General features: G+C 44.8%; 3 protein-coding genes across 14 annotated transcripts; 2 read left to right on the forward strand and 1 right to left on the reverse strand.

Moving 5' to 3' along the window:
• Positions 1-86314: 86314 nt before the first annotated feature.
• Positions 86315-192999, reverse strand: LOC141144997 (glyoxylate/hydroxypyruvate reductase B-like). 10 transcript variants are annotated; one of them, XM_073631194.1, is made up of 7 exons: positions 192983-192999; positions 163754-163810; positions 118347-118738; positions 117328-117502; positions 114460-114635; positions 111730-111826; positions 94937-95658 (listed from the first exon to the last, which is right to left on the reverse strand). In XM_073631194.1, the coding sequence occupies exons 3-7, from the start codon at positions 118729-118731 to the stop codon at positions 95502-95504; spliced, it is 990 nt and encodes a 329-aa protein (XP_073487295.1). In that variant the 5' UTR covers positions 118732-118738; positions 163754-163810; positions 192983-192999; the 3' UTR covers positions 94937-95501. The 10 variants fall into 10 exon arrangements, with proteins under 10 accessions (XP_073487288.1, XP_073487295.1, XP_073487297.1 ...); XM_073631196.1 differs by lacking the exons at positions 163754-163810; positions 192983-192999 and adding exons at positions 157830-157960; positions 163235-163634; XM_073631197.1 differs by lacking the exons at positions 163754-163810; positions 192983-192999 and adding exons at positions 157830-157960; positions 162640-162931.
• On the forward strand, positions 164405-221062 carry LOC141144998 (thioredoxin-like protein 4A). 2 transcript variants are annotated; one of them, XR_012244498.1, is made up of 5 exons: positions 164405-164556; positions 172923-173096; positions 177036-177139; positions 179371-179653; positions 220892-221062. XR_012244498.1 is itself a non-coding variant. In XM_073631198.1 (4 exons), the coding sequence occupies exons 2-4, from the start codon at positions 172944-172946 to the stop codon at positions 179540-179542; spliced, it is 429 nt and encodes a 142-aa protein (XP_073487299.1). In that variant the 5' UTR covers positions 164405-164556; positions 172923-172943; the 3' UTR covers positions 179543-179801. The 2 variants fall into 2 exon arrangements, 1 of the variants encoding a protein (XP_073487299.1); XM_073631198.1 differs by lacking the exon at positions 220892-221062 and having other exon boundaries at positions 179371-179801.
• Positions 193224-221062, forward strand: TXNL4A (thioredoxin like 4A). Of its 2 annotated transcripts, none has more exons than XM_073631199.1 (4): positions 193224-193377; positions 205866-206039; positions 212153-212256; positions 220642-221062. In XM_073631199.1, the coding sequence occupies exons 2-4, from the start codon at positions 205887-205889 to the stop codon at positions 220811-220813; spliced, it is 429 nt and encodes a 142-aa protein (XP_073487300.1). In that variant the 5' UTR covers positions 193224-193377; positions 205866-205886; the 3' UTR covers positions 220814-221062. The 2 variants fall into 2 exon arrangements, with proteins under 2 accessions (XP_073487300.1, XP_073487301.1); XM_073631200.1 differs by lacking the exon at positions 193224-193377 and adding an exon at positions 209888-209975 and having other exon boundaries at positions 205904-206039.
• Positions 221063-243793: the final 22731 nt, after the last annotated feature.

Here is a 243793-nt window from a genome sequence, read left to right on the forward strand (position 1 = left end):
GAGGGGGGGACAGAGGGGTGGACAGGGGGACAGAGGGGTGGACAGAGGGGGGGACAGGGGGACAGGGGGACAGAGGGGTGGACAGAGGGGGGACAGAGGGGGGACAGAGGGGGGACAGGGGGACAGTGGGGTGGACAGGGGGACAAAGGGGTGGACAGGGGGGACAGTGGGGTGGACAGGGGGACAGAGGGGTGGACAGGGGGACAGTGGGGTGGACAGGGGGACAGAGGGGGGATAGGGGGACAGAGGGGAGACAGGGGGACAGAGGGGTGGACAGTGGGGTGGACAGGGGGACAGTGGAGTGGACAGGGGGACAGTGGGGTGGACAGGGGGACAGAGGGGTGGACAGGGGGACAGAGGGGTGGACAGAGGGGGGACAGGGGGACAGAGGGGTGGACAGGGGGACAGAGGGGGGACAGGGGGACAGAGGGGTGGACAGGGGGACAGAGGGGGGACAGAGGGGGGACAGGGGGACAGTGGGGTGGACAGGGGGACAGTGGGGTGGACAGGGGGACAGAGGGGTGGACAGGGGGACAGTGGGGTGGACAGGGGGACAGAGGGGTGGACAGAGGGGGGGACAGGGGGACAGAGGGGTGGACAGGGGGACAGTGGGGTGGACAGGGGGACAGTGGGGTGGACGGGGGACAGGGGGACAGAGGGGTGGACAGGGGGACAGTGGGGTGGACAGGGGGACAGTGGGGTGGACAGAGGGGTGGACAGAGGGGGGACAGAGGGGTGGACAGGGAGACAGAGGGGGGACAGGGGGACAGAGGGGTGGACAGGGGGACAGAGGGGGGACAGGGGGACAGTGGGGTGGACAGGGGGACAGTGGGGTGGACAGGGGGACAGAGGGGGGACAGGGGGACAGTGGGGTGGACAGGGGGACAGTGGGGTGGACAGGGGGACAGAGGGGTGGACAGGGGGACAGTGGGGTGGACAGGGGGACAGAGGGGGGGACAGGGGGACAGAGGGGTGGACAGGGGGACAGAGGGGTGGACAGGGGGACAGTGGGGTGGACGGGGGACAGGGGGACTGAGGGGTGGACAGGGGGACAGTGGGGTGGACAGGGGGACAGTGGGGTGGACAGGGGGACAGTGGGGTGGACAGAGGGGGGGACAGAGGGGTGGACAGGGGGACAGAGGGGTGGACAGGGGGACAGAGGGGTGGACAGAGGGGGGACAGAGGGGGGACAGGGGGACAGTGGGGTGGACAGGGGGACAGAGGGGGTGGACAGGGGGACAGAGGGAGTGGACAGGGGGACAGTGGGGTGGACGGGGGACAGGGGGACAGAGGGGTGGACAGGGGGACTGAGGGGTGGACAGGGGGACAGTGGGGTGGACAGGGGGACAGTGGGGTGGACAGAGGGGGGGACAGAGGGGTGGACAGGGGGACAGAGGGGTGGACAGAGGGGGGACAGAGGGGTGGACAGGGGGACAGAGGGGTGGACAGAGGGGGGAACAGAGGGGGGACAGGGGGACAGTGGGGTGGACAGGGGGACAGAGGGGTGGACAGGGGGACAGAGGGGTGGACAGGGGGACAGAGGGGTGGACAGGGGGACAGTGGGGTCCTCACTTGTTCGTAGGCTGTTGCTTGAAGCCTCCGCTCTCTCTGTCAATCTTCGCGCCTCCTGTCTCCGTGCGGGACTGTGCTGGGAACTACACTTCCCAGCATGCAGCGCGGCACACGGAGCCCTCCATTACTGGTGTGGGGGAGGCGGCTTGAGCGGAGCGGAGCGGATATGCTCCCTGCCGAAGCCGAGCCGACCTGGCCCCGGCCCAAGCCTGGATTGTCGGGAATCCGGCCCTGGGTGGATTTGGCCGGATAAATGTCCTCGGCGGGCCGCATGTGGCCCGCGGGCCGTAGTTTGAGGACCCCTGACCTAGACTAAGCTCAAGTGACAGGTAAGTGATATTAACAAAAAGTAAATGTAAAAGAAAAATACCATGCTAAAGAGCAATTATATTGGTCTTGTGGGCTAGATATATAGACGACGTCCTCCTCCTTTGGAATGGTACCCATGAATCCCTATGCTTATTTATTGAGGGCCTTAAAAATAATGACAGGGGAATTATACTGAAGTATGAGGCAAGTCAACAAACGGTCAATTTTTTGGACCTTAAGTTTTGGAGTGAAGGGGATGTTTTGCTCACCTCCACCCATTTTAAGGCCACAGACCACAATTCATTTATTCCTCGTGATAGCTGCCATCATAAAGCATGGCTCGACTCAGTCCCCAAGAGTCAGTATATAAGAATGAAGCGGAATTGCTCTACAACCGCTGACTTTAAGGCCCAATCCAAGGTACTCACTGATAGATTTCTGAAGAAAGGGTATGAGGCCCACTTCCTCAAAGAGAAACTGGACCAAGTAGACCAGCTTGATCGTGATCTTTTGCTTATGGATGGCACCAGGAGAGGTGGAGACACTGATAATAATTTCGCATGTCCTTTCATAACAGGATACTCCCACCAACACTTCTTAATTAAGAAATTGCTATATAAACATTGGCATATTGTCAAAAATGAACACGTATTGGGATCTGTACTTCCTGGTAGACCTCAGATCGTCTTTAGAAGGGTCCCCTCAATAAAATCATGTGTGGCCCCTAGTGTTTGTGACCCTCCTACCAAAAACCCATGTTTTTTCAAAATCTGGCGGGGTATTATAGATGTAGGAATTGTGCGGTCTGTTCTATCAATGCCATCACAGATAGGAAGGTCAGTCAGTTCCATTCTAACAGTACTTCCCGAGATTTTTCCATCAAATCTTTCATTAACTGTTCTACAGCTAATGTGTATCTTCTCACCTGCCCTTGCGGGCTTCAATATGTGGGACGCACTGTGCGACCCTTACAAGTTAGACTCAATGAGCACATTGGGAACATTAGGAGGGGCTTTAAAGGCCATCCTGTTTCCAAACACTATTTAGAAATACATAAGCAGGACCCTAGGGGAACTTCGTTTGTCGGTATAGATAGACTTAAATTAAGATGGAGAGGGGGACCTAAACGGTGTGCTATCTCCAAATTAGAAATGGAATGGATTTATAAAATTAGCTGTCTTAGACCCCTGGGACTAATGTAGATATTGAAATAAATGCGTTCATTGACAACTCTTGAGACAGGATTGTTGCAGTTTTCTAAATCTGTATCCTTGTTAGACTGTTTATATTGTTATGAGGAGAACACTTTGGCGATCTGGTGTCCCCCACTCAGATAGAGGTTCCATCCCTTATCACGATTAGTGGATTGGTAGAATAATAAGATACGAATACATGTATATTTACATACATTGTTTATATACATTGTTTATATATTTTTAATATTTTTAATAATTTTGATTATTTTTTAAAAATTGGAGTTACCCCTCCAGAGGTATACTTATTCTTAAGAGTTTTTTTTTTCTGATATCCTATAGGTGATGTGATTTCTACTTACAATAGGGGCAATATGCCGTTCATGACACTCAGAGTATATTTTTATCTGCAATCTGCTGGTTGCGGTATTATTATTCCAATTTAGTTCTTCTAAAAATAACTCTTTTTCCCTTTGTCATTTGTTTTGGATTCATATACATTGGGTCTAATTTTGGATTAATTTATATATACCCTTTATTTTTTAATTCAGTTTTTTCCCTTCCCGGGATCCCTGTGTGAAGCTTTTGCTGCGTGGTATGCACCAGATCGAGGCTTGGTGTTTTCCTGCGCTTCCTCATTATTGTTGAGTGCTGAGCGGTACCCAGACAAAAATGAGGCCTGGTTACCGTTCAGTGCTATATAGGTGATGGTTCAGTGCGTCGCCCGTGCCCCTTTGAAGACGTCATTTATGATGAAACATGTAGGGCGTGGCTATGCACTGTACGCCATCACGTCGTTCGCCCCATGTTTACACAGGTGTTCGCTTTTTTTTCTGTATGCCGGCTTTTTAACCTATTTTAAATATTGTATGGCGGAGATGCTTTCTGCCTCCATTAAGCAATAAAATATTTCTTAATTTTACTACACCATCGGAGCCCTTTTTGCCTTTTTTGTACTCACGGCCCCCTGGACCAGTGGGTGCCTTTCTTTAGGTTGAAGCTCTGGAATCGCCTCCTGTTGGAATGCTGCATCCTTCTGCCGATCCGGACTCCGCCATCCAGCTGTCCCTGCAGAGGGCTGTATCTGCACGCACACAAGACCTTGCTATTAAGGAGGTCCACCGCTTCTGGTAAGGGTCCATCTTTATTGTCGCCCGGATTCACCGTTTGCCTGGATATCCCTTCACACTCCTTCCTTCCTTTCTTCACTCACACGGGCTGTGTTCAATCAACTGTGGATATGTGACTCTCTTTCATGGGACTGGTGCGCCTTCATTGAGCTTCTTATGAATGGACTGTACTCAACTTTACCATCATTATTTTTTATTTTTACTTTTATGTTTATTTTTAGTTTCATTAGCAATTTATGAAATTTGATTAATTCATATTTATTTATATGTTAGGTCACTCGGTGTGGAGTTTATTACTTACTCATAAGCACTTTTTGAATTTGGTGTTCGATTTAATCAATGATTTACAGCTTATATATTTAATTATTTTTTTATAGGTATTACATTCATTTATATTTTTGACCATCTGATTTTGAAATATTTTGACAGGGGCGCAATTTCAGTGCTTGCCATAGGCGCCATTTTCACTAGATACGCCTCTGATCCCCTCACATGCATTGTTAGAACTTTCAAAATATCACTGAAACAATTCACAGAACACAAACAAAGTGAAAATCAAGGAAATAATAAAAAACATTGTGAAAATACCAAACAATACATTATAGAACTAAAAACACAAAAAGGCATAGCAACACCTCATTGTGGAAATGTATATCATCCAGACACCATATACAGTATCTCACAAAAGTGAGTACACCCCTCACATTTTTGTAAATATTTTATTATATCTTTTCATGTGACAACACTGAAGAAATTACACTTTGCTACAATGTAAAGTAGTGAGTGTACAGCTTGTATAACAGTGTAAATTTGCTGTCCCCTCAAAATAACTCAACACACAGCCATTTATGTCTAAACTGCTGGCAACAAAAGTGAGTACACCCCTAAGCGAAAATGTCTTGTCATATTGGAGTTGGTTGTATTATATTACTCACTTTCTTTAATCTTTTCACTTATATACGTTTGGGTGTCCTCTGTCGCAGATCACACGGTTCTGGTCACACCTGTTCATGACAGAGAGTGTGGTCATGCACTTTAGTCTTGCTTTCATTCTAGGCCTTTTGTCAACCCCATCATCCCCCGATAATGAGAGGACCATCTGTTTTGACAGTCCCCCTCTTTTCACTGTCAGACAGATGCCCCCCTCCCCCTCCTTTGTTTCTCCCCCCCCCCCTTCCCTAACTTGCCCCCTCTTTTTTTCTTCCCCCATGGTTAATACATAAACAATATTAATAATAATACTAGTATTTTCTCTAGAACATGACTGTTTTTATAGTATTCAGATTGTTTTAAATATATGCATTTTTTCTCAAGATATTGTATTTACAATTTGTATTTTGATTACCATTTAATCATAATGCTTTGACAATATTGATACACTCGTGATTCTCAAGAAGGATATAATATTTATGTAAATGGACTCAGTTGCATATTTGACACTTTATCTGTATGGGTCGTATGTGGTCATATCCCTTTATCCGCATGCTTATTTCTAGCCCTTCACATATAACTAGCCATGCCATATAGCCCTTGGCCCATGCCCTAATGTGTCTTGCCCCCGGGCGTCTGCTCTGGCAGGCCATACGGACGCCCAGGGCCTGCGCCTTCCATCTTTCAGCAGGCCCACTTCCACGCCTGGCACCACCGGGCAGTTTTAAAAGAAATCCCATAGGGGCCTTGCCATTTGGGATCTTTTACTCTCCTCGGGAACATCACTGCATGCCTTGGCGTCTCAGGGATTGGTTGGAGGGCCCTGTGCGCGTCCCTGAGCGCTGGGCGTGCGGGGCCCTCCCCTCTCCCCGGAGCTCCATGGGTAATGTAGTTTAGAGGCTTAAGCTGCCCGGGCGCATGCGCACAGGCGTCATTGCGTCCGCCTCGAGCCAGCGACGTCACACGCCGGCTCGTTGGAGGGCCGATTTATACTGGCGCGTCAGGCTGTCAGATCAGCCTGAGCCGGAGGGCGACACTGTCGTTGTGACCAGCGAGCTGCAAGGTAAGATGATACAGGCGTGGACGCATCCTCTGTTTCTTAACTCCCACTGCAAACTACTATTGAACTTTGCATGAATCTGCTTTCACCTGAGAACTACCAGCCCACACTATTATTTACTATGTGTGGTGTAGACACCCATCTCTGGGTGTCGGGTATTGTGAAGCCGGCTATTTGACAACTATCTGTCTCATGCTAGAGCACCCATATGTGGTGAGCCTTGCCTCTTGTCATCTTAAATGCTTTTAAACACTCACCCATCTTTCTGTCAATTGTACAGTTAGCTATTCTGGTCGGTTGGCTAAATTTTTCAATGCTTCCACCTGTCCCTTACAGGGAAACTGTTGAAGCCATTTGAAGTGAACGAACAGCTCAAATAATAAATAATTTATACAACCGCCTGCACTTCTACTTCATTTAAATAAACCTGTCACTCTTCTGTTCCTTTTAAAATAAATAGATACTTCAAAGATAGATTCCTTATCACCATCATTATTTTCTAGTCTGCCTCTGCATTTAAATCCACATAAGATCTGATTCAAACTCTTCAATCGCCAGTGTTTCTCATGGACTTTTAGATAATCGAATTAATATAGAACCCAGTGTGAGTATAAAACTATACATTATTATAATGAGATACACAGATTTCCCTCCCCCCCCCACCTTCCTTTCCAACATCCTGTATCCTCTTTTCTCCCTTCTATTTTCCCCTCCCCTTTCCCCCTTTTCTTCTTTCAATCCCCCCCCCCCTTTCCCCCCCCCCCTTCTCTCCTCCTTTTCCCACCAACTGCTTCTCCTCTTCTTTTTTCCCCCAGTTCCCTATTCCCCAAATATTCCTCTACATAAATTGTATCTTTAAATATATTCAATCTAAGATCTAATCGTATGGCAACCCTAATATCCCATAGTGTCTCCCTGTCAGCCCTCTGTGGCCTTGCCATTTTGACTCCCTCGGATTCGGTGTGTCTGGGATCAAGTCAGGGGACCGGCCAGGCAGTTTAAAGGTGCAAATATTGCATGGGGTAAGTGTCGAAATATCTATAGGCAACTGGGTTCATAATTAACATCGATACTCTGTATGTGTAAATGTTATAGTGATCTGTAAATTGTTGTTATAATTTTGCTCTTTTGTATGTTTTGACTATGTTTGTCCTTTTTACTTTTATTATTAAACAAGTGTGATTTAACTGTACTTCTGTCTCGGTCTGATTTCATGGTTTCTGACACAAACATAGGATGGCCGGTCGACACCCCGCTGAAGTCAAAGAAAAAGGGAAGTTGGGACTTTAGATGAAGCAGATGAGTAGTGGAGGTGGATGACAATAAAAATGTTTATTAGATGGCAAAAGTCCAAAGCCCTAGTACATTTCAATATATACAAAAAGCATGCACAAGGGCTGAGTATGGCGAGTATGGAAGTACATATATAACAACACATGATCAGAATAATAGATGTATATATGAATATGGCATACATGTGCCAATGGTAGCCATCTAACACCAGCACAAGCACCCACATGGTGTATATGTGTCCACCAAATGGTATAAAATCATCATAAAATATAATGGTAGTAAATAGATAAATATCAATCCGTATGGGGTATAACTGCGGCATCGAGTAAATCTCTACGCGTTTCGTGAGTGTTCCCACTCGTCAGGAGCAGATGCAGCAGACATTCCTAAGGAATATATATATAAAGAACGATTTTTAGAACCATACTTCTAGAGAAAAGAACTCTCAAAAAAATATTGTTGGTGTATATGGATAGTATAACAACAACACTCACCAACCCAGACATAAACTGCAATGCGGGGCAGCTGGCACAAGGTCGGCTGAGAACATGACCCCGCCGTGGGAGCTGAGGCGGCAAAATACAGGGATGCAACATCAGGCAGTCCAAAAGCGTGCACGATAATAGTAAAAGCTCCATAGGGCAGAGGAAGTGGTGTATGCTAATGTGAGGAGGGAGAATCTGGGAACAAAATATTAGATATGTGTATAAAAATATGATATTGGTAATAACATATTCTGAGTCATAGTATTTGTGGGTGAACCCAGTGTAACTCCACCAAAGAAATTGACAGGTGGTGCCAGTGGTGCCCAGGAATATACCAGTATGTGTCAGAGAGTGGTGGACAAATGCATAGATCTTAAAAGGTATCAAAACCTGTGATAATACCAAGTGAGAGAATTAAAAATAAATGAACGAGTGATAAGGCTGAAAGAACTGATCCACCAAGGAAGTGAAAGAGGGGAAAGAGGAAAAAAGGGGGTCTGAACCAAGAAAAGGGCTTACCCTGATGTTGCAGCAAAGCACAACACAGCAGATTGATGCAGCTGGTGTGCAATGGCCCCAGAGGGAGGCCGGTCTCTGAACGCCTCACCCCACTGGGGGATACAAGTAAAAGCCACCAACGCCACGCTCGTGAACCAATGGGGGAGAAGAAATCGCACCTGAACCGAGTGTCTACTCAGCAACAAGCGCGAAAATTCCCCCATACAGGGACACTGAATGGTAAGACTACGTGCCAGCGCACTGATGCCATGGCTGACGTCATACGTACGGTGCGGCTGCTGTCACACATACAGCGTGACAGGCGTGGCGCCGATGCGCAAAGGGGTACCCGCCCAGTCCTCCCGAACACAGCGGGTGTAAAGGGAGGAGAGGGAGGGGCCACTAAGCGCATCGCAGCTCCCGCGATGAAGAGAGACCCCAGCCAAACCAAGCGCCGACTAATCCATGCACGGCAGACGTCTGACCAGGCAGAGAGAATGCATTGGACATCTGGATGGAAACATTTATGTGGGTATCTAAAACTGGTGCATGGAATGCTGCATATAGAAATACCATGTGCAAAGCATACAAGTGTGAGTCCAAACAAACAATATAGATGAATATTAGTAACAATATATAAACCTAAATGGAGGTACCCTATAAATGAGGGAGAGCCTCACACAGGGGTGGCAGGGGAACACTGCCATCCCATATACTCAACTGCTTCCATCCCATGACTATAGGATTCGTCAACTACGGTCTTCCACTTATCTTAAACCTATAATAACCACACAACGCTGCATGACATGGGTTTAAATGGCCACAACAGCCCTTTTATTAACAAATTATATAACAATCTTTTAACACCAGGAGGGGGTCTTTGGGGTCCCATTTTGATCAATAACCACTGTGTCTTCAGCTGTGCCCCAGCCGCCTCGAAGACCCCCTGACCCTCCAGCTGTTGTGACAGATGTAAAAGAAAATATATTTATTATTATTTTTATTTTTTTATTTTTTTTATTTTTATATATATATTTTTTTTTTTTTTTTTTTTTTTAGATACACTTTTCTTCTTTTTTTTTTTTTTTTTTTATATACACCCTAACCAAATGTAGAGCGGGAGGGAGGGAACTTCTTCAAACAAGAAATCTTCCCGAATGATTACCCAACAGCCTGTGCAACCACCCAAGCCCCTTTTTCGGCTCCACCCAGACCACCTGACCTGCTGCTCCAATAGGGTAAGCTACCCCTTCATCTAAAACTACCTCGGTGAACACTTTAACCCTTTCAGACCTGTTCCTCCCATAGTCATGCCGACCCTCCGTCCAATTTTTCTCCTCCGGGTCACACCTGACTATAGGATTCGTCAACTACGGTCTTCCACTTATCTTAAACCTATAATAACCACACAACGCTGCGTGACATGGGTTTAAATGGCCACAACAGCCCTTTTATTAACAAATTATATAACAATCAAACAGAACAATTTTAACACCAGGAGGGGGTCTTTGGGGTCCTATTTTGATCAATAACCACTGTGTCTTCAGCTGTGCCCCAGCCGGCTCGAAGACATTGAGACTTTCCAATTTTTCTTTCCCATGGGACCTAAGTCCTGGGAGAACCACCAACAATCAACCACGGTGGCATCCCATGCCCTGTATGGGTCCCCCAAAATTTCAATAATCTGTTCTAATTCTTAACCCCCCAAAGACCCCCTGACCCGCCATGCGAGCTTGAGTGACACCTCACTAAAGCGAGTCCCTCCACACCTGAAGAGCCCAATATCCTTATGGTCCCAGCGTATCTGAGGCCTAACAGCTTTCCGCTGACGAAACTGTTCGTCATAGCGAAGCCACACCAATCCCCCATATACTCTATAAGCTTCCCCGATAGCGTCTAAATAGCAAAAAAGCAGAGAACAATTCTCCGGGTCCTTTTCACCGATGACGCTGGCCAGTATCGCAAAGGCTTGCAGCCAATTGGAAAACGTCCTAGGGATAAGCCGCCAACGACGCCTCTCCTCCTCCTCCTTCTTACTCTCGTCCGCTTTACCTTTATCTATATTAAACTTCTCTAATGGCAAAAGGGAGAATATCGCCACGTATTCCCCACGCCAAATCTTCTCCCTAACTTCGGACTTAAGATGCACCCCCAACGGACCCTCGAAGCAGACATAGACCTCGCCATGTGCCTTATCTCCCAAGCGCACCCCATCATCCCCAGACTCCTCGGCCTTACGCGACTCCGAGCCACTGACCTTCACCGTCTGTGAAGCAGACTCGACTACCGCCGAGGATAATGGAACCTCTACACCCACCGCTGCGTCCATTTGTCCGTCCCACTGTGGCACCGTGTCTACTGCTGGCGGCAGCGCCGAATTACGCATGATGGAGGCATCACGGCCCAAACCATCCGACGTGGCCACGGCAGGGACCCACGCTCCCGTCGGCCCTGCTACAGGTCCAGAATGCCCGGGCGGAGCACAACGGTCCAATACTTCACGAAAACCCGCGAAAAATTCCGCCAAACCCAACACACCATGTTCCCTTCCTGCCTGACCCGAGTGGACCCTGCCCTGTGACCCCCCGACTCACCCACTAGAGACCCAACACCCTGATCAACAGAAGAAGCAGAAATGAAATTGGACTCACCAGGCTGCCTGCATGCCAAATCCCGAGCAGCCGCAACTCCGGATCCCAGCTGGCTCCGCACAGTAGGGCGCACGGCCGGTGATTGCCCATCGCCGTCATCGCTGGATACCTCGCCAGATTCTGCTGATGACTCACGCATTGAATGTGCCGCAGGCGTCTGTCCCCTTGATTCTGCAGGCCCCGGCGTACCACCATCCTCATCCATCGCCATTGGAAAGCTGCGGGGTCCCTGTGCACCCCCAACTGTGGAAGGGGGTCGCCTGCCCTTTAATTGGGCCTGGCCACTCCCCCGTGCAGTTGTCACTCTGTCCCTGTGAGAAGCAGGCTGTACTGACGTTGGAGAAGCAGCAAAGGGCGCTGACTGCCGTCTGCTGCCGCTATCTGTAGACTTCCCTCGCTGAGCCTTCCTCCCAGCCACAGGGGAGGAAGCCGAGCCAGCTGACGATGCCGCCGAGGATCTCAGGTAACGGACCTACCGGCCAACACGCTCTTCTATCCCCACAGCTTCAGAAGGGACAGGGCTCCTGCCCCTCCCTGCATCCGACCTTGTCCCGCGCCGAGCCGGCCTCCTGCTAGGCACATCAGCAGGAGAGCCGGCCGCCATGTCCCGAGCCACAGTAGAGGGGGAGGAGGGGGAAAGAGAGCGCAGCGTCCCCGCCTCCCGCAGGTCCCGCCGATGCTGGGGATTCCTCCCAGGCCCTCCGCTGGAGCCAGAAGCTTATGGCACAGCAGGGGACACTGAAGGGTTCCTAATGGAGCTCCCATGCGGCCGCCGGACCCAGGGGGTATGTGAAGGACTCAAGTGCTCAGGAGGGCGAACCCTCCTAGCGCGTTTAGAGGAAGGGGGGAACCAGGAGGAGACGGATCAACCCCCGACCCCCCCTAACATGCCTAGCAGCTGTTGTTGGAGCCACTGCGGACCCCATGCAGAAGCTGCGGCCCTGACCTGGTCCCATAAGGCCTCCAGATCGCTCATCTTGCTTGAATTCTCTCCGCAGGGGAATGGCAGAACTTCTTCAAACAAGAAATCTTCCCGAATGATTACCCAACAGCCTGTGCAACCACCCAAGCCCCTTTTTCGGCTCCACCCAGACCACCTGACCTGCTGCTCCAATAAGGTAAGCTACCCCTTCATCTAAAACTACCTCGGTGAACACTTTAACCCTTTCAGACCTGTTCCTCCCATAGTCATGCCGACCCTCCGTCCAATTTTTCTCCTCCGGGTCACACTTGACTATAGGATTCGTCAACTACGGTCTTCCACTTATCTTAAACCTATAATAACCACACAACGCTGCGTGACATGGGTTTAAATGGCCACAACAGCCCTTTTATTAACAAATTATATAACAATCAAACAGAACAATTTTAACACCAGGAGGGGGTCTTTGGGGTCCTATTTTGATCAATAACCACTGTGTCTTCAGCTGTGCCCCAGCCAGCTCGAAAACATTGCGACTTTCCAATTTTTCTTTCCCATGGGACCTAAGTCCTGGGAGAACCACCAACAACCAACCACGGTGGCATCCCATACCCTGCATGGGTCCCCCAAAATTTCAATAATCTGTTCTAATTCTTAACCCCCCAAAGACCCCCTGACCCGCCATGCGAGCTTGAGTGACACCTCACTAAAGCGAGTCCCTCCACACCTGAAGAGCCCTCTGAACCCCTTATTGCAATCCCAAAAAACAAAAATCTGTGCCAACCGCATTTTAATGTACACCATCATCCCTCCAATAGCGAATAGACAAGTCTTCCAGATCCCGATGGCGAACCACCACACCCCCAATACGAGACACAAAACGTCCTATCTCCCTGTTGGCTTTTATCCTGGCCTTATTCAAGCGCTTAACAGAACGCGCATGACGCCAATTGTGTCGGGCCACTATGTCCGACCACACTATAATAACTTCAGGGAAATCACGCATCAACCGTAAAATGTCGAATTTAACATCCCGGACAATATCCCTAGCAGCCCGGACCCCCATGTCATTCCCTCCCACGGAAAGCACCAAAACATCGGGAGGCCTATCCACTCTAGAATAATAGTGAAATTCCGGAAGAACCCGGCCCCACATCATGCCTCTGACTCCCAGCCATTTGCAGACTGCTTCACTCCGGGGAACGCCGAGCTGTCTCCCTTCAGGTCGTGCATCCGCTCTGATAGCCCCCCAGAAGACATAAGAGTCACCCAGAATCCACACCAGGCCTTGCGGAAAACCTGCAACAGACAATCAAAGAAAAACCTAGAACCCACAAACAACACTACCAAAAGAAATTAACATCCTGAAACAGCATTACAACATGTGCGGATGGACATAAATTTTGAAGCGGTCAGATTCCCACCTCCCTATCCGCTTTACTATCTCTGGACTCAATCCCCAGCGAGATGCCTCCGTAGCTGCCCCTACCCTGAAAGAATGAGTATTGAATTGAGAGGCTGGCATGCCAACCGTCAGCAAACATCGCTTAAAAACCACCACAAACTGGAAACGCGACAAGGATGAGCCATCCTCATGCTGCAGAAATGTCCCTTGTACACCCTTCCGTACCTGTGCGAAGCGCTGTACCGCAAGCACCGGACACACTGTCTCCGGAAGCACTTTAAACAACGTCACATAAACCCCTCTGCCCAGCTGATCAGTTTTTGATCTGCTGATACGGAGCTGAATACTATCCTCAGCGATTTGCACCTCCAAAAACAACAAACCCCATCACCGCGTTTGTTTTTACTCACCAACTCCCCAATTCTCAAGGCTCCAAAGAAGGCCAAAGAAAAAGCAGCCGTAAAGAGATGAACCTCGTAAGGCAAGGAACAAACCCTGTGCAGGATTCCTACCAGGTCCTGTAGCCAGGGCTGTGTTTTGGCCTAGGCCGACAAGGCCTAGGCCTAGGGCGGCACTTTGCGGGGGGCGGCAAAAAAAGCCGCCCCCCCGCATGAGAGACAGTCCCCCCACCCGATTCCCGGCTCCCGCGGCCGCCCCCCGCACACAGGCAGCCCACGGCGGCCGCCTTGCTGTAGCCGCGCTGTTGTGTATGGGCGTGCTTGGCAGAGGGTGGAGGGGCGTGTGTATGGCCGTGCTTAGCAGAGCTAACGCCCCTCCACCCTCTGACAAGCACGCCCATACACAGCAGCGCCGCCCGCTACAGCAAGGCTGCTGCCGTGGGCTGCATATGTGCGGGGGCGGGCGCGGGAGCCGGGAATCAGGAAGACGGGTGGGGGGACTTTCTTTCATGCGGGGGGCGGCGTGTGACTCACGCCCCCATAAGCGGCCGATGATTGGCGGAGGTGGAGCCTTATGCTCCGCCTACCCTCCTCCACACTGCTTGACCCTTCTCCTTGGCACTGGGGCAGGGTCTGGCAGTGACGTCAGGAAAAGATAAACAGAGAGAGAGGCACAAGGGGACCCCGCAGAACAGCAGGTAAAGTTATTAAATAAATTATAAGATTTTTTTGGGAACAGTGTTGGCATTTGATGGCACAGTGGCTACAATTGATGGGGCACAGTGACAGCGTTTGATGGGGCACAATGGCTGCGTTTAAAGACACAGTGACTGCAATTGATGGGCACAGTGGCTGCGTTTGGTGGCACAGTGGCTGCAATTGATGGGCACAGTGGCTGCGTTTGATGGGGCACAATGGCCACATTTGATGGCACAGTGGCTGCAAATGATGGGCACAGTGGCTGCGTTTGGTGGGCACAGTGGCTGCGTTTGGTGGGCACAGTGGCTGCGTTTGGTGGGCACAGTGGCTGCGTTTGGTGGCACAGTGGCTGCAATTGATGGGCACAGTGACAGCATTTGAGGGCACAGTGGCTGCGTTTGATGGGGCACAATGGCCGTATTTGATGGCACAGTGGCTGCAAATGATGGGCACAGTGGCTGCGTTTGGTGGGCACAGTGGCTGCGTTTGGTGGCACAGTGGCTGCAATTGATGGGCACACTGGCTGTGTTTGGCACAGTGGCTGCGTTTGATGGCACAGTGGCTGCATTTGATGGCACAGTGGGTGCAATTGATGGGCACAGTGGCTGCAATTGATGGGCACAGTGGCTGCGTTTGGCACAGTGGCTGCGTTTGATGGCACAGTGGCTGCAATTGATGGCACAGTGGCTGCGTTTGATGGGGCACAGTGTCTGCGTTTGGTGGGCCCCAGTGGCTGCAATTGATGGGCACAGTGGCTGCAATTGATGGGCACAGTGGTTGCAATTGATGGGCACAGTGGCTGCAATTGATGGGCACAGTGGCCGCGTTTGATGGGGCACAATGGCCGCATTTGATGGCACAGTGGCTGCAAATGATGGGCACAGTGGCTGCGTTTGGTGGGCACAGTGGCTGTGTTTGGTGGGCACAGTGGCTGCAATTGATGGGCACAGTGGCTGCAATTGATGGGCACAGTGGCTGCGTTTGGTGGGCACAGTGGCTGCGTTTGATGGCACAGTGGCTGCAATTGATGGCACAGTGGCTGCGTTTGGTGGGCACAGTGGCTGCGTTTGATGGGGCACAGTGTCTGCGTTTGGTGGGCACAGTGGCTGCAGTTGATGGGCACAGTGGTTGCGTTTGGTGGGCACAGTGGTTGCGTTTGGTGGGCACAGTGGCTGCGTTTGGTGGGAATAGTGGCTGCGTTTGATGGAACAGTGGCTGCATTTGATGGGGCACAGTGTCTGCGTTTGATGGGCACAGTGGTTGCGTTTGGTGGGCACAGTGGTTGCGTTTGGTGGGCACAGTGGTTGCGTTTGGTGGGAATAGTGGCTGCGTTTGATGGAACAGTGGCTGCATTTGATGGGGCACAGTGTCTGCGTTTGGTGGGCACAGTGTCTGCAGTTGGTGGGCACAGTGGTTGCGTTTGGTGGGCACAGTGGCTGCGTTTGGTGGGAATAGTGGCTGCGTTTGGTGGGAATAGTGGCTGCGTTTGATGGAACAGTGGCTGCATTTGATGGGGCACAGTGAGGCTGCAATTGATGTCTTTTTTTCTGAATTTCTTAGTTTGTTTGCACCCCCCCCCAAAAATTTTGAGCACCAGCCGCCACTGGCATGTGCAAAGTGTTCCATGCATGCTAAAATCAATGCAAACCCTTTAAACAGTCCACATTTAGTTGCAGTCTCCAGGGAGTGGGGAAGGGTACCTGTCAAAAACAGGTACCTGTTCCCCCCTCCCCCCTGAAAGGTGCCAAATGAGCCTAAAGAGGAAGGGGTGTGGTTTACAGATGATAGGGTGGGTCTTAAACAGGAAGGGGTGTGGCCTCAGCAGCAAGGGGTGGGTCGTATTTAAATTAGGGGGGTGCATGAGTTTAGTCAGGCCTAGGGCAGCACAAAACCTAAATACACCACTGCCTGTAGCAGCCCAAAAGACACCGGGCGCCTGGTATCTCTTACCACGCGTCCGCGCCGGAAACCTTTCATAGCCTGACGCACCATAAATTCCTTCGTAACATCACGCAGGCCTCGTAGCTTATAAGGAAAAGCCATCGCAGCCAATCTCCGGTTCATTTTAGATACCGATTCACCCCTGGAAAACTGCATCCCAATCATATACAACAACAAGGAAAGCCTGTCCTGATCCGAAAAACAACCCCCCATTGAACTTACCAAGCCGTCCCATTCACGCCAAACCGATGCGTAGGCCGCCCACGTTCCCACACTCACCGAACGCTGTACCAAAACACCAGCTATTCCAATGCCAGCCTCCACAGATGCGCAGGACAAAGAACCGACCTCTGCTCCGCCGCCGGTGCCAGCTTCCGGAACCTGTCCCACTGAAAACGAGACAAGGCATCAGCAATGGAATTCTCAACACCCGGTACATGTACAGCTTTTACTAAACAATTCAAGCTCAAACAACGAAGAACCAAAAAACGCAATAAGCGCACCACCGGCGGAGACGAAGCAGACAGACTAGACACAACTGCCACCACCCCCATGTTATCGCAGTGAGAGCAAACCCGCCGATTTTGAAATCGAGACCCCCAAATGTCCACTGCCACCACAATCGGGAAAAGCTCCAATAACACCATTACTCAAGAAGCCCGCGACACCCCATTCCTCCGGCCACGCCTCCGCGCACCATGCCCCTTGACAGTACGCCCCGAAACCCAAACTGCCAGCCGCATCCGTATACAAGTCAAAATCAAAGGCCGACACCACCGGGGCCATCCATAAGGACCTCCCGTTATAAGAGGCCAGAAACTCCTCCCACACCCGTAAATCTGCTTGTGCTCGGCCAAAAGCCGAATAAAATGATGCGGCAAACGCACCCCCGCAGTAGCGGCACTCAGGCGGCAACAAAAAATGCGCCCCATCGGCATGATGTGGCAGGCGAAGTTAAGCTTCCCCAGCAAAGACTGCAATTGTTTCAGCCTAATTTTTCTGGCCTGCAGGGCCGCCCCCACCAACAATCGCAAGGCCTCCAATTTTGCAAGCGGCAAGCGACACTCCATCGCCTGCGTATCAATGATGATACCCAAAAATTGTATCTCAGTGGAGGGACCTTCCGTCTTTTCCGGCGCAAGAGGAATCCCGAAACGTCACGCCACACCTTCCAAAGTCCGTAACAAGACCGAACAAACCGTGGATCCCGGGGGACCAATACAAAGAAAATCGTCAAGGTAGTGCAGAACCGAGCGCACTTGTGACTCTTCCCGAACCACCCATTCAACAAAGGTACTAAACATCTCAAAATAAGAACAAGAAATAGAACAACCCATGGGAAGACAACGATCGACAAAAAACTGCCCACCCCAAAAACAATCCAGCAACGGCTGGCTATCCGGATGAACCGGCAATAGACGAAAAGCGGACTCAATGTCCGTCTTTGCCAACAATGCCCCTTGCCCATACCGCTGAACCCAACTGACGGCCGCATCGAACAATGTATAGGACACCGAAGTTAAATCAGGCTCAATCGCATCATTCACTGAAGATCCTTTTGGATAAGACAAATGATGTATCAGCCGAAATTTATGTGGTTCCTTCTTAGGAACCACCCCCAAAGGGGACACGTGCAACGTAGGTATGGGTGGGTGATCGAAGGGGCCAGACATTCTGCCCAGCTCCACCTCCTTAACCAATTTTTCCGTCACCACCTGAGGAAACTGATATGTAGATTTTAAATTCTTGGACACAGAAGTCCCAGACAAAGGTAATGAACAAGGAATACGAAAACCGTTGGCAAAGCCCTCGGCAAGGAAAACCGCCGCCTCCCTTCTGGGATACCTATTTAGGTACGGCAGCATCGCGGACAAGTTTACCGGCGTCCTCCCTTTTTGAAGTGGACTCAGCGGATTGCAGCTTCCCTTTCTTGGAACATTTGGCATAGCCGTGAGAGCCCCCGCATCCGGAGCACTCATGACGGAAACGACAGGCCGCGCCAAAACGGCACGCTCCTTCGTTGAACTGCCAACAATAGTTTTTTCGTTGTGAGGATGACTGTCCAGCGCCTGAACCGCTGGCCCCCCTGGAAAGGGCTGGCCTGAAGCCCGAGCCTGCACCATGAGCTTTATCCAAAGCCCAATATCCTTATGGTCCCAGCGTATCTGAGGCCTAACAGCTTTCCGCTGACGAAACTGTTCGTCATAGCGAAGCCACACCAATCCCCCATATACTCTATAAGCTTCCCCGATAGCGTCTAAATAGCAAAAAAGCAGAGAACAATTCTCCGGGTCCTTTTCACCGATGACGCTGGCCAGTATCGCAAAGGCTTGCAGCCAATTGGAAAACGTCCTAGGGATAAGCCGCCAACGACGCCTCTCCTCCTCCTCCTTCTTACTCTCGTCCGCTTTACCTTTATCTATATTAAACTTCTCTAATGGCAAAAGGGAGAATATCTCCACGTATTCCCCACGCCAAATCTTCTCCTTAACTTCGGGCTTAAGATGCACACCCAACGGACCCTCGAAGCAGACATAGACCTCGCCATGTGCCTTATCTCCCAAGCGAACCCCATCATCCCCAGACTCCTTGGTCTTACGCGACTCCGAGCCACTGACCTTCACCGTCTGTGAAGCAGACTCGACTACCGCCGAGGATAATGGAACCTCTACACCCACCGCCGCGTCCATTTGTCCGTCCCGCTGTGACACCGTGTCTACTGCTGGCGGCAGCGCCGAATTACGCATGATGGAGGCATCACGGCCCAAACCATCCGACGTGGCCACGGCAGGGACCCACGCTCCCGTCGGCCCCGCTACGGGTCCAGAATGCCCGGGCGGAGCACAACGGTCCAATAATTCACGAAAACCCGCGAAAAATTCCGCCAAACCCAACCCAACACCCTGATCAACAGAAGAAGCAGAAATAAAATTGGACTCACCAGGCTGTCTGCGTGCCGAATCCCGAGCAGCCGCAACTCCGGATCCCAGCTGGCTCCGCACAGTAGGGCGCACGGCCGGTGATTGCCCATCGCCGTCATCGCTGCATACCTCGCCGGATTCTGCTGATGACTCACGCTTTGAATGTGCCACAGGCGTCCGTCCCCTCGATTCTGCAGGCCCCGGCGTACCACCATCCTCATCCATCGCCATTGGAAAGCTGCGGGGTCCCTGTGCACCCCCAACTGTGGAAGGGGGTCGCCTGCCCTTTAATTGGGCCTGGCCACTCCCCCGTGCAGTTGTCACTCTGTCCCTGTGAGAAGCAGGCTGTACTGACGTTGGAGAAGCAGCAGAGGGAGCTGACTGCCGTCTGCTGCCGCTATCTGTAGACTTCCCTCGCTGAGCCTTCCTCCCAGCCACAGGGGAGGAAGCCGAGCCAGCTGACGATGCCGCCGAGGATCTCAGGTAACGGACCTACCGGCCAACACGCTCTTCTATCCCCACAGCTTCAGAAGGGACAGGGCTCCTGCCCCTCCCTGCATCCGACCTTGTCCCGCGCCGAGCCGGCCTCCTGCTAGGCACATCAGCAGGAGAGCCGGCCGCCATGTCCCGAGCCACAGTAGAGGGGGAGGAGGGGGAAAGAGAGCGCAGCGTCCCCGCCTCCCGCAGGTCCCGCCGATGCTGGGGATTCCTCCCAGGCCCTCCGCTGGAGCCAGAAGCTGATGGCACAGCAGGGGACACTGAAGGGTTCCTAATGGAGCTCCCATGCGGCCGCCGGACCCAGGGGGTATGTGAAGGACTCAAGCGCTCAGGAGGGCGAACCCTTCTAGCGCGTTTAGAGGAAGGGGGGAACCAGGAGGAGACGGATCAACCCCCGACCCCCCTAACATGCCTAGCAGCTGTTGTTGGAGCCACTGCAGACCCCGTGCAGAAGCTGCGGCCCTGACCTGGTCCCATAAGGCCTCCAGATCGCTCATCTTGCTTGAATTCTCTCCGCAGGGGAACGGCAGAACTTCTTCAAACAAGAAATCTTCCCGAATGATTACCCAACAGCCTGTGCAACCACCCAAGCCCCTTTTTCGGCTCCACCCAGACCACCTGACCTGCTGCTCCAATAAGGTAAGCTACCCCTTCATCTAAAACTACCTCGGTGAACACTTTAACCCTTTCAGACCTGTTCCTCCCATTCTCATGCCGACCCTCCATCCAATTTTTCTCCTCCGGGTCACACTATATATATATGTAAATATTGTAGGGGAATTGGGACTTTAAATGAAGCACCCTCAGGTGCCTCCATCCTGGTACTGAATACAAAGAAAAAGGGGAGTTGGGACTTTAGATGAAGCAGATGAGTAGTGGAGGTGGATGACAATAAAAATGTTTATTAGATGGCAAAAGTCCGAAGACCTAGTACATTTCAATATATACAAAAAGCATGCACAAGGGCTGAGTATGGCGAGTATGGAAGTACATATATAACAACACATGATCAGAATAATAGATGTATATATGAATATGGCATACATGTGCCAATGGTAGCCACCTAACACCAGCACAAGCACCCACATGGTGTATACAATACAATAATGTATTTAATAAAGTATATTTGGATAATCATTACATGAATTCTAGTATTTCACCGGTCTATCCTTTTTGAAGAAATTCTCTGGGTCTTCCCATTTTTATATGCTCATTATTATAATTTCAGAGGATAACCACCCCTTGAGGCTTTATATAAGGGTATAGAAATATTTACTTTTGTATTCTTAACCTCAGGCTGACGGTGAAAGCGGATCTCTATATATTAGGTATTGCTATTTGTTAGCTAAACTGATTAACCCCTTTAGATCCGTTTCAGATTGGATGAGTCCCTGTTCCCCTGTCTCTTTTTATTTAATCACTGTAATGGGCTAGTAGGAAAATGTTAGGACTTATTCAGAGTGAGGCCTATCCATGTGCTAATGGAGACAGGAACCTAGATTTGGACAGAGAAGTGACGCAGGTGATCTCAAGTAGTATGCTTGAGGAGATGTGCAGAGGAAGAGACTGTCAGATCTAGACTCAACCAACATTAATTTCTTTGAGAAGTATTCATCATATAGGCATCCCATGTCCCCTTTCCCCATCTAAGTTTAATCCCCTAATAAAAACAACAAAAACAAGCAAGAGACTATTCATTGTCTGGGAAAGTATGCCAAAATGAATGTCTGACCAGCAGGGTGATATGTGTGGATGCTAGTACACGTAGCGACCCCACTGGGACAACGCTCCACATATATATGCTGACCACAGAATACCATGCCCATGTAATGGATGTGGAAATATCTACTTGTCATCTCCGTTGGAAGCTAATGTGATAGGGAGGCAACAAAGATGCAGAATTGTAAAACGGGGATCTTTATAACAGCAGATGCCTGAAAAAGCACCTTCATGACAGAACCACCTGATATTGTTGCTATTTAAGCTGCAAATTTAGTAAAATATTGAAAACATTTTGTAATTACATTAGGAAGGTAAATATGAGATTTTTGTTGGGTTTATATACAAGTGTAATGATGATGTAAAAGAGTGTCCCTTTTAATTACAATGCTTGTGGGCTCTGTCTCCTCCCTTTTTTTATTATTATTATTTACTCCTATTTTATTTCACAGGTCACATAATTTCATGTTCACCAGATACAAAAGATTTTGATTTGAACTGGATGGGTGATGACATCACAGAAGCAACTCTAGGCATTATTGGAATGGGCAGTATTGGCTACAGCATAGCTCAGCGTGCCAAGGCTTTTAGAATAAGGATTATTTACCGTAACAGGAACAGAAGGTGAGATGTCTTTTCTCATAGCTAATACTAATAAAATAATCAAAGTAAAATGACCAAATATTGTTTCAAAGTTGAATATATTTTTATTGGTTATAAGCATAACAGCGAGCTTATAGTAAGTAGAAAAGTGTGAAAAGACACAGTGGTCCAAACATTTCCTTATAAAATAACTGATATGAGGCAGGAATATGTCACAAAAAGTCAGTATAAACTTATACATAACATTCTATGAATGGAAAACAAAAGGGGCACACAGGGAGCAACATCCATGATGAAGGTTGTGCGACATCTATGTAAACTGGAATGTGATGTAAATTACATATATTACATAAGGCATTAACCAGAAAGGAGAAAATTTGAAAAGGGAAGAACAGATAAGGACGCAATATGGAAACGTTCCCCAAGGGTTTTTTTAGCAGCAAAAATGGATTGAATTGATCAAAAAAAAAGGAGGTTACTGTCTGTAAAATTCTTTTTTTTGCCATATGAGATTCCAATAGCATGCATGAATTAAAATATGAGCTCTGGTTATACAATACAAAACACATTTCATCATAAATAGCAATGTTGATAAAGTAAAGCAAAATGGAACAAGATGGTTCCATGGACGCCACCAACACAGATGATCAACACACAATGATGGTATTATGTGCCATTTGTTTCTTCCTCTGGAGGTGTCAAGAGTTAGGCTTCTTGCAAGCTCCTTTGGACTGGATTCCATCTTGGGGGGACGACAATCGATTCTGAATCTGTTGGGACTATTTAATTTCTTTTAATTTTCTGGTTATAGGATCTGTGTCCCAATTTCATCTTTTAGCGAGTAATTAACCCCCCTGAGGAAGACCATAACAGTACAGGTCGAAATTCTATGGAGAATCTATGTGGCTGGCATTCTGTAATGTAATGTTTTTCTTCACTGTATCAACATCGCTATTTATGATGACATGCGTTTTGTATTGTATAACCAGAGCTCATATGTTAATTCATACATGCTATTGGAATCTCATATAGCAATAAAAAGAATTTTACAAACAGTTACCCCCCTCTTTTCAATTCAATCCCCTTTTGCTGCTAAAAAAAACCCCTGGGGGAACTCTTCCATATTGCAATTTTTCAGGGTGTGCAGCCTCTTCATTTCCAAATGTGTGATTTCTCTATTTCGAACAAATTAATGGGGTGGGCGACTACATGGCAAATGAGGTTCAATGTAGAAAAATGTAAAATAATGCATTTGGGTGGCAAAAATATGAATGCAATCTATACACTAGGGGAGAACCTCTGGGGGAATCTAGGATGGAAAAGGACCTGGGGGTCCTAGTAGATGATAGGCTCAGCAATGGCATGCAATGCCAAGCTGCTGCTAATAAAGCAAACAGAATATTGGCATGCATTAAAAGGGGGATCAACCCCAGAGATAAAACAATAATTCTCCCACTCTACAAGGCTCTGGTCTGGCCGCACCTGGAGTATGCTGTCCAGTTCTGGGCACCAGTCCTCAGGAAGGATGTACTGGAAATGGAGCGAGTACAAAGAAGGGCAACAAAGCTAATAAAGGGTCTGGAGGATCTTAGTTATGAGGAAAGGTTGCAAGCACTGAACTTATTCTCTCTGGAGAAGAGATGCTTGAGAGGGGATATGATTTCAATTTACAAATACTGTACTGGTGACCCCACAATAGGGATAAAACTTTTTTGCAGATGAGAGTTTAATAAGACTCGTGGCCACTCATTACAATTAGAAGAAAAGAGGTTTAACCTTAAACTACGTAGAGGATTCTTTACTGTAAGAGCGGCAAGGATGTGGAATTCCCTTCCACAGGCGGTGGTCTCAGCGGGGAGCATTGATAGCTTCAAGAAACTATTAGATAATCACCTGAATGACCGCAACATACAGGAATATACAATGTAATACTGACACATAATCACACACATAGGTTGGACTTGATGGACTTGTGTCTTTTTTCAACCTCACCTACTATGTAACTATGAACAGATAAAGGATAAGAGAGAGAGAGAAAAAGACCAGGTCAGAACTGGAGCTGCCATAAAGGTGAACTCATGAATAAGGGATCAATTCAATGTACAGTGCAGATCGTACATTTTTTAACCGGTCTTTAAAATTATCCGATGAGGAATACAAAATTTAAGTACGGTAGTCCATAAGGAGCATTTTTCTAATGAGTCTTGTTCTTGTGCTAGGAGTTCTTCTATCTGAATAATATCATTCACTATGTGTACCCAATTTGAAAAGTAAGGTGTGTAGGGATCTCCAAAGAGACAGTATAAAGCTGCCTACCTGCAGATAGGGAATAATGCAAAAGACTGGATTTTTGTTTACACAGTGAGCCTGGCAAGATGGACAAAAGGGCAGTATCAGGAGAAGGAAATGATTCATCATAGATTGTGTTAGACAGTGCCTTGCAAAAGTATTCACCCCCTTGGCATTTTTCGTGTTTTGTTGCCTCACAACCTGGAATTAACATGGATTGTTTGAGGATTTACATTTAATTTACAGAACATGCCCACAACTTTGAAGATGTTTTTTTTTTTTTTTTTTTATGAAGCAAACAAATAGGACAAAATAACAGAAAAAGTCAACGTGCATAACTATGCACCCCCCTCAAGTCCACCTTTCGCGGCTATCACAGCTCCAAGTCGCTTTGAATAAGTCTCTATTAACTTGCCACATCTTACCACTGGGATTTTTACCCATTCCTCCTTGCAAAACTGCTCCAGCTCCTGTTGGATGGATGGTTCACGCTTATGAACAGCAGGCTTGTGAACAGCAATCTTTAAGTCTGACCACAGATTTTCTATTGGATTGAGGTCTGGGCTTTGACTAGGCCATTCCAACACATTTACATGTTTACCCTTAAACCACTCAAGTGTTACTTTAGCAGTGTGTTTGGGGTCATTGTCCTGCTGGAAGGCGAATCTCCGTCCTAGACTTAAAGTGGTTGTAAACCCCCCTGCCCAACTTTTACTCATGTAAAGCAATTTGCAATCACTTACTTGTAGGTGGCTTTAAAAATGTCACAAACTGCTCTGTTTGGGAGATATCGCCGATATACGTTTTAGTGATGTCACTTGCGCAATCGCATTATGTCCCTCATTTACGGCACACTCAGCAAGATGTCAGTCTATTCATCTATGTGCCGTTGCTCTGATAGCAGAGCTCCACGGCATCACAATCCCACGAGATCTCAGTGTTCTTGAAACTTCCCATGTGACCAGCTACATCACAGGGGGTGTGAACAAGGACATTCATTCTTTCACTAGGTGGAAATTTGCATGTGTGCTCTTATTGGTTTGCCGGGCCGTTGTCATGGTAACGGTATACTAAAATGAGGCTTGGTTAATCTTTACTGAGCATGCCCGAGATTCTGGCTTGTTCAGAGAGAAAAGGGCGGAAGTGCAGATGAGGCTGGAATCGGAAGGCATATGCAAACATGGTGCTGGCTTAGGCAGGAAAAGATAAAAAAGATACCAAGCTGCAGAAACAGCAGGAAAAATCCTAGAATGCTAATTCTTATCCTGGTGAGTTTATAAACTCTATACATAGTGGTCATTTGATTATTAGGAATATTTCTTCTGAGTTTACTTCCTCTTTAAATCACACACAGAGTGGTACAGGTTTTGCTCAAGAGTATCCCTGTATTTATCACCATTCATCTTTCCATCAACTCAGACCAGTTTCCCAGTCCTGACTGCTGAAAAACATCCCCACAGCATGATGCTGCCACCACCATGTTTCACTGTAGGGATGGTGTTCTTTGGGTGATGTGATGTGTTGGGTTTGCGCCAGACATAGCGTTTTTCTTTGATGGCCAAAAAGTTCAATTTTAGTCTCATCAGACCAGAGGACCTTCCTCCATACATTCTGGGAGTCTCCCACATGCCTTTTCGCAAACTAAAAACGTACCATTTTGTTTTTTGCTGAAAGTAATGGCTTTCTTCTGGCCTCTCTGCCATAAAGCCGGACTCTATGGAGCGTAAGGCTTATTTTCCTATGTACAGATACTCCAGTCTCTGCTGTGGAACTCTGCAGCTCCTCCAGGGTTACCTTAGGTCTCTGTGCTGCCTCTCTGATTAATGCCCTCCTTGCCCGGTTCGTGAGTTTTGGTGTGCAGCCGTCTCTTGGCAGGTTTGCTGTTGTGCCATGTTCTTTCTATTGATAGATTTGATGGTGCTCCTAGGGATCATCAAAGATTTGGATATTTTTTTTATAACCTAACCCTGACTTGTACTTCTCAACAACATTATCCCCTACTTGTTTGGAGAGTTCCTTGGTCTTCATGGCAGTGTTTGGTTAGTGGTACCTCTTGCTTAGGTGTTGCAGCCCCTGGGGCCTTTCAAAAAAGGTGTGTATATGTAATGACACTTGCACGCAGGTGGACATCATTTCACTAATTATGTGACTTCTGAAGGTAATTGGTTGCACCAGAGCTTTTTATGGGCTTCATAACAAAGGGGGTGAATACATACGCACATGCCAATTATCAGTTTTTTATTTCTGAAAAATAGTTTTATGTATATATTTTTCTAATTTTACTTCACCAACTTAGACTATTGTGTTCTGATCCATCACATAGAATTCAGATTAAAAAACATTGAACTAAAGGCTGTAATGTAACAAAATAGGTAACAAGCCAGGGGGGGGGGGGGTGAATACTTTTGCAAGGCACTGTATGTGTTGAAAATTGTCTGCCAAAAGAATTGAATCTCACTACATTCCCACCCGATGTGTAAATAGGAACCTCTTGCGTGACCACATCTCCAACATTTATCTGAAACCTGAGGATATATACGGTTGAGGGACACAGGGGTTCCTATACCATCTAGTAACTACTTTGTAATTTCTTCTCCTGGAAATAACAGGAGAGTGTGGATTAATGTGTAAAAATGAAGGCCTTGGCCTATTCTGTGGAGTCAACCTCACAGCCCAAGTCTCTGTAACACACTGCTAGGAAATACAGCTTTAAAATTAGTAAAACAAGCATAACTGTATTTTTGAATGCTACAGTTTATTCAATGTAATCACAGAAATAATAATCTTGCTGAAATTATTCTTAAATAGGGCTGTGGAGAAAGAATTGGCTGTGGGTGCTGAGTACTGCAGTGATATGGCGGACTTGCTCCAGAAAAGTGATTTTGTGATGGTGGTTGTCATCCTGACTCCAAAAACCCACAATATGATTGGACGGGAGCAGCTTCAGCTGATGAAGCCCACAGCAACTCTTATCAACATTAGCCGAGGCAAATTCTCTTCATATACATAAAACTTTTTAAATTCATTTGAACATTTTCTTGGTGTCCATTTCCTTTTGAAAAATATAGGTTTAAAAATATGTATATGTGTAGCACGTATGAGTGCATTCACACCTGTGCACCTGAACATACAGTGCTCCTGGAAAGTCACTTTTTCCACATTTTGACATGTTACAGGCTTATTCCAAAATGGGGAGACACAGCGGCGCTCATCTGAGTGCAGTAAGTAAACACAGGCACATGATTTATTAAAGGTAAAATTGGCAACTCACAAAGGAAGGGGTTAAAACAGGCATGTTACATTAGTGGCCTCTCTGTGTTGTCCTATGTCCAGATCGCTGATGGCATGGGGCGATGCTGGTGACTCACTTGCTCCAGGGGTCGCCAAGACTCCAAGTGGATCCAGCAGTCATCTCCCCGTCAGCTGCGACGTCACTGGATGTGGGACATGGGGCCGTCAGGTGTACATTCGGAACATAAGTGCTCCTTCTTCGGGCTGTGATACCGCCATGATGGAATAGGGCAGTGTTTATATTAGTGACATGGAGGAGAGAGGAACTACAATTCCCAGTGTCCTGTGCGGGCTGCTGCTAAGACATGTTTATGTTTAGTGCAGCGGAAAGGCACTGGCGGATATGTGTGATGTATCTAAACACACAAATTATGGAATAAAAGTTAAATTGTGACATGGACATTCACTGTAGTTCATTTAAGGACAAGAGACTCAATTTTGTTCTCACTGTTGAAATGTGTTCTGTAACCTTCACCTAACACACAGACACATCTTCTGCTAGAAGCTCTCTCTCTGTCTCTACTCCCCCCCTCCCCTCTAAATGTTTTACTTTTGCAATTGTTCTATTCGCTAGCTTTTAATAATATATTTCTATTTGTTAGATTTTAATAACATCTCACACCACCCCTTTCTTATCTATGTATAAAATAACATGTAATAATAAAGTTTGGCACTGAACGGACATTTTAAACACAGTGATTGCGTCCTGTGAATCTGTTCCTGCAGTTGCAGTTTTAACTTCTATTTTTGCCGGCTAGGTAAGCTGTCCTTAAGCTTGTTATATTTCTGCCTTTCCTATGTATCCTATCTGTCGGTTCTCAAGGAAACCAGACCACTCTCGGACCTTTCTTGTTGGGTAACGTGTGTGGGTGTGTGTCATGGTTATGCAATAGAGTTTGTCTGTCAGCTTACCTGTCTCCATGTGTTCTTCTCTAGAGACCAGCTGACCCTCACCTGACTGCTTTTATAAATTCTCCTCTAGCATGGCTCCACCCCAGCTCCTATCAGGGGACTGTATATTAACCTGTGCACTGCAAGCCAGCAGTGCTGATCAACCATTGTGTGTTAGCTTTCGTGTGTACTTGCTGTGCTTCCTACGTCTGATTCCAGTTACCGACTTCGGCCTGTTCTCCACTTTCCCTTTCTGCTTGTGACCCTGACCTTTGGCGTGTTATGTTTATTCTTGTCTGCTAGTTGCCCTGACATTTGGCTTATTCCTTACTTTCCTTGTTGTTCCAGCCTGCTGCCTCCTTCCTCTTCTCCTGTAGTCTACCATGAGCGTGAGCTGTGAGACCCTGGGGGCCGCGACCTGGAGCCAGACTGAAGCTCAGTCCATCCTCACCACTAGGGGCTCTGGTGAACACCTGCTGGCTCTTAGACTCCGCGCCCTGGGGAATCTATGCTCTAGCTCCCAGTGGGATCTGTGTTAGTGATCCAGTAGACCTGCTTCCTGAACCTCCCAGGGTTCAATCCGCAGCAGTCAGTCCTAGGGTCCACTACCTAGTGGTGCACTTCCGACTCCTACAGAGTGCATCTGTCACCTAGCCTCAAGGTGACCTGACAGTGTGAATGTGTTTGTGTTCCCCTTCATGGTTTGGACTGTGTGTGAAAAGGGAGAATCCTCTGCAGTTCCCTGCGTTGACTCCTTGTGGGCGACCTGGGTCAGAGGCACAGGTAGGGTCACATAAAACCCACAGAGAAGAAAAGAGACGGAGGAGGGTCTCTTAATGAGTGTTTTGTCTATTGTCATAAACCCCTTCTATCTACGTAGATAAGTGGAGACTATTCTTGTAAATCTGCAGATTTGCTGTACTATTTGTTTTAGAGGCAAGACGGTATAGGTACAAGTAGACAAGACTGGCCAGTCATTATGGACATTAAAATAAATAAGGGAATGAAGGGTGAGAGGCCTTCAGAAAATGCTCAGCACAAGATGAGAATACATGAGCCGAAGGAACGGTTCCACCTATACTGAGCCCCTAGATAAATGTGTAGAATGGACAAAGCGAACAGCTAAACCTTTAAAATCTGAAGGCACTTTTGATTTACCAGTATGGCAAATTTTTCTGCACGATTATGGCCCACTACTGTGCAGTGAAGGAATGTGAAGAATAGCTTGCACACAGGGCCGGATTTCCCATAAGGCCACCGAGGCCAGGCCTCGGGGCGGCAGTGGTACAGGGGCGGCCCGGCGCCGCTCATGCAACGACTTCTCGGCCGCCCCCCACACTAACCTAGCAGCATGCAGCGCACCCGGACACCAGAGAGGTGGGGGCACTGAAGCGCTAGAGTGCTCCTCTCCTTCCTCCTACTCTCTGTGTCCAGACGCGGCTCCCTCTGCTCCCACCGCCGCCGCTGCTGTTTTTTTCGAGGCTTCAGCCTGTCCCCCCTCCCTCCTCCTGTCAAAGAAGGAGAGCAGCTGCCGGAGATCAGAGCGGCTGGTCTCTGTGCGGGGGGCGGGGGGGGCGCGTGTTCTCCTGTGTCTCTCACTCCCGTCCAAGCCTGTCTCCATCTGTTCCATCTGTTCACTTATGGAGGGGGAGTTGTCCTGGGAGGGGGGGTTGTCCTGGGGCTCTGTACTAGTGAAGGGGGGGTTTGTCTGGGGGGGGGGTTGTACTAATGAAGGGGGGGGGGTTGTCCTGGGGGTCTGTACTAATGGAGGGGGGGGTTGTCCTGGGGGTCTGTACTAATGGAGGGGGGGTTGTCCTGGGGGGGTCTGTACTAATGAAGGGAGGGGTGGTTTGTCCTGGGGGGGGTCTGTACTAATGAAGGGAGGGGGGTTGGTCCTGGGGGGGTCTGTGCTAATGGAGGGGGTGGGGGTTGACCTGGGGGGGTTTGTACTAATGGAGAGGGGGTTGTCCTGGGGGGGGTTGTACTAATGGAGGGGGGTTGACCTGGGGGGGGTTTGTACTAATGGAGGGGGGTTGTCCTGGGGGGTATGTACTAATGGAGGGGGGATTGTCCTGGGGGGTATTTACTAATGGAGGGGTGTTTGTCCTGGGGGGTCTGTACTAATGAAGGGAGGGGGGTTTGTCCTGGGGGGGTCTGTACTAATGAAGGGAGGGGGGTTTGTCCTGGGGGGGTCTGTACTAATAAAGGGAGGGGGGTTTGTCCTTGGGGGGGTCTGTACTAATAAAGGGAGGGGGGTTTGTCCTGGGGGGGTCTGTACTAATGAAGGGAGGGGGGTTTGTCCTAGGGGGGGTCTGTACTAAGGGAGGGGGGTTTGTCCTGGGGGGATCTGTACTAATGAAGGGAGGGGGGTTTGTCCTGGGGGGGGTCTGTACTAATGAAGGGAGGGGGGTTTGTCCTGGGGGGGGTCTGTACTAATGAAGGGAGGGGGGTTTGTCCTAGGGGGGGTCTGTACTAAGGGAGGGGGGTTTGTCCTGGGGGGATCTGTACTAATGAAGGGAGGGGGGTTTGTCCTGGTGGGGGTCTGTACTAATGGATGGGGGTTTGTCCTGGGGGGGGTCTGTACTAATGGAGGGGGGTGGTTTGTCCTGGGGGGGTCTACACCCAGGAAAGTACACCCAGGACTCCAGAGGGAGAGAGCAGTGCTGAGGGAACACCATCAGAGAGAGAACCCCGCTGCCCTGCGCCACCAGAGGGAAAGCCACACAGCCTAGCGCCATCCCTGGCAGAGAAAGGAATGGAGTCATTGCAGGAATACAGATCTGGGTGCTACCCAACAGACTTGCCACGGGCAATTCAGAGTGAGCTGACTCCTGATCAGAGGGAACCGTTGCTGTATCGCTGGGTCAGGTGAGAGGGCCGATCGGCCATTATCTACTAATGTCCATAGGAACTGCAGTCTCTGACCGTCTCCTGTATCATGTCTGCAATCTCTGACCATCTCCTGTACTATGATTGCAGTCTCTGACCATCTCTTGTATCATATCTGCAGTCTTTGACCGTATTATGTCTGGGGGCTCTTTCTGGTGGTGTGTGTGTGTGGGGGGGGCGGCATTGAAGGGCCCGGCCTTGGGGCGGCAAAGGGAGTAAATCCGGGCCTGCTTGCACATGCGAGACAGAAGCTAAAGTAGCAAATCAAGCTGGCTTGACGGAGATGTTTAATAAAAGTACTGTCCAAATTTACTACGTTTGGTCAGAAGACTCTGTAGAGAACATATAAGAACCTTATGTGGCTGCCAGTTTGGCTTTAAGGGGTCCACTCACAAAAGCACAAGAATTAGATTACATGGAACACACAAAGATGAGCTGGGCAATATAGTAGAGAGCAAAGGTTTAACAGCCCCATATCAACCTACAAAGAGGGATTTGGCTCGTATCCTAGAAACAGATGATTGGCATAAATCAAAAGGCACATATGCAAAACTAAATCTCTCTGAACTTAAGGCTTTGGCCAGAGAAAGAGAGATAGAGTCTGCACTTCCGGAACAAACCATCATTTCCAGCAAGATGAAGAGGGAAGGAAGGGAAACGCCACCCCCTCTGCTCCTGTCACAGAGCAATCTGTTGCAGTTTATCCTGTCAGAACCCAATTAGTTTTTGAAGGTAATGCTGTTGACAGTAAGTCTCAAATTAAATGGCATGTACCTTTTAGTCCCCAAGAAATGAGAGCCATATTAGAGGGATTGGGAGATCCTAGAAAGAATTCAATTGGGTTTGCAAACAAACTTAGTGCTGCTCAGGAAGCATATGAGGCTTCTGCTACTGACATTCATCAGCTTCTTATTAAAGCAGTGGGAAGCAACATGTCTGGCTATATACTTAAAGAATGTGGTGTAGACGTCAAAAATTTAGATAAAATGGTTAGTGGACGGGAGGTTTGTGAGAAATTGAAGGAAAAATTGCCCCAAATATATGGACAAACCAGACATGCTGAATTTATGAATGCTAAGCAAGGGAAAGAGGAAGCAGCAGTGGCTTATTGGAGGCGGTTAAGCGATATGACTGAGGAGGCAGGCCTTAAAATAGAGGAAGAGAAGGTGGGATAAACTACAAGTGCATCTACACAACTGGTGAAACAAAGGTTTCTTGATGGTTTAATACCCCAGTTGAAAGAAAAGTTGTTCACAGCAAGGCCTGAGGCAGGCAATATGTCTATTTGAGACCTCCGGCCTATCCTATTATCCATAGAAAACAGGATTAACCGAAAAGACAGCAAACCCAAAGTTATGTACATGGGGAAGCAGAGAGGAAGAGGAAGAGGCATAAAGTATTCCTTTCCTGACAAATAAGGATGACAGCATACAGGTCCCTCCCTAGGGCTTCGCATTGAGTATAGTTACGAGAATGCTGCCTGGGAAGAGGTGATTCATTTATATACCGGTAGTATAACCAGTCCTGTGATTGTGCTGGGGGCAGAGCCTGTACCCATATATGTATGCGGTCATGCTTATGCGTCAGGAAAATAAAATTACCGTCAGGTAAGTATACAATTTTCCATTATTCCTGCATGGCCAAACCTGTAATGAACCTTAGCAGAGACCTATGAGATATTAACTTAAAGTGATTGTTACTTTTATAGAAAAAAGAAACAAGACTTTACAAACATGTCATACTTACCTGCTCTGTGTAGTGGGTTTGCACGGAGCAGCCCAGATCCTCCTCTTCTCGGGTCCCTCTTCTGTGCTCCTGGCCCCTCCTTCCTGTCGAGTGCCCCCACAACAAACAGCTTGCTATGGGGGAACCTGAGCCGACCTGCAGCTCCGTGTATCTATTCAGGCAGGCCCCACTCCCTCTCTCTCCTGTTTGGCTAACTGACTTTGACAGCAGCGGGAGCCAATGGCCGCTCAGGAGGGAGAGTCTTGGACGGCCAAGACACTAGTGGAAATCACTGGACAGAGATGGGGCTCAGGTAATTATTACTGGGGCTGCTGCACACAGAAGGCTTTGTATCTTAATGCATAGAATGCATTAGGATAAAGAAAAAAAAAACACCCCTTTAATGAGTCTTTAAATGTTTTTAATATACCATGTTTATGACTACTATGATATATAAAGCAAAACAACAAGAAATACATGTCCATGCAAAATACTTTAGTTGAAGTATAGTGAAAGTCACCAAGTTGTAATTTGCCTTATTTTTGTCAGTGTGAAGAAATTTTAAGTATGGAGATTTGAGATTTTAAGGAGCAATTTTTAATGACCCTAATTATCATAATCCTAAAGCAGTGTCTATCATTGAACCTATGGAAATGCACCAAAACTTCGGCATTCAAGTTTGGAGTGCACCATTGAAAGTACCAAATGTCCAAACATTGCCAGTAATTTATATCCATTTGCCTAAAAGACAAGTCCCCCTTTTTGGCCATGTTTAATGTTAAACCTATATTTACAGTGTAACATGAAACATGGTCACCATCTGAAGCCACCACCCCACTTATAGAATCCAGGGGTTCTTCTCCCTGCAGCATCTGGTCATTATATGAATTCAGAGCAGCTCTGTGTGAGTCCACCTGCACAGCCAAAATTCCATCTTCCACTACAGCAGAGGGACTTCTCAATGGTGCTTAAGTACAAAGATTTTATCGCACTTGTAGTCCATTAATACTTCCTTCAACCTCATTGCTGAAGGTTTATTTCTCAGTAAGGATGCGGTTTTGGAGGCTTTCCAGGCTCCAATTCCAAAAAAAAAACACAAATGCACATTTTTTTAATAACTACTTAAGGACCGAGCCTCTTTTTTAGATGTGTTGTTTACAAGTTAAAAACAGGTTTTTTTGCTAGAAAATTACTTAGAAAAAAAGTGTATAATTTTGGAGGGTTCTAACACCCTAAAGAATAAAATGGAGGTCGTTGTAATACTTTGTCACACTGTATTTGCGCAACGGTCTTACAAGCGCACTTTTTTTGGAAAAAATACATTTTTTGAATTAAAAAATAAGATAACAGTAAAGTTAGCCCAATTTTTTTTAATACTGTGGAAGATAATGTTACGCCGAGTAGAATGATACCCAACATGTCACGCTTCAAAATTGCGCCCGCTCATGGAATGGCGACAAACTTTTACCCTTAAAAATCTCCATAGGCGACATTTAAAAAATTCTACATCAGGGGTCCTCAAACTACAGCCCGCGGGCCACATGCGGCCCGCCGAGGACATTTATCCGGCCCAATCCACCCAGGGCCGGATTCCCGACAATCCAGGCTTGGGCCGGGGCCAGGTCGGCTCGGCTTCGGCAGGGAGCATATCCGCTCCGCTCCGCTCAAGCCGCCTCCCCCACACCAGTAATGGAGGACTCCGTGTGCCGCGCTGCATGCTGGGAAGTGTAGTTCCCAGCACAGTCCCGCACGGAGACAGGAGGCGCGAAGATTGACAGAGAGAGCGGAGGCTTCAAGCAACAGCCTACGAACAAGTGAGGACCCCACTGTCCCCCTGTCCACCCCTCTGTCCCCCTGTCCACCCCTCTGTCCCCCTGTCCACCCCACTGTCCCCCTGTCCCCCCTCTGTCCCCCCTCTGTCCACCCCTCTGTCCCCCTGTCCACCCCTCTGTCCCCCTGTCCACCCCACTGTCCCCCTGTCCCCCCTCTGTCCCCCCCTCTGTCCACCCCACTGTCCACCTGTCCACCCCACTGTCCCCCTGTCCACCCCTCAGTCCCCCTGTCCACCCCTCTGTCCCCCTGTCCCCCGTCCACCCCACTGTCCCCCTGTCCACCCCTCTGTCCCCCTGTCCACCCCTCTGTCCCCCTGTCCCCCCCTCTGTCCCCCTGTCCACCCCACTGTCCCCCTGTCCACCCCTCTGTCCCCCTGTCCACCCCACTGTCCCCCTGTCCACCCCACTGTCCCCCTGTCCCCCCTCTGTCCCCCTGTCCACCCCACTGTCCCCCTGTCCACCCCACTGTCCCCCTGTCCACCCCACTGTCCCCCTGTCCCCCCTCTGTCCCCCCTCTGTCCACCCCTCTGTCCCCCTGTCCCCCTGTCCCCCCCTCTGTCCACCCCTCTGTCCCCCTGTCCACCCCTCTGTCCCCCCCTCTGTCCACCCCTCTGTCCCCCCCTCTGTCCACCCCTCTGTCCCCCCCTCTGTCCACCCCTCTGTCCCCCTGTCCACCCCACTGTCCCCCTGTCCACCCCTCTGTCCCCCTGTCCACCCCACTGTCCCCCTGTCCACCCCTCTGTCCCCCTGTCCACCCCACTGTCCCCCTGTCCACCCCTCTGTCCCCCTGTCCTCCCTCTGTCCACCCCTCTGTCCCCCTGTCCACCCCTCTGTCCCCCTGTCTACCCCACTGTCCCCCTGTCCACCCCTCTGTCCCCCTGTCCCCCCTCTGTCCACCCCTCTGTCCCCCTGTCCACCCCACTGTCCCCCTGTCCACCCCTCTGTCCCCCTGATCCCCCGGTCCACCCCACTGTCCCACTGTCCCCCTGTCCACCCCACTGTCCCCCTGTCCCCCCCTCTGTCCCCCTGTCCACCCCTCTGTCCACCTGTCCACCGCTCTGTCCACCTGTCCACCCCACTGTCCCCCTATCCACCCCACTGTCCCCCTGTCCACCCCTCTGTCCCCCTGTCCACTCCACTGTCCCCCCTCTGTCCACCCCTCTGTCCCCCTGTCCACCCCTCTGTCCCCCTGTCCACTCCTCTGTCCCCCTATCCCCCCCTCTGTCCACCCCTCTGTCCCCCTGTCCACCCCACTGTCCCCCTGTCCACCCCACTGTCCCCCTGTCCACCCCACTGTCTCCCTCTCCACCCCACTGTCCCCCTGTCCCCCCCTCTGTCCACCCCTCTGTCCCCCTGTCCACCCCACTGTCCCCCTGTCCCCCCCGTCCCCCCTCTGTCCCCCTGTCCCCCCTCTGTCCACCCCTCTGTCCCCCTGTCCACCCCTCTGTCCCCCTGTCCACCCCACTGTCCCACTGTCCCCCTGTCCACCCCACTGTCCCCCTGTCCCCCCCCTCTGTCCCCCTGTCCCCCCCTCTGTCCCCCTGTCCACCCCTCTGTCCACCCCTCTGTCCCCCTGTCCACCCCACTGTCCCCCTGTCCCCCCTCTGTCCCCCCTCTGTCCACCCCTCTGTCCCCCTGTCCACCCCACTGTCCCCCTGTCCACCCCACTGTCCCCCTGTCCATCCCACTGTCCCCCTGTCCATCCCACTGTCCCCCTGTCCACCCCTCTGTCCCCCTGTCCACCCCTCTGTCCCCCTGTCCACCCCACTGTCCCCCTGTCCCCCCTCTGTCCCCCCTCTGTCCACCCCTCTGTCCCCCTGTCCACCCCACTGTCCCCCTGTCCACCCCACTGTCCCCCTGTCCATCCCACTGTCCCCCTGTCCACCCCTCTGTCCCCCTGTCCACCCCACTGTCCCCCTGTCCATCCCACTGTCCCCCTGTCCATCCCACTGTCCCCCTGTCCACCCCACTGTCCCCCTGTCCACCCCACTGTCCATCCCACTGTCCCCCTGTCCATCCCACTGTCCCCCTGTCCACCCCACTGTCCCCCTGTCCACCCCACTGTCCCCCTGTCCACCCCTCTGTCCCCCTGTCCACCCCACTGTCCCCCTGTCCACCCCACTGTCCCCCCCTCTGTCCCCCTGTCCACCCCACTGTCCCCCTGTCCACCCCACTGTCCCACTGTCCCCCCCTCTGTCCCCCTGTCCACCCCTCAGTCCCCCTGTCCACCCCACTGTCCCCCTGTCCACCCCACTGTCCCCCTGTCCACCCCTCTGTCCCTCTGTCCCCCTGTCCACCCCTCTGTCCATCCCACTGTCCCCCTGTCCATCCCTCTGTCCCCCTGTCCATCCCCTATATATATTATTATTTATTATTCATTCTTTTATTCTTTTGCACTACAAAAAAGATGCGTGCATAGGAATTTAGGAATTAGTTCATATTTTTTTTAAACTATAGTGCGGCCCCCCAACAGTCTGAGGGACCGTGAACTGGCCCCCTGTCTAAAAAGTTTGAGGACCCCTGTTCTACATGTTTGCATGTTTTGAGTTACAGAGGAGGTCTAGGGCTAGAATTATTGCTCTCGCTCTACCGATCGCGGCAATACCTCACGTGTGTGGTTTAAACACCGTTTTGCTCTCGCTACTCATGTATACGTTCGCTTCTGCACGCGAGCTCGGTGGGACGGAGCACGTTTAAAATTTTTTTTTTTTTCTTATTTATTTTACCTTTTATTTTTACACCATTTAACCACTTGCCGACCGGGCCATTGCCGAAAGACGGCAACAGCGCGGTTAGGCTAGTTCTGGGTGGACGTCCATGGACGTCATCCAGAACTATCGCTCCCTGCACGCCCGGTGGGGCGCGCGCACTGAAGTGTCCGTGCTCGCCGGGTTCACAGGACCCGGCGCAGCACGGATCGCGGTAAAGGGCCAATGACAGCGGCCCTTTACCATGTGATCGATCCCTCCAATGAGGGAGCTATCACTATGTAAACAAACTGGGGTCATGCAAAGGTCCCAGCTCTCTTCTCTCCTCACACGGATACAGCGTGAGAGGAGAGAAGAGAGATCGAGTGCAAAACAGTGAGTGATAAGCTTTTTGAAAGCACTAGAGTGCCCAGCAGTGCCATCCAGTGCCACACAAGTGCCACTACTGTGCTAATATGTGCCCTACAGTGCCACTACACTACCCATCAGTGCCACTACAGTACCCATCTGTGCCATCAGTGCCACTACACTACCCATCAGTGCCACTACAGTACCTATCTGTGCCACCAGTGCCACTACAGTACCCATCAGTGCCACTAAAGTGTCCATCAGTGCCATCAGTGCCACTATAGTGCTCATCAGTGCCACATCAGTGCCCTACAGTGCTCATCAGTGCCACTTCTGCCACTTCAGTACCCATCTGTGCCACCAGTGCCACGTCAGTGCCATACCATGCCCAGTGCCACTACAGTGTTCATCTGTGCCACCAGTGCATATCAGTGCCACCAACGTGCCTATCAGTGCCACATCAGTGCTCCATCACTGCCACGCCAGTGCTCCATCAGTGCCACGTGCCACTACAGTGCTCATCAGTGCCACATTAGTGCCAATACAGTGCTCATTTGTGCCGTCAGTACCACATCAGCGTCACTAGAGTGCTCATCTGCACAACTACATCGCTCATCAGTGCCACTACAGCGCTCATCGGTGCCACTACAGTACCCAATAGTGCACATCAGTGCCCGTAAGTGAGTGCTCATCAGTGCCACCATATCAGTGGATCCTCATTAGTATCCATCAGTGCTACCTTATCAGTGCTTATCAGTGTGGTGCATTAGTGTACATCAGTGCAACCTTATCAGTACCCCTCAGTGCACCCTCATCAGTTCCCAGCAGTGCACCCTCATCAGTACCCAGCAGTGCACCCTCATCAGAACCCAGCAGTGCACCCTCATCAGAACCCAGCAGTGCACCCTCATCAGAACCCAGCAGTGCAGCCTCATTAGACCAGCCTCATCAGCACCCATCAGTGCAGCCATATCTGTCCAAGTGTCCCTACCACAGCAGTTTGTCACCACAGCCCACAGTCACCAGTATGGCAAAAAAAAATTTCCGTTTAGGAGGCATACCAACAACTTAGCTTGACCGACGAGAGCAGCGGGGAGCTCTCTGAGTCTGTGTCTGATTCTGATTCAGAATATGAACCCGTTGTAAGCAGTGGTTCTGATACAGAATTGGAGGAAGAGCAAAGTGTGCCCATGAAACGAAGGCGCTCTGGCATGGAGGAGCAGGCTACCACAAGTAGTGCTGTGGCATCAACCAGCAGCTCAGTGCCATCCACCAGAAATGCAGTGGCATCAACTAGCAGCTCAGTGCCATCCACCAGTAGCACAGTGCCATCCAGAAGAAATGAAGTACCACTGCAGCAAAGGCCAAGAACTAGTGGGGTGTCATCTCGGCCCCAAAGCGTTAGGACCCATGCCGGCCTTCCCTATGCCCTTGAAAACCCTCTGTGGCTTCCCTCTAATTCAAGAGCAGCAAACATCCCCCCTTTTACCGCCCAGCCAGGTGTTCAGGTGAACACAGAGAATTTTGCCCCTATTGATTTTTTTAATTTAATTTTTACCCAAGACCTATTATCCTCCATCGTGGCCCAGTGCAACCTCTATGCACAACAATTTATAACAAGCAACCCTGGTTCAAGTTATGCCCATCCCTATGAGTGGAGACCATTGACAGTGGAGGAATTTAAATTATTTTTAGGCCTAACATTTAATATGGGACTCACAAAAAAAATGAATTATACTCCTATTGGTCCACCAACCCCATCCACCACATGCCAATGTATACATCCAATATGCGAAGATCAAGATACCTCATGATAATGCGTTTCCTCCATTACAATGACAACACCCAGTGCCCTCCCCGAAATGACCCATCACATGACAAATTATTTAAAATTCAGCCACTTCTAAATTATTTCTCTGAGAAATTCCCCCAGTTATTTATCCCCGACCAAAATATCTCCATGGATGAGTCATTGGTCCACTTCACAGGCAGGCTTGGCTTCAAGCAGTTTATCCCCAATAAGAGGGCTCAATATGGGGTTAAGCTCTACAAGCTATGTGACCGAGAAACGGGGTACATCTACGCATTCCGGGTGTACGAAGGGAAGGATACCCAACTGCATCCCCCTGAATGTCCGGAGTACATCGGAGTCAGCGGAAAGGTTGTTTGGGAGCTTGTATATCCACTTCTTGGAAAGGGTTACCACCTTTATGTGGATAATTATTATACAAGCTTGCCCCTCTTCCGCAATCTTTACCGCAAGGACACTCCAGCGTGTGGTACAGTGCGAGCCAATAGGAAGGGATTCCCACAAAGGCTCGTTACTAAAAAACTATGACAAGGGGAGACGGCATCTTTGAGGAATGAAGAGATATTGGCTCTCAGGTGGAGGGACAAACGAAACGTCCACATGCTCACAACGATCCACGACGACACCTACATGGAAATCCCCCGAAGAAATGGCCCAATCCAGAAAACAAAATGTGTCCATGACTATAATTTGTTTATGGGGGGAGTCGACTTCAATGATCAGATGATCGAACCCTACCTTCCCACAAGAAAAAGCCACCTTTGGTATAAAAAAGTCTCCATATATCTTTTCAGTTTGGCCATTTACAATAGTTTTGTTATTTACCGTAAATCTACACAGAGCCCCGTATCTTATCTTCAGTACCAAGAACAAATTATCTCCACCCTTTTGTACCCTGAAGGCGCACCAGAAAGCATTCGCTCGGATTCAGTGAGCAGACTCCATGAACGCCACTTTCCTAAAAGACTCCCCCTCCATGAAACAGGCCGGAAACGTCAGAAGAGATGCCGGGTGTGCTCAAGAGGAGGAACTAGAAGAGACACCGTGTATTATTGTCCTGATTGTCCTTCCGAACCAGGCCTTTGTATTGATGAATGGTTCCGCCGTTACCATACTTCTCTACATTATTAGGGAAGTATGGTAAATGTAATTGTCATTTACCGCCACACCCCTTTATGCCACTGTACATACCGCTGCCTTCTCCGGAACTGACCCTGGCCTGCTAAACAACCACGCTTCTGCCTAATGCTAAATTGTACCTACCTCTGCCTTCTCCGGGAACTGACCCTGGCCTGTTATACGACCACGCTTCTGCCTAATGCTAAACTGTACCTACCTCTGCCTGCTCTGGAACTGACCCTGGCCTGTTATTTGACCACGCTTCTGCCTAACGCTAAACTGTACCTACCTCTGCCTGCTCTGAAACTGACCCTAGACTGTTTGACCATGTTTTTTGCCTGCCTCTTGGACTGGTATTTTACTCTGCTACTGGAGTAGTGGGCTTCATAACACAGGGGTCTCACATATGTGAGGGGCTCCAGAATTGTTTTTCTGGATGAAGAAAATTAATTTTTTAGTTTTCTCATTCCCAGATTAGGGTCTGGAGACTCGGAGGCTTCAAAGAGATTTGGGTGGGAGAAGCCTCTACCCCTGTCCCCATTCTTTCCTGGCCTGCTACTTGGACCATGTTCCTGCTTACTACCAGGACCAATATTTTGGCACTGCTGGCAATGTCTCTACTTGCACTGACCCTGGACTGTATAAGGACAGTATCCCTGCCTGTACTATGGACAATATTCTTGCCTGCTGCCTGGACTATTCCATTCACTGTCGCTGACCATGTCCCTGCCTGCTGCCTGGATCAGGGCTCTCCTCCTGTGGACAACTGCACTACTAAAACCACAGGTAATCTTTTGTTTACCCTTTGCTCAACAGAATGTATTTTAGGGTGTAATTCTTGGTTCATGCTATGTGTTAGAAATATGAAGGGCCTTCAAAAATGTGGTAGATTTTAAGGAAATTAGATGTGTAATTTGCTCCTAGAACGCCTGAATGTGCTACTTCAATGTTGGGCCTCTGTACGTGGCCAGGCTGTGTAATAGTCTCACACATGTGGTATCGCCATACTCAGGAGTAGCAGAATATATTTTGGGGTGTCATTTTTGCTATGTACATGCTATGTGTTGGAAATATCTTAGAAATGGACAACTTTGTGTAAAAAAATGCGTTTTCATTTTTTTCCCACATTTTCCAAAAACTTCTGGAAAAAAATGAACCGTTCAAAAGACTCATTATGCCTCATAGATTATACATTGGGGTGTTTGCTTTCCAAAATGGGGTCACTTTGTGGGCGTTTCCATTGTCCTGGTGCTCCAGGGCCTTCAAAAGTGTAATAGGTGGTTGAGAGATTAGATATGCACACATGTGGTATCGCCATGCTCAGGAGGAGTAGCAGAATATATTTTGGTGTGTCATTTGTGGAATGTACATGCCATGTGAGAGAAATAACCTGTTATAATGACAATTTGGTGTGAAAAAAAATAAAAATAAAATAAATCTTAATTTTGCAAAGAATTGTGGGAAAAAATGACAACTTCAAAAAACTCACCATGCCTCTTACTAAATACCTTGGAATGCCTACTTTCCAAAAAGGGGTCATTTTGTGAGTATTTGTACTTTCCTGGCTTGTAAGGGTCTCAAGAAATGAGATAGGCCTCAGTATATCAGGTGTGATCAGATGTGATCAAAATTTCCGGTCTTTTTTCATTTATAGTACAGAAAATAAAAAACCCAGAGGTGATCAAATACCACCAAAAGAAAGCTCTATTTGTGTGAACAAAAGGACGAAAATTTCATATGGGTACAGTGTTGCAGGACTGAGTAATTGTCATTCAAAGTGTGAGAGCACCGAAAGCTGAAAATTGGTCTGGTTAAGAAGGGGGTTTAAGTGCCCAGTTGTCAAGTGGTTAAACAAAAAAAAATTGTGTCACTTTTATTTCTATTACAAGGAATGTAAACTTCCCTTGTAATAGAAAAAAAGCATGACAGGACCTCTTAAATATGGGATCTGGGGTCAAAAAGACCTCAGATCTCATATTTACACTAAAATGCAAAAATAAAAAATAGAAAAATCTTTTAAAAAAAGAATTTAAAAAAATGCCCCTTTAAGAGCTATGGGCGGAAGTGACGGTTTGACGTCACTTCCGCCCTGCAATGTCATGGAGACAGGTGGGGGCCATCTTCCCCTCACTCGTCTCCATGCCAAGGAAGGCACAGCATCCGATCGCCTCCGCCGCTGCCAACTGTTCCGGTAAGCGGCGGAGGGCACCGGAGTGCGGCAGAAGGGGGGCCCCCTTTTGCGCCGCCGATAAAAGTGATCTTGCGGCGAATTTGCCACAGAGACCACTTTTATCTTGAAGCGGACCGCCGGCCGAACAAGAGGATACTGGGGTTATGGCAGCTAGCTGCTGCCATAACAACGATATCCTCCTTCAAAGTAAGGACATATATCGGACCTTTTTTTGCAAAAGGTGGAATTAGTGTTTAAGGGTCCTTTCACACGGGACAGATCCGAGATGATCCGCCCCGTGAACATCCGCTTGCTCAGCGGGGATCGCTCCGTGGATCCCCGCTGAGCAGGCAGATGACAGGTCCGTCGCTGCACACTGTGCAGCGGCGGACCTGTCACAGTGCCGCTCTCCCCTATGGGGGATCGGATGACGACGGACCGTAGAGTCCGTCGTCACCTGATCCGATCCGAAAACGGATGGAAAAGTAGGTTTTTCCTCCGTTACACTTTTTCAGATCGGAGTGGGTCGGATGTCAGCGGACATGTCAGCGCTGACATCCGACGCTCCATAGAGGTCTATGGAGGGTCCGCTCAGGTCCGCCTCAAAAACTGACAGGCGGACCTGAACGGATCGTTCGTCTGAAAGAGGCCTAAGTGTCCAAACACCCAGGAAAATGTCTAGGTTCAAACTGTCCTTGTTAGGCTTTGTTCACATATATGCGAAGTGAATGCGCTTTGAATCAAATCTGATTCACATGACATGCAGTGGCGGCTGGTGTTGAATACTTTGGAGGGGGGGAGAAAACCAACTCCACAGGCTCTAATCATGCCCTTAAAAAAAGAAAAACTATTGGAATCCATGCATCTGGCACCCTGCATGTAGACTAGGGGCCAGGCGCATGGATTAGGGGGGTGGTGCCCCTCCTTACCTAATAGATGGGTAGCCACTAATGACATGTGAACCAAACCGGCTTTCTATGATCCATACCAGACCCTTATCTGAGCATGCAGCCTGGCAGGCCAGGAAAGGGGGGGAAGGAGTGAGCGTACCCCCTCAACATGGGGAGGGGTGCTTTGGGGCAGGGGGCTCTGCCCCTCCCAACCCCAAAGCACCATGTGCCCATGTTCAGGGGGACAAGGGCCTCTTCCCGACAACTCTGGCCAGTGGTTGTGGGGGGTCTGCAGGCAGGGGGCTTATCGGAATCTGGAAGCTCCCTTTAACAAGGGGGCCTCCAGATCCCGACCCCCCCGTGTGAATGAGTAGGGGTACATTGTACCCCTACTCACTCAAAAAAGTGTCAAAAAAATAAAAGACAATTCTTGACAATTTATTTTTAAAAGAAAACAATGCGCCCTGCGTAGATACATCCTCAATCACAATGGACACAACGAAAAAAATGAAGCTCAGCACCCATCACTGGCTCCCGCCGTCTGCCAGTTCTTAAATAGCTAATGTGAGGGACCACCTGGCGATGTGGGGGGGGGGGGGGCACGCCATTTAAAAAAAAAATCAGCACGGAGTTTCCCCATAAAATTCATACCAGACAGGAAAAGACCTTGTATGGATTGGGTGGGGAAACCCACGCCGTTTTTTCTTCACAATTTTTTATTGCCGAGTTATGCGTTTGTGTCAGGGAATGCTTGAATGATTAATTTGAGTACATTTTTAAACCAAGCAGAATTCTTTAAGAACACAATGAGGATCAATGTGAATATGGACTATTGATGATAAATATTTATTTAATAAGTCAAATATGCACTATAAATAATTTGATTAATAGGTGAACATAGACACTGCAATTTTACATAAATATTATCTATAACAAATCAATGATATGTACTGTAAATATCTATTTATAGAATTTAGCTCCATTAAATTCTCCCCATAGAAAGAATAACTATATATACCCAATTATCAGACAATAGTCTGTGTTTTGCGGAATGCAACAGTTTATCCCCTGCAGAAGGAATAAGCATTAAACCACGCAAAATGGTACACTATGGCCCAAAAACTGAAAATCCATTAAAAATAGAACAAAAAAAAAACGGTAAAAAATAAAAAATTTGGATGGTTAAATTATCGGGGGAGAGCATTTAGGTTGCCAAAAGAAAAATAGCAATGAGCTTTTCAATCTAGGCAAACAGAATATATTATAGTTACCCCTTTTCAAAATGGCTGTTGGCTTAAAATGGTCCCTACCAGAATCTCCTAAGATGGCCACCAATTACAGGTTGCATGTCTTCCCAAAATGGTGTCTTGCTATGTGGGGGCTGCTTCCTGGTGTCAGATGATGCCTTTATGACATTCAGATGATGTGTGATGGTGGGTGGATCTCCCTTTCTGTGTACCTGACTTGTCATATATTCAGTTGTGAAAAATATGCTCATAAAAATTTTTACTAAACCAGCCCCAGAAGGTGGAATCTTCTTTTCATTTGTGGACTTGTTTAACCATCAACTCTGTATTTGCGCAAGCATTACCATCTTTGACCACTGGGTGTTACTCTAGGACAAGAAGTGTCAATTCTAAATTAATCTTATAAAACAATCTGTTATAGGAACGTTTGATTTCTCACTATAACAAGTGTGACCAAGTGATATTTTTTATTATTATAAAAGATTTATATAGCGCCAACAGTTTGCGCAACGCTTTACAACATATATACTGTAATGTTTAGAAGATCTGGTAACTGCCAATGTATAAAGCACACATTTCTGGTACAGCAATATTTTGAATATAATCACCTTAATTATAAAGAGGTGTTTTTCCTATATACTGTAACTATCAATACAATTTATACATATAAAGAAAATAACTATAGATAAACATGATAAAGTGTGCATGCATACAATATTTCTAATAATACTAATAAAATGGGATTACCAATAAACAAGCATACGATAATATTGTTACTGAACCCATAAATATCATTGTTTAAACAAGAATATTGACTTTCCTTCACCTGGCCAAAATCGGCATGTGTGAGAGTCATTAGGTTTCATAAACGTAGACCAGGGGTTAGATTTACATTCTGTTTTGGCACTCTGTATCTTGCCTTTGAAGGTTGGCTTGCATTTACTAGTTTCAAGGATTATTAAACAAGTCTTATTCTAGGCTTCAGGTAGGTAAACTACAAACTAATTGTTCTTGTAACCGGCTTAGTCCACAACAAAGATCCCACACATCTGCAGTTTTTGGGTATAGAAAAGTACAATAGATTATGGAGAGGGAGTCATAAGGTGAGAACAATTGGTCAGAAAGAGTCTAAATGGATACATACATTAAGAACTTTTACACCTGAAGGTTTGAATGTAGAGTTCGACCTCAACTGTTTAAGTAATTTTTTATGAATTTATTTATGTATTATTAACTTGATTTGTCATTCCTCGCTCTTTATTTCCAGTGTGTGACAACTCTGAGATTGAGTTAAACACGATTCCTGTGCAATAGTAGCTTGAATTATCACACAAAATTTTTATTTTTTTTACCTAATTTTTATGTAGGATGTGGATTATTCCGTCGTTGACCTTCAAGTAAATGGCCGACGGACTCAGCAGAAATTATAGGAAATTGGCCATATTGTTTTTCCATTTGAAGTTTCTCTATTTATATACTTTTGAAAATGACTACAATACCTATTACGCTATATAACTTCTGTAAAATGCCCGATCAATTTACATGTAACACAGGGAAATGGCTCCACTGCATTCTCTATATACATATGTCAACAGGTACAACTGACACTCCCCCTATTCAAATCTGCTACTACAGACGAAGTTGCTAAACTCCTTTCTATCGTCCACCCAACCACCTGTCCCCTGGACCCTATTCCCTCTCATATGCTACGTTCGCTCTCTGACTCCATCCTACACTCTCTAACCCACATCTTCAATCTTTCCCTCACCTCTGGCATCTTCCCCAATGCTCTAAAACATGCACTGGTCACCCCCATACTTAAAAAGCCGTCCTTGGACCCTACCAATCTTTTTTTTTTTTTTTTTTTTTGCCACTTCAGTTAGAAAGTTTCTCCCGGGAAATGATTTTTCAATTATTTAAAATTCAAATTTCTTTCCCATCTTATCCTCACATCATTGTGGCTTTAAGTTTGCTTAGGCATCCCAATCAATATATTACAAAACAACACAAATAAATATTCATTTGGACCTTTACTAATATTTCCTTCCTACCAATAACCCCCCTCACCCCCTCCCCCGAGACCGTACCCCATCCGTCCCTCTGCGTTCCTCTCCTCTGGCCTCCCGCTCTCTCTTCCTGTCTACTCCCGCTTTGGGTGTATCTCTATTTCCTGCCCTAGGGCGATGATCCCCATTTTCTGGGTTACGTGGACCACATCTCGAACGCTTTTGGGGATTCTTTAAATTTTTCCCACTCTTTCCATTTTGTTTCGTAGGCCCCCATTTTTATCCCTTCACTGAACCTTAAATACTCCAGACACTGTATCTCATTAATTTTATTAAACCATTCCCTCATCTTTGGTCTCCCTTTCTTTTGCCAATACTTAGGGATTAGGCTCTTGGCTGCGTCAATGAGATGTGGCAAGAGTGTTCTGAGGTATGTTTTAGTGGGCATATCACTCATATGAAATAACAATACCCAGGAGTCATTAGGGACCTCTAAATTTGTGATCTCTTTAATGTATTTTCTTACTTCGCCCCAGAACAATCTCATTTCCGGGCATAGCCACCAAATGTGGGCCATTGTCCCTAATTCTGAACAGCCCCTCCAGCAGAGTTGCGACTAGGGATGAGCCGAACACCCCCCGGTTCGGTTCGCACCAGAACCTGCGAACGGACTGAAAGTTCGCACGAACGTTAGAACCCCATTGACGTCTATGGGACTCGAACGTTCGAAATCAAAAGTGCTCATTTTAAAGGCTAATTTGCATGGTATTGTCCTAAAAAGGGTTTGGGGACCCGGGTCCTACCCCAGGGGACATGTATCAATGCAAAAAAAACTTTTAAAAACGGCCGTTTTTTCGGGAGCAGTGATTTTAATGATGCTTAAAGTAAAAAAAAAAAAGTGAAATATTCCTTTAAATATCGTACCTGAGGGGTGTCTATAGTATGCCTGTAAAGTGACGTGTGTTTCCCGTGTTTAGAACAGTCCCTGCACCAAATGTCATTTTTAAAGGAAAAAATCTCATTTAAAACTGCTTGCGGGTTTAATGTAATGTCGGGTCCTGGCAATATGAATGAAAATCAGTGAGACAAACAGCATGGGTACCCCCCAGTCCATTACCAGGCCCTTTGGGTCTTGTATGGATATTAAGGGGAACCCCGCACCCAAATTAAAATAAGGAAAGGTGTGGGGCCACCAGGCCCTATATACTCTGAACAGCAGTATACAGGCTGTAGGTTTGTTGTTAAGTAGAATCTGTTTGTAATTTTGAACGGGTACATTTTTAACGTGTTTAGCTCCAGCCAAAAAATATTTTTTAAGCTTTTTGGAAAACATAGGGAAGGGTTATCACCCCTGTGACATTTGTTTTGCTGTCTTTCCTCCTCTTCAGAAGATTTCACCTCACTTTTTGTCCCAATGGATTGGAAAGCATCAGTGGAAAGGAGAAATGTTTTTCCCATATTAACTCTTACAGGAGAGAATTTCCCTTCCTAGGGGTAGATTTATTCTCACTTCCTGTTGTCTCCTTCCGTTTGCAAGTAGGAGTCATTTGTAAGTTAGTTGTTTGAAAGTAGGGTCCTGCCCTATATACTCAGCAGAAATTTGGGCCTTAGGTGTTGCTGTGGCCACAACACTGTAAGCCCTCACAGGGCTCTGCTGTGAAATATTAGATCAAGAATTGTAATTACATGCCCCTGTTGAACAGGAACTGAAAAATTAGGCCTTAGGCACTGGTGCTGGTGCCACAACACTGCAACCCCTCACAGACACTCTAGTTGGAATGCAGGAACGAGCCCTGCTGCAAAGTATTGCATCAAAAATTGTAATTACACGCCCCTGTTAAACAAGGGCTGAAAAATTGGGCCTTAGGCACTGGTGCTGGTGCCACAACACTGCAACCCCTCACAGACACTCTAGTTGGAATGCAGGAACGAGCCCTGCTGCAAAGTATTACATCAAAAATCGTAATTACACGCCCCTGTTAAACAGGGGCTGAAAAATTGTGCCTTAGGCACTGGTGGTGGCACCCAGAACCAAAAATGTTCTTACAAGCTATCAGCGTGATGATTGAGGAGGAAGAGGATAATTACTCAGGGATAGTCACTCAGCATCAGCATAGGCAGTCTTTGAAGGGATCTGAGATTTCAAAAAAAATTATTCGGTTACATCAGCATCAGTTGCTTGGTAGCTGGTGGTGATCCAAGACTCATTCATTTTTATGAAGGTCAGTCGATCGACCGAGTCAGTGGACAGACGCACCCTGTGATCGGTTACCACGCCTCCAGCAGCACTGAATGTGCGTTCCGAAAGAACGCTGGATGCAGGACAGGCCAGTAGCTCAATTGCATACTGTGCAAGCTCTGGCCAGTGATCCATCCTCAAGACCCAGTAACCCAGAGGATTTTCGGTGGGAAAGGTGTCCAAGTCAGATCTTGCCCCTAGGTATTCCTGCACCATGTAAAACAGACGCTGGCGATGGTTGCTGGAACCGATCATACCTTGGGGCTGCGGACCAAAAAATTGTCTGAACGCATCGGTCAGACGGCCACCTTCTCCACCGCTCCTTCTTTGACTGACCGAAGCCTCAGCAACACGTTGTCCAGAAACAGGAGTTTGTAACCTCCCAGTTTCTGGGAACGCGTTGCACAGACCTTTCTGCAAGGCCTCCCGAAGATGTTTCATCCTCTGCTCCCTCTGCGATGGCAAGATAAGGTCCGCAACCTTACCCTTGTAACGTGGATCAAGGAGGGTTGCCAGCCAGTATTGGTCCTTCTCCTTGATACCACGAATACGAGGATCCTTACGCAGGCTTTGCAGGATCAGGGAGGCCATGCAGCGTAGGTTTGCTGAGGCATTCGGTCCGGAGTCCTCTGGGTCACTAAGGACGACATGGTCCGCAGCCACCTCCTCCCAGCCACGTACAAGTCCATGTGTTTCTTGGGACTGATCCCTTAAAGACTGCTGCTGATGCTGAGTGCCAGGCTCCACCTCCATACTGACACAATCTTCCTCCTCCTCCTCCTCCTCTTCCTCCTCGTCCTCTTCCTGTGTGATCGGCGGGCACGCAGGAACACTGTCTGGATAAAGGGGGCCTTGAGAGCTAAGGAAGTCCTCCTCTTCCTGCCTCTGTTCTGCCTCAAGTGCCCTGTCCATTATTCCACGCAGCATGTGCTCCAACAGGTGGACAAGGGGGACAGTGTCACTGATGCATGCACTGTCACTGCTCACCATCCTCGTGGCCTCCTCAAATGGTGACAGGACAGTGCATGCATCCCTGATCATGGCCCACTGGCGTGGGGAAAAAAAACCAAGCTCCCCTGACCCTGTCCTGGTGCCATAGTCGCACAGGTACTCATTGATGGCCCTCTGCTGCGTGTGCAGCCGCTGCAGCATGGCCAACGTTGAGTTCCACCTGGTGGGCATGTCACAGATTAGGCGGTTCTTGGGCAGGTTAAACTCCTTTTGGAGGTCCGTCAGCCGAGCACTGGCATTATATGACCGGCGGAAATGCACACAGACTTTCCTGGCCTGCCTCAGGACATCCTGTAAGCCCGGGTACCTGCCCAAGAACCGCTGCACCACCAAGTTAAGGACGTGAGCCAAACAGGGCACATGGGTCATTTGTCCCTGTCGGAGGGCAGAGAGGAGGTTGGTGCCATTGTCGCAAACCACCATTCCTGCCTTAAGTTGGCGTGGCGTCAACCACCTCTGAACCTGCCCCTGCAGAGCTGACAGAACCTCTGCCCCAGTGTGGCTCCTGTCCCCCAAGCACACCAGCTCAAGCACCGCATGGCATCTTTTGGCCTGCGTACTTGCGTAGCCCCTTGAACGACTACGGAGCACCGCTGGTTCAGAGGAAGAGGCCATGGAGGAAGAAGAAGAGGAGGGGGTGGAGGAGAGAGGTGTGTCACAATCATTAGCATTTTGGAGGCGTGGTGGCGGAACAACCTCCAACACTACTGCACCTTGTCCTGCATCCTTCCCAGCTGCCAGCAGAGTCACCCAATGCGCCGTGAAACTTAGGTAACGTCCCTGTCCATGCCTGCTGGACCATGAGTCAGCGGTAATATGCACCTTACCGCTGACTGCCCTGTCCAGCGAGGCATGGACATTGCCTTCCACATGCTGGTAGAGAGCCGGAATCGCCTTCCGTGAGAAAAAGTGGCGTTTGGGTACCTGCCACTGAGGAACCGCACATTCCACAAACTCACGGAAGGGGGCAGAGTCTACCAACTGAAAAGGCAGCAGTTGAAGTGCTAGCAATTTTGCCAAGCTAGCATTCAACCGTTGGGCATGTGGATGGCTGGGAGCAAACTTCTTTCGGCGGTGCAGCAGCTGGGGCAGGGAAATTTGCCTGGTACAATCTGACGTCGGTGTACCAAAATCAGATTGCCCACAAGTACGTGGCTGTGACACACCTAATTCTATACCTTCATTCCTCTCAGTGCAGGTCTCAGAGAGGACTGAAGGTCTAGTGGGGTTGGAAATCTCAGCTGATGAGGAGCAAGCAGAGGTCCTCTTTGTTCTTTGGTGTGGGTCTTTTAGATACGCTTGCCAACGAACTGCATGGCAGGTCAACATATGTCTGGTCAAGCATGTGGTACCCAAGCGGGAGATGTTTTGGCCACGCGAGATACGCTTGAGACATATGTTGCAAATAGCAGCGGTGCGATCTGATGCACTCGTCTCAAAAAAGGCCCACACCAAAGAACTTTTTGAATAACGCGCAGAGACTGCAGCGCCCTGCACATGTGGAGCTTTGGGGTGTGATGCAGTCAATGTGCTGCCCTTAGGCTGGCCCCTGGAGGGCATCCTGCCTCGTTGGTGATGTGCCGCCTCCTCCTCCTCCTCCTCTCTCCTATCAGGCACCCACGTTGAGTCAGTGACCTCATCATCCCCTCCCTCCTCATCACTGGAGCAAACCTGGCAGTATGCTGCAGCAGGGGGAGCATGACTGCCAGATTGCTGTCCTTCTTGGGCACCCCCTCTGTCCGTGCTCGTGTTACTGCCTTCATCGAGCTCAGTATCATCATCAGAGCCTTCCAAACGCTGGGCATCCTCCTGGAGCATGTACCCAACACTGTGGTCAAACAGTTCGAGGGACTCCTCAGGAGGACATGGTGGGGCTAGGGAAGGAGTCACTGATGACATTGAGCCGAGGGAAGAGGCCGCTGCTTTGCCAGACAAAGTACCCTGGGCATGGGTGAGAGAGGATGAGGAGGATGAGGACGGCTTGGTCATCCACTCGACCAAGTCTTCCGCATGTTGCGGCTCAACATGGCCAGCTGCCGAAAAAAAGGCCAAGCGTGTCCCATGGCCACGTGCTGATGAGGATGCACCGTCTCCACGACCAGCACTAGACACAGAGCCTGCTTGCCCTCTCTTATTGGCTTGTGACTGTCTGCCTCTCCTTCTTGGCCTTCCAGACATACTAATGGCCTGTAGCTGCACTAAGCTGGGATATATATATATATATATATATATATATATATATATATATATATATATGTACTGATACTGCAGCTAGCAAAATCAACTGCCTGCCTGTAGTATGAGAACACCACCAACCTTCTACAGGTAGCTTTAGCTGAACACTGTGAGGTGGACGCACCCCACTAACTTGTAGGTTTAGCAGAACACTGTGAGCAGGACGCACTGCACTAACTGTAAATAGTCTAGCTGCCTGACTGTGGTACTAATAGGATCAAAAGAACACCAGCAATTTTCTTCAGGTAGCTGTATTTACTGTAACAAGACAAGCCTGCCTGTCAGTAAGAAGATAACAGAAACGGATCTAGCTGAACACTGTGAGCAGGACGCACCCCACTAGCTTGTAGGTTTAGCTGAACACTGTGAGGTGGACGCACCCCACTAACTTGTAGGTTTAGCTGAACACTGTGAGCAGGACGCACCCCACTAACTTGTAGGTTTAGCAGAACACTGTGAGCAGGACGCACTGCACTAACTGTAAATAGTCTAGCTGTCTGACTGTGGTACTAATAGGATCAAAAGAACATCAGTAATTTTCTTTAAAATACTGTAACAAGACAAGCCTGCCTGTCAGTAAGAAGATAACAGGAACGGATCTAGCTGAACACTGTGAGCAGGACGCACCCCACTAGCTTGTAGGTTTAGCTGAACACTGTGAGGTGGACGCACCCCACTAACTTTTAGGTTTAGCTGAACACTGTGAGCAGGACGCACCCCACTAACTTGTAGGTTTAGCAGAACACTGTGAGCAGGACGCACTGCACTAACTGTAAATAGTCTAGCTGCCTGACTGTGGTACTAATAGGATCAAAAGAACACCAGCAATTTTCTTCAGGTAGCTGTATTTACTGTAACAAGACAAGCCTGCCTGTCAGTAAGAAGATAACAGGAACGGATCTAGCTGAACACTGTGAGCAGGACGCACCCCACTAGCTTGTAGGTTTAGCTGAACACTGTGAGGTGGATGCACCCCACTAACTTGTAGGTTTAGCTGAACACTGTGAGCAGGACGCACCCCACTAACTTGTAGGTTTAGCAGAACACTGTGAGCAGGACGCACTGCACTAACTGTAAATAGTCTAGCTGCCTGACTGTGGTACTAATAGGATCAAAAGAACACCAGCAATTTTCTTCAGGTAGCTGTATTTACTGTAACAAGACAAGCCTGCCTGTCAGTAAGAAGATAACAGAAACGGATCTAGCTGAACACTGTGAGCAGGACGCACCCCACTAGCTTGTAGGTTTAGCTGAACACTGTGAGGTGGACGCACCCCACTAACTTGTAGGTTTAGCTAAACACTGTGAGCAGGACGCACCCCACTTACTTGTAGGTTTAGCAGAACACTGTGGGCAGGACGCACTGCACTAACTGTAAATAGTCTAGCTGCCTGACTGTGGTACTAATAGGATCAAAAGAACACCAGTAATTTTCTTTAAAATACTGTAACAAGACAAGCCTGCCTGTCAGTAAGAAGATAACAGGAACGGATCTAGCTGAACACTGTGAGCAGGACGCACTGCACTAAATGTAAATAGTCTAGCTGCCTGACTGTGGTACTAATAGGATCAAAAGAACACCAGTAATTTTCTTCAAAATACTGTAACAAGACAAGCCTGCCTGTCAGTAGGAATATAACAGGAACGGATCTAGCTGAACACTGTGAGCAGGACGCACTGCACTAAATGTAAATAGTCTAGAAGATAACAGGAACGGATCTAGCTAAACTGAATACAGTGTATATATATATATATATGCAACACCTGGGATGCATATATATACACAATACACTTTAAGTGCAGCTAACTGACTGACTGTTCTGCCTAATCTAGCTAACTCAAATGAAATGACACTGTCTCTCTCTCTCTCTAAGCACACCGGAACACACTGCACAGGGCCGCCGTGCAGGCGGCCTTATATAGTGTGGGGCGTGTACTAAATCCCCTGAGCCATAATTGGCCAAAGCCTCCTTGGCTTTGGCCAATTATGGCTCTCTGTTAAGGCGGCGCTGTGATTGGCCAAGCATGTGGGTCATAGTGCATGCTTGGCCAATCATCAGCAAGCAATGCACTGCGATGCCGCAGTGAATTATGGGTCGTGACGCGCCACACGAATTTGGCGCGAACGGCCCATATCGTTCGCAATTCGGCGAACGATCGAACAGCCGATGTTCGAGTCGAACATGGGTTCGACTCGAACACGAAGCTCATCCCTAGTTGCGACTTATCCCTTTGTATTTTATGGACCCGATCTGGGGTCAGGTACATTCTAGTCAGACACTTGAAATTAAGTTCTAACAATTTGCTATTAACCGATGTAGTTGAAACTCTTTTTAAAATCAGTGAGACTTTTGTATCTGTGAGAGTACTCTCTAACTCCTTCTCCCATTTCGCTATACAGTCTGGGGTATCTATCCTTCCTAGTTCAACTAGCGCTTTATATATCCGGGAGAAGCCCCCCCTCTCCTCTTTGTCCACGCAAATTTTCTCGAGTGGCAATAAGTTATCCACCGATCTGATTGGTCGCGGTAGGGAATCTATATAATGTTTTAATTGATTATAGCGCCAGGGGTTTATGACTATCATATTTCTTTTATTCTGCAGCTCTTGGAATGAGCATATTCTACCCCTGCACATTACATCTTTTAATTGTATGTTTTCTTCTAGTAACCATTTGCCGAACCATTCCTCTTTCCCAGGTGCAAACTGCTCTAAGTTTTTCAGTGGCATTAAGGGTGAATTGTATTCTCAGTGTTCCTTTCTGTGTAGGGTGTCCCATACCTTAAGTGCATGCTTAGTGATTTCATGTGTTTCAGTGCTGTATTTTCTCTGTTGTGGTGAGATCCATATAATCTTATCCAATTTAATGTTACTAATTTTATTTTCTATTACTACCCAGTGTTTTTCTTTATTTTTAACCCAATCGATAACTCTGGCTAGAACGATAGCTTCATAATATTTCCTTATGTCTGGTGCTCCCCACCCCCCTTTACCCTTAGTGTTAATCAATTGTGTAAATTTTAATCTTGGTGTCTTTCCCCGCCAGATAAATTTTATTAACATTAAATGTAGTCTTCTAAGATATGTTTGAGGCAGTGTTATTGGTAGCGATTGCATTTTATAGGTCATTTTTGGTAGTAAGACCATTTTATATACATTAATTCTTCCCCCCCAAGATAGTTGACCCAGATGTATTCTATTCAATTCGGTTTTTACCTCATTTAACAACGCGACAAAGTTCGCTTGGTACAGCGTTTCTATTGATGTAGTGATTTTTACACCCAGATAATTCAGTTCTTTTTTACCCCACACAAAGGGGAAAAATTTTTGATAAGAGTGGTCGCTTTCCTTACTGTGGTTTATTTCTAATGCTTCGGATTTAGTTGGGTTTATTTTAAAGTTCGATAATTTTCCGTAGTCTACTAGGGTGGCCATAACATTCGGGAGTGAGATCCTTGGGTGGGTTATGTACAACAGAATGTCGTCCGCAAAGGCGGCGAGTTTATATTTCGTATTACCCATTACTACCCCACTGATATCTCTATTTTGTCTTATCTTCGAAAGGAGGGGTTCAAGTGTCAGCAGAAAAAGCATAGGGGAAATTGGGCACCCCTGTCTTGTGCCATTGTGCATATCGATTGGCTCGGAGAGGGTCCCATTTATTTTCACCCTCGCCGATGGCCTTGAATATAGTGCCCTAATCCATTTACACATCCTCTCCCCACAGCCTACTTCCTCGAGCGTGCTCATCATGAAGTCCCAGTCTACTCTATCAAACGCTTTTTCTGCGTCTATAGATAGCAGTAGGCCTGGGACTCCGCTCTTTTTGATTTCCTGGACTAATAGGAGGGTTTTAATGCTGTTGTCTCGTCCCTGCCTACCCGATCCTCTTTATTACCTGCTTCATTCTATCCGCCATCACTTTTGCGAATAATTTAGTATCCACATTTAACAGGGAGATAGGCCTGTAGCTTGAGCATACTGTAGGATCCTTGTCCTCCTTATGAATAATCGTTATATTAGCTGCCAGTGCTTCTCTGCTCATTTCCCCCTTATCTCCTATGTCGTTCATATAAGAACACAATTTAGGGATTAGGTAATCTTGATATTTCTTATAATAGAGCACTGTCAGCCCATCCGGACCTGGGCTCTTACCTACTTGTGTCTCCCTGATTGCCTTTCTCACTTCAGTCTCCGTAATAGGGGTCTCCAGTGTGGTTCGCTCATTTTCCGTTATTTTGGCCATTCCTGCCTCGCTTAAATAGTTTTTGATTTTCATTTGTTTTTGTTCCCTCTCCTTAGTTGTTACATTTCTATTAATATGGTATAACTGTCTGTAAAATTCTTGGAACGTCCTTGCAATATCTGAATCCTTGTAGCTGATCACATTTGCTCTCGACCTTATCTTATCTATATATTTGTTATTTTTCTTTTTGCTTAATATCTTCGCCAGATATCTACCAGGTCTATTACTGCCTAGATATCTTTCTTTTTTTACGAGATTATACTTCTTCCTATTTTCTTCTTCGATTAACTGCCGCATAGCCTCTCTGCTCCTATATAGTTTTACCAATGTTTCTCCATCCCTCGATATCTTATGATGTTGCTCTAATTTAATGATTTCCTCCTGTAGCACGCGAAAGGTCTCTCCCTGTCTTCTCTTTTTCTCTACTCCAGCCTTTATTATGATCCCTCTGATATAAGCTTTATGAGCCTCCCAAACTATTGTTTCTGATGTTTCCTCAGCGGTATTGATTTTAAAATAAAATTCTAATTCTTCTTTATTAAGTTTATCTATTTTTTCATCATGTAGGAGATCCTCGTTTAGTATCCAGTTGTTACTCCGCGCTTTATGCTTACTTAATTTTATTTGTAGGCTCACCGGGGCATGGTCCGAAAACGTCATTGGTCCTATATTTTTACCCTCTACCTCTTCCACATACTGATGCTCCACAAAAAAAGAGATCAAGCCTAGAGATTAAGCCTAGAGTACATCGCATTGACGGGGGAATAGAAGGTATAATCTCTTACATTCTGGTGTTGCATCCTCCATATATCTACCAGCTGCTGTTGATGCAGCTTTTTCTTGAGTTTGTTCATCCATGTACCCTCGGACCCCCGAACATGCGACGTACTATCTTTACCTGGCTCTAAACAGATATTGAAATCTCCTGCGATAATGGCCCTCCCTTTCTTAAAAGCTTCGAACTTTGCAAGGATTCCCAATAAAAACCTTCCTTGATTGGTGTTTGGGCAGTAGATGTTCGCCAACGAACAATCCGTCCCATTCAAATTTCCTCTTATAAACAGGACGCGACCCTCCGGGTCAGTTACTCTCTCCTCTATTATGAACCCTACTCCCTTTGCAAAACCAATCGCAACTCCTTTTGCTCCTCTTATCGGGGAGTCTCCATAGATCCAATACGGGAAATCCCTTGTAGCTAATCTCTTGCTTTTACCAAGGTATAGGTGGGTCTCCTGCAAGAAGACCACCTCTGCTTTCAGGGATCTCAGTTCTCCCATTATGTTCGCACAGTTTATGGGAGAATTGACGCCCCTCACATTGTATGTAACTATATTTATCCTGGCCATTTTATTATTTTTACCACATTTACACCTTTACGTATCCCCACCGAGCTAAGTGGTCGGGTCCATAGAGGAATGGACCGGTCTCGTCCTACCCTTAACCCCCCCGCACCCCCTCCCCCAACCCTCCCCCGCCCATCTACCCTCCCCTCCCCCCATTGGGGTTATCTGACCACTCCTCGGCCCTTTTAACCGCGGCCCCCCCAACTCCACTCGGCCCTACGGTTAACCCCCCTAGAGGTTGAGCTCAGTGTGGCAATCCTTATATCCAGCCGCCGGCCCCGTCCGTCCCCCCCCCCCACTGCCCGCCACCCGCCCCCCAAGGACCCCCCCCCACCCCCATGGTGAAAGAACCTGGAGTCTATGATTACTATAAGTACCAATTTATATAATTTTGACTTTGGTTTACATGCCCCTCTTTTTAAATACTGGTTTCCATATTTGTGCTTCTTCTGACGTATCTTGATTTACTATTCTTTCCCACCATCCTGGGATTTCCAGTAGTGGCACATCTAAGCGCTGACAGAATTTCTGGGTCTCCTCTGGAAATCTCAATGTTGCTGAGCGGCCATCCTTGCGCCCAATTAGGCAGGCTGGGAAACCCCACGAATATTGAGCGTCATGGGCCTTCAATTGTGCCAGTAGTGGTTTAAGCACTCGTCTCCTGGCCAAGGTTTCAGCAGCTAAGTCTGAATAGATCTGCAAACATGTCTCTCCATATTTCACTGATGCTTTTTCACACTTAACTTAATCGTCTCCTTGTCTTGGTAGTTATGAAATCTCACGATTACATCCCGTGGGGCTTCTTCACTTATTTCGGGTGGTTTTCTTATCCTGTGAGCTCTATCTAGTTTGATTTTGTGCCTATTCTCAGATGGATCTAGCAGGTTTCCAAAGATTTGGTCAATTTTCTCCTGTAGGTTCTCCTTTTCACCCTGAACCTCTGGAAGCCCTCTAATCCGGAGATTTTTTCTCCTGCTTCGGTTCTCTTGGTCTTCCAACCTATAGCGCAGGTTTCTTTGTTCTCGCTGAATTTCCTCCATCTGACTTTTAAGGTTTTTTTTATCTCTAGTCCTTGTCTTTCTATCGTTGTTTCAGTCTCTTCTACTCTTCTTACAATATGGCTCATTTCATCCCGTACTGTTTCAATTTCAACTTAAATCGATGTTTCCAATCGTGCAAACATTTCTGCTATCTCGTTTTTTGTTGGTAGTTGTCTATCCTGCTGGTATTCTATTGAAGTTGTTTCTGTTATCCCAGGATTTGTATTGTGTGTTTCCATTTCTGCCAGCTGTCTTCTTGTGCTGACTTTAGGTAGACAATCAGTAGTTTTGCTTTTAGGCCCAGTGGTTTTCCCTGGGCTTTCGTTAGTATTATCTTGGACCAAATATTTCTTGATGGTACCTGGACTGGCGCTGATTCTAGTCGTGTTCGCTGTAGCCCCCTTCCCTGTCTTTCCCCTCATTCTCTCCTAACGCTCAAGGGATCTCCCGAATGGTGGGGGTTGTTGAGCTAATTCCGGGCTACCACAATGATCTTGACTCCGCCAGTTGTTTTATATTTGAGGGGTTTTTAGTGAGCTGTATAAAGTATCTCGACCAGCCCTTAATTTAGTATCCCCCCTTACTGTGAATAGCATTAGTCCCTAATCCAGGGTCTAGGTAGTGTCCCCCGATACTGCTCAGTTCATCCTTCCCATTACTTCTAAGATTAACGCTTCTGTTCCTCTTGCTGTATGCGTTATAGTCCTAATTTTTTGCAGTTTTTGCCACCGCCTCAATACACCTCTCCTAGTTGTCTATGGTTCACTGCTGAGCTTCTCGGATTTCTTCCTGGACTTGTATTCAGCCTATATACAACATATATTGGCTAAGCATCTAGTTCAAGTTTACATGCCTTTGGCCCCTTTAACCTTAGAGTGTTCACACGTAGTAACGAAGCACAAGAGAAAAAAAAAAAAAAAAAAGAAAAACAGAAAAACAGAACTACTGTCAGTCTGTTCTAATAGCCGTGTATAACATGAACATCCGTTTTAAAGGTATAATATCAATGGAACTTTAATCCCTTAGCCGTGCCAGTGTAGTGGGGGATATCCCATAATGGGGAGACCCTATCGACACTTTTTGTATACAGCAGGGGTGGGCAGGAAACAATCCTAAACCAACATTGACCTATGAATTTTCATTCATTCCGCTCTCATTGTCTAATGCTCCCACCACATATCCAACAGATTTACATGCCCAATGGCCCTTTAAACTGTGATGTATTCGAGTGCGAGCATCCACCTTGAGAAAAAGAAAAGAGCGCTTCTTCACCCCAGAGGGGCTACTGATAATCAGTTCTGATGCTTTGTATGTATACCCGTATACCCGTAGGATTTAAGAGCATCCTATCAAGGGTTTTTTGATATCTTTAGCCCCGTGAGTGTAGCTTTGTGCATCCAGCAGAAGGACAATAATCACTTTTTACACAGAACCTGGGAGGGCTAGGAGCATTTTTGCACCTGTGTTTCCCTGTGGAATTCATGCCCCATAGTCGATAGTTCCCACCAAATGGAGATCAGGTTCAACGCCAGTCCATACCATAGCCACAGTTATCACAGTTATCACAGTTCTTAACCCAGTGCTTTGTAATGCAGTTCAGGTTAATAACAGAGGGCTAAGTTTCTTCTAGGTTAGGTTTTAATCTATAACGAGCCCACCCTTGTCAGGTATTAAACAAAGGTTACCTGTGCAGCAACAGAGGTATCTTCAGTATGGGTCATGCAACACTTACCCCTGCCGCTGCGTTCGTTTTGCGGGTTTTACACTTATCTGTGGGGTTGGTGGCTTGCTCCCTTCCGGCTGCGTCTGTCCCTTCTATGGCTATTACTTGGGTGCCCGAACCACGATCTCTGTGTCTTTGTCCTGGGTCGGCAGCTACCGCCTCCTCCGTCTATTCTGTCCGCTCTGTCCGCTCTATACTACAAGGAGAGCGTCGTGCTGGTATGTACCTCAGCACTCACTTCACTGGGCTGTGGTTAGCGGTACTCCCGAAGGCTGTCTCTGCATTCACTCGAGCGCTTCCTCTCGGTCACCATGGAAGCCCATAGGGAGGGGTGCGGGCCGGGATCGTTAGCCCGGGGGGGGGGGCGGGGGACCCGCCGAGTCCTCAGCAGCAGGCGGCCAGTGTCTATCCTGCTACCACAGTCAGACTCACGGAGGGAGAGACGTCCATCGTCCCGGGGTTGGACCCTACCAATCTTAACAACCTACGCCCTATCTCCTTGCTCCCCTTTTCCTCTAAACTCCTTGAACGCCTGGTTTACAACCGAGTGACTACCTCATTAAAAACAACCTTCTTGATCCCCTTCAATCTGGATTTCGCCCTCAACACTCCACAGAAACTGCTCTTTTAAAACTCACAAATGACCCACTAACTGCAAAAACCAACGGACACTATTCTGTACTCCTACTTCTGGATCTTTCAGCTGTCTTTGACACGGTTGACCACCCCCTCCTCTTCAAAAAACTTTACTCCCTCGGTCTCCATGACTGTGCTCTTCAGTGGCTCTCATCCTACCTATCCCAACGCACCTTCAGTGTCACTTACAATTCTACTTCCTCCACTCCTCTTCCCTTCTCTGTCGGGGTCCCCCAAGGTTCTGTTCTTGGACCTCTTTTATTTTCAATCTATACCTCTTCCCTGGGTCAGCTGATAGCCTCTCACGGCTTTCAATGTCATTTCTACACTGATGACACACAAATCTATCTCTCCACCCCTCAACTCACTCCATCAGTCTCCTCACGCATCACTAACTTACTAACCGACATATCTGTATGGATGTCACACCACTTCCTCAAACTCAACTTGTCCAAAACCGAGCTTATAATATTTCCTCCCCCACCAGCCTCTTCCCCTGACTTGTCTGTCAAGAGCAATGGCACAACCATCCACCCGTCCCCACATGTCAGGTTACTAGGTGTTATCCTGGATTCTGAACTCTCCTTTCGGCTCCACATCCAATCACTTTCCAAAGCTTGCCGCCTCAACCTCCGCAACATTTCTAAACTATGTCCCTTTCTAACCAATGAAACCACAAAGCTCCTGATTCACTCCCTGGTTATCTCTCGCCTCGACTACTGCAACTCCCTCCTCATTGGCTTACCTTTAAATAGACTATCCCCCCTTCAGTCCATCATGAATGCTGCTGCCAGACTCATCCACCTTACAAACCACTCAGTGTCTGCTACCTCTCTCTGCCAATCCCTCCATTGGCTGCCACTCGCCTAACGAATTAAATTCAAAATACTAACAATAAGTTACAAAGCCATCCACAACTCTGCCCCCAGCTACATCACTAGCCTAGTCTTAAAATACCAACCTAATCGCCCTCTCCGTTCCTGCCAGGACCTCCTGCTCTCTAGCTCCCTCATCACCTCCTCCCATATCCGCCTCCAGGACTTCTCCCGAGCCTCGCCCATCCTCTGGAATTCCCTACCCCAATCTGTCAGAATGTCTCCAAATTTATCCACTTTTAGGCGATCCCTGAAAACTTTCCTCTTCAGAAAAGCCTATCCTGCCTCCATCTAACAACTGCACTATTTTCTCCATTAGCTCATCCCCCCACAGCTATTACCCTTTTGTATAACTTGACCCTCCCTCCTAGATTGTAAGCTCTAACGAGCAGGGCCCTCTGATTCCTCCTGTATTGAATTGTATTGTACTTGTACTGTCCTCCCTAATGTAAACTGTTGGCGCTATATAAATCCTGTATAATAATAATAATAATAATAATACACATATTACACTGCCTAATAACTTAGAAAATGGGCGCAATGATTAATTTAGAGATTGGCACTTCCTTCCCTAGTGTATAAATACAATCATTTAACAGTCCCTGATGAAGTCACGTGTCGTGACGTAACGTGTAGGGCGTGGCCGGATAGAGTCGCGGACCGGAAGTGACGCGAGAAGGCATTCAAACGCTGTGGTTTTATCTTATTGCACTTTTTATGATACTTTTTTTTTCAATACTCTTTATTACAAGTTTTTCTTACATATTAATTTACATCATTTTTCATTTTGTTTTACTTTAGTATCTTAAAATTTTGCATATACTTCCTTTTTCATCTTCACTCATTCTTAACTCTCATACCATTCCCTAACATCCATACTCTGGTTACCCTTTTCTTCCACCTATTATTCACACTATACACTATTTTCATATACTCCTATAACTAATAGTTAAATACGATCTACTCCACTTTGCCCATATATTTTCATATTTTTGCACATTTCCCCTTTGCTCATACATTATTCTCTCATGTGGATATACTGCTCTCACCCAATGGCTAAGTGTCGGTGGTATTGGCTGGATCCATTTTTCCATGCCAAAAATAATACCTCTTGCAAAAATATCTTGGTATATCTGGACCATCTCTCCTCTTGTAATAATCCCAGTAAACATGCTTCAGTTGTATCCGTAATGGGTCTATTTATAACTTTTTCCAGTTTGTTGACAACGTGTTGCCAGTATCCCCTTATACTCTCACAGTACCACATTAGGTGGAGAAAATCTGCACCCTCCTGCCCACATCGTGTACAGTTTGGTGCAGACATTCTCTTCATTTTATACAACCTATTTGGACCAAGGTAAGTCTGATGTATTATATTTAGCTGAATTATCCTATTATTCATTGCTGGGGATACTTTCAAATGAGAAGAGCAGATTTCATCCCACTCCTGATCGGTCATATCTAGAATGGCTACCTAAAAAAGGATTTATCCTTTGCCCCCACAGGTTCACCGCATATTTTACTTTGTAATAGGTGTGAATATAATTTAGATATTAATCCTTTTTGGTTCCTGTGTTTTCAGGATTCCTATGAGGGGATATTTAGATATTTTATCATTTAATTTTTTTTTTTTATTTAGTTATCAGAACATAAAATAACAAATAAAGACATTAAGAAAAGTATAACAGGATTCACACGATTACAGTTACCGTATTTATTGGCGTATAACATGCGCCGGCGTATAACACGTGTCGACGTATAACACACACCCCAAGTTTAGGAGGGAATTTTAAGGAAAAAAACTTTTAGGAGGGAAGTTTAAGGAAAAAAAACTTAAATTTAAATGTCCATCAATGCAGCCTTATCGTGTCCATCTGCAGCCTTGTCAGTGTCATTGCAGCCTTTTCCGTGTCAGTGCAGCCTTGCCCCAGTGTCCATTGCAGCCTTGTCAGTGCAGCTTTGCCCCAGTGTAGAATTGTCAGTGCAGCTTTGCCCCAGTGCAGCCTTGCCCCAGTGCAGCCTTGCCCCAGTGGTCAGTGCATGCCTGCCTTGGACAGATCGCCGCTGACATACACAAAGCGTATAGTTTTAAATATGGCGCCGTGGAGTTCGGAGGGACTTGGTGACTGGGCGGAGCCGAGATACACATAGCTGAGTGTACTCGGCTCTGCTCATTGCTGCTCACAGTCCCGCCCTATGATGGACATAACATAGGTCCAATTGCGGGACTGGGCGTAACTGTGAGCGGCGCCGGAAAGAGCCGAGAACACTCGGCTATGTGTATCTCGGCTCCGCCCAGTCACTGTGATCTCGGCGGCGCTCGTTCAGCGCCGCCGAGTCCCTCCGAACGCCATATTTAAAACTACACGCTATGTGAATGTCGGCGGCGATCGCTCCGATAGATCACAATTAGCGGGGATCGGCGTATAACACGCACCCTGATTTTAAGGGGGAAAAAAGTGCGTGTTATACGCCGATAAATACGGTACATGGTATAGCGACTGCATTTTTGATAAATACATTAAGTCAGTATAATAATTGTGAATAATCCTTCAAATTCATATCTTTAATTCAGTTTCTACCTAGTAAACCTCCAAAAATAAACCTATTCACCCCTAGAGGAGCAAACTGTGAACAGGTCTACTCTAACTTGAATAAACAAAAGAGAGAACAGGATGTCGTCTAGTAAATCAATGTATTCTAGCGAGTCAAACCAATCAGGAAATGAAAGCAGCATAAGTCTCTACAAGGAATAAGTGATACCAACAGGCTACCTAGTGGTAGTTAAGACTGAGCGTACAAGTCTTTTAGTACTGTAGATGCTTTAGGATGTATGATCCATACATACCAGTGCTTCTTAAAGTGAATTACGTTATAATTTTTAAGTGCTAACAGTAAGTCATAGTACGCCTGGGTGTTGACTCTAAGAATGACATCACACAGGTTAGGGGCCTCAATTGATTTCCACATTTTCGTTATGGTAAGTCTAGCCGCTATAAGAATATTCGCCACTAATATTCTGTATTGAAATGGGAAAGTGTCAAGGATGATACCTAAAAGAGCCATAGCAGGTGATAGTTTTATCAAGTTGCCTGTGAGAGAGGCAATAAAGGTGGACATCGAGTTCCAGAAACTGGTCAGATTTTTACAACTCCATAAAATGTGGAATAAGGAACCAACTTGATCCGTACAACGCCAGCATAGTGATGATGTAGATGGATATATTTTAGCTAATTTGTAAGGAGTTAGGTACCATCTATTCAATATTTTCTGAGGATATTTAGATAATTTAAATTCCTCCCATCCAAACTGTGCCTGTAATACATGTCGGAGTTGCAAATACTTATAGAACTGTCTACTCGAGAGGTTATATTGTTTACACAAGTTCTCGTATGGTCGTTGTATTTTTATCATATATCTGTCAAATTATTGTTACCTTTTTCTGTTCCCAAAATTTACTATCCTCAAATGCCTCTAACTGTTCAAATGTTGGGTTATTCCACAAAGCAGTTTCTGGCGGGATATCAATAAATCCTGTCAGTTTTTTTGCCTCCTTCCATACTAACCTAGCCAGTATAAGAAGAGGAATTTTTGCTCCAACCCTCCTCAAGTCAGCTGCTTCCAGACTCACCAAGAGATCATTTACTTGCATCTTACTTAATAAGTATTGTTCCACCTCCGTTTCTTGTTCCTGCGTTACCCACGCTCTTAAGTGTTTTAATTGGCCTGCCAGATAATATAAATATAAATCTGGCAGTGCCAACCCTGCTGCTGTTTTGGGTCGTTGTAACGTTGTGAGTTTTTGTTTACATCTACCCTGTGCCCATATGAACTTAGTGATCTGGGAATTTGATTTTTTAAATATTTGTTTAGGTATCCTTACTGGGGAGTACGAGAACACATATAAACACTTGGGTAATATAATAGATTTGATCAACTGTATTCTTCCTGACATTGATAAGGGTAATTTTATCCATATCCCCAGTTTACTCTTAACATAATCCAACATGGGGTATACATTGGCTTCCAAGGCTTCAGCTGGGTCTAACGTAATATTTATTCCTAGATATTTAAATACTTCTACTATTTTTAATGAGGTCTGGGGCCCATTCCCAGTGCTTCGCCAAAGCAACATCAACATGGATTTTTGCTAATTAATCTTGAGCCCTGAGAATGTCCCATATATTTCTATTATTTTCATTGCCTCCATTAAAGATGTCTGTACATCTCCCATATATAGTATAATATCATCAGCATATAAGCCTATATGCTCAGTCCTTCCATCCAGCTTAATCCCTTTGTAGTTTTTAGATTGTCTAAATCTATTTGCCAGTGCTTCAATTGCAATGGCAAATCATTGGGGGGACAGTGGACATGCTTGCCTTCTTCCCCTATATAGCCTTATTGTGGGGGATAATAATCCATTTATCAATAAATTTGAGCATGGTTGTTTGTATAATATTCTTATCCATTTTCTGAATCTCTCGCCGAATCCATTTTTCAAGGATACCTGCAAGAACTCCCACTGTATAGAGTCAAATGCCTTGGCAGTGTCCAAAGATGCCAAGGCACTCGTCTCTGGGATAAACTCCCTCAGTTGTGCCATTAATTGCGTTCTTCTTATATTGTTTGAGGTAGATTTCCCTGACATAAACCCTGTTTGGTCGCCACTTACAATAGACAAAATTACCCCATTAGGCCTCCTAGCCAATATTTTTGCCAGCACTTTATAATCTATATTTAATAGTGAGATTGGTCTATACAACGCACAATTACTTCTGTCTTTATCTGGTTTTGGTATTAATACCACTGTTGCCTCATACATAGAGGGAGAGATCTCTCCCCGCAGAAAAATCTCCCTATACGTCCTAGTCAAGACTGGTGCCATGATCTCCACATAACGCTGATACACCTCCAATGGTATACCGTCCGGTCCTGGGGACTTAACCTTTCCCAAGTAAAGGATAGCCTCTCATACTTCCTCCTCCTCTATCTCTTTCTCCATCATCCCCTCTTATTCCTCCGTTAATTTAAGAAATTCTAAATCCTCCAGGTATTTCTCTATCTCTTCTACTGTGCATATCAGCGTTGATGTGTACATATTACAACGTAATATTTATGAAAACTCGTGAGTATGTCGTCTATTGCACAACCTCCCCTTTCTCGTTTCTCACCTTTGATATCACTAGTGATGATGATTGTTGTTTTATAAAGAAATTCAGCATCTTATTAGCCTGGTGTCCTGGCTCAAATTTTTTTTGTTTTAACCACTTTAAGACCAGGCCTCTTTTTTAGATGTGTTGTTTACAAATTAAAAACATTTTTTTTTGCTAGAAAATTACTTAGAACCCCCAAACATTATACATTTTTTTTCCTAACACCCTAGAGAATAAAATGGCGGTCATTGCAATACTTTCTGTCACACCATATTTGCGCAGCGGTCTTACAAGTGCACTTTAACTGCTTGCCGACGGCCAGGCGGCGCAGCTCTCGTTGCGGGCGGACGTCATATGACGTCCTCCCTTTCCTAGGCCACCAGGGGGCGCGCGCGCGCCCGCCGCCGGTGGCGATCGCGCACGCCCGCCGTGTCACTAGGCACCCGGTGCGCGTGCCCGGCGGCCGCGATGTCCGCCGGGCACCCGCGATTACCGGTAACACAGCAGGACCATGGATCTGTGTGTGTAAACACACAGATCCACGGTCCTGTCAGAGGAGAGGAGACCGATGATGTGTTCCCAGTACAGCGGAACACCGATCGGTCTCCTCCCCTAGTGAGTCCCCGCCCCCTACAGTTAGAATCACTCCCTAGCAACACAGTTAACCCCTCGATCACCACCTAGTGTTAACCCCTTCACTGCCTGTCACATTTATACAGTAATCAATGCATTTTTATAGCATGGATCGCTGTATAAATGTGAATGGTCCCAAATATGTGTCAAAAGTGTCCGATGTGTCCGCCGCAATATCGCAGTCACGATAAAAATCGCAGATCGCCGCCATTACCAGTAAAAAAATTAAAAAAAATAAAAATGTTATAAAACTATCCCCTATTTTGTAGACGCTATAACTTTTGCGCAAACCAATCTATATACGCTTATTGCGATTTTTTTACCAAAAATATGTACAAGAATACATATCGGCCTAAACTGAGAAAAAATTTGTTTTAAAGAAAAAAAAATTGGATATTTATTATCGCAAAAGGTAAAAATTATTGTGTTTTTTTAAAAACTTGTCACTCGGGGGGCGTGGCCTGGACATGGCTGAGTGAAGCTGCTTTTCCTCGGAGCTCCCGGCCTGTCCCGAAGACCCCGGCTAAATACATCTTGCCAGAGGCATGCTATCGACTAAACGGCACAGGACAAGAGCATCTACACGGGGTACACCCGTCGGAAGGAGCCCAGAAGAGATCCGCCACTACTTTCAGCAGCTACAGCGCACATCCCCGGGAGCCACCGCAACTACGCCGCCAGGCCTAACACGCGGGGAGAAACAGAAGGCCCCCAGACAGAGCGGACATCCAGCTGCAGCCTGCCTCCTAGACACCAGTAGCAGCTCCCTAGATACTACCGGAGACCCCACGAGAGGCACAATGACATCCCCACGACCCCTCGAACCCGCCGTGCTCGAACAGGACATTCGGGCCTTGCTCCAGGCCCTCCCCACACGCACCGACATTGAGGCGCTTATCCTCAAGTTGGAAGAGACCCACAGGAGGGATATGCAAGAGGTGCGGGGGGAAGTAGCTACGTTGGCGGACCGCATGACCACAGGCGAGGCTTCAGTGTCATCTTTGGAGGGGAGAGTTTCAGCGCTCGAACGAGAGAGAGACCTGCACCGAGAATCTGCCGTCGCCCTGCAGTTACATTTGGAGGACATCGAGGACCGGAGTCGCAGGAACAACCTGCGACTCCGGGGGATCCCAGAAGAAACGACTGCGGAGAACCTAGGGGACACGGTCAAAGAAATATTCCGCACCGTGCTGGGGGCCCCTGAGCTCAACATCGAACTAGATAGAGTGCATAGAGCTCTAGGCCCCAGATCTGAAGACCCGAGTAGGCCGCGGGACGTCGTGTGTAGACTACATCGCTACACTCAAAAGGAGTCTATCCTCCGCCGTGCCTGGGAACATGGAGACGTGGAAGTGGGAGGCAGACAGGCCAGAATACTACCAGACCTATCGAGGGCCACACTAAGACGTAGAGCTCTTCTCCGCCCTCTCCTGGAGCTGGCCAAACAGAAAGGCCTGACCTACAGATGGGGATACCCGTTGTCGGTTACGTTCCGAGGCGACACTGGGTCTTTCTCCCTTCAAACAACCGCAGACCTACCAGCGCTATTCAGATTCATGGATGCAGATCCAATACAGGTACCCGATTGGCTTCAGTTCCTCCCACGCTTACAAGGCCGATCGGGCCCCCTGAGGCTACATGGACCCCCTCCCCCTCGTCACCAGAGGAGCAGAAGGAGACGCAGGACGGCATCGGAGGGAGAGCCGCGTGAGTAGGCCGATGGCCACCCCTTCCTTATCCAGCTTTAAGTATCCCAAACAGATCGCACGGAACTGAGCCTTCACACATGGGAAACTTTGAGGTGGTCACCTTTGCCGTTTAGAGGGTGGGAGAAGTGCCTAAATCCTGTACCTGCTCCCCCATACCCAGCCTGCCCCCACCCCTCCTCTCCGGTCTCCATGAACATACTAGGCCTGATGAGGGACGGAACTGAGACCAGGGGGACTCCCAGACGGGCTATGGGGAGACTACTGACCTAGTATTGAACGATACCCGCCCCACCCCTGGAACTAAACCACATTAATATTTGTTTGACTTGGGGCAGGGTATCTGTCCGCTATGGTCCGCCGGCACTGGTCTCCCCCCACCTACTTGCAGAGGGATTCTTGTAAGACGCTCAGAAACATCTTTAGTTTAATTGAGCGGAACCATGCAGAATGTGAATTCATAGGAGGCTAAGGAACACGGGGACGACAAGAGGAGACATTCCCACCGACACCCACCACCACTCGCCTCACTACTGAGGAAAGGAACACCAAGGATCTAATACCGCGACAGGAACTTCACACAATGAGACACTCCGGCTATATTCATCAGACCCTGTTACTAGCCATACCGCTAGGGAGCAAACTGACATTTTAGACCTGTTGCTTGAGCTGGGAGTGGAAGAGAGAATCCCCCACAGGTTTGCCGGTTATGGGTTCTCTAGCCACGAGCTGATCTGACCACTTTACCATTGCCCCATGAGGAACTGAACACTCACGACTCTGAGGTCTTGACCTATATATAGAGGTTCCAATCTCAGAATAGATGCACCCGTTACTTTATAGTTTATGTTGAGTGCATTCCACATGGCTCATACATCCTTATATGCTGCTGGACGAGGAGGGGAACATGACAATATGTCACCGCACTTGTTAAGTTAATGTGTTAACGCATTTGCACTTGTTGGGCTCCAGATATGAGAGCTCCACTTTACCTTATTACATTTTTTTTTTTCTTTTTTCAATTTGCTTTATTATGTTTATACCATGCCTTTCTAATGGTTTTGTTCAGAATATTATTGTGTCTGGAATACTGCACCTTAATAGCTTGTTAGGTGACTGCTAATGGCACTAAACGTGTACACACTTAAATTATAGATAGCCGGGGATGGAAGGAGAGGTACGGGAGCTCTCTACCCGGCCCTGTCTATCCACTGTCCCACATAGGACAACGCTCCAATCCCAGTATATTTTCTGGGGAGCGTAATAGCCTGATTGGCTAATTTAGTACTTGCACTAAGCTGCACTATCTAGTGACAGCCTTCTCATTTTCTCTTCAACTTTCTCTTGCATCCGTTCTTTCTTCTTCTCCTATCTGATCTGCTTCTCACCTTCTCTACCCACCCCTAACTAACACTTCCCCCCCCCTCAACCCCCCCCCTCAACTCCCCAACCCCCCCCCCCTGGGATTCAGTTTGTAATCATCTACAAACCCACCACACACGACCATGACCTCCATAAACGTAATCTCCTTTAATGTAAAGGGCCTGAACACTCCTGAAAAAAGACGAATGTTAACCAATGACATGAGACGCATGGGAGCAGAAATAGTTTTCTTACAGGAGACCCACTTCAGAGAGGGTTCCTTACCGACACTACAGAGTAAATTCTTCCCAGTGGCATACCATTCGAGATACACTGAGACTAAATCTAGAGGGGTCTCTATCCTAATTTCATCTACATTACCATGGTCACTTACAGAAGTGAAGCACGACGGGGAAGGTAGATTCCTCTTCGTTAAGGGAAAAATAGGAGACACAAAGGTGACTCTGGCTAACCTATACGTTCCCAATACACAGCAAGACAGATTCCTAAAACGACACCTGGACCTACTATCACAATTCTCAGACGGACATTTGATTTTGGGAGGAGACCTTAATGTTCCCCTCACCCCTACGGAGGATACTTCCACTGGAACTTCCTCGACATCGCGAGATTTACGTAAGCGTATCGGAACGACGTTACATAACTCACAGCTGATCGACGCTTGGCGTCTTTTCCACCCAGGGGAAAGAGATTACACTTTCTTTTCCAAACCACACCAGACATACTCTAGAATCGATTATTTCTTGATTCCCCACAGAGACTTACAAGCGATTAAAGAGACTACTATAGGGACAATCACGTGGTCGGACCATGCCCCGATCACAATGCGATACGTTCTCCCAGACTTAAGGTCGGCACAGAAACCACCGTGGAGACTAAACGAAGGACTACTGAAAGATCCAGAAGTTCTGGCGGATGTAACCAGAGAAATAGGACACTATTTCTCCACTAATTCCACACCTGACTGTGACACAGGATTAGTGTGGGAGGCACATAAAAGCGTTATCAGGGGGATACTCATCAAGCACGGGGCACGACTCAAACGACAAAGAACAGCACAATTAAACACGTTGCTCGGGAAACTAGAATCACTAGATGCACGTCACAAACAGGCACCCACCAAACAACTGGAAATAGAGTTAGACACGACCCGTACACAGATCACCGACCTTCTACGCTTTAAAGCGAAAGCGGCAATACAAATCAGCAAAAGGAAACATTACGAATCTGGCAACAAGTGCTGGAGACTGTTAGCCCAATCACTACGAGAACAGAAAATAGCTTCATATATACCCCACATTTTGTCCCCGACGGGCCGTAAAGCCTCGCTACCACAACATATTGTGCAAGAATTTAGCTCCTTCTATTCATCTCTATACAATTTAGAAGAGACACAAACCCCCCCTGAAAAAACAACAGAATACATATCATCCTCCTTAATGCCCACCCTCCCGGACGACGTTAAAAACTTGCTAGAAGACCCCATCACGCTGAGCGAACTACAAACCGCTCTAAAAAATTCTAAATCGGGTAAAGCGCCAGGCCCGGACGGACTCACAATACCTTATTACAAGACCCTCCTCCCCTCCCTTGGCCAACAACTGGTTAGACTTTATAATAATCTAGGCTCTGGGGGAAAATTTCATAGATCAACACTACAGGCACAGATTTCCGTCATACCAAAAGAGGGCAAAGATCCAGGCCAATGCGGCTCCTACCGTCCGATCTCATTATTGAATACGGACTTAAAACTCTTCACAAAAATTATCTCCAACAGGCTACAACAACACCTTACCTCACTGATCCACTTAGACCAAGTGGGCTTTGTCCCAACGAGGGAAGCTAGGGACAACACGATTAAAGTCCTTAACCTACTCCATTTAGCTAACAGTACCCATGCATTTTACTAGGAACGGACGCTGAAAAAGCTTTCGATCGGGTCAGCTGGAGGTTTATGTTTGCAACGCTGAAACATATAGGACTAGGGGACAAAATGATACACTGGATCTCTGCAATTTATTCAGACCCCTCGGCCAAAGTGAGAGCGAATGGCGTACTCTCGGAAGCTTTCCCAATTACTAACGGAACCCGTCAAGGTTGCCCCCTATCACCATTACTCTTCGCGCTATCCCTGGAACCTTTCCTATGCCACATTAGACTAAACCCAGACATCACAGGAGTAGAAGTAAACAAGAAACAATTCAAAGTCTCTGCATACGCTGACGACTTGATGTTCTCCCTCACGAACCCAACCATCTCCCTCCCCAACCTGATGAAAGAATTTCACATCTACGGCCAACTAGCTAATCTAAAAATTAATTTCAGCAAGTCCGAAGCGATGGGATTGGGAATTCCACAACCACATCTCACACAACTCCAAAACAGTTTCCATTTGAAGTGGACCACTACAGCTTTGAAATATCTAGGTACACACATACCCCCGAACTTTTCCCAATTGTTCAAACTGAATTTCCCACCTCTATTAAAAAAAGTAAAACAAATACTAGATAAATATACAGGGGGGCTCCATTCTTGGTTTGGGCGTTGCAACATCCTTAAGATGACAATTCTACCCAAATTCCTCTACCTCCTACAGGCCATCCCAATTCACATACCAGCAGACTACTTCAATTACGCACGATCAATATTTATCAAATTCCTTTGGGCCGGGAAAAGACCACGTCTAAACAGGAAGACCCTTTCGTTACCCAAACGATACGGAGGACTGGCAATGCCTGAACTCCAGTCCTACTACAGAGCTACGCATTTGTGTAGGCTCATAGACTGGTGCCGACACACCACCACAAAGCTATGGACGCAACTTGAACAAGCGCAATGCGCGCCTCCTATACACAGGATCCCATGGTGTTACAATGCACTCCCGACAGACCTCAAACGCCACCCATTAATAGGCAACACGGCACGCATATGTGCGCGTCTGATTGACACGTCCCCCCTTTTTGCCCGTAACTCACCACTCAAGCCCATATTAGGGAACCCTTCATTTGAACCAGGGATGGGGGATGGGAGATTTCGGGAACTTAGGGAAGCGGGAATATTCCAAGCCTCACACTTCAGTAGCGGAGGTAGGTGGAAGAATATCGCAGAGCTGTCCGATCCTGAAGGACAGTTCCGCCTAGATTTTTTGCGCTCACTACAGCTCCATCACTACCTAGGTAGTATGCCACCACCCAGTGGCACTGACCAAACCCTCACACCTATGGAGGAGTTATGCTCCGGTATAGACCCTTTACTACACTCACTCTCTATGACATATAGCATGCTTACTACTCCAACAGGAGATTTTAAATTACAGAGTCTCTCCAAATGGGAAAAAGATTTGAAATGTCACTTTTCCCCCAACAAAACACAGCACATCCTGCAATTCACCCACAAATCCTCCATATGCACCAAAATTCAAGAAACAAATTATAAAATCCTTACTCGTTGGTATAGAACCCCAGCATTACTTCACGCTATCTACCCCTCGTCATCGGATGTCTGTTGGAGATGCCAAGAGGAAAGGGGCACACTCCTCCATATTTTCTGGTCCTGCCCCAGGATCCAGAACTTCTGGAGAGAAGTCCGCCAGATAACACAGAGATTCACAGACCGGGTTGTACCAGAGGACCCGGCATACTTCCTTTTGCATGCCAATGACACCCCTGCAAGGGTCTACAAAAAATCAGTGGTACGACACCTGCTAGATGCGGCGAAATCCTGCATGCATCCCAATCCTCTGGAAATAAACCCAATCACCAACCATAGCACTCTGGATACAAAAGGTGGAGGAAATTAATCAGTTTGAGGACCTAATCCTCACAAGCCAAAACAGACAAGAAAGGTACACCAAAACTTGGCAACTATGGAATATGTTCAAGTACTCAGACGAAGGACAGGCACTTCTAGATAGCTGAGGAAATAATACACTCTGTTTTCGTATATAATCGCAGTCAGATACAGGCACAAACAAGCACTGGTGAATCACTATCCGAATTCCCACCCCCCCACCCCACTCCCCCCCCTTTTCCCCATCCCTAAGCACACTACCCCCATTACCCCTTCCCCCCCCCCTTCTTCTCTTACTTTGTCTGTTTGTTCTCCACTCTATTATTCTACTCTTCGTCTAACTAGACACCCTTTCCCTTTTTCCCCTTTCTTTTCTTCTCCCTTTTCTACACCGCTCTCTCTCTTGTAAACCTAAAATAAATGGGAGACCGCTTGAGCCGGGATTAAATCACACTGTGGCTCTGAAGACACATACAGAACACATTAAAAGACATAGGACTAATAGAAAACATGCGATGGAAGGTTCCACCGCTCAATACCATTCATTAGGAACTTGGTCAGGGAAAATATGGTAGTAATACCTATACGCAGTCACCACTGTAATATGTTTCCAAACCTTCTAAACAAGTAATAGAGATATTATAATTATCATCTATATCTGTATACGATATACACTGTTTCTGAGCCTATGTATGTGTTTTTGTTGATTACAGTCATACTATTGTTGTATATCCCGGTGAACCGGTTTTCTACTATAAATAAATAATTTAAAAAAAAAAAAAAAAAAAAAAAAAAACTTGTCACTCTTCTTTTGTTTATAGCGCAAAAAATAAAAACCGCAGATGTGATCAAATACCACTAAAAGAAAGCTCTATTTGTGGGGAAAAAATGATAACAATTTCATTTGGGTACAGTGTTGTATGACCGCGCAATTGTCATTCAAAGTGCGACAGCGCTGAAAGCTGAAAAATGGCTTGGGCAGGAAGGGGGGCGAAAATGCCCAGTATTGAGGTGGTTAAAAAAGAAAAAACACTTTTTTGAATTAAAAAATAAGACAACAGTAAAGTTAGCCCAATTTTTTTTTATATTGTGAAAGATAATGTTACGCAGAGTAAATTGATACCCAACATGTCACGCTTCAAAATTGCACCCAGTCGTGAAATGGCATCAAACTTTTACCCTTAAAAATCTCCATAGGGAACATTTAAAAAATTCTACCGGTTGCATGTTTTGCGTTATAGAGGAGGTCTAGGGCTAGAATTATTGCTCTCTCTCAACCGATCGTGGAGATACCTCACATGTGTGGTTTGAACACTGTTTTCATATGCGGGCACTACTCACATATGCGTTTGCTTCTGCACGCGAGCTCGGCGGGATGTAAACAAAAAAGCATGACAGGACCTCTTAAATATGAGATCTGGGGTCAAAAAAGACCTCAGATCTCATATTTACACTAAAATGCAACAAAAAAAATAAAAAAAATGTTGCCATTTAAAAAAATGAAAAAAAAATGGCCCTTTAAGAGCTATGGGCGGAAGTGACGTTTTGACGTCACTTCCGCCCTGCAGTGTCATGGAGACGGGTGGGGGCGGTCTTCCCCTCACTCGTCTCCATGCACAGCCACGGGAAGGATCCGATTGCCTCCGCCGCTGCCGACGGCTCCGGTAAGCGGTGGAGGGCACCAGATAACGGCGGAAGGGGGGGCCCCTCTCCCACCACCGATAAAAGTGATCTTTTGGCGAGTCCACCGCAGAGACCACTTATCTTGTACCGGACCGCCAGCCAAACACGGGGATACTGGAGTTATGGCAACGATATCCATCCTCAAAGTAGGGACGTACATCGGCGGGCGGCGGTCCGGAAGTGGTTAAAAAGAACCTCTTACGCTTAGCATTAACTATTGATTGATTCTTATACTGACGCATTAATCCTTCCCATCTTTGTTTTTTATTTGAGGGATCTTTTATAAAATTTTCTTCTGCCTGCACATTTAGTTCTACTAATTCCTCTTCTTCCTGTCTATTGGTACGTTTTATATATGATATTGTGGATTTCAATGCACCCTTAAAAGGTGTCCCAAAATATACCATCCATTTTTCCATCCCCAGAAATATTTCCAGAAATATTTCCATGTGTTCCGGTATCCGATCATTTAAACCAATCTGAGTTAACCAATAGGCCTGAAGCCTACATCCCAAACGCCTTCCCCTTGGACATATTGTTAAATTAAATGTTGACCCAGAGTGGTCAAACACCCCCCTAGGCATTTAAGCCACTGAATGCACTAGAGGAAGTATCTTCTCATTCCCCAGAGCCAGATCTATTCAAGACATGCATCCTCTTCCTGGTGCACACCATGAGTAGGATCTAACATCTGGGTTTTTAATTCTCCATAAGTTGATCCATCCTACCTCTTTTATAAATTTCTCTAAAACATTAGATTCGACCATTCCTTTCTGGGGTTTTTTCCCATATCTATCCATCTTTGGGTTCAACCACATATTGAATTCCCCCATGCATATAATATGTGCCTCTGGGTACTCTGTCATGAATAACAATGCTTCCTTCAATACGCCTAATGTAGCTGGAGGGGGATTACATATCCCCATGATGACAAATTGAGTATATTGTGGCAAAGACGAAAACATATCTCCCTTCAGGGTCCCTCTTTATCCTAATACAATCCCATGTCACTGTCTTATGCACCATCAGGGAAACCCCCCTTGAATAAGTTGTATGGCAAGACCACTGAATCCACGATCTTTTAAGATAATCAAGTCTGTCTTTAACCATATGCGTTTCCTGAATACATATTTTTGCTTGTGCTTTACGAATCTCCGTAAAGACCTGTGTACGCTTCAATGCCGTACCTATGCCAAAAAAAACCTGACACTCCCCCCTATTAATAGTGACCTCTCTCTCACCTGCTTACTTTCCCATACTACTCATCTTTTCCCCACTCATCCATTCATCCCACTTCCATACCAAAACATTTAGGGCATTACCGACATATCGCATCTGCTACTATATAGGTAATTTGTATCAATTTCAGCCTTACTGCTCCTCAACCCCCCTTATCTTATTATCCTGGGAAAAAAAAAAAACCCACACATGTATGTGTTCTTACCCCTTCCTTTTCCCTCTTTCCCCCCTTTCCCTCCCCTCTCTCCCTTCCATCTGTGTATTTATGTGTTACACCTCTCTCTCCTCTTGCACTTATTCGGTGTATCGTTTTACTGTGTATCAATTCCACGCTGTCACCTATTGTGTTAACCCAGACATCTCAGTGTCTCCCTAGCTATGTGTCTCTTTCCCTTATTCCCTTTCCCCTTTCTTCCCCCCTCCCTCTCCCTTTCTATATACTTTTCCTTTTAATCCTCCCTTATCAATAGCCTTTATCTTTAATATTATGTGTATTTCTCTGTGTCTATGTGCCACCGTCATCATCAACATTTATTCTCCGTGTTAAACTCAGACTGTCCTCCATTAACTATCACTGTGCTCTTCCCAACCTGGAAAAATAAATAAAAAGGAAAAAAAAAAAAAAAAAAGAAGGAGGAAGGGGGGACGATCAACAACAACAATAACATAATTTTTCATACATATACCTACTTCCCCTCCCTTCACTCCACGCCCTTTGCCTTCAAAATTACTTTAAACAAAAAAAAAAACAAAACTAAAAAAAAAAAAAGAAAAGTGTAAATGTTCTCTCCCAGTATGTTCCCAATAAATCCTCCAGACGGCGTCCTTATCATAGGATATCTCTCAGCTCCTCACTATCCATTATTTAGGTGCAGGTTTAAATGTCCGAATCCATTAATGGGCTTGCTCCGGTGTACTAAAATACATAATCTTTCCTCCATCTTCCACTCTCAATCGGGCTGGGTAAGCCATAGAGTATTCTACTCCTGCCTCTCTCAGTTTCCATTCTATTTCATAAAAGGTTGACCTGTTGTTTTTGTAACTTTAGGGAGAAGTCTGGAAATATTGACACTGCTGTTTTCATAATGAATCTCTATCTCTATCTCTGCAGTTCAAAAGTCGTGCCAGCAGTGGCCTAGAGCAGTGGTCATCAACCCTGTCCTCAGGGCCCACTAACAGGCCAGGTTTTATGTATTACCTTGGGGAGATGCAGACTAGAATACTGCAATCACTGAGCAGCAAATGATATCACCTGTGATGTATTTCAGTTATCTTGCAAACCTGGCCTGTTAGTGGGCCCTGAGGACAGGGTTGATGACCACTGGCCTAGAGGGTCCCCCTGGTTTTGGTGGTACTGCAGGCACTCCGTGTGCTCTTTCCACTGCAAATGCTGTCGATACCTCTATACCAGGAAATATACTTTTCAACCATTTCTCAACAAAGTCCCCCCGGTTATACCCCTCCACTTTTTCTGGCATTCCCACTATCCTTAAATTATTGCGGCACATGCGATTCTCAAAATCATCTGTTTTCTGTTGCCATATAGCAATCTGTTTTTCTACTGGGCATTGGGCATAGGAGATACAGTGTCCTCTAATAGAGACATCCTGTTTTCAGCCTCTGTCATCCTGTCTCTAATGCTTTGCATATCCTGCCTGATCAGTCCTAAATCCATTTTAATCTCGTCCATTTTACCTGTAAGGGCTGCGTTGCTTGAGTGGATGGCTGCCATTAGTTGTGAGCTTACTTGTTCCAGCGTCAGCTTGGGCTGCTTCTCTGGCTGTGATGTGCTGAGCTTCTGGGTTTCCAAAGCTGGTGGTCCGCCACTCCGCGTCTGTGGGGGGCTGCGCTCGCCATCCTGCTTGTCGGTCCTCGCAAATTCTCTGAGGTGGTCCGCTGCCGACTGTTTGCTGCTCATCTTGCCCCCGGGATCTATTAGTTTCCGGGTTACAGGTCTCAGTAGCAGATGCTACACCGGATACTGTTGGAGACTCAAGCTGATCTCGGAAATTTTGCTAATCACATCCGGCTGTGATAGCAGAAGCCATGCCCTTCCTAAGCAACACTTTTTATGATACTTTGATGTAAGAATCCATTTGTCCATTTGTCTTAAATAAATTACCGTTTAGTTTTAACCACTTGCCGACCGCTGTCAGCACATATACGTCGGCAAATGGCACGGCTGGGCAAAGTAACGTTACTTTGAATTTCCCGCCGCGCACGCACATGCGCACCTGCCGCGAGCTCCGTGACTGTGCCCGTGGGGCCCGTGGACTCGATCGCTGCTGGGATACTCGTGATCATGTCACGGATCTAAAGAACGGGGAGATGCCGATGTGAACAGCATCTCCCCGTTCTGCCTAGTGACAGGACACCGATCGCCTGCTCCCTGTCATCGGGAGCAGCGATCAGTGTCATGTCACTGCTAGCCCATCCCCCCCACAGTTACAATCACTGCCCAGGACACACTTAACCCCTCCCCGCCCCCTAGTGGTTAACCCATTCACTGCCAGTGACATTTTTACAGTAATCAATGCAATTTTATAGCATTGATCGCTGTATTAATGCCAATGGTCCCAAAAATGTGTCAAAATTGTCCGATGTGTCCGCAATAATGTAGCAGTCACGATAAAAATTGCTGATCACCGCCATTACTAGTAAAAAAAAAAATTATTAATAAAAATGCCATAAAACTATCCCCTATTTTGCAGACACTATAACTTTTGCGCAAACCAATCAATAAACGCTTATTGCGATTTTTTTTACCAAAAATATGTCGAGGAATACGTATCAGCCTAAACTGAGAAAAAAAATGTTTTTTTATATATTTTGGGGGATATTTATTATAGCAAAAAGTAAAAAATAATGCGTTTTTTTCAAAATTGTCGATATTTTTTTTGTTTATAGCATAAAAAATAAAAACCGCAGGGGTGATCAAATGCCACCAAAAGAAAGCTCTATTTGTGGGAAAAAAAAGGACGTCAATATCGTTTGGGAGCCACGTCGCACGACCGCGCAATTGTCAGTTAAAGCGACGCAGTGCCGAATCGCAGTCAGGAAGGGGTAAATTCTTCCGGGGCTGAAGTGGTTAACATACTGGAGGGCATTTTTATCTATTTGATTTCCATGCTGACTGGAGCCTATAGCCATATGGTAAAAGTTTGAAGCGTGATGTCTGGAGCTTGATATTGGATATCGGTGTTACTATATGTGCCTTGAGAAGCTGATAACACACCATCTGAAGGCTGCATATTCCCATATCTTTGAGGCTGGATATACATTGTTTGGAGTTGAGAGTTCTGGGAGCACATAACAGTTGTGTGAAGACATGGAATGAAAAAAATATATATGAGAGAAAGTTATGGTTGCCACCTCATCCCTTTAAACCCAAACACATATTAATTACACAGGTTCTGTGGCAGATTAAGGTGGTAATTAAACTCACTTGGTGCCTTATCTGCATTTAATTAGCCTCAGAACCTGTGTAATTCACAGGTGTTCGGTTTTAAAGGGATGAGGTGGCAACTCTAGAGATAGTTTAATCATCAAGAACATTTTTGCACATCAATTGAACTTTATTTTGGTGTATCACCATTGCACTTATTTCTTTGTCTGTGACAGTCTATTACTGCGCGAGATCACTTTTTATTTATTTACTATTTTGTGTATTGTGAACACTATAGACTTAGCAGCTGGTTACAATCATTGATTGTCACATTTTTCACATTTTATTATTCACATTGATCCAATAGGTAACACGAAGGGCATTTACATTTCCTATATACTGTAACTATCAATACAATTTATGCATACAGAATAAAGAAAATAACTATAGATTTATAGATAAACATGATAATATGCACACGCATACAATATTTCTAATAATACTAAAAAAATCAACACCCTAACTATATAATGGGATTACCAATAAACAAGCATACAATAAGATTGTTACTGAACCCACAAATATATAAATGTCATTGTTCCTTCAGCTGGCCAAATTGGCATGTGTGCGAGTCCTTAAGTTTAATAAATATAGACAAGGGGTTAGATTTACATTCTGTTTTGGCACTCTATCTTGCCTTTGAAGGTTGGCTTGCATTTACTAGTTGCAAGGATTATTAAACAAGTCTTGTTCTAGGCTTCAGGTAGGTAAAGTACAAACTCATTGTTCTTGTAACCAGCTCTGTGTACACTTTGCAAACCTCCAGCAAAAGAAAAAAGAAAAAAAAAATGAATGTCTCTGTGACTTGAGACCTGAAATTAACCTTGGCTCTCTGGGGCTCAGTCTTAAAACGTCCATGATTCCAAAATTGAATTGATAAAAGATACCTATTTCTTTACAAAAGTTCTTACATTCAGATGAGTCATCCGTTATTAAGCACGTGGCGGTCGGCATCCCGGCCCGCTCCTTAACAACCAGCTATTGTTAAATTTGCATTTGTACCGTATCCAAATCGCAGTTGAACCGCTGAACAGATGCTTTGGAAATTCGCAGTGGACAAATTTGCACTAGACATGTGTGAACCTAGCAGTAAACCTGCAACCAAGCCTTTAATGCCTTATTTAAAAAAAAGTGTGTGCACAACAATTTTCCATATATTTAAAGCGGAGGTCCGCCCAAAAAAAAAACAATTAAAAGCCAGCAGCTACACATACTGCAGCTGCTGGCTTTTAATAATAGGACACTTACCTTTCCTGGAGTCCAGCGATGTCGGCACCGCAGCTGATGTTTCCATCAGCTGTCGGGTGCTGCCGCCACTATTGCGGCTAAGGGAACCTGTCAGTGTAGCCTTACGGCCTCACGTCGGGAACCCTACTGCGCATACGCGAGGCCCCGCTCCTCTCTCCCTCTGGCCTGGTGACAGGGGGAGGAGGAGGGAGCCCCGCGGTGAGGTCATGGTGACGTCAAGGTATCCTGTCCCTCCCCCCCCCCCCCGAAAGGTGACAATTGTGGCACTGGAGGGGGAGAGGAGAAAATCGAGCGCAAGTTCCACTTTTTGGTGGAACTCCGCTTTAAGACATGCGTTTTGGTACTGGAAAAAAATGTCAAAATAGTTAAAACATAACAGCATTAGCCACCACTAGTCAGAACAATTTTAGATTTTATTAGAAATAACAATAATCATAAAGGCTTTAATCAGTAAGATATATATACTCATTATAAAAAGATGATATGTAATCATACCTTGTTTGTTTTACACATAAATTAATGTTCAAAAGTTGCACTGAGCACTATGGAAAACTTCAATTTCTTACTTTTAACTGGAGTGAAGGGTAATTTAATGTTTTTTCCATTTCAGAAGAAAGTAGGTCCCTTCTTGAAACTCATCCATGTAGTCACCCAAGCATATATTGCAACTACAGTATCTTACAAAAGTGAGTACCACCCCTCACATTTCTGTAAATATTTTATTATATCATTTCATGTATATTGAGTTGAGAGTATAGCCTCATATAGAATTTTTTTGTTCAAGGATTAGCAAAGTAATTAGCAAAGTAGGAGAAAAAGCACAAAGTAGAAAAAGGAGGGGGAAGAAAAACAAAAGGGGGGGGGTGGTAGGCTGGAGCCCCCGCCGTGGGCTCCCCCCTTCCCCTCTTCTCTTCTTTCACCTCTTTCCCCTTGTCCTTCTCTCCCCCCTTCCCCACCATTGTCTTTCACCTTCCTCCCCTTTTTCCCCTCCTGCTCCACCCTAGCATCCCCACACCCCCCCCCCCTTACTTTTTTCTTTCTCCCTCCTCTTTTTTCTACTTTCTTGCTTTTTCTCCTCCCTCCTTTTGCACCAAGTGGATTGTGACTTTCTTTATAATTTTTGTGTATGATCATTATTTATCATTTTTTCATCCAGACTCATACCCGCATATATTCCCCTTGTCCACCGCGGGGGGAGCCTCTAGTTCGGGCTAGTGGTTTTACATATAGGCCATCCCTGCAGCCTGGTGAGCAATTTGATGATTATCATCCAATTACCTTGTATAACCTGCTGAACCCTACTGGTTGCAATTTTGAATATTTTTTATTCGATCTTTACCTTATTTCATTATCTATTTTATAGATTAGTTCTCTTGAAGAAGCGGTCACCTAGAGAACCAAATGAATTTCGAGAATTGCTTCAACAGCAGATACTTTTCGGAGTACTCTGAGTATTTCCTTTTTGAAAAACAATTTTTTCCTAATTATTGTTTTAATGTACCCTGTATGTCATTTTTATGTAATAAATAGTCTTTTACATTATTCATCTTGTTATTAGTCCTGAGACAGTCCATCACAATCTATTGAGTCTGGGATAAGATTTATGCCCTGCTTCAGCAACTGCTCTATCTTCCCATTCTCATCCCCCTTTTTGCTCTATATCATTTCATGTGACAACACTAAACAAATTGCATTTTGCTACAATGTAAAGTAGTGAGTGTACAACTTTTATAACAGTGTAAATTTGCTGTCCCCTCAGAATAACTCACACAGCCATTAATGTCTAAACCGCTGGCAACAAAAGTGAGTACACTCCTAAGTGAAAATGTCCAAATTGGGCCCAAAGTGTCAATATTTTGTGTGGCCACTATTATTTTCCAGCACTGCCTTAACCCTCTTGGGCATGGAGTTCACCAGAGATTCACAGGTTGCTACTGGAGTCCTCTTCCACTCCTCCATGACAACATCACAAAACTGGTGGATTTTAGAGACCTGGCGCTCCTCCACCTTCCGTTTGAGGATGACCCACAGATGCTCAATAGGGTTTAGGTCTGGAGACATGCTTGGCCAGTCCATCACCTTTACCCTCAGCTTCTATAGCAAGGCAGTGGTCATCTTGGAGGTGTGTTTGGGGTCGTTATGTTGGAATTCTGCCCTGAGGCCCAGTCTCTGAAGAGAGGTGATCATGCTCTGCTTCAGTATATCACAGTACATGTTGGCATTCATGTTCCCCCAATAAACTGTAGCTCCCCAGTGTCAGCAGCGCCTCATGCAGCCCCAGACCATGACATCCCACCACCATGCTTGACTTTGTAAGCCTTACCTGGTTGCCACCCCACGCGCTTGACACCATCTGAACCAAATACGTTTATCTTGGTCTCATCAGACCACGGGACATGGTTCCAATATCCAGGTCCTTGGTCTTCTTGCCTTCAGCAAACTGTTTGCGGGCTTTCTTGTGCATCATCTTTAGAAGAGGCTTCCCTCTGGGAAGACAGACATGCAGACCAATTTGATGCAGTGTGCGGCGTATGGTCTGAGCACTGACAGGCTGACCCCCCCACCTCTTCAACCTCTGCAGCAATGCTGGCAGCACTCATATGTCTATTTCCCAAAGACAACCTCTGGATATGATGCGGAGCATGTGCACTCGGCTTCTTTGGTCGACCATGGCAAGGCCTGTTCTGAGTGGAACCTGTCCTGTTAAACCAATGTAATCTTCTTACAGCCTAGGCCATCTTTATGTAGAGCAACAATTCTTTTTTTCCAGATCCTCAGAGAGTCCTTTGATGTGAGGTGCCATGTTGAACTTCCAGTGACCAGTATGAGAGAGTGAGAGCGAAAGCACAAAATTGAACACACCTGCTCCCCATTCACACCTGAGACCTTGCAATTCTAACAAATCACATGACACCGGGGGGGGTGGCTAATTGGGCCCAATTTGGACATTCTCACTTAGGGGTGTACTCACTTTTGTTGCCAGCAGTTTAGACATTAATGGCTGTGTGTTGTTATTTTGAGGGGACAGCAAACTTGTACTGTTATACAATCACTACTTTACATTGTAGAAAAGTGTAATTTCTTCAGTGTTGTCGCATTAAAAGATATAATAAAATATTTACAAAAATCTGAGGGGTGTACTTACTTTTGTAAAATACTGCATATACAGCGAGGGAAAAAAGTATTTGATCCGCTGACGATTTTGTACGTTTACCCACCGACAAGGAAACAATCAGGCATCATTTTAATGGTAAGTTTTAATTTTAACAGTGAGAGACAGAATACCAAAAAATCCAGAAATGCATTTCAAAAAAGTTATAAACTGATTTGCATTTTAATGAGTGAAATAAGTATTTGACCCCCTATCAATCAGCAATATTTCTGTCTCCCAGGTGTCTTCTATACAGGTAACAAGCTAAGATTAGGAGCACTCTTAAAGGGAGTGCTCCTAATCTCAGCTTGTTACCTGTATAAAAGACACATGTCCACAGAAGCAATCAGATTCCAATCTCTCCACCATGGCCAAGACCAAACAGCTGTCCAAGGATGTCGGGGACAAGATTGTAGACCTACACTGTAAAAAGCAGTTATAATGATGGACAGACACAACCTGCATTGGCTACACAACTAAGTGCAGGTTGAGAGTGCCATTGCTTCCAAGATTTTGTGGAAGGCCATTAGAGGAAAAAACTATAAAGTCAAAACAAAACAAAAAAACAGTAACTTTGCTTGCCAAACCTGGAGTTTTAGTTGTCAGAATATGCCATGTAAGAGGTGAATGGATGACTCATGTTTACATGGTGGAGTGCAGAAGAAAATACATATAATTGTCAAAGGATTCTTCAGGTCACTTGGCAATAACTTGATTGGACACAGGAAGGCCATTTACACCATCGATCAAACTTTGAACCATGTCTTCCATCATGATCCGTCTGGTTTTGTGTGTTGCGCTGCCCATATGTGGTGTTAAAATGACATTGTTCAGTTTTAATAGAAGATGATTTCTAAGACAAGTAAAATAAATTAATTTTAGTAGTATTATGAACATAAAGAACTGTATTCCCTAGCATAATATAATATATCTTTAGAAATAGTCTTAGTGTCCTTTTTCCTCACCTGTACTTTAAAATACAATAACCACTAGACCTCTGGAAGATTTACCCACGTACATTGTGTTACTTTAACTGACAATTGCGCAGTCATTCAATGCTGTAACCAAATAAAATGTATGTCCTTTTTTCCCATAAATAGACTTTTTGGTGGTATTTGATCACCACTACGTTTTTTTTTTTTTTTTTTTGCGCTATAAACAAAAGACGACAATTATGAAAAACAAAAAAAACAGTGAATTAAAAAAAAAAAAAAAAAAAATCTTCATAAATTTAGGCCAATATGTATTCTGCTACATATTTTTTTTCCTAAAAAAATCCCAATAATCTTATATTGATGTCAGAAATCATGAATCGAACCGAGACAGAAGTACAGTTAAAGCACACTTGTTTAATAATAAAAGTAAATAGAACAAACGTAGTCAAAACATAGCCTAAGTTCGGTAACCGAAATGGATAGTCAGACAAGCCAGAAAGTCAGGAATCAGCATAGTGAAACAGCAAGCAGGATATGGAGGCAGAAGGAATGTCAGCCAAGCAAGTCTTTAACAGGAGCACAGGAGAAAGTCTCTGATGTTGACCAAGGCAAAGGCCGAGATCATCTGGGCTGGACGGCTTACGTAAGCAGGACTGACGAGCAGGATATCATCAACAGGGTCACTGTGGAGTGATAGAAGCTGGCAATTAGCCGACAGCTGAGTGGCCAGCTCAGAGAAGGGCTGAGCCCAGCCCTGACAGTACCCCCTCCTCAACGACCCCTCCCCCTCGGATACATCAGAGGATGAGATCCAAGAGCGTTCCTCCGGACCGTACCCTTTCCAATGCACCAGGTACTGTATGCGCCCACGGAACCTATGGGAGTCAACAATGGACTGTACTTCATACTCCTCATGGTTTTCAACCTGTACAGTGTGAGGACGTGGCAGTGAGGTGGTAAAGCGGTTTCAGACCAAAGGTTTTAAATAAGGAGACATGAAACACATTTGAAATACGCATATTAGAAGGAAGGTCTAACGCATAAGCCACTGGGTTAATCCTGCGGAGAATATGGAAAGACCCAATAAACCGAGGTGCAAACTTCAGAGAGGAAACACGAAGTTGGAGGTTGCGAGATGACAGCCAGACCTTGTCCCCAGCCTGGTAGGAAGGTGCAAGCAGGAGTCTGCGGTCAGCATGGAGTCTGTACCTACCATTAGCATGTCGCAAAGCTTCCCGGAATTGTGCCCAAGTGGAATGAAGACCACGGAGATGCTCCTCTAACACAGGAATAATCTGCAGAACAAATGAGTCAGGCAACATGGTAGGTTGGAAACCATAGTTCGCCATAAAACAGGGACAATCGGGAAGCAGAATTCAAGGCACTATTGTGAGCAAACTCCGCCCACGGTAAGAGGTCTGACCAGTTGTTATGATGGTCAGAAATCAAACAACGTAGGAACTGCTCGAAGGACTGATTGGATCGTTCTGCGGCCCCATTAGACTGCGGGTGATACGCAGGAGGAGAAAGCAGCTGAATTTCCAACTGTGCACAAAAGTCTTGCCAGAACCAGGACACAAACTGACTACCCCTGTCTGAGACAATCACCTTGGGTAGCCCATGTAAGCGAAAGATCTCCCTAGGAAAAATGGAGACCAGTTCCTTAAAAGTGGGCAATTTCTTAAATGGAATACAATAAGACATTTTCGAGAACCGGTCAACCACCATAAGGACAACTGTGTTGCTCTGGGAGTTGGGTAACTCCACAATGAAATCCATAGACAGGTGGGCCTCACTCTATTGGGTATGGGTTGTAAGAGGCCCACTGGAAGGTGTCGTGGAGTCTTACTCTGTGCACACATGGAACAGGCAGCTATGAAGGCGGTTACATCAGCCTGTAGACTAGGCCACCAGAATTGTTGGGAAGTGGCCCAAAAAAGTTGATTCTTCTTAGGGTGGCCAGCAGCCTTGGGAGAATGGAAAGTCTGGAGCACGGCAGTACGGAGACTCTCTGGAACAAAGCAGAGGTCACAAGGTTTCTGAGGAGGAGCATGGACCTGAGCAGCAAGAATTTTGTCACCCAAAGGAGAAGTGAGACTGGTGCGAACCGTAGCCAGAATATGATCAGGAGGAATCACAGGAACCGGAACTGACTCCATCTTGGAAGTGGAGGAAAATTGTCAAATAATTACGAATAAACTTTGATAATAGTTGGCAAAGCCAAGAAAACGCTGCAGAGGACGTAAACCCACGGGCCGGGGCCACTGTAGGACTGCTGAAAGTTTCTCTGGGTCCATCGAAAAACCAGCAGTGGAAATTACATAACCCAGGAATTTAACCTGTTCACGATGGAATTCGAACTTCTCCAATTTACAATAGAGATTGTTCTCTTATTTTCTGAAGCACACGACAGACATCTGTGTGGTGGCTCTCCAGGGACTTGGAAAATATGAGGATATCGTCGAGATAACCACCACACATAACTGCAACAAATCTCGGAGGACATTGTTAATAAATTCCTGGAAAACTGCAGGAGCGTTACAAAGGCCAAATGGCATTACGAGGTACTCATAATGACCTGTTCTGGTATTAAACGCAGTTTTCCACTCGTCACGCTCCTTAATCCCCACGAGATTGTATGCCCCTCAAATCAAGCTTCGTGAAAACTGTTGCCCTTGAGATGGTCAAATAACTCAGTAATCAATGGAATCAGATAGGCATTTTTAATCGTGAAACGATTGAGCCCCTCTAATCAATACAAGGTCTCAGTTTACCGCTCTTCTTCACAAAGAAGAAACCAGCACCAGCAGGAGACAGGGATTTGTGGATGAAACCTTGAGAAAGTGCGTCTGCAACATACTCCTCCATGGCCTTATTCTCCAAGACCGACAAAGGGTAAACCCGGCCACGAAGAGGTATGGCACCAGGTTGAAAGTCAATTGCGCAATCATACGACCGGTGTGGAGGCAAACTAACGGCTTGACCTTTGTTAAAGACATCGCTAAAATAGCAGTACTCCTCCAGCGGGGAGGAGAGTGAATAGGTGCACAGGACTACCAGGAGAGAACCTCAGCACGGAGCCACTCAAAAGTGGGGTTGTGCCTCTGTAACCAAGGATAACCAATAACCAGCGGAAACTTAGGTGAGGAAATAACTTGGAATTGGATTATCTCATGGTGAAAAGCCCCTACGGCCATGGACAACGGAACAGTCTCATGGAGTTACATGGGCAGGCTGTAGAGGTCTCCCATCAAGAGCCTCAATGGCAAGTGGAGTGTCACGTAGCTGCATCGGAATCGAGTGCTTTGTTACAAAGGCAGCATCAATGAACAGGCCTGCAGCCCCAGATTCGATTAGAGCCTGTATCACGGACGACTAAGACCAAGAAAGGGTAACCAAAACCAGGGGCTTATCCTTCTGAATAACTGGGGATGAAACAACGCCACCTAAGGTCTGTCCGTGACACGACCTCAAGGTTCGGGCATTCCCTGGACGGGTAGGACAAGACTTAAAAAAAGTGACCTGCGTGGCCACAATAAAAGCACGATCTCTCCCTCCTCCTAAAGCTTCTCTCATCCGCAGAGAGACACGTGATACCCAAGTGCATGGGTTCACCTTCACTGACTGACTCGGTACCAAGAGGCATGGGAGGTGAGGGAGGTAAGGGTGGGACTGCAAAGATCAGAGACAAATGTAAAGGAGGCTTCTGCAAGCACTCCTTAAAAGAGAGTCTTTCCCTGAGTCTGGAGTCAATGAGGATGGCAAACGTGATCAACTTTTCCAGCTCAGTGGGTATATCTCAGGCTGCTATGTCATCCTTGATAGTATCCGAGAGACCATGAGAAAAAGCAGCCACGAGGGCCTCATTGTTCCAAGCAACCTCTGCTGCCAGAGTACAGAATTCAATGGCATAATCGGCAACAGTTCTCTTACTCTGATGGACATGAGGCAGCAGAAGAGGAGTGTGCAGGAACGTCAAATACCCTTTTAAAAGAAGCCACAAACTCAGGGTAACTCAAGACAACAGGTTTTTGCGTCTCCCATAGAGGGTTTGCCAGGCCAAGGCTCTCTCAGAAAGCAAAGATATCACGAAACCTACTTTGCGTCTGTCTGTGGGAAACGCCTGGGGCAGCATCTCAAAGTATATCTCAACATGGTTGAGAAACCCTCTGCATTGGACTGGATCGCCCCCAAATCTCTGGGGAAACGGAGTGGAACCAAACATACCTCTTATAGAGGTAATACTCAAGGCGGGTGCCTGCACAGAGACTGGAGCAGCAGCAGGGACGGCCTGCAACACAGGTTGTACTGGAGCAGCCACAGTGGGAGATTCCAGGTGAGCCGTGCGACTCAGGAGAGTTTGTAATGCCATGGCAAACTAATCCATGCGGTGATCCTGCTCATCCAATCTGGAAAAAATATTAACAAGTGGATTGACTACATCTTCTGAATTCATGGCCTAAACTTCAGCTGCAAAAGCAGCGCATCGCTTATTGCAAAATTATTTTTTTTATGTTCTCTTGGAACACCATATCTTAAATGACATATGTATACACCATTTGTATAATGACCATATTTTATACGGTCTGCTTAATCATCTCTAGACTCCTGCTATCTAGGAACTCCTTCTGAGCTTAACAGAAGCTCACGTCTACTAAATACCTCAATGTAACACAAAGACTAATGCTAGCCATATATGGCTAGATTTCTCTCATTCAGCTCACACTCTAGTGTGGATGGAGGAATGTCCACTGTTGACTACTGTATTCAGTGTGTTGCATGTTATATTTATGAGTGTTGCTAACTCTGGGCACCAAGGGCATGTGCCCCGCACCTCTCTGGATCGAATGTTGCCACTGTCTGCTTTGCCAGCTCCTTCCCTATGATACAGTGCAGAACCAGGGAAGGCAGAACCAAGGGGAAGGCTTCCCTTCATTTTACACCCGGGTGTTCTGGATCACAGGCAGAATCGCCGCAAATCCAGAATCATGGCAAAACGTGGAAAGTGTTTGCGATGCCATTTTTTCCTAATGGCACCCCAAATGCAGTGCGTTTTTGCCACGATTGTCGAGCAAATTGGTACATGAGCTTCTGTTTGATTTTTTTTTTGGACCAAATGAATGGTGCCGCTCCAAAAACGGCTTCAGTAAAAGACAAAAAAAAAAAAAGGTTAAAAAAAAACACCACGAGCAGCTGCAGATCGCTCAGGTGTAAATAGAGCCTTAGACTTCAGGGAGAGGGTAGATCACTATACTGGGTGGATTTGAGGCAGGGAACGCTCTGCTCCGGAGGACATTTTTTTGGTGGATGGGGAGGGGAGAGAGTTCTGTACTGGGAGGATTTGAATTAAGGAGAGAAAGATCTGTACTTGGGAGTATTTTGAGGGTGGGGAGAAGAGAGATCTATTAAATATTTGTACTGGGTAGTCCGGTATAAGTGGGATATGGGGAAGAGAGAGCTGTGAGGTGGGGGGGGGGGGGGAGTAACTGCACTAGCAGAAGGGAGTCATTTTTAGTTGTACTGTGTACACTGGCCTGTGTGTTATACGCTTCTAACCCCTATACATTATGCAATCTTAACCCCTGCACTCTGTGCATTATATACTCCTGACCACTGCACTCTGTTTTACGCACCCCTGACCCCGTGCTTTATCATGCACCCTAGACTCCTGCGTTCTTTAACTTTTGTACGCTAAACTTGGCACTGATCTTGGTACTCTGTGGACTCATACACTATATTGTAAATTACATACTTCTGACCAAAGTGTTCATTGTTTCACCAGTTGCTGGTTATTTTAACCACTGGTTGCCCAAGTTAATTCTGACACTTCTCTCATGTATACAAAAAGCAGCATTTTTTACTACTGTAAAGTTTGGGGTTGTATAGCTCAAGTGTAGCATCCATTAGTGAGTACAGTCCATGCCAAAAATTGTCATTTAAGAACTTGTTGGCCCACTTTTATTAAAGAAAGTTCAAACAAAATCAAAGGGTTTCTCTTGCAGGGGGTTTTCACTATCAACACCAAATAGTAGATTCAGCCTCCTGGCTTACACATGCAGCACTGCCACTGTGGCCTTTCACGTTAGACCCTTGTCTGTCTCCCACAGACCATTTTCTCGCCAACACTCTTTGCATAGCTAGCAGCCCCTTGCTGCTCTGGCCCTCAGGCTTGAGTCTCTGCCTTTTCCAGTGCAGACATGCAGCCCTCTGTCTTCTCCCTTGCATGCACCTGGACTCCTTGGGGGGGTGCAGCCCAGAACCCTGGTCAGGTCAATACTAATAGCCCAGCACACACCTGACCAATCCATGTGCTGGTGGTTCGCAAAATCTGGACCCAGGACTGGAGATTTAATCCCACCATCTCTGGGCTCCAGGAACTGAGGTCAGTTTGATCAGGTACCATTACAAGCCGGTAACAGCTTGTAAACAACATACTGAAACCAGAAGCGACAAAATGCTGGCCACTTTCAGTTTCAATGACCATAGAGATAATCAGGGAACTTCCGGAAGGGGAGAACCTGGAAAGGTGGCAGAAGGAGGCGGGGTGGGACACCCCTTTCCGTCACATGTAAAAGCAATTCAGCGGCTCTATAGCCGATTGGATCGCTTTTACATTATTCAGCATCGCCGGCTAAAAAAAATAATAATAAAAAAAAAAATTTAAAAAGTGTACCAGGAGAAGTGGCAGCCATGACCCCAGTACAACCACTGAAACACTAGGATGTATGAATACGTCCTAAGGGAGGGAAGTAGTTAAAAAAAAGCCTTTCTTTAAAGTGCTACTAAACCCACAACAGTAAAATCAGCCTGTAAATGCGGTAAAGCATGCTTGTTATGCTTACCCTGGAACCTAAGGGGTTCATCCTCTGCATTGTGTAAAAAGGCTGTTTGATCCTGTCTTCTCTGATCCTCCCCTTCTTCCATTGTCCACAATCTTCTGATAGTACAGAACCTTGGAGACACTCTGCACATGCTCAGTTTGGTGTGTATTGCTAGAAAGTTGTTTTTTTTTTTTTTTTGGAGGGTTCATGTGATCAGCACAGGGCCAATCAGCACAGTCCAGGCAGAAAGTCAGGGTTCATGCAGCATCATAGGACCGTCAAAGGAAAATGAAAACTCCTCCTACAAGCTTTAACCAGTGCTCAGCTGGACACTGATAGAAGTCAAGAGACTGCTATATACGGCTGATGCGAAAAAGGTATTTAGCAGCTTATATTTACTAAAATAATTGCATTTCCATGTTGTGTACTGTGGGACACTAGATATAGTGAATGCAGGGTCCTGGGTTTAGTAACACTTTAAGACAAAGTGTAAGAGGTTTATACATGTCTGAGGTTCTTGCTTGTGGCACAGCAGTTAAAGCATATTTTATGGGTACTAGGAAGCTCAGGTTTATTTACCCATGCATTTACCCTTGTTTAATGCAATTTGGCAATACCCATTGTTCGCCATGATGCACTATGTGCACTACAATATTACTCCTCTTTGAGTGCCCAAAGGTGCAATCTTAGCAGTACCCCTGCCGAGCTGTGACTGCATTTGATAGGATGCAGTCACTGATTTGCTGATAAAAATCGACTGAGGCAGATGGAAATTAACTCGATTTTTGTCAAGCAGGATCACGCTGACAGGGCCACCTATAGCTCGAATTTCAGCTGATACAACAGGAATCAACAAAATTCAATTATCTATGGTCAGCTTAACTGCCTCCATGTTCCACAAGGCATTTCAAGAATTCAGAGGACAACCATTTGTTTTAACATCTTTGTGAACAGTAATTTTAGCAAGTGAACCTTTTATTATAAAGTAAACTAACACTAGCATATAATTTGGTATAAATTACGTTTGGTAATGTATTTTAATCAATAGAAAAATGCATGATAATTGTTTTACTTTATCAATTGTAATCAGAATGCCTTCTGTGCTTAGCGGATTAAAACCTTTTTATTTCATACAATTTTCGAATAATATTTCTTACACTCTATTGTTATACAATATTATAACACAGGTCAAATCTGCAAGTAAAAAAAAATCTTAACATGTTTATTTAAATCTGCAGAAGTAGAAGAAAATCCTGTAGCTACAGATACTGTATATTTAGATTATACATTTATAACTATGTACTCTTTCATCTTTTTCAGCATGCAACCCACAAATGATCTGATGTAGCTTGAACAAAACATTTCTAGTTGGTACAGATAACAGGATCAAATATTTGAAGCAACTCCTAGTGAAAAGACTTGTAGAGCGTTCATGCAAGATGGGAACTAAATTTTAGGATGATATAAGGGTTGATGTATATAAATGGTCTTTAATAAACTACCAAGATGATGAACTCTTCAATTAGATGTCAGTGACTTCAAAGGAAATCGAATGACTGTTAACAGCATCCATCATACTCTGTACCATATCTTCCATCGTAGCACACAGAGAATCACGTGTTGCAGTGCCCATGTGAGGAGATATAACAACATTGCTCAATTTAAGCAATGGGTGATCTCTGTGAATTTAATAGTAAATAAGATTTTAAAATACAAGAAGGCTTATTCACAAATTGTGAATTACATGATTAAATAGTATAAACATAGGTCTTCATTTAGCAAAGCGGTGGTTCTCAACCCAGTCCTTAATTACCCCCACAAGGTCATGTTTTGTGAATTTCTCAGATAAAATAGCTGTCCAAAATACCAAGCCATTGACTCTGATTTAAAAGCACGTGTGCAAGACAAAGGTAAACCTGCAAACATGCCCTTTTGGTGGTACTTGAGGACAGGGTTGAGAACCACTGTCAAAGACTAAGATGTATAGTGCAATTAAAAAATGTGGTTATCCACAGATCCCACTAAATTGGTAAAGTCTTAACTTGTTTGCCATTATGTATTGCCCATCTGTGCTCCTTACATAAAGACCTTAGGTTAGGTTCACATTTATGTGGGTGCAGGACTGTGTGTACATCCCACGTGTTCCCGCACCCAAAACACGTTGCTCTTTTGCACATGCCCACGCATAAATTCTTGATGGCACCCCCACACTTCAGAGAATGCAGTGCTTTTTTTTTTTTGGTACGCGAAACCAAATGGTGCCAAAAAGCACATACTGAGGCCTAATGGCAAAAGCTCTTCAGTAACACTGAGGGGCAGAGGCCCCTGAAGGGAGAGAGTTCTGAACAGACCCTCCCCAAAAATGTATCTTCTCCCCAGCCACACCTTCAGGACCTAACCCCAGGGATTGGCTGAGATCAGATAAATGTTCATAACCCGGTGGCTAACCCTCCTACTCTATTTCTGGAAGCTTCTTCCAGAGGCAGGCAGTTGCAATCAACCACTAGGTTTAGGGAGACCTGACCTAGAAAGTACATTTCTAAATAAATTTAACCAGCTTAGGGCAGGGTGCTATATCAGCAAAGAATGGAGATTGGTTGGTCACGGGACAGGCGGGCCAGCTTGGCTCGGCCCGGCTTGGGCGGGGAAGTGGGCTGGCCGGCCAGCTCAGGCAGAGGGCGGGTGCACTTGGCTGCCTCCCTGCCAGAGCCAAACCTGCCTGTTCCAAAATAAAAAAAAAAAAAAAAAATGACTTATTGTGGCTACAATGAAAAATAAAAGCATGCTGCAAAAGATTATACTACAAAAATATCCACACATGAGGAAACAGGTGAATTATGGAGCTTGAAAACACTAAGTTAATACAACACAAGAAGGGGTAGTTTCGGTCTTGGCCTTGTAATGGAATGTCTTCCAGTCAGCAAGATGAATCTTCTGAAACAGTGCTGGCCAACCTCCTTTCTCCTTCTTAGCATTTCGCCAGATTTAGGCCTTGTTCGCACCAGCCACACTGTCATACATTTTGCAGCATTTTCCAAAACAGGCATCCGATCAGCTCGGGCAGGCGAGCCAATGGCCCTGTGCACACTGAGCGCTGGCCACATAAAGGTGCCTTGCACAGAGGGGGAGCGGGAGGAGAAAAGGATCCTGCCAGCTCCATGGCAGAAGCTCCTTCTTATCCATGTAGACTGCTGACGGGGCGGGTTAGTTGTAGCTGCTCTTTTGTAGCAGCCTCACTCTTTCAGAGGATGCATGGGGAAGAGAGTTCTGTACTGGAATTGGGGGAAGGGGGGTGAGTTCTGTACTGGGGAAGAACTTGGGAGTACACAGCACATCCCTCAGCCCTGCACTTAGTACATAGCGCACTCCTCAACCCAACACTCAGTATATAACGCACCTCTCAACCCTGCACTCTGTACGTAGCACATATTTACCTAACAAAGGCAGTAATGATGTGTACAGTGCCTATAGTAGCCAAATCATATTTTATCTTTATTTTATTTATCGCAGTCAGATCAAAGAAATATATTATGTTAACGTTAAAGTTGTTAATACTTATTTTTGTAACTTAATTCTGCATAAAACATTTAACAGTGTATTTCATGAGATAATTTACGAGGGCGTGTTTAGGGGTGGAATAGGATAGGGTTTGGGTGGGGCAACTGGTGGCGAGTAACTCTTAAGGCCTGGCTACTAGCTCAGGACTTGAAATTTTGAGCCCTGATCTATACTACAGATGTTATTTTGTTTATGATGTAATTCATTATCATTGCAGTGTCCACAAATGGTTTTAAAACTAGCACTTTAAAATGTGGGTGGACAAAGCCCAAAAGAGAGGAGGAGCTCCATGGTAATCAAGTCTATTTAGTTTTTTTTGTAATTTAGTGTCTCTGGCCTCCGATGACTTCACACAGAACAAAATGCACTGGGCAGAGCTTGGGAAACACCAATTGACTTTGCACACTACCTTTCCTGAGCTAAGCCATTTCACATGGGTGTACCAATCTGTATGCCTGTGCGAAGGGGCTCTCTTCACTCGTATGGGATGCACAGGTGTTCCATGCAGACAGCCTGTTCAAATCAATGACAGGTGGGTGGCCAGCTGCACAGACCTGTGCAGACCTTCATGCGCATTGTGTAGGTCCAATACATGGATTAGGACACAGGCAGACTGCATTCTGATTGTTCTGAACAGGCTGCCTGCACAGATCAGCAGGGAATACTTATGTGTCCTGCACAGGCATACAGATCAGCATGCCTGTGTGAAAAAGTCCAAAAAGCAGTACGAGTTTGATTGACCCCGGGTGAACAGCAAGGATAGGGAAAGGCATGAGATGGCCACTTACTAGGTCTCACTGAACAAGTCCTCGAGAAATGTTCAGCCTCCCCACAATATAAACAGAGATTGCCACACAAGCAATACAAGCCTTCAAAGAGAAGGTCAGAGGAAAGTAATCTGCATGTTCTGAAGATATATGCACCACTATAATTATTTAAATATTAGCGCACACCCCTAGGAATTGTTTCAACTGCTGTACCGCTCAACCAATGGTTTATTTCTATATACACATAAAAAACAGTTGTAGCTTTGTAATGATCATCCCTCCTATTCTTTACAGGTCACTGTTCCCTCAGATTTGTATGTTTATTTACAAAGAGTAACCACTATCTTTGCAAAGAAAAACTATATCCACACAAAAAGACACCTATAGCTTTAAAAGAGAAGTATGGAGTTTGGGGTTTTTGCAGATTTATACTTATCTAGGTGGATGCAGTATTGATCAGATGCTGGATCTGTCCCCCGTCGGCTTTAACACTGAGAACCGAGCAAACTATGGAGGGGCAGGAGGGGCGGGAGCGCCCGGCTCAGGCCCAGGCATGTGGGTGGATCCTGACCCCAAAGTCACGATCTTGCCCGAGCTTGGACCAGCTCTGTGACGTCAGCAGACAGCAGACTTCAGCCAAATTTTAAAGCGTCACCTATGGAGATTTTTCAGTACCAAAGTTTGGCGTCATTCCAGGAGTGTGCGCAATTTTAAAGCGTGACACGTTGGGTATCTATTTACTCGGCGTAACATAATTTTTCAGATTATACAAAAAAATTGGGCTGACTTTACTGTTTTGTTATTTTTGAAATCAATGCGTTTGAAAAATTGTTGCACAAATACCGTGCGAGATAAAAAGTTGCAACAACCGCCATTTTATTCCCCAGGGAGTCTGCTAAAAAATATAAAAAAAAAATATATATATATATATATATATATATATATATATATATATATATATATATATATATATATATATATATATATATATATAAGGTTTGGGGAGTTCTGAGTAATTTTGTAGCAAAAAAAAAAAGATGTTTTTTACATGTAGGAGTGCCAGAACAGGCCCGGTATGGAAGTGCTTAAAATAAGTGTATGTAATCAGATACAAAATTAGCCAATGGCTCTATATTTAGAAACAAAAGTAACCACTTTTTCCTTGTCCTTTGAGTCTGTTCACACTTGCCCGTACTCTAAATTGCAGAGGTTTAGCGATTGGGTAGCAGCCGATTTGGGCTGCAGTTTTATGCAACAAGAGGGCCGATTTTATGTGATAGACCAACACAAAGTGACACATAATTGTGAAGTGGAAGGAAGATAATAAATGGTTTTCCAAATTTTTTACAAAAAAATATATATAAAAAGGGGTGGCGTGCATTTGCATTCAGCCCCCTTTACTCTGATGCCCCTAACCAAAATCTAGTGGAACCAATTGCCTTCAAAAGTCACCTAATTAGTAAATAGAGTCCACCTGTGTGTAAATGAATCTCAGTATAAAATCAGTATAAATACAGCTGTTCTGTAAAGACCTCATAGGTTTGTTAGAGAACCTTAGTGAACAAAAAGCATCATGAAGGCCAAGGAACACACTAGACAGGTCAGGGATAAAGTTGTGGAGAAGTTTAAAGCAGATTAGGTTATAAAAAATTATATATATATATATATCCCAAGCTTTGAACATTTCACGGAGCACTGTTCAATCCATTATCCGAAGATGGAAAAAGAGTATGACAATTCCAAACCTATCAAGACATGGCCGTCCACCTAAACTGACAGGCTGGGCAAGGAGAGCAGCCAAGAGGCCCATGGTTACTCTGGAGGAGCTGCAGAGATCCACAGCTCAGGTGGGAGAATCTGTCCACAGGACAACTATTAGTCGTGCACTCCACAAATCTGGCTTTTATGGAAGAGAGGCAAGAAGAAAGCCATAATAAGTTCCATTTGCAGTTTGCGAGAAGCCATGCGGGGGGACACAGTGTCAGGAACCATGAATCAGACTGAGAAAGAAATGCAGTAAAAAAAAAAATCACACCTTTTAATATAATGGTAAAAATGGTACAGATCAGTAAACGTGGTCAAAACATGAGCCAAAGCGGGTAGTCTGACAGGCCAGTAATCAGGAAACCAGAGATCAGCGTAGTCGGAGGCAGAAGAACTGGATCAGGAACCAGAAGGGACGTCAGCTGGGCAAAGTCTTTCACAGAAACACAGCAGAGAATCTGAAGATATATTGACCAAGGCGAAGGCACGAAAGAAATAAACAAGGCAGATTAAATAGCCAGAAGGGGGTAGCTGTAGGCGGGACCGACTAGCAGCAAATGATAACCAGGTGAGCCACTGTGGAATGAGTGCCGACAATTATCAGACAGCTGAGGAGCCCGAGCAGAGAGAAGGGAGCTACTGAGAGCCCAGCCCTGAAACACAGCAAACATGTGGAAGGTGTTCTGGTCAGATGAGACCAAAATTGAAGGTTTTGGCTTAAAACCAAAACGCTGCGTGGCAGAAAACTGACACTGCACATAACCCTGAACACACCATCCCCACTGTGAAACAACAGGGAAGCTGGTCAGAGTTGATGGGAAGATGGATGGAGTCAAATACAAGGCAATCTTAGAAGAAAACCTGTTAGGAATCTGCAAAAGATATGAGACTGGGGTGGTGGTTCATCTTCCAGCAGGCCGACCCTAAACATACAGACAGAACTACAATGGAATGGTTTAGATCAAAGCATATTCATGTGTTAGAATGGCCCAGTCAAAGTCCAGACCTAAATCCAATTGAGAATCTGTGACAAGACTTAAATATTGCTGTTCAGAGACACTCTTCATCCAATCTGACAGAGCTTGAGCTATTTTGCAAAGAAGAATTGGCAAACATTTCACTATCTAGATGTGAAAAGCTGGTAGAGATATAACCAAAAAGTCTTGCAGCTGTAATTGCAGCAAAATGTGGTTCTACAAAGTATTCACTTAGAGGGGCTGAATACAAATGCATGCCACATTTTTCAGATATTTGTAAAAAATGTTGAAAACCATTTATCATTTTCCTTCCACTTCACAATTATGTGCCACTTTGTGTTGGTCTATCACATAAAATCCCAATAAAATATACATTTACTTTTTTTGAAAAATGTCAAGGCACTGTATGCAGTCTTCTCTCAATGCAAGTGGCTCCTGCCATTATGTTGCAGAGATATAAAGTCACCACTCCAGCATGGAACAGTAGAAAGAAAGTTATCTGACAGTTTCAGTCTGTAGTGTGCAGATCTCTGCTCCCTTCTGTTTGTGTCTCTCCCAGGGATGAGCTCAGGCATGTTCGGACACAAGTCCAAACCAGCCTGAGCTACCCCGCTGGGAAGCTGTCAAAGCTGACAGTCAGTCATAGTTGGCAGAGGCATTGCCTGCTCGACAGCTGCACTTATGCAAGCGGCATGCATACATGTGGCTGCAAGTGAGGAATGCCTCTGTCGCCTATGATTGGCTGCCGGCTTTGTATTTTGTATGTGTATCTGTTCTGAAGGGCTGGCTTCAGTCATTGGGTTACTAGCAATGTACTGCTGCACTCACATGACAAGGTGTCTTTGTTCTAAAACGGACCGGGCCTTCCCTACATGTCTTCAGCAGGTGTGATTTCTGCTGGCCACCGCCTGCAGTAACAGTTAAATGGGGATTAGAAAAGCTGCCCAAATTGCCATTGTTCCTTTGGATTAGTGGTCCTGACTCCCTCAAACCACCACATTCACAAAAAGAAGAGTATCTCACTGAGCTGGTCATCCTTGACAGCAATACAGCAAAAGCCTGAGGTTGGTCAGATCATGCATACTGTACATGTCTTGCCTCATTCGGAAGTAACTACAATATAACTACAGTAACAATGTTAGTGCCATTGGTAACAGTGAATGCTGGGCAAATTTAGGTGTTAAGGAAACTCCCAGAAAGAAAGGACCTAGATTAACACTAAACTCTGGTTTCATAAAAAAAAAAAAAAAAAAAAAAAAAAAAGAGGTTAGCAGTACACCAAAATTAAAATTTTAGACACAAACCAAAAATTCAGGATGCAGTTGGTCGAAAACCGAAATGGACAGTTTTTTAAATATATAATATTTTTTAAAATATAATTGCATTAAGTTCGACTTTTTAATTAGTAGTTTTTGAATCACTTTTGCATTTAAAAAAAGCGCAAGAAAAGCTCAAATAAAATGCATCCCTTTAAAAATTCTATGTATGTCTTCACACTGGTTAGTTGCACTTCCATTGCGGTGTAAAGCACCTCCCCGTTGAAATGCATTGAAAATGCTGCAAAACTGGGTGTGTGTGTTTTTGAGCCACATGACCTATCAAAATTGTAGCAAAAATCGCAAGCGAATAGTAGCCATTATTGACCAACCAAGCCTTCAACTTCACCTCATCTTGCTACAGAAAATAATTTTCGTAGCGGGGAATCTTTTCTTGTCAGGGCTCATGCGCATTTATTTTTCGATTATATTTCTAACACTATTCTGCCATCATGCATTAGAAATTTGTTTGTTTTTCCAAAAATTTCCAACATACCCAATGTCTCAGATTCGATGGCCGCACGAAAATTGTGCCCACTAATGGTGGGAAATTAGAACTATAATTCTTAGTTACGATTTTCGAAAGAAAATTCATTCGGAATTCAACCCATGTATAGCCAGCTTAATACAGGTATGTATTGGCATTTTCTATTGTTCTCAGCCTCCTCTAAATCTCCAAATTCATTTTTCTTTTCAACTGCTGCGATCTGACTTCCTGTTAGAGGGTGGTTAAGTTTGTTCTCCATGGTCCCGCTATGTGTAAGAATATAGCAACCTTCTTTTGCTTGCTTCAGAAGTGAACTGTGGACTATAGGATTTGTAGTGTGCATAGAGCAGTGCACATGACCACAACTAAAGTGCACTGCTTGACCCTGTACCTGCTTTCCTGTGTGTGTCTGCCTTGAGCTAGAGTGTTGTTCCTGCATGGTCTTGGACTGCTACTATGCTCCTGGATTGAAGTGGCACTAAATGATATCCATATTGTCCAAAAATAATCCATACACATCCACTACTTAGGCTCCTTTCACACTAGCCAATTCCAAAGTTGTGATATTTTTAGAGCAACTTTGGAGTCCGACTTTGAAGTGACCCTGATAAGACTTTTACACTCTCTGGCAATGAACCCGCAATGCAGAGACTTCAGTAGTGTCAATTGGAACGGCCTCTCATAGAGATACATGGCATTTCACATGTCCTGCAAATCTGGGTCTCACAAGTCGGAACCAAAGTCGCACAAACGTGAAAGGAGCCTTAAATGGCTTCTTCAAATTGTTTCCTATTGGGTTTTTGTTCCTCCTTGTAACATTCTCTCTGATCACCTGAGCCTCTTCTTTCCCCCCTCACTTGCACCTGAACCTCTCCTTTTAGCCCTCACTTCCATTTGTTTGGAACAAACAGTGCACATGAGTTGCACTCATGTGCACTGCTCTATGCACACTACACATCCCATAGTCCACATTCTTTTGTTCATCTCGAAAAAAAGCAAGAGAGGGTGGCTATGTTCCTACATACAGCGGGACCATAGAGAACGAATGTAGCCACTCTCTAACAGGAAGTCAGATCACAGCAGTAAAAATGTCACATTTACTGCATGTATGTTAAATTGCTGTGTTGGACTCCAATGAATGTTTGGCGATTGTGAAATTCACTGCTTTAGGCCCCTTTCACACTTATACGACTTCAAAGTCGCGATTTTACCGCGATTTCACGTCCGCGATTTTGGGAGCAGTACTACTTTGCCACATTTTTGGCATTAACAAATGAAAACATACAGTAGTTGGTATGAATCATAAGGGGGAACTCCACGCCAAGTTTTAAATAAAAAAACTGGCATGGGTTCCCCCGCAGAGGCATACCAGGCCCTTAGGTCTGGTATGGATTGTAAGGGGAACCCCCTACGCCGAAAAATCAGCGTGGGGGTCCCCCCAAAATCCATACCAGACCCTTATCCGAGCACGCAGCCCGGCCGGTCAGGAATAGGGGTGGGGACGAGCGAGCGCCCCCCCCCCTCCTGGACCGTACCAGTCCGCATGCCCTCAACATGGGGGTGGTGGGTGCTTTGGGGCATGGGGGGGGGCCCTGCGGGCCCCCCCCCCACCCCAAAGCACTTTGTCCCCATGTTAAAGAGGACAAGGGCCTCTTCCCGACAACCCTGGCCGTTGGTTGTCGGGGTCTGCGGGCGGGGGGCTTATCGGAATCCGGGAGCCCCCTTTAATAAGGGGGCCCCCAGATCCCGGCCTCCCACCCTATGTGAATGAGTATGGGGTACATCGTACCCCTACCCATTCACCTAGGGAAAAAAGTGTCAATAAAAAACACACTACACAGGTTTTTAAAGTAATTTATTAGGCAGCTCCGGGGTCTTCTTCCGACTTCAGGGGTCTCTCCGGCGTCTTCTCCTGGTGTCCGCATCTTCTACCAGCTCCACCGCTATCTTCTGCCGCTCTTTTGCCAGCGGTGGCCCGGACTTCTGGATCGTCTTCTTCCCTCTTCTCTTTCAGAGATGTTGACACAACGCTCTCTCCAGCTGCAATGATCTCTGAGCTCTCCGCAACGGACTTATATAGGCGGTGACCCCGCCCCCTTATGCCGTCACAGTCCCTGGGCATGCTGGGACTGTGACATTTAGGGGGCGTGGTCACCGGGTGATGGCCACGCCCCCTTATGACGGCACAGTCCCAGCATGCCCCGGGACAGTGACCTCATAAGGGGGCGGGGTCACCGCCTATATAAGTCCATTGCGGAGAGCTCAGAGACCATTGCAGCTGGAGAGAGCGTCGTGTCAACATTGGAAGAAAAGAAGAAGGCAGAAGTCCGGGCCACCGCTAGCAATTGAGCTGCAGAAGATATCGGAGGAGCTGGCAGAAGATCAGGACACCGGGAGGAGACGCAGGAGAGACCCCCGAAGTCGGAAGAGGACCCCCGAAGTCGGAAGAAGACCCCCGAAGTCGGAAGAAGACCCCCGAAGTCGGAAGAAGACCCCGGAGCTGCCTAATAAATTACTTTAAAAACCTATGTAGTGTGTTTTTTTATTGAAACTTTTTTCCCTAGGTGAATGGGTAGGGGTACGATGACCTTATTTAAGGGGGCTCCCGGATTCCGATAAGCCCCCTGCCCGTAGACCCCGACAACCAACGGCCAGGGTTGTCAGGAAGAGGCCCTTGTCCTCATCAACATGGGGACAAGGTGCTTTGGGGTGGGGGGGCCCCGCAGAATGCCCCCCATGCCCCAAAGCACCCACCCCCCAATGTTGAGGGCATGCGGCCTGGTACGGTCCAGGAGGGGGGGGGAGCGCTCGCTCGTCCCCACCCCTATTCCTGACCGGCCGGGCTGCGTGCTCGGATAAATGTCTGGTATGGATTTTGGGGGGGACCCCACACTGATTTTTCGGCGTAGGGGGTTCCCCTTAGATCCATACCAGACCTAAGGGCCTGGTATGCCCCTGGGGGGAACCCACACCGTTTTTTTCATTTAAAACTTGGCGCGGCGTTCCCCCTCAGGATTCATACCAGACAGCTGTCAGCACTGCCTGTCGCTCATCGCGAAAGGAAAAAAAGTTTTCCTTTCCCGATCAGCGAACCAGGCTTGTGCTTACAAAGTCGTACTGAAATCGTGTCTATATTATTCAGGCACGATTTGCATGCTACTTGAGGGTTTAACATTGAGGTCTATGGAGTACAACTCGCATAGAAGTTGGACCAAAGTAGTGCAGGGACTACTTTCAATTCGGCACGACTTAAAGTCGTGCCAATATGAATGGTAGTCATTGAAAATCATGGAGAATGACTTGTCATACGATTTTGCAGTACAAAATCGTGGGACAAGTCATATAAGTGTGAAAGGGGCCTTACAGGTATTCCATTATAATGCTTTAATAATATTTACATTTTTATTTGTAAACAAACTACTTGAACTCTGGAAGCAGGGGCGGACGTACAGGTGTCTCCATTGTGACAGGGGCCCCATTCATATTCTCTCTCTCTCTCTCTCTCTCTCTCTCTCTCTCTCTCTCTCATCTTAGATTGCAAATTTAAGAATCCGTGGAGGAACATATATCCCATCAATCATTTTTCCTTTTCACAAGCACCCCGCTACAATATGCATTTATATATGTCTGTGTTTATATATGTGTGTACATGTATGTGTGTGTGCTTATATATATATATATATATACACACAGTATATGTGTATGTATGTGTGTGTTTATATATGTGTATGTATGTGCGTACATGTGTGTTTACATGTATGTATATGTGCTTTTAATCCTGATCCCCTATATGATTTTTTTTTTTTTTTACCGCTTGTTAGTAGTACCAGCAAGAAAATGCCATTCTTTTGAAAAAGCGATCCATGCTCAGATCACTTTTCAGAGGCATTTGATAGCTAGTAAAGAGGCAATATGCTGCCTCCTGACTGTCTGTTTTAACTCCCTAAATGCATCATCACTATGCTGCAACTGCATGCAATGCGCACAGTTGCGGAGTGGTTGCAGTGCAGCCCCATTCGCCTAGGGGTATACTTCAAGGGTGCCCTGACTGGAAAAAGATTGAGAAACACTGGCATAGAGGAACCGATCTCTCCATTTTCCTCCTGCAGCCGCTGAGAGATCAGTTCCTTTATATGCAGCCACTCCCACAGCTCCTCCTATGCAGCTTCTTTCTGCTGGCCCCTGTGTGCTCTCCAGCCACCCCCCCCCCCCCCCCCCATTCCCCTCGTCCCCACAGCTCTGCAGGGTTCTCCCCTCTCCTGCCGGCTGCTGCAGGGAATTTTTCAGGATGAAGCCTTTTCTGAATGGAGAGTCAGTGATCCATCCTCTGTCTTTTCATAACTGAAACATAGTAAACTGTGTTTACTATGCTCCTGTTTATGAATGAACGGGAAGCCTCTGTACAGAACTAATAAAATTAAATAAACTGCGCTAAAACAAAGGTTATATGTGTTGGAGTGAGTTAATAGTGTGACCTAACACCAACAAAAATATAAAAAACGAATCCAGTAAATAAAAGTCCAAATTCCCAAAGTAGTAGGTATTCAGTATAAATGTGGATACTGTTCCAAATGAGCTATAATTGCTCTTACCAGAACTCCAAAGATATAAGCGGATGGCAAAAAACCCTTGCCAGGGCCTCTGAGGTATTGGACCAATCAGCACCGTCCGTGGTCAGATCAAAATCCCCTCAATGAATGCAGGAGAGAAGCAAACACAAGAAAAACTGGCCATAGCGTAGTATGTTAAATGCTAAACATGGACATACGAACATACCAATCACCCTGGTGTGCACATAAAAACAACCAAAAAGAGGGGGAGGGAAGTGAAAAAAAACCCCACCACCGTGGCTGTAGATTGTGCTTACCGACTCACGATGATAAACAGGTTCTTAGTAGGTTAGGAGCTGTCATAGAGCACCTTGATACGTCCTCATTAACCCGAAGTTTACATCGTCAGTAAACCACCCAGAATATAAAAAATAAACTCTCCATGGTGAAGTACGTTTAAAAACGAATTTAATAAATAAAATATTGCACTCACAGAGTAAAAGCACTTATATCGCATAAGTATATGTCGCCGGCCGGCATACAAGCATGGAAGCGAAGCTCGTCCTACTTCCTGGTCTCGTGGTAGCGTCGCTGCGTGCGTACTCAGACGCGTTTCGTCATCAAAAGGACGTTCTCAATGGGGAACGTCCTTTTGATGACGAAACGCGTCTGGGTACGCACGCAGCGACGCTACCACGAGACCAGGAAGTAGGATGAGCTTCGCTTCCATGCTTGTATGCCGGCCGGCAACATATACTTATGCGATATAAGTGCTTTTACTCTGTGAGTGCAATATTTTATTTATTAAATTCGTTTTTAAACGTACTTCACCATGGAGAGTTTATTTTTTATATTCTGGGTGGTTTACTGACGATGTAAACTTCGGGTTAATGAGGACGTATCAAGGTGCTCTATGACAGCTCCTAACCTACTAAGAACCTGTTTATCATCGTGAGTCGGTAAGCACAATCTACAGCCACGGTGGTGGGGTTTTTTTTCACTTCCCTCCCCCTCTTTTTGGTTGTTTTTATGTGCACACCAGGGTGATTGGTATGTTCGTATGTCCATGTTTAGCATTTAACATACTACACTATGGCCAGTTTTTCTTGTGTTTGCTTCTCTCCTGCATTCATTGAGGGGATTTTGATCTGACCACGGACGGTGCTGATTGGTCCAATACCTCAGAGGCCCTGGCAAGGGTTTTTTGCCATCCGCTTATATCTTTGGAGTTCTGGTAAGAGCAATTATAGCTCATTTGGAACAGCATCCACATTTATACTGAATACCTACTACTTTGGGAATTTGGACTTTTATTTACTGGATTCGTTTTTTATATTTTTGTTGGTGTTAGGTCACACTATTAACTCACTCCAACACATATAACCTTTGTTTTAGCGCAGTTTATTTAATTTTATTTGTTCTGTTGGTGTTGTCGCACTGTTTACTGCTGCTTATCCTTTTGTACTTCTAGCGCTGAATTTTTTTGTTTTATACTCTGTACAGAACTATTCCTCTCCATTCATTGTGAGGCTGAGGCTGCAGAGAAGGAGATGGAGGGCTGTATCCTCCATCTCCTTTCTCTGTCTCAAAGGTAAAACATCAGAGGTCTGTTTAGACTCCTGATATCCCATCAAAGCCCCCCAATGGGGCTCCTAAAAAATTGTAAAAAATATTAAAAAAAAATATTGTAAAAAAAAAAAAAAAAAAATGAATAAAACAATTGATAAAAAAATAAAATGTTTGGGAAGGAAGGGCCCAGTCTGGGGTCAGGGTGGCCCTTCATCATTTCTTGCATCGGGGCCCTGAAGGTTCTAGTTACGCCACTGTCTGGAAGGTTTTACCCCCTACATGACTATTCAGCACTGTGTTACTTTAACTTGCAATTCTCATGCAACACTCTACACAAATTACATTTTCTATTTTTTTCACACAAATAAAGCTTTTTGCTTTTTCTTTTGGTGTTATTTGATTACCACTGGGTTTTAAATTTTAATATATAAACGAAAAAAATACTGAAATAAAAAAAATAAAAATAAATAAAAAACATTTTCTATTTTCTGTTCTAAAACATATCCAATAAAATCAAATTTCTTCATGAATTGAGGCCAAAATGTATTCTGCTACATGCCTTTGGTAAAAACGAAACTGCGTTTTTGGGGATGCTAGCATAGTTCTGATTGTGATCAAGATACTGATCCATACAGACACTATAATGGCGATGATCAGCGACTTATAGTGTGACTGTGCGGCAGGCAATCTTGCACTAACAGACACTGACTGGGAGGGTCTAATTGTCTGACACTGACGTCGCTAGTGACACTAATACAGTGATAATGTTGTACACTGTACAAATGACACTGGCTGGGAAGGGGTTAACATCAAGGGGCAACCTGTGTGCCTAACAAGTGTAATGTGTGCTGCTTTTACCAACAGATCTGGCTGTTTTTTCTCCCTGAACTCAGGGTCAATTTTAGGGAGAAGAAACAGACAGATTGCTGTCTGTGCAAAGAGTTCTGTGACTGGCCACAGCCGATCAGCAGGTTTAGTTCTGTGACTGGCCACAGCCGATCAGCAGGTTTAGTTCTGTGACTGGCCACAGCCGATCAGCAAGTTTCAGCCAAACTCAGTGATTGGACACAGCACAGGTCTGCAGCTGCCAAAACAAGTAAGTACACTGCGTTGTACAGGAACGTCGCAGTGCCTGGCTGTGCCACCCATTTGCAGTATGTCTACTTGAGCAGACGGAAAGCGGTTAAAGATTATATTCAAGAAACTAAAAAAATATAAAAAAAATATAAAAATGGAAAAAAATTGTTTCCATTTTTAATATATGTTATATGCACCTCTATCTTCCTGAACTGCAACTGTAGATTATGTTACTTCTTGTGTAAAAGATTTATTCTATATTATTCTATTTAGCAAATTAAAACATCTAAAGACTCAACATGGCAACAAATTTATTTATTAGACAGTCTGGGGAGTTCCAAAATCTGTATAACCACAACAGCAATGCAGAGTCAACAGAAATACAACTATCTCAATGTAGCATAAATATCATACGCCCTTGCTGGTCTATTTGCTGCATTCACAATATCACAATGTAAATCAATTGCCACAAAGCTAATTTTACAAACACTAAAGCCCCTTTCACAAGACCGTTCCGATCAGGTCCACCTGTCAGTTTTTCAGGCAGGCCTGATTGGAAGGTCCCTTCAATCGTATGGACCGGCAGGTGTAAACGGACTTGTGTTGGTTTAAACCCACCTACCTCCGATCCGGTCCGATATAAACGAACAAAAGGGGATTTGTAGGTAGATCGGAGATAGTGGGTGTAAACGCACAGTTGAGTCTGTTTACACCCGGCCATTAAGGATGAGCCCAGGCGTGTTCGCAAGCTGCACGTGCAGAGCCCGCCAGTAAGTCGGCACTGCTCAGCGCTAATCACAGGCAGTGAGACATTTTCCCGATCCGCGGCTGCAGAGATCCCAAAATGTCTCACTGCCCGTAATTAGAGCTGTGCAGTGCCGACTTCCTGGCGGGCTCTGCACATGCGGCTTGCAAACACGCCTGGGCTCATCCTTACCGGCCATCCATACAGCAGAGCAGGCTTCGTCCGTGTCTGCTCTGAAAAAAACTGAGTGGACACGTACCTGTCATCTGCCCGCTCTGCTCTGGTCAGCAGACAGATCCGCCCCCCTTCCCTGGCAAGCTACCCCGCACCCCCATGTTGAAGGCATGTGGCTTGGAATGGTTAAGGGGAGGGCCTGCCAGGCTGCATACTCGGATAAGGTTCTGGCATGCGATATTGATGTGGTGCTGCGCTAATCCTAGCAAGGTTCTGGCATGGATTTTGGGAGACCACGCGCCTTTTTTTTTTTGCCCGTGGGGTTCCCCTTGAAATCCATACCAGACCAAAGGGTCTGATATTGATTTTGGGGGACTCCACGCGTTATTTTGTTTTTCTTTGTGTGGGTCTGGTATAGATTGGGGGTGGACCCCCACATCAACTTGTTTTTTTGCTGGCTCTTTTCTTTACATTCTGCTATCAGCGGGGAATTCCCCCACTGACAGAAGAGATAACTCATGGTTGTTATGACACTAGTGGGTACCATCTCCTTAACAACCTGCTGCTGACAGCAGGGATGAATCCCAGTAGTAAACACATAAAAAAGGCGCCAACAATGCACAAAGGCGCACTGCAGTAGCACTACAAAATATCACTGGAAATCGGATCAAGATCATATCACACTAGTGTAAACCAGGCCTTAGTTAAGGCTTTGTAAAAAAAACATAAGGCTACAAGTATAGAATTTTCAAGCATAAGAAGTTACCTAGGCAAGGGTTCTGGATATGTAACATCTAGTGCAGCAGCTTTGATTTCTCCCACTTGTAAGGCTTCCACCAAAGCATCCTGATCAACGACTGGACCTATGGGCAAAGAACGTGATCAGTGTAAATAGTTCTAAAACGTTCAGACTAAAAATGATAAATGGTGTTAAAACTAGAAGTTTAAAACATATATTGTATGTCAAGCCAAAACATGTTTTCTCATTTTGGATTGCATGAGGAAAAATCAGAACCCCAGCCAGGTTTTTACTGCAATCTAGGGATCAGTTAGAGAAATGTACCTGTACTTCCTGTTCTGCTTAAAATGTCACAATACAGGAAGTAAGGAAAGATCTGTAACAAAGCATTTTATTTCTATACCTGTTGCTGTTGGAGAGCTCCCTTTACTTCATTGTTATCTTTCTAAGATAGCCCTTTATAGCAGTAAAAAGCCTGACAGGGGTTCTAAAACTACAGGACATATAGCATAAGAGAATGTAAAGGTTTTTTTTCCAAAAACAAAAATGCACAATAACAATTTATCTAACATACAGTCATTATTAAAGCTGACGTTTAGACAAATGCCTGTACACACAATAGGATTTTCAACAAAATCCATGGTATTTTACCGACGGATGTTGGCTCAAACTTGTCTTGCATACACACGGTCACACAAATCTTGTCGGAAATTCCGAACGTCAAGAACGGGGTGACGTACAACACGTACGACGAGCTGAGAAAAATTAAGTTCAATAGCCAGTGCGGCTCTTCTGCTTGATTCCGAGCATGCATGGAACTTTGTGCGTCGGAATTGTGTACACATGCTCGGAATTTAGGACAACGGATTTTGTTGTCGGAAGATTTGAGGTCCAGATCTCAAATTTTGTGTGACGGAAATTCTGATGAAAAATGTCTGATGGAGTCTACACGCGGTTGGAATTTCCGACAACAAGCTCCCCTAGAACATTTTTCGTTGGAAAATCCTATCGTGTGTATGGGGCATAAGAATAGTTTTGCTCCTATAGCTGCACAACACTTATCTCTAATGAACTATGTCCCACGTCTGTCAGGCATCTGGATCCTGTAGAAATCTTCTGTGCAGTGATGACAGGTTCTTATCCTGCTGTTAAACTTTCAGAGTTAATAGCTCTAGTTCTTCTGTGAGCTGCAGTGAAAAAAAATGGATAGTGGCCTTCCCCACCTCCCTCTTAAGAAAAAACTGTGCATTAAATACACTGCATGTAAATCCATTTTTGAATGGGGGACAGTCTGATGAATGACAAGATCCTCTCCCCTATTTAACTCCATCACTCCCTGCCCGACACACACTTTCCCATCCGATGCTGCTGCACTGACGTGCATGTCTCCACTTTCTGCCACTGCACCTTCCCACCACTGCCCTACACGTTACCACTACACCAACTCACACTTTATCACTCTCCACCTGTATAATGATGCATTTTCCCTTCTATCGTCTCTGCACCGACTCACGCTTACCCACTCTGTGCCACTGCACCAAAAGGAATTACACCACTCACCGCCACAGTGCTGTTGCACTGACGTGCACTTTCACATTTGCTACCACTGCACTGACCCTCACTTCTCTACTAACAGCCAATGCGCCGAAGCACACTACTCCACTAGCACCCACTGTACCAACATTCATGTCCTCTTTCACTGCTTCGATGCACATTTCCTCACTTGTTGCTATTGCACAGATGCAAACCCCCAAATCCCAGCTCTAGCAAAAACATTTTAATTTTGTTTCTGACAAAGCAGGATGGATTAGAGCCTCTGTGAGGCTTTTATTGCCATCTGTGTCCCTATTAGAGAAAATAACCCTCACTTCCTGTCAGGACTCCATTCAAACTAAAACAAACAAAAAAAAAAAAAAAAGTTTGGCTGGAGTTAGGCTGGCCTTACACTGGTAGAATTTGTTATGAACGTTCATATGAAAAATCTCGCCAGTACAATGCTTACAGAAACTAGATGAATGTTGTTTTTAAGTTCTCTAAAAATGTAATTTGATTTTATTAACCGATTTTGAAATAAATGTAATTTTCTGAAGGAAAACCACATACAATGGAAGCAATTCAATTGAGAAAAGATTTTCAATCAGTTTGATAGAGAATGACAGTCGATTTGGCTCAACCAACCATTCAAAAAATATACTCTATTTTCTAATTTACCCTGTACATTACTATGTAATATTTTTATGCAGTACTGATCCTTCAAGGTCCTGTGGGAGATATGTGTCTACTAGGCTTGTGTATGCAACTCCCAAATCCCTTTAAGGTTAGGTTCACACTGCTACAATCTGACTTTCAGTGTGATTATGTAGTGCTACTTGGACTGTATTTGGACACTACTTCAAAGTGGTTTGCATATTCTATTGGGCCAAAATTGCACTGCAATTGCACCACAGTAGTACAGGAACCTTTTCCAAATTGCTGAGTCGCATTGATGTGAATTGACATCACTGAAAATAATGTGATTTCCCTTCTCATGCGTTGTCGGATCTGAAATCGCACTAGTGTGAACCAGGCCTTAAAGAACTAATCTTTCATATATATTGAGTGCCAGAGTTATTCTTTTTGAGTTTTATTTCTGTAAAACTTTTATATAAACACCTTTTAAAAAAAGAAACAGGAAAAATCATATAGTTATACAATGAAAGTCATTATTTTATGTAGTTTTTACCACACAAAGACCAGGACTAGCAGACTTATACAAACCTCTGCTGACATTAATCAAAGTTGCTGAAGGCTTCATTAGTTTCAATTCTCTTTTCCCAATCAGTTTTTCTGTCTGTGGAGTTAGGTTAACAACCAGTATTACATAATCTGACTGCTGGAGCAAATCTGCCAGATTTTCACAGTACGTGGCCCCAACTGACTTTTCCTCTTCCAGTCTGCAAGAAATTTTAAGAAGTAGAGTACATTGATGCTGGGTGGGTAGGGAGGTCTACCAGACCACCATCTGATGAAAAAATAAACATATTACAAAAATATATCACAAGCAGTTTTTTGTATGCATTACTACTTTATGCTAGATTCACACTTGCGCGGGTGGTTGTGGATGCAGGACAGCGTGCAAATCAAATCGTACCCACCTGCTAATAAACCACGTTGCCTCTTTTGCAGATGCGCGGGGCTGCCATGTATTCCTAATTAATGAATTCCTAATTTTTGGTTGTGGGAAACTGCATGGTGCACAAGCATCATGTGATTTCTCTCTGGCTGCATTTTAAAAAAAGGTGCAGGAAAATTTTTCATGCATGAAACACAGGCGCAGGAGCCCAGAGCTGCTTACATGTGAACCTAGTCTTACATTTGCCAAACAGAACTTATCTTCAGTAAATAATTGAAAGTAGTATTAATTTTTGTGTTTTGTACATAAATAGATTACTGTCAAGCAGTGCAACATTCCCTAGTACCTTTCTTCCCTGAGCGTAACCTCAAACACGTGAGGCTACACTCACACGGGCACATATGGATTTGTAGCATTCAGAGCTGGATAAATATACCAATCCTTGCTGGCAGCCCTGATTTTCCATCATGTGAATTTAACCTTACATACCATCCCTGCTCCCCGCCACTGGCTCCAGCTCCACAGTGCTACTTCCTCAATTTTCCAAAAAGTGCACCAAGGACAGTGCACAATCCAGATGGTGTCAAATTAGAAGCTGGAGGAGGAGCAGGAGAGTGGCCTGGCACCAGAGCTATTGGCTTCTATGTACGCAAGAAGACTGGCCCATAGAGCCATCCTGGAACACACACGCATGGGTCCCTGTAAGGAGTATATAGTGCAGTTTTTATTACAAAACACAAAGAATTGCCCATGCAAATGATTGTCTCCAAAGTTACACTCTGATAACTTTTATGAATTCATTAACTTACAATCTATCATTACATTTAACTTGATATTATTCTGATATTTCAGGGGAGCGTTTTTTACCTGTCCTGGCTAACTTGGTTTAGAACTGAACACCAGGCAAACAACTAAACATAGATAAACTACATATAAAAGAGCCATTTTTCCTGACTTGCATTTTTGGCCATTTAGACCTGAGATTTACTCAGCTCTGCTACATAGCACATCCTTGATAGAAAAGGGGGGAACTTGTTCTTTCTCTGTTGCAGTTTCACTTTCACTACAGATCTTCTATCCATTTCCACTCTGTTACTGGACAGTGAAAAGAGAAGTAGCACATTGATGAGCTCATCTCTTTGCTCTTTCTTCCCACCAGCATGCTCCCTGCACTGCAGCACAGCTGACTGCCTCCTTGAACTGTATCTCCCTCCCCCTATCTGAGCTCTGCTGTACAGACTGTAGAAAAGACTGCAAGAAGCTGATACCAAGTCAGATGCAGGTGCCTATACTAGTGCTTACATTAAACATAAAAAAGAATGCTGTATTCAATTACTGAGCTGCCTTTTTTGTATCTTTTTTTGTGTCTTCCTGAAGTTCATCAATCAATTTATTTTTAACAAGTTTAAATTAGAGCAGAACTTTAATAAAGTGAATGTCCTAGGTCTAGGGGAATTCAGCATAAAGCCATGTTCTACTGTACAATCTAAGAAACACAGCTTACTAATGCCTGCCTGATGAGCCAACGATCCCGTGTCATTTGGCAGAAGTTATTCCTACAGACCTCTATGGAAATTGCCCGATACTCTGCATGGTGCAAGCCAGCTGAGGGATCAGTTCCCTTTTCTAATACTAATAATTATTGGGAACAGTTTCTGTTCTGATGTTCTTGGTTAACTCAGTTAAAGTTCATTGCTGTTGGGTTTAAAGGATTAAAGGTTTCTTAGCATCTTCCTCTGTTAATTAATGATCAGCGTGACTAATGATTACCAGAGGTTGTACTTAACCACAATGTCAGTGCCGAGAGAAGTTCAGGCATATTGGCCCCAGTATAAAAGCTGTAGGAAAAGTGATATGCTGATATAGGTACAACAGACACTTGTGTTTCCTGCTTAGTTAGGTGTCTTTATACAGTATTAGATATCAACATTTTTTTTCATCCAACAGTGTACTTCAAAGTATTAACAGCATTTATTTGCCTTTTTTGTTTGCCTCAGATGTAAAACATACGTAGCTGTAATGCTCTAAAATTGTGTTAATGTTTTTTTTCCATCTGGCTTGATTTTTAAATTGAATTGAAGGTGATGCTTGCAGGGCCACCCACGGCTCAAATTTTGTCTGATTCAGCAGGAACTGAATTTAGCCTGCATGTGATTTTCTTTCAGGAGTCTTTCAGTAAGTATGTGGATTATGGTTTAGATAGTGGCAGATATTAAAGCGGAGCTCCACCCAAAAGAGGAAGCTCTGCTTATATCCCTCCCCCTCCACATTTTGAAAAATCGGCTCGGGTGAAGACATCGCTGGATTAGTGGACAGATAAGTGTGCTAATATTAAAAGTCAGCAGTTACAGTATTTGTAGATGCTGACTCTTAATTTTTTCTGAGCTTGGAGCCCCTCTTTAAATACGATAAAGAATATGTGGCAAAGCAAGCAGGCAAAGCTAAATCAATACATTCTTCTATAAAAAAAAAAGCTGATAAAGAGCCTTTGAAAAGTATTCAAACCTTCCTACCTTTGATGTCTGTTATGATACAGAATCTTCATTTCAAATGCCTTTGCTCTTTGTGCAATTTTATATCCAATCTTTCCCATTCCGATAATGCCGACAGTATTCCCTGTTATATCCCCTCTAGATACCCAGTTAGCATGGAAATGTTCAGTGTCTGGAGACATTGCAATCTTGTGACCTATTCAAAAGGAAGATATTTTTTAAGTGCGTACTGTAATTTGCTGTGCATCTTATTGAAAGTCTTTTCATAGAAAAAATATAGTTTTAGAATGTTTCTGTCTAACTGGACTGGCTTTAAAAGGGAGTTTAAGCTGCTTAGATTTTGTCTTCTTGGAGGGCTGGGCTGTAGGTGGGAGCAGCTAGCTCATCCTCCCAGCAGCTCGCTGAGAGGCTGCGCCAGCTGGCCGTCTGGGTGGAGTCAGGATCTTTCCAAGCTTTAGCCCAAAACAGGTCACAGTAGTGCAGAATAACATGCACTCGTATGATCCTGGAAGAAGCATAGCCAAAATAGCTTTACTTCTCCTTTAAATATGGCTCCCACTTTTGTTTCCCCATATATAATAAAACCATACATATTCTAATCTAAGACAGGTCGAACACAGTGCAAATTTTTTGCAGGAAAGAAATTTGCATGAGTCCCCCATCAACACAGACAGTGCTGACAAAGGAATTCCTCCTGCCGAGCAATTGTCTGCTGCCGGAGGGGGCAGCCGTCCCCGCCGGGATAAGACAGTATTTATTGCTAGCAGCCGCTAGCGATAATTGCAAGCGAATCCGGCAGGCTGGTTGCACCCAAGTTGGTTGATCGATCAACTTGGTACATTCAGCCTACCTACACAGGGTTAGAATCTCGGCTGGTTCCAGCTGAACCGGCTGGATTTGAACCGTCTATGGCTGGCCTTACATTATAAGACGGAGTAATATAATAATAAACATTGTCATCACTCTTACGGTTTTCATCTTTGGGTGGTAGGAGATATCACGTTAACATAAGTGAAGATAATCAAAGCCTTGAATATTACCTTCCAGAAAACTCCTGGCAGACACAAGCAGCAGTGTCATGGCCAAGTCAGCTGTAGAATTGGTCACAGCGTTAGGCGTGTTGGCAACTTTCACCCCATAGCTGGATATCATCTTTAGGTTTAAATGATCCACTCCTGCTCCCGCACTTGCAATCACTTTCAGTTGAGGAAGGCATTCTAGAAGCTCTTTGTCAACATCAGGCTTGTTTGCCCAATTAAAGATGCACACTATCTTATCTGCTACCTGTTCTTTCTTCTCCTTTAACTCTTTCATAGTGATCAAAGTAAATCGCTCCTCCAAGTAGTCCACGTGCTCCTCCATAACGCCAAAGGATCCTCCTATCTCCTGCACCAGTATGCAAGGCAGGTCCTTACCTGTCTCCATCTTGAAACTGAAACAAATAGATGAAGAAGGTAGAAATGATTAAGTTTATCTCTCATTCATCTACAGTGAACTATGCTCTAGAGTACATGTGTCAAACACAAGGCCCATGTGTTGAATCTGGCCCTCCAGGCCATTTTATGTGGCCCTCATACTACTACTACTATTACTAATACACTCACTACTGCAGCTGTGGGACCCCCTCATCTTTGCCCCCACCATGTCTCAACAATCAGCAGGATAATAGTAACAAAACTGAACCCCCATAGTAAGAGAGATTTTAATGGCAAGCAAAAACACCAAAATGAAACATGAGGTAAAAAATATCAATTTATTCAAAGGTTAACCATTAGCCGACCTGCACAGGCAGATATACTGCGGCATGTCGGCTCTCCTGCGCGAACTGAAGTACCTGTACGTCAGTCCGTAGAAGGATAGCGAGTGCGCACTGCGGGAGCATGTCCGTGGGTCCCGCGGACTCTATGTCCGCCGGCAGCCCGCCATCGCCTTGTACACAGGCAGAACAGGGTACTGCCTATGTAAACAAGGCATGACATGACAGAGATCTTCTGTTCCCAGTCATCGGGAACAGTGATCTCTGTCATGTTCCTGGCAGCCCATCCCCCCTATGTAATAATGTCACTGGTCCCCAAAAAATGTCACTTGGGGTCAGATTTGTCCGCCGAAATGTTGCAGTCCCACAGATTCCCGCCATTACCAGTAGAAACAATAATAACATATTAAAAAAAAAGTCCCTAAATCTATCCTGGATATGTATTATAGCAGAAAGTAAAAAATGTTTTTTTTTTTCAAAATTGTCCGTATTTTTTTATTTATAGCGCAAAAAATAAAAACCACAGAGGTGATCAAATACCACCAAAAGAAAGCTCTATTTGTGGGGAAAAAAAGGTCGACAATTTTATTTGGGTACAGCATCGCATGACCGCGCAATTGTCAGTTAAAGCGACGCAGTGCTGTATCGCAAAAAATGGTCTGGTCATTAAGGGGGCAAATCTGTCCGCTGCAATGTCGCAGTTCCACTAAAAATCACTGATCACCACCATTACTAGTAAAAAAAAAAAAAAAAATTATAATAAAAATGCCATAAATATATCCCCTATTTTGTAGATGCTATACCAATCAATCAATATGCGCTTATTGCGATTTTAACAAAAATATGTAGAAGAATACATATTGGTCTAAACTGATGAAGACATTTTTTTTTTTGGATATTTATTATAGCAAAAAGTAAAAAATATAGTTTTTTTTTTTTTTTTTAAATTGTTCCTCTTTTTTTGTTTATAGCGTAAAAAATAAAAACTGCAGAGATGATCAAATACCACCAAAAGAAAGCTCTATTTGTGGGGAAAAAAGGACGTCAATTTTGTTTGGGTATAGCCTCGCACGACCGCGCAATTGTCAGTTAAAGCAACGTAGTGCCGTATCGCAAAAAATGGCCTGGACATTAAGGGGGCAAATCTTTCAGTCCTTAAGTGGTTAAAGCAGTGTCAGAAGTATAAACTCCAAAAAATAAGGGTGGATGCCGTGCCCGTAAATGAAATCCTGTTTTCTCTTACGTTCATTGACGGACGCAACTCTTCTGATTCTTGACCATAGGGATGCCCCAGAGCAGTGTCTCAAGAAGAGGTGGGAAAACCAAAAACAAGGAATTTTAACAGCAGCCTGCAAAACCCTCCTGCCAAAACAAGCATCCAACGATGCAAACACATCAATTTGTAAAATGTATTTTTTAAAAGTGTGCACAGATAACAAGCAAGCCGCCTTGCAAACATGAGACACAGACACCTGAGGTCTAAATATTTAGGTGGCATCAATCACCCTGGTGGAGTGTGCCGCAACGGGCGAGGGAGGAGCCCGACCCTTAATGATGCACTCCAGAACAATTGTCTGCTGAATAAAACAGGATAAAGTAGCAGAGGAGGCCACCAGGTCTTTTCTTGGGCCCTCTGTGAGCACAGAGAGAATCCAACCTCTAAAAGGAAGACATAGTAGAGAGGCACACACAAACTGCCTGGACCACATCCCAAGAGTGCAATGCAACTGCTATGGCATTGACTGATTGGCTCCTGACTGGCAGCCCCCAGAGAAGATCAGTCCAATGCTCCAGAGGCAGCCTGATCGCTCGCAGTCCTAGGACGTTGATGGGTAGCCGAGCCTCCTCCGGAGTACAGCAATTTAGTGCCAATCTCGAACCCAGGACACCTCCCCAGCCTGACAGGCTGGCATCCAGTGGAGGCAGCAAAGGAAACAAAGGCCACCAATGGAGGGAGGCCCAGATGAATTTGGTTGTCTGATAGCAACAGAATTTGCTTCTGCAGAGCTCTCATACAAAACTATGCACAGGGGATCGCCTTGAAAGCGAACACCATTAAATCCAGAGCCTGCATACAAAACCGTAGGGAGGACTGCTTGTGGGACTTGAGTAGTTGAACTGCAATCAGGCTTTCAGCTCTCATCCACCAGGAATACCACTGTGGCCTGCTTCAAGCTGAGACTCAGTCCCAGACATTCCAGCCTCCTGGTCTGGATCAGGGTAGACATCTTGAGGTTCAGGACCCAAAGTCCTACAAGAAGTGCGTCGTGATCTCCACGCTGTCCGTCTGTGCAGCCCGGGAGTCTGCCTATTGCAGTAGGACGTCCAGATAACCCATCAAGGGAAACTCACAGTTGTCTCAGTAACAATTGAAGGTAGCACCTTGGAGATTACCAAGAGGGGGGGGGGGGCAACCTGAAGGCGAGTGCCACAAAACGATAATTTGCATCCCTCATTGCAAACCAAAGTTATCACTGATGTCCCTCATAGATGGGAATGTGCAGGCATGCATCCTTGATGTCTATAGATGCCACAAAATCCCCCTGATGAAGACAAGCCACCACCAATTGAATGCATTCTATCTTGAACTTCTGCACCCGCACAAAGCAATTCAAGGCCATAGAGGTCCAAAATCGGGCAAACCCTGTCCTTTCTTGGAACTGTGAACAGGTTGGAGTAAAACCCCATGAAACCATTCTGGCTCAGGCACCGGGATTATCGGTTCTTGGTGCCTCAGATCCTGCACCGGCCTGCACAAGGCCCAAAGGCACGATGGCAGACAGGAAAGACTGAAGGGAAAGATTTTCTCAGGTGGATAAAAAAGAAATTCTATCCTGTTGCCAGACACAACCAGTTTGTGGACCCACTTGCCTGGAATGAGGGAGGTCTATGGGCCCAAAAACCAGCAGACGATCCCACACCCTGGAAACACGTGGGGGTAAACTGCCATATTGAAGAGGGCTTGTCCGCAATCTTGGTAGACTTGTGTGTCTAGGAGACCTTGGAATCACCAACAGGGATCTTGAAGCACTTGTCAGAGGTGCCAGGGGAACAAAAAAGCTCCTGGGCCAGTAAAGCAAGGTCCAGACTTTGATGCGGTTCAATTCCTTTCTTGGCCTGTGAGAGGAAGGTACTCTTGTCTCCCATGAGGCTCCTGATGATGTCATCCAAGGTAGCACTGTAGAGACGTTTTCCCTGGGGCAGTGGATCAACCAAGGCCTTTTTAAAAGTCAGGTCAGCAGATCTGCATTTGAGCCAAAAGCAGAATACAAGGACACATCGCAAACATACTTCAGGCCCTGGACTAACTGGTCCGCAAGATCCACGTACATCTGATTCACTTGTCTAGTGGGCAAACTTTGCCGCAGAACCTTAGCTTATTCCGTAAGCGTCAGATACCAGGGCTGTGACCAACACAGCTCGCAAGACCAATCAGTATGGCAAAGATAGAGAAGGCGACAGATTCTGCCCAACGGTCTACAGGATGTTTAAAGGAAGGAGATTCCATCATCAGTATCATGACAAATGTTCGAAGACACAGGTGATGGTGGAGGGGCGCTTCCTGCTTGCCTTGCGCCTGAATGTTGCCTCCACCTGGGAGATGAATGATTCCAGGGCTGCCGACAGCATGTCTAGGGGAGACAGAGGACCCTGAAGAACCCTTGAACTCCATAAGTGGATTAGGAGGGGACACGTATGCCTAAGACTCCGTACCGGCCACTCATTCAGGCAAGGCACCAACAATTAGGACATCCAGGGAGAAGGGGGAACAACCCCCCCCAAGCCGACTACAGCAGAGAGGGAAGTACCCCAGGGAGCATTTACCACCACCCAACAGCCAGGGGAGTGTTGTGGGTGCTGACATGAATGCCGCCTGTGGATGTGGTCAGTGAGCTAGCAGTGGATGCTGCTGTGCCGACCGTTCCTCAGAAAGTGCACCCTCCTGTCCTAGGGACAGCCTTTGCATCCAGCATGAGAGGGGGGAATCACCGGCAAGACGGCAGTTGCCTGGCTACAAGAAAATGCCTGCCATGCACTTCCCAAGGCCAGCTCCCATACAAGTCAATGGGAATGTCCACTGCAAAATGGCAACCCTTCCTGTCTACCCCAATATGGCTGCCAGATCACTGAGAAAATGTCTTAGGCCTGGTTCACACCTAATGTGTTTTTTGGTGCTTTTTGCACTACAGTTCATTTAACATGGTTTCCTATGGGACATGTTCACATCGAGGCTTTTTTCAGGTGTGGCGTATTTGGAAAGGGTCGAGGACTTTTTTCAATGCAAAACGGTGCTTTTTTTGGTTCCACATACTTCAATGGAGAAGCTGCAGAAAAACATGTAATGCGTTTTTGCAGAAATTGTTTCTTTTAATCAGCCCAACAACAAATTGGTCAAAAAGAAAAAGCATTACAAAAAATGAAAAAAAAACACAAATCGCAGCAAAATCATGTGCGCAAAAATCAAAACGCACAGCAAAAAGCACAGCAGAAACAGATCAAAAGCAAACTGCATGGGGGGCGTGGCCTGACACAGCATGGAGTAGGACGTGTATAGCCTGAGCTCCGTCCATTACTCCTGCTAACATTAATCCTGGACTGATTATACTGCCTCACCTGCTGGATCACCTTCCCTGGGACACCTATAATCCGCAGAACTAACTACTGAAACGCCCGGATACACGGCGGCCCAAGTGGAGCCGTGATCTTCCACACGGCGGCCGAATTCATGCAAGTCCGCGGCTTCGGCCTACACCTGGAGGTCCGCGGCCATCTTGGTCCTCCCTAACCTTAGACCTAATCCAGGATATCTGTGCCCTTCCGATGATTAGACGCTGGAAACCTCCTAGGGAAGCTGGATCACATCAATCCTCATGTGTGTAGAACCCCCTGGCCCTCAGTACCCCAGAGGATACGGTGATAGTATTTGGGCTGGGTTGTGGCCTAGGACTGCACGTGGAGACCGGCGGCCTTCTTAGCACACCTGCTCATCCAGTCTGTACTGCATCTACGGCCTGCGGCCTTCTCGTTCCCCTGTGAACAGCTTATATTGGGGTCCTTTCATATCTCCTGCTACAGCCCCAGATTGCTAGCACCCCAAGCGGGGAAGTAAAGTGTCGAACACTCGCCACATAAGAACAGCCCTCGTCCCAGAGCATACGGGTGGCCTTGAGTCCCTCGCCAGCACTCTCCCCTGACCCACAGGCAATTAATTTCGCCAATACAAGCTTGGAGACTTGGTGGATACTGCCCGGACCCTCATAGCATGTCACCAACCAAAAGCACAGAAGGCAGCGGCGGCAAAACTTGATCAGTACCGCCGACAAGACAAAGAGGACATGGAGGAAGATGGAACCTCTCAGAAAGCTGGGGGGGGGAGAACGAACAGCGAGTGACACTGACAAACTCCTTGAAGCAATCACCTTTTGCAGAACTTCTCTCACAGCACAAATTGAGGAAGTCAAGATGGATATTTCCCTTATCAGGCAAGACTTTCAAAAGCTCAGAGGCATCCACCCCTAGCTGAGACCAGACTGAGCACGGTGGAGGATGCCATTCCACCCCTACAAACATCCTCAGATCGCATACAACGGCAAATACAACAACTCCTTACAAAACAGGATGATATGGAGAATAGGCTGAGAAGATGTAACATACGCCTGATAGGCCTACCGGAGGGATCTGAGGGCAAGGACACTACCACGTTTTTGGAACAACTGCTGATCAACACCTATGGGAGAGAAGCCTTCTCCCCTATGTTTGCGGTGGAGCGGGCACATCGCATGCCAGCAAGACCCCCCCCCCCCGAAGGGAGCTCCTCCTCGCACGTTTATAGCTAAACTCCTTAACTACAAAGATCGAGAGACAGCTCTAAGGATGGCGAGGGAGAAAGGCAATATCCCAGTAGGAAATGTTAAAGTGGCTATTTTCCCAGATTTCTCGGCAGAGGTACAGCGCCATCGACAGAGCTTTACGGAGGCCAAGCGTAGGCTAAGGAACTTACAATATAAGTATTCTATGCTTTTTCCTGCCCGCCTCAGAATAGAACATGACGGTCGTGCAGTCTTCTTTGAGGATCCTGAGGAAGTGATCTCCTGGTTGAAACGTCGAGCTAATCATGAAAGAGCTGATTGATTAAGTCCCACCAATTTTGTGAATGTGTCCTAGAACTGTTCACGAACCAGCGCAAGTACAAAGCACAAATCCTTGATATCCACAGTATAAGAGTCAACTTACCCTCCGGGGCTCCGGAGAGGCAGAAGTCTTACAGACCACATGCATCGTGCAGCGAGACTTTACCCTACACAGTTCTGGGAAGCAGCGCCATGAACACTGGAATTTTTTCTGGAACTTATTTGTTGCACTTAACTGGAAGCAAGGGGATCGGGAGACCATACCGCATACAAGTGATATGGATGATACCCCTCGTTCTACTCAGTCCCCAGGGACTTAACCAGATGTTTTGCATTCTACTTATAACCAGGAAGATGGAATGGTTCCCAGTTCGACATAAGTTAAGGGAATATGCCCACACAAGTTTGGGACAGTGTAGGGCAGGGAGGGGGGTGGGAGTTCATTTGTTTATGGTTTGGTTAAACTTGAGTGTGCATACTTTTCATAGAAAACGGGTAACGTCTCGAATACCAGATCCATGTGAATGTACATATATGTTGGGCGATGCAAGATTGATGCAGCTATATCTGAATATTAGAAATATGAGTGCTTTACGCATAGAAAGCAAATTGTTTAACATAAATGTTTTATTAGAGATTAAAAGGTTTGGTTTATGGCATCTCTGAAGTTTCTCACATGGAATGTGAGGGGCCTGCGTGAGAAATTTAAGCACGCGGCAGTCTTCACATTCCTTAAGAGGCAACATGCGGATATAGTAGCACTGGTGGAGACGCATGTTGAGGGGAGTGTCCAGATGGCACTTCGCCGGCCATGGGTTGGATGGACGTATCATTCTACCCATACATCCCATTCCAGGGGAGTCTCAGTCTTGATAGCCAAATCAGTGCATTTTGAGTTGTGTGAGTTATCCACTGACCCACTAGGTCGCTATGTCTTTATCCTTGCTAAATTATATGGAGAACCTCTACTTATAATGGCTTTTTATATACCACCCCCATTTAACGTTTCCATAGTTAAGGGGGGACTATCGCTCATGGCCCGTCATCCAACTATATCTGCGGTTTGGCTAGGCGACTTCAATATCACACTAAATCCGACTTTAGACAGGCTCCAGCTTGCCTCGCCTACCCGTAATACTCCCAACGAGACTAGGTTCTCTAAGCTTATCTCCACCTTCCACTTAATTGACACATGGCGCCACAAGTTCCCACAGGCCAAATCATACTCGTGCTTCTCGTCTTCTCATGGTTCCATGTCCCATATAGATTTTATACTCATATCCCGCAGATTGACACCAAGACTATCAGAGGCTATGTTTTGCCCTAGAACACTTTCGGACCATAGTCCCTACTGGATTACATTAAGTATTCCAATAGCAAAACCAACACGTTCATGGCGTTTGAACCCATTTTGGCTCTCTCTTCTACCTGAGGATGATGAGCTTATTGATAAATGGAGAATGTACTTTGTGGAAAATGACAAGTCAGCATCACCATCCGCAGTATGGGATTCAATTAAGCTATTCGCTCGGCACACATTAATAACTGCTATTAATAAAATTAAGACAAACTCCTCCAAGTGCCCTCGGTAAGGCGCTGGAGGATCTATCCTCTGCTGAAAGAGACTATGCCACCACCCCGACCCCCACAAATGCAGACCTACTTAAACTACAAACTAGAGTAGTTAACCAGCTACAATACCAGAAAGCAAGACAAAAAATATTTTTCTCCAAACAAAAAATGTTTGAACATGGAGAAAAAGCAGGCAAGTTGTTGGCATACTTGGTACATAGCGAAGATAGACCCCCGGTGGTCATTACATTATATGGCCCTGGAGTAGGGCTGGGAAAAAAATCGATTTGAATCTTGAATCGAGTTGAGAGGTCAAATCGATTTTTTTAGATTTTTTTTTTTTTTTTTTTTTTAACAGCACCGCGCCGGGCCTGAGGAGCTGCGGGCACGATTTTCAGGCGAGGCCGCGGCTTCGGCCTAGTCCGCGAGGCCCGACGCTGTGCATGGGTGGGTGGGTGTGTAGGCGGGGTAGTGGGCGAGGCTGTTGGTGGAACGCCGCTGTGTATTGGAGGGCTGAGATATCAGGAGGAGGAGGGGGGTGGGGGGATCACAGGGACATTCCCGGGCTGCAGAGAGAGAGAGAAGGGAGGGTGAGTCAGAGCTGCCTGTATGGTGTATTTTATGAGATAGTGATAGCCATGTGATCACTGCCAGAAAGAATAATACCTCAGAGGAGAGAAGTCACATCACATCCCATTCCATATATTCACCCTTCTTAAATTTCATTACACAGCACTGTGCTCAATATATGACAATACCCCCATATGACATCACACAGCAATGTACTCATCACTGTATACTGACATACTACATCACTGAATACTGACACACTACATCACTGAGTGATGTAGTGTGTCAGTATATGGTGATGTAGTGTGTCAGTATATACGGTGATGTAGTGTGTCAGTATATACGGTGATGTAGTGTGTCAGTATATACGGTGATGTAGTGTGTCAGTATATACGGTGATGTAGTGTGTCAGTATATACGGTGATGTAGTGTGTCAGTATATACGGTGATGTAGTGTGTCAGTATATACAGTGATGTAGTGTGTCAGTATACGGTGATGTAGTGTGTCAGTATACGGTGATGTAGTGTGTCAGTATATACAGTGATGTAGTGTGTCAGTATACGGTGATGTAGTGTGTCAGTATATACAGTGATGTAGTGTGTCAGTATACGGTGATGTAGTGTGTCAGTATACGGTGATGTAGTGTGTCAGTATACGGTGATGTAGTGTGTCAGTATACGGTGATGTAGTGTGTCAGTATACGGTGATGTAGTGTGTCAGTATACGGTGATGTAGTGTGTCAGTATACGGTGATGTAGTGTGTCAGTATATACGGTGATGTAGTGTGTCAGTATATGGTGATGTAGTGTGTCAGTATATACGGTGATGTAGTGTGTCAGTATATACAGTGATGTAGTGTGTCAGTATATACGGTGATGTAGTGTGTCAGTATATACGGTGATGTAGTGTTTCAGTATATACAGTGATGTAGTGTGTCAGTATATGGTGATGTAGTGTGTCAGTATATACAGTGATGTAGTGTGTCAGTATATGGTGATGTAGTGTGTCAGTATATACGGTGATGTAGTGTGTCAGTATATACGGTGATGTAGTGTGTCAGTATATACGGTGATGTAGTGTGTCAGTATATACGGTGATGTAGTGTGTCAGTATATACGGTGATGTAGTGTGTCAGTATACGGTGATGTAGTGTGTCAGTATATATGGTGATGTAGTGTGTCAGTATATACGGTGATGTAGTGTGTCAGTATATACGGTGATGTAGTGTGTCAGTATATACGGTGATGTAGTGTGTCAGTATATACGGTGATGTAGTGTGTCAGTATATACGGTGATGTAGTGTGTCAGTATACGGTGATGTAGTGTGTCAGTATATACAGTGATGTAGTGTGTCAGTATACGGTGATGTAGTGTGTCAGTATATACGGTGATGTAGTGTGTCAGTATATACGGTGATGTAGTGTGTCAGTATATACGGTGATGTAGTGTGTCAGTATATACGGTGATGTAGTGTGTCAGTATATACAGTGATGTAGTGTGTCAGTATATACAGTGATGTAGTGTGTCAGTATACGGTGATGTAGTGTGTCAGTATATACAGTGATGTAGTGTGTCAGTATATACAGTGATGTAGTGTGTCAGTATACGGTGATGTAGTGTGTCAGTATATACAGTGATGTAGTGTGTCAGTATACGGTGATGTAGTGTGTCAGTATATACAGTGATGTAGTGTGTCAGTATACGGTGATGTAGTGTGTCAGTATATACAGTGATGTAGTGTGTCAGTATACGGTGATGTAGTGTGTCAGTATATACAGTGATGTAGTGTGTCAGTATACGGTGATGTAGTGTGTCAGTATACGGTGATGTAGTGTGTCAGTATACGGTGATGTAGTGTGTCAGTATACGGTGATGTAGTGTGTCAGTATATACAGTGATGTAGTGTGTCAGTATATACAGTGATGTAGTGTGTCAGTATATACAGTGATGTAGTGTGTCAGTATACGGTGATGTAGTATGTCAGTATACGATGATGTAGTGTGTCAGTAGTAGTCAGCCCCATTGGATTCTCTACCTAAACAATGCCTGCACCCAATCAGAATGTTCAGGTATTGTGAGAGCCAGCGGGGCCGACGAGCGCAAGATATGGAAGCTTGGGCCAGTGGGAGATTCTTCCATCCACACAGTTCAGCATAGATGGAGGAATCTGTTCCACTTTTTCCATCTGACCTGACCATAGAAATCTGCAGATAATCTATAGGTAACTAAGTATGGCCAGTCTTGACTTAATGCCGGTTCACACAGGGGCGACTTGTCAGGCGACCTAGTCGCCTGACAAGTCGCCTCCCGTTCTTTGCTACGGAACCGTTCTAATAGCAGCGACGCAAGTCGCTCTGACTTAGAAAAAGGTTCCTGTACTACTTTGGGGGCGACTTGCATAGACTTCTATGCAGAAGTCGTTTTGCAAGTCGCCTCGGAAGTAGTTTGCAGGTCGCCTCGCTGAGGCGACCTGCAAGTCGTGCCGCCCCTGTGTGAACCGGGGCTGAGAGTCAGTTACCTCAGGATTTTTTGTTTTGTGGGGATATCATATTGTCACCTGTCACCACCAAGCTTGCCTCAACCTGCTGTTGTTGATAGGTACATTTTCCTTGCAAAGAATGTTTAAAATGCACTTAAATTTTTTTTTAAATTTTGTTTGTTAATGCACTTTAATATAATAAAAAAAAAAAAAAAAAAAAAAAAAAAAATCGGATTCGAATCGTGAATCGAGTTTTTTATAAAAAAATCGCAGATTTTTTTTGGGGGGAAAATCTCCCAGCCCTACCCTGGAGGACAATAAGTAACAGACCCACCTAGAGTAACCTCTATGTTCAGGGATTTTTTTGCTGACTTATACAAAACGACAGCCCCCACTGAGACACAATTTATTTCTCTTTTCCTTGAGAAGGTGATTTTCCCACAGCTGACAGAAGAACAGATAGAACTATTAGAGGCACCCCTTACCACAGACGAAATAACAACTGCTATGGCTAGTTTTGCTAGGTCTAAATCCCCAGGATCAGACGGACTCCCTATTGAGTTCTATTCTCAATTTAGTGAAATACTAACCCCTAAACTACTAAAGTTATACAATCTCTTTGAAACTGGGACTTTACCCCCCTCTATAACAGAGGCAACAATAGTCCTCATCCCCAAACCCAGAAAGGACCCGGGATACCCAGAATCCTATCGTCCAATATCCCTCTTACAGGTTGATATTAAAATATTAGCCAAGGTACTATCCATTAGGCTTAATCAGGTAATTTTATCACTAATACACGCAGATCAGGCTGGTTTCATGCATGGTCGCAACACCTCGTTTAACCTCAGGAAACTATATATTAATTTACAGGCAACACATGAGGAGGTAGGTTCGCGGGTGGTTGTGACCTTAGACACAGCAAAAGCCTTCGATTCGGTGGAGTGGAGATATCTTTGGAGATGCTTGAAGGGCTATGGATTTGGCCCAAAATTTATTAAATGGGTCCAATTACTATACCAGGCACCTAGGGCAAAAGTGGTGGCTAACGGATGGTCGTCTCATATGTTTGACCTCAGTAGAGGTACGAGACAGGGCTGCCCCTTATCCCCATTGTTGTATGCCCTTGCGGCAGAACCCCTGGCGATATCCATCCGAGCGAACCCGGAGATAAAAGGACTTAGAATGGGCTCTTTAATTGAAAAATTAGCATGTATGCAGATGACACGCTATTATACTTAGCAGATTCAGGCCCATCATTATGCACTGCACTCCACACGATTGAACAATTTGGAATATTTTCAGGACAAGTCCCAAATTCTACCAATTGACAGCTTCCCACCCCCAGAATCCCAAGCCAGGCTTCCACTTCAGAGAGTTGATGTTATTAAATATTTAGGGATCCACATAACTAGATCCCCTGCGGACTATGTATCCCTCAATATAGATCCTCTCATTTCCACGGTTAAAAATAAAATACGGGTTTGGTCCAAATTACCACTGGGAATCAGGGGTCGCATAAAAATTTAATCAAAATGATTTTACTCCCTAAAATACTCTATGTTTTCTGGCATACCCCAGTTTACTTACTCTTGAAACACTTCAATTCTTTAGAGTCCCTCCTAAAGTCATTTGTGTGGGGTCCCAACAGACACAAATTAGCATGGCAAACCCTCAAGAACCCGACTGATCTTGGTGGCACAGCTCTCCCCGACTTTAATCTATATTACATTGCAGCACAGCTGTCCCAGCTTTTCCACTTAGATAAAACGGACAGCGAGAGATTTCTCACGCTCCTATGTTGAAAGTGGGCACAATACACCAAGGACTCATAGCAGCGGGCTCGGGAGGGACGGAAGTAGGAGAAAATAGACATACCATGATATACCATTACAGGAAAATATGGAATTTAGCTGCCTCTAGACTTGAAATCCCACAGTTCAACGACTACACGCCAATATGGCATAACAAGAACCTTCCTAAGTTTAATAAAATTCATGACACATTTATATGGTCCATACAGGGAGTATTTTACCTACACCATTTATTAAAAGACGGACAGCTTAAAACCTTTGACTCACTTAAAGAAGAATTTACTATTCAAAAGCAAACTGCATAGGTGTGTACCGAGCCTTATGCTGGTCCCACGGATCAATTTTCAGACGAATATTCATACGAAAAATCTTTGTACATTCGCTGAAAGAATGTTGTTTGTAATTTTCACTTGCTTTTAACATTCTGTTTTAGGAAGAATGTAATTTCTCAACGAAAACCACATACACTGTCTGAAAATTCCCTTGACCAAAAAAGTTTTCTATTATTTTTTAAATTTTCCCTTCACTGTGGTTGAAAACGAACGTCAATTTGACCCCACTAACGATTAGAAAATCGAACGAATGTTCTTAAAATGGCATTTTTTTTTTGAAGGAAGAAATTGTTTTTGTATGGCCAGCACATATTGTATTACAGCTATGTTTGAAAATCTGCAAAACAGTCTTTAACTTTTTGTTTCTTTATATAAAAAAATTTGATCTCTGAGTCTGATGATATTTACCAGATTCAACCTCTAATAGTATATACGATATATCTCTTCAGTCAGTTATTCTCAGAGTGGACTAGAGATTTTGCTCCCTAACCATAAAGTTGGTTATTTATATTTACAGCTGCATACCAATATATTAGAAAAAATGTCTCTCTTTAAAACTTAACATAATAACCACTTGCCTACTGGGCACTTAAACCCCCCTCCTGCCCAGTCCAATTTTCAGCCTTCAGCGCTCTCACACTTTGAATGACAATTACTCAGTCATGTAATACTGTACCCAAATTAATATTTTGTCCTTTTTTTCATACAAATAGAGCTTTCTCTTGGTGGTATTTGATCACCTCTGGGTGTTTTATTTTTTGCGCTATAAATGAAAAAAGACTGAAAATTTTGAAAAAAAAAACAAACGCATTTTTCTTTGTTTCTGTGATAAAATTTAGCAAATTATTAATTTTTCTTCATAAATTTTGGCCACAATTTATACTGCTACATATCTTAGGTAAAAATAACCCAAATTAGTGGATATTATTTGGTCTTTGTGAAAGTTAGAGAGTCTACAAGCTGTGGTGCAAATCATAAAAAAATGATCACACCTGATGTACTGGTGGCCTATCTCATTTCCTGCGACCCTAACAAGCCAGGAAAGTACAAATAGCCCCCAAATGACCCCTTTTTTGAAAGTAGACATTCCCAAGGTATTTAGTAAGATGCATGCTGAGGTTTTTGATGCTGTAATTTTTTCCCACAATTCTTAGCAATTTTCCCCACAAAATTGTCATAATAGGTTATTTCTCTCACATGGCATGTGTATACCACAAATGATGCCCCAAAATACATTCTGCTACTCCTCTTGAGTATTACGATACCACACGTGTGGGACTTTTTCACAGCCTAGCCACATAGAGGCGCAACATGAAGGGAGCACCATTACGTGTTCTAGGAGCATAAATTACACATCTAACTTGTTGACTACCTATTACACTTTTGAAGGCCCTGGAGCACCAGGACAATGACACTGAAGTGGCACTGATGGCACGTGACACCGATGACAGATGGCACTAATATGTGGGACTGATGACACATCACACTGATGTGGCACTGATGACAGATGGCACTAATATGTAGCACTGACAGATGGCACTGATGACACATGGCATGTGACACTGACAGGTGGCACTGATGATAGATGGCACGTGACACTGACAGGTGGCACTGGGGACAGATGGCACTGATAGGTGGCACTGGGGACAGGTGGCACTGGGGACAGGTGGGCATGTGTGTTGTGTGTTAGTGTTCAAACACTCGCGCTGCAGCTGCAGGTCGCTCTCCCTCCTCACACGCAGTCTCTGTGTGAGGAGGGAGAGCTGGCAATGAGAGATGATCTCATATGAGATCATCTCTCATTGGACACTCCGATCGAGTGCTAAATGGCCACTGCGATTGGCCATTTAGCACAATCTGTGATTGGCTGTGTCCAAGGGACATGGCCAACACAGATTTCCCCCCATGCGCGCTCACGACGGCGCGCAGGGAGGATGTAAATAGGAGGATGTCCAGAAACGCCCTCCCGGCAATTGAGCGCCGCATTGTAGCCGTCTTTCGGCTACAGCATAAGCGCGTAGTGGTTAACTAAATTATAAACAGCACATTTTTTAAGGTTATTAACCGATTAATCGAAACAATAATCGGCCAATTAATCTAAGTAATCGTTAGTTTCAGCCTTACACGTACATAAGTAGTCACAGCATTTGCCATGGCACTCAAAATTGAGCTCAGGTGCATCCTGTTTCCACATCCTTGAGATGTTTCTACAACTTGATTTGAGTCCACAGGTGGTAAATTCAGTTGATTGGACATTATTTGGAACGGAACACATCTGTCTATATACGGTCCCACAGTTAACAGTGCATGTCAGAGCACATACCAAGCTATGATGTCCGAGGAATTGTGTGTAGACCTCAGAGACAGTATTGTATCAAGGCACAGATCTGGGGAAGGGTACAGAAAAATGTCTACAGCATTGAAGGTCCCAATGAGCACAGTGGCCTCCACTGAGGGAAAGGGAGCTAGACTACAATGAATCAAAAGGTATCAAATGACCTAAGGATGTGAATAAATAATGTGAAAAAGGACTCACAGATGCAAATATATAAATAAAATGTAAGCACAAACAAATATCACTAAATGATGCATAACAAAAAGTGCTATAATCAAACCAAATAAAATTAATAAATGAAGGTATATACCAGCAAAGAGTGTACAAGGGTATGTGAATCTGCTTCAAAAAGAGCAAGAGCATCAATCCAAAATATATCAGATATCATGAGAACTTATCAAATGAAATTACTAAAAGCGTGTATATATAAATGTGCTAATATTATAATCAACTGATGACATAAATACACACGTGAATAATGATTGACAATAGAAAAAAAAAAAAAAAAAAACTGTGAATAAAAAATATATATAAAAAAATTTTATAAAAATTATTTGTAAGTGTCCATTGAATAGTCCCAGTGGTTAGTGTTGGTGACCCGCCAACACTTGGCGAGAAAAAAAATATATAATATATATACCAAAGAAAAAATAAAAATATAAATGAGCAAAGTGACGACAGTCCCACCACCAAATGTGACAATCCTGGATGTAGATAAGGTAATGATGGTGGACCAGGGGGGAAGGAAGACAGTGTGCTGACAGGTGGGGGCACCTCCGTGTTCCCAGGCCCCCTTACCTTACAGCTGTAAGGTATACAGCATGTGTAGAGGAGGCCCCGCAGACGGGGAAATCCAAAGGTACAACAGATGGTGTTGATTGGTGATGCCGTATATCATATGCAGAGACAAAGAACGAGTGGCATATAGTTTAATTCCATTTGATGTAAAGACACAGGTGGGGGGGGGGGGGGGGAGATGAAGTGGGAGAGGGGGAGACACTTACAAATAATTTTTATAAAAAATTTTTATATATATTTTTTATTCACAGTTTTTTTTTTTTTTTTCTATTGTCAATCATTATTCACGTGTGTATTTATGTCATCAGTTGATTATAATATTAGCACATTTATATATACACGCTTTTAGCAATTTCATTTGATAAGTTCTCATGATATCTGATATATTTTGGATTGATGCTCTTGCTCTTTTTGAAGCAGATTCACATTTGTACACTCTTTGCTGGTATATACCTTCATTTTATTAATTTTATTTGGTTTGATTATAGCACTTTTGTTATGCATCATTTAGTGATATTTGTTTGTGCTTACATTTTATTTATATATTTGCATCTGTGAGTCCTTTTTCACATTATTTATTCACATCCTTAGGTCATTTGATACCTTTTGATTCATTGTAGTCTAGCTCCCTTTCACTCCCCCCCCCCCCCCCTTCCCTTCTCCCCTTTTCTATCACAGCGCAACCACCACCCCCATATTTAACCACTGAGGTTGCCGCCATTACGGATAGAATTAAAACGAATGACAACAATCAAATTTATTTAAACTTACTATTGTACAGAAAAGAAACTTATATTAATCCGATTATTACCAACTATAACATAAATTATACAACCTTAAAACAAAGATGTTACCAATGATACAAAGTAATACAAATAGGAATATTACTATAATGGACCTACAAATGCTATCAGGAAAGGAAAAGTTACAGAAAAGATGAAGTTACACACCAAGAATGTGAAGGAGGTACATTACAGAGAGAAACCTTACGTGACTATGCTTTGTCTTCCACAAGCCTAAGAGAGAGGCCAGTGATCTCTGTTCCAATATATACACACACTTTCAGAAAAGTCCACCTCTCCTTAACCTTTCCGGTTAGAAACACCCCCCTCTCACATATTCACTCAAGGGTGGGGGGTGGGTTGAAGAGAGTCCTATTCCCTCACATAAGCCAGGTGGCCACACTTGGTCACCTGGAGGTCATGGTTACATGTCATAAAAAAAACAAGAGAGCTTGGCTTGCTTCTATATCCCCCTCTCTGCCCAACAAGCCATTTAAGTAAAACATGTTTGGTAACATTTCCACGCTCAGTTAGAGGTCATCCTCACAGCCCCCAAGTGATTCCCTCTGGGCAAGGGATTGTCTTAGTTACAGTACAGCTATAAACCAGGTAGTATAGTGGAGCTTCCTAGATACTAACTCTAGATAACATACCAGAGCTGTTTTATGATGTCAGCTAATCTCAGAATGCCCAGGCAGTTTTCTGACACACTGTTTAAGACATACAGTGGGGACGAAAAGTATTCAGACCCTCTTAAATTTTTCACTCTTTGTTATATTGCAGCCATTTGCTAAAATCATTTAAGTTCATTTTTTTTTCCTCGTTAATGTACACACAGCACCCCATATTGACAAAAAAAATACAGAATTGTTGACATTTTTGCAGATTTATTAAAAAAGAAAAACTGAAATATCACATGGTCCTAAGTATTCAGACCCTTTGCTGTGACACTCAGACCCCTTTCACACCGAGGGCGTTTTGCAGTCGCTATATCGTTAAAAATAGCACCTGCAATCCGCCCTCAAACAGCTGCAGCATTGTCTCCAGTGTGAAAGCCCGAGGGGGGGAGCGCTGTGCGGGCAGGACGGGAAAAAAAGTCCTGCCAGCAGCTTCTTTGGAGCGGTGTGTTTACCGCTCCTCCACATTGAAATCAATGGGGCAACGCTGGGATACCGCCGGCAAAACGCCGCTATTGCGGCGCATTGCGGGCGGTTTTAACCCTTTCTCGGCCGCTAGCGGGGGGTAAAAGTGCCCCGCTAACGGCCGAAATGCGGCGCTAATCCGACGGTAAAACGTCGCTAAATATAGCCGCGTTTTACCGCCGACGATATGGGCGGCCCGGTGTGAAAGGGCTCTCATATATTTAACTCAGGTGCTGTCCATTTCTTCCGATCATCCTTGAGATGGTTCTACACCTTCATTTGAGTCCAGCTGTGTTTGATTAAACTGATTGGACTAGATTAGGAAAGCCACACACCTGTCTATATAAGACCTTACAGCTCACAGTGCATGTCAGTGCAAATGAGAATCATGAGGTCAATGGAACTGCCTGAAGAGCTCAGAGACAGAATTGTGTCAAGGCACAGATCTGGCCAAGGTTACAAAAAAAATTCTGCTGCATTTAAGGTTCCTAAGAGCACAGTGGCCTCCATAATCTATAAATGGAAGACGTTTGGGAGGACCAGAACCCTTCCTAGAGCTGGGCGTCCGGCCAAACTGAGCTATTGGAGAAGAAGAGCCTTGGTGAGAGAGGTAAAGAAGAACCCAAAGATCACTGTGGCTGAGCTCCAGAGATGCAGTCGGGAGATGGGAAAAAGTTGTAGAAAGTCAACCATCACTGCAGCCCTCCACCAGTCTGGGCTTTATGGCAGACTGGCCCGATGGAAGCCTCTCTTCAGTGCAGGACACATGAAAGCCCGCATGGAGTTTGCTAAAAAAACACCTGAAGGACTCCAAGATGGTAAGAAATAAGATTCTCTGGTCTGATGAGACCAAGATAGAACTTTTTGGCCTTAATTGTGGTATGTGCGGAGAAAACCAGGCACTGCTCATCACCTGTCCAATACAGTCCCAACAGTGAAGCATGGTGGTGGCAGCATCATGCTGTGGGGGTGTTTTTCAGCTGCAGGGACAGGACAACTGGTTGCAATCGAGGGAAAGATGAATGCGGCCAAGTATAGGGATATCCTGGACGAAAACCTTCTCCAGAGCTCAGGACTTTATTGGACAGGACTTCAGACTGGGCCAAAGGTTTACCTTTCAACAAGACAATGGCCCTAAGCACCCAGCTAAAATAACGGAGTGGCTTCAAACAACTCCGTGACTGTTCTTGAATGGCCCAGCCAGAGCCCTGACTTAAACCCAATGGAGCATCTCTGGAGAGACCTAAAAATGTCTGTCCACCAACGTTTACCATCCAAACTGACAGAACTGGAGAGGATCTGCAAGGAGGAATGGCAGAGGATCCCCAAATCCAGGTGTGAAAAACTTGTTGCATCTTTCCCAAAAAGACTCTTGGCTGTATGAGATCAAAGGGTGTTTCTACTAAATACAGAGCAAAGGGTCTGAATACTTAGGATCATGTGATATTTCAGCTTTTCTTTTTTTAAAAATCTGCAAAAATGTAAACAATTCTGTGTTTTTCTGTCAATATGGGGTGCTGTGTGTACATTAATGAGGAAAAATGAAACTTAACTGATTTTAGCAAATGGCTGCAATATAACAAAGAGTGAAAAATTTAAGGGGGTCTGAATACTTTCTGCCCCCACTGTATTGTATGACCATTTATTAATGCTGATTATCATTGAAGGTAAAAATCATAGGCCTCAGATTTCCACATCAGCACACAGCAAAGATAACAAAGGAGTGGCTACAGGACAACTCTGTGAATGTCCTTGAGTGACCCAGGCAGAGCCCAGACTTGAACATCTGAATAGGAGAAACTTTCCAAAAATAGGTGTGCCAAGCTTGTAGCATCATACCCAAAAAGACTTGATGCTGTAATTGGCGCCAAAGGTTCTTCCAAAAAGGATTGTGCAAAGGCTGTGGATTCTTATTTTTTTTTCGTTTATTTTTACTAAATTTGCAAAGATTTGAAACAAACTTCTTCCACGTTGTCATTATGGGATATTGTTTGTAGAATTTTGAGGAAAATCATAAAATTTAAAGGAGAAGCCTTTGGGTCACAGGAGTGCAATTCGTTTTGCACTCCTGTGACCCGTTTTCAGCAGAGAGCGGTCTGAAGTCAGCTTTCGGCTGACGTCACTGGAATCAGTCCAGGCACTGTGTCATCGCGACAATAAATTCTGGGTCCGCCAGGTGCCTGTCTCCAGAGGAGTAGCTTGAAGCTTGTTGGCCCCGATGCCATAGATGACCTGCCCCCCCCCCCCCCCCCCCCCCCCCCACTACTTCCAACATGCGTGCAGGTACATCCACCACATCTTCAAGATACTCAAAGTGGCTTAAGAGTTTTGAGTTCGCAGAGTTCCTCTTTACATCAGAGGACAGGGATTACCGCTGGAGAATCAGAGGACAGGGACCCCTGGCAGGTCACTTGGCAGAGCTCCTTTCCCATCCCAGCACTGTATACAGCTCCCCCCACACTACACAGGGCTGAAATCACATGCCTTTACACACAGTCTTCATAGGGTGTATCTGGCTTTTATGTTGCCCTTCTGACCTGTGAAATTCTTTGGTCAGAACGGCAGTGTAGTTGCAGTAGGCAGATACACCCTGTGCAGATCATGGCTAACTGGCTGTGTTGTAAAGGAATGTGATTTCAGCCCTGCGGAGGAGGAACAGTATAGATTGCTACAATGGGAAAGCAGCTCAGCAGCTGGGCATAGCATGCAGGGTGGAGGGGGTGGTCAGGGGGCTTTGGGGGGGGGGGGGGGCAAGTTAGATCTGGGAGGGCAAACCCCCCCCCCCCAGGAGGTGTTAAGGAATTCTTTTTAGCAATTTCTGAAGGTTTCTCTGTCAGTGTTGGCAGGTGTTGGGGGAAGGTCACCTCCCGCAGGTGTGTGTCTTTTCCCCAGTTGTCAGGGAATTGGGGTAGACATCCCCGTGTGTGTGTGTGTGTGTGTGTGTGGGGGGGGGTACACAGAATCCCAGCTGGTGACTAGGAGACACTGAGCAGTGTCATACCTCACCAGTGACATCGGCCCCATCGTGGCTACAGGACAGTACTCTCCTCCTCTTGCCTCACTGAGCTCGGTTACCATTCCATGTTGCCAGAACACAGCACAGACACTTCCCCACTCTGGGCTGCTGAGAGCCTGAGATGGCCACTCCCCACCCCTCCACAGCTCAGTGCTCCAGTGAGTGTGGAGGAGCAGAGGAGAGCTGCTGATTGACAGGCAACAGCTCTCTGCTTGGGGAGCTGAGAGAACTGAGCCATCGTCGGTGTTCGATGGCTCGGTTCTCAGTGCAGAGGCGGTGGACGGCAGATGCTGCATCCACCTAGGTAAGTATGATGGGTAAAAAAAACAAAAAAAAAACAAAAAAAACATACTTCTCTTTTAATCCATTTTGGAATAAGGCTGTAACATAACAAAATGTGAAAAAAGTGAAACGCTGTGAATACTTTCCTGGATCTACTGTATGCATAGGCATCTGTTTTTTCACAGGGTCGATAGAATAGTCTTAGAATGGGGGTGGGAGTAGGTTTAGCCTTAGTTAGATTTTGAAAGACCTTCCGCTTAAAGCGGAGTTCCACCCAAAATTGGAACTTCCACTCATTTATCTCCTCTTCCCCTCCTTTGCCACAATTGGCACCTTTCGGGGGGACAGGATACCTGTCTTTGACAGGTATCCTGTTCCCACTCTTGGGAGTCCAGGCTGCGGTCTGTGACATCACCGAGGGCTCCCTCCTCCTCCTCTCCCTGTCGCCGGGCCAGTAGGAGAGAGGAGCGGGCCCTCGTGCATGCGCAGTAGGGTTCCCGGCGTGAAGCCATAAGGCTACACTGCCGGGTACCCTTACCTGCAATGGCGGCGGCAGCACCCAACAGCTGATGGAAACAACTGAGGTGCCGACATCGCTGGACTCCAGGACAGGTAAATGTCCTATTGTTAAAAGCCAGCAGCTGCAGTATATGTAGCTGCTGGCTTTTAATTGTTTTTTCTTTTGGACGGAACACCGCTTTAAGGCTTAATGTACACAGGACGTTTTGCAATCTCTCCTGAACGATTTAATTTGACATAGTAACGGATGTTTAAAAATGTCCATTTTGCCGCGTTTACATGCATCGTTTGCGTTTAGAAGCGTTTTATTTTTTAAATAGTCAAAAAATTAAAACACCTGTAAACGAAATGCGACTAAATGTGAGTCACCGCGTTTACAAGCTGTTACAGGCGATTGGCGTTTCAAATGCCTCTGAACATCCGTTCTAAACGCATTTTTTTCCTTTTCAAAAAATGCTTCTAAACTCAACTGCCTAGAAACGACCTTGTGTACATATACTGATAAAATAAGGCCCCTTCCACACTGGGGCAGTTTGCAGGCGCTATTGCGCTAAAAATAGCACCTGCAAACTGACCCAAAACAGCCGCTGCTGTCTCTCTAGTGTAAAAGCCCTGAGTGCCTTCACACTGGAGCGGTGCGCTAGCAGGACGGAAAAAAAAGTCCTGCTAGCAGCATCTTCGGAGCGGTGTATACAATTGAAATCAATGGGACAGCGCGGCTATACCGCCGGCAAAGCGACTCTGCAGAGGCGCTTTGCTGTGGTTTTTAAACCTTTCTCGGCCGCTAACGGGGGTAAAACCGCCCCGCTAGCGGCCGAATACCGATGACGCCGCCCCAGTGTGAAAGGGGCCTAACAGAGGAGAGTTTACGGGCAGCTGAAAAAAATGCCCAACTGCTCCAAAACGTCTGTTTACCAGCAGCAGTGTATGTGAAGCCTAAGGGTAAAAAATTTTTTAGACCTTGCTGTGCCGCCCTTCCCCTCTAAACACTAAGCTCACTCCTGGATTGATTCAACGCTGAGCCTGGCTGCAGTGTTCTTTCACCTCTCCCTCTTGGCTCCTGCTGCTGTCAGTCAAATTCACAAAAATATATATTTTGGGTAATTATCTTGCTGTAGGATGAAACACTTACCAACTAGGGCAGCCCTCAAAATTTTCACTTGCCTGCTCACATTTGGCGAGTGGAGATAATCTGAGGGCGAGTATTCCAGCTCGGCTCAGGTGGAGGGCAGGCTGGCTGGCTCAGCTCGGGCAGGGAGGCGTACCAGCCGGCTCGGATGCCTTCACAGCCCAGCGGACCCCCCCCCCGCCCGCTCAGCTGGGGAGGCCTCATTGTTACTACAATTAAAAATAAAGGCGTGTTGCAAATGACTATGTCTCTTACAGCAAGATTATACTACAAAGATATCCACACGAGGAAACAGATTATGAAGCTTGGAAACACTGAGTTAAACCAACACAAGAAGGGTAGTTTCAGTCTCAGCCTTGTAATAGAATGTCTTCCAGTCAGAAAGATGAATCTCCTGATAAACAGTGCTGGCCAACCTCCCTTCTTCTCAGCATTTCGCCAGATTTAGGCCTTGTTCACACCAGCCGCACTGTCAAACATTTTGCAGCATTTCCCAAAACAGGCAAAATAAATGTGACCTTAGAAAATACATTGAGCCTAATTTACCTAGCCTGTAGTGAACGTAGGTAATAATGGGCCTGATAAACTAAAGCAGCCCTCAAAATTTCCACTTGCCTGCTCGCATTTGGCGAGTGGAAATAATCTGAGGGCGAGTGTTCCGACTTGGGCGGGTCTGCTCAGACAGGAAGGCGGGTCGGATTGGGTGTGGGGGCGGGGTGGGTTGGGTTCGGTCCAGTCCGCTTAGCTCGGGCAGGTGAGCCGACAGCCCAGGTGCACACTGCGCAGCCACATAAAGGTGCCTTGCAAGGAGGGGGAGCGGAAGGAGAAGAGGATCCTGCCAGCTCCTTGGCAGAAGCTCCTTCCTATCCATGCAGGCTACTGGCGGGGGCGGGTAAGTTGTAGCTGCTCCTTTGTAGCAGCCCCAATCTTTCAGATTATGTGTGAGGAAGAGAGCTCTGTACTGTAATGGGAGAAGGGGTGAGCTCTGTATTGGGGGAGAACACAGCGCATCCCTCAGCCCTGTACTCTGTATGTAGCGCACCTCTCAACCCTGCACACTGTATGTTGCGCATATTTACTTAACAAGGCAGTAATGATGTGTACAGTGCCTATAATAGCAATCATATTTTATTCATTAGTCAGATCAATGAAATATGCTTTTTATTAATATTGTATTATATTTGTTAATATTTTTTGTAACTTAATTCTGCATAAAACATTTAACAGTGTCAGTTCATTAGATAATTTAAGGTGACATGTTTTGGGGCAGAATTAGGGCTGGGGTATGGTAGGCGTTGGGTGGGGCAACTGGTGGCGAGTAACTCTTAAAGCCTGGCTAGTAGCTCAGCACTTGAAATTTTGAGCTCTGAACTAGGGGTATTCCAGAGAATATTGAAAAGCACTGCAAAATGCTGTGGTAGTAGTTTTGGTTCAGGGTGACACTCTATGTAAGTCGCCAAATGTGGATACAGCAAAAGAGCCCCAGACCACCATGATTCCTCCTCCACGTCTGACAGTTGGTGTCACACACCAAGGAACCATGCTTTCACCTACTTTAGAAGTCCGATTTTGATTCATCGGTCCACAGGACCTTCTTCCAATCATCAAAAGTACAATAGCGGTGCTTCATGGTCCGGGCAAGCATCATTTTCTTATTTTGCCATGTTAGTAATGGCTTTCTTACAGCCACTCGACCTATTAAACATGCAGCTTGAAGTCTTCTTGAAACTGAGACTTGCTTACATCGATCAGTGTTAAGCTGTGCTTGAAGCTGTTGTCCTGTGAGCTGCCTGTCAAGCAAGCTGTTGACTCTCAGAAACTTGTCTGATTCTGTTGTGGCTTTGGGTCTGCTGGACCTCCTGCTGTCAGAGTTTCCAAGTGCCTTTTGATAGTGTAGGAAACTGTACTCACTAACACCTTGGCTTTCTTTGCAATTTCTTTAAAGGAAAGACCTACACTTTTAAGGGTTATAATAGTCTGTCTGTCTTTTGTTAATTACCTTTCTTCTCGCCACAAGCAATATACTACTTCCTGCAGCAACAACAACAACACTGTCCAAATATTGCTTAAGAGGGTGTAGTAACACAGTCGGTTTCAACACTGCTTTAATACAGAGACCTTGTTATCTGGCCATAGATGGATCGAGCCTCGTCCGGTTCAGCAGGGACCAGCCGAGATTGGATCCATCTATGAGCATGGGCTGGCTACCTAAGTCAATCCATCAGATTTTGTTTACATGCAATTACTGCCAGCAGCTATAGCTGCTAGCATTAATCATTGTGTTCTTCGGGACAAGAAGGCTCCCCATGGCCCCGCTCCTCGCTGGTAGAACACAATAGCCCTGCGGGAGGGATTTTCCAATCAACACTGACTTTGTTGATGGGGGAAAAAAAAAAAAAAAATCAAGCGATTTTCTTTCCTTCCACTCATGTTGGAAGGAAAGAAAATCAAAATCATCTATGGTCTACCCAAGTAATTAACAAAGGTTGGGACACCTGTAGGAATTGTTGGCATAAACTTTCAAGGCTGGATTTACTTAGGCCTGGTTCACACCTATGCATTTTTCAGTGTGTTTTGCAAAAATTCACTACAGTCCATTTAACATTGTTTCCTAAGGGTCACGTTCACATCTGTGCATTTTCCACCTCTATTTTCTAGAAAGTGTTAGGAACTTTTTTTCCCTGCAGCAGGTTGCGTTTTTTGTTCTATAGGCTTCAAAGGAAATCAATAAAAACGCATCCAAAACACATGTCAATATACCGCATAATGCACATAGGTTCGCATAAGTGTGAACCAGGCCTTACATTGGTTAACAACTCACAATTGTTCTGCAGCAATTACTTCTTCCTTGAAAAATGCCTTTTTTTTATAACTCTGAGCCCTAGTTCACACTGATGTGAATTCTGATGTGTTCCAGAACACATTGAATCGCATGACAAGTGAAATTACATGATTCGCTATAGAGGCGGTTCACATATATGCAGTGCAATTTTGATGATATTTTAAAAAAAGTTACTCTGCAAGTTTGGAACGGTGCAATTTCTAACTCCATAGACTTAAATAGTAACAGCATGTAAAACGCTTTTCTGTCCTAAGATAACAGGATTCCAGTACATTTTCTGGAAGCCTTTGCTGTGTTCCTGACCTACCTGAGAGAGAGAGAGAGACCAGGACAGAAATCAGACATGCATCCAAATCACATCAAAAACGGATTAGGACTTGCATCTGACCTGCATCAACTCGCACAGCAGTTGCCCCTTCAAAAAACATTGCAAAACTGATTCAACTTGCACCACATCAGTATGTACCTAGCCTGAAATATACATTATTCTTCAGTTTCTGCTGACCTGCACTTTTTTTTCCACCTCTAGCAGTTTACTGCTTACCTTTGTACTATTTCAGGTTATTCACTAAACTTGAACAGGTTAAATGTCAATAGAAAATGGGCATGTTTTAAACGGTTTGACCAGTTATATATACAGTATCTCACAAAGAGTACACCCCTCACATTTTTGTAAATATTTTATAACTTTTCATGTGACAACACTGAAGAAATGACACTTTGCTACAATGTAAAGTAGTGAGTGTACAGCTTGTATAACAGTGTAAATTTGCTGTCCCCTTAAAATAACTTACACAGCCATTAATGTCTAAACCGCTGGCAACAAAAGTGAGTACACCCCTAAGTGTAAAAGGCCAAATTGGGCCCAAAGTGTCAATATTTTGTGTGGTCACCATTATTTTCCAGCACTGCCTTAACCCTCTTAGGCATGGAATTCACCAGAGTGTCACAGGTTGCCACTGGAGTCCATGACGACATCAAGGAGCTGGTGGATGTTAAAAACTGTGCGCTCCTCCACCTTCCGTTTGAGAATGCCCGTCAAATAGTTTAGGTCTGGAGACACGCTTGGCCAGTCCATCACCTTTACCCTCAGCTTCTTTAGCAAGGCAGTGGTCATCTTGGAGGTGTGTTTGGGGTCGTTATGTTGGAATACTGCCCTGCGGCCCGATCTCCAAAGGGAGGGGATTATGCTCTGCTTCAGTATGTCACAGTACATGTTGGCATTCATGGTTCCCTCAATGAACTGTAGCTCCCCAATGCAGGCAGCACTCATGCAGCCCCATACCATGACACTCCCACCACCATGCTTGATTGTATGCAAGACACACTTGTACTCCTCACCCCCACACACACTTGACACCATCTGAACCAAATAAGTTTATCTTGGTCTCATCAGACCACAGGACATGGTTCCAGTAATCCATTCCCTTAGTCTGCTTGTCTTCAGCAAACTGTTAGCGGGCTTTCTTGTGCATCATCTTTAGAAGAGGCTTCCTTCTGGGATGACAGCCATGTACACCAATTTGAAGCAGTGTGTGGCGTATAGTCTGAGCACTGACAGGCTGACCCCCCACCCCTTCAACCTCTGCAGCAATGTTGGCAACACTCACACGTCTATTTCCGAAAGACAACCGCTTGATATGACGCTGAGCACGTGCACTCAACTTCTTTGGTCAACCATGGCGAGGCCTGTTCTGAGTGGAACCTGTCTTGTTAAACTGCTGTATGGTCTTGGTTACCATGCTGCAGCTCAGTTTCAGGGTCTTGACAATCTTCTTATAGCCTAGGCCATCTTTATGTAGAGCAACAATTCTTTTTTTCAGATCCCCAGAGAGTTCTTTGCCATGAGGTGCCATGTTGAACTCCCAGTGACCAGTATAAGAAAGTGAGAGCGATAACACCAAATTTAAATACACCTGCTCCCCATTCACACCTGAGACCTTGTAAACCTAAAGAGTCACATGACACCAGGGAGGGAAAATGGCAAATTGGGCCCAATTTGGACATTTTCACTTAGGGGTGTACTTACTTTTGTTGCCAGCAGTTTAGACATTAATGGCTGTGTGTTGAGTTATTTTGAGGGTCCAGCAAATTTACACTGTTATACAAGCTGCACTCATAACATGTTTTTTATTTTTTTTAAAGGAGACTTTACAATCACTTTAACCACTATCAGACCGGGTCTATTTTGGCACTCCTCTGCGATATGTAAAAATCATCTTTTTTTGCTAGAATTTTTTTGGAAAAAAAAAAACAGTTTCATGAATTAAAAAGGTAAAAAAACAGTAATGTTAGCTCAATTTTTTCGTGTAATATGAAAGATGATGTTACGCCGAGTAAATAGATGCTCAACATGTCGTGCTTCAAAATTGCGCACACTCATGGAATGGCGCAAAACTTTGATACTTTAAAATCTCCAAAGGCGATGCTCTAAAATTTGTTACAGGTTACCAGTTTAGTGTTACAGAGGTAAACTGGTAACTGGAATTGTTCACATGCGGCAATACCTCACATTTTTTGATTACCCTTTTTATCGGCGTCTAACACGCACTTTTTTGCCATCGTGGGTGTGTGTTATAAGCCGAACCGCTGCCTCGGAGGGGAAGGAGGGACCGAGCGCCGCCGAAATAGACAGAGCGGAGTGTACTGTGTACTCGGCTCCGCTCACAGTCACACCCAGTCCCGCCTCCTAGCATTTACATCCCGCTATCGGACTGGTGTTGTGTCCATCATAGGAGCCGGGCTAAGGGGCGGGACTGCGAGAGGAGCCGAGTACACAGGACATCCGGCTCTGTCCATCTCGGTGGCAACATTTAAAAACCATCATGCGTTTCTACAAAAGGCATGGGAATGCTTCTCCATGGTGATTCTTCATGATGACTTGGCTCATGTCACCCATGTGACATGAGCCCAACACTCCTACATGTAGACATCAGCAGGCATGTGTTAGCATATGATGCATTGACATGGATTTTGGATGCTTTGTGCTTAGATTACATTTGACTTCAATAGCAAAATGCAGATCCATGCACTCAAGACTTCTGCAATGATGGTCAAGGCTGCAGATGGACACTGATCATTCTGCAATGATGGGCAAGGCTGCAGATGGACACTTAAAAAGTTTCTTTCCTTAAACTTCCCCCCTAAAAGCTTTTTCCTTAAACTCCCCTCCTAATCTTAGGGTGCATGTCATACGCCGATAAATATGGTACTTTTATTCCTATTACAAGAAATGTTAACATCCCTTGTAATAGGAATGGTGCGTGACAGGTCCTCTTTATGGAGAGATATGGGGTCTATAAGACCCCACATCTCTCCTCCAGGCTGGAAAGCATGAAATAAAAAAAAAAAAAAAAAAAAAAAAAAAATTTACGATCCCATGCTTTTCAGACGCGATTGCAGCTTGGTTTACAACCCCCGGCCCGGACGTGACGTCATAACACCTCTCCCGAGCCTCCGACTGTCATAGAGATGACTGGTGATCATCTGGTCACCGGAAATCTCTATGCTGGTCATCTGGCAACGGCGGATTCTTTCCCCGGGTCCCCAATGGCACACGGGAGAGCCCGAAGAAACACCAGAGGGCGGCGGGAGGGGAGGAGGGCATGTCCCCTTCCGTCGCCTGTAAGAACAATCAAGCAGCGAACCTGCCACTATGATCATTCTTACCTTGCACAGAATCGCCAGCTCTAAAAAGATATCTGGATGATGCTTGTAGCTGCAGGCATCATTCAAATATCCCCAATGAAAGTCAAGGACGTCATATGACATCCTTGGGCTGGAAGTGTTTAACCACTTGCTGATTATCCGCCGCAGTTGTACTGCGGCAGAATGGCACGGCTGGGCGAAACGACATTATGTAACGTCACTTTGCCCGGTGGCCACTCTGAGCCGATGCAAGTGCCCGGCGGTAACGATCACCGCCGTGCTCCCGCGATCGCCGCTGACACATGGAGAACTGGGATCTGTGTGTGTAAACACACAGTTTCCAGATCTCTGAGGGGAGAAGTGACAGATCGTCTGTTCATACAGAGTATGAACAGCGATTTTTCATCTCCCCTGCACAGTCCCCTCCCCCCCTTCAGTTAGAACACACAGTCCCCTCCCCCCTTCAGTTAGAACACACAATAGGGAACACATTAACCCCTTGATCGCCCCTAGTGTTAACCCCTTCCCTGCCAGTGACATTGTTACAGTAATCAATGCATTTGTATAGCATTGATCGCTTTATTAATGCCAATGGTCCCAAAAAATGTGTCAAAATTGTCCGTGTCCGCCATAATGTCGCAGGCCCGATAAAAAAATAAATTAATTAAAAAAAAAAAAAAAAAAAAAAAAAAAAAAAAAAAAAATTGCAGATCGCCTCCATTACTAGTAAAAAAAAAAAAAAATAATAATAAAAATTGCCATAAAACCATCCCCCATTTTGTAGATGCTATAACTTTTGCGCAAACCAATCAATATACGCTTATTGAGTTTTTTTTTACCAAAAATATGTAGAAGAATACATATCGGCCTAAACTGAGGAAAAAATAAGATTTTTATAACAGCTTACCTGTAAAATCCTTTTCTTGGAGTACATCACAGGACACAGAGCCACAGTAATAACTCTATGGGTTATATGGCACCTTCAGGTGATGGACACTGGCACACCCTAAACAAGAAGTTCAATTCCCCATATAACCCCTCCCCTTACCGGGAGTACCTCAGTTTTGTAGCAAAGCAATACACGTGTAAACAGAAAGAGGGGAGGGACCTCTGTGTCCCGTGATGTACTCCAAGAAAAGGATTTTACAGGTAAGCTGTTATAAAGACTGGATGGATCAGCGGGCAGGTGAGCAGACTGGATGGATCAGCGGGCAGGTGAGCAGACTGGATGGATCAGCGGGCAGGTGAGCAGACTGGATGGATCAGCAGGCAGGTGAGCAGACTGGATGGATCAGCAGACAGGTGAGCAGACTGGATGGATCAGCAGACAGGTGAGCAGACTGGATGGATCAGCAGACAGGTGAGCAGACTGGATGGATCAGCAGACAGGTGAGCAGACTGGATGGATCAGCAGACAGGTAAGCAGACTGGGACTGAAGCTGGATGGCTGCAGTAGGTAAGTATAGCAGACTGGAGGAGAGTCTTGGAAACGTCAGGCAGGCCGGGTCGATAATCAGGCTGGCAACAAAGGTACAAGAGGAGCAGGCAGAAGGAATCGTCAAACAAGCCAAGGGTCAGGTGCAGGCGGATAACAGGAACAGTCTCAAAACAAGCCTGGTCAAACAGGAGCAGATATCAGATCTTCAGGAAACACATACACAGAGCTGCAGATCAAACAGCAAGGACACAGAGCTGCTGAAGTGTTTAAATAAGGCAGCCTGTTGCCAATCACCGAAATCAGCCTGGACTAAGTTAACCCTTATGTGGCAGATCCATGACAAGGGGACACAACAAAAGTAGAGTGCAATCAGACCTGAGGACCTATACTGCCGCCTGCAGCACACTGCGCCCAAAGGTGATATCCTCATGCCTTCTTACATCCACCTGATATAATCTGGTGAATGTATGGACTGAAGACCAGGTTGCAGCCTTGCAGATTTGAGCCATGGAGGCTTGGTGATGCACTGCCCATGAAGCACTAACAGGAGTGAGCCTTGACCTAAAAGGTGGAACCTTCTTCTTCAAGCCATAAGCTTGAATAATTACCTGCCAAATCCATTCCGCAATAGTGGATTTTGATGCTGCCTGTCCTTATCTAGGACCGTCAGGCAACATGAACAAGATATCTGTTTTTCTAATCTGATCAGTCGCCTTCAAACAGATCTTGACTGTTCTCACTACATCCAAAGAGTGTAGTGACTTTTCTTCCTTAGAAAAAGAAGATAAAACAATATCCTGGTTTAGGTAAAAACATGAAACCACCTTTGACAGAAAGCTAGGATGAGGATGCAGTACTACTCCATCCTTGTGAACGATTAAATATGGCTCTTTACGAGAAGGAGCCGCCAACTCCGATACCCTTCTTGCAGAAGAAATGGCTACCAGAAAAACTAGTTTCCTTGTCAAAAAGGACCAAAGAAATATGTTGTATTGGCTCAAAAGGCTGTTTCTGTAATGCCGACAGAACTAAATTCAAGCCCCAAGGGTTTAGAGGTGCTCTAACCGGTGGATTAAGCTGCGTTACCCCCTGTATAAAGCTTCGAATCAAAAAATGCGAAGCAAGCGGATGCTGAAACAATACTGATAAGGCTGAAACCTGGCCCTTGATAGTACTCAAGGCGAGCTTCATCTCTAGTCCCATTTGCAGAAAGGCAAGAATTTTACCTATGACATACTTCCTAGGATGCCAACCCCTGGATTCACACCAAGAAACATATGCTTTCCAGACTCTATGAGAAATTACTCTGGAAGCTGATTTCCTTGCATTAATCAAGGTAGTTATCACTGAGCCTGAAAGACCACGATTCCTTAAAATGTGGGTTTCAATAGCAAAACTGTTAAATTTAGCGTTTGTAAAGTAGGATGGAACAACACTGGTCCCTGCTACAGCAGGTCTGGACGTGCCACATGGCCCCTACCACCATCTTTACCATTTCTGCATACCAAGATCTTCTGGGCCACGCTAGGGCCACAAGAACTACCAACTTCTATTCCTGCTTGATCCTGCGAAGAAGTCGAGGTAGCAGCAGAATAGGAGGGAATGCTAAAATCAGTGAGAACTGATCCCACGGGGTCACCAACGCATCTGTTCCGCATGCGAGTGGATCCCTTGTCCTTGACACAAATTTGTCGACTTTGTTGTTGAACCTGGATGCAAACAGACCTACATCCGGGATCCCCCATCTTGGCATATAGCCAGGAAGACGTTGGGTGAAGGAACCATTCCCGCGGGAACAACTGCTGGTGACTGAAGTAGTCTGCTGCCAGTTCTCTACCCCTGGAATGAAGATTGCTGATATGCACGGCCCAAGTCTTTCTGCCCGGGTTAGGATATGTGCCTGGGCTGCCTGACTTCTGGTGCCCCCTTGGTGATTGATATAAGCCACTGCTGTGGCATTGTCAAATTGAATCCTGACAGGAGAATACTGCAACCTGACCGTTGCTGAGGACGTCATGTGACGAAGCGCGCACAACGGCATCACGCTCTGCTAGTCAACTCCAAAGCATACGAGAGAGGAGGACGCAGCCAGCGGCTGGGGCACTACTATTCCCCACCTCACTGTTTATGCTTTCTAGGAGGGACTTTTTCTATTTTAGCTCATGTCTGGCAACTAATGCTGTCCTACTCAATCTGGATTTTGTCTGCATTTAGTGCCTGGATTTTTTAAATTTTTTATTTTTAGTCATTTTCTATTTATTTTTTAGTATTGATTTTTTATGTTTTGTCATTTTTGTGGTGTTTATCCATCTGAACTTTTTGTTTATCTGCTGAGTCCCTCATTTGAGGGTACATATATATATTTTTTAAAATAAAGTCGTATACTTTATCACACTATGGAAGCCCCTTTTTTTCTCAATTTATGAGGGGAAGCAACATCCTTATTAAGTAAGAAGCACAGGAAACATCCAATACAATATTTGGAGGCAAAGCGGCCCGTTTTTTCCCAGCATAATCGCATTACCCTGATGTGTGACGTGGAGAGCTGATCATATAATTAGAATCCACCAGAGAAAGCAACAAGGGAAACAACTCAGTATACTACATTACAGGCGTAATACCCCTGCCGGGGTTCTGGGAGCTGGTGAGTAAGCAACCAACAGGGGGAGCACGAGAGTCACCAGGCAAAATTGTTTCAGCACCAAAGTCACCATTGGGAATCCACTTACTATTTTATTATTATATATATTTTTTATATAATCTTTGTCGACATATGGGACTGCTATAATATGCCCGAAGCATTATTGCTATATTCTTTGTGCTATTATTTCTAACTGTAAATATATTCAACCTATAGGCCCTACTTATGGTATCTGAGTAGGGTGGCATAAACCTGTATGTATTGTATGGTAGTCGTACCAGTAATAAGTTACCTTGAGGTCGTATTTTCATGCTTGATATGGTCATAGATTTAATACAGTAATAGAGCATATGGGATATTGTCCAATAAATGCACTCTAGGAAATATAGCCTCTGGCTTTACTACCAGATGCTGTAGGACCAATTTATCTTGTGCGACACTTGAGCGTTTGGTACATATCTGCAGCATTAATTCAGAGGCACACACTTATCTGTTGAAGAGACATCTTTAGCATAAGGGGAAATACTTTGTTATATGTTTAGTATCTTCTAAACCACGTATAAGGAACCGCTAAAACCTTAGGCTGTCCCAGTTCAAAACTTAGAGGTAGCGCCATTATACCCATTCTTTATAATTTATTATACTGCAACCTGAATGTCCAGGCCCTTAGGGCTAGACACGCTGCCCGAATTTCTAGAATGTTGATGGGCAAGGTCCTTTCGGTTCTGGGCCATTTCCCTTGGACAGACGCTTCTTTCAGGACTGCCCAGTAAAAAAGATTTCCCCTTCTGCAGATTCTTGGATATCCTCCACCAACTGAGTCTCTGGTGCATTTTTGTCGACAAACACCTTGGAAAATCTAGTGCCTGAATCTTTATGTTCCAGGCCGATAGGATACTGTCTTTGCAGCAGTCTCGAATGAAAGTGAGCATAGGGAACTACTTCGAATAAAGCCACCATCTTCCTCAACAACCTCATACAAAAGGCGAATAGAAGGACCCTTCTTTGCCCTGACCCCCTGGACCAGTTCCTTTATGACGCTGACCTTTGCCTGGGGTAAAGACACCTTCTTCTGGGCTGTATCTATGACCAGACCCAAGTACCTTAATCCTATCTAAAGAAGATTTCTCTAGGTTGATGACACAACCTAGGCATTTCAGGTAATTGACTGTGGTGACCACTCTTTGGTCTAAGCGGACTACCAACCGGTCTATTAAGAGCAGGTCATCCAGGTATGCTATTATTGCTATACCTTGAGTCCTTAATCTGGCCAGAGGAAGGCCCAGAAGTTTTGTAAACACCCGGAGGTGCAGTGGCTAGACTGCAAGGCAAGGCTAAAATTGAAAATTTTCTACTACGAAACGCAGATACTTCTGGTGAGCAGGGAAAATAGGTAGATGCAGGTATGCATCCTTGATATCGATTGATGCCAGAAGCTCTCCCCCCCTTGTAGGATGAAGACTACTAAATGGATTTATTCCTTGTGAAAAGAACAAATATTCAGGGACCGGTTTAGATCTTTGAGATCTAAAATGGGTCTGACATCCCTATTTGGTTTTGGTACCGTGAAAAGGTTTGAATAAAACCCTGACCCTTGCACATCCATCGGGACCACCATGATCCCTTTTGCGACAAAAGTCGGTCTAACGCTAGAGAGACTTCTTTCTCTCTGGATCTTTGAGGACATTTGACTTGAGGAAACGACATGGGAATTCTTGGAACTCTAGTCAGTAACCTACAGCTTTTGTGGAGACCACCCACCTGTCCCGAAATTCTTTCCTGCCAGACCTTAGAGAGCTGCAGAAGTCTTCCCCCACTTGAGCTAGCGGGGGTGCCCCCTCATAAAGAGGCTTTAGCGCTGTCTTGCGGGTTTCCTCCCCCAGGACTTCTTTTGTCCCTGGGGTTTTTACCTCTTGAACCTGATGGCGGAGGCCCACTGCGACTGCCTGGAGGCTGATGCCCCTGGCACTGGAAAAAAGAGCCCGTTTAAATGAGGGACGTTACTCTTTTCCTTAACTTGCAAAAAAGGGTACTTTTCCCACTTGATATTTTTTGGATATATTTGTCCGGATCCTCCCAAAATAGCTTTTCACAGCAGAAGGAAAAACGGCCAGGAGCTTTTGCATGGTGCTTCGGCTGACCAACTTTTTCAACCATAAGATTCTACGTATATATGTACCAACCCAAGCGTAAGGCGAGAGGTTTGAAGAATAGAATCTCTGATTGCGTCATTTGTAAAACACAAAGCCGCTGGCAGCTCAGCTAACTCCTGGGCCTGCTGTTCAGCGAACACCTTGAGTAACTGTTTCAAATGGTCTCTCAGGGATTGACATACCCCAATTGCCGCTCCTGCAGGTTGAGCCACTGAACCTGTCAAGGAAAAAATGTTTATTAACAGGCATTCCAATTTTTTATCAGTTGAATCCCTAAGCATTTGTGCATTGTCAACTAGACAAGTCGAACCTTTATTCACAGAGGATATCACAGCGTCAATTGCTGGTATACTCCAATTTTTTTTTTCCTCCATAGGATAAAGTGTTAAAAACTTTTTGGGAGGAAAAAAAGTGCTTATCTGGGTGATCCCGCTCAAACTACATAAGTTTTTCTAGTAATGAATGGACCGGAAAGGCACGCAAGGCTTGCGGATGCTTTAGTGAACCCAAACAGAAAGTGGGCTCTTTTAACTGACTTAAAAGGTAGCTTAAATGTGGAGCGGACCCAATTTCTCAGCATGTGAAGCTGAAGAAGGTCCTTCCCCACTGGATCCCACGGAAGAGGAATCAACAGCCTCTTCACAGTCCCCTAAGGGAGATTCATCTTCCACCTCCCACAGTTCCTCCTTTTGAGGACCCTGGGTGGTAGAAGGGGACCTAATGCATTTTCTTCCACTCAGTGAAGATGTGATTAATGCCACTCTTTCCTCTAAACCACTCATAACTGAGGAGAAGATCTGCTCAGTTATATAGACAGGGGCTGAAGCAATTGCAGCCTGATGACCCTGATGGCTCACTCTGACCAGCCTCCTTAGATCTGGATGGTTTTGCAGAGGGAGGGTCCTTAGGACCTGAGAGCGACCCCTTTGTGTCCTTGGTCTTTGTGATATTAGAACTACCTCCTCTGGTCATAGTGCTGAGCACAAACGCAGAGGTACCACCAAAAAAGCACCCACTGCTGAGTAATAGTTCAGCAACTGACGCGGCTATTAAGCTCAGCCTAATGCTTAAAGTAAATGTGCCTGGGAATGCCTTTGTCACTCACTCACATGCCACTCGTCCGCTCTGTGTCCCTCTTAGCTGTATGCACCTGAAAAAAGGTGCATTTTATAACTATGCAGCCCGCGTTGTGGATGCTCAATTCGCGCCACCGCCGCTAAGCCCCGCCCTCTTCCTCCGACCACCCACCGCGCCCCCCTCCTTCAATGTTAAATTAGATTGTTTCCCGCGCAAGCAGGCTCCGATCCAGACCTGACTGCATGGAGGACGACGGGGGGGGGGGGGGAGGAGAGCAGCCGAAGGGAACCGCCGTAATGGCGGCGGGAGCGGCATGGTACACCGCCATCTAGCGCCATGCTCCCTCTGCCTGGAGGAAGCTATCCAGGTGGAGGGACATTCCTGGGAGAAGAAAACCTCCCTTTCCCATGACTTTACCTGGAGCCTGGGCCGGAGGAAGCGTACTGCTTGAAACACAGAGGCGAAACTGACAAGCATGGAACAGGTACATGATCTTGACAGCCCCCGGTGGTGACTATAGGCATAGTAACATTTACTTTAAAGGAGAAAGCCCACAAGAATGAGAAAAATTCCTTAGGATTCTCCCTTACCTTATCCAGCTGCAGGGTTCTGTGGTAACAGACCCAATCTTCACCTCTCACGGTGGGTTTCGTTAGAAAACCTTCAGGGACTGGGGCCCCCTTTTTATCGGGGGTTCCACAGCCCATGTCCCATAAAAAGCACCCCACCAGGAATATGGCTGAAAAAAACAAATACTGGATCCTGGGGTCCAGCTCTCTAAAAAGAGAAGCGTTACAGGCAAAATCTTGTTACTTCAGACACGAGACCCGGGTACCATTTAATTTGACCTGGAAAAGACACTTTGAATGGATCCGGTTGTATGGCTTGCTCCAGTAAGGAATATTCCAGCGGAGCTCAGCACAGCACATCTTTACTCGTGACCAACACCTAAGACACTGGCGAAAAAACTGAGGTACTCCCGGTAAGGGGAGGTGTTATATGGGGAATTGAACTTCCTGTTTATGGTTTGCCAGTGTCCCATCACCTGAAGGTGCCATATAATCCATATAGTTATTACTGTGGCTCTGTGTCCCGTGATGTACGATAAAGAAAAATAGTTTTTTTATATATATTTTTGAGGGATATTTATTATAGCAAAAAGTAAAAATGCGTTTTTTTCAAAATTGTCGCTTTTTTTTGTTTTTTGTTTATAGCGCAAAAAATAAAAACCGCAGAGGTGATCAAATACCACCAAAAGAAAGCTCTATTTGTGGGAAAAAAAAAGGACGTCAATTTTGTTTGGGTGCAACATCGCACGACGGCGCAATTGTCAGTTAAAGCAACGCAGTGCCGAATCGCAAAAAGTGCTCTGGTCAGGAAGGGGGTAAATCCTTCCGGGGCTGAAGCGGTTAAAGAAAAAAGAAAAAAAAAAAGGGGAACTAAAGACAGTTTTGTCGATTTTCAGACAGAACTGTAATATATTATGTATGACAGACTCCCTTGTCATAGGCCGGTGGTTTGATAAAAGCTACCTACGCCTGCTGTCACTTACGCTGGCCATACAAAAACAATGTCTTCCTTCAAAAAAAAAAAAAATTATAGATTTATAAAATTTTTTGATTTTCTAATAGTTAATGGGGTCAAATCGATGTCTGTGATGTGAAAGTAATAAATATATATATATATATATATATATATATATATATATATATATATATATATATATATATATTATACACACACACACACACACACACACACACACACAGAAGTAGGATATATGGGCATTATTAACTAGGTGTCAGACATGAAGCTATATGAAGGGAGATATAAATCTTTTATATTAAAGTAGTAGAACTAAAAGCTGAGACTTTTTTTTCATGGATACGGTCATTTTAAATATAATGCACAATACTGGTAAAAGTTTACTTTAAATGTAATTGTAATGCCTTACAGTATATTACCTCCAGCTGCCAACCTTCTCTGGGTTCAGATGTTGATCTTCCCTGCACACAGTCTTTGTAGTGATTTTTTTTTTTTTTAAACAACAAACATGTTATACTTACCTGCTCTGTGTAATGGTTTTGCACAGAGCAGCCTCTATCCTCCTCTTTTGGGGTACCCCACCGACACTTCTGGCTCCTCCTGCCTTCAGAGTGCCCCAATAGTAAAAGGCAGATTATAGTATAGAGTGCCCCTATAGCAAAATAAAAAGCCTGCCTTTAGAAACACTCACTTCCTGCCCAGGACTACATGTCCCATGAGGCATTGCTCCTCACACATTCACAAGTTCTCAGGCACTTACTGACATGTATGGACGGTGTACTGAGCTGTATGTGTGCTGCACTGTGTTTCCTGATATGTAAACAAATAATACATTCTGTATGCAAGCCAACTAATTGGCTGGCCGATTAATTGATTATGAAACTAGTTGACAACTAGTTTCATAATCGATTAGTTGTTTCGGCCCTACTGTGTATACTGACACATATGGATGGTATAGTGAGCTGTATGTATACTGACATGCAAACAAATAATGCAATTATAACGGTCACTCCTAAGCCACATCCGTATAAACTGTTAGAACTAAAAAGAGGGAAGACCACTAAGTCGGACTTTGAAGGCAAATTGGACCGACGATATTCATAAAAAAAAAAAAAAAAAAAATCACACATTTTATTTATACATTAGGATAGAAAAGACACATGTATATACACAATATATAATAAAAAAGCGATCATGGTAGCTCCCTGGGTCACCATATGCTTGCAGGAGTTGCCTCTGGCCCTTCTGGGGATAGGTACGGTGGAACTGCTGGGAATATATCTTATGTGTGATCCTTGAGTTAAAGTCATGCAACGGATACCTTGCCAGTATGATCTGGCTGCTGTTGCTTGTGCAGCTTTTCTGTTGCCATTTTCTTCTCATGCAGTCCTCTACACATGGTTTTCTCCCCTAGTCTAGCAACCCTCTGATTATATCAGACGACTTCGGACTCTAACTGCACAGCCATTCTTGTTGCTCTGGAAGGAAGATTATTTATGCAGGCGTTTACACACCCAGGCCAGTGAGATCTGTTTTTATAACACCCCTTATGTGTGTCCTAAGGAAGCTGACCAGCAAAATGCATAGATGCACAGGGACTCACGCATCTGTGATGTTGCACTATTGAGCACAATTTGGGTATATGTGGCTCTTTCTGTGGTCGACTGTACATACTGGCCGTTTCTCTGCAGATTGTGTATATATGCTTATTTAATTACAGTATATATTCTGTATATGCATGTGTTTTTTCTATCTTTATGTATAAATAAAATAGGTAATTTTTTAATCAATATCGTTGCGACAATCTGCCTTCAAAGAACAACTCAGTGGTCTTCCCTCTTTTTAGTTCAAACAAACAATGCATTCTATATGTAGGCCAATTAATCGGCTGACCAACTAATCAATAATGAAAATGGTTAAGAGCTCTTTTTATTGTTGATTAGTTGTTTCAGCCCTACACTATACTACCTATAAAAATAGATAATGATTGTAAATTTAGTTATTAGAATAAAATAGTAATTATCCTGAAGCTATCTTTAAACATTGTTAATAATATTACTTGCAAGGGGCACCAAGTTCTATCGACCAGAATAAATCCATTTAAAAAGATGACATTCCTGGACTTCATTGCTTTTAGAAAATCTCTTTAATTGCAGATTAGCAATTATAAAGATCAGCATAATACTGAAGCTTAGTACATAGCAAGCACAACGTTGTGAGCTAGTGGTGTCCATTCTCATAGAGGTACCATTGGGATAACTGGCCCAAATGGTCCTTTATCTGTGTGTCCCATTGCAGGCTGTGCATGCAAGGATGGCTCCATTGGACCCTGTAAGGAAATGGGACCACACTTGAGATAGAAATGGAGAAGACACAAACTTCAAAGGCAAAATGCAAACAAATGACAGGCTGCAGACAGAAAGCACACATAGGAAGTCCTGTAGTGTATATATAGCATTTCATATATACAGTGGGGACAGAAAGTATTCAGACCCCCTTCAGTTTTTCACCCTTTGTTATATTGCAGCCATTTGCTTTCTCCCATCTCCCGAATGCATCTCTGGAGCTCAGCCACAGTGATCTTTGGGTTCTTCTTTACCTCTCTCACCAAGGCTCTTCTCCCCCCGATAGCTCAATTTGGCCGGACGCCCAGCTCTAGGAAGGGTTCTGGTCGTCCCAAACTTCTTCCATTTAAGGATTATGGAGACCACTGTGCTCTTAGGAACCTTAAGTGCAGCAGAATTTTTTTTGTAACCTTGGCCAGATCTGTGCCTTGCCACAATTCTGTCTCTGAGCACTTCAGCCAGTTCCTTTAACCTCATGATTTTCATTTGCTCTGACATGCACTGTGAGCTGTAAGGTCTTATATAGACAGGTGTGTGGCTTTCCTAATCAAGTCCAATCAGTATAATCAAACACAGCTGGACTCAAATGAAGGTGTAGAACCATCTCAAGGATGATCAGAAGAAATGGACAGCACCTGAGTTAAATATGAGTGTCACAGCAAAGGGTCTGAATACTTAGGACCATGTGATATTTCAATTTTTCTTTTTTAATAAATCTGAAAAAATGTCAACAATTCTGTGTTTTTCTGTCAATATGGGGTGCTGTGTGTACATTAATGAGGAAAAAAATTAACTTAAATGATTTTAGCACATGGCTACAATATAACAAAGAGTGAAAAATTTAAGGGGGTTTGAATACTTTCTGTCCCCACTGTAAATCCCATGTCACAGCGAGGGTTTAATAACCAGCAACGGAGTTTCCTCATCAGACGATGAGACGTGTAGGTAGAGTGGTACGTTTGATTTATTATCCTTTTATAGAATTCTTAAAACACAGCATTTTACATATATATTCTATACATACATACAGGTCCTTGCAAAAGTATTCACCCCCTTGGCGTTTTACCTATTTTGTTACATTACAGCCTTTAGTTCAATGTTTTTTATTCAGAATTATATGTTATGGATCAGAACAACATAGTCTAAGTTGGTAAAGTAAAATTAGAAAAATATATACATAAAACTATTTCTCAGAAATAAAAAATATATAATTGGCACGTGCGTATGTATTCACCCTCTTTGTTATGAAGCTCATAAAAAGCTCTGGTGCAACCAATTACCTTCAGAAGTCACGTAATTAGTTAAATGATATCCATCTGTGCAATCTAGGTGTCACATGATCTGTCATTACATATACACACCTTTCTGAAAGGCCCCAGAGGCTGCAACACCTAAGCAAGAGGCACACCTAAACAAACACTACCATGAAGACCAAGGAACTCTCCAAACAAGTAAGGGACAATGTTGTTGAGAAGTACAAGTCAGGGTTAGGTTATAAAAAAAATATCCAAATCTTTGATGATCCCTAGGAGCACCATCAAATCTATCATAACCAAATGGAAAGAACATGGCACAACAGCAAACCTGCCAAGGGACAGCCGCACACCAAAACTCAAGGACTGGGCAAGGAGGGCATTAATCAGAGAGGCAGCACAGAGACCTAAGGTAACCCTAGAGGAGCTGCAGAGTTCCACAGCAGAGACTGGAGTATCTGTACATAGGACGACAATAAGCCATACGCTCCATAGAGTTGGGCTTTATGGCAGAGTGGCCAGAAGAAAGCCATTACTTTCAGCAAAAAACAAAATGGCACTTTTTGAATTTGCGAAAAGGCATGTGGGAGACTCCCAAAATGTATAGAGGAAGGTTCTCTGGTCTGATGAGACTAAAATTGAACTTTTTGGCCATTAAAGAAAATGTTATGTCTGGCGCAAACCCAACACATCACATCACCCAAAGAACACCCCACAGTGAAACATGGTGGTGGCAGCATCATGCTGTGGGGATGTTTTTCAGCAGTCGGTACTGGGAAACTGGTCAGGGTTGAGGGAAAGATGGATGGTGCTAAATACAGGGATATTCTTGAGCAAAACCTGTACCACTCTGTGTGTGATTTGAGCCTAGGATGGAGGTTTAATGGTGGTTTAAGGGGAAACATCTAAATGTGTTGGAAAGCCCAGACCTCAATCCAATAGAAAATCTGTGGTCAGACTTAAAAGATTGCTGTTCACAAGCGCAAACCATCCAACATGAAGGAGCTGGAGCAGTTTTGCAAGGAAGAATGGGCAAAAATCCCAGTGGTAAGATGTGGCAAGCTCATAGAGACTTATCCAAAGTGACTTGAAGCTGTGATAGCAGCAAAAGGTGACTCTACAAAGTATTGGGGGGTGAATAGTTATGCACATTGTCTTTTTCTGTAATTCCGTCCTATTTGTTCTTTGCTTCACAATAAAAAAAAAAAAAAAAAAAAAACGTCTTCAAAGTTGTGGGCATGTTCTGTAAATTAAATGATGCAAATCCTCAAACAATCCATGTTAATTCCAGGTTGTGAGGCAACTACACATGAAAAATGCCAAGGGGGGGTGAATACTTTTACATGGCACTGTATATTTCAAATAAGGATGAGCTCAGGCGTGTTCGCAAACAACACGTGCAGAACCCACCAGGAAGTCGGCACTGCACAGTGCTAATCACGGGCAGTGAGACATTTCCCGATCTCTGCAGCCGCGCATTGGGACAATGTCTGACTGCCTGTGATTAGCGCTGTGCAGTGCCGACTTCCTGGTGGGCTCTACACGTGTTGTTTGCGAACACACCTGAGCTCATCCTTAATTGTAAAGTAACTCAGAAAATCTATTATGAAGCAGCTAGGACACAGCAGAGATATACAGCTGACATATACAGAGGCGGGTATACCTGCTGCCCAGAACTTTTTTTGATTTACAAATATAAAATCCCTCCAAGTGTTTGTCAGAAAATACTGTACCTGCCTGTCTGGGATCGGAGGATGAATGTGCAGTCACTGCCTGTGATTGTACCAGGTCAGCGCATTCCTTGGAACCCTGTTATGACACAACGTTGGGCTGCTGCCAGCCTGACCCTGCCAACCACACATCTACACTGTACAGCTCTGTGCCCGCTTTCACCTTGTCCTACTCTACTTATACAACACAATACATTCCCACAACCTGGCACAAGGGGGCACCACCACCCAGGGGGCATATATATATGATATAGCTTGTCCCCTCCTCATCTGCCCAATTTCACTGTAATATCTGTGACTAGCTCTAGAAAGGAACAAGAGGTCTGTTACCAGCTGTGTAGATGAATGGATTCTGTTCTCAGCAGGATGGTTTATGGAGCTGGGCAATTTCTATGCCTGGCCACACTGAGCATGCGCACAACCAGCCTCGCCTGTACAGTGATAGCGCTGAGCACAGAACGGCGTTCATATCTGTACACATACATAGCAGTGCTGCGTGTGTTATCCTCCCCCTCCTCCATTCTACACTAGAGGGTGAATAGCTCTGGTCAGAACACGCTTCTTCCTGTCTTTAATTCAATGGTCCCATAACACTGACCTGCAGCAAGTGAAGTCACAACCGCCTGCTTTGCATTCTAATTCAATGTTAGTGACTTAATAATTATGAACCATGACAGCCAGGGAACCGGCCTGGGGTGTTCGCCCCTCAGTTGCTTCGGGCTCACAGCAACTCCCATTCAAATCCACTAAGCGCCGCCACACTCCTCCTACATTACATTGGCGCCCTGCTACTGGTTGTCCAGGATAACGTCACCCCATAGCCTACTGCGCTCCTGAGAATACATTAGCGCTCTGCTATTGGTTGTTCAGGATAACGTCACTCTTCAGACTACATTAGCGCTCTGCTACTGATTGTACATTATGCCGTCAATCCATCCTGCTATTGCTTGTACAGGACGCCGTACTCCTCTCAGCATACATTGGCGCTCTGCTATTGGCTGTACAGGATACCATCACCCAATATGCTATTGTACTCATAACGGAATAACTTAGCGCCCCGCTATTGGTTGTACAGGATACTGTCACCCCATAGGCTACCGTACACCTCTCAGAATACCTTAGCGCTCCGCTATTGGTTGTAGCTCCGTAGGTTGATTTACGCCCCCTAGAACACCTACGCTCTGCCACTGGTTGTACAGGCCTACGTCACTCCTCAGCTACCGTAAGAAATAGCCAACTTCACAACAATGAAGTCTCTAGACGCCATCTTTAAATTGGGCAATTTTGGAAAAGGAATATTTGTTGCTCTCACAAATGTTTATTTGATTATACGTTGGTAACGATTGTTATGCATTCTGTATGATTCTAGTGCCGAGCAATTTGAAAGTTATTCTTTTAAGTTAAGATGAAGTTGGGGTATTTGCCCTTTTACAAGATGGCGACGAAGGATTCCGAATTGGAAGAGGATTCTTTTGCGACGCTGTGCGTCGTCCTGAGTTCAGTGTATTACTGGTAGCCGTTTGAAGGTAGGTAATGGCATGTTGCTTTGTGTGATGGGATTAACATGGAGTTGTACTATGTGGGAGATATAAAGGTGAAAGTTCCTCAGAGTGCTTTATATTCCTCACAGTAACTCCCATTCAAATCCACTATGCACCGCCCTACTCCTCCTACATTACATTGGCACCCTGCTACTGGTTGTCCAGGATAACGTCACCCCATAGGCTACTGCGTTCCTCTTAGAATACATTAGCGCTCTGCTATTGGTTGTATGGGATAACGTCACCCCCATAGGCTACTGCGCTCCTCTCAGACTACATAAGCGCTCTGCTATTGGTTGCATGGTGAACTTTCCAGAGGATTCTTTTGCGACGTCGAGGGGCGGCCTGGGTTCAGTGTATTACCGGGAGCCGTGTGAAGGTAGGTTATGGCATGGGGCTGTGTGTGTTGCGATTAACATGGAGTTGTATTATATGGGTGAAAGTTCCTGAGAGTGCTCTATATTTCTTCCCATATGCGCTTGTACACATCTACACCATGCAGACCCTGTGTGCCCCACACCATCGAAGGGGGATTAGGGTTCTCCTCTTACCCACTAGCAGTGCATGTTTACATGTGAGGTGTTTTAGTACACAGATCAGTGATGAGCCTATGGCAGATCACATCATCCCTAGACTGGTAATCACTGACTGTATACTCTTCTTTGTCCATTCCAATGAACCTTCTTATAGATCTAATGTTGTTGTTCCTGTGATAAGCTGATGTTGTTATACATGATACTTTGTTCATGAATATGATTGTATTTTGATTGATCAGATTGTAAAAATGACGTGGTGGATTCAGAGATGTGATTGATAGCTTATGCTTGTATCTCGGTTATTGATCAATATGCCACACATGAGAAAGTTGATTTTGATTAAATTGGCTGTTGATGATCAGAATAGATCGTTCGTTCGGAGAAGAAAACAATCAGAATATGGGATTGTACACCCCCCCCCCCCCTCCCATTATCCACCATCATACTGTAACAATAAACTAAATAGTAAACGCACGATAAAAGTTGTAGGAAAACCTTTAGGCTGTGGCCCATATATTGGGTTTGAATACATTATACTTGTAAAATAACATTTATTATTATTATTATTATTATTATTATTATTATTTATTATACAGAACCACTGCTAAAGCTTTAGTGCAGCAAAAATAAACAAAAATCAGCACAAGGGACATAACTTCTAGTCAATAGAATGTGTTCCTTGTGCTTGCAGACTATGTAGAGATCTCCAGCAGTCAGCCAGTTTAAAGTTCACTTTTCAATAAAAATAAAAAAAAAGCCCCATTTCTCCCCCCCCCTTTTTTTTTTTTTTTTTTTTTTTTTTTTTTTTTTTTTTTTTTTTAATTATTCTGTAAAGCATTGTACTAGTGATCACCAGGTCACTGGTGCCACGCAAGTCTCCTGTAGATCTTTTTGTGTGCCTGTACATCCCGTACGGCCAGGCAGATACACTGGCAGGAAGACTCAATGAACTACTCCAGAGCAATGTGGTATGTCATTGAGAACTACAAGCCGACAACCGCAATGGATATCAGGCTTGTAGTTCATTCATACGCAGAGCTGTGTGGGCGGAGAACATTTATAAGCACCTGATCTCCTGGCTGTAAATGCTGCACTGTCACTCGGGGCAAAATTTGATTTGTTCAGTAGACCTCAGGCTGCTCGAGGCAGAAGAGAAACACCTTTGTACTTAAAGGTAAGAAAAAAAAACAGCCAGTGTTTATGGGGGAATCCCTCCCATGCAGCTTTTGTGTTCTCCCAGTCAGTGGGACACAGGGAGCCGTCCCAGCCGGGACAACACACAATGATTATTGCTAGTGGCTATAGCCGCTGGCAATAATCGCATGTAAAATCTGGCAGGCTGGTTGTACCCAAGTTGATCAATCAACTTGGGTACAATCAGCCTGCCCATACATGGGTCGTATCTCGGCCGGTCCCTCCTGAACTGTCCGAGATTCCAACAGTCTGTGTCCGGCTTAACCACTTGCCAACCCCACTATAGCTGAATGGCGGCTACAGCACAGCTGGCCAGTTTTGGGAGGGCATCAAATGACGGTCCTCTCTTGATTTGCTCCTGCTTTGGCACATGGGTAGTGCACTCTGTGGTCACTGTCGTCTGGACAAAACTGATCACAGATTGGGTTAAAGAGCCAATCGGTGGCTCTTTACCATGTGATCAGCTGTGTCCAATCACAGTGGATGAAGATGTAAACACAAGCCAGTTATCTGCATTCCTTTCCTCATGCTGACAGCGTGAGAAGAGGAGAGCCGATAACCGGCTTGTGTGAAAGGAACATCTACACTGATCAGGGAACTGATGATCAGTGTCCTGATTACCAGTGCAGCCTCATCAGTGCCAGTGAAGGAGAAAAATTATCGGCTTGCAAAATTTTACAACAAACTATAAAACTTTTTTTTTTTCGACGTTTTTTGGTATTTTTTTTTTAGTTTATTTAGCAAAAGATAAAAAAAACCCAGTGGTGATTAAATACCACCAAAATAAATCTGTGTATTAAAAAATTCTAAAACTCATTTGGGTACAGTGTTGCATGACCGTGTAATTGTCATTCAAAGTGCTACAGAGCTGAAAATTGGCCTAGGCAGGAAGAGGGTAAAAATGGCCAGTAGGTAATTGGTTAAGATGATCCACATAACTTCTGTGGGATGTAACAGATATTTAATGTAAAAGATGCTGAAAGCTAAGTCCACAGGTATGAGGAATAACCAGTGGCATCATTCCCTGTGCTTTTATACACATGCACTGATGAGGTGTGCCTGCTCCAGTGTTCTTCTTCTTTTCTGCTGTCCCAAGCGCATTGCAGAAGGGTGCAGTTGAACCTCTCAGGCTGTGGATGCTTTTGTGGGTGATAAGGGGCCATTCCAAACTTCTGAAGGCCCTCCAAATCGAGCAATTATCTGAGAAGATGGTTCTCAAAGTCTCTGCGCTGATCGAAGTGGTTTTGCTGGGGCAGCCCATAGTGGGCAAAGAATTTCCCCACTAAGACCTTGGCCACTGTGGATGCACTTTTGTCTTTTGTGAGAAAAGCCTAGGTGTAGCCGGTGAAATGGTCTGTCACGGTAGGACTTTTCCCGGTGCACTCGAACACCTAAATCAGGCAAAATAAGTCAATGCACCCCAACTCCATGGTTTAGCAGGAACCAGCTGACTTCCGGTCAGTGTGTACATCAGTCTGTCAGTCTAGCAACCAGCGTTTGTCAAAGGGACATACGGGAAAACCAGCATCTGATCAGCATTCACAGCCAATGGAGAATGTCAGCTGCAAAGAAGACAACGCTGTACTCCGCTTTTTTTTTTTTTTGTTTACCATACAGGAACAATTATGAGATCATGAATTTAAAGTTTAGGATCAAGGTTCTCTAAGTATTTACATATTCTGAACAAGCAGTAAAAGCACTCTAAGGCCGGGTTCACTCTGTGTGCAGATGTGGCTCACAGCAGGGGTCCGGTGTGTCCCTGTTCTCCGTTTCAGGGACGAATCGGGCCCGAATTTTTGTCTAAATCCGAACCTGAAATGGAGTCAAAGACACGCAGGTCCCCTGTGCAATGCGCTCTGCGGCCACCCCAGGGATATGTGAACTGCCTCAATTGAGAGCCAGTCAGTCTGCTGTCATGCAAATTAAATGTGGTGAAATTCGCATCAGTGTGAACCCAGCCTTAAAGTCCTCATTCACCCCTGTATCTATAAGCATTGAGGAGGAAAAAAATTCAACGTTCACAACACAGGTATTGAAATCCTAGCTTTTATTCTATGACCGCAGATACTGGCAGTTTGCCACACTTCTAATCTAAACAACCAGCAGGTTTCAAGGGCACATTCACACCAGGTGAACTGGGCTGCACTGTCCCAATGCAAAAACAAGGCAATGTGCTTTGTTTACGGTTAAATCACTGCGATACGATGATGTGCACTGGGAAAGGGTGCAGCATGCGTTTTTTCTTTATAGCTTGTTGTGATGCAGAACACTGCATCATAGTGCAGCTGCTGCAAATAGAACTGAATGAAATGCCATTTTGTGACATTTTTAATAAATTTTTTTTTTTTTAAAAAGGTTGCATTGTGAACAGAGGTTCAGTGCATCAGCACTGCTGCCAACAGTGCACAGCAATGATTGCTTTTTAATGCAGCTGTTGCTGATGTGAACCAGCCCTAAGCTCTTATGCTGTGTACACATGACTGGACTTTTTGACCAAACTGGTCCAACGGAACAAATCCATCGGACAGTTTGAGTATGTGTGGGCTTCATCTGGACTTTTTCTGTCAATCTGTCGGACTTTAGAAATAGAATCTGTTTCAAATCTGTCCAACAGACTCGAGTCCGATTGAAAAATCTGTTCCCCTGTATGCTATTGGCTACTGGCTATGAACTTCCTTATTCTAGTCCAGTTGTACGTCATCCCGTTCGAAACGATCGGACTTTGGTGTGATCGTGTGTAGGCAAGTCCGTTTCGTTGGAACTCCGTCGGGACTCCGTCATAGTCCTTCAGAGTTCAGTCCAACGAAAAGTCCGGTCGTGTGTACGCGGCATTACGCTTCAGTTGGAATTTCTTGTTAATACATAAATAGTTGAATGCCTATAGTCTGGGCACAAGTGCACTTTGAGCAGATTGCATTTGACTTGCCTTTGAGTCATCAGCTGATGTTCATGAGCCATTAGGCATTCTTCAAATTAAAAGTCAGTAATCTTTTCCCAGAAATCATAACACATATAGAAAATAAAGTGTATGGTCCAGGCTAATATGAATATGTAAAAAAAAAAAAAAAGAGCTTGAAAGCACTTTAACCACTTGACCACTGGGCACTTAAACCCCCTTCCTAACCAGACCAATTTTCAGCTTTCGGTGCTCTCACACTTTGAATGACAATTACTCAGTCATACAATACTGTACCCATATGAAATTTTTGTCCTTTTTTTCACACAAATAGAGCTTTCTTTTGGTGGTATTTAATCACCGTTGGGTTTTTTATTTTTTGCGCTATAAAAGAAAAAAGACTGAAAATTTGGTAAAAAAATGAATTTTTCTTTGTGTCTGTTATAAAATTTAGCAAATTAGTAATTTTTCTTTGTAAATTTTGGCCAAAATTTATACTGCTACATATCTTTGGTAAAAATAAGTACAACTTGGTGTATATTATTTGGTCTTTGTGAATGTTAGAGAGTCCAAATGCTATGGTGCCAATATCTGAAAATTGATCACACCTGAAGTACTGACGGCCTATCTAATTTCTTGAGACCCTAACATGCCAGAAAAGTACAAATACCCCCCAAATGACCCCTATTTGGAAAGAAGACATTCCAAGGTATTTAGAAAGATGCATGGTGAGTTTTTTTGAAATTGTCATCTTTTCCCACAATTCTTTGCAAAATCAAGATTTTTTTTTTTCACAAAATTGTCATATTAGCAGGTTATTTCTCACACACAGCATATGCATACCACAAATTACACCCCAAAACACATTCTGCTATTACTCCCGAGTATGGCGATACCACATGTGTGAGACTTTTACACAGCGTGGCCACATACAGAGGCCCAACATGCACGGAGCACCTCCAGGCGTTCTGGAGCACCCAGGCCAATTCTTATATTTCTCTCCTACATGTAAAAATAATAATTTATTTGCTAGAAAATTACATAGAACCCCAAAACATTATATATATTTTTTTTAGCAAAGACCCTAGAGAATACAATGGCAGTTGTTGCAACTTTTTATCTCGCACCGTATTTGCGCAGCAATTTTTCGAACGCTTTTTTTTGGAAAAAAAACAGTTTTGTGCTTTAAAAAAAAATAAAACAGTAAAGTTAGCCCAATGTTTTTGCATAATGTGAAAGATGAAGTTACGCCGAGTAAATAGATACCTAACATGTCACCCTTCAAAATTGCACACTCTTGTGGAATGGTGCCAAACGTCGCTACTTAAAAATCTCCATAGGTGACGCTTTAAAATTTTTTACTGGTTACATGTTTTGAGTTACAGAGGAGGTCTAGGGCCAAAATTATTGCTCTCGCTCTAACGTTCGCAGTGATACCTCACATGTGTGGTTTGATCACCGTTTTCATATGTGGGCGGGACTTACGTATGTGTTCGCTTCTGCATGTGAGCACACGAATGTGGGCGCTTTAAACATTTTTTTTTTTTTTTTTTTATTGTTTATTTTACTTTATTTATTTTAGTTTGACACTTTTTCCCCCCCAAAAAAATTTTTGATCACTTTTATTTCTATTACAAGGAATGTAAACATCCTTGTAATAGGAATATGGCATGACAGGTCCTCTTTACAGTGACATATGGGGTCAATAAGACCCCACATCTCACCTCTAGGCTGGGAAGCCTGAAATAAAAAAAAAAAAAAAAAAACGATCTTGGCTTCGATCGTAGCGGTGAGTCGGTAGAAGCACCGGAGGGTGGCGGGAAGGGGGGGGCGTCCCCTCTCGCCTCCCGTAAGAACGATCAAGCAGTGTAACAGCCACTATGATCATTCTTATGGTGTAGGGAATCGCCGGCTGAAAAAGCTGATATCTGAATGATGCCTGTAGCTGCACCCATCATTCAGATATCCCCGCTCAAAGTCAAGGACGTTGTATGACTGTGGGCGGGAACTGGTTAAAAATTGCGGGGTATTGCAGAGTATTGCGGAGTAGTGCAGGGTATATTGCTGGGTATAATGCAGAGTATTGCGGGGTATAATGCAGAGTATTGCGGGGTATTTATGCAGAGTATTGCGGGGTATTTATGCAGAGTATTGCGGGGTATTTATGCAGAGTATTGCGGGGTATTTATGCAGAGTATTGCGGGGTATTTATGCAGAGTATTGCGGGGTATTTATGCAGAGTATTGCGGGGTATTTATGCAGAGTATTGCGGGGTATTTATGCAGAGTATTGCGGGGTATTTATGCAGAGTATTGCGGGGTATTTATGCAGAGTATTGCGGGGTATTTATGCAGAGTATTGCGGGGTATTTATGCAGAGTATTGCGGGGTATTTATGCAGAGTATTGCGGGGTATTTATGCAGAGTATTGCGGGGTATTTATGCAGAGTATTGCGGGGATGGCTGGATGTGACTGCAATTGTCACTGAGCACCGCTGTGAGCACTACACATACAGCCCACAGCGGTGCTGCCATCCGATCCCTCCCCCTCTCCCCTCACATTGTACCGATCGGTACAGAGAGGGGAGGGAGGAACCGGCGTCATGACATGACGCCGGTCTGTTGACATGTGATCGCTCCGTCATTTGACGGAGCGATCACATGGTAAACGGCCGCGATTAGCGGCCGTTTACCGTGATCCGTGATGCGCCGGGTCCTATGGACCCGGCGGTCACGGAAGTTCTCGGGTGCGCGCCCCAGGGGGCGCGCGAGAGCAGTATTCTGGGAGGACGTCCCAGGGACGTCCACCCAGAACTAGCCGACCGCGCTGTAGACGTCTTTCGACTATGGCCCGGTCGGCAAGTGGTTAATAACTAAATTGCACTTTTTTTTTTTTTTTTTTTTTTTTCTTTATGTAATGCAAAATTACTGGGGATGCACCGAAATTTCGGCCGCCGACACATATCAGCTGAAAATGGCCCTTTCTGCAAAAAGCCGTAAGAATTTTTGCCGATACCGAATGGGGTGGGGCCTGGGCAGGGGCGGGCTCTGCCCCTGGTGCCGCCTATCAGGGGGGCCGCTGCCTGTTTGATTACAGCACTGGGAACATCACAGCTTTCATTTCAATAGCTGTGTTCCCTGCTGCGTGCCATCACATACAGCCCCTCCCCCTTGTCCGGGCACTTTGATAGACAGATCACCCTTCCAAATGTAAGCTGTGGTGTTCCCGGTGCTGTAATCAAACAGGCAGCGGCAGCTCTCCTCCCTTTACTGGCTGCACTACTGGGGACACTGGCTGCACTACTGGGGACACTGGCTGCACTACTGGGGACACTGGCTGCACTACTGGGGACACTGGCTGCACTACTGGGGACACTGGCTGCACTACTGGGGACACTGGCTGGCTGCATCTGATGGGCACTGGTGAGGCTGCAATGATCTCTTGTATCATGTCCGCAGTCTCTGACCATCTCCTGTACCTAGTCCCCAGTCGCTGGCCATCTCCTGTATAAAAATATTTTTAAAAACCGTCACTTTCGGTATCAGTGTTTCGGTTTTTGGGATCAAGGAAGATTTATTTTCTGTATCGGTTTCGGCACCAAAAAACCCATTCGGTGCATCCCTAAAAATTACCAATTGATCCTGCCAGTAAAAGTCACTTCCTTTTTTATGGTGACAGTACAGTGTGTAGACTTTTTTTACATTTTAGAAAGCGTTATCGCACTTTGCTGAGTGCTTCCGTCATAGGGCTATGGACCTGCGTTTACAGCATGATGATGCAGCTTTTATCTTTAGTGGTATATCATTGCTATCCTGAAGGAAGAGGCTGGTCCTACCCCCCCCCCCAAGGCTAAGTCATGCCTAGCCCCACCTTCCTCCTACAATTTCTTCAGCTGTGATTTTATACTGTAGGCACGGGTTTCAGTTACCACTCTGGAGGAGGGCATCACTGGAAGTACTGATTTAGGTCTCCACCCACAGCACTTCCCATTGAGACCAGAAAGAAGATTGTGGCAGCTGTGTGACCCCCTACTAAATAAAAATAAATTGTAAATGTCTATACGCATCTAACGTTTGCTGCTCTTACTTATTGAAAGATTTCAATTGTCTCTCTTTATAGGACTAAAGATAATCTGTCAAAATGTCGTACATGCTACCTCATTTGCATAATGGCTGGCAGGTTGACCAGGCCATCCTTTCTGAGGAAGATCGTGTGCTAGTAATTCGCTTTGGGCATGACTGGGATCCAACATGTATGAAAATGGATGAAGTTTTGTATAGCATAGCTGAGAAGGTAAGCATTAAGGGCTAAGTGTTACTAAACCCAGGACCCTGCATTCACTATATCTGGTCTCCCACAGTACGCAGAACATGGAAATGCAATTATTTTTGTAAATATAAACTGCTAAATACCTTTTCTCATGTTTATAGAAGTATATAAAAATGTATAAAAAATGATGCACTATATGTATAAAGTTGATCAATCAACTTGGGTACAACCAGCCTGCCGGATTTTGCTTGCAATTATTGCTAGTGGTTGCTATAGCCGCTAGCAGTAATCACTGTCTTCCCTTGGCGGGGACGGCTTCCCACAGACAATTGCGTGGAAGGAGGGATTCACCTGTTAGCACTGTCTGTGTTGGGGGGGGGGGGTGTTGATTGTGCAAATTTCTATCTTGAAACCCGTGGTTGAATCTGTGTGGGGGGAATTTCTATTTTCTCATTTCAAGTTGAACTCCAAGAGTGGAAACTTTCTTTGAAATCTATTCCTCAATAACCAAATGCTTTTGTAAACCTTGTTTATTGCATTATAAAAGTTGTGGTTAATATCACTGTACATGAGCAGAGCTGTGGGAGGGACCCAGCAGGTCCACCCACTACAGGCTGTTTGCAGAAATGTACAGGAAGGGGGTGGATACAAGACCATACCCCCTACATACAGAGAGCACAGCAGTGACCAGTCTTTATTACAGGAAGCTATGCATAGAGGTAAAGTTTAATACTGAATTACTGCACAGATCTGAAAAAAATCCACAAAGCACACCCAGATGATTCAAAGTAGAATACACATGCATCTTCTAGACATTGTTTGCTATTCCAGTAGTTGATGATAATATTATACAGGTAGATGGCAATAAAAACTTGACAGGGGGTCTAACCCTTCCACACTCCATCCAAAACTGAGAAAACTGTTTTGCCTGGTGGTACATTTTAAAGTGTTTGTAACCTTAAAAAAAAAAAAAAAAAATATCCTGTTTCCTTAAAGCAGATTAAACGGCACAGCACATTTAATCTGCCCCTCTCTAAACTGTAAAAAACCTGACTGGTCCTGCCAGCTCCTTTGTCCCCTTTTGTGAGCTGACCACGGTAATCATGGCTGCTGAGCCCTGACTTCCGTGGTCAGCTTGTATGCCACTGTCATCCGCAGCTCTCCTCTCTCCCCTTCATCCCCTCCCTCCCTGTCAGCTCCCATACCTGTGTCTCCTGCTGCTATTATTAAAAACGAAAAGATTACAAATTGTTACGTGACTCCCAGCCGGTCTCCTACTCCGATCCAAGGCTACTGCGGGAAGGGCTGAGTGGCCACGTGACCTCCCCAGCTGATGTCAGAGGGAGATCTCTGCCCCTCCCGCAGTAGTGCTGGATCGGTGTAGCAGACCGGCCAGGAGTCCCGTGACTGGCCTGAAGATGTAAAACGGTATTTACAAGCTTTGTTTTAGAAAAACGTTTACCCTGTGTGTTATGCCTTGTTATAATAGCGGGGCTGGCAGTGAAATTCATTTTTGTGGTGACAGCCACTTTAACTAGGAGGCGCACAAATCGCTTTCCAGTGCTGATTACTTTGGCAATGGCAGCATGAACTTGGGCTTGGTTCACATGTTGTATATGCGATTTGACCTGTCAAATCTCATGACCAGTTTCACCGGTGTGAAAGTGGGCTAAAAAGAGCATTTTCTACATTTGTAGTATTCTACAGCACCTTGGTCTTAATTATGATGGCTGTCCCAGGCATATGCTCTGAGATGGCTACCATTCTTTATCCTGTTCCCGACCGGCGCACGCCGCTGTACGTCGGACGAATGGCACGGTTGGGCAAATGGGTGTACCCGTACGTCCCTTTGAATTTGCCGCCATGCCATTTGCGTGTGCGCCGGCCGGGAGCTCCATGAGTCGGGTCACGGGTCCCGCGGACTCGATTGCTGCGGGGATACCTACGATTGCCTCACGGAGAGGACGAACGGGGAGATGCTAAAGTAAACGGGCATCTCCCTGTTCTACCTAGTGACAGTGTCACTGATCTCTGCTCCCTGTGATTGGGAGCAGAGATCAGTGATGTGTCACATGTAGCCACGCCCCCCCCACAGTTAGTAACACATCCCTAGGACATACTTAACCCCTCCCCTAGCCCCCTAGTGGTTAACCCCTTCACTGCCAGTGTCATTTACACAGGAATCAGTGCATTTGTATAGCACTGATTGCTGTATAAATGACACTGGTCCCAAAAAAATGGCAAAATTGTCTGTGTCTGCCATAATGTCGCAGTCACGATAAAAATTGCTGATCGCCGCCATTACTAGTGGGGAAAAAAAAATTAATAATAAAAATGCCATAAAACTATTATATAATTTTTTTTTTTTGCATTGACTTCTATACAGAAGTTGTTTTGCAAGCTGCGTTGAAGTCGTGTACGAGGCGGCTTCAGAGTTGGTCAACTTTGAAGCCACCCCTGTGTGAACTGGCTCTTAGGCCCCTTTAACTACTTAGGGATCAGGCCTATTTTTTTTTTTTTTCAAACTTGTTGTTTACGGGCCCTTTCACACTGGGGCGGTTTGCAGTTGCTATTGTGCTAATAGCGCCTGCAAACTGACCCGAAACAGCTGCTGCTGTCTCTCCAGTGTGAAAGCCATAGGGGCTTTCACACCGGAGCGGTGCGCTAGCAGGACGGTAAAAAAAAAGTCCTGCTAGCAGCATCTTAGGAGCGGAGTATACACCGCTCCTGCCCATTGACATCAATGGGACAGCGTGGCTATACTGCCTCTGTAGAGGTGCTTTGCGGTGGTTTTTAACCCTTTCTCGGCCACTAGCGGGGGGGGGGGGGGGTTAAAATTGCCCCGCTAGTGGCCAAATACCGACGGTAAAGCACTGCTTACAATAGCGGCGCTTTACTGCCGACCCCGCCCAAGTGTGAAAAGGGCCTACAAGTTACTTTTTTTTTTTTTTTTTTTTCTTCTCTATATTGTGTAAGATAACGTTACGCTGAGTAAATTGATACCCAACATGTCATGCTTCAAAATTGCGCCCGCTCGTGGAATTGTGGCAAACTGTGACACCCCCCCTAAAAATCTCCTTAGGCAAAATAAAAAAAAGTCTACAGGTTACCAGTTTTGAGTTAGAGGAGGTCTTGGGCTAGAATTATTGCTCTCGCTCTAACGATTGTGGCGATACCTCACATATGGTTTCAACACCGTTTATATGCGCGACTTGCGTAATGTGTTCGCTTCTGCGCCTGAGCTCGGCGGGATGGGGCGCTTCACTTTTTTTTTTTTTTTTTTTTTTCCTTTTAAGACCATTGGGTGGAAGTGACGTTTGACGTTGCTTCCGCCATCCAATGGCATGGAGCCGAGTGGGGGCCATCTTTTCCTTACTCGACTCCATGCCTCAGAGGGGAAAGGACCCGGTGGTCTCCGCTGCCTACCAGAGCCGTCGGTCGAGGCGGAGACCACTAGGGGGCACCTCTCCAGCCACCGATTAAAAGTGATCTTGCGGCAAATCCGCCACAGAGACCACTATCTGCTGCCATAACCCCCGATATTCAATGCCAAACAGCTGCCATATAATGACGGTGTGTGGTCCGTAAGTTGTTAACACTTGTGAATGGGACCGTTTGCAATTAGATAGGAGACCCAGTAGGGGTTCCCTGCACTCAGTTGCAGACAGGAAACCTCTTTAAAAACAATTGGAGGCTGACCGCTCTCACAGCTATACGCAGCCACTAGCATGTAAAGGCTCATGAAGTGATTACCTGTGAATGATAGGCCCCATTCACACGCATCCAGGGCCAATGTCTGCATCTGAGGTCTGTAGTTTAATTTACAGTCGACATAGTAGGATGGCTGAGATGATCAAAATGGAAGTATAATTTTTACAAATGTAGAAAAGTTAACCTTGCTTGTTGTACATTCTTATTGAGATATATATTTATAATTTTTTTTTTTTTTTTTTTTCTCTCCAGGTAAAAAACTTTACTGTGATTTATCTTGTGGATATAACGGAAGTACCTGATTTTAACAAGATGTACGAGTTGTATGATCCATGTACAGTCATGTTCTTCTTCAGGTTGGTATTTCATAATTGCCTGTATTTTGAATTGTTAATTGCGTGGAGTGGAGACAACTTTAAAGCAGAGTTCCAGGCCTTTTAAACCTAGGTAAATTGACAAAAAAAGAAGAAATGCCAATGCACTGGATGGCACAAAGTTTTATATAATGTGGATGAAACTCTGCTTTAAAGAGGAGGGCCAGTCAAAAAAAATTAAAAGTCAGCAGCTACAAATACTGCAGCTGCTGACTTTTTTTTAATTGGACACTTGCCTGTCCCAGGGTCCAGCGATGCGGGGGATCGAAGCCCCGCTCGTCTCCCCCTCCGTTCAGTGGCGCCGGCATTGCAACTGTGGGCGCCGGGCTGTGGCTTCACAGCCTGGCACCCACTGCGCATGCGCGCGCGGCGCAGCGCACCGTGATTGGCCGCTCAGTCACCTAGGACCTGTAATGAGTCCCAGATGATTGACGGGAGGGAGCAGAGCTGAGCCCTTCCAGTGCCGAGGGGGAAGTGATGTCACCAGCCCAGGCACTGGAAGAGGCAGACTACGAGGGACCCCCTAGCAACAGGCATTTAGAGGTAAGTAAAAAAAAAAAATCCAAATGTGTTTTTTTTTTTTTTTTTTTTTTTTTTTTTTTTTTCGGGTGGAACACCACTTTAAGACAACAAAGTTATACTGGCTAGATTACCAGGTGCAATAAATGGATAAAAAGGTCAAAGAAAACTAATGTAGCTACCACACTTAGAGATCTGTAAGCTACATAAAATTGTTTTCATGGCTTAAAACCACTTTAACTTAATCAATTCCAGCTGGCCCCTTAAAGGGCTCGGGGGGGGGGGGGGGGGGAGACTGTTTTGTGCTTAAAAAAAAAAAAAAAAAAAAGTTAGCCCAGTTTTTTTGCATAATGTGAAAGATGAAGTTGCGCTGGTGGGTGGGAAGTGGTTAATCGAAAGTTCCTGGTTGATCCTGCCAGTCGCCTTTCTTCTTTGTTAATTGAACACACAAAGCACAAACTCTAATCTGTTCTTCTGTGGCCAGTTTTCATCTATTGACTGGCCATTCAGAGGTGCAGGACACTGTGCAGACACACAGCATACCTGTATTGGGTAGTTTGTTTAGCCACCACGCCCCCTGACCAATCACAGCCTGCCTCTGGCACACACCCCTCCCAATCAGCCTGTCTCTTGAACATGCTCCTTGCTCAAGCATAGTCTGCATCTTGCCTGGGGCTGAACAGACTAGGGAATGTGGGCACACAGTATCTTGCAATCTATCCCACACTAACAGGAAGAAGAAATGCATGGCCATATGACAGCGTGTTTTGACCTTGTTAAAAGGTAAAGGATAATTTCTGAAAATGAGCAAAAGCAATTATGGTGCCTGCGTAGGTTTATTGGTATCAAAGTGTCTATAACATTGTATGTTCACAACTTTAAGGGGTTAATAAAATTACCCCGATACAGAAGATTTCTTTATCATACATCATGGGACACAGAGCCTTAAGTAACTACTTGATGGGTTAGATGATTTTGCCACTTGATACTTTGTGGTTGTAAAGGTAGAAGGGTGTTTTTTTTTTTTTTTTAAACCTTAATGCATTCTCTGCAGTAAGGTAACAAGGCATTAAAGTAAAAAAAAAAACCTTCTGTGTTCATCCCCCACAACCCTCCTCCAACACTTACCACAGCCCAATCTCGATCCAGCGCTGTGCCCAAAAGCAGTGGCCCTCTCCTCACTGGACAGAGACGGCAATGGTGCTGCTGTCAATAACAGCCAGTGAGAAGAGAGCAATTGGTGGAACTGAGCCGTGCTGTCTGTGTGTGTGTCTAAGGACACATGGAGCTCGCTCAGGATTGAGCCCACACGAGTGCCCCTCTAGCAAGTGCTTGCTAGGGGGGCACTCAGAAGGGGGGAGAGGCCAGGAGTGCGAGCAGGGGCCCCTAGAAGTGGAGGATCAGAGCTGCTCTGTGCTAAACCACTACACAGAGCTGGTAAGTATGACATGTTTGTTTATAAAGGATTTATTTATTTGTTTTTTTATTAATCACTTTAAACAGCTGAGGACATATATAGCAGTTCAGTATTGATATTATGGTGGAAGCAATGGACATTGTACCAAAGTCACATAAATTTGCAGATGCAGCCATCAATTGATTGCATCCCTTATCTTGCCATTTGATATCGGAGTGTGTAAATGCTGGCTGTGTTTTTACGTGGTTATCATATATTGTGTTTTTCCTTCTAACAGGAACAAGCACATCATGATTGACTTGGGGACAGGTAATAACAACAAGATAAACTGGCCAATGGAAGACAAGCAGGAGATGATTGACATTGTGGAAACTGTTTATCGTGGTGCTAGGAAAGGTAGAGGTCTGGTGGTGTCTCCTAAGGACTACTCAACAAAGTACAGATATTGATGGATCTGTTTGTTAATGAGATCTCTGGATTTTTTTTTTTTTTTTTTTTTTTTTTTTTTTTTTTGGACTATAACTCCGCTTATGACATCCTATGTGTTATGAGATCAGAAGGTGTAAGCAGTTTTACAGTTTATGCAGCGATACCTCACATGTGCTACAGTTTGTGCATATAAACGTTACAATCCATAATCTGGAAGTCTGACGCCTTAACCATTTTATTTATGTATTGTAATGTGTTTAATAAATATGACATTTTTTACTTTGTTTTATTATTTTTGTTTTTGGACTCCATCCAGATCATACATTTTTTGATTTATAGCCTTGACATGAGAATATTTAAGAGTCTGTTGGCAAAGTGTTATTTAATTATATTTATTACAAAGTCCTCTTCAGAAATGCAATTTCCTAATTAAAGCATAATTGTATTCCCACAGAAGAGCAACATTTTGGACACATACAGGATTACTTCATTAAAGCAACATAAAATACAAAGCTGATAACTTTTGCACTCTGCTACTGCTGCAGTTTTATAGACCCGTCAGCATAATGCCTTGCTCTCTGTGGGCTACAAAACGCCTACCCCCTATGTTACTGGGAAGAGGAAAGTGGAAGGTGTTTTGTAGTTGTATCCTATGGTCACAACTAGGGTTGCACCGATATTGGTATTATGGGAGAGAGGAGGTGGGCCGGGTCGGGGCTCTGTGTCTGAATGGATACACGGAGCTGTGACTCAGCTCCAGTGCCCTCATAGGAAGCTGCTGACTGTGGGGGGCACTCGATAGGAGGGATGGACCAGGAGCAGCAAAGGGACCCAAGAAGAGGAGGATCCGGGCTGCTCTGTTCAAAACCAACTGCACAGAGGAGGTAAGTATAACATGTTTGTTATTTTTAACAATCACTTTAAACTGAGGGACGGAGTTTCCACGCTCACGGACCTGAAGGCTTGCAGCCTCCCCTGACACTTACCCCCGAAGGGGTGAGTTAAATGGTAAAAAGGATTTTAATTAAGGGTGAGTGGCGCTACCTTACCAGAGTACCTTGATTAATAATATTATAATGAACCCCAACAGTTCAAATATAAATAAAAATAGTAAATTTCATATATACTTGGTGCAAACCCTTAATCACTCAAATCATGGGTAGTGAATGTGAGTGTCTAACCCTAAAAAGTGGACTGTGTTAGACTAACCGTGTTAGTGGACTGTGCTAGCATATTAGACCAACCATGTTAGTCTCATAGCTTACATAAAAGTGTACAACGTGTGGCTGATTAATAAATGACAACTTGTAGAGAATAGTAAATGACAGTAAAAAAATGACAGTAAATGAAAACACCACAATCTGTGCCATAGAAGGGAATCAGTCCAAGAGGGATCCCCTCTCTGAAAATCAATGTGCAATCCACCTGCTAAATGGCAATAATCAGGATCTCTCAATCCTATATTAATCCATATATATGTCCAAAAAATACATAAGGTGAAAGAACTATACATGTATCATGAGTAATCCCACTTAGGCATAAGGTGCAAAAATGCGCACCTAAAAATTAGTGAAAAAATGGTGGTGAGGAAATTGGGTGTATCAAAGTCCAACATGAAAACCAAATTAAAAAGCAAAAAACAAAACGTCTGTGGTAGTGACTTTTGTGCAGACAGCTGTTCAGATCCAGTGACTTGCGGTGCTCCCCCTCAAAGATCCCCACTCACCAGCTCCCTGCACCCCTGCAGGGGTAGTAGGCAAGAACAGTAATATGATGTTTTCAGGTCCTCGGTCTCCCGCTCCAGCTGTGAAGTATCCTTCAGTATATCCTCATATGGAAGAAACAGGGCTCCATAGTGTGTAGCGCGGCTACATGTTACACGTCACTGATCTCTGCTCCGATGACAGGGAGCAGAGATCGAGTGGCACTGTCACTAGGCAGATTGGGGACATGCTGTTTACATCAGCATCTCCCCGTGAGGCGATTGCGGGTATCCACGCGGCGATCGAGTCCACGGGACACCCGACTCGACTCACGGAGCTTGCCGCAGGCGTGCCCACTGGCCGCCTCTTAAAGGGCAACGTACAGGTACATGGTTTTGCCTGTATGAGCCCTTCTGCTGCAGTATATCTGCGTGAGGCAGTCGGCAAGCAGTTAAAGAAAAAAAAAATAGACACTTTTTTACCAGACAGAACTGTAATATATTATGTATGACAGACTCCCTTGTCATAGGCTGGTGGTTTTATAAAAGCTACCTACGCCTGCTGTCACTTAGGCTGGCCATACAAAAACAATGTCTTCCTTCAAAAAAAATTTATAGACTTTTTTTTTTTTTTTTTTTTTTTTTAGATTTTCTAATTGTTAATGGGGTCAAATCCATGTTTGTGATGTGAAAGTAATACACACAATTTTTTTATGTATATATACACCCAGAAGTAGGATATATGGGCATTTTAACTAGGTGTCAGACATGAAGCGAGATATAAATCTTTAATATAAAAAGTAGTACTACAGTGTTTCCCTGAAAATAAGATACCCTCTTATATATATTTTTTCCTCAAGAAGGCACACTATGGCTTATTTTGAGGGGATGTCTTATTTTTTATTAAGCAGCAGCTTTACTGGTGTTTGTGGGTGGTGAGAGACCCACAGTGCTGAGTAAAACAGCCACAGCTTTACTTCTTCCCCTGAGGACTCATAATACCTAAAAGCAGAGCGTCCTGCTCCTCACTTCACTGAGAAGACTTTTACTTTCACTTTCTATGTCTCCCTCTATGCCTCAGCTTGCAGCACATAGCCACGCCTATCACTGTCTTATTTTCGGGGTATGGCTTTTATTGCGCAAATGCTTAGAAATCCTGCTACGGCTTATTTTATGGGTACGTCTTAATTTTGGGGAAACACGGTAGACGCTGAAACTTTTTTTTCATGGATATGATCATATTAAATATAATGCACAGTACTGGTAAAAGTTTAGTTTAAATGTAATTGTAATGCCTTAGATTACCTCCAGACTATCAGCTGCCACCTTCTCTGGTTTTAGATGTAGATCTTCCCTGCACACAGTCTTTATAGCGATTATTTATTCCCCTCAAACAACAAAATGTTATACTTACCTGCTCTGTGTAATGGTTTTGCACAGAGCAGCCTGGATTCTCCTCTTCTGGGGTCCCCTAACGGCGCTTCTGGTGCCTCCTGCCTTCAGAGTGCCCCTACAGTAAAAGCCAGATTATAGTATAGAGTGCCTCTATAGCAAGGTAAAAAACACTTCTTCCTTTAGAACCACTCACTTCCTGCTTTATGTCCCATGAGGCATTGCTCCTTACACATTCACAAGTTCTCAGGCACTTACTGACCTGTATGGATGGTGTACTGCACTGTATTTCCTGATATGTAAACAAATAATGCATTCTGTATGCAAGCCAACTAATCAGCTATGAAATTATTTGACAACTATTTTCACAATCGATTAGTTGTTTTGGCCCTACTGTGTATACTGACACATATGGCTGGTATAGTGAGCTGTATGTTTATTGCACTGTGTATACTGACACATATAGATGGTATAGTGAGCTGTATGTATACTGACATCCAAACAAATAATGCAATTATAACTGTCACTCCTAAGCCACATCCGTAAAAACTGTTAGAACTAAAAAGAGGGAAGACCACTAAGTCGGACTTTAAAGGCAGATTGGACCAATGATATTCATTAAAAAAAAAAAAATCGCATATTTTATTTATACATAAGGATAGAAAAAAAACATGTGTGTGTGTATATACACAATATGTAATAAAGCGGTCATGGTAGCTCCCTGGGTCACCATATGGTTGCAGGAGTTGCCTCTGGCCCTTCTGGGGATAGGTACGGTGGAACTGCTGGGAATATATCTTATGTGTGATCCTTGAGTTAAAGTCGTGCAACGGATACCTTGCCAGTATGATCTGGCTGCTGTTGCTTGTGCAGCTTTTCTGTTGCCATTTTCTTCTCATGCAGTCCTCTACACATGGTTTTCTCCCCTAGACTAGCAACCCTCTGATTATATTAGACAACTTGGGACTCTAACTGCTCAGCCATTCTTTCCGCTCTGGTGACCGCCCAGGGAGATTTCTTTATGCAGGCATTTACACACCCAGGCCAGTGCGACCTGTTTTTATAACCCCCCTCCCTTTATGTGTGTCCCGAGGAAGTGGACTGGCAAAACACGTAGACGCACAGGGACTCGCTCATCTGTAATATTGCACTACTAACACAATCTGGGTATATGTGGCTCTTTCTGTGGTCCACTGTACATACTGGCTGTTTCTCTGCAGATTGTGTGTGTGTGTGTGTGTGTGTATATATATATGCGCCTTTTTAATTATATATTCTGTGTATGTGTTTTTTCTATCTTTATGTATAAATAAAATAGGTGATTTTTTAATCTATATCGTTGCTCCAATCTGCCTTCAAAGTCTGACTTGGTGGTCTTTCCTCTTTTTAGTTCAAACAAACAATGCATTCTATATGTAGGCCAATTAGTCGGCTGACCAACTAATCGATTATGAAAATCATTGCAAGCTCTTTTTTATTGTTGATTAGTTTCATCCCTACACTATACTACCTATAAAATACTGATTGTACATTCAGTTATTAGAATAAAATAGTAATTATCCTGAAGCTATCTTTAAACATTGTTAATAATATTACTTGCAACTTGCAAGGGGCACCAAAGTCTATCGGCCAGAATAAATCCATCCAAAAAGATGACATTCCTGGACTTCATTGCTTTTAGAAAATATATCTTTAGTTGCAGATTAGCAATTATAAAGATCAGCATAATACTGAAGCTTAGTACAGACCAAGCACAACGTTGTGAGCTAGTGGTGTCCATTCTTATAAAGGTACCATTGGGATAACTGTCCCAAATAGTCCTTTTGGTACCCTATCTGTGTGTCCCATTGCAGGCTGTGCATGCAAGGATGGCTCAATGGGACCACACTCAAGATGGAAATGGAGAAGACACAAACTTCAAAGGCAAAATGCAAATAAATGACAGGCTGCAGACAGAAAGCACACATAGGAAGTCCTGTAGTGTATATATAGCATGTATATATCTATATATAGATATATACTATGTATATATCATAGTATATGATATAACTTGTCCCCTCCTCATCTGCCCAATTTCACTGTAATATCTGTGACTAACTCTAGAATGGAACACGGGTCTGTTACCAGCTGTGTAGATGAATGGATTCTGTTCTCAGCAGGATGATTTATGGAGCTGGGCAATTTCTATGCCTGGCCACACTGAGCATGCGCACAACCAGCCTCGCCTGTACAGCAGGGGCGTAGATAAGGGGGAAGGTCAGGGGTGTTCAACCCCCCCCCCATAGCATCCTGACAAAATGCCCAGACAGTGTCCCTGCTGTTTAGCCTCAGCACAGTAGAAGAAATCAGAGTTTCGGAGTGCAGCAGCCAGCCCCCCTTCTATTGTGCCCAATCCCCTCGGTTTAATAAGGGGCCCTACTGAAAAACATGAAATTACTGCAAGGTCTCAGATGCCGGCAATTGATAGTGCACAGTTGAGGGAACTCCTCAAGGTATCATATGACACAGCCGAAGGGAGACTGGGGATGCAGAAGTTTTCCTACTTCTGTGCCGTGCTGAATCTGAGGTCTGGTAAGTGGGGAGGCATCAATTTTCTGTTTTGGGAATTAGGAAGTGAGAATTCCAGCCTGGGGGAGTTTCTTTTGGTGGGGGGGTTAAGGATAGGGGGACGGGTTTGCTTTTGGAGAAGAGAGGAGTTTCTTGTAGAGAAGTTAACAATGGGTGGTTAATGGCAGGGCTTTTCTTCTGGGAAGGGAGTTTGATTGGATGAAGGGAGATTTTCTTTATAATTAGGAATCTTTGCTGGGTGTTGACTGAGGGAGAGTTTTGCTTTGGGGAGTCGGTCTAGAGACAGAGGGTTTAATTTTTGGGGGCATATTTGAGGGAGGGAGATATTTAACAGTGGGAATCTTTGCTTGGGGAGGGAGGGTTCTTAGGAGGGAGAGGGGTTTTTTTTCCCTTTAAAAAGAGATTTTTTTTTTTTTTTTTTAATTATACCTACCTAGGTGGATGGAGCATCGATCCAATGTCGCATCTGTCCCCAGCTGCTTCTAAGACCACCAACAGAACGATCAAAGACCGTTGATCACTCAGTTCTTAGCCTTTAGTGAGCAAAGAGTGGTGACTGTCAGTCCCTGGCTCTGCCCCCCTCCCTCACGCTCACTGGAATGCTAAAAAGAAATAACCACGCTAAATATTAATAAAACATGTGAAATGATCTTGAAAACTTCTGTTGAAAAAATCATGTGTATATGTGAAACATTGTGATATTCAAAGAAAATGTATAAGTGCATGCATATAACTATAAATCAAAAAGTAATGTCCATGTGCGGTGGATGGAGATCCTTATATATAATGATTGACCAAAATCAGTCCCAGAGAGAAACCAATGAGTAGACACAACCAGACTCGGTGGTAAAGATGAGAGAGACACCACACTCAGTGATCCGCCACAAGGCAAGCAAAAAACAGCCTATGTTCCGTCCTGGTATGGGAAATCCAGCTGGTGTGACTTGACTGCATACAGCGTGGCTAGGAGGATATAGCAAGGACCCCAAACTCTCGTCTCACAGGCATGTAGATGAAAAGAAACTGACCATAGTGTAATACTGGCAAGATAGTTTAACCACTTGCCGACCGCCTCACGTCTATATACGTGAGCAGAATGGCACGGGCAGGCAAAATCACGTACCCATACGTGATTGCCTTCCCGCGGGCGGGGGGTCCGATCGGACCCCCCCCGGTGCCAGCGGCGATCGGCATTTGGCTAGGAGCGATGAGAGACGAGGGGGAGACCATCCGATCGTGGCCCCCCCTCGCGATCGCTCCCAGCCAATGAGGAACATCCCCTGCCTGTGTATAGTACACACAGGCAGAGGATGTGATGTCATCTCTCCTCGGCTCGGCAGTTTCCGTTCTAGCGCCGAGGAAAGAAGACATGTAAGTGCACCAACACTCACACACACACACAGTAGAACATGCCAGGCACACAAAACACCCCCGATCACCCCTCCCCCCTCCCTGTAACACTGACACCAAGCAGTATTTTTTTTTATTTTTCTGATTACTGCAGGGTGTCAGTTAGTGACAGTTACTGTGGTAGGACAGTGAGTGTTACCCCCCTTTAGGTCTAGGGTACCCCCCTAATAAAGTTTTAACCCCTTGATCACCCCCTGTGTCACTAAGCGATCATTTTTCTGATCGCTGTATTAGTGTCGCTGGTGACGCTAGTTAGGAACGTAAATATTTAGGTTCGCCGTCAGCATTTTATAGCGACAGGGACCCCCATATACTATCTAATAAATGTTTTAACCCCTTGATTGCCCCCTAGTTAACCCTTTCACCACTGATCACCGTATAACCGTTACGGGTGACGCTGGTTATTTGGTTTATTTTTCATAGTGTCAGGGCACCCGCCGTTTATTACCGAATAAAGGTTTAGCCCCCTGATCGCCCGGCGGTGATATTCGTTGCCCCAGGCAGCGTCAGATTAGCGCCAGTACCGCTAACACCCACGCACGCAGCATACGCCTCCCTTAGTGGTATAGTATCTGAACGCATCAATATCTGATCCGATCAGATCTATACTAGCGTCCCCAGCTGTTTAGGGTCCCCAAAAACGCAGTGTTAGCGGGATCAGCCCAGATACCTGCTAGCATCTGCGTTTTGCCCCTCCGCCCAGGCCCAGCCCAGCCCACCCAAGTGCAGTATCGATCGATCACTGTCACTTACAAAACACTAAACGCATAACTGCAGCATTCGCAGAGTCAGGCCTGATCCCTGCGATCGCTAACAGTTTTTTTTGGTAGCGTTTTGGTGAACTGGCAAGCACCAGCCCCAGGCAGCGTCAGGTTAGCGCCAGTCGCGCTAACACCCATGCACGCACCGTACACCTCCCTTAGTGGTATAGTATCTGATCAGATCAATACCTGATCCGATCAGATCTATACTAGCGTCCCCAGCAGTTTAGGGTCCCCAAAAATGCAGCACCAGCGGCCTAGTACACCCCGGTCGTAGTCAAACCAGCACTGCAGTAACACTTGGTGACGTGGCGAGTCCCATAAATGCAGTTCAAGCTGGTGAGGTGACAAGCACAAGTAGTGTCCCGCTGCCACCAAAAAGACAAACACAGGCCCGTCCTGCCCATAATGCCCTTCCTGCTGCATTCGCCAATCCTAATTGGGAACCCACCACTTCTGCAGCGCCCGTACTTCCCCCATTCACATCCCCAACCAAATGCAGTCGGCTGCATGAGAGGCATTTTTATGTCCTCCCGAGTACCCCTACCCAACGAACCCCCCCAAAAAAGATGTCGTGTCTGCAGCAAGCGCGGATATAGGTGTGACACCCACTATTATTGTCCCTCCTGTCCTGACAATCCTGGTCTTTGCATTGGTGAATGTTTTGAATGCTACCATTCACTAGTTGAGTATTAGCGTAGGGTACAGCATTGCACAGACTAGGACACACTTTCACAGGGTCTCCCAAGATGCCATCGCATTTTGAGAGACCCGAACCTGGAACCGGTTACAGTTATAAAAGTTAGTTACAAAAAAAAAAAAACACATACAAAAATATAAAATAAAAAATTCTCTATTCTCTCTCTATTGTTCTGCTCTGTTCTGCTCTTTTTTACTGTATTCTATTCTGCAATGTTTTATTGTTATTATGTTTTATCATGTTTGTTTTTCAGGTCTGCAATTTTTTAGACTTTACCGTTTACTGTGCTTTATTGTTAACCATTTTTTTGTCTTCAGGTACGCCATTCACGACTTTGAGTGGTTATACCAGAATGATGCCTGCAGGTTTAGGTATCATTCTTTTCAGCCAGCGGTCGGCTTTCATGTAAAAGCAATCCTAGCGGCTAATTAGCCTCTAGACTGCTTTTACAAGCAGTGGGAGGGAATGCCCCCCCCCACCGTCTTCCGTGTTTTTCTCTGGCTCTCCTGAGAATGCAGCCGGTGATTCAGCCAGCTGACCATAGTGCTGATCAGAGACCAGAGTGGCTCCAAACATCTCTATGGCCTAAGAAACCGGAAGCTACGAGCATTTTATGACTTAGATTTTGCCGGATGTAAACAGCGCCATTGGGAAATTGGGAAAGCATTTTATCACATCGATCTTGGTGTGGTCAGATGCTTTGAGGGCAGAGGAGAGATCTAGGGTCTAATAGACCCCAATTTTTTCAAAAAAGAGTACCTGTCACCACCTATTGCTATGATAGGGGATATTTACATTCCCTGAGATAACAATAAAAATGATTTAAAAAAAAAAATATGAAAGGAACAGTTTAAAAATAAGATAAAAAAGCAAAAAAATAATAAAGAAAAAAAAAAAGCACCCCTGTCCCCCCTGCTCTCAAGCGTCGGTCTGGCGTCAAATGTAAACAGCAATTGCACCATGCATGTGAGGTATCACCGCGAAGGTCAGATCGAGGGCAGTAATTTTAGCAGTAGACCTCCTCTGTAAATCTAAAGTGGTAACCTGTAAAGGCTTTTAAATGCTTTTAAAAATTTATTTAGTTTGTCGCCACTGCGCGTTTGTGCGCAATTTTAAAGCATGTCATGTTTGGTATCCATGTACTCGGCCTAAGATCATCTTTTTTATTTCATCAAACATTTGGGCAATATAGTGTGTTTTAGTGCATAAAAATTTTAAAAAGTGTGTTTTTTCCCCAAAAAATGCGTTTGAAAAATCGCTGCGCAAATACTGTGTGAAAAAAAAAATGAAACACCCACCATTTTAATCTGTAGGGCATTTGCTTTAAAAAAATATATAATGTGTGGGGGTTCAAAGTAATTTTCTTGCAAAAAAAAATAATTTTTTCATGTAAACAAATAGTGTCAGAAAGGGCTTTGTCTTCAAGTGGTTAGAAGAGTGGATGATGTGTGACATAAGCTTCTAAATGTTGTGCATAAAATGCCAGGACAGTTCAAACCCCCCCAAATGACCCCATTTTGGAAAGTAGACACCCCAAGCTATTTGCTGAGAGTCATGTCGAGTCCATGGAATATTTTATATTGTGACACAAGTTGCGGGAAAGAGACAATTTTTTTTTTTTTTGCACAAAGTTGTCACTAAATGATATATTGCTCAAACATGCCATGGGAATATGTGAAATTACACCCCAAAATACATTCTGTTGCTTCTCCTGAGTATGGGGATACCACATGTGTGGGACTTTTTGGGAGCCTAGCCGCGCACGGGACCCCGAAAACCAATCACCACCTTCAGGCTTTCTAAGGGGGTAAATTTTTGATTTCACTCTTCACTGCCTATCACAGTCTCGGAGGCCATGGAATGCCCAGGTGGCACAAAACCCCCCCAAATGACCCCATTTTGGAAAGTAGACACTCCAAGCTATTTGCTGAGAGGTATAGTGAGTATTTTGCAGACCCCACTTTTTGTCACAAAGTTTTAAAAATTGAAAAAAGAAAAAAAAATTTTTTTTTCTTGTCTTTCTTTATTTTCAAAAACAAATGAGAGCTGCAAAATACTCACCATGCCTCTCAGCAAATAGCTTGGGGTGTCTACTTTCCAAAATGGGGTCATTTGGGGGGGTTTGTGCCACCTGGGCATTCCATGGCCTCCGAAACTGTGATAGGCAGTGAAGAGTGAAATCAAAAATTCACGCCCTTAGAAATCCTGAAGGCGGTGATTGGATTTCGGGGCCCCATACGTGGCTAGGCTCCCAAAAAGTCCCACACATGTGGTATCCCCGTACTCAGGAGAAGCAACAGAATGTATTTTGGGGTGCAATTCCACATATGCCTATGGCCTGTGTGAGCAATATATCATTTAGTGACAACTTTGTGTAAAAAAAAAAAAAAAATTTTGTCACTTTCCCGCAACTTGTGTCAAAATATAAAACATTCCATGGACTCAACATGCCTCAAAGCAAATAGCTTGGGGTGTCTACTTTCCAAAATGGGGTCATTTGGGGGGGGGGGGGTTTATGCCATCTAGGCATTTTATGGCCTTCAAAACTGTGATAGGTAGTGAGGAGTAAAATAAAAAATGTACGCCCTTAGAAATCCTGAAGGCAGTGATTGGTTTTCGGGGCCCCGTACGCGGCTAAGCTCCCAAAAAGTCCCACACATGTGGTATCCCCATACTCAGGAGAAGCAGCTAAATGTATTTTGGGGTGCAATTCCACATATGCCCATGGCCTGTGTGAGCAATATATCATTTAGTGACAACTTTTTGTAATTTTTTTTTTTTTTGTCATTATTCAATCACTTGGGACAAAAAAAATAAATATTCAATGGGCTCAACATGCCTCTCAGCAATTTCCTTGGGGTGTCTACTTTCCAAAATGGGGTCATTTGTGGGGGTTTTGTACTGCCCTGCCATTTTAGCACCACAAGAAATGACATAGGCAGTCATAAATTAAAGGCTGTGTAAATTCCAGAAAATGTACCCTAGTTTGTAGACGCTATAACTTTTGCGCAAACCAATAAATATACACTTATTGACATTTTTTTTACCAAAGACATGTGGCCGAATACATTTTGGCCTAAATGTATGACTAAAATTGAGTTTATTGGATTTTTTTTAGAACAAAAAGTAGAAAATATCAATTTTTTTCAAAATTTTCGGTCTTTTTCCGTGTATAGCGCAAAAAATAAAAACGGCAGAGGTGATCAAATACCATCAAAAGAAAGCTCTATTTGTGGGAAGAAAAGGACGCAAATTTCGTTTGGGTACAACATTGCATGACCGCGCAATTAGCAGTTAAAGCGACGCAGTGCCAAATTGTAAAAAGTGCTCTGGTCAGGAAGGGGGTAAATCCTTCCGGGGCTGAAGTGGTTAATAAAAGAAGGTAGAAAACTTACATAAGTAGATTAAAAAACAGCAAATAGCCGGCTGGTGTTCTGCCGAGAAAGTTTCGCTCGGCGTATAAGTTCCCCCCTCTACTGCGCCTGCGCAGTAGGTATCGGCGGAAATAGCCGAAGCACAACAGCTGAAAATCAGCTGTACACGGCACCTGTAAGAGGGCCCCTCGCGGGCTCGCTTCGCTCGCCACGCTTCGCTCGCCACGCTTCGGGCACGGCCTCGCTGCGCTCTGCACTTTTAGATTCCCCCTCTAGGTCCACTTGGATGGTGGGGAAGGAACCTGGACCCAGAGCGCAGGCGCCGTGTACAGCTGATTGAAGCATTTGAGCTTCGGCTATCTCCGGCGGCTGAGAGCAGTATGTACTGCGCAGGCGCCGTGTACAGCTGATTGAAGCATTTGAGCTTCGGCTATCTCCGGCGGCTGAGAGTAGTATGTACTGCGCAGGCGCTGCGCCTGCGCAGTACAGGGGGGGAACTTATCCGCCGAGGGAACATTCTCGGCAAGACACCGGAATAGCGAGCACCCGTCCACACTAGGATGTCGATGACGTCAAAGCGTCGACCTCCCGACGTACGTTTCACCACAAATGGCGTTGTCTGCTATTGGTTGTCCGGGATAACGTCACCTCATAGGCTACTGCGCTCCTCTCAGAATACATTAGTGCTCTGCTATTGGTTGTCCGGGATAACGTCACCCCATAGGCGACTGCGCTCCTCTCAGAATACATTAGCGCTCTGCTATTGGTTGTCCGGGATAACGTCACCCCATAGCCTACTGCGCTCCTCTCAGAATACATTAGTGCTCTGCTATTGGTTGTACGGGATAACGTCACTACTGTGCTCCTCTCAGAAAACCTTAGCGCCCTGCAATTGGTTGTACAGGATAACGTCACCCGATAGGTTACTGTGATCCTTAGGAAAACCTTAGGGCTTTGCTATTGGTTGTAGCTCCGTAGGTTGCCGTACGCCCACTAGAACGCCTAAGCGAACAGAACAGCATCACACACTATCTCAGATTTTCTGCTGATTTTTGTCTTCAGATTTACCAAAACCATATAATATGAGGTCAAACCTTTAAAAGGAGTTTAAATTTGTAAGCAATCAGGAAGGCCCTTGCACTACATGGTTTTGGTAAATCTGAAGACGTATGGTGTGTATGGGGCTACAGACTACCGTACTCCTCTCAGAAAACATTAGCGCTCTGCTATTGGTTGTTCAGGATAACGTCACTCTTCAGAATACATTAGCGCTCTGCTACTGATTGTACATTATGCCGTCAATCCATCCTGCTATTGGTTGCACAGGATACCGTACTCCTCTCAGCATACATTGGCGCTCTGCTATTGGCTGTACAGGATACCATCACACCATATGCTATCTTACTCATGCCAGTCTGCCAGAATACCTTAGCGCCCCGCTATTGATTGTACAGGATACTGTCACCCCATAGGCTACCGTACTCCTCTCAGAATACCTTAGCGCCCCGCTATTGGTTGTAGCTCCGTAGGCTGATTTACGCCCCCTAGAACACCTAAGCGCCCTGCCACTGGTTGTACAGGCCTACGTCACTCCTTAGTTACCGTAAGAAATAGCCAACTTCACAGCAATGAAGTCTCTAGACGCCGTCTTTAAATTGGGCAATTTTGGAAAAGGAATATTTGTTACTCTCACAAATGTGTATTTGATTATACGTTGGTAACGATTGTTATGCATTCTGTATGATTCTAGGCCGAGCAATTTGAAAGCTATTCTTTTAAGTTAAAATGAAGTTAGGGTATTTGCCCTTTTACAAGATGGCGACGGGGGATTCCGAATTGGAACTTTCCGGATGATTCCGAATTGGAACTTTCCAGAGGATTCTTTTGCGACGTCGTGCGTCGTCCTGAGTTCAGTGTATTACCAGTAGCCATTTGAAGAGGTGTGAAGGTAGGTCATGCCATGGGGCTGTGTGTGATGGGATTAACATGGAGTTGTATTATGTGGGAGATATAAGGGTGAAAGTTCCTGAGAGTGCTCTATATTCCTTCCCATATGCGCTTGTACACATCTACACCATGCAGAAGGGTATCAGAGTTCTCCACTTACCCACTAGCAGTGCATGTTTACATGTGAGGTGTTTTAGTACACAGATCAGTGATGAGCCTATGGCAGATCACATCATCCCTAGACTGGTAATCACTGACTGTATACTCTTCTTTGTCCATTCCAATGAACCTTCTTATAGATCTAATGTTGTTGTTCCTGTGATAAGCTGATGTTGTTATAAGACTAGTGTTGGCCATGCATACTTCAGTTATATTATCGGGTGAATATGTGATACAAGCAAACTGATTGAGGTGGCAAACAATCGAATAACCATAACGTCCTTCCTATTGGTTTAGATCAGAATTGATCGGCCAGGGCAGTACATTATCCACTATTTTGTATCAATCGGCAGCACTTAGATACTTTGTTCATGAATATGATCGTATTTTGATTGATCAGATTGTAAAAATGACGTGGTGGATTCAGAGATGTGATTGATAGCTTATGCTTGTATCTCAGTTATTGATCAATATGCCACACATGAGAACATGGATTTTGATTGAATTGGCTGTTGATGATCAGAATAGATCGTTCGGAGAAGAAAATCATTTATCGAGGAGTCTTACAAGACAGTCAGAATATGGGATTGTACATCCCTCATTATCCACCATCATACTGTAACAATATACTAAACAGTAAAGTAAACGCACGATAAAAGTTGTAGGAAACCTTTAGGCCGTGGCCCATATATTGGTTTTAACCACTTCAATGCAGGGCATTTTCACCCTTCAGCGCTGTCACATTTTGAATGACAATTGCGCAGACATTCAACACTGTACCCACTGTAATGACATTTTGATCATTTTTTTCCCACAAATAGAGCTTTCTTTTGGTGGTATTTGTTCACCTCTGCGGTTTTATTTTTTTGCACTATAAGCAAAAAAAGACTGACAATTTTGAAAAAAAAACACAATTTTTTTACTTTTTGCTATAATAAATATTCCAATTAAAAAAATGTTTTTTTTGTGTTTTTTTTTTTTTTTTTTGTGTTTTTTTTTTTTTTTTTTATTTCCTCAGTTTAGGCCGATATGTATTCTGCATATTTTTGGTTAAAAAAATCGCAATAAGTGTATATTGATTAGTTTGTGCAAAAGTTATCGCACCTACAAAATAGGGGATAGATTTATGGGATTTTTTTTTTAACTAGTAATGGCGGGGATCTGCGATTTATGTCAGGACTGCGATATTGTGGCGGACAGATCGGCCAGTTTTGACACTATTTTGGGACCATTCCCATTTTACAGCAAATGGTGCTATAAAAATGCACTGATTACTGTATAAATGTCACTGGCAGGGAAGGGGTTAACACTAGGGGGCGATCAAGGGGTTAAATGTGTTACCTAGGGAGTGATTCTAACTGTGGGAAGTCGGCGCTGTGCTAATCACAGGCAGTGAGACATTGTCCTGATGTGCGGCTGCAGAGATCAGGAAATATCTCACTGCCTGTGATTAGCGCAGCGCCGACTTCCTGGCGGGCTCTGCACGTGGAGTGTGCGAATACGCCGGAGTTCATCCTTAGTGATCGGTCGGTTTTCCTCTGTACTGGGAACACACGATCAGTCTCCTACACACACAGATCCACATCCCTGCTTTGTGAACGGCAATCGCGGGTGCCTGGCCGCCAGGCACGCACTTCAGCTCCTGAGTGACATGGTGGGCGCGCTTCCCCTAGCGGCCGGGACATCAAGGACATCATATGATGACCGCCCAGGATAAGAGAGACACCTTGCGGCTGTCATTTGACTATACTCTGGATGGGAAGAGGTTAAATACATTTTATTTGTAAAATAACTTTGACCTTTTATTATCAAACAGAACCACTGCTAAAGCTTTAGTGCAGCCAAAATAAGAAACAGAAAAATCAGCACAAGGGACATAACTTATAGTCAATAGAATGTGTTCCTTGTGCTTGCAGACTATGTAGAGATCTCCAGCAGTCAGCCAGTTTAAAGTTCACTTTTCAAAAAAAAAAAAATGCACATTTTTTTTTTTTTTTTTTCAGATAAAAAAATGTGCATTTACAATTCAATTTTTTTTGAGTTATGTAAAGCATTGTACTAGTGATCACCAGGTCACTGGTGCCACGCAAGTCTCCTGTAGATCTTTCTGTGTGCCTGTACATCCCATACGGCCAGGCAGATACACTGACAGGAAGAATCAATGAACTACCCCAGCACTCCAGAGCAATGTGGTATTTCATTGAGAACTACAAGCCGACAACCGCAAAGGATATCAGGCTTGTATTTCATTCATACGCAGAGCTGTGTGAATGAATGATGCGGCTGTGTGGGCGGAGAACATTTAGAAGCACCTGATCTCCTGGCTGTAAGTGCTGCACTGTCACTCGGGTCAAAATTTGATTTGTTCTGTAGACCTCAGACATCTGATGCAGCGTAGGCCTTTTTGTAAGCTAAAGAATTAACTCCTGCGGTCCCGAACCAAGAAAGTCACTAAAGTGAAAACTAGTGTTCCCACAATGCTTCAATAAAAAAAACTAATATTAAAGCGGAGTTACGGCCTCAAAGTTTTATTTTTTGGCCCTCCCACCCCCCAAAAGCCAATTCGCCCATCGGCTCTGGTGCAGGCGCCGCCATTGCAACTAAGGGAAACCGGCAGTGGAGCCATCAGGCTTCACAGCCGGTTTCCTACTGCGCATGCACGAGTCGTGCTGCAATTTCTGATTGGCCCTGTCATCTTCTTGGACACACACTGGTCCCGGAAGGCAGCAGTGGGGGGGAAGGAGGAGGGCTCGAGGCAGAAGAGAAACACCTTTGTACTTAAAGGTAAGAAAAAAAACAGCCAGTGTTGATGGGGGAATCCCTCCCATGCAGCTTTTGTGTTCTCCCAGCAGGGGGACACAGGGAGCCGTCCCAGCCGGGACACACAATGATTATTGCTAGTGGCTATAGCCGCTGGCCATAATCGCATGTAAAATCCGACAGGCTGGTTGTACCCAAGTTAATCAACTTGGGTACAATCAGCCTGCCCATACATGGGTCGTATCTCGGCCGGTCCCTCCTGAACTGGCCGAGATTTCAACCATTTATTCCAGACTTAAACACTTGCCGACTGTGCTATAGCTGAATGGCGGCTACAGCGTGGCTGGCCAGTTCTGGGTGGGCATCATATGATGGTCCTCTCTTGATTTGCGCCTGCTTTGGCACGTGGGCAGTGCACTCTGTGGTCATTGTGTCCTCTGGACAAAGCTGATCACAGATCGGGTTAAAGAGCCAATCGGTGGCTCTTTACCATGTGATCAGCTGTGTCCAATCACAGTTGATCACAATGTAAACACAAGCCAGTTATCTGCATTCCTTTCCTCATGCTGACAGCGTGAGAAGAGGAGAGCCGATAACCGGCTTGTGTGAAAGGAACATCTACACTGATCAGGGAACTGATGATCAGTGTCCTGATTATCAGTGCCCATGAAGGAGAAAAAATATCGGTTTGCAAAATTTTACAACAAACTATGAAAAACTGTTTGTTCTACATTTTTGGTCTTTTTTAGTTTATTTAGCAAAAGATAAAAAACTCAGTAGTGATTAAATACCACCAAAAGAAATGTCTATGTGTATTAAAAAAATTCTAAAACTTTCATTTGGGTACAGTTTTGCATGACCGCATAATTGTCATTCAAAGTGCTACAGCGCTGAAAGCTGAAATTTGGCCTGGACAGGAAGAGGGTAAAAAATGGCCAGTAGGTAATTGGTTAAGATGATCCACATAACTTCTGTGGGATGTAACAGATATTTAATGTAAAAGATGCTGAAAGCTAAGTCCACAGGTATGAGGAATAACCAGTGGCATCATTCCCTGTGCTTTTATACACATGCACTGATGAGATGTGCCTGCTCCAGTGTTCTTCTTTTCTGCTGTCCCAAGTGCATTGCAGAAGGGTGCAGTTGAACCTCTCAGGCTGTGGATCCTTTTGTGGGTGATAAGGGGCCATTCCAAACTTCTGAAGGCCCTCCAGATCGAGCAATTATCTGAGAAGATGGTTCTCAAAGTCTCTGCGCTGATCGAAGTGGTTTTGCTGGGGCAGCCCATAGTGGACAAAGAATTTCCCTACTAAGACCTTGGCCACTGTGGATGCACTTTTGTCTTTTGTGAGAAAAGCCTAGGTGTAGCCGGTGAAATGGTCTGTCACGGTAGGACTTTTCCCGGTGCACTCGAACACCTAAATCAGGCAAAATAAGTCAATGCACCCCAACTCCATGGTTTAGCAGGAACCAGCTGACTTCCGGTCAGTGTGTACATCAGTCTGTCAGTCTAGCAACCAGCGTTTGTCAAAGGGACATACGGGAAAACCAGCATCTGATCAGCATTCACAGCCAATGGAGAATGTCAGCTGAAAAGAAGACAACGCTGTACTCCACTTTTTTTTGTTTTTTTTGTTTACCATACAGGAACAATTATGAGATAACAGGAATTTAAAGTGGAGTTCTGGCCGAAATTATACTTTATAAATAAAAATACCCCTATAATACACAAGCTTAATGTATTCTAGTAAAGTTAGTCTGTAAACGAAGGTCTGTTTTGTTAGTTTATAGCAGTAGTTTGTTATTTTATAAACTTACAGCAGGCCGTGGGCATCTGAAGCCAGACTGTATTTCTTCCTGGATCTCATCCTTGCAGATCTCGCACATGCTCAGTGCAGCACAAGCAGTGTAATAGGTTTCAGGTCAGGTTTCCATAGCAACGGCAGTTTCAGAGGAAGTTGCCGCCCCTTCCCAGAAGGCAGTGCAAACAGGAAATGATGCGATGGGCCGTGGCCAGGGAGGAGGAAGTGAAAAATGAATACAGCAGATATACAGGAGGTGCTGAGAAAAAAAATCAATTTGTTTACAGTGCACAGTTTAGTGAAGGATGCTGAAGAGTTGTAAAAGTGGGTGGAACTCCACTTTAAGGTTTAGGATCAAGGTTCTCTAAGTAGTTACGTATTCTGAACAAGCAGTAAAAGCACTCTAAGGCCGGGTTCACTCTGTGTGCGGACATGGCTCACAGCAGGGGTCCGGTGTGTCCCTGTTCTCCGTTTCAGGGATGAATCGGGCCCGAATTTTTGCCTAAATCCGAACCTGAAACGGAGTCAAAGACACGCAGGTCCCCTGTGCAATGCGCTCTGCGGCCACCCCAGGGATGTGTGAACTGCCTCCATTGAGAGCCAGTCAGTCTGCTGTCATGCAAATTGGATGTGGTGAAATTCGCATCAGTGTGAACCCAGCCTTAAAGTCCTCATTCACCCCTGTATCTATAAGCATTGAGGAGAAAAAAATTCAAAGTTCACAACACAGGTATTGAAATCCTAGCTTTTATTCTATGACCGCAGATACTGGCAGACTGCCACCCTTCTAATCTAAACAACCAGCAGGTTTCAAGGGCACATTCACACCAGGTGAATTGGGCTACACTGTCCCAATGCAAAAACAAGGCAATGTGCTTTGTTTATGGTTAAACCACTGCGCTAAGATGGTGCGAAGTGCAGCATGCGTTTTTTCATCATAGCTTGTTGTGATGCAGAACACTGCATCATAGTGCAGCCACTGCAAATAGAACTGAATGAAATGCCATTTTGTGACATTTTAATAAAGTTTAAAAAAAAAAAAAAAGTTGCATTGTGATACACTCTGTTCAGCGCATCAGCACTGCTGCCAACAGTGCACAGCAATGATTGCTTTTCAATGCAGCTGTTGCTGATGTGAACCAGCCCTAAGCTCTTATGCCGTGTACACACGACCGGACTTTCCCCCTTCATCTTTCAGGACAGCCACCATGAGAGATAGTCTCCTCCTCTTCCTCCAGGAAACACTGCGCCAGCCCATAAATTCTAACTTCCCCCTGCCAGACCTCAGTATTAGTGTTTCCTCCGGTGGGGAGACACTGTGCAAGGAACCAGGCCACTCAGTCAGGGTGACTGCGGCTGTTTATATTTTTTGGAGCCTGTAATGGGAGCAGGGGCTTCCTAGGTGCATGGGGGGGACTTACCCCTCGTTCTGTTGCCACCACTTCCTAGCCGAGCGCGGCTTCAGGCTGTGGGGGCTCCCTATCGCGGCTACAGGGCTGCAGCAGGCAAGCGTTCGCCCTTCCTGTATACTATACAGACCGCTCTCTTTTTTTCTTTTGGAACTAGGCGGGCCGGACGACGGGCGACGTCATTTCCGGCGGAAGGGCGAATGCTTGCCTTTGACCCGCAGCTTCCGGTTCCGGGTCGCGGCGCTGATGGGGAAGCCAGGCACAGGCTGGAGACGAGTCTGGGACGCGCACAGGCAGCGTGGGACTCGGTAGTAGCAACCACCTGCAGGTCATGTCGGAAGCAGAGGCTCAGCCAACGGACACTACCTCCAGCCTTCCTAAGGTAAGAATGCCCTGGGGAAGAGTACTCTTTATCTAGGATTGTTCCTCCATGTATAGTTCCTGTCATGGGGGGGCAGACACCCTGGGTGGTCAGGGGGAGGGAGGCTCAGATTCCCACATATTAAGGAGGGTCTAGTGCACTCCCAGGGTTGTATCTTTGTTTTAAAAAAAAAAAAAAGTGACAAAATGTTTGTTTTTTCTTTTCATGTATTTCAGAAAGCTACAGAGAAGTCTAGGTCTACACATAGCTCTAAGAAGAGGTGTGCCTCTTGCAGGGACGCATTAGGGGAAGCATGGACAAAGGTCTTGTGTAGGGAGTGCATAGACTCCCTTGTTAAGGAGAGGGACTCTGAACAGGAGTCAGGACTTGCAGCCTCGGTTAAGGAGCTTTCGTCCACCTTCTCTTCATTTAAAGCCTTATTTGAAAGGTTTCAGCCTCCCATTAGTCCAGCTCCCCAGGATACAACCCCGCCTCAGGCTCAGGGCTCTGTTCCTGCCCAACCTGCAACTTCAGTTAGGGCAGAGGAAGCTCCAGGGCCCTCCGGAGTGGAACAAAGACAACCAGACAGTTCCTCCTCCGATTCTCAGGATGGTTCAGAGGGGGAGGACCAGGACGGGGAGTCCAGGAAATCCTCCAGATATAAATTATCCCTGGAAGAGGTAGAGGACCTCTTAGGGGCTATTTATACAACCCTCGGTATTCAGGAAGACAGGAAACCCCTGACCCTTCATGACCAAATGTACAAGGGCTTAGGGGAACAAAGGAGGAAAGTTTTTCCAGTACATGAGGTACTGGTTGAAACTATTAAAAAGGAGTGGCAGGATCCCCAAAGGAAACCCTTTTTTTCCAGATCCTTAAAGAGGAGATTTCCATTCTCGGATGATCCTACATCTATCTGGAATAAAAATCCCAAGTTAGATGCCGCCTTCTCCCAGGTTTCCAGATACACAGACCTGGCTTTTGAGGACATGGGGGCCCTGGTGGATGTCATGGATAAGAGAATAGACTCTCTCCTCAAAAAGACTTGGGATTCAACAATTGGTAACTTAAAACCTGAGTTGGCTGTCACAGTAGTGGCTCGCAATCTGGAGCACTGGCTCTCTAAGATTCAAGAGCATATTGAAGCTGGAACGGCAAAATAAACCATTCTATCTTCTTTCCCTACGATTCTGCGGGGTATCGCCTACATAGCTGATGCCTCGGCAGAATCAGTCCGTATGTCGGCCAGATCAGCGGCTCTGGCCAATTCGGCCAGGAGAGCCCTCTGGCTAAAAACTTGGCCGGGCGACAGCGCCTCTAAGGTCAAGTTGTGCGGCATACCGTTAACTGGAGACCTTCTCTTCGGCCCAGGGTTAGAGACCGTCTTGGACCGCACAGCAGACAGGAAGAAATCCCTCCCAGTTAAGCGGAAAACCCCTACACAGACAAAGAAGGGGTTTCGTCCGCAAAAGCGTAAAGAAACTCCAAAGCCGGAAGGGCAAAAGAAATTTTGGGGTCAGAAGGGCAGGGGAGGGGCGATTTTTCGCCCTCCTGAACAGCCCCGTAAAAGCCAATGACTCCCCAACCAGGGTGGGGGGAAGACTGGGGGCCTTCCTCCCACAGTGGGAGGCAATATCCCCCAATCACTTTATCCTAGGGATTATAAGAAGGGGGTACCATATCGAGTTCACAAATCCTCCTCCACGGAGATTTCTTGTCACGCACCTACCCAGGTGTACGGCAAAAGCCGAGGCTCTGTTGGAAGCATTAAGAGATCTGGTAGATCAAAATGTGGTTCTCAGAGTTCCAAAGGCCGAGGAGGGAGAGGGTTTCTATTCACACATCTTCGTAGTGAAGAAACCCACAGGGAAATTCAGACTGATTCTGAATTTTAAGCCCCTGAACAGGTCAGTGACATACAGGAGATTCCGTATGGAAACAATTTTCACAGTCAGAGCCCTGTTGCCCCGCAACTGCTTTATGGTATCTCTGGATCTAAGGGACGCGTATCTACACGTTCCTATAACAGAAGCCTCGCAGAGTTTTCTTCGGCTAGTGGTAGATGTAGGTGGAACAACGGTACATCTACAGTTTCAGGCGCTGCCTTTCGGGCTATCCTCCTCGCCCCGCATTTTCACCAAGGTTTTGGCGGAGGTGATGGCCTTTCTTCGGCTCCAGGGAATATCAGTGATAGCATACCTGGACGACCTGCTCCTGTTTGCAGCGTGTCCACTGCAGTTAGTCAGAGATCTAGAACTAACAAGGAGGGTTCTTACAGATCTAGGGTGGCTAATGAACTTGGAGAAATCCAGTTTGATTCCCTCTCAGCGTATTACGTACTTGGGCTATCTGTTGGACTCAACGCTACTGAGAGTGTTTCTTCCAGCAGAAAAAGTACAAAAACTGGACAGGGCAGTGGCTGTTCTCCAGTGCAGCAGTCAGGTCTCCATAAGAGTTCTGATGTTGGCCCTGGGACTATTAACCACTACCCTCCCAGCAGTGCAATGGGCAGGTCTGCACTTTCGTCCCTTACAGTCCTTTGTCCTAAGGGTGTGGGATCACAGTCAGGAAGATCTGGACACCTTGGTACAGGTTCCACCCCAAGTAAAGAGATCTCTCTGGTGGTGGAGGAGGGTCTCAAACTTGTCGCAGGGTCGTCTGTGGTTCATCCCAGTTTCTCAGGTGGTAACCACAGACGCAAGCGGCAAAGGTTGGGGGGCGCATCTGGGTTCCCTTTTAGCACAGGGCACCTGGGAGGGCGACGAACTAAGAAGGTCGTCCAATTGGAAGGAGCTGAGAGCAATCGGGCTAGCACTCAGGTTCTTCAAAGAGGAGCTACAGGGCCACCATGTTCAGGTGCAGTCGGACAACTCGTCCGCCGTGGCCTATGTAAACAAACAGGGCGGCACAAAAAGCGGAGTCCTGTTGGCCTTAGCATCAGACATTCTGAACTGGGCCGAGACTCACACTCTCTCACTCTCAGCAGTCTTCCTGAGAGGAGAAAAGAATGTGATAGCAGATTTCCTCAGCCGAACCAAACTGAGAGAGGGCGATTGGATCCTCAACCAGGAGGTTTTCAATCTCATTTCAGAGAAATGGGGTCCTCCAGAAGTAGATCTGTTCGCGTCAAGAAGTAACGCGAAAGCCCCTTGTTTTTTCTCCCTAAACAGAGGGGAGGGAGCGCGAGGGGTCGACGCATTAATCCAGAACTGGCATTTCAGAATCTGCTATGCCTTCCCGCCCCCAGCGTTATTACCGGCAGTTCTCAGGAAGTTCCAGATGGAAAACACGTCCCTGATTCTAGTAGCACCACATTGGCCAAAGAGGGCTTGGTTCTCAGTACTCTAGCAGCTAGCGGTCGAACCTCCCTTATTCCTGCCACCTCGAGAGGATCTCCTCTCACAGGGCCCAGTCCTCTGTCCACAGGTTCACCATTGGCAGTTAGCGGCCTGGCTACTGAGGAGGGTATGCTAAGAGCTAGGGGTTTTTCTGAGAAATTAATCTCCACCCTCCTCAACAGCAGGAAGAAGGAAACACGCCAGATTTATAAAAAAGTCTGGGTACGTTTCAGTGAATGGTGTGCAGAAGGCTCCTTTGCGGTACATAGTCCCACAGCTGTGTTGGAATTCCTTCAGTGCGGGGCAGACAGGGGTTTATCCATAAGTACCCTTAAAGGGCAGGTGTCAGCACTCAGTGGGTGGTCAGATTCTTTAAGGCTCTGTCTAGACAAAGACCGGTTCAAGGCCCTCCCTTTCCCAAGTGGGACCTATCGTTAGTTTTACAGGGCCTGACGGGAACCCCCTTTGAACCTTTAGAAGAATGTCTACTAAAGGATCTTACGTTAAAAACAGTTTTTTTGGTAGCAGTGACAACTGCCAGGAGAGTCAGTGAGATTGAGGCCTTATCGGTTAGACCTCCTTTTTGCGTTATTTTCCCAGATCGGATCATCTTCAAGACTGATCCAGCATTTTTACCTAAGGTGGCTTCTGGTTTCCACAGAAGTCAGGAGGTAGTTTTACCCTCATTTTGTCCCAACCCCTCGGGGGAAAGGGAATTAAAATTTCATTCTTTGGACGTAAGGAGATGTATCCTTCAGTACCTAGAGATGACCAGGAGGTTTAGAAAGTCAGACTCTTTATTTGTTTTGTTTTCTGGGGCCAGAAAAGGATGCAAAGCGTCTCGACGCACTATTGCCAGATGGCTCAGAGTAACTATTGGCCAGGCCTATACATTAGCAGGGAAAGAAATCCCAAAGGGTATAAGGGCACACTCTACCAGAGCTATGGCAGCTTCCTTAGGCAGAAAGGGCTGGAGCAACGCCAGAGCAAATATGCAGGGCTGCAACATGGTCCAGCTATTCCACTTTCGTAAAGCACTACAGAGTGGACCTGGTGTCGGCTAGTGAGCAAGCCTTTGGGCGAAAGGTATTGCAAGCTGTAGTCCCACCCTAACTGGTAAGTGCTCGTTCATCCTCTCATGGTGGCTGTCCTGAAAGACGAAGGGGGAAAATTAAAGTTACGTACCGGTAACGTCTTTTCCAGTAGTCTTTCAGGACAGCCCTAGTTACCCACCCGAAATTTTGGGGTGTCTTATAAAAGACCAGAACGCAGCATGATAATGATATGGAATAGTATGTTATTAATGTGTTCTTGTGTCTCCCCAGCTGACCGGAGGTAATCTTGGAATATACTGAGGTCTGGCAGGGGGAAGTAAGAATTTATGGGCTGGCGCAGTGTTTCCTGGAGGAAGAGGAGGAGACTATCTCTCATGGTGGCTGTCCTGAAAGACTACTGGAAAAGACGTTACCGGTACGTAACTTTAATTTTTTGACCGAACTGGTCCAACGGAACAAATCCATCGGACAATTCGATTGTGTTTGGGCTTCATCAGACCTTTTCTGTCAAAATCTGTCGGACTTTAGAAATAGAACATGTTTCAAATCTTTCCGACGGACTCGAGTCCGATCGAAAAATCCGTTCTTCTGTATGCTAGTCCGACGAACAAAAAAGGACGCAAGGGCAGCTATTGGCTACTGGCTATGAACTTCCTTATTCTAGTCCGGTCGTACGTCATCATGTTCGAAACGATCGGACTTTGGTGTGATCGTGTGTAGGCAAGTCCGTTTCGTTGGCTCTCTGTCAAAGTCCTTCGGAGTTCAGTCCGTCGAAAAGTCCGTGTGTACGCGGCATTACGCTTCAATTGGAATTTCTTGTTAATACATAAATAGTTGAATGCCTATAGTCTGGGCACAAGTGCACTTTGAGCAGATTGCATTTGACTTGCCTTTGAGTCATCAGCTGATGTTCATGAGCCATTAGGCATTCTTCAAATTAAAAGTCGGTAATCTTTTCCCAGAAATCATAACACATATAGAAAATAAAGTGTATGGTCCAGGCTAATATGAATATGTAAAAAAAGAGCTTGAAAGCACTTTAATAACTAAATTACATTTTTTTTTTTCCTTTATGTAATGCAAAATTACCAATTGATCCTGCCAGTAAAAGTCACTTCCTCTTTTAAGGTGACAGTACAGTATGTAGACTTTTACATTTTAGAAAGCGTTATCGCACTTTGCTGAGTGCTTCCGTCATAGGGCTATGGACCTGCGTTTACAGCATGATGATGCAGCTTTTATCTTTAGTGTTATATCATTGCTATCCTGAAGGAAGAGGCTGGTCCTACCCCCCCCCCCCCCCAACCCCCCACCCCCCCCCCCCCCCCCCCCAGGCTAAGTCACGCATAGCCCCACCCTCCTCCTACAATTTCTTCAGCTGTGATTTTATACTGTAGGCACGGGTTTCAGTTACCACTCTGGAGGAGGGCATCACTGGAAGTACTGATGTAGATTTACACCCACAGCACTTCCCAGTGAGACCAGAAAGAAGATTGTGGCAGCTGTGTGACCCCCTACTAAATAAAAATAAATTGTAAATGTCTATAAGCATCTCACATTTGCTGCTCTTACTTATTGAAAGATTTCAATTGTCTCTCTTTATAGGACTAAAGATAATCTGTCAAAATGTCGTACATGCTACCTCATTTGCATAATGGCTGGCAGGTTGACCAGGCCATCCTTTCTGAGGAAGATCGTGTGCTAGTAATTCGCTTTGGGCATGACTGGGATCCAACATGTATGAAAATGGATGAAGTTTTGTATAGCATAGCTGAGAAGGTAAGCATTAAGGGCTAAGTGTTACTAAACCCAGGACCCTGCATTCACTATATCTGGTCTCCCACAGTACAAAGAACATGGAAATGCAATTATTTTTGTAAACTGCTAAATACCTTTTCTCTTGTGACTTCTATCAGTGTCCGGCCAAGCACTGGTTAAAGCTTGTAGGGGGGGATTTTATTCTCCTCTGACTGTCCTATGAGGCTGCATGACCCCTGACCCTCTGTCTGGCACTTGCTGATTTGGCCCTGTGCCAATCACATGCACACTCCCAAGAAAAGAAAACTCTCTAGCAATACATTCCAAACTGAGCATATGCAGGGTGCCTCCTAGGCCTCTGTTCTATCAGCAGATGGATTGGGGACTGTGGAAGAAGGGGAGGATCAGAGAAGTATATAAAAAATGGTGCACTATACCAAAGAAAGGGAACAGTGCCAAATGCCACATAGGATCAGAGAAGACCGGAGCATACAGCCTTTTTACACAATGCAGAGGATTAACCCCTTAGGTTCCACAGTGAGTATAACAAGCATGCTTTGCTGCATATACAGATTGATTTTACAATTGCAGGTTTAGTAATACTTTAACCCTTTTGACAGCAGGGGGTATTATAGACAATTCGGTGGCTGCAGCCACTGGGATTGTGTGTGAAACTGACAGGCAGGCTCCTGCCTGTCAGGTGAGAGCATTCATGCGGCGGCAGTGCTGCAGCCCAATTGCTCTCACACACCCCCGGTACCGGCGCCACACCCCTCTCCGCTTGCCCATTGGCGCACCCGTCTCTCCTCCCCTTCTTCTTGTGACCCGGAAAGCAACATCTGACGTCCCTTCAGGGTCCAGCTCTGGGTGTCCCCGGCTAGCTCAGCTGGGAAATAATGTTTTGCAATGCAATCTGCATTGCAAAACATTTAGTGGAGCACAGGGGAGACATTCAGGGTCTTTTAGACCCTGCATATCTCAATAAAGAGAACCTGTTTGCAAAAAAATTGTTACACCCAAGCACACAAAATCCCCCACACAAACGTAAATGCATACATCGGGGTGCCTACGTGTGAAAATGTTGATTGCGATACATGTTAGATATCGCCGCGCATGCCGGAGTGAGAGCAAGAATTGTAACACAAGACCTCCTCCGTAACACTAAACTGATACCAATAGGATATAGCAGCCCTAAAAAATTCCACTCTCCGGCTTGCATTTTTTGCGAGTGGATTTTGAGGGCTGGTAAACTATGGCTGCCTGGCATCGGGGGCGAGCGCCGCCGGTAGGCGGGTTGTATTGGAGCCGTTCTCCCAGCGATTGGAGGGGACGAGAGAGGAGAGCCAGAATGGTCAGAGCGCCAGGAACATAACAGCTTTCATTTCAATAGCTCTGTGTTCCCCGCCGCTCGCCATCACAGACAGCCACTCCTCTTTGTTCGGGCACTTTAATAGACAAATCACCCATTCATGGATCATTGAATGGTCACCCCCAAGGACAGGAAGTGCCTGGAATTCAAGGTGGGTGTGCAATGAAAAGGCTGGAAGTGCACTAAGATAGATGATACAAACAATGAAATCCTCCCCAGAGACTCAACTGTCTCTTGGAATGGGGAATGTACTGGGAGATCAGGTGTCAGTAAGTTCACTCAATGAAGACGGGAGGAGTTATAAGAGAACCATCATTGCCAAACCTTGGAAGGTAAGGTCTTTACTTGCTGTCAGTGAGATAGAACCTTTGCTTTCACTGTGTCTGTCAGTTCCGTATTAATGCAGATAGTCCAGCCAAATAAACAGTTAATTGTTTCCCAGCTGTAGATTATTATCCAACGGCTATAATGTCAGCATGGGTGTCTGTATAAGCAGCTATCCCACCACGGTGATGATGTCACGCTGACATGTTTGGCCCACCAATGAGCGCAAGTTTCTTTGGAGCAAGGAGAGACTGGGGTTTGGTGCCTTGAATACCCATTCCTATCATGTTGTACTTGCGTACGACCACCAGATGTCCTCAGCACACACTCCTCGAATACTTATCACATCTATAGCGCATAGAGTATTTCCTAAATCATAAAGATCAATTGAATATTGTCATGATCCTTGGAATACTGAAGTATTTCTCCTTGATTCTATTACACAGTGGTTGGTCCTCTGCCCTGTCATAAAGCTAACCCCCTCCAGACGGCTCCGTGGTCTGGAAGGAAGGCATTGTCTGTGTTTGACCATTTTTGTTTGTATATGTAGTACTTTAATTATCTCCTGGGACTTCTGTCATTACACATATATAACACTAGACCTGGCCGTTATATGGGATGACAGCCTGGTGGATGTTGTGCCCTGTCGCTAGTGCAGGGATATGGTTCCCTGCTCTTGGGACAAAGGTCGACCCTCTGTAGAGAAACCTTAGCACTTAGATGGTTGATAGTATTATATGGTATGTTATGATGGATTGATATGGTGGGTGTGGCAGGCTCTGGTGGGCGTCCATCTAGACATGTGGATGTGGCTTTATACAGAGGGAATTTTGAGAAGGTCCGTCTATTGCCATGGCTCTGATGAAGAGGGTACTCCCCCCCCCCCCGTAATGCATAAGCTGCTTGTTATGCCATCTGGTTCCTCCGAACATCCGGTCCAGGTTGCAAGTGTCTAGAGGCACGGTTCCGAACTGCTGGAGCACTGTTGAGCCTTTTTTAAACGTACGTTTGTGAGTATTACTCTTGCTTTTACTATTTAAATAAATGTTACCTTTGGTAATGCACAAGGTCCGTAAATGAAAGGCATGCATGACTGAGGTTTGCTGCTGGCAGCTCCATGTACCCACATTGACAATGTTGTCTTATCTTTTGCACTGGTGGTAGTGTAATATTTTTATCTTAATGTTACTTTTTGATACATTGGTTTCAATAAAGTATATATTTTTAACCCCGGTGTCTCTACAGAAGGTTACTGTGAGGATCTGATACCTCCTGAGACTTTTGAAGTGTCGCCTATAGAAAATCTAGGGTACTGAAGTTTGACGCCATTTCACGGGTGCACAAAAATTGAAGGTTTGGCATGTTGGGTATCTATTTACTTGGTGCAACCTCGTCTTTTTATATTTTACCAAAAATTTGGCTAATTTATTGAGTTTGTTTGCCCTAAAATTCACGTTAGTGTACTTCTTGCTGAAATTTTGCTTTTCCTTGACCTTTGCGGTAATGTCGTGTGACAAAAAATTGGAATTACCGCTATCTTATTCTCTAGGGTATCTGCTTTCAGAAAATAAATTTATGTGGGTTTTGTATAATCTTCAGACCTAAAATAATTTTTTAAACGTGTGCAAACGCAACAACGGATCTGGCAGCGAAAGGGTTAAACTCAGACTGCTGAATTGAAATAGAAGGCCTCTGCATCTGGGTTGTGCATCTGTGTTGCCATTGGAGAGATTTTCCACCACTTCCTAGCCCCACCAGGAAAGGAAATGAGGAGCAATTGCCTCAGTGAAGAGGAGGTTCCAAGGCTGGCCACAGACTGTTCAAATCCCGGCCGGTTCCTGCTGAGCCGGCTGAGATTCGAACCGTGCGCGGGTAGGCTGGATGTATCAAGTTGATCGATCAACTTCGGTACAACCAGCCTGACGGATTTTGCTTGCGATTATCGCTAGCGGCTGCTATAGACAATTGCTCCGAAGGAGGGATTCACCTGTCATCACTGTCTGTGTTGGTGGGGGGATCATGCTTTATTACAGGAAGCTATGCATAGAGGTAAAGTTTCACACTGGATTACTGCACAGATCTGAAAAAATACACAAAGCACACCAACACATGCATCTTGTAGACCTTTGCTATTCCAGTAGTTGTTGTTGTTATTATTATTCTTATTCTTATACAGGATTTAGATAGCAATAAAAACTTGACTTGGATCGGAGTAGGAGACCGGCCGGGAGTCACGTGGCCGGCCTGAAGATAGCTGTAAAACGGTATTTACAAGCTTTGTTTTAGAAAAATGTTTACCCTGTGTGTTATGCCTTGTTATAATAGCGGGGCTGGCAGTGAAATTAATTTTTGTGGTGACAACCACTTTAACTAGGAGGCGCACAAATCACTTTCCAGTGCTGATTACTTTGGCAGTGGCAGCATGAACTTGGGCTTGGTTCACATGGTGTATATATAATTTAACCTGTCAAATCTCATGACCAGTTGCACCGTTGTGAAAGTGGGCTAAAAGGAAGAGCATTTTCTACATTGTATTATTCTACTGTACAGCACCTTGGTCTTAATAATGATGGCTGTCCCAGGCATATGCTCTGAGATGGCTACCATTATTCTTTATTGGACATGTTTATAAGGCGTTGATGCTGACATTCAACAAACCTTCACTGCATGTGAATCTACTTGGTGTATGTGTTTATAATGACAGTGATTGATTCATTCCCAGTGAATATTTAGGAAAAGTCACCTTTACTGACTCCTAAATATGCCCCTGTGACTGTGCCTAATGCATTTGCACTGGCTGAAGTTTGGGTTTATGGAGAAAAGAGTTAGCACAAGACATAAAGCCTTCTCAGTACTGTACACACAGGGGCGACTTGTCAGGCGACTCAAGTCGCTCCGATTTAGAAAAAGGTTTGTGTACTACTTTGGGTCGACTTCAGAGCAGCTTGCATTGACTTCTATACAGAAGTCGTTTCGCAAGCCGCACTGAAGTCGCGCTGTACGAGGCGGCTTCAGAGTCGGTCAACTTTGAAGCCACCCCTCTGTATTTTGAAAAATAACATTACACCGAGTAAATTGATACCCAACATGTCATGCTTCAAAATTGCGCCCGATCGTGGAGCAAGCGACAAACTTGGACCCTTAAAAATCTCCATAGGCGACATTTAAACATTTGTACAGGTTACCAGTTTTGAGTTACAGAGGAGGTCTAGGGCTAAAATTATTGCTCTCGCTCTAATGATTGCGGCGATACCTCACATGTGTGGTTTGAACACCGTTTTCATATGCGGGCGTGACTTATGTATGTGTTCACTTCTGCGCGTGAGCTCGGCGGGACGGGTCGCTTTACTTTTTTTTTTTTTTTTTTCTTATTTATTTTCCTTTTTAAAAAAAATGTTTACTCCCTCTTTTAAAACAAATATTTGGGGTCACTTTTATTCCTATTACAAGGAATGTTACTATCCCTTGTAATAGAAAAAAAAGCATAACAGGACCTCTTTAATTTCCCCTTTTTAAGACCATTGGGCGGAAGTGACATTTGACGTTGCTTCCGTCATCCAATGGCATGGAGCCGAGTGGGGGCCATCTTTCCCTTATTCGACTTCATGCCTCAGAGGGGAAAGGACCCGGTGGTCTTCGCCGCCTACCGGAGCCATCGATAGCGGTGGAGACCATCGAGGAGCGGAGGGGTGGGGGGGAGCACCTTTCCGGCCCTTGATTAAAAATTATCTTGTGGCGAATCCGCCTCAGAGACCACTTTTATCTGAAAGTGGACCGCCCGCTGTTTAAAAAGATACCGGGTATATGGCAGTTAGATATCTGCTGCCATAACCCAGGTATTCAATGTCAAACAGCTGCCATATAATGACGGCGTGTGGTCCGTAAGTGGTTAACACTTGTGAATGGGATCGTTTGCAATTAGATAAGGGAGACCCAGTAGGAATTCCCTGCACTCAGTTGCAGACAGGAAACCTCTTTAAAAACTTTTGGAGGCTGACCGCTCTCACAGCTATACGCAGCCACTAGCATGTAAAGCAGGGGTCTCAAACTGGTGGCCCTCCAGCTGTTGCAAAACTATAAGTCCCATCATGCCTCTGCCTGTGGGAGTCAAGCTTGTATCTGTCAGCCTTGCAATGCCTCATGGGACTTGTATTTTCGCAACAGCTGGAGGGCTGCCAGTTTGAGACCCCTGATGTAAAGGCTCATGAAGTGATTACCTGTGAATGATTGGCCCTGGATGCGTGTGAATGGGGCCTATGTCTGCATCTGAGGTCTGTAGTTTAATTTACGGTCAACATAGTAGGATGCCTGAGATGATCAAAATGGAAGTATAATTTTTAGTAAAGGAACTTTACAAATGTAGAGAGGTTAACCTTGTTTGTTGCACATATATATATATATATATTGTATATATTGTATTTATTTATTTTTTTCGCTCCAGGTAAAAAACTTTACTGTGATTTATCTTGTGGATATAACGGAAGTACCTGATTTTAACAAGATGTACGAGTTGTATGATCCATGTACAGTCATGTTCTTCTTCAGGTTAGTATTTCATAATTGCCTGTATTTTGAATTGTTACTTGCCTGGTCTGAACAGCTCCTCCAGTGGAGTGGAGACAACTTAAAGCAGAGTTCCAGGCTTTTTTTTTTTTTTTTTTAAACACCCCCGTGATGTTAGAATACGATTTAAAAAAAAAAAAATTATATGCAATGCCATTTTTCCATATGTGTTTTTTTTTTTTTTTTTTTTTTTTTTTTTTCCTTTAAACTAACCTTTCTCTTCCTTTCCGAGCGCGCTCCCATCTTCATTGTGGGCATGTGAAGCCCACTAGTATTTTCTAGGATAAGGCGCTGCTGGCCACCCAGCATGTTCCTCCCAATCTCGTGCATGCGCATTAACCACAAAGTGTGGCGCACACATTGTTGTTCAGGTGGCCATAGCGATGCTACTAGCTGGCGATTCCCATTGACTCCTGGGACTGATGACACTCATCTCCCAGGAGCCAATGTGTGGCCTGAAATTACGTACCTCGCCGCGGCAAGGTACACAGGAGTAGAAGCTATTACCCTTTTGAAACCTAGGTAAATCGACCAAAAAAAAAAAAAAAGCCAATGCGTATTTAATCTGCAACAATGCACTGGGTGGCACAAAGTTATATAATGTGGGTGAAACTCCGCTTTAAGACGACAAAGTGTTACTGGCTAGATTACCAGGTGCAATAAATGGGTAAAAAGGCCAATAAAGAGAAAACTAATGCAGCTACCACATTTAAAGATCTGTAAGCTGCATAAAATTTTTGTTTTCATGGTTTAAAACCACTTTAACTTGACCAATTCCAGCTGGCCCTTTAAGGGGCTCGTAATGCTAGAGGTTGGTAGGCAAACTCCCAAACATGTGAACAGTGTGACTGGTTGCCCCAGTGATCACGTAATCAGGAGTCTTTCCCACCAGGTCCTGATTGAAAACAGGTACAAGGTGTGGTCAAAGTGCTGAGTACATTCACTTAGAACAATAAGTCATTTAATTGCAATGACTGGTCTTTAAAGTGTATGTTACCCTGAATTTTTTTTTTTTCTATTTATGTGTTTATGTATGTGTATTTTATAAAGCATAGACTTTCATGTACTTCTTTAACCACTTGCCACCCAGGCCAAGTCTGACATTTCTCCCCTACATGTAAAAATCATCATTTTTTTGCTTGGAAATTACATTGAACCCCTAAACATTATATATGTTTTTTTTAGCAAAGACTCTAGAGAATACAATGGCGGTCGTTGCAACTTTTTATCTTGCATGGTATTTGCACAGCAATTTTTCAAACACGTTTTTTTGATCCTGCTAGTCACCTTTCTTCCTTGTTCTTAATTGAACACACAAAGCACAGACGCTAATCTGTTCTTCTGTGGTCAGTTTTCATCCATTGACTGGCCATTCAGAGGTGCAGGACACTGTGCAGACACACAGCATGCCTGTATTGGTTAGTTTGTTTAGCCACCACGCCCCCTGACCAATCACAGCCTGCCTCTGGAGCACACCCCCCCCCCAATCACAGCCTGTCTCTTGAACATGCTCCTTGCTCAATCATAGTCTGCATCTTGCCTCAAGCTGAACAGACTAGGGAATGTGGGCACACAGTGTGTCTTGTAATCTAGCCCCACACTAACAGGAAGAAGAAATGCATGGCCATATGACGGCGTGTTTTGACCTTGTTAAAAAGGTATGAAGGATCATTTCTGAAAATGAGCAAAAGCAATTATGGTGCCTGCGTAGGTTTATTGGTATCGGAAAGTGTCTATACCATTGTGTGTTCACAACTTTAAGGGGTTAATAAAATTACCCCGAAACAGAAGATGATTTCTTTATCGTACATCGTGGGACACAGAGCCTTAAGTAATTAATGGGTTATAGGCCACCTTCAGGTGATGGACACTGGTTATACCCAATCCAGGAAGTTCACCCCCTATATAACCCCTCCTCCTTTCAGGAGCACATCAGTTTTTTCGCCAGTGTCTAAGGTGTTGGTCACGAGTGAAGATTATCTCTGAGGAGCTCCAGAAGGGATCCATGCTGGATTGAAATACCTTCCATAGACCAGATCCATCCAAAGTGCCATTGAGGCCTAAAAGGATGGTACCTGGGGCCTTGTGTCCGAAGCATGAGGTTTTTGCCTGCAACGCCTCTCTTTGTAGGGCTGGACCCCAGGAACCCAGGGCTTGGGTCTTGCTACATTACCTAGCTTTCCTGGTAGGGTGCTTTACAGGTCCAAGGGAGTTGGAACCCCGATATCTAGGGACCCAGTCCTTGAAGGTTTGCTAAACGCAGCCCGCCGTGATGGGTGAAGGTTGGATTGTCTGTTAATTCAGCAAATCCTGTGGCGGGGATAAGGTAAGGGAAGAAACTTGGGTATTAAAAACACCTATGTATTCTTCCATTAGGGAAAAAATGTTGTCATGCCTTAATTCTCCACTAGAGGGTGTCTATGAACATACCTTACTCTGTTGTCTTCACTGTAAAGCTCAGTCAGTCTGCGTGTGGCCGCAGCAGCACGTGCAGGAAGATTCCTCTCATGTAAAAGAAATCTGCCAAATGTTTTCTTTTCTCCCCCTGAAGGGACCAGAGGTTAGGGGGACATCAGCGGTGTACCCCCCTTACATCACCCCCTGCTAATGTTGAATGCTGTTACTGTTGTGTGTGCCTGCTACAAACAGGTCTCTGCCCCTGTGGGAACTTTTTAAATGTAAAAAGGGGCGGAATTTTTTTTGGAATTTTTTTCACAGCACCACGCCTAAACGAGGTGCCGTGAACCTCCACGAGGACGCACGGCAGGCAAAACAGATAAAATACAGCTGTGACTGTCTCTCCTCAGCTGAGGAGGAGGAAACAAGCAGCCTGGACACAGGAGCTGTGGGACACGTGAAGGTTGTAAACTGGAATTCCTGATACAGGAAGGACACACTTTTTTTTTTCCCAACACTAGGCTGAACTTTATAGCGACTTTAAATGTCATGACTATATTCAGCGATTAAGTGCAGATGTATAGTGCCTCTGTTTTTGTGCTTGGGACTATGCCTACCAAAAAAGTAAAGGTTTCACCCCCAGGCGCTAGGATCTCGAGTCGCATTTCCATGCTGTCATCCTCACTTGAATTACCAGTTATGGCAAGCCAGGGTGAGCCATTGGAACAAATAGATGGTGCAGCTGCTTCTCACATGTCAGCCCCTGTATACGTGACTGAAGATGTCCTTTCCTCCTCCCTGCAGGGTCTGGAAGGAAGATTAGCGGCTTTAATCGCATCCTCCATTAAAATGCATAGGGAGCGTGCTAGATCCCCCCCCCTCCCCCACTTCAGTACCTTTGCAAGGGGAACAGTGGGCTTGGGATGAGGCGTTACCCTCAGTCGAGCAGGAGGAAAAACAAACCGATGATTCCTCTGTGGAGGAAACAACGGTAGATGAACCTTTTTCAGCCTCACAATCTGAGAAATTGCTGATACAAACTCTTAGGGAGATGATTCGTTCCACTTTCATGCTGCCCCTAATGCAGTCTCCTGAAAGCTCGGTTCCTTCAAACCTTCTCAGCCTTTGCCTGCGTTTCCTGCACATGCATTACTAGAACAGCTTATTTTTGCTGAATGAGATCACCTGGATAAACATTTTCTCCCTCCTAAGAGGATTTCAATTCTCTATCCCCTGGAGGAGAAATTCTCCAAAAAAATGGACCAGTACCAGCAGTTGACGCTGCGATTTCCAGTGTGAATAAAGGCCTAACTTGTCCTGTAGACCAGTGTTTCTCAACTCCAGTCCTCAAGGCGCCCCAACAGGTCATGTTTTCAGGATTTCCATTATTTTGCACAGGTGATTTGATCAGTTTCACTTCCTTAGTAATTACCACAGTCGTTTCATCAGAGGGAAATCCTGAAAACATGACCTGTTGGGGCGCCTTGAGGACTGGAGTTGAGAAACACTGCTGTAGACAATGCACAAATGCTTAAGGATCCAACAGATAAGTTGGAATCCCTGTTAAAATCTACTTTTTGCTTGGCAGGTGCCGTTACTCAGCCTGCAGTTGTTGCAATAGGTGTCTGTCAATCACTAAAGGACCAATTTAAACAGGCCCTTATGCCGCGTATACATGACCGGACTTTACGGCATACTTGGTCCTGCGGACCGGGGTCCGTCGGACAATTCGATCGTGTGTGAGCTCCAGCTGACTTTTTTTTTTTTCCCCAAAAGTTCGGACCTAGAAATGAAACATGTTTCAAATCTTTTGCCAGTCAAAAGAAAGTATAAACGCCCTTCATTTAAATTGGGTCTTTCCCCTGCGCCAGGGGCTTCCGTCTCTAGGCAGGGGCAACAGCCTCCGTCCATCAGACTCTAGAGGAAAAATTCAGTGTCAGACCCAAGCTCAAAAGAAGTCCTGGGGTCAGAAACCTGCAAAGCAGAATCCTAAAGCCTCATCCTGAAGAGGCAACCCCCCTCACCAAGGTGGGGGGAAGACTTCTGCAGTTTTCAGAAGTCTGGAAAAAGGAAATTCGGGACAGATGGGTCATCTCCACGGTAACGCTGGGGTACAAGCTGGAATTTCGGGACTTTCCACCGTCTCGCTTCCTGAGGTCAAGCATCCCAAAGATCCAGAGAAAAGACAATCTCTGTTTCAGGCACTAGACCGATTAATATCTCAAGGGGTGATCATACAGATCCCCACAAAAGAGCAAGGTCTGGGGTTTTATTCAAATCTTTTTATGGTACCAAAACCAAATGGAGATGTCAGACCCATTCTAGATCTAAATAATCTAAATCCATTCCTGAAGATCCGCTCCTTTTGCATGTAGACGATCAGGTCAGTCGTTTCTATCCTTCTAGGAGGAGAACTGATGCATATCTGCATGTCCCTATATTTCCCGCTCACCAAATGTTTCTGCGGTTCAAGTTAGAACAGCAGCATTTTCAGTTTTTAGCCCTGCCCTTCGGGCTAGCCACAGCACCCCGGGTGTTCACAAAACTGCTGGCCCCACCTCTAGCCAGGTTAAGGGCACAGGGCATAACAGTCGTAGTGTACATAGACTATCTATTATTAATTGGTCGGTAGCTCGTTTTGAACAAAGCGTTCGCACTACAACCAATTATCTGGTAAGTTTGGGTTAGAGTCTCAACCTAGAGAAATCTTCCTTAATACCGCTAAAAAGGCTGGAGTACCTGGGTCTAATCATAGACACAGCCCAGGAAAAGGTGTTCTTGCGAAAATCTACTCCATAAGAGAGCTGGTGCGGATGGTCAGGTCAAAAGGCGATCCCTCCATTTGCCTCTGCATGAGATTGCTAGGAACCATGGTGGCTTCATTCGAAGCAGTTCCCGATGCCCAGTTCCATTCAAGAATGTTGAAAAACAGTATCCTGTTGACTTGTAACAAAACATTTTAAGCTTTAGACTTGCCGATGTGGCTGTCACCAAGAGTGTCCCAAAGCCTTACTTGGTGGTTACTAACCCAGAATCTGCTGAAAGGAAAATCCTTCAGACCAGTCATCTGGAAAGTGGTAACAGATGCCAGCCTTTCAGGCTGGGGAGCAGTACTAGAAAAGACAACTGTCCAGGGACCGTGGTCAAGAACCGAAAGAACCTTGCAAATCAATATCCTAGAGATTCGGGCAGTGCATCTGGCTCTAAAGGCCTAGACTTTCAGGTTACGGGATTGTCCTGTCAGGATTCAATCTGATAATGCCACAGCTGTGGCCTATATCAATCACCAAGGGGCACTAAAAGTCTCTCAGCGCAGAGAGAGGTGAACCATATTCTAACTTGGGCAGAAAGGAATGCTCCGTGCCTATCGGCAGTCTTCATTCTGGAAGTAGAGAATTGGCAGGCAGACTACTTGAGTCGCCAGCAGTTATTCCCAGGGGCATGGTCTCTTCACCCCGACATATTTTGTGCTGTTTGCCAAAGATGGGGGACTCCGGACATAGATCTTCTAGTGTCCAAGTTTAACATGACGTTAGTCAACTTTGTGGCCAGAACAAGGGATCCACTCGCATGCAGAACGGATGCATTGGTGACTGCGTGGGATCAGTTCTCACTGATCTGTGCATTCCCCCCCCCCCCCCCCCCCCCCATTCAGTTGCTGCCTCAACTTCTTTGCAGGATCAAGCTGGAAAGAAAGCCGGTAATTCTGGTGGCACCAGCATGGTCCAGAAGGTCATGGTATGCAGAAATCGTAAAGATGGTAGTGGAGGGCCCATGGTCCCTCCCACTACAGCCATATCTGCTCTCACAGGGACCGATATTTCATCCTTCCTTACGGTCTCTAAATTGAACGGCTTGGCTATTGAAACCCACATTCTGAAGAAACGTGGGCTTTCCGGGTCAGTTGTCTCTACTTTGATTAATGCAAGGAAGCCAGCTTCCAGAACTATATATTATAGAGTCTGGAAGCCTTATGTTTCCTGGTGTGAATCTAAGGGTTGGCACCCTCGGAGATATATCATAGGCAGAATTCTTGCCTTTCTACAATTAGGGGTAGAAATTAAATTGGCCTTGAGTACTATTAAAGGCCAAGTCTCAGCTTTATCATTCTTATTTCAAAGACCACTTGCTACACATTCTTTAGTCCGGGGTTTTATGCAAGGGGTAACGCAGCTTAATCCGCCCGTCAAACCTCCCTTGAACCCTTGGGACCTGAATTTAGTTTTATCTGTGTTACGAAAACAGCCATTTGAACCAATACAACATATTCCCTTAGTCCTTCTGACAAGGAAGTTTGGTATTTTTGGTTGATATATCCTCAGCAAGGAGGGTTTCAGAATTGGCTGCTCTTTCTTGTAAAGAGCCGTATTTAATTTTTCATGAGGACAGAGTGGTGTTGCGCCCTCGTCCAGGTTTTTTACCAAAAGTGGTCTCCAAGATATTGTCCTGCCATCGTTTTTTCCAAAACCATGTTCCAGGGAAGAAAAATCACTACATTGTCTGTCTTGATGTGGTGAGAGCAGTGAAAATCTATTTAAAGGCAACTGCTCAGATTCGTAAGACTGATGTCTTATTTATTCTGCCAGAGGGTCCTAAGAAAGGACAGGCAGTGTCAAAATCCACTGTCGCTAAGTGGATTCGGCAAGTGATAATTCAATCTTGTGATTTAAGGGGTAAGATTCTCCCTTTTCAAGTTAAGGCGCACTCTACTAGGGAGGTTAGTGCTTCTTGGGCAGTGCATCATCAGGCCTCCATGGCTCAGATCTGTAAGGCCGCAACTTGGTCTTCAGTGCATACAGTCACAAAATTTTATCAGGTGGATGTAAGGAGGTATGAGGATATCACCTTCGGGCGGAGTGTGCTGCAGGCAGCAGTATAGGTCCTCAAGTCTAGGGGTACCCTCCGGGTTGTTTCTCCCTCCCCTCAAGTAGCATTGCTATGGGACGTCCCATTAAGTAATTAAGGCTCTGTGTCCCATGATGTACGATAAAGAAAATAGGATTTTTATAACAGCTTACCTGTAAAATCCTTTTCTTGGAGTACATTGTGGGACACAGAGGTCCCTCCCCTCTTTTTTGGCATTTAAGTATATTGCTTTGCTACAAAAACTGATGTTCTCCTGAAGGAGGAGGGGTTATAACGGGAAGTAAACTTCCTGGATTGGGTATACCAGTGTCCATCACCTGAAGGTGGCCTATAACCCATTAAGTTATTACTTAAGGCTCTGTGTCCCATGATGTACTCCAAGAAAAGGATTTTACAGGTAAACTTGATACTTTGTGGTTGTAAAGGTAGAAGTTTTTTTTACCTTTTTAATGCATTCTCTGCAGTAAGGTAACAAGGCATTAAAGTAAAAAAACCTTCTGTGTTCACCCCCACAACCCTCCTCCAACACTTACCTCAGCCCAGTCTCGATCCAGCGCTGTGCCTAAGCAGCGTCTCTCTCCTCTTTCCTCACTGGACAAAGAGAGCAGTGGTGCTGCTGTCAATTACAGCCAGTGAGAAGAGAGCGGTGGGTGGAACTGAGCCGTGCTGTCTGTGTGTGTGTCTAAGGACACATGGAGCTCGCTCAGGATTGAGCCCACACGAGTGCCCCTCTAGCAAGTGCTTGCTAGGGGGGCACTCAGAAGGGGGGAGAGGCCAGGAGTGCGAGCAGGGGCCCCTAGAAGTGGAGGATCAGAGCTGCTCTGTGCTAAACCACTACACAGAGCTGGTAAGTATGACATGTTTGTTTATAAAGGATTTATTTATTTGTTTTTTTATTAATCACTTTAAACAGCTGAGGACATATATAGCAGTTCAGTATTGATATTATGGTGGAAGCAATGGACATTGTACCAAAGTCACATAAATTTGCAGATGCAGCCATCAATTGATTGCATCCCTTATCTTGCCATTTGATATCAGAGTGTGTAAATGCTGGCTGTGGTTTTACGTGGTTATCATATATTGTGTTTTTCCTTCTAACAGGAACAAGCACATCATGATTGACTTGGGGACAGGTAATAACAACAAGATAAACTGGCCAATGGAAGACAAGCAGGAGATGATTGACATTGTGGAAACTGTTTATCGTGGTGCTAGGAAAGGTAGAGGTCTGGTGGTGTCTCCTAAGGACTACTCAACAAAGTACAGATATTGATGGATCTGTCTGTTAAGGAGATCTCTGGATTTTTTTTTTTTTTTTTGGACTAACTCCTATGTGTTATGAGATCAGAAGGTGTAAGCAGTTTTAGTTTATGCATTTTGACAACAGAAACATCCATAATCTTTACAATCCATAATCTGGAAGTCTGAAAGGCTGAAGCCTTAACCACCTTATTTATGTAAAAATAAAAATCTTTGTATATTGCAATGTGTTAAATAAATATGACATTTTTACTTTGTTTTATTATTTTTGTTTTTGGACTTCATCCAGATCATACATTTTGATTTATAGCCTTGGCATGAGAATATTTAAGAGTCTGAAGTAAATATAATTAAATATGTTGCCAACACAACAACCTCTTCAGAAATGCAATTCCTTATTAAAGCATAATGGTATTCCCACAGAAGAGCAACATTTTGGACACATACAGGATTACTTCATTAAAGCAACATAAAATACAAAGCTGATAACTTTTGCACTCTGCTACTGCTGCAGTTTTATAGACCTATCAGCATAATTCCTTGCTCTCTCTGTGGACTACAAAACACCTACCCCCTATGTTATTGGGAAGAGGAAGGTGTTTTGTAATAGTATCCTATGGTCACAACTAAGGTTGCACCGATATTGGTATGCAAATGCTCCGATACCTGAAACGGATACTTTCAGGCTCGGTTATTTCAGCTGTTAGCGGGATTCCCCCCCTGACAGCTGAAATGTTAAAAAAAAAAAAAAAAAAAAAAAAGCTGGCAATTATTGGTTAAGAAGCGGGGCTGCCGCATCCTTAACCACTTCGCTTCCAGGCCAATTCTGACACTTCGCTCCTACATGTCAAAAATCATAATTTCTTTGCTATAAAATTACATAGAACCCCCAAACATTATATATGTTTTTTTTAGCAGAGACCATAGAGAATACAATGGCGGTCATTGCAAATTTTTATCTTGCACGGTATTTGCGCAGCAATTTTTCAAACGCGTTTTAAAAAAAAAAAACAGTTTCATGCTTTAAAAAAAAAACAAAACAGCAAAGTTAGCCAAATTTTTTTGCATAATGTGAAAGATGAAGTTACGCTGAGTAAATAGATACCTAACATGTCGCGCTTCAAAATTGCACACGCTCGTGGAATGGCGCCAAACTTTGGTACTTAAAAATCCCCATAGGCGACGCTTTAAAATTTTTTACTGGTTACATGTTTTGAGTTACAGAGGAGGTCTAGGGCCAAAATTATTGCTCTCGCTCTAACGTTCGCGGCGATACCTCGCATGAGGTTTGAACACAGTTTTCATATGTGGGCAGGACTTGCGTATGCGTTCGCTTCTGCGTGCGAGCTCACGGGGACAGGGGCGCTTTAAAAAAAAAAAAAATTTTTATTGTTAATTTTACTTAAAATTTTTTTTTATTTTGACACTTTTTTAAAAAAAAAATTTTTTTGATCACTTTTATTCCTATTACAAGGAATGTAAACATCCCTTGTAATAGGAATATGACATGATCGGTCCTCTTTACAGTTAGATATGGGGTCAATAAGACCCCACATCTCACCTCTAGGCTGGGAAGCCTAAAATAACAATTAAAAAAAAAAAAAAAAAACGATCACCGCTTCCCAGCTGAGGTGGCGCCGGTTTTTTGAATGCAGAGGCCGGGCGTGACGTCATAACATCACGCCCGGCCTCTGAACGATCATAGAGACTCCGGCCATCTGGTCCGCCGGAAATCTCTATGATCTACATCCGGCGCCGGCGGATCCGCTCTCCAACTCACTGATCGCTGAGGTGAGTCGGTAGAAGCATCGGAGGGCGGCGGAAGGGGGGGGGGGGGAGTCCCCTTTCGCAGCCCGTAAGAACGATCAAGCGGTGGAACAGCCGCTATGATCGTTCTTTTGGTGTACGGAATCGCCGGCTGAAAATGCCGATATCTGTATGATGTCTGTAGCCTCAGGCATCATTCAGCTATAACCCCGGAAAGTCGAGGCCGTCATATGACGGCCTAAGGATATCAAGTGGTTAACAACCGATGACTCATTCAGCTGTCAGTGGGGATGTTTATCAACAACATTGTTCAGCCGCTGAAACACTAAGACAAAAAGAAACATTGTTTTTGTTTTTTTTATCTTTCTGTTTCTTCATCTATAGATCAAAGGGATGAACTTTGATCTGCAGATGAAGTCAGTTTTATCAAGTAAAAAAAAAAAAAACCCTTAATTTACTCGAATCAGCCTTAATTGATGCCTTTTTTATCCTCCATTTAATTATTATTTTCCTACTTATTTTTTTATTGTTCACTTCTATTTTAAAAAAATATATATTTAAAACTTTTTTCGCTTTGTTAGTTTAATTTTTTTTAAACGTTTAACATATATTTACACATTTCACATTGAAAAAAGCGCAAAATGTAAAAAAAAAAATTTTATTTGTAAATTAACTTTTCAATGCTTTGTACTATTGCTGACAGCTGAAGTGTAAACAAAACTGATGCAGTAGGTATTGGTAATTTGATATCGGCGAGTACTAAAAAAAAAAAAATAAATAAATAAAAAGACATGGTATCGATGCATTCTTAGTCACAACACTGCTCCATAGATTTAGTACAGGGAGTGAGCGCTGCCACCCTGTTGCTGGCAAAATCAGTAGGGGAAAAAAAAAAAATCTGAAAAAAGAAAACCAATGAAGCCACCACATCTAAGGACTGTTATCCTGAAATGTATTACATAATTGTTTTTGTAGAGACTCTGTAATGCCATCATGTTTTTCTTTTTTCCCTAATTTTAAAACCTTGCTAGCTGCAAATTTACTCAAAGGGGTAATGTTATTAAAAATTACCTTTCATCTCCAACTGCTGCACTGTAATGTTCTCTAAAATCCAATGCAATATGGCAACCTGGAGGTTGTGTACACAACGTCCCCAGAAGTTCTTCTTCTTTTCTGTTTGTGTGAAGAACCCTGTCCTAAGATAAAAGTCAGGTTTTAGGGCCCATTCACACCAATAATGCAGCGTGGGAAAGGCACATTCTGTGCGCAATCCTTGCACCGCACATGAACGCACTGCCCATGCCAGACACATGCATGTGTCAGTTATTTGTTAACCTCTTTCAGACTGCCCACCTGCAATATACAGCGGACAGGCCACAGGTGCAGGCAAAACGACAGGTTGCTGCCTGCTTTTGGGTTTAGGCATGCAAAGCAGGGATAAGAAACAAAGAGGTTAGTAAAAGCTGCACACATTTAACCTCTTAATGGCCTTAGATGTTAAACCCAGCCAGAATCATTAGTACAGTGACAGTGTAGATTATTAGCACTGATCACTGTATTAGTGTTGCTGGTAGTTAGCATCAATATTTCCATCACACAAATTCCTGGATTTAGGTGTAACAGGTGCTGCAGCAACAACCAGCTGGAACTAGAAACATCACAGGTCAAAAGTACACATTGGCAAGCACACCATGGATCGTCAAATACACTATATCAGTGGTTCCCAACCTCAGTCCTCAAGTACCCCCAACAGGCCATGTTTTGGGAATTTCACTTAGATAAAATAGCTGTCCAAAATACCAAGCCATTGACCCTGATTTAAAGCACCTGTGCAAGATAAAGGAAAACCTGCAAACATGGCTTGTTGGGGGGTACTTGAGGACTGAGGTTGAGAACCACTGCACTATATAACCAAAAGTAATGGGATGCCTGCCTTTTACACGCACATGAACTTTAATGGCATCCCAGTCTTATTCTGTAGGGTTCAATATTGAATTGGCCCACCCTTTGCAGCTATAACAGCTTTAACTCTTCTGGGAAAGCTGCCCATAAGGTTTAGGAGTGTGTCTATGTTTGACCATTCTTCCAGAAGTGCATTTGTGAGGTCAGGCCCCGATGTGGACTTGGTATGGTCTTGGAGGGGGAACCCATGTGTTTTGTTTTTCTCATTTTTGCGTGGCATGGATTTTAAGGGGAACCCCCATGCCCCAAAATCCATACCAGACCCTATATCCGGGCACACAGCCCGGCAGGCCAGGAAAGGGGGTGGGGACGAGCGAGCGCCCCCCTCCTCCTGAACCGTACCAGGCCACATGCCCTCAACCCCCCCACCACAAAGCACCTTGTCCCCATGTTGATGAGGACAAGGGCCTCTTCCCGACAACCCTGGCCGTCTGTTGTCTTGGTCAGGGGGGCTTGTCGGAATCTGGAAGCCCCCTTGCCGTTGTTTGTTTTAATTTGGCGTGGAGTTCCCCCTAAAGATTCATACCAGACACAAAGTGCCTGCATTGTCAGGATTAAAGTCAGATCCCCATTCATTGAAGTCAGACGGATGTCGGACTTCAAGTCGCAGGGCATAGTCGGATCCACAGTCGTAAGACTGTCGTGCTTTACCAGTGTGAACCCGGCCCAAGGCCTGATTCACGCCTATGCATTTTTAGTGCTTTTTGCATTGTGTTCCATAGGAAACCATGTTAAATGGACTGCAAATCTGCAAAATGCACTAAAAATGCATAGGTGTGAATCAGGCCTAATAGAGCAAACAGCAATTTCTTTAGAATGAACATTGGTAGGAATCTGCAACAAAGCTTGTTAAAATTCTTGCAATGTACATTGATCACCCAGAGGGGAATGTATGTGTGTGTGTTTTTTTTTTCTTAAAAGTGGAATTACTTTGTAAATGTAAACAGAAATTAAAGTGGATCTTCAGTCATTTTTTCATCTTTCCATCCATTAAATCTTCTGCCTTTGTTGTTTTACCTTTTGGATAGTAAAACATTTTTTTCTGCCAGTAAATACCTCTATACAGCCCACTTCCTGTTTCTTGTCTGGTCATTCGCCTAGGCTTATAACATCATGCACAGCTCTCTCCCTCACTCTTGTGAGAGTTTGCCTGGAAGGGAGGGGGGGATGAGTCATAAGAGGTCCAATGAGAGCTGCAGGTGTGCCTCTGTGTAAATCCAGGAAGTGAACAGGCAGCAGCTTTAGCTGCCCACAATTAAAATGGCTGCAGCCAGACTCAGTGGAGGGAGATTTCTGCAGCATATTTGGCAAGTACAGAATATAAAATAATATGCAAAGTGGTTGGAGGGAAGCTTCAGCATGGCAAAGATGTTTTTTATTACAAATTAGGTGAGCAGACTGCAGTTCCTCTTTAACTTCATTCATGATTTGCTGGAGCACATCTATAATAAAAAGGCATATCGGTGGTTAACTCTGATGTTATTTTTTCACTTGGGACAGTATGCATGGGACTTATACATTCTACCTCAGTTTGTTTGTATGTGATGTTGTTATTATACCTTAACAATTAAAAAAAAAAAAATTATGCATATACGGTATCTCACAAAAGTGAGTACACCCCTTACATTTTTGTAAATATTTTATGATATCTTCTCATGTGACAACACTGAAGAAATGACACTTTGCTACAATGTAAAGTAGTGAGTGTACAGCTTGTATAACAGTGTAAATTTGCTGTCCCCTCAAAATAACAACACAGCCATTAATGTCTAAACTGCTGGCAACAAAAGTGAGTAAACCCCTGAGTGAAAATGTCCAAATTGGGCCCAATTAGCCATTTTCCCTCCCCGGTGTCATGTGACTCGTTAGTGTTACAAGGTCTCAGGTGTGAATGGGGAGCAAGTGTGTTAAATTTGGTTCAACATGGCACCTCATGGCAAAGAACTCTCTGGGGATCTGAAAAAAAGAATTGTTGCTCTACATAAAGATGGCCTAGGGTATAAGAAGATTGCCAAGATCCTGAAACTGAGCTGCAGCACGGTGACTAAGATCATAAAGAAGTTTAACAGGAAAGGTTCCACTCAGAACAGGCCTCACCATGGCCAACCAAAGAAGCAGAGTGCACGTGCTCAGCGTCATATCCAGAGGTTGTCTTTGGGAAATAGATGTATGATTGCTGCAGAGGTTGAAGGGGTGGGGGGGGTCAGCCTGTCAGTGCTTAGACCATATACCGCATCAAATTTGTCTGCATGGCTGTCGTCCCAGAAGGAAGCCTCTTCTAAAGATGATGCACAAGAAAGCCCACAAACAGTTTGCTGAAGACAAGCAGACTAAGGACATGGATTACTGGAACCATGTCCAGTGGTCTAAGGTGACCAAGATGAACTTATTTGTGCAGATGGTGTCAAGCGTGTGTGGCGGCAACCAGGTGAGGAGTACAAAGACAAGTGTGTCTTGCCTACAGTCAAGCATGGTGGTGGGAGTGTCATGGTCTGGGGCTGCATGAGTGCTGCCAGCACTGGGGAGCTACAGTTCATTGAGGGAACCATGAATGCCAACATGTACTGTGACATACTGAAGCAGAGCATGATTCCCTCCCTTTGGAGACTGGGCCGCAGGGCAGTATTCCAACATAACAACCCCAAACACCTCCAAGACTACCACTGCCTTGCTAAAGAAGCTGAGGGTAAAGGTGATGGACTGGCCAAGCATGTCTCCAGGCCTAAACCCTATTGAGCATCTGTGGGGCATCCTCAAATGGAAGGTGGAGGAGCGCAAGGTCTCTAAAATCCACCAGCTCCGTAAAGTCTTCATGGAGGAGCACTCCAGTGGCAACCTGTGAAGCTGTGGTGAACTCCATGCCCAAGAGGGTTAAGGCAGTGCTGGAAAATAATGATGACCACACAAAATGTTGACACTTTGGGCCCAATTTGGACATTTTCACTTAGGGGTGTACTCCCTTTTGTTGCCAGGGGTTTAGACATGAATGGCTGTGTGTTGAGTTATTTTGAGGGGACAGCAAATTTATACTGTTATACAAGCTGTACACTCACTACTTTACATTGTAGCAAAGTGTCATTTCTTCTGTGTTGTCACATGAAAAGATAGCATATATTTACAAAAATGTGAGGGGTGTACTCACTTTTGTGAGATACTGTATGCTATGTACAAAGCAAAGAAAAACTCATATTAGCAAATTTTCTTTTTAACCAAGGGAACATGTTAATTCATGCTGCAACATTGCCACCTGTTAACAGCTATTTAAGAATGCATGGGTATTTTCCTTTCTGTTTGTGTACATACAGAACATATACAGTAAATGGAAAAGTGTACTCCTTTTTTGCAAAATAAGGTTTATTTATACAAGCAATGGAACTGTAACAATCTTGTACAAAGGGTATAACCATATAGCTGTGTCTTAAGAAATTCTTTTAAAAAAATAGATCATTTAACATAGCAAACACACATACAAATCAAATAAATACATTTAGTACCTTCCACTGCAACCCCTTTAGGATATATAGCCTATGGCTCTAATTCTTATCTCACCATTCTTCAAATGGAACAGGCTCCATGGTCATTAAAATCTGTATAGACTGTAGGGTCTTCATCTGCATAATTGCAGTCCAGCGTTTTCACTGAATACACCACCATTGTCTCATCCCACTGCATTTTACACACGATGAAATACAAGAGATGGAGGTTGCACAAAACTATGTACCAAGAGACTAGATATATCTTGTCAAGACAAGGGATTGTCTAATAACATCTCATAGCAACTCAGATGATTTCTTTAGCTCAAGGGTGCAAGTGCTACAGTGTGAATGCATTTTTATATGGTTGTAAGCAACACCGAGTGATTCTGATTTTTTTTTTTTGCAATAAAAGGTTCAGTATTGTATAGAACATATAGTACTCTCATAACTATGTGTAGTTAATACATATGATCATAGTATTTTTTTTTCTATTCCAATTAGTTTTATGATTTTCATCACATTTACATGCAGACAGGATGTTTAGAACTGTCACCTATTAATGTTTTGTTGTTTTTAAACTGTTAAAGAGGATGTAAACTCTCCGACTCTAATGCTTCTTTTCATTTAGTCCATTATAATAAGTAATTATCAAACTATAGCCACTGTAATCCAGCACAAATCGCATATTACTTACTGTTTAAAGAAACTTTAAAAACCTTGTTTCCAGGGGTAAGTCAGCGCCACCTTAAGTATTGTTTTCTGAGTCCACAGTAGAGTGTATTTCCGCCCTTACATTGAGCACTTCCTGTACTATTAACCAAGCCTCCTTCTTAATCCAACATGTCTATGGCAACCCTGCTTCCCTGCTCATAGCTGACTTGTTTTATTTCATAGGATTTACTTGTGCCGATTATCTAGTGTTTGCCTATGTCAGTCTTATCAGCTTCAGCTGATAAGACTACAGTAATGCTGTCTGATGCCCAGGTTTATACTGCATGTGATATCACATGGTCACATGGGGTGTAGTAGGAAGCTCTGAGTGATTATGCAGTCTCGTGGGATTTCAGTGTTGTGCCGTAGGAAGTCCTGATAATAGACAGACAAGCACACAGAGTGTGCCGTAAATCAGGGGAGATATGGGCATGCTCAGTGACGTCATTCTAAAGAACAAAAGGGATTACAATAATACTAAGCAAGTAAGGAGATATCTACAAGCAGTGTTCATTAGGGTTTTTTATGCTGATTTACATGGGAAAAAGTTGTGGGGGAGAGTTTACAACCACTTTAAATTGTTGGTCCCAACTCCTGTCAATATAACTTTTGCTGGACAGACAGCCTGCATGTAACTATGAGCAAATAAGGAATTCATATACTAATTACTTATTTCACAATGGTGGTCTCTTAGGCTCCATTCACACTAGCGCGTTTTTTGATGCATTTTGCAGAAATGCATGGGAATTTTTTAACATGGGTTCCTATGGAACATGTTCACATCAATGCCTTTTTGTACCTCTGCATTTTTGGAAAGGGTCAGGGACTTTTTTTCATGCAAAATGCAGCATTTTGCATGTAATAGAATTCAATGGACCAGCATCAAAAACGCAAGTACACCGTTTTTGCAGCGTTTTTACAGTGTTTTTGATGCGTTTTTGGCGGTTTTTTTTTTTTTATTTTTTTTTTTTAAAAACTGTAAAAAAAAAAAAAAAAAAAAAAAAAAAAAAAAAAAAAAGCCGCAAAAACGCTGCTCAAAAACGTGGCAAGCATGACAAAAAAAACTCCAAAAATGCTCAAAAGCAACATGCATAGGTGTGAATCGAGCCTTAGGCTGAATTGACACTGTTGCTGCGTGCTATGCTGTGCTTGACCCTAGGTTCACATATCCACATTTTGTGCGGGCCACTCAAATCTATAGGCTGCTGTGCCTGCATTTCTGCAAAAAAAAAAAAAGAGAAGTGGTGCATGCACCTTTTAAAAAACGTGGCCGCAGGGAAATTGCATGGCCTTTTTGACCATGTGATTTTCCTGCAGTTCCCACATCTGCAAACATGCTGTGTACTGAGATGCGTGGGGGTGCCATTCAGAATGAATGGCAGCCCTGAGCATCTCCCAAGAGCAGCGCAATCTGGCTGCGGGTGCAGAAACAGATGCGATTCCTGCACCCGCAGAAGTGTAAACCAAGCCTAAGGCCCCTTTCACAAGGCATTGTCTGTTTTGACAGACTCCATTTGCTCAGCAGGGATTGCTCAGTTGAGCCCCGCTGAGCATGCAGATGACAGGTCTGTCTCTGCTCACTGTGCTGGGATGGACCTGTCAGAACTCCGCTCACCTCTATGGGGGATCGGATAAAAACAGATTGCCTGTCCGTTTTCATCCGATCCACCGGACAGATGGAAACCAGGTGTTTCTATCCATCTGGATTCAGTGGATCGGATGTCAGCGGACATGTCACTGCTGACATTCATCGCTCCATAGACCTGCATGGAGCATCCGTTCGAACGGTCCGCCCATGTGAAAGGGGCCTTAATGTTTGTTCCGTTGGCTCATTCATTAGAATAGGCTGCCAAATGCAGCCAAAAAGGTATGTGCACTATTTTCAATAACATAATACACCACAAGGCACAGTAGTGCATTACTGTGCATTGCAGGTACATTGGCAAGGTTCATTGAGGTGGCATGAACAATGAATGGCACAACAGCACACCAATTCGTATAACTTGCATTTTTGTGAATTACCACAGCACAACAGCTAGGGCTGCCACCTGTCCAGGATTCACCCAGACAGTCCGGGTTTTAGTCCACCTGAAACCTGGACACAATATTCAGACAGGAATGTAGCTCCGAACAGGGCCTGATAGGAGGGTGAGGGAGCACTATGCACACCACATTACTATTCTCTTTGGAGCGCTCAAAAGTATCCCAGGTCTTTTACAATCCTATGAGTATGCTTAAAATTTTTTTTTTTTTTTGCTGTGCACCGCCAAAGTGTTCGGGTTTGGCTTGAAGAAAAAGTCGCAACCCTAGCAACAGCATGAACCCAGCCTTACTGTTTTCTAGATTGAAATAGCAGTTCAATAGTGGACTTCACTTGTAGGTTTGTGTTTTGTTTAAAATAAAGAAGCCTGACACTTCCAAATGTAGGTATCATTTTTTTTACGTAGAAATCACCATTACATAAAAGCTTCATTTCAGATCCTTGAACATGTCCACAGTTAGTGCTAAAAAAAAAAAAAAAAAGGAGTTGGTTGTTAAATCATGAAGTGAAAACACATGAAAGTTATTTGATTAACCATTTTAAAAAACAATAACTGTGCTTTGGCCTACTTTATGGTAACTTTCAGCCCCGGTTCACAATGCAGCGATTTTGTCAAATCGGCAGCTATTGCCAGCAATGGCACCGTCCGGATCGGTGCGACGCCGCATCGATTCCCAAAAGTAGTTTCTGTACTACTTTTGGCAACTTCGGGGTGCGATTTCCATAGACATCTGTGCAGAAACCTGTACAGATATCTCTGAAATTGCTCCTGAATTCAGGACTGACACGCGGGAGAGAAATCGTGCGAGTTTAGCTGAACCAGGGCTTAAGATGGGAAAAAAATCGCTTTTCTGAATTTGTAATCAAAAACACAACACTGATTGCTTGCCATGATATTTCAACAATGTGGACCATTTAGGCCGGGTTCACACATGTGGCCGCGGGTTCATGCCTGGGGTCTGGTGCGTTCCTGTATCGGACCCTTTTTAAATCCAGACCGCGGCCTCCCAGAACATGTGTAAACCGGCTCCATTGAGACTTGCAGGGTCTGACTAGACTTGCAGGGGTGTCAACAGAATCTCGTGTGTAGACACAGTAGATGGAACTACAGTCCCTAGCAGAAGGGTCCTGCTATGCCAGGAGGCGTAGTGAGTCAGTCAACAGTAAGTGGACAGCCCTAAAATTTATAGTAAAGCACATAGGAGTCATGTGACAGAAATCATATAGACTATCGTATTGCACATTTCAATAGTATTTAAAGTTATTTTGCAACAGTTTACAATAATATAGTTTAAACAAAAAGTGGAACCTTACCACAACATCATCACTGTTTTCTATGCCTGCTTGGGTCATCAGATCACCAATGTCTTTTTGGAGCTCATCAATGTTGGAACCTATTTCTTCCAGTAAGATATTAAGGAAAAATGACACATTTGGCATGGGGACAGGACAGGTTTATACAGTAATGAATAGATGATACAAACAATGCACATTCAACTGTAGCAGAGCTCCATTCAGTAATGCATTACATCTTTATATGTTCTCGTTGTGCTTGCTTGAATTTCCTCCAGATATTCTGATCTCCCGCCACACTCCAAAAACTTGCTAGTAGGAAAATTGGCTCTAGGAGATGCGAACCTTAGATTGCAAGCTCCTTGAGGGCAGTCACCAGTGTGATTTTACAATAGGTGCAGCACTGCTTAAATTGTTTGTGTTTTATAAATAAAGTGGCAAGAAAATGTATGTGAACCCCTTGAAATTAATTCGTTTTCTGCAGTAATTTGCAGCAAAATGTGATCTGATCACAAGAAAATCACAATGATCTGATCACAATGTACTTAAGCTGATAACCCGCACACAATCATAATTTCTGGTTTTTATTGAACACACCCATTAAAACATGCACAGTGCTGGAGGAAAAAGTAAGTGGATCCAAAAGACTATATATTTCAACAAAAGCTAATTGGAGTCAGTAGTTTTCACACCCGGAGTACAATAGTGAAATGAGTTTGGAGGTGTGGTTTAGTGTTACTTTGATTGATACGACACTCAAACATTTTAAGGTTGCTGTTCATAAGAAGCATCAGCTGATGTCAACCACGCCTCACAAAAAGGAGCTCTCTGAAGACCTACAATCAAGAGTAGTTGATCTGCATAAGGCTGGAAAGCTCTTAAAGCGTTTAGGCATCTATCAGTTGACAGCTAGACAAATTGTCTATACATGGAGACAGGTTAGTACTGTAGCTACTCCTCCTGGAAGTGGGTGCCCAGCCAAAATGACTCCTAAGGCACAACGCAGAATCCTCAATTATGTAAAGAACCCATAAGTAACAGCTTAAGGCTTGAAGACATCACTGGAACTGGAAAACATCCCTGTTCATGTGTCTACCATATGTAAGCGGGCAGAGGTGTCCATGGCAGAACACCATGAAGGAAGCCACTGCTCTCCGCTTGCCACAAAAAACATTGCTGAATGCCTGATGTCTGCCAAAGAGCACCACTACTGGGAAAATGATTTGCGGACTGATGAAAGAAAAGTTGAACCGTTTGGGAAGAATACTCAGCACTATGTATGGTGTAAAAAGGGCACAGTTTACCAACATCAAAACATCATCCCAACAGTGAACTATGGTGGAGGGAACATCATGATTTATTTGGGCTTGCTTCACTGCCTTTAGGGCCTGGACCACCTACCAGTTATTTAGGTTCGACCAGTTATTAATGCCCAGGGTTCACTTACTTTTTCCTCCAACACTGTGGATGTTAAATGGGCGAGAAATTAGAATGGTTTGTGTGTTATCAGCATAAGCGCATTGTGTTTGTCTATTGTTGTAACTTAGATGAGGATCAGATCACATTTTTTGGCAAATTACTGCATTAAACCAGTTAATTCCAGGGGGTTCATATACTTTTTCTTGCCACTGTACATATAATAATAATAATAATAATTTAGACTGCAGGTTCTCATGAACAGGGCACTCCTAATCTTGTACTGAATTTTATGGTAACTGTACTGTCTTCCTTTATTTTGTAAGGCTCTACGCAAACTGTTGGCGCTAAATCCTATATAATTATTATTATTAATAATAATAATAATAATAATGTCACATAAAAAAGTGAACCTCAACTAATAACAGATCTTTAAAGGCTATAGTTGTATATGACATCTAGGTCAACATTCCCTGTTACTTTATTATATTAAGTGTACGTTTTAACGTTTATCTTTTGTTGTAGGATTGCACAGTAAGGCTAAAGCCTCGTACACACGATCAGATTTTCGGACGACTGTTTGTCCGTTTTTTGTTGCATGCTAGTCTCATGTCAAAAGTGAAGAGGTTACACACCATACAAAAATTCTTGTATGACAGAATACAAGGTCAGAAGTGGCGTAATGTGTTGAATAGTTTTGTATGTGTTCTTTCGTTTCTGAGCATGCGTAGTCTTGCTCTTACGTTTTTTTTCGTACGAAAAGCGTACTAATTAAACGAAAATCGGATGTTGAGTTTACATACGCAAAAAATTTTATAGTCTGCACATCCAGCTTTTGTCTGACGAAAAACCGGAATCAGCTGTCGAAAGCACCATTCTAACAATCCAAAAATGGGCAGATCGTTTGTCGGATGAAATTTTTCTTCCGATTTTCGTATCGTGTGTAAAGGCCTTATGGTCAGACAGTTTCCACTGCCCTCTGAAAAGCAATCCACATTGGATTACTTTTCAGAGAGCAGGAGAGGAGCAGCTTGCAGGTATTCAGTAGGCGATCCTGCTGCCTCCTGTTTCTTTTTGGTGAACAGTGATTTTTAATGGGATTACCTCACCACAAGCATTTGGCTCACGGTTGTTGTGGGGACCTATTGACCTCAAGGGACAAGTTTGACCAGTGGTGACATCTGTTAAACTGGGCAAAAAGACAAATTTGACACAGCATTGGGGAGGAGGCAAAAGCGCAACACAAATGCCTGTTTCTACTGTCTTCTTGCCGCCCATCTAAACGCGCTCAGCAGTTAATGGCGACACTGATCATGTGTACAAGTCATATAATATACTATTATCTTGAGTCTATGGTTCATGAAATGTAATGTACTAATAAAACAAAGTGGGGGTTTTATAATGTTACCCAAGGTATTCATAGCCATGAAATAAACATCACTTGAATTGGCCAATTATAATTTTGGTGTGTTTGGAATGTGGTTATGTATGGAGCCACTCCCTGACCAAACAATCTCATGGATGAAATCATTACCATGAAATGGATTTTTCTTGATTGCTATGGTTCCCCCATAACAAAGCCTTGAGTTAAGGAGAGTTTGCGAAGTGCATAAACATGTGTGTAATGCAAAAAATATATAATGTATAAAAGGGCATACATATTTTTCCCTATTACAGCGATACATTAAAGACACGATGGGGTTGATTTACTAAAACTGGAAAGTGCAAAATCTAGTGCAGCTCTGCATAGAGACCAATCAGGTTCCAGGCTTTATTGCCAAAGCCTGACGGAACAAGCTGAAGTTAGAAGCTGATTGGCTACCATGCACAGCTGCACCTAATTTTGTACTTCCCCAGTTTTAGTAAATCAAACCATATGCATCTATTAGTAATATATGTTTCACTAATTTACAGCCTATATAAAAAGGATATTCCTCTGTGTTAACTGATCTGACATAGTCTGGAATTTCTCCTGGAGGTTTCTCAAAAGACTTTCAGCCTGCAAAGGAAGCAAACCTCATTAGATTATTAAACATAATGCTTACTATAGCTGCAATTGACTTTGAAACCTTCTGTAATATATATTAGGTAATAGGTATACCTTTTCTTTGCTCAGAAGAGTCATGCCCACCTCTGTCCCTATATTTAATTTTACTACTACTTTCTTTTATCAATCTGGTCATTATATCAAATGATCGTATCATTGTGTGTATGTTTGCATTGGACCTAAAGCCATGCACAATTAACACATTTACAGGTACACTGCATGGTATACAGTAAACATAACTAGTAAATTTACTGGGTAGATGCTGAGCAAGCTAAACGCCATCCAACATCATCGCACTCAAACACCCAAATTCTTTAACCACTAAGGCCCCTTTCACACGGGACGGATCCGTGTTGATCCGCCCCGTGTTTATCCGCTGCTCAGCGGGGATCGCTCCGCTTTCCCCAGCTGAGCAGGCAGATGACAGGGCGGGACCCGCACACTGTGCAGGGACCGCCCTGTCAGATCTCCGCTCTCCCCTATGGGGGATCGGAGGAACACGGACCGTCTGTCCGTGTTCATCCGATCCGCTCTGCAGACGGATAGAAAAATAGGATTTTCTTCCGTCCGCAGAATCGGACGAGAGCGGAGGCGGACAACATCGGGTGTCAGCGGATGTACATCCGCTGACACCCGCTATCCCATAGGGATGCATGTATGCCCGTATTTCATCCGAAAACGGATGGATGAAATACGGACATACGGTCCGCACGTGTGAAAGGGGCCTTACCCACCGGGCGAATTCCAGCACTCCTCTCCTAAATGTAAAAACCACAATTTGTTTGCTAGAAAATTACTCAGAATCCCCAAACATTATATATATTTTTTTAGCAGAGACTCTAGGAAATAAAATGGCAGCCATTGCAACTTTTTTTGTCACACGGTATTCGTGCAGCAATTTTTCAAACACAATTTTTTTGGGGAAAAAAAAACACTTTCATGAATAAAAAAAAGTTAGCCCAATTTTTTTGTATAATGTGAAAGATTATGTTATGCCACTTTAAAATTGTCATGCTTTAAAATTGCGCACACTTGTGGTATGACGCCAAACTTCACTACTTAAAAATCTCCATAGGCGGCGCGTTCAAATTTTTTACAGGTTACATGTTTCGAGTTACAGAGTCTAGTGCTAGAATTGTTTCTCTCGCTCTAACGTTTGCGGCGATACCTCACAGCCTCTGTGCCCCATCAATTGCAGCCAACTGTGACCCCCCACCATCTGCCTGGCACTTACCCCATCGTGGTGATGGGTCAGGCAGCGAGCTGTGGGACGTGAAGCGGGGCGATGGATGCAGGACTCCTCCATGCGTGTATTCTTCCTGTTCTGCATGGCGGCCAATGGGATCAGCCTCTACCTTCAGCCAATCAGGTGCCTGGTATTACATCCGGGCCTCCTGATTGGCTGAGAGGCAGTTCTGTGTTAGCAAAGCAAATATTCATTTGCTTTGCTAACACACCTGAATGGAGGTGGCTACAGCGGCCGTGGATAGATTCATGCAATGCATGAATCTAACCATAGTACACAGAAGGGGTGGCTGGAGAGAGAGGGCGGCGCCCGAACGCCCCTAATGGACGCACCGCCACTGGTGGACTCTATTTACTAATTAGGCAACTTCTGAAGCCAATTGGTTCCACTAGATTTTAGTTAGGGGTAGCAGAGTAAAGGGGTCCGAATAGAAATGCACGCCACACTTTTCACATATTTATTTGTATAAAATTTTCAAAACCATTTATCATTTTCCTTCCACTTTTATGTGCCACTTTGTGTTGGTCTATCACATAAAATACATTTACGTCTTTATTTGCAACATGACAAAATGTGAAACATTTCAAGAGGTGTGAATACTTTTTCAAGGCACTGTACTATGTTTCGTTTTATTAAGTCAAGGAGGCACAGTTGCTTAGTGGTTAGTACCAGTTTTGAATGGCCAGGGCACTATCTGCATGGAGTTTGCATGATCTCCCTGTGTTTGTGTGGGCTTCCTCCCCCACTCCAAAAACATGCTGGTAGGTGTCTCCTGTCGAAGGCTGGCCATACATTATACAATTTTCTTGTTCAACTTCCATTAGATTTACCTTAAAGCCTCGTACACACGATCGATTTTCGGCAGGGAATTGTGTGATGACAGACTGCCTAAGATCTGACCGTTAGTACGCTCCATCAGACAATTATTGTCCAGTAAATTTTTGGCAGACAATGGTCTGTTGTCAGATTTTCATATCGTGTGTACACAAGTCCATCACACAAAAGTCCAAAGTACAAACACGCATGCTCGGAATCAATACTCACCAAACATGACATTAGCAGAAGGAGCCCAACGGGTGGCGCTCAAGAGCTGAAATTCCACGTAGTACGTCACTACATTCGTGTTTGTTGGCCGACAATTGTGTGCCATTAGTATGCAAGACAAAATCCAGGCACACTCCCTTCGGACAAAGGTCTGTGTGTGCGAGGCTTTAAAGAGGTTGTAAACCCCTCATGAAGAAAAACACCAAAATAAAAAAATCTGCAACACAAAGGCATAATGAGCTAGTATGCATTGCATACTAGCTCATTATGAAATATTTACCTTAGAACGAAGCCCTGCACGCCGCTGACACGGCCGACATCTTTCCTGGTGTTTCTTGTATTGTATTTTTGGATGAAAATTGCACTGATTAACCACTTCAATACCGGGCACTTTCCCCTCCTTCCTGCCCAGGACAATTTTCAGCTTTCAGTGCTGTCGCACTTTGAATGACATTTGCACGGTCATACAACACTGTACCCAAACTAAATTTTTATCACTTTCTTCCCACAAATAGAGCTTTCTTTTGGTGGTATTTTATCACCTCTGTGGTTTTTATTTTTTGCGCTATAAACAAAAATAGAGCGACAATTTTGAAAAAAAAACTGATGGACACTGATAGGCGGCACTGATGAGCACAGATAGGTGGCACTGGATAGGCAGCACGGATGAGGAGCTACTGACAGGCATTACTGAGTGGCATCTGAAGGGCACTGACAGGCATTACTGATGGGGCACTGATTGCCACTTTTATGGGCACTGGCAGGCCCATAAAAGGGGTACAGGCTGGCAGGTCATGGGCACTGATTGGCAGCTGATGGGCACATCTGATGGGGGCTGCACTGATAAACAATGTGCCGATTGTCAACGCAGCCCCCCCCCCCCTCCGACAGGGAGAGCCGGCGAACGGCTCTCCCTGTCAGCGTGAACCGAGGAAAGCCGTTTACCGGCACTTCCTGGTTCACGCGATGATCAGCTGTGATTGGTCATAGATGATCATGTGGTAAGAAGCTTCTGTCAGAGGCTCCATACCACGATCAGAGTTACGGTGTGTTAGACTGACACACAGCACCTCCGACCGCCGCGCTGCGCACTGGCTTGTTGTCCTGATCACGTCATATGACGTCTGATCAGGATAACTAAACCAATTTGCCACCGTCGTATTGCTATATGGCAGGCGGCAAGTGGTTAAAGAGCCTACAATCTAAGGTCCCTACCTCATATACACTGGAGCCAACTTAAGGTCCGTACACGCGATCAGAAAATTGTACGGAAAATGACACTTTCGAACAGATCATACAATAATCTGATCATTAATACACAGTTTTCGAGAGCTGATCAGGGCAGGTTGCGCAAAATTATCTGAAGGGACCAGCACGAAAACGTTTCTCATACGATACCAGATCATAAGATTTTTGTTTAACCACTTGCCTACCAGGCACTTACACCCCTTTCCTAGCTTTCAGCGCTGGTGCACTTTGAATGACAATTGCACGGTCGTGCTACACTGTACCCAAACAATTTTTTTTATCATTTTCTTCACACAAATAGAGCTTTCTTTTGGTGGTATTTAATCACTGCTGTTTTTTTATTTTTTACAAAAAATAAATAAAGTCCAATAATTTTGAAAAAAAAAAAGTTTTTTACTTTTTTTTCTGTCAGTAAATTTTGTAACTAAGTAATTTTTCGCCTTCACTGATGAGGCGGCACTGATGAGGCGGCACTGATGAGGAGGCACTAATATGCCGCACTTATGGCCACTGATAGGTGGCACTTATGGGCACTGTTGGGTGGCACTGATGGGCACTAACAGGCGTCACTGGTGGGCACTGATAGGCATCACGGATAGACGGTACAGATGGGCACTGATGGGTGGCACTGCTGGACGACAATGATGGGCAGCACTGATAGGCGGCATTGATTGCCAGCACTCACTGGTTGGGCACTGATTGCTGCCACTGGTGGGCACTATATGCTGGAATTGGTGGGCACTGTTTTGTGACACTGTATTTATTTATTGTAATCAGGGCACTGATGATCAGTGCCCTGATTACATCCCTAGATGTCCCCCTGTGAGGATATGCCGCTGATCGGCTCTCCTCTCCACACACTCTGTCAGAGTGAGGCGTGGAGAGCCGATTACCAGCATCTCCTTGTTTACATGTGACCGGCTGTGATTGGACACAGCCGATCACATGGTTAAAGAGCCGCCGACGCGGCTCTTTACAGAGATCGGGGTCGCGTCATGTCCTAGCAATGCGGCGCGGCCGCAGCAAGGGCCATTCTGGGACGTCGTCATATGACAGCGTCCCAGAACGAGAGCTGCACGCGGGGCAGCAAGCAGTTAAGGGTCGGTTCACACTGCTGCGATACGGGAACCCTGCAAACCCACTGCGGGTTCCCGCATCGTATGTTTCCCGGCGGCAGTTCACACTGCCTTATGCGAACTGCTGGGAGTGTCAGGTAAAAGTTAATGACACCCCCAAATCAGTTCGCATATCGCAGTGTGATCTGCAAACTCGGACAGGAATCGGAATGTGAACACCCATGCCATCCGATTCTGCTGCGGACAAAAAAAAAAAAAAAAAAAAGAGTCCTGTGTGAGTTTGATGCAAATTCAGCCATACGCTCTTTATGGCTGAAATCACATCGCAGAGTTTGCATGTGATTTTCACTGCAGTGCGGTGCGAATCATATCCGATCTCTGACATCGCACCAGTGTGAACCGGCCCTAAGGGTTCACACCAGAACACAGTGGGGGGGGAAAGGTACATTCCGTGCATGTTTCCCACACCATTCTCAAAACCCACTACTTTTGTGATCTGCTGCGGGTGCCAATACATTGTTAACGGAACCCCAAAACGCAGATCACAAATACTGTGCGTTTGCAGGCACAAGATTGCAAAGTACTGCAAATGAATGGGCTGTAAAATCGCACTACATGGGAACAGCATTCAGGTGTGAACTGGCCCTTACACTGTATGACTATGTATCTGTGGAACCTATAATAAAAAAAAAAATACCGCAGTACATGTGACATGACTCTACAATTGTTATCAGAACCACTATGAACAACTGAATTAATCAGGTTACAATAAAACAAGAGAATTTAGTTACCTATTCTGCGCAAGCACAGGAAAACCTTCGAAAAAAGTGACCCCATGACATCCTAAATAAGGCGCCATACACACTATTAGATTTTCTGCAGATTTTTGTCTTCAGATTTACCAATACCATATAAAATGAGGTCAAACCTTAAGAGTTCAATTTGTATCCAATCAGGCAGGCCCTTGCACTACATGGTTTAGGTAAATCTGAAGACAAAAATCTGCAGAAAATCTAATAGTGTGTATGGGGCCGATAATAAGATAATACTTACGAAATCAGACAAGTCCTGGGGAGTCTTGGGATCGTTGTCTGTCATGGTTGTTTCCTGGCTCAGGGTAGCAGTGACACTAACTGCCAGAACAGCAGCAACTCCTTCCTTATCTGCAGCGCTAGGAAGGGCAGAGTCTGTAAACACAATACACAAAAGAGTCTCCAACTGTCCTGGAAACTTCTCCACCAATCAGATGAGGGCCAAGGAGACAATTACAACCTGCCAGAGGCAGCCACACCCCACTAAGGGCGCACTTCAACTCTATTATAAAGGGATCCACTGTGGAATGTGACATTAGTGCTACATTGTGTCCATCCTATGTGCTTCTGTATGGCTGCCTAGGCAACGTCTAAGTTGACAGGAGTATACAGTTCTACTGATACATCAAGAAAATCCAGCACAGACCTATTACTACTTTTAGCAATGTAATATTTGTCAAACATTCATAGATTTAAAGGATTTGAATAAAGGTATAATGAACACAAAAAACAAAATGTAAATTATTGCAGCTTATCAATGGGATCATATGCAGAACATCCTTTTAACCACTTCCTGGCCAGGCCATTTTTTTGCGATAAGGCACTGCGTCGCTTTAACCATTTCAGCCCCGGAAGGATTTACCCCCTTCCTGACCAGAGCACTTTTTACAATTTGGCACTGCGTCGCTTTAACTGCTAATTGCGCGGTCATGCAATGCTGTAACCAAACGAAATTTGCGTCCTTTTCTTCCCACAAATAGAGCTTTCTTTTGATGGTATTTGATCACCTCTGCCGTTTTTATTTTTTGCGCTATACACGGAAAAAGACCGAAAATTTTGAAAAAAAATGATATTTTCTACTTTTTGTTCTAAAAAAAATCCAATAAACTCAATTTTAGTCATACATTTAGGCCAAAATGTATTTGGCCACATGTCTTTGGTAAAAAAAATGTCAATAAGTGTATATTTATTGGTTTGCGCAAAAGTTATAGCGCCTACAAACTAGGGTACATTTTCTGGAATTTACACAGCCTTTAATTTATGACTGCCTATGTCATTTCTTGAGGTGTTAAAATGGCAGGGCAGTACAAACCCCCCCAAATGACCCCATTTTGGAAAGTAGACACCCCAAGGAAATTGCTGAGAGGCATGTTGAGCCCATTGAATATTCATTTTTTTTGTCCCAAGTGATTGAATAATGACAAAAAAAAAAAATTACAAAAAGTTGTCACTAAATGATATATTGCTCACACAGGCCATGGGCATATGTGGAATTGCACCCCAAAATACATTCAGCTGCTTCTCCTGAGTACGGGGATACCACATGTGTGGGACTTTTTGGGGTGGGACCCCATTTTGGAAAGTAGACACCCCAAGCTATTTGCTGAGAGGCATGGTGAGTATTTTGCAGCTCTCATTTGTTTTTGAAAATGAAGAAAGACAAAAAAAAAAAAATTTTTTTTCTTTTTTTAATTTTCAAAACTTTGTGACAAAAAGTGAGGTCTGCAAAATACTCGCTATACCGCTCAGCAAATAGCTTTGGGTGTCTACTTTCCAAAATGGGGTCATTTGGGGGGGTTTTGTGCCACCTGGGCATTCCATGGCCTCCGAAACTGTGACAGGCAGTGAAGAGTGAAATCAAAAATTTACGCCCTTAGAAAGCCTGAAGGCGGTGCTTGGTTTTCGGGGTCCCATACGTGGCTAGGCTCCCAAAAAGTCCCACACATGTGGTAACCCCGTACTCAGGAGAAGCAACAGAATGTATTTTGGGGTGTAATTTCACATATTCCCATGGCATGTTTGAGCAATATATCATTTAGTGACAACTTTGTGCAAAAAAAAAAAAAAAAAAATTTGTCTCTTTCCCGCAACTTGTGTCACAATATAAAATATTCCATGGACTCGACATGCCTCTCAGCAAATAGCTTGGGGTGTCTACTTTCCAAAATGGGGTCATTTGGGGGGGTTTTGAACTATCCTGGCATTTTATGCACAACATTTAGAAGCTTATGTCACACATCACCCACTCTTCTAACCACTTGAAGACAAAGCCCTTTCTGACACTTTTTGATTACATGAAAAAATTATTTTTTTTTGCAAGAAAATTACTTTGAACCCCCAAACATTATATATTTTTTTAAAGCAAATGCCCTACAGATTAAAATGGTGGGTGTTTAATTTTTTTTTTCACACAGTATTTGCGCAGCGATTTTTCAAACGCATTTTTGGGGGAAAAAACACACTTTTTTAAATTTTAATGCACTAAAACACACTGACAATTGCGCGGTGGTGCCAAACAAAATGGATGTCCTTTTTTTCCCACAAATAGAGTTTTCTTTTGGTGGTATGTGATCACCTCTGCGGTTTTTATTTTTTTGCGCTATAAACAAAAAAAGCAACAATTTTGAAAAAACAACATTTTTTTTACTTTTTGCTATAAAACATTACAAAAAAAAAAATGTAAGGAAAATAATTTATTCATCGGTTTAGGCCGATAGGTACTCTGCTACATATTTTTGGTAAAAAAAAATCGCAATAAGCGTATATTGATTGGTTTGCGCAAAAGTTATCGCATCTCCAAAATAGGGGGTAGATTTATGGCACTTTTATTTATTTATATTTTTTTACTAGAAAT

Source organism: Aquarana catesbeiana, linkage group LG05 (assembly GCF_042186555.1).
Source record: "Aquarana catesbeiana isolate 2022-GZ linkage group LG05, ASM4218655v1, whole genome shotgun sequence".
Taxonomy (NCBI): Eukaryota; Metazoa; Chordata; class Amphibia; order Anura; family Ranidae; genus Aquarana; species Aquarana catesbeiana.

Coding starts and splice junctions, on each gene's coding strand:
- LOC141144998 (XM_073631198.1), top strand. CDS start 172,944: ATGTCGTACATGCTACCTCATTTGCATAATGGCTGGCAGGTTGACCAG. Junction 173,097..177,035: donor TGTATAGCATAGCTGAGAAG/GTAAGCATTAAG, acceptor TTTTCTCTCCAG/GTAAAAAACTTTACTGTGAT. Junction 177,140..179,370: donor ACAGTCATGTTCTTCTTCAG/GTTGGTATTTCA, acceptor TCCTTCTAACAG/GAACAAGCACATCATGATTG.
- LOC141144997 (XM_073631187.1), bottom strand. CDS start 145,151: ATGTCTGATTTCTGTCCTGGTCTCTCTCTCTCTCTCAG. Junction 111,827..114,459: donor TTTGATTAATGTCAGCAGAG/GTTTGTATAAGT, acceptor CTTTGCCCATAG/GTCCAGTCGTTGATCAGGAT. Junction 87,077..111,729: donor TATCCAGAACCCTTGCCTAG/GTAACTTCTTAT, acceptor TACTTGTCTTAG/AAATCATCTTCTATTAAAAC.
- TXNL4A (XM_073631199.1), top strand. CDS start 205,887: ATGTCGTACATGCTACCTCATTTGCATAATGGCTGGCAGGTTGACCAG. Junction 206,040..212,152: donor TGTATAGCATAGCTGAGAAG/GTAAGCATTAAG, acceptor TTTTCGCTCCAG/GTAAAAAACTTTACTGTGAT. Junction 212,257..220,641: donor ACAGTCATGTTCTTCTTCAG/GTTAGTATTTCA, acceptor TCCTTCTAACAG/GAACAAGCACATCATGATTG.